The sequence below is a fragment of the Coloeus monedula genome, assembly GCF_965178545.1.
Source record: "Coloeus monedula genome assembly, chromosome: 18".
Classification (NCBI taxonomy): domain Eukaryota; kingdom Metazoa; phylum Chordata; class Aves; order Passeriformes; family Corvidae; genus Coloeus; species Coloeus monedula.
In genome coordinates this window covers 8,966,997-9,249,464 of record NC_138798.1, presented here as the reverse complement: position 1 = coordinate 9,249,464, position 282,468 = coordinate 8,966,997, and the positions used below count along the sequence as shown (strand labels likewise).

Sequence of the window (282,468 nt, the reverse complement as noted above, 5' to 3'; positions counted from 1 at the left end):
TGGTGCTCGCCCACAGCACAGGTGCCATGGCCAGACTCGCTGTGCCTGGACGGGGCCTTTGGGCACAGGGGCCCCGTCCTGCTGCCCAGGCAGGTCTGTGCCCCTGGGACACTGACTGAGCCCCGTCTTTCCCCTCTCTTCTCTCCCTCTCCAGGTTCCCTGGTCCAGGCAGCGCTGAGTCAGCCATCCTCGATGTCAGCCAACGTGGGAGAGACGGTCAAGATCACCTGCTCTGGGGGTAGCAGTGGCAGCTGGTATGGCTGGTACCAGCAGAAGGTCCCTGGCACTGCCCCTGTCACTGTGATCTACAACAATAACAACAGACCCTCGGGCATCCCTTCGCGATTCTCCGGATCCAAGTCCGGCTCCACGGGCACGTTAACCATCACTGGGGTCCAGGCCGAGGACGAGGCTGTCTATTTCTGTGGTAGCTATGACAGCAGCAGTACTGCTGCACGGTGACACAGAGCAATGGGGAAGTGGTACAAAAACCTCCTGCCTCAGCCATCCCTTGGAGCCCCAGGACTGTGCCCATCCCCCGTCATTTGAGGAAGTTATGACCTCGCAGCAGCGCTGCCATGTCCCATGTATGTCCCATCTGCCTGCAGGCAGATTTGTCCTTTCACTGTTCCCTTGACCACAGAGGGCCATGCTCCAGGTCACTGGCTGACCCCCATCTTCTTCTCTCCATCCTCTCCCTCTCCAGGTTCCCTGGTCCAGGCAGTGCTCTGTCAGCTCTACTTGGGGATGGGACAAGCCATCAAAGTCCTCTGCTCCACGGATGGCAGCAGCTGTGACTGGTACCAGCCTAAATTTCCTGGCTGTGCCCCTGTCACTGTGATCTACTACAATGACTTGGGACTACTGGACACCCCTTCACAATTCTCCAGATCCCAGTCCAGCTCCATGAGTACAGTATCCATCTCTGGGCTCCAAGCCCAGGACAAGGCTGTCTGTTAATGTGGTAACTACAAGAGTGGCAGTGATAATGTTACCATGGTGAAATGGGGCAATGGAGAAGGGGTACGACGTTCTCCTGCCGTGGCAGGGGCCAATTAGGAGTCTCTGCTGTCCCTGTTTGATGGTGGGGCAGGTCCCTGGCACGACCCTGCCCTTTTCTGCCCTGTGGTGAATGTGGCTGTTCCCAGTGACACAGCTCCATCGTTACAGCCCTTTCCTTGTCATTTGTGGATGAGAGCAGATAGGATAGAACTGAATAGAATATTTCAGATGGAAGAGGCCTTCAATGATCACATAGTCTAACTGCGTGGTCGCTTCAGGGATGACCAAAATGTAGGGCATTGTCCCTGTGTAACACTTGCAGGCCTGGGATATCATCTGGCTCTCTAGGAAGCCTGTCCAGCGTTTGCCCACACCCTCAATGAAGAAGTGCCGGGATGACCTCCCAGCAGCCCTGTCCCTGCCCTGTGCTCCAGAGCTACTCCTGATCTCCCTGGCTGGTGCCCAGGGCCCTGCGTGCTGCCTGCCTGCCCAGCTCCCAGCCCAGCTGTGCCAGGAGCTCCTGGACCATCACTGCAGGGGGCTCAGCTCTCTGGAAACAGAGGAGTTAAAGATGGACCCTCTGTGCCCTCTCTCTCAGGGCTGAGCAGAGCTGTGGGCTTGAGGCAGCTTTGTGTCCCCACTCCATTGGCCATTGGCTGTGAATGGCCTCCTGCTTGCCCCATGCTGTGCAGGAGGTGACCCTGCTGCTGTGCAGTGCCTGGCATTGCTTTGTCATCAGCCCCATCACCTCATGCTCCTGCCAGCCACAGCCTCTTGCTCAGACAGGTCTCCTCATGGGGTCCTGGCCTTGGGCTCAGTCTGGGGCAGTGATCCCTCTGTTCCATCAGGACCTTCTGCCACAGGAGCCCTGTCCTGCAGCTCAGAGAGGGCTGTTCTGGGGCACTGACTGACTCCCTTTTTTCCCCTCTCCCTCTCCACATTCCCTGGCCAAGGAAGCATCTCTGAGTCAGCCATCCTCCATGTCAGCCAGTGCTGGAGAAACCATCAAAATCTCCTGCTCCGAGGGTATCACTGGCTATGCCTGGTCCCTGGCAGTGCTGCTGTCACTGTGATCTAGGATAGCACCAAGGGGCCCTCAGTGCTGCTGCAGGACACTGAAGTGACATGGCTCCTGGAAGGGAAGAGCTGTGCTGTGGCTACTTGTTCTTGCCCTGAAAATGTCTTGTTCTGTGGTTGCTCAGAGGAGCTGGGACAATTCCTATCATGATCTCTGGACATTCTGGTCCCTGCCAGTCCCTGCCAGTCCCTGCCAGTTCAGGGCTGATGCCAACTCATCTCTGGTGACAGCAACTGTGCCAAAGGACCCTGTGTGTGTGTGAGAGGCTCTCCCCTGTGAGCACGGGCTGCCGTGGGCAGGGTGCCTCCCAGAAACCCTGAAGGTTGTGGCCAGGGCTGGAGGAATGTCTGGACCTGGTGGAAGCCGTGGCAGGGGTGAGAGGCAGCGAGGGCAGAGTCCTGTGCCGGGCTGGGCTCTGGGTTCCTGCAGTGCTGTCCCTGAGGCCCTTCTGGTCCCCACACGGTGTCAGTGTGGCCCCACTGCACAGTGCTGAGGCTGACGGGGCGGGCAGGAGGCAAAGGGGCTGTGGCCAGCCGGGTGCCAGCGGGTGCCAGCGAGGTGCAGAGCAGCCCCGCAGGCTCCTTGGCGGCTGCCGTGGGCCGTGCTGTGGGCAGGAGGCAGAGGGGCTGCCCCTGGCCGGACAAGAGTGGACGTGCTACGTGCTCGGGACTGGTACAAACCCCGGCCCAGCTCCACCCACGGTTGCTGCAAAGCTGCTGGAGACCCTCAGCTCACCTTGAATTTGGAGGAACTGGGGGCTTGAATTTCCTTAGTGTTGTGGAGCCTTGAAGCTCCTGGTCTTGGTGTGCTTCCCATTCCCTTTCAAAGCCCCATTTCTCTGCTCCACAGTTCTCTTGTGGCAATTCAGAGAGGCCCAGGGTGGCAGCCTCGACTGAAGCAGGATGTGGTTTTCCCAGCTGCTCTGTCGCTGCTGCTGATCAGCGCCCAGGGAGCACAGTGCCCCGGGACCAGGATCTCCAACCAGCCTTGGGTGCTCGAGGGCAGCTGGATGTGTCCCCATGGCCAGGCGGGGCTGTCCCCTGCTCTGTGCACAGGAGCTCCTGGTGCAGCGAGGCCATGGTCCTACTGGGCAGGAACAGGCTCGGGGTGGTCCCTGGCTCAGCTGAGAGCTCATCAGCCATGCTGGGGAAGGAGCAGGCAGCCCAGAGCGATCTTTGGTGGGCCAGAGGTGCCTGCAGTATGTGGGGGTAGCAGTGGGACAGGAGCTCCAGGGACCATTGGGGGCCACGTATCTATGGAGGGCCTGTTCCTGGGCAGGTGGGGAGCTCCAAGTCCAGCCAGGGTTCAAGGCACAGCCCCATTAGGGTGAGGACATGGAGCTGCTGGGACTGCACCATGGCCTGGGCCCTTCTCCTCCTTGCAGTGCTTGCCCACAGCTCAGACTTGCGGGGCCTGGACAGGGCCTTTGGGCACAGGGGCCTCATCCTCTTCCTTGGGGAGGTCTGTGCCCCATGGACACTGACTGACTCCCATCTTCTCCCCTCTCTCCTCTCCCTCTCCAGGTTCCCTGGTCCAGGCAGCAGCAGCGAGTCAGCCGTCCTCGCTATCAGCAAATGTGGCAGACATGTTCAGGATCACCTGCTTGGGGAGTAGCAGCAGCTTTGGCTATGGCTGGTTCCAGCAGAAGGTCCCTGGCAGTGGCCCTGTCACTGTGATCTATGCTAATGACAAGAGACCCTCGGGCATCCCTTTGCGATTCTCCGGCTCCGGGGGCACGTTAACCATCACTGGGGTCCAGGCCAAGCACGAGGCTGTCTATTTCTGTGGTGGTGTCAGCAGCAGTGCTGGTCAGGGCTGAGGCACCCTGCAGGATGGTTGCTGCTGACCGCAGATTCTGGAGGATGCTGTTTCTGAGGAATGAGTCTAAATTTCATGGAGGAGCCATGGCCCAGGCAGGTGGTTGCTTAAAAGCTATACAAGGTCCACAGCACAGCTCACCAGTGTGAGGACACTGAGCTGGTGGGATTGAACCATGGCCTGGGTCCCTCTTCTCCTCGTGGTGCTCGCCCACAGCTCAGGTGCCATGGCCAGACTTGCTGGGCCTGGACGGGGCCTTTGGGCACAGGGCTACATCCTGCTGCCCTGGGAAAGCTGTGTTCCTGGGGCTCAGATTTCTCTCCCTCTTCTCCTCTCTCTCCTCTCCCTTTCCAGGTTCCCTGGTCCAGGCAGCGCTGACTCAGCCGTCCTCAGTGTCAGCCAGTGTGGGAGACACCGTCAGGATCACCTGCTCTGGTAGCAGCTACAGCGATTATGGCTGGTATCAGCAGAAGGTCCCTGGCAGTGGCCCTGTCACTGTGATCTACAGCAATGACAAGAGACCCTCAGGCATCCCCACGCGATTCTCCGGATCCCAGTCCAGCACCACGGGCACGTTAACCATCACTGGGGTCCAGGCCGAGGACGAGGCTGTCTATTTCTGTGGTAGCAGGGACAGCAGCAGCTATGCTGGTGAAGTGACAGATTTTCAAATGAGGTGCAGAGGAATTAAAAATGGAGATTTTCAGTCCTTCTCATGACCAAGTAGAGTTGTGGGTGTGGGGCTGGGGCAAGTTCTTGTCTCCTCTGCATGACCATGCCTATGAATTCCATTTTGTGTCCTAGAGAACAGGAGGTGACTTTGTGGCTGGGGACCATTGTCCTTGTCCCTACAAAACTCATGGTATAGCTGTGTTCCCAACCTCACTGCCTCTTGCCACTGTTAACCATGTCCTCCAGCATCTGCCAGAGCTGCTTCTCTGCTGAGATGCCTTGGTCAGGGCTCTACTCCTCAAATATGCTGGTGACCGTATCTGGGTCCATTCTCTTCTGACTGTGGCCTTCCCTTTAACCTTGCTCCCCAGGCAGGTCTGTGCCCCTGGGACACTGACTGAGCCCCATCTTTTCCCCTCTCTCCTCTCCCTCTCCAGGTTCCCTGGTCCAGGCAGCAGCAGTGAGTCAGCCGTCCTCGCTGTCAGCCAACGTGGGAGAGACGGTCAAGATCACCTGCTCTGGTAGCAGCTATGGATATTATGGCTGGTTCCAGCAGAAGGTCCCTGGCAGTGGCCCTGTCACTGTGATCTACGATAATACCAACAGACCCTCGGGCATCCCTTCGCGATTCTCCGGATCCTTGTCCGGCTCCACGGCCACGTTAACCATCACTGGGGTCCAGGCCGAGGACGAGGCTGTCTATTACTGTGGTGGCAGGGACAGCAGCAGTGGTGCTGCACGGTGCCACAGAGCATTGGGGAAGTGATACAAAAGCCTCCCAGCTCAGCTGTCTCTTAGAGTCCCAGGAGCATGGCCATCCCCTGTCATTTGGGAAGGGATGGCCTCCCAGCAGCCCGGTCCCTGCACACTGCTCCAGGGCCAAGGTCCCTCTGTGCTCCTCAGCTGGTGCCCGGGGCCGGGCCAGCTGCCTCCCAGCACAGCTGCCAGCCCTGCTTTGCCACAAGCCCCTGGACATCACCCCAGGGGGCTCAGCCTTTTGTCCCCAGCAGTGAGGGCTAGGGACATGCCATGGGCCAGCGTGCTGGGCCAAAGCTTTGCCTTCAAAGCTGGGAAGGGACATTTCCCATGGGCACAGGAGCTCCAGGCACACTCTTGAGGCTGCTGGGGCAGATCAGAGCTGGTAAGGGAATGCTCTGTTGTGCTGCAAGAGGAGCTGCTGGGCTAAGGCTGCATTGGCTGTGTTTGCTCAGTGCCAGCCCACTGGGCTCATGTTCAGCCTGTTCAGGAGCCCAAGCACCTCTGGCCCTCAGGGAAGCCCCTGACTGGGGACAATGTCCCACTATGACCCCACAACAACAAGGAGCCTGAACCCATCCCCATCCTGTGTTGCCTGAGCAGCTGGCACCTGGCTGGCCTTGCCCCCTCCTCGCTGTGTTATTCATCCCTGGTGCAGGTGTCCTGGCCAGACTCACTGTGCCCAGCTGGGGACTGAGCACAGGGGTGCTATCCCTGTTGCACTGCCTGGGGAGATTTGTGTTCCCAGGTCACTTACTCACCCCCTGTCCTCCCCTCTGTCCTCTCCCTCTCCAGGTTCCCTGGTCCAGGCAGCATCACTGAATCAGCCGTCCTCGGTGTCAGCCAACGTGGGAGACACGGTCAGGATCACCTGCTCTGGGGCTAGCAGCAGCAGTTTTGGCTATGCCTGGTTCCAGCAGAAGGTCCCTGGCAGTGGCCCTGTCACTGTGATCTATGCTAATGACAAGAGACCCTCGGGCATCCCTTCACAGTTCTCTGGATCCACATCCAGCTTCACGGGCACGTTAACCATCACTGGGGTCCAGGCCGAGGATGAGGCTGTCTATTTCTGTGCTGGCTGGGACAGCAGCAGTGCTGGTGACACAGATTTTCAAGTGAGGTACAGAGGAATTAAAAATGGACACTTTCTGTCCTTCTCATGGCCAAGCAGAGTTGTGGATGTGAGACTGGAGCAAGATTTTGTCTCCTCCACATGACCATGGCTCTGAATTTCGCCCATTTTGTGTCCTCAAGAGTGGGAGGTGATTTTGTGGCTGGTGCTCACTGTCCTGCTCGCTACAAAACCCATAGCGTGGCTTTGTCTCCCACTATCCTCTGACCTACTATGAATGACCATGTCTTCCTGCTGCTGCCTCTGTGCTGGGATACCTGGTGCTGGGCTCTGCTCCCCACTTGTGCCTGTGGCCATTTTCCATGTCTGTTCTCCTCTGACTGTGGCATTCCCTGTAACCTTATCCAGGCAGGTCTGTGCTCCTGGGACTCAGTCAGAGTCCTGGCTTCTCCCCTCTCTCCTCTCCCTCTCCAGGTTCCCTGGTCCAGCAGCAGCACTGAATCAGCCGTCCTCGGTGTCAGCCAACGTGGGAGACACGGTCAGGATCACCTGCTCTGGGGCTAGCAGCAGCAGCTTTGGCTATGCCTGGTTCCAGCAGAAGGTCCCTGGCAGTGGCCCTGTCACTGTGATCTACAACGATAACAACAGACCCTCGGGCATCCCCTCGCGATTCTCCGGATCCGGGTCCGGCTCCTCGAACACGTTAACCATCACTGGGGTCCAGGCCGAGGACGAGGCTGTCTATTTCTGTGGTAGCAATGACGGCAGCAGTGATGCTGCCACAGTGGCTCAGAGGATTGCTGAAGTGATAGAAAAACCTTCTACTGTGGCAGAGTTCAGTGATGAGTCCATACATTCCAGTGTCATGCATCAGGGTAGAGCTGCCTTCCTTACTGAACCCTGTCTTCTCCTGTCTCCTTCTCCAGCTCTCCTGGCCCAGGCAGTATTGCAAGTCAGCCATCCTTGGTGTCAGCCAGCCTCAGAGAAACTGTAAAGATCAGCTGCTCGGGGTTTAGCAGTAGCTAGACTTATGCTGGCTGGTCCAAGCAGAGGGTCCCTGGCAGTGCCCCTGTCACTGCAGCAACAAGATACCCTCGAGCATCCCTTTGTGATTTCCCTTGTCTGCCTCTACGGCCAAAGGAGCAGCATGGAAGGGCAGAGGCAGGTCTGGGAAGGGTGGTGTGGAGAGGTGTGTGCAGGTGTGTGGGGCTGGGCAGGCTGGGCACTGGCCCTCATGCTCCAGAGGCTGCAGGATGCAGAGCCCTTGTGTTCCCTGTGGTGCTGCTGAGAAGGGGGAGCGTCACTGGTGCTGGGGCAGTGCCTGCAGTGGGGGTGCTGTGGAAGCTCAGCACTGGTGGGGGGCCATGGGCTTGTCTGGGGCAGCTGCAGGCACGGAGCCCTGCGCAGAAGCCCTTGTGTGGGAAGGGAGTGGATGGAGGAGCTGAGCTGCCGCAGGGGATGCGCGGTGAGTGGGTGATGCCAGGGTCACAGGCCTGGTGAAGGTGGCTGCAGAGGATGCATTGATCTGGAGTCATCTTGCTGAATTGGTGGGCAAGAAAGAGAGGCAGCAGTGCAACAGGAAACACTGGGGGCCACATTTCTAAGGAGGGTCTGTGCCGGGACGGCAGCCTCATAACAGGGTGTTGGCTGCCACAGCACAGCCCCATTGGTGTGAGGACATGGAGCTGGTGGGATTGTGCCATGGCCTGGGCCCCTCCTCTCCTCGTGGTGCTCGCCCACAGCTCAGGTGCCATGGCCAGACTTGCTGGGCCTGGATGGGGCTTCTGGGCACAGGGACCCTTTCCTGGTGCCCAGGCAGGTCTGTGCCCCTGGGACACTGACTGACCCTCGTCTTTTCCCCTCTCTCCTCTCCCTCTCCAGGTTCCCTGGCCAGGCAGTGCTGACTCAGCCGTCCTCGGTGTCAGCCAGTGTGGGAGACACCGTCAGGATCACCTGCTCGGGGAGTAGTGACAACTATTATGGCTGGCATCAGCAGAAGGTCCCTGGCAGTGGCCCTGTCACTGTGATCTATCTTAATGATAGAAGACCCCCGGGCATCCCTTCACAGTTCTCCGGATCCCAGTCCCGCACCACGGGCACGTTAACCATCACTGGGGTCCAGGCCGAGGACGAGGCTGTCTATTTCTGTGGTTGCTGGGACAGCAGCAGCTATGCTGGTGAAGTGACAGATTTTCAAATGAGGTGCAGAGGAATTAAAAATGGAGATTTTCAGTCCTTCTCATGACCAAGTAGAGTTGTGGGTGTGGGGCTGGGGCAGGTTTTTGTCTCCTCTGCATGACCATGCCTATGAATTCCATTTTGTGTCCTAGAGAACAGGAGGTGACTTTGTGGCTGGGGACCATTGTCCTTGTCCCTACAAAACTCATGGTATAGCTGTGTTCCCAACCTCACTGCCTCTTGCCACTGTTAACCATGTCCTCCAGCATCTGCCAGAGCTGCTTCTCTGCTGAGATGCCTTGGTCGGGGCTCTACTCCTCAAATATGCTGGTGACCGTATCTGGGTCCATTCTCTTCTGACTGTGGCCTTCCCTTTAACCTTGCTCCCCAGGCAGGTCTGTGTACCTGGGACACTGACTGAGCCCCATCTTCTCCCCTCTCTCCTCTCCCTCTCCAGGTTCCCTGGTCCAGGCAGCAGCAGTGAGTCAGCCATCCTCGCTGTCAGCCAACGTGGGCGAGACGGTCAAGATCACCTGCTCTGGTAGCAGCAGCTATTATGGCTGGTTCCAGCAGAAGGTCCCTGGCAGTGGCCCTGTCACTGTGATCTACGATAATACCAACAGACCCTCGGGCATCCCTTCGCGATTCTCCGGATCTGGGTCCCGCTCCTCGAACACGTTAACCATCACTGGGGTCCAAGCTGAGGACGAGGCTGTCTATTTCTGTGGTGGTGCTGACAGCAGCAGTGGCAGCTATGGTGTGTGGTGACAATGAGTACCTGTGAGTGAGTCAGACTCCAAAACCAGAGGAAAGATTTTGGCCCTTCCCCCTCCTGGCTGGATGTGCAGCTGAGGCACAATCCTGTCCCTTCTGCATGGCCACAGAAGGGAATGTCCTCTCTTTGGTGTCACACGGATCAGGAGGTGACTTTGCAGCTGGGGCCCATTGTCCTGGTCCCAACAAAGCTCTTGGTGCAGCTGTGTTCCTCACAGCCTCTTGCTACTGATGATCATGTCCCCACATGCTGCCAGAGCTGCCTGTGTGCAGCCATTCTGCAATGGGCTGGGCTCTGCTACTGAAATGGGCCTGGGACCATGTCCCTGTCTGTTCTGGCCATGACAGCTGCATTCCCTGTAACCTTGCCCAGGGACATCTGTGCTCCTGGGAGAGTGTCAGGATCACCTGCTCCGGGAGTAGCTACAGCAACTATGCCTGGTTCCAGCAGAAGGTCCCAGGCAGTGGCCCTGTCACTGTGATCTACTGGAATGACAGGAGACCCGAGGGCATCCCCTCACAATTCTCCAGATCCCAGTCTGGCTCCACGGCCACGTTAACCATCACTGGGGTCCAGGCTGAGGACGAGGCTGTCTATTTCTGTGGTGGCAATGACGGCAGTGCTGGTACACACGGTGGAGGCACTGACTCCAGCATTCTGCCTCCTCTCGCTGCTGCTGTTTCTCCCTGCAGGGCTCTCATGCTTTAGGTTCTGTCTGTGGCTCTGGGCCCCTTCATTGCATCTTGGGGACCTTGGGAAGAGGAGCCTTCTCCTCCTGCCCAGGCAGGTCTGTGTACCTGGGACACTGACTGAGCCCCATCTTTTTCCCTCTCTCCTCTCCATCTCCAGGTTCCCTGGTCCAGGCAGCATCTCTGAATCAGCCGTCCTCGTTGTCAGCCAACGTGGGAGACACAGTCAGGATCACCTGCTCTGGTAGCAGTGGCAGCTATGGCTGGTTCCAGCAGAAGGTCCCTGGCAGTGGCCCTGTCACTGTGATCTACAATGGCAACAACAGACCCTCGGGCATCCCTTCGCGATTCTCCGGATCCTTGTCCGGCTCCACGGGCACGTTAACCATCACTGGGGTCCAGGCCGAGGACGAGGCTGTCTATTTCTGTGGTGGCAGGGACAGCAGCAGTGATGCTTCACGGTGCCACAGAGCATTGGGGAAGTGATACAAAAGCCTCCCAGCTCAGCTGTCTCTTACAGTCCCAGGAGCATGCCCATCCCCTGTCATTTGGGAAGGGATGGCCTCCCAGCAGCCCGGTCCCTGCACACTTCTCCAGGGCCAAGGTCCCTCTGTGCTCCTCAGCTGGTGCCCGGGGCCGGGCCAGCTGCCTCCCAGCACAGCTGCCAGCCCTGCTTTGCCACAAGGCCCTGGACATCACCCCAGGGGGCTCAGCCTTTTGGCCCCAGCAGTGAGAGCTAGGGACATGCCATGGGCCAGGGTGCTGGGCCAAAGCTTTGCCTTCAAAGCTGAGAAGGGACATTTCCCATGGGCACAGGAGCTCCGGGCACACTCTTGAGGCTGCTGGGGCAGATCAGAGCTGGTAAGGGAATGCTCTGTTGTGCTGCAAGAGGAGCTGCTGGACTAAGGCTGCATTGGCTGTGTTTGCTCAGTGCCAGCCCACTGGGCTCATGTTCAGCCTGTTCAGGAGCCCAAGCACCTCTGGCCCTCAGGGAAGCCCCTGACTGGGGACAATGTCCCACTATGACCCCACAACAACAAGGAGCCTGAACCCATCCCCATCCTGTGTTGCCTGAGCAGCTGGCACCTGGCTGGCCTTGCCCCCTCCTCGCCGTGTTATTCATCCCTGGTGCAGGTGTCCTGGCCAGACTCACTGTGCCCAGCTGGGGACTGAGCACAGGGGTGCTATCCCTGTTGCACTGCCTGGGGAGATTTGTGTTCCCAGGTCACTTACTCACCCCCTGTCCTCCCCTCTCTCCTCTCCCTCTCCAGGTTCCCTGGTCCAGGCAGCAGCAGCGAGTCAGCCGTCCTCGCTGCCAGCCAACGTGGGAGACACGGTCAGGATCACCTGCTCGGGGAGTAGCAGCAGCTTTGGCTATGCCTGGTTCCAGCAGAAGGTCCCTGGCAGTGGCCCTGTCACTGTGATCTATGCTAATGACAAGAGACCCTCGGGCATCCCTTCACAGTTCTCTGGATCCACATCCAGCTTCACGGGCACGTTAACCATCACTGGGGTCCAGGCTGAGGATGAGGCTGTCTATTTCTGTGCTGGCTGGGACAGCAGCAGTGCTGGTGACACAGATTTTCAAGTGAGGTACAGAGGAATTAAAAATGGACACTTTCTGTCCTTCTCATGGCCAAGCAGAGTTGTGGATGTGAGACTGGAGCAAGATTTTGTCTCCTCCACATGACCACGGCTCTGAATTTCGCCCATTTTGTGTCCTCAAGAGTGGGAGGTGATTTTGTGGCTGGTGCTCACTGTCCTGCTCGCTAGAAAACCCATAGCGTGGCTTTGTCTCCCACTGTCCTCTGACCTACTATGAATGGCCATGTCTTCCTGCTGCTGCCTCTGTGCTGGGATACCTGGTGCTGGGCTCTGCTCCCCACTTGTGCCTGTGGCCATTTTCCATGTCTGTTCTCCTCTGACTGTGGCATTCCCTGTAACCTTATCCAGGCAGATCTGTGCTCCTGGGACTCAGTCAGAGTCCTGGCTTCTCCCCTCTCTCCTCTCCCTCTCCAGGTTCCCTGGTCCAGCAGCAGCACTGAATCAGCCGTCCTCGGTGTCAGCCAACGTGGGAGACACGGTCAGGATCACCTGCTCTGGGGCTAGCAGCAGCAGCTTTGGCTATGCCTGGTTCCAGCAGAAGGTCCCTGGCAGTGGCCCTGTCACTGTGATCTACAACGATAACAACAGACCCTCGGGCATCCCTTCGCGATTCTCCGGATCCGGGTCCGGCTCCTCGAACACGTTAACCATCACTGGGGTCCAGGCCGAGGACGAGGCTGTCTATTTCTGTGGTAGCAATGACGGCAGCAGTGATGCTGCCACAGTGGCTCAGAGGATTGCTGAAGTGATAGAAAAACCTTCTACTGTGGCAGAGTTCAGTGATGAGTCCATACATTCCAGTGTCATGCATCAGGGTAGAGCTGCCTTCCTTACTGAACCCTGTCTTCTCCTGTCTCCTTCTCCAGCTCTCCTGGCCCAGGCAGTATTGCAAGTCAGCCATCCTTGGTGTCAGCCAGCCTCAGAGAAACTGTAAAGATCAGCTGCTCGGGGTTTAGCAGTAGCTAGACTTATGCTGGCTGGTCCAAGCAGAGGGTCCCTGGCAGTGCCCCTGTCACTGCAGCAACAAGATACCCTCGAGCATCCCTTTGTGATTTCCCTTGTCTGCCTCTACGGCCAAAGGAGCAGCATGGAAGGGCAAAGGCAGGTCTATGAAGGGTGGTGTGGAGAGGTGTGTGCAGGTGTGTGGGGCTGGGCAGGCTGGGCACTGGCCCTCATGCTCCAGAGGCTGCAGGATGCAGAGCCCTTGTGTTCCCTGTGGTGCTGCTGAGAAGGGGGAGCGTCACTGGTGCTGGGGCAGTGCCTGCAGTGGGGGTGCTGTGGAAGCTCAGCACTGGTGGGGGGCCATGGGCTTGTCTGGGGCAGCTGCAGGCACGGAGCCCTGCGCAGAAGCCCTTGTGTGGGAAGGGAGTGGATGGAGGAGCTGATCTTGGCTAAGGTTGAGGGGCCTCTGCCCAGACAACTCGATGCAGCCTAGCATAGTCCTGTGGCATCTGAGAGACACTGGCTTGTGGTGTCTGAGCATGGAGCAGGACGTGCTGAGTGGCCAAGGAAGCAGGTGGCCTGGAGCGATCTTTCTGCATTGGTGGGCTAGAGAGAAGGGGAGCAGTGGGACAGGAGCTTTCAGGAAATGTTAGGGGCCACATTTCCATGAAGGATCTGTGCCAGGAGAGCAGGCACATAAGAGGGTGTTGGGTGCCACAGTGTGAGGACGCTGAGCTGGTGGGATTGTGCCATGGCCTGGGCCCCTCCTCTCCTCGTGGTGCTCGCCCACAGCTCAGGTGCCATGGCCAGACTTGCTGTACCTGAATGGGGCCTTTGGACACAGGGGCCCTGTCCTGCTGCCCAGGCAGGTCTGTGCCCCTGGGACACTGACTGACCCCCATCTTCTCCCCTCTCTCCTCTCCCTCTCCAGGTTCCCTGGTCCAGGCAGCAGCAGTGAGTCAGCCATCCTCTGTGTCAGCCAAGGTGGGAGAGACCATAAGGATCACCTGCTCTAGTAGCAGCAGCAGCTATCCTTATTCTGGCTGGTTCCAGCAGAAGGTCCCTGGCAGTGGCCCTGTCACTGTGATCTACAGCAATGACAAGAGACCCTCAGGCATCCCTTTGCGATTCTCTGGATCCTGGTCCAGCAACGTGGGCACGTTAACCATCACTGGGCTCCAAGCTGAGGACGAGGCTGTCTGTTTCTGTGGTGGTGCTGACAGCAGCAGTGGCAGCTATGGTGTGTGGTGACAATGAGTACCTGTGAGTGAGTCAGACTCCAAAACCAGAGGAAAGATTTTGGCCCTTCCCCCTCCTGGCTGGATGTGTGGCTGAGGCAGAATCCTATCCCTTCTGCATGGCCACAGAAGGGAATGTCCTCTCTTTGGTGTTGCACAGATCAGGAGCTGACTTTGCAGCTGGGGCCCATTGTCCTGGTCCCAACAAAGCTCTTGGTGCAGCTGTGTTCCTCACAGCCTCTTGCTACTGATGATCATGTCCCCACATGCTGCCAGAGCTGCCTGTGTGCAGCCATTCTGCAATGGGCTGGGCTCTGCTCCTGAAATGGGCCTGGGACTATGTCCCTGTCTGTTCTGGCCATGACAGCTGCATTCCCTGTAACCTTGCCTAGGGAGACCTGTACTCCTGGGACACTGGCTGATCTCCCCTCTCCCTCTCCACGTTCCCTGGTCCAGGCAGTGGTTACTCAGCAACCGTCCTCGCTGCCAGCCAACGTTGGAGACACCGTCAGGATCACCTGCTCTGGTGGCAGCAACTATGCCTGGTTCCAGCAGAAGGTCCCTGGCAGTGCCCCTGTCACTGTGATCTACTGGAATGACGAGAGACCCTCAGGCATCCCCTCGCGATTCTCTGGTCCTTGTTCAGCTCCACGGGCACGTTAACCATCACTGGGGTCCAGGCCGAGGACGAGGCTGGCTGTTTCTGTGGTAACAATGAAGGCAGCAGTGCTGGTCAGCACGGTGGAGGAACCCTCATGCCCTGTGTTCTGTGTGTGTCTCTGGGCAACTCTGGTATCTTGGGATGGTGGGTCCCAGGGGCCCCATCCTGCTGCCCAGGCAGGTCTGTGCTCCTGGGACACTGACTGAGCCCTGTCTTCTCAACTCTCTTCTCTCCCTCTCCAGGTTCCCTGGTCCAGGCAGCGCTGACTCAGCAGCCGTCCTCGCTGTCAGCCAACGTGGGAGAGACGGTCAGGATCACCTGCTCTGGGCTTAGCAGCAGCTATGCTTATGCTGGTTGGTATCAGCAGAAGGTCCCTGGCACTGCCCCTGTCACTGTGATCTACAACGATAACAACAGACCCTCGGGCATCCCTTCGCGATTCTCCGGATCCTTGTCCGGCTCCACGGCCACGTTAACCATCACTGGGGTCCAGGCCGAGGACGAGGCTGTCTATTTCTGTGGTGGTCTTGACAGCAGCTATGTTGGTGTAGTGACAAAGGGAGGTTTTCAAGTGAGGTCGAGAGAAATCTTTTCTACTCACAAACAAGCAGAGTTTTGGATGTTGTATTGGGGCAGGTTTTGTCACCTCTGCATGACCATGGCTACACAGGTGCCCCCTTTTGTGTCCCAGAGCACTGGAGGTGACTCTGTGCCTGAGGACCATTGTCCTGGTCCCTAAAGAACTCATGGTGTGGCCTTGTCCCCCACCCCACTGCCCCTTGCTACTGATGACCATGTCCTCCTGCTGCTGCCACCAGAGGTTCCTCTGTGCTGGGATGCCTTGGGGTGCAATGGGTTTGGCTTTGCTCCCCAACTTCACTGGTGGCTGTGGTTGCACCCATTCTCCTCTGACTGTGGCTTTCCCAATCCCCCTGCCCAGGAGACTGCCATGTTCCTGGAACACTGAGGGTCCCCTTTTTCTCCCCTCTCTCTTCTCCCTCTCCACATTCCCTGGCCAAGGAAGCATGTCTGAGTCAGCCATCCTCCTTGTCAGCCAGTGCTGGAGAAACCATCAAAATCTCCTGCTCCGAGGGTATCACTGGCTATGCCTGGTCCCTGGCAGTGCTGCTGTCACTGTGATCTAGGATAGCACCAAGGGGCCCTCAGTGCTGCTGCAGGACACGGAAGTGACACGGCTCCTAGAAGGGAAGAGCTGTGGTGTGGCTACTTGTTCTTGCCCTGAAAATGTCTTGTTCTGTGGTTGCTCAGAGGAGCTGGGACAATTCCTATCATGATCTCTGGACATTCTGGTCCCTGCCAGTCCCTGCCAGTCCCTGCCAGTTCAGGGCTGATGCCAACTCATCTCTGGTGACAGCAACTGTGCCAAAGGACCCTGTGTGTGTGTGAGAGGCTCTCCCCTGTGAGCACGGGCTGCCGTGGGCAGGGTGCCTCCCAGAAACCCTGAAGGTTGTGGCCAGGGCTGGAGGAATGTCTGGACCTGGTGGAAGCCGTGGCAGGGGTGAGAGGCAGCGAGGGCAGAGTCCTGTGCCGGGCTGGGCTCTGGGTTCCTGCAGTGCTGTCCCTGAGGCCCTTCTGGTCCCCACACGGTGTCAGTGTGGCCCCACTGCACAGTGCTGAGGCTGACGGGGCGGGCAGGAGGCAAAGGGGCTGTGGCCAGCCGGGTGCCAGCAGGTGCCAGCGAGGTGCAGAGCAGCCCCGCAGGCTCCTTGGCGGCTGCCGTGGGCCGTGCTGTGGGCAGGAGGCAGAGGGGCTGCCCCTGGCCGGACAAGAGTGGACGTGCTACGTGCTCGGGACTGGTACAAACCCCGGCCCAGCTCCACCCACGGTTGCTGCAAAGCTGCTGGAGACCCTCAGCTCACCTTGAATTTGGAGGAACTGGGGGCTTGAATTTCCTTAGTGTTGTGGAGCCTTGAAGCTCCTGGTCTTGGTGTGCTTCCCATTCCCTTTCAAAGCCCCATTTCTCTGCTCCACAGTTCTCTTGTGGCAATTCAGAGAGGCCCAGGGTGGCAGCCTCGACTGAAGCAGGATGTGGTTTTCCCAGCTGCTCTGTCGCTGCTGCTGATCAGCGCCCAGGGAGCACAGTGCCCCGGGACCAGGATCTCCAACCAGCCTTGGGTGCTCGAGGGCAGCTGGATGTGTCCCCATGGCCAGGCGGGGCTGTCCCCTGCTCTGTGCACAGGAGCTCCTGGTGCAGCGAGGCCATGGTCCTACTGGGCAGGAACAGGCTCGGGGTGGTCCCTGGCTCAGCTGAGAGCTCATCAGCCATGCTGGGGAAGGAGCAGGCAGCCCAGAGCGATCTTTGGTGGGCCAGAGGTGCCTGCAGTATGTGGGGGTAGCAGTGGGACAGGAGCTCCAGGGACCATTGGGGGCCACGTATCTATGGAGGGCCTGAGCCTGGGCAGGTGGGGAGCTCCAAGTCCAGCCAGGGTTCAAGGCACAGCCCCATTAGGGTGAGGACATGGAGCTGCTGGGACTGCACCATGGCCTGGGCCCTTCTCCTCCTTGCAGTGCTTGCCCACAGCTCAGACTTGCGGGGCCTGGGCAGGGCCTTTGGGCACAGGGGCCTCATCCTCTTTCTTGGGGAGGTCTGTGCCCCATGGACACTGACTGACTCCCATCTTCTCCCCTCTCTCCTCTCCCTCTCCAGGTTCCCTGGTCCAGGCAGCAGCAGCGAGTCAGCTGCCCTCGCTATCAGCAAATGTGGCAGACATGTTCAGGATCACCTGCTTGGGGAGTAGCAGCAGCTCTGGCTATGGCTGGTTCCAGCAGAAGGTCCCTGGCAGTGGCCCTGTCACTGTGATCTACAGAAATGACAAGAGACCCTCAGGCATCCCTTCGCGATTCTCCGGCTCCGGGGGCACGTTAACCATCACTGGGGTCCAGGCCAAGCACGAGGCTGTCTATTTCTGTGGTGGTGAGGACAGCAGTGCTGGTCAGGGCTGAGGCACCCTGCAGGATGGTTGCTGCTGACCGCAGATTCTGGAGGATGCTGTTTCTGAGGAATGAGTCTAAATTTCATGGAGGAGCCATGGCCCAGGCAGGTGGTTGCTTAAAAGCTATACAAGGTCCACAGCACAGCTCACCAGTGTGAGGACACTGAGCTGGTGGGATTGAACCATGGCCTGGGTCCCTCTTCTCCTCGTGGTGCTCGCCCACAGCTCAGGTGCCATGGCCAGACTTGCTGGGCCTGGACGGGGCCTTTGGGCACAGGGCTACATCCTGCTGCCCTGGGAAAGCTGTGTTCCTGGGGCTCAGATTTCTCTCCTTCTTCTCCTCTCTCTCCTCTCCCTCTCCAGGTTCCCTGGCCAGGCAGTGCTGACTCAGCCGTCCTCGGTGTCAGCCAACGTGGGAGAGACACCGTCAGGATCACCTGCTCGGGGAGTAGTGACAACTATTATGGCTGGCATCAGCAGAAGGTCCCTGGCAGTGGCCCTGTCACTGTGATCTATCTTAATGATAGAAGACCCCCGGGCATCCCTTCACAGTTCTCCGGATCCCAGTCCCGCACCACGGGCACGTTAACCATCACTGGGGTCCAGGCCGAGGACGAGGCTGTCTATTTCTGTGGTTGCTGGGACAGCAGCAGCTATGCTGGTGAAGTGACAGATTTTCAAATGAGGTGCAGAGGAATTAAAAATGGAGATTTTCAGTCCTTCTCATGACCAAGTAGAGTTGTGGGTGTGGGGCTGGGGCAGGTTTTTGTCTCCTCTGCATGACCATGCCTATGAATTCCATTTTGTGTCCTAGAGAACAGGAGGTGACTTTGTGGCTGGGGACCATTGTCCTTGTCCCTACAAAACTCATGGTATAGCTGTGTTCCCAACCTCACTGCCTCTTGCCACTGTTAACCATGTCCTCCAGCATCTGCCAGAGCTGCTTCTCTGCTGAGATGCCTTGGTCGGGGCTCTAGTCCTCAAATATGCTGGTGACCGTATCTGGGTCCATTCTCTTCTGACTGTGGCCTTCCCTTTAACCTTGCTCCCCAGGCAGGTCTGTGTACCTGGGACACTGACTGAGCCCCATCTTCTCCCCTCTCTCCTCTCCCTCTCCAGGTTCCCTGGTCCAGGCAGCAGCAGTGAGTCAGCCATCCTCAGTGTCAGCCAACGTGGGCGAGACGGTCAAGATCACCTGCTCTGGTAGCAGCAGCTATTATGGCTGGTTCCAGCAGAAGGTCCCTGGCAGTGGCCCTGTCACTGTGATCTACGATAATACCAACAGACCCTCGGGCATCCCTTCGCGATTCTCCGGATCTGGGTCCCGCTCCTCGAACACGTTAACCATCACTGGGCTCCAAGCTGAGGACGAGGCTGTCTATTTCTGTGGTGGTGCTGACAGCAGCAGTGGCAGCTATGGTGTGTGGTGACAATGAGTACCTGTGAGTGAGTCAGACTCCAAAACCAGAGGAAAGATTTTGGCCCTTCCCCCTCCTGGCTGGATGTGCAGCTGAGGCACAATCCTGTCCCTTCTGCATGGCCACAGAAGGGAATGTCCTCTCTTTGGTGTCACACGGATCAGGAGCTGACTTTGCAGCTGGGGCCCATTGTCCTGGTCCCAACAAAGCTCTTGGTGCAGCTGTGTTCCTCACAGCCTCTTGCTACTGATGATCATGTCCCCACATGCTGCCAGAGCTGCCTGTGTGCAGCCATTCTGCAATGGGCTGGGCTCTGCTACTGAAATGGGCCTGGGACCATGTCCCTGTCTGTTCTGGCCATGACAGCTGCATTCCCTGTAACCTTGCCCAGGGACATCTGTGCTCCTGGGAGAGTGTCAGGATCACCTGCTCCGGGAGTAGCTACAGCAACTATGCCTGGTTCCAGCAGAAGGTCCCAGGCAGTGGCCCTGTCACTGTGATCTACTGGAATGACAGGAGACCCGAGGGCATCCCCTCACAATTCTCCAGATCCCAGTCTGGCTCCACGGCCACGTTAACCATCACTGGGGTCCAGGCTGAGGACGAGGCTGTCTATTTCTGTGGTGGCAATGACGGCAGTGCTGGTACACACGGTGGAGGCACTGACTCCAGCATTCTGCCTCCTCTCGCTGCTGCTGTTTCTCCCTGCAGGGCTCTCATGCTTTAGGTTCTGTCTGTGGCTCTGGGCCCCTTCATTGCATCTTGGGGACCTTGGGAAGAGGAGCCTTCTCCTCCTGCCCAGGCAGGTCTGTGTACCTGGGACACTGACTGAGCCCCATCTTTTTCCCTCTCTCCTCTCCATCTCCAGGTTCCCTGGTCCAGGCAGCATCTCTGAATCAGCCGTCCTCGTTGTCAGCCAACGTGGGAGACACAGTCAGGATCACCTGCTCTGGTAGCAGTGGCAGCTATGGCTGGTTCCAGCAGAAGGTCCCTGGCAGTGGCCCTGTCACTGTGATCTACAATGGCAACAACAGACCCTCGGGCATCCCTTCGCGATTCTCCGGATCCACATCCGGCTCCACGGGCACGTTAACCATCACTGGGGTCCAGGCCGAGGACGAGGCTGTCTATTTCTGTGGTGGTGATGACAGCAGCAGTGATGCTGCACGGTGCCACAGAGCATTGGGGAAGTGATACAAAAGCCTCCCAGCTCAGCTGTCTCTTACAGTCCCAGGAGCATGCCCATCCCCTGTCATTTGGGAAGGGATGGCCTCCCAGCAGCCCGGTCCCTGCACACTTCTCCAGGGCCAAGGTCCCTCTGTGCTCCTCAGCTGGTGCCCGGGGCCGGGCCAGCTGCCTCCCAGCACAGCTGCCAGCCCTGCTTTGCCACAAGGCCCTGGACATCACCCCAGGGGGCTCAGCCTTTTGGCCCCAGCAGTGAGAGCTAGGGACATGCCATGGGCCAGGGTGCTGGGCCAAAGCTTTGCCTTCAAAGCTGGGAAGGGACATTTCCCATGGGCACAGGAGCTCCGGGCACACTCTTGAGGCTGCTGGGGCAGATCAGAGCTGGTAAGGGAATGCTCTGTTGTGCTGCAAGAGGAGCTGCTGGACTAAGGCTGCATTGGCTGTGTTTGCTCAGTGCCAGCCCACTGGGCTCATGTTCAGCCTGTTCAGGAGCCCAAGCACCTCTGGCCCTCAGGGAAGCCCCTGACTGGGGACAATGTCCCACTATGACCCCACAACAACAAGGAGCCTGAACCCATCCCCATCCTGTGTTGCCTGAGCAGCTGGCACCTGGCTGGCCTTGCCCCCTCCTCGCCGTGTTATTCATCCCTGGTGCAGGTGTCCTGGCCAGACTCACTGTGCCCAGCTGGGGACTGAGCACAGGGATGCTATCCCTGTTGCATTGCCTGGGGAGATTTGTGTTCCCAGGTCACTTACTCACCCCCTGTCCTCCCCTCTCTCCTCTCCCTCTCCAGGTTCCCTGGTCCAGGCAGCAGCAGCGAGTCAGCCGTCCTCGGTGTCAGCCAACGTGGGAGACACGGTCAGGATCACCTGCTCGGGGAGTAGCAGCAGCTTTGGCTATGCCTGGTTCCAGCAGAAGGTCCCTGGCAGTGGCCCTGTCACTGTGATCTATGCTAATGACAAGAGACCCTCGGGCATCCCTTCACAGTTCTCTGGATCCACATCCAGCTTCACGGGCACGTTAACCATCACTGGGGTCCAGGCTGAGGATGAGGCTGTCTATTTCTGTGCTGGCTGGGACAGCAGCAGTGCTGGTGACACAGATTTTCAAGTGAGGTACAGAGGAATTAAAAATGGACACTTTCTGTCCTTCTCATGGCCAAGCAGAGTTGTGGATGTGAGACTGGAGCAAGATTTTGTCTCCTCCACATGACCACGGCTCTGAATTTCGCCCATTTTGTGTCCTCAAGAGTGGGAGGTGATTTTGTGGCTGGTGCTCACTGTCCTGCTCGCTAGAAAACCCATAGCGTGGCTTTGTCTCCCACTGTCCTCTGACCTACTATGAATGGCCATGTCTTCCTGCTGCTGCCTCTGTGCTGGGATACCTGGTGCTGGGCTCTGCTCCCCACTTGTGCCTGTGGCCATTTTCCATGTCTGTTCTCCTCTGACTGTGGCATTCCCTGTAACCTTATCCAGGCAGATCTGTGCTCCTGGGACTCAGTCAGAGTCCTGGCTTCTCCCCTCTCTCCTCTCCCTCTCCAGGTTCCCTGGTCCAGCAGCAGCACTGAATCAGCCGTCCTCGGTGTCAGCCAACGTGGGAGACACGGTCAGGATCACCTGCTCTGGGGCTAGCAGCAGCAGCTTTGGCTATGCCTGGTTCCAGCAGAAGGTCCCTGGCAGTGGCCCTGTCACTGTGATCTACAACAATAACAACAGACCCTCGGGCATCCCTTCGCGATTCTCCGGATCCGGGTCCGGCTCCTCGAACACGTTAACCATCACTGGGGTCCAGGCCGAGGACGAGGCTGTCTATTTCTGTGGTAGCAATGACGGCAGCAGTGATGCTGCCACAGTGGCTCAGAGGATTGCTGAAGTGATAGAAAAACCTTCTACTGTGGCAGAGTTCAGTGATGAGTCCATACATTCCAGTGTCATGCATCAGGGTAGAGCTGCCTTCCTTACTGAACCCTGTCTTCTCCTGTCTCCTTCTCCAGCTCTCCTGGCCCAGGCAGTATTGCAAGTCAGCCATCCTTGGTGTCAGCCAGCCTCAGAGAAACTGTAAAGATCAGCTGCTCGGGGTTTAGCAGTAGCTAGACTTATGCTGGCTGGTCCAAGCAGAGGGTCCCTGGCAGTGCCCCTGTCACTGCAGCAACAAGATACCCTCGAGCATCCCTTTGTGATTTCCCTTGTCTGCCTCTACGGCCAAAGGAGCAGCATGGAAGGGCAAAGGCAGGTCTATGAAGGGTGGTGTGGAGAGGTGTGTGCAGGTGTGTGGGGCTGGGCAGGCTGGGCACTGGCCCTCATGCTCCAGAGGCTGCAGGATGCAGAGCCCTTGTGTTCCCTGTGGTGCTGCTGAGAAGGGGGAGCGTCACTGGTGCTGGGGCAGTGCCTGCAGTGGGGGTGCTGTGGAAGCTCAGCACTGGTGGGGGGCCATGGGCTTGTCTGGGGCAGCTGCAGGCACGGAGCCCTGCGCAGAAGCCCTTGTGTGGGAAGGGAGTGGATGGAGGAGCTGATCTTGGCTAAGGTTGAGGGGCCTCTGCCCAGACAACTCGATGCAGCCTAGCATAGTCCTGTGGCATCTGAGAGACACTGGCTTGTGGTGTCTGAGCATGGAGCAGGACGTGCTGAGTGGCCAAGGAAGCAGGTGGCCTGGAGCGATCTTTCTGCATTGGTGGGCTAGAGAGAAGGGGAGCAGTGGGACAGGAGCTTTCAGGAAATGTTAGGGGCCACATTTCCATGAAGGATCTGTGCCAGGAGAGCAGGCACATAAGAGGGTGTTGGGTGCCACAGTGTGAGGACGCTGAGCTGGTGGGATTGTGCCATGGCCTGGGCCCCTCCTCTCCTCGTGGTGCTCGCCCACAGCTCAGGTGCCATGGCCAGACTTGCTGTACCTGAATGGGGCCTTTGGACACAGGGGCCCTGTCCTGCTGCCCAGGCAGGTCTGTGCCCCTGGGACACTGACTGACCCCCATCTTCTCCCCTCTCTCCTCTCCCTCTCCAGGTTCCCTGGTCCAGGCAGCAGCAGTGAGTCAGCCATCCTCTGTGTCAGCCAAGGTGGGAGAGACCATAAGGATCACCTGCTCTAGTAGCAGCAGCAGCTATCCTTATTCTGGCTGGTTCCAGCAGAAGGTCCCTGGCAGTGGCCCTGTCACTGTGATCTACAGCAATGACAAGAGACCCTCAGGCATCCCTTTGCGATTCTCTGGATCCTGGTCCAGCAACGTGGGCACGTTAACCATCACTGGGCTCCAAGCTGAGGACGAGGCTGTCTGTTTCTGTGGTGGTGCTGACAGCAGCAGTGGCAGCTATGGTGTGTGGTGACAATGAGTACCTGTGAGTGAGTCAGACTCCAAAACCAGAGGAAAGATTTTGGCCCTTCCCCCTCCTGGCTGGATGTGCAGCTGAGGCAGAATCCTGTCCCTTCTGCATGGCCACAGAAGGGAATGTCCTCTCTTTGGTGTTGCACAGATCAGGAGCTGACTTTGCAGCTGGGGCCCATTGTCCTGGTCCCAACAAAGCTCTTGGTGCAGCTGTGTTCCTCACAGCCTCTTGCTACTGATGATCATGTCCCCACATGCTGCCAGAGCTGCCTGTGTGCAGCCATTCTGCAATGGGCTGGGCTCTGCTCCTGAAATGGGCCTGGGACTATGTCCCTGTCTGTTCTGGCCATGACAGCTGCATTCCCTGTAACCTTGCCTAGGGAGACCTGTACTCCTGGGACACTGGCTGATCTCCCCTCTCCCTCTCCACGTTCCCTGGTCCAGGCAGTGGTTACTCAGCAACCGTCCTCGCTGCCAGCCAACGTTGGAGACACCGTCAGGATCACCTGCTCTGGTGGCAGCAACTATGCCTGGTTCCAGCAGAAGGTCCCTGGCAGTGCCCCTGTCACTGTGATCTACTGGAATGACGAGAGACCCTCAGGCATCCCCTCGCGATTCTCTGGTCCTTGTTCAGCTCCACGGGCACGTTAACCATCACTGGGGTCCAGGCCGAGGACGAGGCTGTCTGTTTCTGTGGTAACAATGAAGGCAGCAGTGCTGGTCAGCACGGTGGAGGAACCCTCATGCCCTGTGTTCTGTGTGTGTCTCTGGGCAACTCTGGTATCTTGGGATGGTGGGTCCCAGGGGCCCCATCCTGCTGCCCAGGCAGGTCTGTGCTCCTGGGACACTGACTGAGCCCTGTCTTCTCAACTCTCTTCTCTCCCTCTCCAGGTTCCCTGGTCCAGGCAGCGCTGACTCAGCAGCCGTCCTCACTGTCAGCCAACGTGGGAGAGACGGTCAGGATCACCTGCTCTGGGCTTAGCAGCAGCTATGCTTATGCTGGCTGGTATCAGCAGAAGGTCCCTGGCACTGCCCCTGTCACTGTGATCTACAACGATAACAAGAGACCCTCGGGCATCCCTTCGCGATTCTCCGGATCCTTGTCCGGCTCCACGGCCACGTTAACCATCACTGGGGTCCAGGCCGAGGACGAGGCTGTCTATTTCTGTGGTGGTCTTGACAGCAGCTATGTTGGTGTAGTGACAAAGGGAGGTTTTCAAGTGAGGTCGAGAGAAATCTTTTCTACTCACAAACAAGCAGAGTTTTGGATGTTGTATTGGGGCAGGTTTTGTCACCTCTGCATGACCATGGCTACACAGGTGCCCCCTTTTGTGTCCCAGAGCACTGGAGGTGACTCTGTGCCTGAGGACCATTGTCCTGGTCCCTAAAGAACTCATGGTGTGGCCTTGTCCCCCACCCCACTGCCCCTTGCTACTGATGACCATGTCCTCCTGCTGCTGCCACCAGAGGTTCCTCTGTGCTGGGATGCCTTGGGGTGCAATGGGCTTGGCTTTGCTCCCCAACTTCACTGGTGGCTGTGGTTGCACCCATTCTCCTCTGACTGTGGCTTTCCCAATCCCCCTGCCCAGGAGACTGCCATGTTCCTGGAACACTGAGGGTCCCCTTTTTCTCCCCTCTCTCTTCTCCCTCTCCACATTCCCTCGCCAAGGAAGCATGTCTGAGTCAGCCATCCTCCTTGTCAGCCAGTGCTGGAGAAACCATCAAAATCTCCTGCTCCGAGGGTATCACTGGCTATGCCTGGTCCCTGGCAGTGCTGCTGTCACTGTGATCTAGGATAGCACCAAGGGGCCCTCAGTGCTGCTGCAGGACACAGAAGTGACACGGCTCCTGGAAGGGAAGAGCTGTGGTGTGGCTACTTGTTCTTGCCCTGAAAATGTCTTGTTCTGTGGTTGCTCAGAGGAGCTGGGACAATCCCTATCATGATCTCTGGACATTCTGGTCCCTGCCAGTCCCTGCCAGTCCCTGCCAGTTCAGGGCTGATGCCAACTCATCTCTGGTGACAGCAACTGTGCCAAAGGACCCTGTGTGTGTGTGAGAGGCTCTCCCCTGTGAGCACGGGCTGCCGTGGGCAGGGTGCCTCCCAGAAACCCTGAAGGTTGTGGCCAGGGCTGGAGGAATGTCTGGACCTGGTGGAAGCCGTGGCAGGGGTGAGAGGCAGCGAGGGCAGAGTCCTGTGCCGGGCTGGGCTCTGGGTTCCTGCAGTGCTGTCCCTGAGGCCCTTCTGGTCCCCACACGGTGTCAGTGTGGCCCCACTGCACAGTGCTGAGGCTGACGGGGCGGGCAGGAGGCAAAGGGGCTGTGGCCAGCCGGGTGCCAGCGGGTGCCAGCGAGGTGCAGAGCAGCCCCGCAGGCTCCTTGGCGGCTGCCGTGGGCCGTGCTGTGGGCAGGAGGCAGAGGGGCTGCCCCTGGCCGGACAAGAGTGGACGTGCTACGTGCTCGGGACTGGTACAAACCCCGGCCCAGCTCCACCCACGGTTGCTGCAAAGCTGCTGGAGACCCTCAGCTCACCTTGAATTTGGAGGAACTGGGGGCTTGAATTTCCTTAGTGTTGTGGAGCCTTGAAGCTCCTGGTCTTGGTGTGCTTCCCATTCCCTTTCAAAGCCCCATTTCTCTGCTCCACAGTTCTCTTGTGGCAATTCAGAGAGGCCCAGGGTGGCAGCCTCGACTGAAGCAGGATGTGGTTTTCCCAGCTGCTCTGTCGCTGCTGCTGATCAGCGCCCAGGGAGCACAGTGCCCCGGGACCAGGATCTCCAACCAGCCTTGGGTGCTCGAGGGCAGCTGGATGTGTCCCCATGGCCAGGCGGGGCTGTCCCCTGCTCTGTGCACAGGAGCTCCTGGTGCAGCGAGGCCATGGTCCTACTGGGCAGGAACAGGCTCGGGGTGGTCCCTGGCTCAGCTGAGAGCTCATCAGCCATGCTGGGGAAGGAGCAGGCAGCCCAGAGCGATCTTTGGTGGGCCAGAGGTGCCTGCAGTATGTGGGGGTAGCAGTGGGACAGGAGCTCCAGGGACCATTGGGGGCCACGTATCTATGGAGGGCCTGAGCCTGGGCAGGTGGGGAGCTCCAAGTCCAGCCAGGGTTCAAGGCACAGCCCCATTAGGGTGAGGACATGGAGCTGCTGGGACTGCACCATGGCCTGGGCCCTTCTCCTCCTTGCAGTGCTTGCCCACAGCTCAGACTTGCGGGGCCTGGGCAGGGCCTTTGGGCACAGGGGCCTCATCCTCTTTCTTGGGGAGGTCTGTGCCCCATGGACACTGACTGACTCCCATCTTCTCCCCTCTCTCCTCTCCCTCTCCAGGTTCCCTGGTCCAGGCAGCAGCAGCGAGTCAGCTGCCCTCGCTATCAGCAAATGTGGCAGACATGTTCAGGATCACCTGCTTGGGGAGTAGCAGCAGCTCTGGCTATGGCTGGTTCCAGCAGAAGGTCCCTGGCAGTGGCCCTGTCACTGTGATCTACAGAAATGACAAGAGACCCTCAGGCATCCCTTCGCGATTCTCCGGCTCCGGGGGCACGTTAACCATCACTGGGGTCCAGGCCAAGCACGAGGCTGTCTATTTCTGTGGTGGTGAGGACAGCAGTGCTGGTCAGGGCTGAGGCACCCTGCAGGATGGTTGCTGCTGACCGCAGATTCTGGAGGATGCTGTTTCTGAGGAATGAGTCTAAATTTCATGGAGGAGCCATGGCCCAGGCAGGTGGTTGCTTAAAAGCTATACAAGGTCCACAGCACAGCTCACCAGTGTGAGGACACTGAGCTGGTGGGATTGAACCATGGCCTGGGTCCCTCTTCTCCTCGTGGTGCTCGCCCACAGCTCAGGTGCCATGGCCAGACTTGCTGGGCCTGGACGGGGCCTTTGGGCACAGGGCTACATCCTGCTGCCCTGGGAAAGCTGTGTTCCTGGGGCTCAGATTTCTCTCCTTCTTCTCCTCTCTCTCCTCTCCCTCTCCAGGTTCCCTGGCCAGGCAGTGCTGACTCAGCCGTCCTTGGTGTCAGCCAACGTGGGAGAGACACCGTCAGGATCACCTGCTCGGGGAGTAGCGACAACTATTATGGCTGGTATCAGCAGAAGGTCCCTGGCAGTGCCCCTGTCACTGTGATCTATCTTAATGATAGAAGACCCCCGGGCATCCCTTCACAGTTCTCTGGATCCCAGTCCCGCACCACGGGCACGTTAACCATCACTGGGGTCCAGGCCGAGGACGAGGCTGTCTATTTCTGTGGTAGCAGGGACAGCAGCAGCTATGCTGGTGAAGTGACAGATTTTCAAATGAGGTGCAGAGGAATTAAAAATGGAGATTTTCAGTCCTTCTCATGACCAAGTAGAGTTGTGGGTGTGGGGCTGGGGCAGGTTTTTGTCTCCTCTGCATGACCATGCCTATGAATTCCATTTTGTGTCCTAGAGAACAGGAGGTGACTTTGTGGCTGGGGACCATTGTCCTTGTCCCTACAAAACTCATGGTATAGCTGTGTTCCCGACCTCACTGCCTCTTGCCACTGTTAACCATGTCCTCCAGCGTCTGCCAGAGCTGCTTCTCTGCTGAGATGCCTTGGCCGGGGCTCTACTCCTCAAATATGCTGGTGACCGTATCTGGGTCCATTCTCTTCTGACTGTGGCCTTCCCTTTAACCTTGCTCCCCAGGCAGGTCTGTGCCCCTGGGACACTGACTGAGCCCCATCTTTTCCCCTCTCTTCTCTCCCTCTCCAGGTTCCCTGGTCCAGGCAGCAGCAGTGAGTCAGCCGTCCTCGCTGTCAGCCAACGTGGGCGAGACGGTCAAGATCACCTGCTCTGGTAGCAGCAGCTATTATGGCTGGTTCCAGCAGAAGGTCCCTGGCACTGCCCCTGTCACTGTGATCTATGAAAACACCAAGAGACCCTCGGGCATCCCTTCGCGATTCTCCGGATCCACATCCGGCTCCTCGAACACGTTAACCATCACTGGGGTCCAGGCCGAGGACGAGGCTGTCTATTTCTGTGGTAGTGCTGACAGCAGCAGTGGTGGCTATGTTGTATAGTGACAACAAGAAGTAGGAAGTGAGGATGCCAAAGATTTCCAGACTCCAAAACTAAAGAAAAGAATTCAGCCCTCCTCCCTCCTGGCATGCTATGGGGCACGTCCCTGTCCCCTCTCTACAGAAATGGCTGCAAATGTCCTTCTTTCCTTATCCCACAGAACTGGAGGCTCTCTTGCTCTCCCCCATGTCTGAAGGTCATTGTCCTTATCCCTACAAAGATCAGTGTGGCTTCATTCCCAAACTCATCACTTCTTGCTACTGATGACCATGTCCGCCTCCTGCTGCCTCTGTGCTGGGATGCCTTGGGCTGTGTCACTGTGATCTATGGCAGCAACAACAGACCCTCAGGCATCCCTTCACAGTTCTCTGCATCCACATCCGGCTCCTTGGCCATGTTAACCATCACAGGGGTCCAGGCCGAGGACGAGGCTGTCTATTTCTGCGGTAGCTGGGACAGCAGCAGTGCTGCTGATGGGGGTGACAAAGCCAGTGAGTAATGGGGAAGTGAGGCACAGAACCCAGTGTCAACAGAGGAAGGTTTTGAGCCATTTTTCCTCATGGCCAAACAAAGCTGTGACAGTGGAGTTGAGGCAGGTCCCTGTCCCCTGCCCGAGGACATGACTGTGCACAACAAGGCACAGGAGGTGACTCTTTCCCCTGTCCCTATAATAGGAATGCCACTGCCTCATCCCCAGCCCTGTTACCTTTTGCTTTGCTACCCCTCTTGCTGCTCTGCTGCTGAAGCTGCTGCTGCTGCATTGCTCTGGGCCAGCCTGGGCTCTGATTGCCCCAAGTTTCTGTAGCCATGACCGGGTCCCTCTCCCTCACTGGACCATTGGGCACAGGAGCCCTGTGGCACTGCCTGGGCAGGGATGTGCTCCTGGGGCAATGGCTCACCCCCATCTTATTGCCTTTCACCTCTCCCTCTCCAGGCTCCCTGGTCAGGTTAGTCATCCTCGGTGCCAGCCAACCTGGGACAAACTGTCTGGGTTATGTGCTCTGGGAGCAGCAATGAGTATGGCTGGTTCCAGCAGAAGGTCCCTGGCAGTGCCCCTGTCACTGTGATCTACTGGAATGACAGGAGTCCCTTGGACATCCCTTGGCAATTCTCTGGTTTTGTGTCTGCCTCCAGAGGACCACTGGTGTTCAAGCTGAGGAAGAGCTTGTCTATTACTGTGGTAGCTTCAACAGCAGCAGCAGTGCTGATCTCATGGTGACACCGAGCCACAGGCAAGCGAGATTTTGTGTCAAAAAGGCTGGTTTTGGTGCCTCATTCCACTCCACCGGGCATGACCACCTCTCCAGCTTTGGACTTCTCCTTTCCTTTCCTGGATGTCTTCCCTTTGTGTTCCGTGTCTCAGGGCTGTGACTCTGAGCATGATGTGGCACTGGAGCAGGTTCTCCAGAGAACTTGTGGATGGCCCATGCCTGGAAGTCTTCAAGGCAAAGTTGAATGAGGCTTTGAGCAACCTGGTCCAGTGAAAGGTGTCCCTGCCCATTGCAGGGGTGTTGAACCAGATGGTCTTTAATGTCCCTTCCAACTCAAACCATTCTATGATTCTATGACTGTGTCCCCAGGGATTGGGCCCTGGTGCTGCAGAAGCCCTTGCCTGGGCTCATCCCCACTGCCCAATGTCCATGTGAGGGGCAGAGGAGCCTGGGACAGTGTTAGGAGCTGCAGCCCGTGGAGCTGCCCAAGAACACCTTTGCCACATATCTGCTCCACAGCCTGAGTCCTGCCCAGGGCCCAGCAGCATTGCAGCCACCCTGGCAGCTCAGGGCTGGGCGTGTGGGCATTTGCCAGAACATGGGAGCCTGGGGTACTAGGGCTGGGCATGGAGAGCTTCTGCTGCAGCCCATGGCTCTCATATGGCTCTGGCTTAGCTATCCCCAGTGTCCATGTCTCTGCAGCAAAACACCTTGACCTGCTCCGGGAGTAGCAACAATGCTTATGGCTGGTTCCAGCAGAAGGTCCCTGGCAGTGGCCCTGTCACTGTGATCTACAGCAGCACCAACAGACCCTCGGGCATCCCTTCTCGATTCTCCAGATCCACATCCAGCTCCTCGAACACGTTAACCATCACTGGGGTCCAGGCCCAGGACGAGGCTGTCTATTTCTGTGGTGGTCAGGACAGCAGCAGTGATGCTGCCACGGTGACATGCAGCAATGGGGAAGTGATGCAAAAACCTCCTGCTATTGCAGACATCAGTCAGGAGTCTCGGCTGTGCCTGCTTGATGGGGAATTAGGTCCCCACCATGGCCCTGCCCTTGCTGCCCTGCACTGAATGTGGCTGTGCCTGGTGTCCCAGCCTGGCGTCCCCTTAGAGCCCCAGGTCTGTGCCTGTTCCCTGGCATTTTGGGAGGGGATATACAGCACTTGGGAACACACTCATCTCCATGGCCACATTACCCATGGCTGGCAGAGGAGGAGGAGAAGCAGGAGGAGGCTCTCACTCTTCTGGCCGGGACACCAGTGGTGATCAGGGCCATGGTAACTCCCAGCATGGGAAAAGAAAGACACAAGCCCACTGTTGCTCCAGTGGCGCACTCTCAGGTGCTGCTTGCTGCTTCCCAGACACAATGTGGAGCAGCATCTGTGCCTTTGTAGCAGTTCCTGCCATGGGACATGTGCTCTGCTCCAGCAGGTGCCCTCTGTGCTGCTTGCAGGGAGACAACCCTGCAGCCCTGCCCTGCCCATGCCAGATGGGCTCCTGGTGCCCTGAGTACCTTGGGGACAGCATAGTCAGGGACAGGGAGGGTCCTGGGGGAGAGGGAATTTCCTGTGCTGCAGCCGCTCTTTGTCTGGGTTGGGACTGCCAAAGACAGCCACAATGCCTGTGCCCCGAGTCAGAGCAGGGCTGACCAGGGGCTGCCCCAGCTCTGGCTGCCTCTGCTGAGCACCAGCACCTTGGGCTCATGATCAGCTCATGGGGAGGCATTGCTGGACCCCGGGGCTCGGTGCTGGCCTGCTCCCATTGTTCTGGGGTGTGAATGTCTGGGAAGAGCAAAAATCTTGGTCTTGAGTGGTGGATCTCAGCTGTCAGAAGAAGAGTCAGGGCACAAAATCAGGAGAGCAAGGGGGTATTTTAGGGGCCTGGAACACTCATGGGAGGAAAAAATGCCAAAAATAAGTTGGGCAATTGTGGAGCTTGGCATTATTCCAGCCCCATCACTGGGAGCTGCAGGTGATCCTGTATGCCCTTGCCCCAGTGCCCAGCTCTCCCTTCTCCTTAGGCACTGCAGCCACTCAGCCTGGTCTGGGGATAGGGACGTCTGTGCTGTTGGGTTTCAGGCTCAGAGCTGGGAGATGTCCCTGCTTTGTGCCTGGGGACAAGCCCTGCTGCATCTGGGGTGGAGGGGCTGGGTGTGGAGCGGGGAGGGATGTGCGGAGAGAGGCGCAGGCAGGATCCGGCCGTGACCGCAGGGTCGGATTTGCATGGAGGGGACGTGTCCTGGGCGGGCAGGGGCTTAAAAGGGAGTCAGGGTCCACGGCACAGCCCCATCATTCTGGGGACGCTGAGCTGGTGGGATTGAACCATGGCCTGGGTCCCTCTTCTCCTCGTGGTGCTCGCCCACAGCACAGGTGCCGTGGCCAGACTCGCTGTGCCTGGACGGGGCCTTTGGGCACAGGGGCCCCGTCCTGCTGCCCAGGCAGGTCTGTGCCCCTGGGACACTGACTGAGCCCCGTCTTTCCCCTCTCTTCTCTCCCTCTCCAGGTTCCCTGGTCCAGGCAGCGGTTACTCAGCAGCCGTCCTCGCTGTCGGCCAACGTGGGAGAGACGGTCAAGATCACCTGCTCTGGTAGCAGCTACAGCTATGGCTGGTATCAGCAGAAGGTCCCTGGCACTGCCCCTGTCACTGTGATCTACTACAATGACAAGAGACCCTCGGGCATCCCTTCGCGATTCTCCGGATCCAAGTCCGGCTCCACGGGCACGTTAACCATCACTGGGGTCCAGGCCGAGGACGAGGCTGTCTATTTCTGTGGTAGCTATGACAGCAGCAGTACTGCTGCACGGTGACACAGAGCAATGGGGAAGTGGTACAAAAACCTCCTGCCTCAGCCATCCCTTGGAGCCCCAGGACTGTGCCCATCCCCCGTCATTTGAGGAAGTTATGACCTCGCAGCAGCGCTGCCATGTCCCATGTATGTCCCATCTGCCTGCAGGCAGATTTGTCCTTTCACTGTTCCCTTGACCACAGATGGCCATGCTCCAGGTCACTGGCTGACCCCCATCTTCTTCTCTCCATCTTCTCCCTCTCCAGGTTCCCTGGTCCAGGCAGTGCTCTGTCAGCTCTACTTGGGGATGGGACAAGCCATCAAAGTCATCTGCTCCACGGATGGCAGCAGCTGTGACTGGTACCAGCCTAAATTTCCTGGCTGTGCCCCTGTCACTGTGATCTACTACAATGACTTGGGACTACTGGACACCCCTTCACAATTCTCCAGATCCCAGTCCAGCTCCATGAGTACAGTATCCATCTCTGGGCTCCAAGCCCAGGACAAGGCTGTCTGTTAATGTGGTAACTACAAGAGTGGCAGTGATAATGTTACCATGGTGAAATGGGGCAATGGAGAAGGGGTACGACGTTCTCCTGCCGTGGCAGGGGCCAATTAGGAGTCTCTGCTGTCCCTGTTTGATGGTGGGGCAGGTCCCTGGCACGACCCTGCCCTTTTCTGCCCTGTGGTGAATGTGGCTGTTCCCAGTGACACAGCTCCATCGTTACAGCCCTTTCCTTGTCATTTGTGGATGAGAGCAGATAGGATAGAACTGAATAGAATATTTCAGATGGAAGAGGCCTTCAATGATCACATAGTCTAACTGCGTGGTCGCTTCAGGGATGACCAAAATGTAGGGCATTGTCCCTGTGTAACACTTGCAGGCCTGGGATATCATCTGGCTCTCTAGGAAGCCTGTCCAGCGTTTGCCCACACCCTCAATGAAGAAGTGCCGGGATGACCTCCCAGCAGCCCTGTCCCTGCCCTGTGCTCCAGAGCTACTCCTGATCTCCCTGGCTGGTGCCCAGGGCCCTGCGTGCTGCCTGCCTGCCCAGCTCCCAGCCCAGCTGTGCCAGGAGCTCCTGGACCATCACTGCAGGGGGCTCAGCTCTCTGGAAACAGAGGAGTTAAAGATGGACCCTCTGTGCCCTCTCTCTCAGGGCTGAGCAGAGCTGTGGGCTTGAGGCAGCTTTGTGTCCCCACTCCATTGGCCATTGGCTGTGAATGGCCTCCTGCTTGCCCCATGCTGTGCAGGAGGTGACCCTGCTGCTGTGCAGTGCCTGGCATTGCTTTGTCATCAGCCCCATCACCTCATGCTCCTGCCAGCCACAGCCTCTTGCTCAGACAGGTCTCCTCATGGGGTCCTGACCTTGGGCTCAGGCCTTGGGCTCAGTCTGGGGCAGTGATCCCTCTGTTCCATCAGGACCTTCTGCCACAGGAGCCCTGTCCTGCAGCTCAGAGAGGGCTGTCCTGGGGCACTGACTGACTCCCTTTTTTCCCCTCTCCCTCTCCACATTCCCCGGTCCAGGCAGCATCGCTGAGTCAGCCATCTGTGGTGCCAGCCAACATGGGAGAGACTGTCAAGGTCTCCTGCTCTGATGGCAATGCCAATAGCTACTTCAGCAACACCCTGCTGCATCCAGCACAGCCTCTGTGCTCCTCCATGCCTCTCCCCAAGGAAAAGAGCAGGATTGAAGAGTCCCCCTGTTTTGTCCTCCCACAAAATGAAACTGAAACCTCATTGAAGCCTGAGAAATGCTCAATAAATGATCATCCACAATAGAGGGCACTGGCTCAGCCAAATTCTTTGCATAGACAATTTCAGTGATTTTTTTCTTTTTTGGATAGTTTCTGGCTTTGCACCAAAGCATAAACTTTCCCAGAGGCAAAGCAAACCTCTGAAAGAGAAAGTGTCTCAAACCACAAAATCTTCAGTGTCACCTGTTTTGTAGTGAGCTATTTATATAGTTCCTGTGACTCAGAAAGTTCACTGACTCTGCTTCTTTCTATAACCACTTGCACAAACCACACCATGTGAATATCTGGGGGTTCAATTTACGTTGGTGCTGTTGGCATTCAGTGGTCCAAGCTGAGCACTGAATCTGCCAATCTGTGGGATTGGCACCACACTGGGAAAATGCTTTTCAAAGCAGCAGCCAAGCCTTTACAGGGAAATTTGAAGTTTACTGGTTTTAGCTGAAACCGATTCTGGCTCACCCCTTCCTTGGCTATCACAGCTCTATGTAGGCATCTCTGCTTTTTGCCTTTTCATATTTTTAGGGTAAATATTAATAAAAATAAGTTGCCTGAAGAGACCTTCAGCTATTAGCTCCTTTGCTGGTGGTGGGAGCTGCACTGAGAGCCAAGCCAGGACCAAAACCCCACAGATACAGCTGTGCCCACACCTTCATCCTGCTGTGTCCATCGGGACATCTCCATCCCATCACCTTCGTTCCACTGCATCCATTGGGATATTTCCAGACCATCCTCTCCATCCTGCCACATCCATGGGGCCCAGGACTGCTCTGCCATGAGGCAGGAGGTTTTTGTGTGGCCCTGTGTCACTGTGTGGTGTATTCGGGGCCGGGACGATGTTGACCGTCCTAGGTGAGTCGCCGACTTCCCCTCGGTCTTTCCTTCCCCACCGCGGAATTTTGACATTTTGTCGATTTTTGGTGATTTGGGGTGTTTTTTCTCGGACTTGGCGCCGGGCTGGGGTCTGCCACCCGTTCGGGGCCAGGCACTAAGCCCAGCGTCGGGGGCTCTGTCTCGTCCCTGCGGACTCTGACGACTCTGTGCGCGCCACTGAGGATTGGGGGGTATTTTCTCAGTCAAAAAGTCTTAAAATTTGTCCAGGAAATGTGTCTGAGGTTTCAGGGGGAAGGAAACTCAGGTTTAGGTCTGTAAAAGAGGTGATTTTTGTCTTTGTCAAAAAAATTTGTCAGTCTAAGTAAGTTAAGTCCTCAACTCTTAGTCCTGAGGACTAAGTCTGTCACCCCTGGTGAGGGGCAGGGATGCTTCTGCGGGGTCCCATGGCCGAGGGTGCAGCTGCCATGAAAGGACAGCCTGTCCTTGGCTGTGAGCAGCCCACAGCCACCCCTGACTTCACATTAAAAAAGCACGTCCCTGGAATCTTAGATAAAAGATTCCAGGGGTATCTTAAAGAGCCCGTCATCAAGGTAAGACATGTCAAAAATGGAGATTATTGTGCTGAAAATGCTGCCAGAAATGCCATTTGTCTGTCTTTGTCTGTAATTTTTAAAAGAATTTGACCAGAAATCCCAATTTGAACGAAATTACTCAGGGCTAAGATCGAGAAAAAATGTTCTTTGACCATTTCTTCATCAGAAAGAATTTAATGATGGAGTCATCCTGGTTTTTGAATGGAGATAGAGATAAAAAAAGAGGTGAAGATAGAAATAGAGACAGTGCACATTGGAGGAGGCAGCAAAACCACCTCAGAAAGACCAAATATCTTTTTTCTGTTCTTCCTTTGGGTGATTTTTAGTGGTAGTTTTTCAGAGACAAGTCAGGAAATGTCTGAAAGCAGAACTGGGCAGAAAACAGGAGGGTTTGTCTGTGAAATTTTGGGGTATATTTTTAAAAATTGCCTTGTAAAAGGAAAGAAATGGCTTTAAGGCAAAAAAATTGAGATTTAGGGAGATATATAGATATATATATATATATATACAAAATATGTCTTTTTATATATGATTTATATATTTATATATATATAAATGTATAAATATTCATGTTAAATGCATTTAATAGAATTATACATCTATTCACATGATATGGACTACATAAGTATGTATATTGTGCACTTTATATGTATTATGTATATTAGCTGTATGTATCTATAATATGTAATACGTATATGCATGTGTATGTATATATACTGTATATAAAACATATATACAAGTATATATAAGATGTATGTATATGTGTATTACACATATATGCACATTTTATATATATATATATATATATATATATATATATATATATGTATATATACATATATCCCAAATTTAAATACATTACAGTTATGCATTTTAGGCTCTTGACTGTGGGGAAAGTGGGGAGTTTCTGGGTAGTGCCAGCAGAGCAGGCAGGGGCTGTGGTAGGGGACAGGGCCCTCTCTGACCCTGCACCACTCTCGTCCCTCGCAGGCCAGGACAAGGTCGCTCCCACCGTCCACCTCTTCGCGCCATCCTCCGAGGAGATGTCCCTGGGCAAAGCCACCCTGGTGTGTCTGATGGAGAACTTCTACCCGCGCCCCGTGACAGTGGAATGGGTGGCTGATGGCAGCACCATCACCACTGGTGTGGAGACCAGTCAGCCCCAGCGGCAGAGCAACAACCAGTACATGGCCAGCAGCTACCTGTCGCTGGATGCCAGCAAGTGGCAGAGTTACAATTCTGTCTCGTGCAAGGTCAGGCACGAGGCTGGAAATGTGGAGAAGACCGTGAAAAGATCCGAGTGCTAATAACCCCACCCTGCCGGCCCTTGCTGGCTCCCTCTCTCCTCCCCACTTCTGGGAACAGCGGCTCCCCCCACTGCAGATGTCTCTGCCCATGTCCCCCCGTCCCCTGCTCCTGTCTCCCCACTCTGAGTGTCACACAAATAAACACCGACACTGAACTAGCGCTGGCTCAGCACCCCTGTCTCTGTGTCCTTCCAACGCGCCCGCTCGCCACGCTCTGCCTGGCCCCAGCCCAGTGGCACCAGTATGGAGGGTGGGATGGGAACACATACACGTGTACACACACACTCATATTGCAGGGGCTCTGTGAAGCTTTTGCTCAACTCTGGGGGGCCCAATGAAACCCCCTGGCACTGCCAAGACCAGGGAATGAGCAGCCTCATGCGTTCATTGAACACGTGGCCCCGGCTGTGCCATCCTCGACCCTTGCTCGTTGGCCTCTGGGCGCCCGGTGCCTTGCAGGCACATGTGGCCTGTGGCAGAGGCATGGCCAGCCATGTCCCTCTGCCGCCAGGCCTGGCTCTGTCCCCATTTCTCACTCACCCCCCCGCTTCCTGGAATGGGGGTCCTGGTGCAGCTGCCAGTTAAGCACAGTCTGTCCATCACACCCTGTGCCACAGCAACACAGGCTCCTGCACGTCACACGCCCTGTCCCCATCCCCAGCACAGCCCTGGGGAAGTTTCCCTGCAGCCCTGCCCATGGAAGGGCTGACAGCCATGGCTGTGCTGAAAGCACCAGTGCTCTGCTGCTGTCACCCCATCAGGGCAGCCAGGAGCCATGCCAGGGACAGGGGCTGCGAGCACCCAGCCACGCTGTGTGCAGTTCTGGGGGAGGTGTCCCACACCAGCCTCTTGGGAAAAGGGGGGATGGCCCCCCCACACCCCCCACCAGGCTGTGCCAGTGGAGTGCCTTGCAGCACCAGGCTTTGGGTTGCCATATGTCCCTGCAAGTGTCTTCTGGGGACACAGAATCATAGAACACTAGAATGGGTTGGGTTGGAAGGGACCTTTAAAAGTCATCCCGTCCAAGCTCCCTGAAATGAGGGACATCAACAGGGACATCAACAGATCAAGTTGCTCAGAGCCCCTTTCAGCCTGACCTTGAATGTTTCCAGGGATGGGACATCCACAGCTTCCCTCAGCTACCTGTGTCAACACCTCACCATTCTCACAGTAAAAAATTTCATAATTTTATCTATCCTAAATTGACCCTTCTTTAGTAAAGAAACATTATCTCTTATCCTATTGCATCAGAGCCTGATAAAAAGTCTGTATTCTTCTTTCCTGTAAGCCCCCTTCAAGTCCTAAAAGGCTGCTATAAGGTTTTGCCAGAGCCTTCTCCTCTCCAGGCTGAACAGCCCCAACTCTCCCAGCTTTTCCTCATGGCAGAGGTGTTCCAGTGCTCTGAAATCTTTGTGGCCTCCTCTAGACTAACCCAAAGAGGTCCATATCCTTTTTATGTTGTGGGATCCAGAGCTGGACACAGCACTGCAGCTGGGGCCTCACCAGAGTGGAATAGAGGGGGAGAACCCCCTTCCTCAACCTGCTGCCCTTGTTGGTTTTGATGCAGCCCAGGACCCATTTGACTTTTTGGGCTGCAGGTGCACATTGCCAGGTCATTATCCACTGATTCCCTCAAACACTTTACAGCAGGACTGTTGTCAATTCCCTCATGCTCCAGCCTGTATTGATATGAGAGCACAGTCCCCATCTGCTTTTTGTCAGGGAGCTAGCAGCAGGCCCTGACCCCACCTGAGCTGCCAAAAGGCACCTCATGCTCCAAAACAACTTCATTGCCTTTAATCCCTCTTCATCCTCCTCCTCAGCTGGGCAGATGAGGCCTTGCCGTGGAACAGCCCCATGCACAGGTCAAACCCCCTTCCCATCACCCTGCGCAGGGGACCAGGCTGATGGGGACAGTCACCATGTCCCTTCCCATGTGTGGGGTGACAAGCTCATGGTTTTCCCAGGAAATCCAAAGTTCCACCACTACAGAGAAATGGCTATTGCTGGCCTCAAGGAAGGAGCCAGCAGCAGGATGCTCAGGGAAAAGAAGGAAGGGCAGGTGATGGAGGGATCTGTCCCACTTCGTTTCAAGACAAGCTTCTTTAACACAGTTTCCTGAGCAGAGAGAGCCCGCTGTGGCAGAGGTGCAGGGCTGGCTACTGGGGGCTACTGGGCTGTGGTAGATGGTCCTGGAGTTGAGGGTCCCTGCAGCACAGCCACATCCATCCATCCATCCATCCATCCATCCATCCATCCCAGCTCACTGATGGAGAATGTGAGCCCAGAGATGGCAGCAGCTCCTCCACACTGCCAGTGATCACCTTCCTTGCCCAAGCAAGGTTATTCCCTGGCAAACCCCTGCCTTTGGCATCTCATCCCCAGCCTTGTGGTGCTTCCAGGAGAGCTGCTGCCAGGAACTCTGCCAGCCAGAAATGCCCCAAGGACCGAGACCTGCTGCCAGGAAGGATGTTCACTTCTTTTCCACTGGAAACATCAAGGCTCAATAATTATCAATTCCAGCAGTTGTTAAATCACCTCAGCAGTGGCTGAGGCTGGAGTGAATGGCAGGTAACACAGGACCACCATCCCAGCTGTGATGCCAGATTTTACCCGAGAAATGCCTCATTTCGGGGGGGTGGGGGGGGGCAATGGAGGAGGCTGTCAGGGCAATGTTTTCCGCAGATCCTGAGATTCATCTTGACATTTCTGGAGTAAAGCCCATTCCTTGGTCACAGAACACCGGCCCCAGCTTTTCATGGGGTGTTTGGGGCCTGAGCTGGGGTCTCGCTTCAGCTCAGGTTTGTGTGGGCAGAGCACAGGCACATCTCTGACTCAGGGGGCAGGAAACCTCACTAATTATTGATTAAAAGATTTTGCTACATCTTTTCCATAAGAAACGACTGTCAAGAAAAAACTTGATTAATTATAGATCAGTGGCCCTGGCCCCTCCAGGGCTCCCATCCTCCCCTGCTGCCAACTTGGCAAATTCCCAGCCAGAGTTTTATCCTTAACAAGCCTTCAACAGGGCTGGAGAGCCTCGGCTGGGAATCACAGAGGGATGCATGACCTGATCCATCCCCTGGCAGGGAGGGAAGCAGTGTCTGGGAAGAGCAATCTGGATCCACTCCTCCACCACCCTCGTTGGGGGTGTCTGGGGAGCAAATATGCTGAGCAGAACCGAAACCTCCCTCCCCTCCCCAGCTGCAGCTCCTGCTCTTACTCTGCCGGCTCCTGCACAGCAATTTTAACAGTCATTTATTTTCTCATTTTACCCACTTGCCAGTAATTTTGAAATGAGGGGGATCTAATTTAGTAAATGAGATGCTTCAGGAGGGCTTTAATTAACTGCAAAGAGAAGCAGTGGATCCTAGGGAGGGTTGGGGCTTGGTGAGAGCTGCTTTCCCAGGCTGAGGCTCCCAGGTGGGGGCTTAACAAGGCTTTGAGGGGGCATTTGATAAACCCTGGGGGTCTGGACACCTTGGGCTCGGAGGGGTCGCACAGCTGAGAACAGAGTGAGGGATGCAGGAATGAAGGCAAAGGAGTGTGGGACTACAGGAGCTCTTGCAACCCTCATCCCCAAACCACTGCCACAAACCTCGAGCCCAAAGCTCTGCTCTGCTCCCCAAACCCTCTCTGGGTCTCCTCCATGACCACCACCTTTGGCCACATTTGTCCCCAAAAAGCAGCCCTGACTTGCTTTTTATTATTGTACATCACTGGGTGATTTCCCCAGGCCAGGCAAGCCTCAATGCCTCGTGCCAGGAGGAGGTGGGGTCTCTCTTTGTGGGGACGTGGCAGGAGCGGAGCGAGTGCACCTGGAGCTGATGAAACACCTCGTCTGGAGAGCCACGGGCGGCGTGGCACAGCCCGAGGGGAGGGGACGGCCCCGCCTGGCCCCAGCGCAGCTGTGGCCCCACAAACAGCCGCATTCCTGGAGGCAGCAGGGCTGAAACTCGAAAGCAAGAGCAGGGGCCCAGAATAGCCCCAGCCCGGGCTGGGGGGAGTGCGGCAGAGCCAGACCCACCGGGGCAGCAGTGGATGGCACAAGTCCCCTCGCTTTGGTGCTAAGGCTGTGCCAAGCCCGGGTGACACCCGTGGCCTCTGGCTGAGCCAGGGGGTGCAGCCCCTGAGCACCTGGAGGGGCAGCCGCTGGTTCCTGCACCCCATCCTGACATCCCCCCGCTCACGTAGCCATCTTCTCTGAAGGACTTGGGGAAAGGCCGTGCAGAGCCCAGATTGTGCCACGCCAGCACTGGCCCCCTGTTTTCCCCCAGCCAGCCCCACCGTGCAGCTGTGCGGCCGTGGGACATCCCCTGGCTAAATTTACTCCTCACCCACTACAGTCCCCAATCAGAAATTCGAAAGGCCTCCCCAAAAAAGGAAGCGAAACTGTCTCCAGTGGGTGCTGACGTGTGAAGGCAAGTGAGCGCCACGCGGCCGAGCCTGAGTCGGCTCAGCCCTGAGATGGTGCCAGCTCTGTGCACCAGCTCACTGGGCTCTCACCTTGGGGGGTCATCACCTTGTGGGGACACCAGCCCCTGAGATTGGGGGGTCTTGGGGTGGCATGGTGCTGCCCAAAATTGGCGGGCTGGGTGGTGGTGCTGGACCAGGGACCCACCGGGGGCTGGTGCCAAGGCTGGTGGGACTCTGTGCCATGGCAGGGTGGTGTCCCCAGGCCGGGGTCACCCTTCCTGTCCCCTGAAGGGTCCCTGACAGGGCGCCCAGTGGGGTCTTGCCTGATAGGGTGGTCCCTGCCCTGGTATGGGATGTCCCAGTTGCTGCACACATGCACACACACACGTGTGCACACACACTGCACACATATGTGCAGACACGGACACAGACACCCCCCTCCAGTGATCCCAGTGCATCCAGCCCCTGGCTGGGCACCACTGACCCCACACCTGTGGGCTTTGAGGCCAGGGAAGACCTGACACTGCTCGCATTGTGGCCTTGTGTCCCTGTGCCACTGCCACAGGGGGACCAGGCTGGCCAGCCTCCTGCTGCTACCCTGCTGTCAGGTCACCCCGAATTTACTGTCTCATTTACTGAAATAAACTGATCAGTCCCTCCCTGCTGCCAAGGCAGCCCCTTCACTGGGGTCATCCCTCAGTCCAAGCTGTTGCAGGGTACAGGGGCAGCCTCCAGGTTCACAAAATATGGGGCAGGTTTCCCCAAGTCTGGGAAATAAAACACAGGTTATAAATTAATAAAATATATGTTATAAATTAATAAAATACAATATATAAATTGTAAAATACAAGTAATGAACGACTAAATTGTATCAAACACCCCTGTGCAGCCCTGGGTCAAAAGGCTGGGTCAAAGCTGGAGACAGCCAGAGAGCATGAGACCAAGGTTTATTGCCCTGCAATTCAAAGAGAATTACATGAAATAAATAAATGTTTGAGGCTGGTGTAGTCGAAAACACAACCCAAGCAGTCAAACCCATTTGTGAAGACGAGAGCAATCATTTGCATAACTGTGTCAAAACAGCAACTGCCAGGGCACACAGCTGGCAGGAAGGTACCCCCTTGCTGGGGGTTATTTAGACGTGTATGAAACCCCACCAGAGCCTGGGGGAGAGCCCAGTAAACAGCCTCAAAGAGAAGTGCCCGGGCTTGTAAGCAGATTGTAAACAAGCTGAACCGACTCAAAAATAAACACCTTTCAGCTGCTTCAAAATATTTATCATCTCAAGTTTATTGTGGTAATAAAAAACAACCCCCAGCAGAGCCTGAGCCTGGTCTGGGCACTCAGCAAACCCTTGTTTTCTCTCATATTTGAGGTAAACAGCTGCTGATCCCCAGTCAGGTATGCTGATCGAGAAAGATTTGATTGCGGGGCTGGTGCTCCCCATCTGGAGAAATGTGGTCATTGAATTGCAGACTTTGTTAAGACTCCCTGGGTGGGACTTTTCAGTTTAATGTTAAGAAATTTCGTGTTAAGAACGTTAGTGGCTTGGTGACAACAAGGCAGTGGCAGTGGTGGCTGAGAGGTGTGGTGGGGGTGGCTACCGGGGTCCTCACCAGGCCCTCAGGAGGGACCAGAAGCATTTGGCTCACCCAGTTAGGGAGGCCTTTTAGCCAGATTTGCCTTTTTCCCTCTCCACAGCCAGCGTGGGCAGAGCAGACAGCGTGAGGGAGAGTGGAGGGGAACATGGGGTGCACTGTGGGGCGGGAGCCTGCACCCCGTGGATGTGGTGTTTAGGGACATAGCTGGACCTGGCAGTGTCAGTATGACCTTAGACAGCTTTTCCAGCCATAAGGTTTCTGGGATCCTACCCCAGCCAGTGACACCCTCACCGACAGCTCCCCACCCTGTGCACATACTGCCAGCCCTGTGCCAGAGCCACAGCCGTTCCCCTTCCTCTGCAGCCACTGTGGGGAAAAACACCAGGTTTAAACATTCCTGCCATGTTTTGGGCACTTTTGGCGGGACCCCCCGGGCTGGCTCTGAGCAGGGGGTGTGGATGCACATCACAGCCCCCAGGTGAGCCAGGCGCTCACAGGCAGCTGTTTTGACCGCAGTCCCGCGGCTTGGAAATAGCCCTTGCTAAAATTACAGCCCGCCAAAACCGAGAGCCCGCCAAAACCAAGAGCCCGCTTCGGCCAAACACCAGCTGGGAGCCAGGAATAGCCCTGGCCTCGCCATGCTCCATTGCCTTGGCACAAACTTTCCAGCACGTGGCGCCCCGAGCATCGCTGCCGTGCGGCGGGCAGGGCGAGAGCGGGAAAAGCTGGCTTTTGGCCCCCACTCAGCAGTGGCTCATGGGAGGGAGGTGCATTCCCATGTTCTTTCCCAGGAAGCCCAGCATTCCCAGCAGAGGCACAGCACCTCCCCAGATTTTGGGTCCCAGCAGGGCTGCCCAGTGTGCTGAGCCTTTGGGGTGGTTCTGGTGTGCAGCTGTACGGTCTCTGCTGGCAGACCCTGCCTGGTGCCACTACCATCCTCTGCTGGGGACAGCACAGCCAGCCAGGATAGGTCCCCCAGGTGATGAGGACCCTATAGGGTGCCTGCTCCCAGAGCTACTGCCCAACATTTTGGTTCCCAATGCCTTTGGGATCCACAGCCTGTGCCCTCCATGGTCCCCCCTGGGCAGACACCTGGTCCCACTGCCTGGGGCCTCTCACACCCTGGCCTGGTGCTGGACTGGGGGGCTGCAGCCATGTGGGGCTCACCACAGCAAACTGGGCCCTCTGTAATCCCCACTGTAAGAATCTGTTCCCACCAGCTGGGGCTGGGCCCTGCCTGGGCTGGACCTGGGCATGTCTGTGGGGCAGCTGCCCTGCGGCCTTTGGGCACAAGAGGCTGGAGCTGGGCAGTGCAGCTGGAAATGGTGGGACACAAATGGACATGGGGGCACAGACAGCATGGAGGACATGAGAACATGGAGGGGCAGGGGACACAGGAGGGGACATGATGGGACATGGCAGGAAGAGAGGGCAAAGTAGGGGGGTGGTAGGGCACAGGGAGCATGGGAACACTGAGGCTAGGGACATGAAGATACAAGGCACAATGGCATCGGGATGTGGGGGATACTGGCAAGAGGCCATGGAAGCCAGTGGCACAGGAGATACAGGGGCCAGGGGCATGGCGACACAAGGAAGAGTGGTATGAGGACACAAGGGACAGCAGCAGGAGGATATGGGACACAGGGGCAGGAGGACAGGGGTGACAGTGACATGGAGACAGTGGCATGAGGACAAAAGGGACAAGAACATAGGGAACGGGGCAGAGGAGAAAAGTGAGTGAGGACATGAGGGGATAGGGACACAGGACACAGGGGACAGGGGTCCGAGGATACAAAGGAAAGGGCCCCAAGAACACGGGGAACAGGGACAGCAGGACAGAGGTGGCACTGGCAGAGATGGGGACACAAGAACAAGGGACAGAGGGAAACGGGGCACAGGTGGCAGTGTCAGGGATGGGGACAGAGGGACAAGGGCACGGGCGGCAGGGATGGGGACGGGGAGAGAGGGATACGGAGCACGGGTGGCAGTGTTAGGGATGGGGAGAGAGGGACACGGGGTGCGGGCGGCGGGGATGGGGATGGGGATGGAGGGGTAGGGATGGGGATGGAGATGGGGACAGAGGGATGGGGATGGGGACAGAGGGGTGGGGATGGGGACAGAGGGATGGGGACAGAGGGATGGGGATGGGGATGGGGATGGGGATGGGGATGGGGATGGGGATGGGGATGGGGACAGAGGGGTGGGGATGGGGATGGGGACAGAGGGATGGGGATGGGGATGGGGATGGGGACAGAGGGATGGGGATGGGGATGGGGACAGAGGGATGGGGATGGGGACAGAGGGATGGGGATGGGGATGGGGACAGAGGGATGGGGATGGGGACAGAGGGACGCGGGGCGCGGGCGGCGGTGGCGGGGCCGCGCGGAGGGCGCCCCCTGGCGGCGGCCAGGCCGCTGCGGGCGGCTCTCCGTGCGCGTGCTCGCGGCGCCCCCGCGTGTCCCCGTGTCCCCATGTCCCCGTGTCCGGCGTGTCCCCGTGTCCCCATGTCCCCATGTCCTCGTGTCCCCATGTCCCCGTGTCCCCGTGTCCCCCGTGTCCGGCGTGTCCCTGTGTCCCCATGTCCCCGTGTCCCCATGTCCCCGTGTCCGGCGTGTCCCCGTGTCCCCGTGTCCCGTGGCTCCAGCCCTGAGCTCCGGGGGATCACATCCCCCCGGCCTGGGGGTCGGCGGGTCTGCGACGGGGGCCCTCCACGCACGGAGAGCTCCTTGCAGCGAGGGCTTCACCCCAGGGGGATGCTCAGGACCGCCGCACCCACGGGTGCTACGGCCACCGCCGGGGCTGGGGGCTCGAGCCCTGCACTGGCAGTGGTTCCCTCCAGAAATGATGAAAAACCTCACCCTGCCCCGCTCTTCTCCCAGATAATGGCCTGTGCTCTTCACCCATAATTCAGGAGAAGATGGGAACATGCCTGGAGCTCCAGCACATTAATTATGAACCCCCCCACACACACGCAGCCCTGCCCCGGCAGCGCCGGCAGCTGCAGTTATTCCTGCCAGCACAAAATGAGCTCCGTGGAAAGATCCCTGTGTCCTGCACAAGGGCACTGCAGGTGCCGTGTTCCCAGTGACGCCCCCATCCCTCCAACAGCCAGCCCCAGCCCTGGGGAAAGCGACGGGGCAGCGTCTGCAGCACAGGGACCGCATGGATCGTGAGCCAGGGCCGGGATTTGGCTCTCTCCTGCCCGCCTGCGCCACCACGCAGGGGACAGCCCGGAATGCCACCCAGACACCACCCCCAGCTCCCTGCCCACTGACCCCACGGTGCCCCACGAGCACCTGCCCCAGATGTCGAAGGGACACAGAGCCAGCAACAAAGAGGCAGCAAACCACAGCCACTGGTGAGGACCTTGGCTTTATTGCAGCCTCTACAGCATCCCCCTCGCAGCAGCTCCCACTGCCCATCTACAGGGGCATCCCAGGGTAGCTCCAGGCTTGCAGAGATTCACCTCTGCAGAGATGCAGGTTCACAAAATCTTCGCCCAGCCAAGGTTTCAACGTGCTTTTTTTTTTGTGTTTTCCCATTTCCCATGAACAAGATGCGTCGCTTCCATCTCCCCTGCAGCAGGGCCAGACCCTACGGGGCTGGCAAGAAGAGGCTGAGCAAGGCCAGGAGGAGCAGAGGCAAGAGGAGCTGGTGGTGGCCCCCATGCAGGGACCCACCTCTGGCTGTGGCCCCCCGGGAGGCAAAGATCTTCCGGCTGCGGAGGGGCTGCGGCGGGCGGAAGTTGTTGATCATCTTTAGGAGCATGGATCCCTCGAGTGGGAAGTGGAGGGTGCTGACGAATGCTTTCAGCTGCACAGGGAGAGAGGGAGGGTGAGCAGCTGGATTGCCAGGCACCCCAAACCCCTGCCCACGGCAAACCCCCCTCATACTGCCCTGTTGCCAGGGGCACAGGACCCATGGCATGGCCCCACAGCAGTGGGTGTTCTCCCACCACCCCCACCGCTCTTCTGAAGCCAGACCCACAGGTAGGCACAGAGGCAGGTCCTTACAAGGATCAGGTCTTGAGTTTTAAAGGAGCTAATTGTGGTTTTTTGCCAACAGCGAGCACTTAAAGAGTGGCTGGCCCATGACTTCCTCAAGAAAACACATCTACTAAGATGCTTGGGCAGCAGAGAATTCCTTCCTTCCATCCATCCATCCATCTATCCATCCATCCATCCATCCATCTCCTTGGAGCCTCTACTGAGCTTCAACGGATGCACTCCTATTTCTCTTTCCGAATGCCAAGGCTGGGTAGGAGAGCAGTATGGATGGGATTTCTTCCCACTGGCAGGTGGCCACGTCTCCATTGCTTAACCTTCATAAAATTAATTAATTGCCAAGTTGCCAGGAGCATTATTATAGAGATGACTTTCCCTGTGCTCTTGCTCAAGGGTCAGGAAGGACAAGGAGAGAGGTCACCCTGGGGATCCAGCCTTTTGTGTGCTGGGGCTGTACATGCCAGTACCTGCTCCTGGCCAATTTCCACTGGCTCCTCGAAAACAGTCCAGACAACGGCCTCGCTGCAGTCGGGGGTGGTGAGGGAGCCCTGGTAGCGGTAGTAGCCGGAGAGCCGGCCGGCACGCGGCAGCAGCGTGCTCAGGCGGAAGGTGGAGGCCAAATCCACAGAGTCCCCTGTGGGCCAAGACAGGGATACTCAGCCTGTGCTCTGCTGAGGGTGTGGGGACAGCAGGGCCCCCATCAGTTTCCCTTCAGCCAGATGAACCCACAGTCTGGCAGGTCCCCCTGCCCTCCCACACCAGGGTCTCCCCTTTCCTGCCCCACCCTGATGAGGAGGCGACTCACCAGCGTGGGAGACATTCCTGAGCCCCGCCACGATGGTGTTATAGTTGGTGTTAGTGGTTTCAGAGACCTGTGTACGGGGAGAATAAGTGGTTGAAGTCAGGCAGAGCCTGGGCAGGGCAGAGCTGGGTCATCCTGTCCTGCCAAGCAACCACAGGCAGAGCCAGCCCTGCCTCACATTGTTGCAGAGCAGTGGGGAAGGGTTCCCAGCGCTCTCTTGCACAGTCAGTGGGTTCCCCAGCCTCTCCTGGCCTTGACCCAGCCCTCCTGCCCCTTCCTGCTCCCTCAGGACACCCGTACAATGCTCCCCCGGCTGCACCACCAGCACCCAGTTTCTAGGGGGCCCCTGCAGACCCACCTGGAAGAAGAAGCCAAGGACAGCCAGCCCATTGGGATGCCCCTTGGCCTCTGCCAGTGTCTGGTACTTGACATTCATGTGGACGATGTGCATCTGAGGAAAGCACAGAGGAGCCAGGCGTGGACAACTGCCCCCAGCCAACACCCTGGCAGCAGGACATTCTGCTATGGGTCCTTCCAGCCAGCTTGGGATGGCCGGACACTGAGTCAACCTCTCCCAGTAAAGCCCTCCTGGTCCCACTGGCACTTCTGTGGGGTGGGTGTTCGGAGGATCAAAGCACCCCAACGAAGCAAGCATCCTTTGAAGGGTGTGCAAAAGGGGGACAGCAGTCCCGGGGTGTGCCAGACACAGAACATAAATTCTGCTTTCCTCTGGCAGATAATGAATATTTTAGAGGAGCAGAGCCTCTTTCATCCAGAAGGATCCCGATGTGCTTGGCACAGCACATTCCTGCTTGCTCTCACTTGCATTCACTAGCTCAGTGTGTGGTCCCATTAGGGCACAGAGCCCCCCAAATCCTTCTGAGTGCCTCAGATGAGGCAGCTTGGCCATGCATGGTAAAGAAACACCTCTAGTCTCACGTCAGCTGCTTTTTCACCACCCAGGTGCCTGTGCAGGGGCACAGTTGAACCCGCCAGTGCAGAGTCACAGAGTTCAGTCACCTGCTGCATGACAGCCTTGGGGTGTCCCAGCATCACCCCTTCCCACCACACCAAGGGCTTGGGCGACCCAGAATGTGATGAGGGCTTTTTCTCACCTACCTCCATGGGAAGCTGGCGCCCGTCAAGGGTGTGCTCAGAACCATTCCCGGCTGGGCTGCCCCAGTGGAAGTGGAGCTGGATAGCACGGTACCTGCTGGGGAGGCCCCCGCCGCTGATGGTGATGTGCTCAGAGGCCGATTCACTCGCCAGGCTCAGCATCACTGCAAGGGCAGCAGGGCAGGGTGAGGGGGGGCTTAGGATGGGCAGCAGCCCTGGCACAGCTCCTTCTCCCTGGCTTCATCCCAGCACTAACATTAACCTGCATGGGATCCTGGAGCACCTGGGAGTGGCACCAGAGCCAAGCCCCAGTCAGGATGGTGACTGGGGAACTGGGGCAGGGGAAGGTGCCCGGCTTCAGCACGCACCTGTGTGCCCGTTGTTCGTCAGCCTCCACTTGCCAGGGGGAGCCTGGTCGTAGCCCTCGAAGAGGATGTCCCCGAGGCCACCATCCCGCTGCAGCCGGCGCCTGTCGATGTTCACAGGGGACTGCTTGTCGCCACCGCATGTGGCTTTCAGCTCCTTCCAGTGGCTGGGCCCTGTGGAGGAGGAGCAGGGGCACCACGGGCAGCCGCCGAGCCACCACTGCCCCCGGGGGGGACACAAGGCCACGGGTGGCTTTGTCCCCAACCAGCCCTCCTGTCCCTGCCAGCTCAGCTGTGCTCTCTTGGATCCCATGGGAACTGCTCCCTGCCCAGCTAAGTTTCCTTCCTAATGATGAGCAGGGGCTGGTCGCAGCCTCATCCATAATTCAGCAGGATTTCCTCGAGGGGCCAGGGGCTATATTTATCCTGGCAGCAGCATCCACATCAACGCTGGTGAAGGGCAGGCTTTTTTCTCCTGCCCCTTCTGCCCGTTCCTGGGTTTTAGCATGTTTAACCTACTCACGCTGGTTCTGTCCAGCTGTGACAGGTGACAGTGCAACTTGGCCACACAACTCATCCTGGGGCAAATCCTACACCAGTTCCAGTGTGACCACACAATGCCCATCAGCAGCTCCTGGGGTGGGGGGGGTCACCGTGGCAGGAGCTGGGTGAGGACACGGCAGCGCTGGCAGCTGACTGGACCCCCTGCAAACCCACAGTGCTGCCTGGGGGCTGTGAGCAGGGTTCCCATGGCTGCCACCACGGCCAGACCACACAACCAACCCATAAACATAGCTTGTCCCCATTGCCCAGGCATCATCTCTTCTTGCAACACTTGTTGCAGCCCACAGCTGTTGGATGTAGCCAGCCAGCCACCCTGCTGGTCACTGGTCCAGCGTGGCTGCCACAGCACCCCACTCCTGCTGGTGCAGCCCGGGTTAGAGGTGTCAGCGCCGGGCACTGCTGGTATCTGGGCTCAGTCCAGCCAGGGAACAGGAGCTCCCTCAGTGTTTCCAGCCCTGTCCTCCCAGGGCATCTCCATTCCCAGGGGAGCTCAGCACATCCCAGCAGGCACTGTTGGCTCTTCTCACACACACATTATGGCTGGGCTGCCTTTGCCTACAGCCAGGGTTTGGGGAACTGTTCCCCCAGCAGTGCCCCCTGGTTCAGCTCTGATGTTTACCTTCCTCTTGGGCAGACAAACCACAGACACTTGTGGGCTGTATTCCACCTCCTGCCCCGTGGGCTCAGCCCTTACCCTTTATGGTCTCCTCTCATTACTTCAGGCAACTTTTTGCCTGGAAGCGCTGGGAGCTGCAGCCTGGCCTTGCCACCATCCCACCAGGTCCCTGGTACAGTGTAACTGGGTGGCCCCACAGATTACCAGGTGCCTTCATTAAGGGGCCATTCCACACGGCTCTGCTGCGGGCACACTGCCGGCTCCACGCTGCTCCAGCCGCTTCCCACCGGCCCCTGTCCCCTGCCAAAACCTGCCCTCGCTGCCAGCCCGGCAACCTTAAACCGGGTGAGACCGAGCCTCACTCCGACAGGGATGAGCGGAGCCGGCAATCCACACTCACAAGCCACAGGGCATGTAAACCCAAGAGCTATAAAACAGTTGGGCCGTAACAGCTGATTAAATGCTTGATGATCTTTAATTAACCTTTTACAAGCTATTTGTAATTTGTATTTGTATGTTTTGAGACAAAGTGCCCCCAGCCATGCTTCCCTCCCCAGCCAGGCAGGGCTGCTGCCTGCTCAAAGGGAGTTGTCCCTCCTCAGTCGGGCCCCTGGGCCCCAGTCCCCCTTGCTGCCTGCACTGCACTGGGTTTTTAATAGCGTATTTTAAAAGCTGGACTTAATTTGTTTCAGGTGGAAGGAGGAAAGCTGGTGCTGCCCCAGGAGCACCCGGACCTGGCTGAGGTGAGGGATGGGACTGAGTCACTCCAAGAAGCTCTGCAGCAACAAAAAAGTGAAGCTCCTCTAACCATTGCAACTGTTGGTGTGACATGGGGGGTTTGCCCTTTTCCATGCCATGCTCCCCCCGGGCCTTGCTGATGCTGCCCAGGTGCCCTTGGCCAGGCACTGTGGGGAGACACGAGGGTCTGAGCCTTGCACAGCCCCAGCACCCCCACACTTGGCACCACTCACCGCATTGGGGGTCCTGAGAGTCGTAACACCACTGCCCTGCGGGAGAAAGGAAAGCTCAGGGCAGGTGATGGAGACAGGCACCCCCTCCCCAAACCCACCTGCGGCCGTGCCCAACCCCCCAGCAATGAGGACATCCCCCAGTGCAGCCCGGGGTCCCACCAACACTTGTGTTCATCACAGTTATTTTTGGTGCTAGTGTTTTCGCACCCTCCCTGCCTCCCCCAGACGCTCCACAGGGAAACCTCCCTCGGTATCGCTGCTCCGAGGCAGCCAAACCTCGCTGCTCACTGTGCTCCTTCCCCAGCTCTTGTGGGCCATCCCCCCTTACCCATCCTGGGGAGCCAAGGCATCCCCTCACCCCACAGCAGATGCCTTGCGGCCCCCAGGAGCCGAGGGGAGCCGCCGCAGCCCTTCCCGGTGTCCCCGCGGCTCCCGCGGGTGGGCTGGCAGCGGCAGCAGGCGGGCGGTGGGCAGGCCCGAGCGATGGTGGCTGGTCCCGTCACTCAGGGCCACCTCAGCCAGAGCTGCCGAACTCCCACCGGCGCTCGGGTGGCTGTGGGTACCACAGGCTCGATGACAAATGCTGGCACAGCAGGTGCAGGGACACCGAGGGGATGCCGAGAAAGCTGGAGCCCTGCTTCTGCTCTGCTGTCTGCACATCCACCCAGGACCATCAGCTCTGCAGAGGGAGCTGGGGAGTGCACCCCTTCCCTCCTCAGCTCCCCGCTCTGCTCCTGGCAGGAGGCACAGAGCAACCTGGTGCTGCCCGGGGCCAGCCCACGTGAACGGTCCCCGCTGATGGCCGAGGGGCCGTGCCAGCGGGCCCGGCTGCAGGCGAGCCGAGCCACGCTCTCGTGCCAGCCACAGCCGCTCGGACCAGCAGGACAAAGGCAGCCCTGCCTGCCTCCACCTGTGCTGCTCAAGGCCCCAGCCTGCCGCACTGCATCCAAAGTCTCACTTACAGTGGTACGGGAGACGCCAGCCCCAGAGGAGAACGGGGAGCGGGACAGTGCAGGCAGGACTCGGACGGTCCCTAGAGCAGGGATCTTGGGGTCCAGGGGCAAGCCGAACTCCTGGGAAATCCTCAGACCTGCACGCACCAGCCCTCGAGCATCCTCCGGCAGGAGCCAAGGTAGCGCTGGGCAGCCCCAGCCTGGCCCGGCAGCAGGTGAGCACCCAGCGCCTCGGCCCGGGACGGCAGCGCCCGTTCGCCCGGAGGTTTCGTCCTCATTGGTGTTTCCCGGTGGTGCGGGTCTGTGGGGTGGATGGGCTGAAGCCCAAGACCCCAGTGTCCCAAGGGGGCCCTGGCCCGACCACCTCCTGCCAGCACAGACAGCCCCAGGCGGGCTGAGAGCCCCCGAGGCCGGCGGTGCACAGGGCCATCCGGCAGCGGGGAGGGGGTGCTGGGAGGGCAGAAGAGGGCTCCTGGGACAGACTAGGTCCCCCAGTCCCTGTTGCCAACCCCTCAGCCCGCATCACCCCTCGACACGTGGGAAGCGAATGGAATAAGCGGCGCCCCCCAGCCCCCCCAGTCCCGCGCCCCCGTCCTCTCCACCCGCGGGACCCCCGGCTCCGCCGCCCCGGGCGCAGCTCACCTCCCGCGGCCGCTCGCACGACGAGGGGCAGTGTCAGGAAAGTTATGCCGAGCCCGGTGGGGCCCATGGCGGCGGGGGGCAGCGGGGGGATCCCCGCACCGCCCCGTCCCGTCCCGTCCCTCCGCAGTGCGCCCGGTGCTGGGCTGGGGCGGGCGGCAGCGCTGGCAGCGCCCGCAGCCCGGGAGATGCTCGGCTACAGCCTGGGCTCTGCTCTTACATATTCATCACCCGGGCTGAGTTTTTAACTCCTCGGCTGCTAGGAGGGAGCAGGGAGAGCCCGGCCCCCGGCCAGCCCCCCGCGCCCGCCGGGTCCCTGCCCGCCGTGACAGGGACAGGCGGGGAGCGGGGGCTGGCGGAGCCCACGGGTGCTGCGCTCCCCGCCGATACCATCCCGCTCTCCATCCCCAAAGCTGGAGGTCGGCAGCATCCCCGCAGTGCCCCATCCCGCCCCCGCACAGTGTGTGGGACTACAGATGGACTTCAGGGGCCTGCCAGGAGGCGGAACGGGCTGGGGACAGCAGCTTTGGCCCATCCCCTCCCCATTCCTTGCAGACACAGGCTGTGGGACATACCCTCCCCCCAACTTTGGGAACTCCCCAGCCAGCAGCGGGTCCTGCATCTCCCGTGACTGAGCGTGATGGTTCCCACCTGGTGATGGGCAGGCGGTGCCATGGAGACCCACAGTCCAAACCCAGCTCATGCCTGCAAGCAGAGGCCCCTCCCTGGACAAAGCCCAGCAAGCACCTCCTGGAGCCCCATCCTCGGGGCCCAGGCGGCCTCCACAGCCATGCTATAGGGGACCCCCAGTCCCTGCAGTCACTAAGGAGCCACACAGTGCTGGGGCAGGATTCAGCCCTTTCCTCTCCAGCGGGCACAAGGCTGCACTGGCTCACACTCACAGCCATGGGACACTGACTGGCCAGTGCAGGGGGGCAGTGCTGGGGCACCCACCCGAGCAGCACTCGAGCCCAGTGCAGGCATCCCGTGCTGGTGGGTGCAGCTGTTCAGCTCCTCAGCACAGAGTGAGCATATGCCATCCCATTGCACCGGTCCAGGCAGGTCCCACAGGAGCCAGGATCTCAGCAGGTAGGTAGGAAGGGGGTGAGAACTCAGGAGCATGGTGTTATCACGTTCTCCTAAAATATCTGTGCCATCTTCAGGCAGCAGAGGAAAGGAGGCCAAGGGGCCCAGCCTGCAGCTCCCCTCGCCGGCACTTGGCCCTGGCCGGGAGCACTGGCGAGTCACTGCCAGGATGAACAAACCCAGGAGGCAGTGGGAAGCAGCCTCCTGCTACCGGCTTGGCCAGGGATGGGCTCTGGCTCAGCAGAGCTGCTTGGCTGCTGTGTGCTACAAGGGGCTCATCCCCAGCAGTGATTCTTTGGGGCACCTTCTTCTCCGCCAGGCAGCACCAGCCCCAGGCAGTGCCTGGGCAGCACCAAGCCGCGTTTGGGCCCCAGTGCAGGGCACAGAGGAGGGCGGCAGCACAGGTGTCCCCATGCCTGCTCTGGATCTGCGCCATGGCTGACACTTGGCCCCTGCTCCAGGGATGAGGTAGTCTGCAGAGGGCTGTGGTCATCCTTCCGGAGAGAGCCGCAAAGGGCGGGCAGGTGGGACAGAGGGTCGCACCAGCTCTGCAGCCTGCTGCCGACTGCTGCCGGGAAAGAGAGGAGCTGTTCCAGCACTCGTGGTACCAAGACCTCCCTTGAAAACATGAGCCCACCAAGTGACCCCTCTTCCTACACACCCACAGCAGGACTGCCCATATTGCCAGGTGGTGGGGAGAAGCCCAAGACTCTTGGGGTCAAGATGAGACTCACTGCACCATGGACACTTTTTTAGGTTTTCAGGCTTCTCTAGTGGTGATTTTTAGCAAGGGGGGCAAGAGCAGAGTGTGGGGCTCAGCACAGCCCCAGAAAGAAGCAGAAGCAGAGCAAGGAAGCAGTGGGGTCTACAAGGCATGTGGAAAGGCAGCGGCAGCACCGCAGCACTGTGCCCTACCCTGCTCCCACCCATCCCCACTGCTCTGCTCCCTAGGGTGCATGGCTGGCTGCGGCACCCGTGCTAGGCGGGGGAAACCTCCAGTTTCTATAGGAACCGGATCAAGCCTTGAAATTGCCGGCCTTGATGACGTGGTGTGGTGGTGGAGCTCACAGCTGATCCTACAGCTTTGAGACGTCCTCATAGGGCGACCCCACATCCATCAGCCTGCTGCCACAGAGCCAGGAGGCAGCGAGGTCCCCGCAGACACGCATAGTCACAGCACCAAGGGCAAGAGCCGTGATAAGGGGAAAAATACCAGCGAAAGATAAAAGTAGTTACTTAAGCTGCAGCCATCGATTGGTCGTGGGCACGGTGCCTCCCTGGTGGGAACCCCCACCACGTGCACCGTCAGCTAGCCCTGCGCCAGCACACGGCAGAGCTGCCAACAGCTCCTGGAGGTAAATCCTGCACTGCCACGAGGGAGCCTGGCCGGGGACCCGGGCTGACAGGAACAGTGACAAGACCAAGACTTGAGCCGCCAGAGTGTGGTTCACATCACCCAGGGATGAGTGCACGAAGAGATGCGGGCATCCAGGAGGCAAAGTTCACAGGCAGTAAATACTCTGATCTTTGATCCCCATAATAAGCTGGTGCTAGCCCAGGAAGAAGGCCGGGAGCGGGGCAGGGAGCGCAGCAGGAGCCGGCTCCGGCGCCGGCACAAAGGAGGCACTGTGGCCGGCAGATGCGCTCCGGCCGCACGCCGCTGCACAGCCCCTTCATTCATCCCACGCTCCCACCGCCGCCGGGGTCAGCGACATCTCCCCCCCCACGGCCTGGCACCCCCGGGGTCACTGCCAGCACACGGCCCCGGCTGACACGCTCCCCCGCCCTGGCTCTCTCCCAGGGGCTGAGTGCCCCGGACACGCCGTGCTGGGCACAGCTGCTCATCACCCTCTCAGAAAAACGCATTTTAAGCTGCTAAGAGCTTACAGCAGGAGGCTGCCCAGCAATGTCCTGCCACAGCACCCGAGGGCCAGCACGGACAGCTGCCTCCGCACACGTGTGTCCCCGGGTCACGGAGGGGAGCCCCGAGAGCCGTGGCTGTGCTTCGGACAATCCACGCTGCTCCCTACGGGAACTGTCCCGTCCCCAGGCAAGGGGCAGGAGGCAAGGGCAAGGTGTATCTGCACAGGATCTCCCGGCACCAGCAGAGCCCCACGGGGGGGTCCAGGGCAGACTTGAGCCCCTCCAAAGAGCTCGCGACACCAGACAGGCGCTACGGAGAGAGAGATGCTCGTCCCCCCAAGAGCAGCAGAGCGGGAAGGGCCGCGGCCCATCGCTCTCAGTCGAGCCAGGATCGCCCGGCTGGAGCCGCGATGCAGCTCTGGAGCTATGCTGTTCAGGGCCGCGGAGGCGGCTGCGGGGGCAGCTGCCCGCTGCAGGCACAGGGACGGGGGAGCGGAGCCCTCCCCGGCCCGGCAGTGGCAGGGCCCGCTGGACGCCTTTGAGCAATGAACGCACCCTGCGGCCGCGAGCGGGGCACGGCCCGGCACTCACAGCAAGCACTGCGAGCCCGGCGGCTCGTGGAACAACACGGAGCTGGGAGTCTGGAGCACCCTCTCCCTTCTGCGTAAGCCCCTGCCCCTGGACTCAGCATCGTCCCATGGGTTTGGGGAGGGCAGCAGGAGTATGCTGCACTCCATTTTCTTGGGTGTAAACCCAAGACTTTCCTAAAATTACACTAACACAGGTAAAATCGCACTGGAATCTGTACCCACAGGAACTCTGGCAGCCTACCTGCTCAAAGTTAAATGCATCTATTGATCTTTTTGCAAGATCATAGCTCAGAAGTGTGATTTAAGAAAACACCCTCCTTCGCAACACTGGGGAACCACATTGACACAGAAATCAGGAGACACTGGGACACAACATTTCTCTTACAGAACACAATTTATTTGGCATTTGGATGAAATGTTTCTCACAGCATCTTGAAAAAAAAAAAAAAAAAAAGATTAGTGCCAACCCCAACGAAGTTAAAACAAAAACCAGTGTCACAGGGACTCAATTATTATAGTATCAAATTTAAATTCTACATGGTATGTCACAGAATATCAAAATCTTTTATACACTGCCACAGTTAAGTCCAGTCACAAACCAACTACATAGGAGAAGCCTGCAAGTGCAGTGCTGGCTAAAATGATTTTCCAGAGGAACGTAAAAAGCAGTGTCTCATTCTCTCGCAGCCTGCCAGGCGCCCTCAGCCCAACACACAGGGATGGTGCAGCACAGCCACCTCTCCTGCCATCAACCCTGACCCACTCAACACTCAAGGGGCACATACTAGAAAATTAAAGCTATGTGGTACTGCAGCAGGCAGGCAACGCTGACTGTTGTTAGGGGGAAGCGCATCTTCATCACCAAAAGCATCTATTCCAAGGAAACACCTATTTCACTTGGGACTGGGGAACATCAGAAGCAAACATACTAACTTTGATTCACCTCCTCTACACGCAACTGCTCTAGTTTTACGGTCCAGCTCCCAACTTGCAAGGGAAATTTAAAAGAAATTTCTGCATATTACATGTTCTTATCTAGGGAGAAAAAAGACGTTTCAGCAACTGAAAAAAGGAGATGCACGTTATGGATTGTACGAGGCAACGTTAAAACATCAGTGTTTTGCCACTGAGAAGTCACATCTGAAAGATAAAAACATCTTTATGTACCAGCTTCAAATTTATTTAACATGAGATGGGAAAAGAATGGTAATAATTTCTGGTCACAAAAACCATTTTCTTCCCAAGTACTGAAACAGGCCATCAACCCATGACACCTGTGGAGGCAGAGCACCCACCGACTGCAAGATTCAGCCTTCAGAAAAAAACGTCCACCTACTTCATTCTTCTAGATCAGTGTCCTGCTGTGCATGGCTAAAGGAACAGTCTGGGGCTCCAACTAAACAGGACTGAACATCACACAGACAAGCCCCTTGTACACCTGAATGACAGTGCTGATCTACAACAAAACCCAGCACCCCTGTAACATTTTACCTCTACAACTCACCTAGGACAGAGCCAGAGGCTGCTGTGAGACTGTGGATGGGCATCACTGACAAACCAGAGTGTCTGGAGCCGCTCTTGGGGAACAGCAGAGACCTCAATATGACACCACAGTACGGGGAAGCTGAGGAGCAGCTTTGTCCGAGGCCAGACCAGCCAGGACAAGACCAGCCCTGCACGGAACCAGGCACTGGGACTTTACGATGACTGCGGTCAAGGACATCCCGAGAAAAACACACCCTGGGCTCACACGTGCTGCTGGAAACCATGTGGCAATGCCATCTTCCTGCTGGGGCTGCAGGGACACTTAGGATGCATCAGTTGTTAAGAAAAACATCCAGAGATGTGAACGGCAGTGGGGAAAAATCAATGCAGGGAGTAACTCCAAACATCTCATCAATCTAATGGCAATCAAACCAGAGAGGTTTTTCTTGGGCAAGCACCAACCCTCTGTAATTGGCACTCAGGACAAACTGCCCACCAGTCACCTTGCCAAGGGCAAGGAAGGTTTGCTGAGGAGTCCACTGCTGTCAAGAAAACTTAACTCTTCCCCAGTTGGTCCAGAGGTCTGAGCAGTTAGGACATTTTCTGCTACAAAGGCTCTTACTGCAGGAGAAAGTACTCAATGTGAACAAGCTACATTGAAAAGGGAAAAAAAAGAGACAATTTTATTGCCAAATTAGAAGCTCACCGAGAGGTAAATGAGCTGTACTTAGTGAGCTGCTCCATTCAAGGCAGAATTTCCCTTGTTTACAGTTAAGATGAAGAAGGATAGGAGAAAACAGAGAAAATGGCAGCCTCCTGCCAATATACCAGTGGGAAAGGCTCAGAAGCAATGGGGAAAGTATCACACTGAGGCTTCTACAAAGAAGCCTCCATTTGGAATAGCTACAACCAGGAGCCACAATGAAGTTGCCAGTTGTAACAGAGCTTATTTGCAAATAAAATTCACCACAGAACCAAAAGTAAAATACAAAAATATTGAACAGATTCCTGCACTGTTAGGTGAAGTGTGAGGTATCTGTTCACCTCAGCCACAAAACACAGCTTCAGAGACTGAACCAAGCCCGAAGGCCTTTTGTTATTGCGCTAGGATACTACAATGAACAAATATTCCATCTGGCTTCAAAAGAAATTGGAAATTTTCTATTTTGCACTGCTAACAAAATATTTTTCAGGAACAGATTGTAGTAGCATAGACTTTGCATCCTATTTAAGTGTACACTATCACAGCCTGTCCTACAACAGAGTGTAGCCAGCTCAAGAGAAGTATTAACCCTAGAGCCTAGTTTCTATCTCAGTGCTTAGCTTCACCTAGCTGGACGCAGCACAAAGGTTACTGTCTACAGTATGTATAGAGAGAGATATATATATGTGATATATATATATATCACCACCCAGAAACACACACACACACACACACGCATTCGTACCTATAAAACTAAAGAAAAATCAGTACATACAATGTATAAAACGTATGAATGTGCTCAAAAACGCACAAAACCCGCTTTATTTTCATACTTCAGAAATGCTCAATAATTTGTACGCATGGTTCTGACTACTGCTATCCATCCACTTCATTAGACCAGGACTTGGAACTCGGAGGAGGACTCGGTCAGAGATGCCACAGGGTGCAGAGCTGCTCCTCTCGTTTCGTACCACTGCTGTTGGGGCCAGGCACAGCAGAGCACAGGATGGGGCGGTGAACGGCTCCAGGCAGAGAGGCTTCCTAACAGTGCTTCCTCCCACTCGTGTGCCAGCAGCACTCCCCAGAACTGTGATTCACGCTCTCCGGTGGAGTCAGGGCTGTCTGCAAGTGTCTGCATGTCGAGACACCAGATACAACCTCAATAGCAAAACTCACAGTTTTCTGTGCAAAACGAGTTGAATTGTCAAGACCAATCCCCAAGTACAGTATAAGCCTATAGGCAAGACAGGGAATATAAAGTAGCAGCATATTCCATGGGGAAAGAGTCAGCTGCACTGGGAAACCAACAGTGGGTTAGGATTTGTCACACAAGTATGATTTCTCATCATTACTAGAAAAATAGATCACATACACACCCCCATGCAGTGTTTTCTTCCTGTCCCTCTAGGCTTGTACCCTTCATAAGGTAACAGGAGACCACTCACCAGAGACATTCTTTACAAATTCCTTAAAATTCATCTCATCTGCTGACTGTTACAGTAAGTCAAGGAGAAGCAGAGGCAATGGGAGGATGGAGGAAAAGGGAAAATTATTTGTACACTGAAATCCAAACTTAAATTTAAAAATTGCCTGTCAAGGTTATTTTGCACTCATTACCAAAACAAACAGTGCTTAACTTTGGGTTTCGTGAGGGATTAAATGAATCTTTGCCATCTGTAAATTAACTTAGCTTAAAGAGTTCAATATGAGGGCAAAATTTAAGATGACATATCAGACTGAAGCAAACTGCTTTATTGATTTAAGTACACTAACCTCATTACAACCCCTCATGAGACCTGGATAAATGGTCTGGGGGACACAGGGGAAATATCTAGAACAGGGTTGGCTATTTATGGGACTGAGATAAGGAACAAGTGTCCAATTAGAATTAAACATCACGTATAGGTACATGTTGATCACCATTTTTAAGTGGTATTTGTAGAACTGTAAAGAAGTGAAATGAAGGGGAGGGAACACACATGCTAAATATAGCATGCAATAAGAAAAACAAGAACAGTGGTCTTTGATCCAGGCCAATTTTGTGCAACTGTTCACTATAAAGAAGTTAAACTAGCAAGAAAATACCTCAATCTTCCTTATGGGATTAGAACAAACAGGGGCTTCATACAGTGAACTCGGACTGCATCCAAGTTAATTGCTCCCCATCTCTTCCCTAAAGTACTTCCTAACACATGTGAGGGTTCTACCAAAGGGACATCACACAGACCCAGTTTTCTTTGTGGGCCAGAAATTTATCCAACAATAGGGGATTTTGCAGCTACCAACAACAAATAATTGTAATTGCAAGTCCCGGTCTTCTCAGTACCCACTTGTCACATATTGCGTAGACCATTCCTCCTCCAGTTCCTCTGGTCAAGGCAGATCAAAACCCCAAGTATTTTACACAGTGTAACTCTTGCTGGCATGTGTCCCACTCCATAAAACAGGCCCCCAGCCCCCTCCCCTGCAGCTCCATCTTCTCTGCTTGAACAGTGATTGCCCCTACCCTCCTTTTCCATTGTCTGTTTCCTGGGTCCAGTGGTATCCAGCCAAATCCAAGCAGCTTTTTTCTGATGTAGATTTTGACTCCTCTCAGGTTAAGAAAAAAAAAAAAAAACAACCCAAACCAACCCAAACTACCCATACTTTTCACCTCCTTAGAAGTCAAAGGAATTCTCTGCTCTCCTTTCCATAGCCAATGGAAAAAAAGAGCACTTATACAATCCATATTTACAGGACAAATTGATTAGTGAATGAATAACGACAGCCAAAAAACAAGAGGCACGATCCTAATCTAGAACATAAAAGCAGTGTTTGAAAAACAAAGTGGAGATTCCTTCTGAAGTTCAAGCCATGGCTTAGTGTTTGTCTGTGCAAACAGTTGCTAAAACTCTCTGACTGGTGCTGGGCGTTTCACTCCTTTATACAATGGTGTTGAGGGAACAGTGGCTGTGACGGCTGCCTGTCAAAGTTTCTGCTGGGGTGTTTTCGTTTATGGGTGTGTCAGGCGGGACAAGAAAGGTGCTGCTGTCAGCAGAGTCTTCCAGCTCCACTGGAGAAGGACCAACTGAGGGAGGAAGTGATCCCTCTGTAAGCTGTGGGGATACATCACAGTTTCCTAGTGATGGAGGACTGCTCTGTACAGTCTGAGAAAGAACTCCATCTGCAAAGGACAAAAAACAAGCAGAATCAGAATGAGAAATTTATCATTTCATGTTCCCAAACAGGTTTACAATCTGTATTTTCCTGGTTTTGCGGTAATGCACAACAAGATGAGACTGCAAAAGAGGAAAATTGTGTAACAAAAATAAAACTTTGACATATAAATAAGATGCTTGCACTAATCAGGCTCACTTATCTTGTGAAATATGCTGCTATAAAATCCCAAATTGGAATGATTTCTAGAGTATGTGAATATCACAGCTGCAAAACTGAAGAGCACTGGGTGAATCATTAGAAAGTGGTATTTTTGGTCAATTTTTGGGGGGTGTGGGTGGGGGAAGCAGGGAGAAGAGAAGAGGCTGGATACATTTTATCCAAAATCTCTTGTACTTGACATTTGTTCTACTTCTTAATACCAAACTCTGTCAGCCTGTCTTCAAAAGGCCAAAAATGGTCTCGGCATGGTAGAGAAAAGGTAACCAGCTAATCCATCCAAGGTAAGGCTCAAAAATAGGTAAGGTTTAAGAGATAAAGTGCTTACAGATTGGACTCCACTTCTAGTTTAGGTGATTCAAAGAACCTTTGAGAAAAATCAAGCTCAATGATACATTTTAACAAAAGACTTCTCCATCACAAAAATCGGAGATTTTTTGGTAAAATGTATTTTCTCATCACAATTACTAAAACACAGCTTTAAAAAAAAAAAAAAAAATCCATCCTCTAGCCAAAGTGAAAAAGTAGGAGAAAAGAGAAATTATTGCCTGCATACCTGGAATGGAACAAAGGATGCTGTCTGGATTTACAGAAGCCTCATAAGGAGGAGGTGGGTCATCGGGATGTTGAATATCTGGGTACTTGTAAGCAGTATAGGGTGGAGGTGGATCGTGGAAATGAAATGCTCCACCTTCCCCATCGTCTGAAAGATGCAGCGGAGTAAGGCCAGTTCCAAAACCATCGGGACCATAATCAAAACCAGGCATCCTGCGGCCCAAGTTGAAATGGTGCACTGTTTCAAGAGAAGGAAAAGGAGTAAGTGACTTTATCCCATGCTGTCTTCTTCAGTTTAAGTCAGATCTCAACACCTTTTTCCACTTTTCACACCCCAGGAACTCATGTCTCCTGAAGACCTAGAAAAGTCTACGTAACCTATACAAGTCAACTTGCTGCAGTTACACAACAATACCCAGGCCCACCTGCTCCCAGTCTGTTTGTCCTGCATCACATCTAAATTTGACTCTAACCTCTCCAAACTCTGGACGTTGTTCACACAGAAGATATTTCAGATTTGGACCACATACAAACAAAAATATTTTTCCATTATCCACTAAAAAAGTTCCAAGTTTGAAGAACCCACCAAGACACAGGCACAGTCAAGCAAGACGATGACATTTCTCACCTTTACATACATCAACGTGTCAATAATAAGCACAAGGTGAGAGTAGATACTCACAGTTTGCTCCAATCAAAGACTCTATGCGCTCTCTCCGCCTCTGGCGCAGCCGGTGGACCATGAAGAGCAGCAGAGAGAGGATGAGGAAGGAGGAGATGCAGCTCACAATCAGACGCATTCCACCGGCCATTGAGTCAAACAGGCTGTTGCCATCTGTTACATAAAACATATGAAAACAGCCTGTTATTTTTGTTCAAGATTCATTTTTCTTGATGTTCTTCTGTCAGTAACGGAGAGATAAACGCAGAGTGGAGACTCATTAGCCTGGTTTAACACTTCTCCATATTTCAAATATATAAGAAAATCATGAATCATCAGGTGATTTATCTTTTTACTGCAAGAAGATCTGAAAGTTTCTAAGAATATCTTCCTCAGGAAAAGGGGTAAAATGTTGAAGGCTTTGGGCACAAAAATTGGAAAAAAGGAAGGTTAACGGCATTTTGCACATCCACTAATGTTTCCCTGGCATAGCTGATGATGTTATACTAAAGAGGAAAAGGCTTGAGAACTGGCATATCTATACACTATGTAACTTCTGGACATCTTAACCCTTCCATTTCCACTAAAAAAAAATCTCTAAACACTGTCACTGTCACTCAGATGTGGTTATCTGAATTCCACATGTCATCAGTACATTGGTTAGCACCACTAAGTGATAGAAACACGGTAATCATCACTCAGGAACTGAAGAGTTTAAGGTGAATGGGAATTAAACCTTTTCCTAGAGTCATACCAAAAGCAAGTGGCAGAACAAGAAACAGACTCAGGAGCTTAGAACTTGGAGAGCTCTATCCCACTGCTAACCAGATCCACACTGAGAAGACTGTTGTGAGCAAATTACCACTGTACTCCCAATACCAGGCACAAGAGGTATTAATTTTTCACAATTCAACTAATCACACTTGGTTATGCCTAAGTAGCACATGCACACACAGGTAACTCCACACAAAGAAAAATGACCTAAAGATGATATACTCTGTTCTTTGCACCAACTTTCCATTAAAGAGTTCTGAAAGAGAAATATACCCAGGTTAGTGGAAGGCAAGAAACAGATGAGGTGGCCTCACAACCTGGTCACCTGCTGCTGCAGGACACAAGCACTAGCAGGTATGGCCCCTCTTCCCAGCCACTGCAGGGCCACTTTTCAGAGGAATCAGATCCTGGCCACCTCTCCTTTCCCACACCCACCCCAGTTCCAAGAACTCCCTCCATACTTTTCCTTTCACTAAGAGCAACTGAAGTTTCATCAAAGATTCCTTATAAGAGAAGGCTAAAAGCCTCACAAAAATTTTAAGTACTAGTTTGCTACCCATGCTAGTAACAGAAAAATCCACCTAATTTTTATTGTTGCAGTACATGGCTAACAGGCTGGCATTTATTATGTAACGCTTTCTTGGCAACAAGAAATTCATTTAATAGTGCACTGTGCATAAAGCTCGAACATTACACCCTCTCAGATCCGGCTGTGCAGCACAAAAGCCTGGGTGCTGTCAAACCTTTTAGCAACTACCGCTGACAGATAGTTCAACTTCAACCGATGCAGTCCCACACCTCCCAACCAGCACACCCTCCTGAACACCACAGACCTGCCCCTGCTCCTCCTCCATCTTATGGCAATGCTGACTCCATGACCACTGTAGATTACTCAAGGCTGTCGGTAACACTAAAGTGACTTTAGTAAAATACACACATCAGCGTAGGGACCCAGAGAAGCTGACTTTTGTCGTGGGATGGATTCTGGTGGTGCATTCCCCCTCTGCAGGCTGCAATTAACTGAGAAATGCTCATTAGACCTCAGCCTTGACAAACTGCACTTGGACCCTCTTGAGCTTACCAGAAACACTGTCTGTTCCCAGGAACTAACAGGTGTCTAATGAACACCTGTTTTTTAATGAACAGCCTTGGAACCTTATTTTTCTTGCCTGAATAATAACCCAAGTGGAGCGGTATTTTTGTTATTGAACCTTCAAAGAAAATTACTGACTCAAACTGTGCCCAGGATGAAAAATTACTATGACTAGAGCCCATTCTCTTTTGACCCTATGAACAGCAGTCCAAAGTGAGATCCTTTTGATCTCTCAATTCCCTGATAAGGGGCTCATGTGTATGCCTCCAACACTGATAACCAGGCAGCTGTGGAGCCAATCAAGGACTGTTAGTAATAACAGACAAGAATTGTTAGTAATAACCAAGGACTATTGGTATTAACATGCCATGAGAAAGAACAAGATTTGTCTGGAGAAGGGGGGCTGGGTGGAGATAGGGCAGCACTTTTCTGTGAGAAAGAACCACATCACAGTACAGTGCAGGTACAAGAATGAGTGGCAGGAAGTGGGCATGGACTACAGGGTGGGATTGAGACCACCAAGGACACCTGAAGCCCACAAAAAACCAGAACAAATTATTTCAGAAAACTTGTTTTTACACTCAGTATAGTAGTGCCCTGTAACTGCACTAGTTTAGTCACTAGAAAAGCTTCTGCACATCAGTTCTTTTCAAGTATTTTATTTCTTCTACTACTTTTTCACAGTTGCAGATCTATCTAAACAAGAGCCACAACAGAAAAATTATTTTCTACCACAACCATGGAGCAGCAATAGACAGACTACCTTGGTTTCAAAATATTCCTCTGCTATTTATCATTAGCTAAATGAGGAGAAGCATCTTTTAAGGGAGTATAGCTGTCACTGCTCAGCTCACTCCTACCACTGAAAATTCCCCCTACTACCGAGTCCTCGAGTAATATTTGTTACCACTTGTAATCATTGCTCACCCACTCACGCTGCAAGAGCTGATTACCTGCCAACCCAACAGCAGGATTTATTTCCCCCAGGTCTCTCCTTGGGTGATTAATTTACTTACTGTTGATTAGTAAACTGTTTTGTTTCCTTTGCAACAGACCTTAGGGAAGATATATGAAAGAAATGGACAAAGATAAATACATGCTGATTAAAGAAAGTAATTCATTAATTTTTGTCATCTGGAATAGTCATTTATTACCACCCAGAAGGAAAACTGAAATGTTTAATTTAAAATTTTCAGTGTTTATCACTAGCTGAAGTAACTTCATGATGAAAGAAGTTGGATGACTGCTTGATAATTCCTCTCTCAAAAACTGAGTTACTAAAAAAAACCACCAGAACACTTCAAGCAAGAGTATCATGAAACAGTCTCATTTAGCATCAGTACAGAAGAAGAGCTTAAGGATGAGAAAGGATGTGGTAAAATACACTCTTCAAATCAGCATTCATGAAATAGTTAAGACCCACAGCAATAAGCAAGGATTAAAGAACACGACAAGGTTATCCCAGGTCATCTTATCCTGTCTGCTGGATGATGCTTTGCTGACACTGTTCCTGAAGATAAAAAAAGTGAAGCCTAAGTCTTAGCTGATAAAAGTGGGAGGAAGACTCCTGCTTTTTCCCCACTCTTTCACCAACAGACCTGCCACACTAGCTGCAAACATCTGTTAAGCTTAACCCTCAGAATAAATGTGACACAAGGAGAGCCAGTGGCCTTTAATGACTAACTTCTCTAGTTAAGACCAGTAAGACTGCAAGTTTGGAAGTCAATAAGCACCCCCTTTATTTGTAACAATATACAAGCCTCTGATAGGAAGAGTTGACCTTCTATCCGCAGGAGTTCAGAACAATAGTGTCTTAATGCACTCAGATAAGATCAGGTTCTTTTAAAATATCAAAAAACCCCGGTGTCACAGAGAATGGTTGAGGTTAAAGGGAACATCCTGAGATCACCTAGTCCAACCCCTGTTCAAGCAGCATCAGCTAGAGCAGGTTGTGCAGGACACAGTCCAATCAGGCACTGAATATCCCCACAGAAGGAGATTCCACAAACAATTAGCTCCAGTATTTGACCATCCTCACAGTAAACTCCAAGTAAGCTACATTTCTTTTTACAAGACTATATATATATAAATAGATAAAGATATAGATATATATAAATAACCCCCCCAAAATCTGTACCCCAAAACAGTAACTGACAAACAGTTTGAAGTCAACTTTATTGGCTTTATTGATCCAAAACAAAAACCTGCACTGATAGGCCAAATCCAGTAGGCAAGGTTGTAAGTCCTGATTATTATTGAAACTCTATATAATTTAAAAACACTGCTTCCCACGTGATCCCTGAATGCAAACTTCCACACACAAATATGCTCATGACCAGAAAAAGATGCTTAATTAGTGCTCAAGAGAAAAGTGTTTTGTTTTCATGACAACTAAACATGACAAAGGAAATGTACCAGATGCTCTACTAAAAACCCACAGTACTGTCCCTCTCCATATTGAAAATAAATTACTGCTTCTCCTTTCTAAGTAGCATCAGGGATAACTCATTTTTACCAGCCACAGTCTCAAGTGTTTCCTTTTCCATGATTTGAGACCTTTCCCCACAGGGTGGTTGTACCCAGCAATGCAGAGGCACTGCAAGGATGTACTGTTTCAAACAAAGCTATACCCAAAGATACCCAAGTTGAGCACTCAGCTAATTCTTACTGACAAAACTGTAGCAGTAGAGTCTTACCTGGGTCTAAACAGGTAAATTTGCAGCACTCCTTGGGGTCCTTGCGATACTGCTGACACCCCTGGGGCCGCTCACACAGAGCAGCCACACACATCTCAGGTTCACCGTTGTGACACGTGCAGCTCAAACAGGGATCATTCCCTTTGGGAGTGAAATAGTAGCCTTCATCGACAATGTTGTCTTTGATATCAACACAAGTCTGGCCTAGAACAGAAAGGCACATCAATATCCATGGAATCCAGCTTCATTTGTTGCATTAAGTGATTTGCAAACATAAGCAGACCACCAGTTAAAATCCAGGCCTTCACATCAAAGAACTTCAAAAAGGTATCTCCAGGGAGTGAGGAAGATAATGGATGGTCTCCAGGGACACAGGGATGATTTTCAGCTCAAAACTGACAAGGTGAGTTTTAGGTATTTTATGGAACTGACACACTTTCAAGCATTCTCTCCAAGACAGAGGAAAGCAAGTGGTCTGAGAAGCTTAATCTTCACTGCCAGAGCCTGCTGCAGGCTCCCTTCCTCTTTTCTGGTATTAGGAAAAGCTGGATCTTTTGCAGACCAAACCTGAAGGACACTTTTAACAGGCCAGGATTTCAAAAGGGCCAGGCAACAGTACTTCCACTGTCCTAGCAGTATCCTGATCTCTGCCCAGCAAGGCAAGCTTAGCTGCCTTTTGCCCACTGACCTAAGGGCAGGTGCCAAAACCAGAGAGAGAAAACAGTACTGGGACCTGGCAGCTGGAACGACTGCTCAGGGAGCATGGCCTGTCCCCTCCACCCTACACATGGCTCAGCTGGCAGGGTCCACAGGGAAGTTACGACTGGAAGAGACCTGAGGAGGTCTCCAGCTCAATCTCTGACCAAAGCAGGGTCAGCCATGAGGTCCCAACAGCTTGCTCAGGGTTTTCTCTAATCTGGTCATAAAAACCTCTGAGGAGAGCAGCTGCACAACTTCCCTTGGCAGTCAGCTGCACCCTTTATGACCCTCAAATTAAACAACTTTTCTCCTTGCAAAGAAGCACCACTTAGATCAGGTGATGTTTACGATTACCTGATAATACTGCAAATACTTCTGTTGGTATCAAGGCTTTTGGAGTACAGAAATGCAAGATACAGAACAAAAGCCTTTTTTTTTTTCCCCCCCCCCCCACTTTTAAGTCAGTGAGTTCCACTTGTCTTTCCCTTCTAGTTCAAATAATTGGCTGGAAAGAATTTAGTAGAATTTGCTATACTCAAAATAAACCATAAATAAGTGTTTCCTCATTTTAATGTGAAATTAATAACTTAAGAGTAATGTTTACTAATAAGGTAGTTTAAAAAAAAAAAAACAAACTTTTTTTCCCCAAGTTTATTTTGGGGCTGATACTGCTGCCCAGTGTTTTTTTAGTGAAAACTCTGTACTGTGTGACAGTCACACATTATGATGCTCTTATTTATTAAAATCAAGCAGAAATGTAACTCCACCCTTTTTTTTTTAATTCACTGGGCAAAAATTAGAAAGGATAATGAAATAATTTCCAGATATTTATTATATGCATATTTAAACACACACAACACAGTTAATGCTGAACTGAACCCAACTTACTCCTTTTGCAGAGGAATGAAGATTTCTCATAGCAGTTTTCAGCATACCAGCTGTGTAAACCATGGTGCCGGAGGGTAGGAAAATGGAAACACTGGAGCTGGGCACAAAGAACATTTTCCTTTTCAGACATAGCCGTACCAAAGATAGGGTCAGGGGGTAAAAACACTTCTGAAGAGCCTGGAACAAGATACATTGGCATAAGCAGCCTGTGGGTATGAAAAGCTTTAGAAAGGCTCTGTAACATCACTCATTTAATGCACACCAACTCCAATACAAAGAGCCCTCCAGCTTCAGCTTCCATTAGCAACACTGCTCTGGGGGAAGGCAAACAGCTGGGAGGGAAGGGGTGACTCACACAGAAAAAAGGCTGCTGTTTTCAAAGTACTGGGTAATTCTGTCACTCTGAAGCAGGAGAAGCAATACTCCAACATCTCCACAAGTGCTGCTTCACAGAGTCCCATGGGGTTTGCCTGACAATGTTATACACCTCCTCAAACCACACTGAGTTTGGTCACACTTGCTACCAGTGGAGCAAGAACCCACACAGCAATCTTGTGCCTGGCACTCCATGCACCCACCAGTGCTTCCAAAAATGTGCATCCGCCCATGCAGCTCCTGCAGAGCCGTTCCCATGTTTGGGGGGATGCACTGAGGCATCCACACTTTGGTCCTTCCAGCTCATAAAACAGTATTCCTGATGGGCTCCAAACAGTGCAAAAGGTGTTGAGGGCATTTTTTGCAGGACTTATGTTCCACATGTCCCAACAATAAATTAAAATTTTCACAGAACTCTAAATCACTTTTCAAACAGTTATTACGAATTCAGAGTCTGCCTCAATACAAGCCTAAGAAAAGTTTTTCACAAACTCCTGAATGTTACTATGTACTTCATTTCATAGAGACATCTCTGTCTTAAATATAAAGCTTGAAAACAGAAGATTATATGGTATTGAGAAGGCTTAAATTCATATAATGCATCAAATTAAATGAAACTAATGATACAGTTATGATTTTTCTGTAATGCATGCCTCCCTGTTGTGACCACTCTGTCAGCAGATGGCAGTGCAGTCAGCTTTCCAAAGAGCAAAGAAACGTCCTTTTAAGGAGAATCTTTGTGTTCACATGTCAAAGGAAGTATTTTTCAAGACCCAACTGTTTGAAAATTCTGACCATAATTATGTATCTATACCTAAAGGAAAGTCTTCCTTCCAGATTTTCCATGGATACCGAAAACTATGTATGAGAAAAAAACCTATTCAGATTAGTTTTCAAATGCTACACTGGAATTCACAGTGCTGATGCTTAAAAAAAACCCCCACCTTTGTTTTAAATTTTCCATTGCCTAAACCAGTACAGCAATTAGACAGGCAACTGTACACATATGAGTTCATATAATGACTTTAACTAATCTATCAACTGAATTAGTTAAGAATAAAAGGCGTAGAAACATAACTTTGCATTTTCAGCAGAGGGAGCTGCTTGTTTTGCAATTGAAAGGGTTTAGCCAGTGACACCCACCAAATTAATGTTCACTTTTTCATATAAAATGGGATCTATTTCGGGGATTATGCAAATCCTGACACGGTTTAAGTAAACTACCTGAAATACTTTAAAAAGAAAAAATATGGGTAAAAAGAAAAAATATGGGTAAAAAGAAAAAATATGGGTAAAAAGAAAAAATATGGGTAAAAAGTAAAAATATGGGTAAAAAGAAAAAATATGGGTAAAAAGAAAAAATATGGGTAAATTCTGCAAAATTCAAGTGTGTTGTTTTAGTATATAAAATTCTACCAATTTTTGAAAAGCTGAAACCTCCAAACATGCTACACTAGTCTGCAAAAACTAGAACCAGGAATCAGCAGTTCACCTAAACATTCACCACAAAGAATGAGAAATTACAGAGTAGCTTCCTTTCTCTATCTTAAGGGGAAAGCCCAAATAACTGAAACATTCTTTCCACAGCAGCGTGAAAAACCAAAAACTTCTTAAACTTTAAAATAAGATGCGTATTGAGTATTAAACTCTTCCACTTCTACACTGTAAAGCAAAGCAGTTCACCTTTCAACACCAGCAGTGAAAGAAGTCACGTTGCTCTTGCAAATCATATTCATGCTTTAACAAAGTTCCCATGGGCACTGAACTAAGCAGTAATTTGAGAGACCTACCTTTATAAGCTACTTCCCAGTGACCTTCCAGAGAGTGATTTCGATTGGTGATCACATACTGATATCCCACCCAGAATCTGCAAAACAAATTAAGTTACATTCTGCAGATACAGGCCAAAAACATAGTAACAAATTAAATTACACAGAACCTTCCAATGTCTTCATATGTAAAAGATAATTTTCAAAACATTCTGATTACTTTTTTCCTTATCTTTCTGGCCCATACATTGGCAATGGAGAGAGATTACAGTTGAGGAATAGAGGAAAATAAAAAATATTTGGTAGTTTTCTATGCTTACAAATTATAACTGACTGTGTCTTTTATTTCTACTCATATGCAGCACCCTAATTGTGTTGTCAAGGCAGCACTTCAGTATCTCAAACCCAAAAATCACACAGCAGCATTCAGAAGTCAAGTATTTCTAAACATAAACTTAGGTCAGACTGTTCTGGATCAAACCATTTAACTCTCCAGATACAAAAATAAACCATTACTGAGCCACTCCTGGTGATCCATCATGGCAGCCCATGAGTCTGACTAAAAACCCATATGCAGAAAAAGAAGGAATTGTTTGTAGTGAACTAATAGAATGAAATATCTAAAGCACCCAAACATAGTTGCAATTCAAAATGCCTTTTTACTTCATTCCTACCTCAAAGTTGCCGTCTTTGTTAGTGCTACAGGTACTTCATGGAAACCAAAATCTTGTTGAAAAATCTAAATAATTATTTCTATACAAGGCAGTGCAGCAGCAAAGTCTTGTTAAATCCACCTTCCCTGATGCAGTTCAAGAATACCTGTACATTGCTAAGACAACCTGAAGATAAAAAGACTCTGCTGATAAGAAGAGTCTGCTGAATTGAATTATCTGTTAATATTAATTAAAACATAAAACCGCAGATGGGCCACTGCCAAGCAGCCAACCAGCATGTTCATACTGGGTTATTCACCTGATGTCAATTTTACCAGTAGGTTTTCTACACAAACTGAACCACAAGCATTTGTACCACACAGAAACCATTCTCTAACACGAAATCTTTGTCCTTTTCTTCCCACTCACCTACGCTGGTCCTTCCTTACAAATGTTTTTTCTTCCAAGTCCCACTCCTGTGCCAGGATGAACCTCAGCTCCTGGTCTGCAGTGAAGGTGGCGAGGGATCCGTTCACCCGCTGACATGTCTGCACAGCATCCCAGTAGTTCTCCCCATTTAAATACACCCTGTAACAGCTGGCTGTGCCCTCATAGTGGTGCCATCCTGTTGGGCACTTTCCTAGGAAACATGAAGAATAGAAGGGAAACCATTCCCCCCAAATTAGGATCTTTAATATAATGCATCCTAATCAATAATCACTGAGACACGTACGCACAACAGTGTGTACACTTCACCTCCGCAGGAGAAGGTGCACACATTACAGATCCCTGAAGACTTACTTTACTACAGCTTCTGATAAATGTTGATATTTTTTTACATGTTTTTAAAAAGATGACATTCCTAGCAAAGTTCTGTCACATTGTCACAGCCTTTAAAATCTTTAATTAAGACTGACCATCTACTGTGGAAGATATTTCCCTGCACATCTTTATAAAACCAATGAATTTGATCAATCCAAGTAAAAACAAGCAGCACAAAAACCTCAGAGGTGCCCAGTTTAATGACTGTGTCTTTCTATTAGGTGGTTACCAATACATCCAACTTGCTGTGAAGTTTTCAACCTACTCTTACAGTCTCAATAGTATTCACATAATCCTGCTCCCAGAGTCAGTCATTAAAGATGATCGTTCTGGGGAAATTCTTGGTTGCTTTGGAAAAAAACCACTGTAAGGCAGATCTTTAGGAATTAAGAAGGTGATGGTGTGAACTGCTGTTTCTGCTTTCTCTCAATTAACTCAACTGAGGGAATCTGAAACAAAAGCCTTGAGGCATTTCTGGGTGAAATAGGCCCACAGGCTTTTGACTGACACTCTTGGAGGTGATGGGTGACTAATAGAGAGAATCACAGGAGAGGAGGATGACATTTAAAACAGACGTAAAATATGATTTTAGCATCTGCCCTATTAATTTTGCATGACCAAAGAAACTTAAAATTCGAAAACTGTTTTCTGTTCCTTTCAATTCACAGTTCTGTTCTCAAGTCTCTTAATTCAGTTTTCTGTAACTGCAGTGAGTTATAACAGAAAATTCCAACTCTGGTTTCACAAAACCAGGATTAATAAGGAAGTAGCATTCTTTGCATGTACTGGTCTGCTATATAAACCATGCAATATAGCAGGACATATATAAAAGAAACGCACAATCACCTGAAATACCAGAACATGTCAAAGTTTGGTCAAAAAGCTATGCAAGAGACTATGCAAGACTATTACTTTTTCATTTTAAAATAGCCTAAATTTCTAAATTAATTAGCAGAAAGATGGCCCAGATTTCCCAGTCTGCAACTTACTGCTAAATCGGACAGGCTGTGCCATGTTGACGGTGTGGAAGCGGGTGGTCTCTCCTCCTCTCCCTCGATTGTGCCTCGAGTCCACATTCTCCTTCCCATGGTAGGTTCGCTGGTCCCCTGTCAAGCCTGGGGACCAGAAGGAATAGTTAGTACTGGTGAAAGACACATGCAAAGGCAGATTTCATTTTATTAAACTTGCTCTGGGTTTTAATTCAAGACATATGTGATACATGACTCAGGTAAACAAAGATGGCAGGTCCTTACAGTAACAGCTTGGCCGTTTTACTCAGTAGGTAACTGAAGGACCTTCAACTGAAAAGAACCAACAAGCTGCTACCTGAGTTGTGCAGAGTAAACGAAATATTTTGGCAGATTCTCACCAGCCTGCAGTTGTACACAGGACTTGCTGCTCACCATTTCAACTGCTGCAGCAAATGCATCATCCCTGGCACACTGTATCTGTTCCTGTTTACAGAACTACCCACTCTCCAGCTGCTTTGTTCCTCAGCTGTGTGTTCAAGGACATAAGACAACCCCTCCAGTACATTTTCCAACACATTGTCTGAGATGTAGGATGTAATTAAAACCAGGAAAGGAGACCCATCTTCGGCCAGAAGAACAAGGCTTTTTTATTCACGCTCAAGCTTCTAAAGGAAATGTTAGTTCATGACTTCTGAAATAAACCCACACACCCCCTCATCTCAGTGTCAGGGTTAACAGGTGTACATGACAACTGGATTCAGTAACTTTGGAAGAACATGGTGTAAGACGTTTTTCAAGAAAAGAGACAAGAAAAGAGGTTCCATGTGCCTACCAGGAGTAAATAAGGAACACTCAGTTCAGGTGGAGGCACTGCAGGGCAGGCCATAGCCAGCAAAACTAGCAGGTTCCTAAGCAGGAAGGCTGGCACAGTGGCGGAGAGAAACCTTAGAGAAAGATGGAGATGGGCACCGAGAAAGATTAACGTGGAAACAAGGGACTAACCTTAAAAAGAGAAAAATTAAAACCCCAAGAATATAAGCATTATAAATATCTGCTTGTATGTTACTTAATACTACTAGACACTATTGAAGGTAATAGGATTTAACCAGCACAGAACTATGTAGACATTCACTTCTATATAAAAAATCTGCTTATTTTCCTTTACAGCTGATTAGCTCCATTTAGCCTCATGTCATAGGTTACCTCACTAAACCAAATAAACTAGTCATGATCCCAAATAAAGAGAAGCTACACAGTCTTCTTTAACAGGTTTAACTACATCTGTTTGAAATATATATGAAATCACATCAATAAAACTTTCTCTTTTCAGACTATCTTTAGAAAGCAAGAGGTCCACAGCAATTTCATGGTAATTTAAACCCCAAGTTGGAGGCTGTTCAGGGCATTACCTGGGGAAAAGACCTCCACAAGACCCAACATCAAACAGTGCACTCCTTGGAACAAATGTAGGCACTGATGAGCAAAAAAATCCCTAGCTGGAGCCCAGGAACAGCAAAGTTGCTTTGCATTCATCTGGCTCTAGCATACTGAGTTTGCCCTGGGTTAATGGGATAAGCAAGGGCTATTTAATTATCACGTTATCCTAGGAATTACATGTCTACAGAGATCACCCATTAAGGAATGGCTGTGCATAATACACTTGCATGGCCTTACAGGAATAAAGCAGTAATTCTAGTGTTCAATATTAGAATATGCTATCTATCACAGGCAAGAAGTCAGTGCCAAGAAATTCAGTCAGTGTACATTTCAAAGGACACAAAATGGTAAAATAATTTGACAGTGAAGATTACTGATTTTTTTTATTACTTTAAAGGCTAATCTATTTTTAGTTTTAGAATCTGTTTTTAATCCTAATGGTTCAGTAGCACTATCTACACTCTGATTTTCAGAGTGATACTGAGACACTAAAAAAGCAAATCTTCAGTTATAGCAAGACTTTAAAAATAACACTAACTAATGTAGAATGCTTTATCAAATTCTACTGAGCTCAGCACGCGGAGCTCTATTTTCCCATGGCATTAAATGGTAACAGCTAAACCCAAAGAACCAGTCAGAACCAAACACATGAAGAATCAGCTCCCTTTCAGAAGTGAGAGCAGATGCAGCACCATATGGCTGACCCTCCACAGCTAAACAGAACGCCCACGAGGACTTAACAATTTATCTCCCCCAGGAATAAAACAAAAGTTCACAGGTTCTAACATGCAAGGTTAAGGAAGAGTTACACAGGCTAACATCCTAAATTAACAGAATTTATGCCAGATGCTTTGAAAAATAGCTTCCCACACGAAGAGAGTTCCACCAGTCCGCACCCAGGAAGCAGAACTCATTCCTTCCTCAGCATCTGCCCTTGTCAGCAGATTCGCTGCTGAAACCAGGACTGAAGTGGCACAAAGCAGCCACCACAAGTCACTTGTTCAAGCCCAATACTGTCAGCTGCTAAATAAACTGGTGCTCTTCAAATATTAAATTGTTTCTATTTGACCTGAATATCTGTCTCCCAAGAAAAGCAACGATGACAACTTTTTCCAGGGCAATAAAGAGATGCTAACAAGCCTCTACATCACTTGAGTGCCATGAAAAGCTGTTGCAGATTCTGGTGGCAAAGGTGTAATTGGACTGGTTTTCTATTTTACTTTAACAATACTCTGCAGAAGAATTTTCCATGTACTTTGCTTTTCCTACTTCCTTTTTACAAATAATTTAATCTTGTGGTAATTAGAGTGCCATGGACTCTTAAGATAACAACTTCAGTCAGAAAATCAGAACCTAAACATGTTTGAGTGTTTCACAAAGAAAAGGCCATCATTTTCAGTGCTTACATGCACACTTCATATTCTGAAAGCTATCAAATTTTGGAAGATCAGTTATTTTCCAAGATCTTTATTCTTCTAAATACTACAACCACAGGCAGTAACAGCAACAGTGATATTTTTACTAGCCAAGACAGATACACATCTGTTTCCTTTGACTTTATAAAATTACTCCAGAAATGTCACTTGCTGGCTAGGTGGTGCAGAAAATGAAAAAACTGGTTCAAGGAAAAACTCATGGGGCACTATTTTTTTTCACCCTTTGAATACTAGTGTGGTGAACACAAGTATCCTCCAATCTGTTTCCCGTTGGATCAAGTCATGATTAGTATTCACCCAGCTCCTTCCAATTTATAGTTGCTATCTAATTCACTCCAGCACAATTATAGTCTAAGTATAGGGCTGTACCTCAAGGAAGATGTTCAACAGTGGTGATTCTGTGGCTATTTTCAGTTGTTTAAAACTTGAAGCTGCCAATTCAGAATGGAAGTTTGCCATGCTGATGGGTCCTTCTACCTTTTGGAAAACCTCTGTGTCACAGATGTCAGGTCACTCAAGAAAAATCCTTCATAAGTATTGATGTACTATGTCAAATGATGTCAAAATTAAACTGCTTGTGAAGCAACCAGGTCTTGCCATATCTTAACAGTTCCAAGATTTGAGCTGCTCCTGTTTAAAGACACAGATTCCCAAAATTTACATAAAAGCTGCCTTGTCCCCTAAGCTTCAAATTTTCTGTCCAGCATATTACCCACTAAAAGCTTAGAAAGCTTCCACTTGCATCTGGTAATTTGAGAGGTGAGAGAACTTGAAGATTAAGTCCAGTTTTGTACTTCAGTATTTGGAAATATAGTTCAGAAGCTCCCAGAGAGGAGTAATTCTTCCCAGATCAAGCAGCTCCATGCTGTGTGTTATCAACTATATTGTGCTAGGACATCAATGCCAACCAAGAACAGCATCCTGCTGTGCTAAGTGCTATTCAAGGTAACGGACTGACAGAAAACAGCTTACAATTTATACACCACCAGGTAGGGTAAAAAAAAAATAGGAGTTCAGCAAGGGCTCAGGAAAGGTGTGGAAATGCTCAGGTTTTTATCATTAATACCTAGCTTTTAAAAGGAGATGCACTAAAAAGTGCACAAATGTCAAGAGTCACTTCAACCATACAAAATATCCTTGGGGAAACAAAACACAAAGCTGTTTTTGATCACTTCAAAACAGGTTGCTGCAGCTGCTGCTTCATCAGAAGGGAAAGATGTAAAACTGATATGGTTAGGATTTATGAAGGGCACTCGAGTTTAAGACATCCATTCTCATTCATAGGCAGCACAAAAAACCATCAAGCCTGCAGTTTGGGAGGAAAACACAGCCAGAGCTATACTAAACCCTGCTCTGCTCAGCCTCCTGAAAATGAGTTAAACCAGAAGGCCTGCAAAGAAGGTAGGATATCTGCAGAAGTTGATATATATTCTGTCAGAAGCAAAGCTGGAAATCCAATAAGCAGTAAAAGGTAAACTGCAGATCCCTTCCCTCTTATGGGTTTAAATACAGAACTTTCATAAAGGTGAAAAGGTATGCTTCTACTTTGATTGCTTATGTAGAAATAGAAGAGAAAGTGATTAGAAGTAATAAATTCCCATTTGCAGAAGTCCTGGTTCAAAATATTAATGCCTGTTTCTACCATTTTATAGAATATACCCCTTTGGGATAAACGACGTTTAGGATCAAGTACTGTTGACATGGAACAGTCCATGAACTTCATGAAGCTCCACTGCTGAAGTAGAAGCGAGTCACAGGCACATGCTACATAATAAACCCTCCCAGCAATTGTTAGTATGCTCTTAAGAGCAAACAGCCCCTGGTTTTAGTCTATGAGAGAGATGAATTGAGGCTCATCTCTGCAGCAGATTCCACTGCCATATGGGTGCCTATTGGGAAGGGCAGAGGGAACAGTACTTTGCACATGGCAAATTTGGGACTGAAAGGAATTCCATGTTTTAGAGGAAAATGGTCATTGTGATAAGAGACAGTAAGAATAAAAACAACTACCATGACAATCTCCAGAGAAATATAGCAAGAAATAGGCATCTCATACATTTATTCAGATTGTCAATGAATTAAATGTCTTACCTAATTGTGTTCTGAAAAAAATGCCAGAAGAAATTCAAACAAAAAGTCTTACAATTTGGAATGTTTCTTGTACTTCAGCCAATACACGATTACCAAACTAATTTATTAATTACGGATCCTCTTCTTTTAATAGGACCTTTGTTACTAACACAAATTAAATTAGGCCTAAAAAAGGTGAACCAACAGTGGCAAACAACTTACAGTGGTTTTGTAATAAACCTTTCAAAACACCAACATGACTAAGTAGTCACTGAAACACACTTAACATCACCACAAAACACTAATTCACTGCCACTGATCTCTTTCGAGTTGCTCATGTTGGAGTGTGCCATTAGTGGCTCAAAGGCTGAAGATTAACAAGCTTCCCAACTAGATTCAGGGCCCTTTCTTGCACACTTTCTTTTCATGCTCCAGAGAGTATTGTGCCTTTTAATTTAAAGATATTGTAATTCTCCAAGTTTCACAAGTCCAGGTGGCTTCACTAACCAGCTCTCTCAGGTGTTCAGCCTGCCTTTATTGAAGGGAAGAACTTTTTAATTAAAGTATTTACATTTAGCTGAATCATCACACAACTGCTCATCTATTCCAAAGGTATTTTCTAAATTTAAAGCTGCATCATTTCTTGTTAATTCAGTGGCCAAAGAAGAAAGTTGCCACTCCTGAGTATGACTATGTTACTATTATTAGTAGCATTAGCTCCCCAATCAATGTCCCAAGACAGTCTCTCCTATGACTCGTCACGGATGTATTGCTTTCCTCAACACAAGCACACTGTGCTCTTCCAAACTGATTCTGGCCTCAGGTTTACTTTCATTGATGCTACTCCTCTTTATGCTCCAGCACAGCATTCCCATGCACATCAACCTCTCCTTATTCTTGACAGCTCCAAATAACACTTGCCCTTCAACACCCATTGCAGGTCACGATGCTATCCTGGCAAATTTTTTGTTACAGGTATAATAGTTTTTACATCCTACACCAGTAGTTCTTGTTCCTCTGGTTTGCTGGCTGCACTCCTCGCATTACTGTGCGAATATCTCAGTTCTTTCACAAACACCACACCTGCTTTCTGGCTGTTTTACTGAGCACAGCCTTTTCACCAATTACTTATCTAATTACTCCTCTCATCAAGTGGAATACTTTCCTTCTCTATGCCATCCAGCATTTTCTCCTCTGGTATTCTTTACACATATTATTCTTCTTCTCCTGCATGGTGGTGAATCAAGTCTCTCCCACATTTCATTTCTTTAACCTTCAAGTTCTCCTCATGTCAGGCTAGACCATCCAGTGAGACCTACACCCCAAACACAACACCAGAACCTATGTATTGAGAAATGTTGCTACCATAAAATCCTCCTCCTATCCATACACCAGACATCCTTTGGAACTCCAGTCCTTAGTCAATGCCACCCGGATGCACACTCCATGCAACAACTTAAGGTTGCTGATGAATACATCAGAAACAGGAGAAGATAAAAACAGTTTTCCACTAATGTGGAAGTTCAAATGTTCCCACAAGCAACGTCTTCAGAGCTTTTCATGTAAATCCAAACATTAACGTGACTGCCTTCCCCTAGTCACTGAATTCCATTATACTCCAGAATTTTATTAGGTCCTTAGCTTTTTCACATTTGGCCAAAGTTAGCTAAAAAGAAGAATAACAGCACAGCTATAAAAGCAATTCTCTTTAGGACATCCACATTGTAAAGAATATCCTTAAATAGACTACCAGTGGCACAGCTTAATTTTCAATGTCAGAAGAAACTACCAATGCTTTTCCCCTTTGCTGCACATTCACACACACAAACTAAGGAAAAGTTTTCTTAAAAGACCACTGACGTTCTTTTAATTATTTGTCCATAGCACACACTGGGGAGATGGCTAACTACAGCCCAGTTTCAAAGTCTGAGTGTTGGATTTATTTCTCTAATTCCTTTAGATTATATGAATACTTAGAAGAGTTTGTTGCTGTAAAACATCAATGCTACTATTTTGTAGCACCTCTCTAAAATAGCTGAGAACTCAGAATGATGACAGACTGAATGCTGTTACAACAATGCCACAGAGTTCATGTGATTCTCTGCCAAGAAAATTAAGTAGTGCACTGGCAAAGAGCTCCTTAAAACAGTTTTTGAATGTAATTTAGTCACACTGTAAAAAGTTCTGAATTATGCCACAGTTGAATTCATGCTTTCAGATATCTGTCTCATTGTTCTTAACAGAAAAAAAATTACAGGTCACTACACTTTTAAGATACACAGAAGGAGCTCCACTGGCCTGTTTTTCAAGAACAACTGAAAATACTCAAAATTGCGATTATATAGTTACAATTTTTCTTTTCCTGTTTTTAAGCAGAGCTCAATATCCAGTAGCTTTAGCAGAGATCCACTGCTGGTGACAGGCTCCTCAAAGCATATGGTCATAGGAGCTTATGAAGTGCAAATACACCAGCTTGTCTGTCAGAACAAAGTTCTCCACTTAAGCACAAGAAGCATAATCAGAACAGGGAGCAATAAAACAAGCTCTCTACCCAAGTCCAACAATGTCACCCAGCACCATCTGAGTGATACACAACCAAATCAGTAATTCCAAATTTAACCACAGGCTTACGTGCCATTTCAGTTTAAATGCAACATGATTTTTTCCTTGTCAGGAAAGTCTCTTTTTAGACCACAAACTCTAGTCATCTTCAGGATACCTGCTCAGACCGTAAGAATAGAAGGATAAGTCAGGCAAGCAAAAAACTGTTTGTGGCATTAGCTGCTCAAAACGAAGAGAAGCCAACTCAACCTTTGTTAATAATGGGTACAGTTCTACCAAGCAATTGCCAATTTCAAATAAAAATAAGCGAGCCATCTGAAAGAGTCAAAGTACTCCTGCAAAGCTGGCACAGGGCTGAGCACTCTTTCTTAGATTTACTTACCTGGACAGTCAACTTCATCGCTCTCGTCCTCGCAGGTGGGCCATCCATCACACTGCCAGTTTGAAGGGATGCACTGGATGGTACCACTCCGACACGCAAACTGCCCTGGGGTGCAGCGGAGCTCTGGGAAAGAAGAAAAAAAATTGTGCTTTGCTTGAAGTGTCATTTATTCTTGCAAATTAATACATATATTAATCATCTGTCATGTAATGGACCACTGAAGCCTAACAGACAAAATCTCTGGTTAACTCAGCCCGTTAAAAACTTCAGATCACTTCATGTTCTAAACTGCATGTTTGTGGTTTTGACAGGAAGGTATGAGAAATAATTCTCTCAAGACATCCATGGTAAAATCTTCCTCATAAAAATAGCCTGTGAGCAGCTATTACCACAGCAGTACCCATTTACTTCTTGTGGGGCATTGAGGAGTACTTATTCAGTCTTCTCAGAACCAAAGTTCAACAAAAATACGCTTCGGCAGTTAAGTGCTACGTTACGCAACAACCTCAGAATCCTATTTCCATTCTAATCACTGTGCATGCCAGGACCCACTAGACCTGCACAAACGTCCAGCCTGACTTAGAGACATTTCACAGAACTACTTGTAAAAAAAAGTATCTATATCCATGAACCTGTTTTCACTTTCTAGCTTCAGCTCTTTTGTAGAATTTCTCTATGTGAACATATCCTTTACTAGAAACTGTCACTATCTGCAAACATGTAGCTCCTACTTCTGTGAGTTCACTGCCTACTTGCCATCAATACAGTCACACCTAATTAGCATTATAAAAACAGTTTGCAATGAAGAAAAGGGTCTGTCTACAAAAGTGAACAATTCTAAGCTTGTTCACAGCCAGTCTGCCAGTGCTATCACCATCCACAGGCTCACTTGTGCACCTGACCATCATTGTCCATTTTTCTTCTACATAGTGGTTGTCAAATTTCCAACCACTGTTTTTGAACAACTTAGCATATTTGCCTCTCAGTGAGCTGCACTAATCCCAGGTAATTTATGTCTAGAGAATGAGCACCTCTTTAAACAGAAAAAAAAAAGAAGTTTATAAGTAAAACATATTGATTTCGAATGGATCCAGTAGGCAACTGTGTTGCAGAAGGAAATCTCTAAAAGAGAATTTAAAATACAGGTATGCATTCTCTCATCCACAGTTTACAATATAAGAGCAGACTGTAATTGCAGTTGTTACTTCTTGAAACACATGTCTAAGCTAAATCAAGACAGAGGTCACATTTAAGCGTTCAAACAACATGACTGGGCGTAATAAACCCAGTCACCGTGCACTCTCAATGAAAGCTGTACACATACACCTAGTAATTGGTATAACATATTGATAACAAGCTTCTAATTCAGTGTTAGACTAAAATCCAGTCCTACTACTGGTTCCTCTATAAAGCACAGACCTGCTCCTCTAGAAAAATAAAAGCAGGCACATCCTCTTAGCAACCACCTACTCAGAGCAAACATTCAGGTCACAAGATGCTAAGAACTCACACCGACCTGCCAGACTACTGATGGCAACAGCAAACCTGACAGCATGACAGAGTGTTCTCACCCATTTAGAGCTTTACTCAGCCCAAACAGTTAACAGAGAATGAGCACAGGGGAAACAGAAAACAAAACGTTAAATTACTAGCCATAATGACTTCCCCCTCAGAACAAAATATTAAATAATTTACTTAGCCTGAAGAGGGAAAGGGGAGTAAAACAAGAGGGGGATAAAAAATGGGGGAAAAGCTTCACTTGCCCAACATACCAAGTGAGAAAATTTAAAATCTATCTTAAAGCTAAATAATTTCAAATCGAATCTCTGAGTTAATTAAATCTCTTTCTAAGTTAGAGGAAAAAACCAACAACACACAAACCACCAAACCAAATACAAAACTTCAAGCTGAAATTAAAAGCATTCAGATTTCAAGTCCACAGAAAAATGCCAATTTTTTGGTAAATCACTGCAGCTTCTTTCACCACTTTTGCACAAGGTCAGGACACAGTGGGAGGTTCCTTAGAAAGTCCTGCTACTACAGTTTCAAGCCCAGAATTTACACTGGGGCCTGTGGTAGAGCTTTTAACACATCAAAGACTATCCTCAGCCCAGCTGCAGGTTTTCACTGCATCCACCTGTAGTTATGGCAAAATTCAATACTTCAAAATAAACTTGATTTTTTCTTTTACTGCTTGATTTCAATGGAATTCACGCATACACCCTGTGAATAAAGTTATTCTGCAGCCTTCTGGCTTCACAGGCAGCATCCACCAGGAATGCCAACCTGCACATGGGAAAAACAGTCAAAAATACTTTTGTTTGTCTGCAATTTCATAGATGCTAGTACTATTTTACATACAAGTACATATGACTGGTTCAGATAAAAGGATGACTCCATCTCAATATTATGGGCATTAAAAAAATGCCAGCTACATGCAGTAATGTCATTACTTCCTGTGTTAGAGAGACACTCCTCTCTGAAGAATGTGGATACATGGAAGAGTACAAAACATTTCTATTAAAACACCTTTCAGACCAGCTGTACCATTGTTCCCAATAGAGATCATGCTGTCAGATGCACTAATTATTCCAGACCAAGGAATATGAACTGCTACGCAATTCTACTGCGGAGGGGGGAAACGTGACACAAAGAAATATTGTGAAATTAAAATCCCTGTCAATATGCCCTCCTGAGCCATCCCAACCCAGAGCCAGTGGTGGTAAGATACAGACATAAAAATAGATGGAAGTCTGTAACAAAGCTGTAAGATACTCTGCCAAGGAACAGAGATATTTGGGAGAGGCAAGGATGCACAGGGTATGTGCTGGTCTCCAGAACCCTGTCAAGCATTTCACATCAGTAGCCTATTTTTAAGTTAAAATAGCAGATAAATGAAAACATCTCAAGCCCATCTCTACCACAGAAAAGACAAGTCACACTGCCAGCAGCAGGACAGGAGTCAGGAAGACCTATGAGCAGTACTGAACAATACAACATTATGTGACCATCCACCTTTCCTGGAATGCAAGTAATCACTTAACACATGGTCCGATTTTATACTTTCCAGGGGTGTGGTAAATAAAAACTGTTTCTTCACCCATATATTTTCAGTTCTTTTGAAGAGTAGCAAAAATTTCAAAAATACCAGTCCCATTTCTGTCCTTACAGCCAGATATCCCTCACAGTTCACAGCTGTTGATGGTAACTCACAGCAAGAAAGGATGAAAAAAGTATCTTAAATTATCACCTCCTCACAGCACTAAAACCATACTTTCCACCAGCTGTTAAATGCAGAAACATTTTGTATTTTCAAAATCATTGGTAAATATGTAATGGCACAAGTTCAGCTAAGAGCAAGCAGCTGTTGGAGCAGAAGCATAAGACAACATTAAGCCAAGGGCATCAACAACCGCCTCGAACTGAAAATGTGGAAATGCAACCTCCCCCAGTGTCCACATTATGATGTGATGAGTGACATCAGCAGTATTATGATTCACATGTGCAATTCTAACATAAAAGGCTTCTTTTTCTTTTAAGGATCAGATGCAGTCTTTGCTATGCTGCAGTATGAAATTTAATACACTGAAATCATATTGTAGAGCAATTAAATGCATCTGTCATTTGCTGGGAAGAAGGGAGACAACTAAAACACTGAAAATAGCATCAATTGTAGTTTTTGCCCTATACACAGTATAAACTCACAAAACATCACAAAGTTCAGGCAGTGTGAGAACATGAGAACACTTGAAGCAGTGAGGTGTCATGATAGTCTCTTCATTTTACTATCTCAAAGCACTTCTAGAACATAAACCCTCAACAATCTTGCCGACCGCTACATCCTTCTGCCCGCTTACAATGAAGTAGTGAAAAATTAAAAATTTGCCAAAGGCTATAGACAAGATGAACCTGTAGGAAGCCAGCTGTCGTGACTGCTGGTTCCATGCTTTCATGATGACACTGTGTTTATTCCCTAAACCCCAAGCAAGCTGCTGGTTCACCAGCACACCTGTACCTGAACAAATGTCTGTCAGAAATATTAATAAGTAACAACAGTGTGTTCTCTGGTAACACTTCGCCTGTTTCTCTACTATAAATTGGATAAAGAAAGAAAGAAACTCCTTAACTTGATATAAAAAGAGCAGAAAAAATGAAACTAGATTCAGACCATCAGTTCTACAAGCTTAATACATAACACAAGATAAAACTTACTGTCAAGTGAAGGCCAAAAAAAATCCAATACCAACTTGCTGGGACATGTTATTAGATAATATAACCTGTCCACAAGTCCCTCACCTAAAAGACGTCTTGCCAAGGCTAGTCCTGGACTTGTAATTCAAAATTTTAAAGAAGACTTACAAAACAGTTGGAAATTTACTTCATCAAACCAGAAATGACAATATTATAAATCAATTTAAACAGTGCCATACAAACAAGAAGTCTTCATTTGCTTTAGCTATCACATTTTTTTGTCTAAGTTAGCCAGCAGCAAAACCAACAAGATTTTTGACTAACAGAAAAACTGAGGTTTCATACAGGAAAAACCTAATCTTTCAAGGTGGTTGCTTACACACTCACTGAGAGCTTTTGTTCTGAAGATTTTGCCCACTGCATGCTGAATGCCAGGTGTTTCACAGAACTCATCGTGTATTTCAACACAGGGGTCAACTAGCTTTTTGAATTTTCTTTACAGCAGGCTAATTTCCTGATTTTCTGCTAAGTACTCAAAAAAAACCCCATTTACAAGAAGCATTATCCACAGGAAGGACTTCAAGATAGATTAATAAAACACATACAACACACATGCTCGCTCTAATTCCCAGCCAGATTCATGTGTTTCACAGAGCAAACAGATTTTGGCCACTATAAAATGATCCAGGAAGCCCTTTCAGGTTTAACAACCTCATGTACTCCTTCTGTGTAATTGAGAACATTTTCCTCCTGGAGCCTCAGCACTGGGAAGCTGCAGTGCATCCTTCCTGCAGCAGATGCACACTGGTCAATGTGCTGCCCTGAGCATTACTTGAAAGCTGTATTTTCTGAATAATTTTTTAAGACTTTTGAGGTTCATTTGAACGAAGACACCTCATGCTCACACCTAAAATGCAACTAATTTTTTATTCATCTTCCCTCTTTTTATGCAAAACATAAGGGATAAATGGTTATTCAAAATAATTGTTTTACTTCAAAGAAAGGTAGGTAGGATCCATATCCAGTATGTCAGACTACTTTTGCAACACAGTAAATCTCATTTTAGAGCTTCCAATAGAAAAGCAAGACTGTAACAGACACGTGAGACAAAGTGTTGAGTCAAAACAAGTTCACCTTGCTGGTTCAGTTTCCTAAATGAATGTGATCGGTTGGCTTTGAAACAGCAAGCTTTAGATCAAATTAGCTCCTGTCTGTCCACATTAAGTCAGATCAGCTCTGGTTTGTCCCTTTGCAACCAGAAAGATTGCATGCCCCAGCTAATTCATCAGAAATACAGCCGTACAAATCCAGTATCTGTTAATGTGGAATTGGGCCATCATCATAGCTGTCTTCCACCAAAGACATCTACCAATGTGTTTATCTTCTTAAATATTTGTTCTAACAGAAAACATTTAAACAGTTGGATCCTTCACCTCCACAGCATCAGAAAAGCCTCGAGTGAGGAGCAGGGTCACAGCTCTAAGGCACAAAAGGCTGGTACCAGGTCACACACCACTGGGGCGAGAGAAGGAGCAGGGGTGGAAACAGCTCGTGGCAATGGGCAAAACAGCAGCTGTAAACATTTCCTGCAAAGATAAGCTGCTGGGTAAATGAGAAAACTTTGATACTGTTTTAGCAGGGTTATTTATCCTCCTTCAATTGAAGACAGAGATATAAAAGAACTTCAGCCAGAAGAAATGCTACATCCAATAAAAATGATGGAGGCCCTATCTCAGACACACGTAACAAACATCTACTCTAAAGCATTAGGTGAATGCATCAAAGTTCTCAAAATCTAAATTTCAACCTTATATTTTCAAGACACCAAAGATTAACATTACAGAAACCTGTGGAAAAAGGAGCACTAGATCCCAAAGCAGAAATATATCCCTGACAGAATATTCCCCTCACTTATGTTCCTAGCTCTAACATATAAACAGCAGTAAAAAAACCTCGATGTCACAGCAATTCACAAATTCAGAGGTACAGATGAGGAACCAGAGGCTGGAACTAAAGCCTCCAAAATACAACTCTCAATTCAGGAAAGTGCTTTGATACAGAAATTAGACTCAGTGACTGCAGTCACTGATTATGAAAGTTTGGGTTCTTCTGGCTGCAATTACTGAGCTTCTCTTTATTAAAGGACTCACATAAAGTCTGATACATTAAGATATAGTCTTCTAGAAGCTAAGACTACAAGTGCACTAGATTTTAGTGTTTACACAGCAAGTACAGATTTAAATCTATTTCAGTTTTTAACACAAAGAAATGTCATTTTTTTATTTGCTACACTAATTGTTCTTGTCTGCTGAGCTTCATTAGTATGGAAATTGAAATTTGATTGAATGTACACTCAGCATTTAATGTTATTTCAATTATAAGGTATTACTCTGAAATGCATGTATTGGAAGAGATAAGCATGAAATAAGTATGGCTTGGTTTTGTATGTAAGCTTTTAATGAACAAAGGCAGGTTCGTGTGTACCTAAAATTTACTTTGCTTATTTTCATCACATTTCTCAAGGTTGCACCTGGTAGATCCTCTGGCATCATTTTTATTTACAGACCAAAGGAAAACAAAAGACAAAAATACTTCCTCCTTTCTCAGTGTAAGTCACTCATTGTCCCAAACCAGATGAACCAATCTGTAAAAGAATATTCTGTTCAGATTTCAAGAGGCAATTACAGCCATCAAAAGCTGATTAAGCATTAACAAAAACTCTAACTACAAGTACTTAGACCAGTAACTCTTCTTATTCAGATTTTAACTTGTCCAACAGGTCCTTCTTATGTTTTATAATACTCAACCTACATACTTAAGACCTGTACCTACATGTTGCACTATCCTTTCATATTTTAACACATTTAGGAATAAGTCTACTAAAATTGAAAATTATTTTTTTCTTAAATCACTGTTTCTATATAACCTGAGCCATGCTACACTGCATGGGTATGATCACATCCCAGCCCCTGCCAACAAGAAGCCCAGCTCCTCAAGTCCTTCGCCCCTGGAGATTCTGCTGAACACCAGTGCTCACCAAATGCCAGCAAACAAGCAGAAACAAAACAACAGAAGGAACACCACACCTACCACCATCAAACAAACACACACAGCTCTATATCTAATCTTTATGCTCAAGAGGAAGCATAACACAATCAGTATTTCTCTAGACTGGTGTTTACTGCAGTAACATGAACTTTAAAATACTCTTAATACTTCCAACACAACAATGCCACGATGGTTATCATAATGTAGTCCTCAGCAGATACGTGAAAAAACTGTCCTGAAGGTAATCCTCTGTGCTTGAAAAGCAGTTTTCCTAACTTGGATGTCTCCCAAGTCCACAGGTGAAGTTCACTGGAGCAGGCATAGCGTATCTCTCACAAAATTCCTGAAAATCTGCCAGCCTGTAAGGAGCAGGGCCGTTCTGCCCCGCCTCTGCTTGCAGTAGCCAGCGCCAGTCGCTGAGCAGTTTTCAGGGACAGAGAAGCTCACTGCGAACTGCACCTGAGGATGTTCTGACACAGTCTTCAAAAATCTTCTTGTTTTTAACTTGTCTTTAAGGTACCCCCAATCCCATGCAAGGGCTCTGCTCTCAGGGAAGAGAAGTCATAACTAAATGATATTTCCCTCAGCTCCAGATCTCAGAGATGTTTTCACTAACCATTCATTTCCCAGCAGGTCTTTGTGTCACTTGGTGAATCTGACGCCCATTACATATTTCTGAGTTTATCATTATACCATCCACTGCTGCATTCAGTGTAGCAGAATAAATACATACAGTGCTTTTTAACAAAGTCACAGTAAGAGGAAAGCAGACTATAACACCAACTTATTTCCAGACAAGAAAACTATTTGTGAAGCTTATGTGTCACCATCAGTTATCCACTTCATAGATAGTTTATTAATAAAGTTTCTTAACCAAACTGGTTCTATTTACTGTTCTTCAAATTAAAAGCCTATAGAATAATTAAAATTAAAAACCTTCAGAAGAATTAGAAAGCTAGAGAAAAACAGAGCACTTCATTTTCTTGTTCAGTACCACAGAAGATTAAATGCTTGGCCATTCACCTGTGACACTGAAAACGTGTCTAGGAAGTACCCTTAGATCATGCAGCTTTGGTTCATCATGGCCTGAGTATGTCCAGAAGAGTATGAAAGCACAACAGCACCTACTAGCACAGAGCCTGGGGGGAAAAAAAAGGCCACATGATATGCTCATAGTCAAAACACAGCCCATACCTATTCTCAAATTTAATTCCAGCTCATGAAAATTAGAGATTTTGAAGTTACAATCCCATAATAGGAATGCATCTGTTCCAAAAATAAATAAATTATGCATGTTAGAGGCATTGGCATTTTTTGCATGGCCTCAGCATGCTGTTTCATGAAATAATTAAAATTGTGACAGCATTCCAGCTGAAAACTGTAAATCCTTAATGAATAACTCATCAACATCCAGTATTACTCAGTGTTCTGTCACAGTAAGTTATGCTACATCACCTCAACATCCATCAAAAGATTTTACAGCACAGTAAGGAATGGTAGCAGTCTCCCTCACTCCCTCATATTTGTTCTCCAGGTGCCTGCCCCCTAGAGCTGGAAGACAGGGAGCAGAACGAAGCCCCCATAATCCAAGGGGAGATGTTAAGTGACCTGCTATGGCCACTTAGACACACACAAGTCTATGGGGCTGGACGGAATCCGTCCACAGATACCAAGGGAGCTGGTGGAAGTGCTCACTGAGCCATTTTCTGTCATTTACCAGCAGTCCCAGCTAACTCAGTTGGTCCCAGCTGACTGGAAATCAGCAAGTATGACAACCAGCTACAAGAAGGGTCATAAGGTGGATGTGGGGAACTTCAGGCTTGCCAGTCTGACCTCAGTGCCAGGGAAGGTTATGGAGCAGATCATCCTTCATGAATGGCACACACAGGCCAAGCAGGTGATCAGGCCCAGCCAGCATGGGTTTATGAAAGGCAGGTCCTGCTTGACTAACCTGATCTCCTCCTAGGAGAAGGTGACCCACTTAGTAGTCCAGGGAAAGGCTGTGGATGTCATCTACCTGGTAGATTTTAGTAAATCTTTGACACCACTTGCCACAGCATTTTCCTGGAGAAACTGGCTGCCCATGGTTCAGAGGGTGTACTCTTCATTCAGTAAAAAACTTGCCACACAGCGGGGCCCAGGGCAGACCTTACCACCCTCTACATCTGGAAGCAGGCTGTAGCAAGGTGGGGGTCGGCCTCTCCTCCCAAGTAACAAGCAACAGGACAAGAGGAATTGGCCCTAAATTGCACCAGAGGAGGTTTAGATCAGACATTAGGAAAAATTTCTTCACCAAGAGGGTTGTCAAACATTGGAACAGGCTGCCCAGAGAAATGGTGGAATCACCATGCCCAGAGGTATGTAAAAGAGGTGTAGATGTGGCACTTTGGGACATGTTTTACTGGTGGACTTGGCAGTGCTGGGTTAATGGTTGGACTAGATAGTGTCAAAGGTCTTTTCCAACTGAAATGATCCTACAAGTCTATATTTATTATACCTACACCCTGCACAAGCTTGGAACTGACCCAGTTTTTCCTTGCTCACAAGTGTCATTCACTGCAATTCATTGTCTGCTCTATGTCTGGAGGGCAAACTCAAGGCCAGGAAGGATGGAAAAGAGAAAGAGAAATCAAAATAACTACAAAAAACAAAAAAGCAAAGGCAGGCAAAAGACACAGCACTCAGCCAAAGCAACAACATCAGAGCTTCTTGAATGCGATTCCTGACTATAATTTTTTAAGACTTAGAAAATACAGACTTTGAGCTTCATAAAAGTGGGCACTTATTCCTAAGACTGAAACAGAAAGAATGTATTTCCCAATTCTCCAGCACTGCTAAAACCAAAGAGAAAACAAAACTTGCTAGTTGAACTAAGCTGAAAGAATACTGTGAATTAGACAATGCAGTATTCCAGACTGAAAACCAGTTTATTTTCATAGCAGTGAGAATACCAGGCTAAGCAACAGTCTTGCGCTTCTTCCCCCCTAAGAAACTGTTATATTATGATAATAAGTAAAGAGGCAGAAGGGAAAAGCAAAATACAGCACAGGCACAAAGAGCAGTCAGTACAAACAAAACCAAAGCCATTGGTACTCAAGAAGCCTCTAATATGGCTCAAAATTAAAGCCTACTGTTCCTCCATACCAACAACCTTGTTCAGGACCTCAGATGTTTTGTACAGCTTTAAGTGGGACTTCAGTGTTCTAGTACAACAGTGACAAGTGACTTAAACCTGTGCAGCACCAAATTTTTAACCCTTTCCCTAAAGAAAGCGGATCAGTGAAAGTGTCAATCACACCTCACAAATTTACTAAACAATTTCAAGCAAGCTTGAGAAAAGTCAAGACCAGGAGGACAGCGTATGGTGTGGTTCTAAGCTTTCCAAAGCTTGCACAAGAGAAGGAAATTATGACCCTCTTGAGCTTCAGAGGGTAGGAAACCCCCACACAGCTTGCACTGTTCAGCAGGTGCCAGCCCGCCAGCACACCTGTGTGTCACACTGTCACCACCGTGGGGTGGTTTCCCAGCTGGCAGCGGAGGGAAGTGGTGAGTTGGGGTAACTGAACCTTGGCAAGACACCCTGCAGGACTCCCAGCTTTTCCATGCCAGAGGATGCACTGTGGATAGGCAGAGGGGATACAGGCAAGATGTGGCCTTATCAAATCAGTGTCAGGCAAGGGTACTACAGCAGAGGAAGTACAGGGACCCAGACAAGCCCACTGAAGTCCAGGTTCCATTAAGCCCCACTGCCTATGAAATATGCTGACAGGAAATAGTGCTAAGAAAATAGCTCTATTCCTCACACAGAATTTAAATACGGCTACACACACAACATACTAATTCTCCCAAGAAATGAAGCAACAAAGAAAAAGTCCATTAAGAACATCATCAGCAGTGATATACTCAGCAAGCCATCAATTGTGTCCAGAAAAGGGCACTATCAACAACAGTGCTCTCTCCTTACAATCCATATACCAGGTCAGGGCAGATGGATTATCCCACACACACCACAAATCCTTCAACTACCTGGGTACCACAGCTCAAATACCTAAAGCTATTACCTGCTAGCTGCCTACCCAGAACTATTCCCAAAAAAATCTAGGCATGTGAGATGGTTCCTCTCCTCTTCCTGTATTCTCAGGATTAATATACATCCTACCAAGTCAGTTTGGATCAGTATTTGTTCATATACAAAACAGTTTCACTAAGAACCAGGAGTGGAAGAGGCTGTATTCCCTCTGACCGAATAAACTACAAGTGTACAAACCAACCCCAACCAAACAACTAAGTCCACCAAAAAAATCCCAAACAAACAACTAAAAGCTAACAAATACTCTACAAACTCACTTTCCTCAGAGAAAAAAATCAAATTCAAAATTTTACATGAACTGAATTAGTATTTTCTTTAGATCACATTTCAACAAGAACAGTACCCAGATGAAACACGGTAACAGCAATTCAAGAACTGCCAGAGCAATCAAGGCTAATTTGTAGCCACCATTAAATTCAAAGTAGGAACTGCCAGATTTCAGCAGTAATACTTAGCAAGCCCATTTTGCTTTCAGCAAGACAACCCATGTTCCTTCTTTGCGGGAAAACAAAAAAAGTTCCTATCTCATCTTTTTTTTTTAGCACACAATTCAGCAGTATTTAAGCATATTCCTTAAACTCCCACCACATGAGCAATCCTAACAAATCTAATGAAAATAACACAATTCAAAGTCAGGTATGTACTTTAAAAACTTTGCTGAATTAGAGAACATGAGAAATTGCAATAGTCTTTACAGCAAATAGGTGACAAAGTTCTACCTATGAAATCAGGTATTTTTTAACTACTCCACTCTCCAAAAACTAACATAATTTTTTAATTTTAAAACCAAATGAACGTGGAAGACATCCTCTCCAGGACCCTAAGAAAGTTCAAGGTCTTAAACAAGAATCTAACAATTCAGGAAGACAGGAAAGCTGTGCCTGAGCACTATTCAAATGCAGGTCACACTAAAAAAAGCTTTTGCTCCTGTTTCACTTTTGTTCCTCACATCTTGTACAAGACTCGATGAGCAAGCACCCAGAACACTTCAGAGTAAAAATTCAACATACAGCAATATTATGACCTCAAATACAGAAACCCAGTTTTATCCTTTGCACAGGAGCCAGTGCAGTGGCTGTTGTGTACTGGAGCAAATGGCTCATGCTTTGAATAGCATTCCCCTGCTCCACTGAAGCCGAACATGGCAGGAATGCGGCCAATGTCAGCCACAGCTACGTCTGTCCATGCTGGATGAGATCCTGTGCTTCCCTCCTCCTCAGTGAAACAAATACCTGAGGAGAAATTCCACATATCAAACTCTTAAGTTTAATAGTTCTACCAGAAGCCAGCAAATACAAATCCAACCCATTTGTAAAAAGCCACTTAATCCTTCCAGAGTAGTTTTCTCATCCCCCACACCTCCTAAAATCTCAAGTACTGCCAGCACTCTTCAACATCTATTATGTCCATGTGTCGGGTACTACGCCACAAAACTTGATCTGTGCCATTTTTTAGCTGCCACATCAATAGAAAAACTACATTCAATTCCATTATTGCTCAGAAAGACAAAGATGGGCACTACAGCATTCTCGAATCATTTCTCTCCAACCTGCTTACTGCCAGAATTGAGGGGGCATGATGATTCTACTTAAGTCTTTGGTCTCACTCCTGCAAGATTCCCAACATTTCATGAAGATTTTCCCACATCACTAATAGAGTACTCTTATGTCACTGATTTTAATCAGTGAACAGTAATTTAAGTGCATCAAATAGTTTCAAAAATTCAACAGAGAGAAAACACAAATGCAGTTTTGACCACCTCTAGATTAAAACAAGCTGTAGTAAGTTTTACAAGTTTATCATACATGAGGCAAAATGCCACTTGGGTGCAAACTCAAACCTGGCAGGTGTTAGAAGCAGGGTTATTTGTTTAAAGTGTATGAAAGATGGCAAGTTACTTTTAAGTCAGAAGAAATCTTTTTATTTACATTGCTAAAGAAACATTAGCACAGACCAAACATAGAAATACTAAGGGACAACACTAACTCAGTTTTGCAGCCAGCCCAGAACACTCAGCATTGTTCTACTAGAAATAGCACTTAATCCCATTTTTCTACTAGCTTTGACTCTCAAATAATTCCACTGGGCACCCCAAGTAATTGGTCCTATAGTGGGAAAGGTATGAGGAAGCACAACAGAGGCAGTGTATGAAAGAGAAGACAACACAGGAAAAAGAGTTACACAAATGAAACTATGACAAAGAAAAATCTGTTAAAGGACGAAAGAGCAGGGAATATCCCAAGACCAGCCACCAAAAGCTACTTCTACATTTCCACCCCCTGAGCTGGCTGACAATTCTCAAGCACAATAATCAATAAACAGAACAGAAACTAAATATAATGTCAGACCAACCAATTTTAATTAAGTAGGAAGTTGAATGTTATTTTGTTTAGCTATAGATAATGAAGTAACTATCAACTGCCATTAAACTTAAAACCGTATTTATTACTAAATTATCTGAATGGCAGGCAAACACTACTTAGGAGTTCCATATAGCAAATACCATTAAAATGCTGTTCGTGAAACCCAGAATTAACAGGCTGACCCTTTAAAACAAAGAAAAGTTTAAAGTTTCACAGGAAACCACAAGATGCCAGAGGATTTCACAGTTCGAGGAATATGGATTAAAGGTTAATCCCGACCTCATGTTTTTAAGCAACTAAATTGCTTGAGTTCTGCTACAGGAAATCAATGACTTCACCAACCGATCCATGATTCCTATCGGACGCGGGATCCTCTACAAAACCACCACTGAAGTGCAGTGCAGACATGTGAGCCTGCCGTGCAAGGATCCAGCATGAAACAGAAACCCTTCAGAGAGTGGAAAGCCAGGAAGGATTGGGCACTGGCAGGCACCCACCACACTTAACTGCTACAAAAAAACTGGCACCTGAACAGTCCTGGGAAACTGGGAATCTGTTCTTTAAAGCTGCAGCTTAAGAGGGACCTGTGCATTAGACTGCATTTATACAAATAATAAGCTATAACTGCACAACAAACAGACTGGCAACTAGACTTACCAAAGAACCTGGTGTCACAGGAAATCCTTAACAATGTGCTTGACAAACACCTTCAGGAGTTGCCTGAGTTTGCCAGATTTTCTTTTGGGACAGGAAGATGGACAACCCCACCTCTTACACTCCTTTCTAGCCATAACTTTCTATCAGCCTACACAGAATAAAAGATTAGCAAGGCTCTTCCCATCGCAGGTTAACCCTTGAGATCACACAGGCAAAGATCTGCAGAGCCTCTCATTAAGCCTGCCATTAGCTGTGCTCTGTTCCCTTTTTATTTAAGCACTGCCTTGTCCAGGCCATCAGCACAAGAACCCAATGCACATGTCCATTTCAAAATACAAAACCCTGAGCACCCACATTAAGCCCTGAACGGCAGGAGCTGTGATTCCACTCAGATCCTTCTAGGTTCTGCTCCAGTCAGAACTTTCAGGTATCAGAAGCTCCGCTTGAGGTACACAGGTCTGCACCACACAATGGGAAGTTCCACTAATCACAAAAGAAGTAACTCATATGCACCTCATAGCATCAAACAAGAAGTTTAAAAGGTTGCAAGAAATCACCACAAAAAAACCCAGAGACCCAGGCATTACTCAAAGATGGACCACAGAGGTAGCTACTACTCTTGCATTACAATTCAACAGCCATAACAAAGGTAATTCCAGGGGACAGAATGATTCATTGAAGTCTTGACTGGTCTTCTGACATTCACCAGGGGATTTTATATCTTTCATATTTCGTATCTAAAATTCCTCTCTCTCTTCAGTCTAGCTGTGCCTTTCCCCTCAAATACCAAGAAAGAAGCACAGCTGCTTCTTCCTGCTGCAGAGAGAGGCTGCAGCAATACTCTATTCTCCATCACTTCTGCTGTTCTGGACCAACCTTCCTCTGCCCCCAAACCTACTGTAGGGACATAGAATTCATTTGTTTGCAAACCCCCAAGGTCCCCCTCTGGTTTATTACTTCTCAGAGCCAAAGCAATGCAAACAGCCCTGCCTACTGACACCTTTCTTCTCCTTTACTTTGTAGCCACAGCTACTAGCAAATCCACTTGCACCTCAAAAATTTTGCTTTATAATTAACATCAGGAATTACCAGTCTTAAAGTATCAGACCTGCTAATAAGGTCTGATACCTTCTGCTTCGTCTCTCTGCTACACTGAGAGCAGCCACAAAAAAGCATTTTTGCATCCATCAGCCTCACTCTGCAGCTGTAAAAACAGCAAACAGCAGAGAAAGGAACATCAGGACAAGAACTCAATAATACCTAACAGTAGGAAGAAAAATAAAACTTAAAACCAGTAGATTAAGAAACAAAGGGATGAGGGGGAAAAACATCAGACTGGAAGACAGGCCAAGCCCTACTTTCAGCCAAATTAACAGAGGAGGTGTGATAAAAACCATTCTACCCCTCACTCCTAGAACCTTCCACTTGGGAATTCACCTAAATACACAGACAGGAACTGCAGCTAGCAATGACATGAACCTGAATAAATATCACTCACCACGTCTCTCACTAAGGTGGAGACAGTGAACAAAGAGCAAAGTAAGGGTTTGTATTTGCCTACCAGCAAAGTCTCTCCAGAGCAGAGGAGTACTGGCCAGAGCAAATTTTATGACTGATATATTTGGGTCTCCATTTGAATTAATCAATACACTTCAGCTAGACAAAACCAGACCTATCCAATCACAGCACACCAGTGGATCACCTTGAAACTATGCTGATCGTGGGTCTGCTTAGACCTCTACTCTAATGAGTTCTGCCTTGCACCTAAGACCAACAACTGTTGACTAAAAGACAAGAACGAGTTAGCAATTTGAACACACTTGTCAGTTGTATCATGTCAAAACACCAACACCCCACCTGTAGGAGCATAACTGCAGCTGCCAGCAAGCTCCAAAGCATATGGGAAGTTCCAACTGTGAGCGGGAGTGTGGGGTTTTAACCAGACCACTTGCACTGGCAAGTCTTTCCAAGCATTGCAGATTAAGTACGTTGTGCAGTTTTTTTTTTGAAACAGAACTTGGGTAATAAAATTACTTCCTCTAGCTGGCTTTGAAGTGGAGAAAAAACGCTGCAAGAACAAGAACTCAATTGGCTTTTAGCTGCCTGGCAAATGCTCTAATAAGAAAGCCCAATGACCTACATTCACAAGGCTCTGTACTAAACCACTATTACAAAATCCAATATAAAGCCTGACCGTGTTTAAGTGTTTTCCATTAGCAAGCAGCAGTATCTTGTTAGAGAAATATGAAAACATGTTATTGTCTTTAGTGATGATGATCTTAATTAATCCTCTAAATACCATTCTGAAACATGTCAGCTTGGTCATTCCAGACTGCTTAAGCTCCTGACGCTACACAAAGACACCAAAATCTCCACTTCTCAGTGGGATGCACTGGGATATAAACAGAAAGAGAAACTTCTTAAATATTCTCAAACTGTGAAAAACTGAATTCACAATAATTTACATCTCTGATGCTCTTCCAACAAGCGACAGAAATGCACTGGTTCAGAAACTCAGGCAAAATCAAAGGAAGCACCAGAACAGCTTATTGCAACTCAGTTAACCTACCAGTGAAATATTTCCTCACATAAAGACATCAGCTCTCTCAGCCAGCTAGTCAGATAACCTGAAGCAGAGGGGTGACTTGTCCTGGAAAAGATATTACTAAATTAAACCCTACTGTGGTAAATATCCCCAAAAAGCAACAGATAAGAGTAAAATCAGCAAGTGTTTAAAGGAAATATTAAGTCAGTCCTTTGCTCTACACCCATATAGTTGGAAGAGTTTGATACATTCAGCTTCAATTCACATGAGCAGATTTCAAAAACAACACATAACACAACTGAAGGAGAAATGCCCTACTCTGAAAAAAAAAAAAGAATGCTTTCAAAAATGCACTATAAAGCAGGCAATTAGTCAAAACAAGCAGGTTATGGTCAAAACAGAACGGGAAAGATGGAAACACTGGGACAAAAAAAAAAAATCCAAGTGGCAATTCTCAGAAGCACAAAATTACCATTAAAAGTCCACAGGCTCAGAAAAATCTAACTGCCCACAGTGCCTTCAGGAACCCAAGTCTGCACAGCTGGGGCCAATGTCATGGTATGTTGAAAGTACCTTGTGCTGTTAGTGATGGCAGTAGCACAAAATAGACCCATGTAACCAAGACAGAAAAAGCAGGGGGAAAAAAAGAAATTTTAATTAATTTCTCCTAAATTTACTAAAACCCACATCACCCTAAATGCAGAAAAAAATAAGTCCATGTAAAATCACTGCCTTTCAGATTGCATGAAAAGATACTACAGTTGAGGAGGCTTAAAAGAAGGTTTTATTTGTCTGAAGAGCACAGCAAGAACATGGGTACAAAGCTAGTGTCAAATTAACATGGAAATACAAAGAGATGCCTGATCCGCTGGGACTGAATTGTGAAGGGACTACACATTCATCTCTGAGTACATAAAACCTCCCAGCGCTCTGCAGCACTCATCTGATAGCTCCAAGTACAGATTTAAGCTAAGCAAGCTGCAGGCATCCTTCCTAAACCAGAAAGACAGTTGCTACAACACACAGGTTTAAAGAAGTAAAAAATAAAGCAAACACCACCTGGGAAATAAATTCTAAGTCCAAGTACTCTTCTGTTTCCGCTGTCTCTCCACAAAGACAAGGGAGACTTCTTCACACTGATTAAAGTGGTAAATTTGGTTCTGTATGTCCTCCGTACTTGCATGAGCCAGGTTTTCCCTACTTGCACCTCATGTTTCAGGATCAAACCATATGCTATTAATCTATCAAATGGGTGATTTGTTTGAGACATCAGATTTAAGATACTAAATGAAGCAAACCAAAACACCAAACGACATTGGCAAAGAGCTGTGAGGCCATCCAGAAATGATGGGCTCTCCTCTGAGGAGGGAGAGGCATCACCATGGACAGCTCAGCCACCGCGCTCATCTGGAGCCACCACGTAAACAGGATGGATGAGTATATTCCAAATGGAACTCAGAAACTCCTCATACAGCAAGGAATTCCAGCTGCAACACTATATCCAGCTGCATTACTTAGGTTCAGGAATACATATGGTTTGAGCAAAATTCATGGAATGCTTATGGAGTTGCCACAGTGGAATTCTAACACTACAAGTTTCAAAGCCAGTGGTGTAGAACCTGAGTTAAGGTTTGCTCACAAGGACACTTCTGCCAGCAAGGCTACAGCACCACAAATCTCTAAAGCAGGTACATTAGAGCACCAGTGGAAAAATATCATTTGTCTTAACGAAGCAAATTGAAGTGAAAAACTTATGTTCATCCATCAAGCATCAGCTGCTGACAGAGGTTCAATATCAAACTGGAATGACAAATGTGACACAATATGAAAAATGCCATTTTTTAATTTCTAGGAGGCTACAACGCTCAACACCAACAGTGTTCAGGGTCAAGTCCACCCACCTGTAAAAGCACAGAGACGGCTCTGAATAAGCTGAACCTTTTCACCAAGCAATCCAGCAGCCTGTAGTACTTAGTGCCAGCTACAAAGGAGCTGCTTGAAATCAGTTTTACATGGTACCTTCTCAGCCATAAAAGCCTCTAGCTGTAATAATACTAGGCTACCAACACAATGGGGGTTTTTTGGCTACTTCAGTGCATATCATAAGCCCTGTATATACACTGCACTGCCAAAAAAACAAGCTAAAACAAAACAAGGCAGACACAGAGACGTTTCAACACCCAAGTTAGTTATTGAAATAACTCTGCCTACACTGACCCAATTGTGTTTCAGCTCTGCTGGGAACTCGCTTAGACGCAGTTCATTAATACTGTTATGTTTTATTAGTCTGGGTCATAAAAGTTATTTTGAAGAGAAAAAACAAGGGGGTTTAAAGTAACCATGGTTCTTACTCTTCTATTTACGAGGAGCACGTATCACCCAGAAACAGTCACTTAGTGAAATGGGAGGACAATTTCCAAACCTGCAAAGCCACCCCAGGCAGCCTCACGCTTTGGCTACTGATGCTCTTTGGCAAGAGCTGCCCACGACCGAGGGCTTTGCCAAGCTCCAAGAGAGTTCAACACCCGAAAAGAAACCCCAGCTGAGCGATATACCTAGAAAAGCTGTAGTTTTCCACCCGCAAACACCAACCACTTCTCCAAAGTTAATCATCTTAAGATTTTAAGCACCATGCCTAGCAGCTAGCACATAAACTCCATCGCTGAATTATTTCCTTAAAAGAAGCACAAACAGAACCAGAAAAACGAACCAGGTGCAGCAGGTTTTTTTCTCTTTCTGGCATGATTAAACGGCACTTTGAAAGCAAGCATTTTGCCTGGCCGTGCTGGCACCCAAGGCCCACATCATAAAAGCAGGTAAGTAAGAAGCACCTGAAAACTTAGCGACCACATTTTCTGTGCTCATTACCCACTGGGTTATGTAGACTTCTACCCAAGCTTTCACACTTTGACACGAACGTTTTACCCTGACTCCCAGGGTAAATCCAGGCTCTCTCGGATCCAGGCAGCCCGCACAGTGGACCGACCGATGCTCGGCCGCGTCCGGGCTCTGTTTAAACGCAAAAAGCAGCGGCAAAGCCCAAACCTCCCCGGAGGGGCCGGCTCCGGGCCACTCCGCCCCCCGATCCGGGCTGTCCCCGGCAACCCCGGGGGCTCAACCTGCCGGCCGCCCGGGCCCGGCACCCCCGGCCCCGCCGCCGCCCCTACCTGGCCGCAGCGGCTCGGTGATGCTCAGCACCAGGAGGAAGAGGAGGAGGAAGGTGCCGCTGTCCGCCTTGGGCACCATTTATCCTCCGTTCATCCTCCCCCGGCACAGCGCCACAAACCCGCGGGGAGGGACGCGCGGAGCGGCGGGAGGAGGGGCCGCCGCCGGGCCCGCGGGGGGCCCCGGTCCGCACCGAGCTTTTCCCTTGCCCTCCCTCCGCCGTTCGCCGCCGCCCCGGGCGGAGCCGGCGGCCCTGGCTGCGGCGGGAGCGGCGGGAGCGGCGCGGGTCTGGCGGCCGCGCTGGGGCGGCTCGCAGGGCTCCGCCGGCGCACAAGATGGCGGCCGCGCCTCCCCGCCGCCGTGCCCGCGCCGCCCCGCCCCCTCCCGCCGCGCGCCGCCCGCCCAATCGGCAGCCAGGGGGCGGGGCCGGGCGCGCGGAGCAGCTCACGCCCCGCCCATCACGGCGGGGGCGGGGCCGGGCGGGGCGGGGCCGGGGCCGCCGGCAGGGGGCGGGGGCGGGGCGGCACCGAGCGCTTCGCGCTCCCCGCGACCCCCGGAGCTCCACAGCAGCCCCTCGGTCGCCCGCGGGATGGCCACCGATGGCCACCACAGTCCCCCCAGGATGGTTTCTGTCAGTCCCCTCAGTCCTCACCAGAATGGAAACCCCATTCCCTCCATCTCCCCAGAATAGTCTTGCTCAGTTCCCTTCACCGCCCCAGCACAGCCTCCATCAGTCCCCTCCGCCTCAGAACAGCATTTCCCTGTCTCCAGCTGGAGTGTCGTTTCCTGCTTACATCCATCACTGCCTGACCGCCTTTCCCATCCCCGCTGGAACAGTCCCAACCAGCTTCCTCTCTTCCCCGGGACAGCCTTTCCGAGTCCCCTCCATCTCTGCTGCGATGGCCTTTCCGTGCCTCTGCAGGAATTTCCCAGTGCTACGACCCTGCCTGGCCCGCAGCAGAGGCACAAAGCTCTGCACCTTCCCAGCCCCAGCAGGCTCCCAGGTTGACCATCTTTTGCTTCTTCATTTCTGTGCTCCCCTCGGCCCACGGCGGCGGGGTGAAACAGTCCCTGCTCTGGTGTCTGCAGGGTGGCACCGACACGCAGCACCCAGCGCTGGACACTCCACAGCCAGCGCCCGGCAGTGCCAAAGCCGGCCGCTGTTTCCATACCTCCTGGAAACATTGTGTTCTCGGTTCCCAGGCCCAGACAGAAAGGAAATGCATAAAGAAAACTAATTGTGCTGCTCAGGTCATTGTTAGTGGCCCTGCAAGTGACAGGTGTCTGTAGGAATTTGACCCTGGGTGTTGCTGCACGTCAGCCGGGCAGGGTGGTGGCTGTCCCTGCCTGGAGTCAGCGGCCTGGTGCCACAACTCTTCTGGTGCTGGATGGAGGTCAGGTGGTGTTTGGGATCAAAAGGCAGTTTTAGCATCAAGACCCACTTCCCAAATTCATCTGGAATTTCCACTGACAAGGGGAAGCATTTGGGCAGCGCCACGACATGAGCTCAGCCAGGGGCCAGACACAATGCCATGGTCAGCAGAGAGCTGTCACTGGCCTCTGCAGGGAATTCCAGCTTTTTAGTATAACCTATTCAAAGTCAAAACCCGGGAAGCTGTCTGGGAAATGTTTATACTTTTTTAATATTTACAATGCGGTGTTCTCTTTTGCTACAACCTGTATTTTTCAAATAAAACATTGACATTCCAATAACGATCATTTTGACCCAATTTTACCTACTCCCTGTTTCCCAGTTAGTACCAATTACTCACTATACCCAGCAGCAACTTTTTCTCAAGGGTTTTCCTGATGGATGTACACCTACTTCTGCTCTCTCACGGCTCCTGCTCGCCCTTAGTCACTGACTGCCCCACGTGTCAGCTGCCAACCTGCAGGCAGGGAACAGGGGCTTCTGTGGGATTTCTTGAGCGCTCACTGCCTCTGTGCCCCAGGAGCTGTTGCTGTTCTCAGGTCAGTAGCACCGGGGAGGTGCTTCTTCCAAACCTAAATGTGCAGTTTAACATGGGAGGGGAAATTGGTGCCTGCCAAGAGCTGCCTGGAGCTGGGGTAGCAGCAAGCGTGAGCTGGGGGCCTCAGGAGCTGCCTCAGGAGCACTGCATGGCCAGGAACATGCTTGGGGACCCGCTGGAGTGCGCCACAACCAGCAGGGCACTGCCTGAAGATTTAGGCCAAAACCCACTTTCCCAGTTCTCATGTGCTGCCAAATGCTGTCACAACCCAAGAGCCTGTGGGGACCTGAAATATGACATCCTCCAGCAAAAAAGCAGGAGCATCAAACTCCCCAGCTTTGCTCCTCCCATGGGATGATGTGGGGACAGACTGTTCTGAGCCTGGCTTCCTGCAGCACAACCTCATAGGCCACCTCCAGACTGATCCAGGGTATCCTTATCCACCCCAGGGCCTGGGCATTACACCATACAGGGTGATGCATAAATAAATACCCTATGATGCCTCCACCATGAGAGCAGGGCACAGGCTGCTTATCCCTGGCTTTTGTCCCAAGGCAAGGCAGGCCTCGTTTCCCCCATGCCACATCCTGCAGCACGCCCAGCTCTGAAGAGAGGCGGGTCTGGAGCACAACCATGTGCCTGGCAGCCCCTCAGCACCCCTGAGCAAACAGGCAATGAACGGCCCAACAGCACCAAAGTGAAGGGTGAGAGGTACCCACTGCCCCAGGCTGTGCCAGGTCAGCTGCTGGAGCTGGGAGAGGTGGAGGAAAGGGCTCATGGTGAGGGTGGTTGAACCCTGGCCTGACCCTGAGATGGGGCTTGTAACCAGCTGCTTTTGGGCCAGCAGCCATGAGCTGGGGATTGAGGCAACAAGTGCAAATATGAGGAAGTGAGAATTGCTCCATTTCCCTCTCCCCTGAGTGAGTGGACCCATTTCCTTTATCTTTACAGAGAAATAGCCCAATCCTCCAAAACAACAAAGTGTCTCAAACCACAGCTTTCCTTTTGACCTAGAACCTGCTTTTGGATGCATGAAAAGCTGCAGCCCCTGCACCATGCAGAGATGGTTACCCCTGGGCCAGGGAGAGGCTCCTGCCCCTGAAGGTGCAGGGCTCAGAGAACCAGCTTGGGGCTCAGTGATTAGATTTGCAAGAACAAGAATCTCTTGTGGTCTCCATTTTCTTTCCCCCACGGGGCAAGGAGCCAAGGCCCAGGCTGCACATGGCAAGCACCCACAGCCTCTGGATGTGATGGTGTTCACACCATGTGGACATAGGTCCACTATGACTTCCAAGCATCCACTGACACACCACAGCCAGCCTGGCCATGCAGGAGAGGCCTGGGGTCACCACTGCTCATTGCCAGCCACCTCTGCAGCATCAGGAGAGCTCTAGGTGCTATTATGGCTAAGGGAGCAAGTGTGCTTGGGCCTTGCACATAGGAAAATGCAGATGCATTGCAACAGCAAAAGAAAAATAACCTGCTAAAAACGGGAGAAAAAAATCACAAGTCATCAAGAACCAAGATGTTTTTTTCACACTGGATTTGGCCCTGTAAGGCACATTATCTGCCACTGCTACAGCACCTACAGCAGCAAAAATATCTGGCAACGAAGAATTAACTGATTCCCTAATTACAGATAGCAGGGGCTGAACTGCAGCAGGAAGCAGAGAACAGACATTACAATAGCATTACAGGAACAGCCGATCTGAAGAGCACTACAGCCTTCAAACAGATCCAGTTATACAGCATGTAACTGAAAGTATGTTACAGTTTCAACAAACATGTGAAGGCCCGACAGTGTGGCAGAATCAAGACTGTGATTTTAGTATGGCTGTCTAGGGTAACTCACTTGAGAGCAAACACAAAACCAACAGCATCCACAGGATATTTAATGCAACCTGCTTTTAAGCATGAATTGCACAATGTGGAAGTAACCACCCTCAGATACCACATTCCCCTATTATTCCAGCTACACCTTGGTATGAGCACAGTCAGTTTGAAATGCTGTGGCAGAGAGATGCCACATCCCACTCCTGACCCATGTGTACACCCCATCCACAGTCCCTCGAATGCTGCTCAGTCTTTCCATGCATCCCACACTCAGAGGAGCTTCTGCACCCACATCTTCTGTGGGGCAGGAATCCCACATCTACTCCTTGCTCCTGGTCTCCTCAGTGACCCAAACTGCAGGCCAGGGTCTGACCACCTGCCTGTGTACCTAACGGAGAGGTCCTATGCTTAATGGGGACAAGCATTTCACTATGAAATAAATAGTATTTGAAATTACCTAAGAACTTGGTTCATATTTAGCCAGTTCAGTCCTTAAAGAACAATTCTGAAAGCATGGAAACTTTAGTAAATGCACTCCTTTTATATTGATTCATGAGCACCTGAAAATAATTTTTTTGTTTAAAGAAAAAAAATATAGCCTTCAAGTATTTCTGGGCTAAAAAGGCAAAAATTACTAATTTTTGAGTCATAATTCCTAGCAATGCCATGTTGATCAATTTATTTTCACAAGGTGCACTATAAAAACAGCCCCTGAGAAGGGTTTTTCACAGTCAGGGATACAAGTTTTGGAAGTGTAAGGGGAAACCACACAAGAGGAAGCTCTCCACCAAGACAAACACAGCATCCAACACCCCAGACCTCAGAGAAGGCTGCAGACACTCCTCAAGTTGCTGGATAAGACTTTCCATGGATATTCCCTCAGTAAAACATCCCCTGACTATAGCAAACGCCAACACTGCCAAGTGTTACAAGTGTGGTGCAAGAAGTGAACACATCTAGCTACGCCTGCTTCCTCCTAAAAGGTGCACGGTGCTTCTCCAGGCTGGATCACACTACACGAGGGCTCATTTCACACACAAAGGTCAGCTCATATGCAGCAACCACAGCACTGAGTGCAGGCTATGTATGGTTAAAATTGCTTTTCCTTTTTTTGGCCAATTCTAAAAACTAACGCCGAAAGTTTCAAAGAATAGGAGGAAAACACCAAAGAAAAACCCCAGTGTGGCTATCAGAAGTACCACTTCTGTCTTTCAGAATGGCACTGTCATCATGGTGGATGACACGGGACTGTCCCTGGCTCCTGCATCATGATTATCAACTCTGGAGCCACACACAGAGCAGCTATAAAAAGAAATCTGGTTCCTTCCTTCTGCCAGCTGCAGAACAGGGCAAGCTCAAAACCTGCAGAAGAAAAGCCTGAGCAAAAGCAGCAAGGCAAATCCCATTCTGCAAAGTGTAAGGAGTGAAGGAGGAAATTAGGTCCTCTTAAGGAATGCTGGTTTTAACAAGATCACAAAGTTAGTCAAACTTGTGAACTGCACTGGCTTAAAGAGAACCTCTCTAAAATTCTGTGTCGTGCCTCAGTATACACATGGTCATGTCCTCCCTTCTGCAAACTACAAACTAGTTTGACAATCTGGAGCCAAGTCCAGTTCAGCCTTCTAGAAAGGTTTACCCCACTTAAGAAACAGACGTTGGTGTACAGAAACGAATTTAAATGCACAGCTGTCTTAAAAAACAGAAAGGTATCTTTAAGAAATTATCTGCATTTTCCCAGTTTCCAGTAACCAGTCTGCAGTTCACTGAGCACAGCCAGATCACTACCACCTTGCTGGTGATTGGAATGTTCAGAAGAAATCAGATGCCTTTCTTCTTTTGGGAAGCTGCAGTAAATTGTCCGTGATGGATGTAGTATCCTGAGATACTGGTGTCTGAGATACTGTCCTAGACTGTGGGGTGCTCTGGGGGGTTTGAGGCCCACTGGCCGGGGTCTTGTAACCAGGAGTTCCTGTGTGGGCTGGGGAGGGAGTGTAGCTGGCTCGCAGGGCTTTGTCGGTGTATTTACTTGCAGTCCTGTTTACAAGTCTTTGCAAAGCTGGTGACATTGCTGGGCTTAGTCCTTTTGGAGTAAGGCTGAAATAGAATAAACAGTTTTAAGAGATTTTACAGTAAAAAATCTGCCTTTATCAGGAAAGGCATTATTACCTCCCTACATGAGTTCCCCCCCACAGAGCAGACTCACTGCCTGCAGGTAAATGCAGCCTATCTCTCTAGAGAAACGAGTGACAGAAACACTGCCTACTGCCCTCCCAAACCTGAGTGACGCTGCCCGACTTCTCCTTTGAGCCCATTCTGTCCTTCCTGTGACCCCCTCAAGCAACTCTTATCATGTCTCCTCTTTGCAATGAGGCAAGACACTGATCCAGAAGCATCGCTGGGTGGCTGCAGGGCAGAGCAGTAATGCAGACAAGGAGTGTCAGGAACAGCCACCAGCCACTTTCCCTCAGGAATTAAGTTCCATTTCTAAATTTCTAATAACTTTCAGTTCGAATGTACCTCTTCCTGCTTCCAGTATCCTTCCTTACCATCATTCCTCCCTTTCTACATGTGCTGATTTAAATGTCATCAGATAATACCCACCCTCAGTTCTGCTGTCAAAACAGAAGTCTCACCTGGCCAAGTTTTCTGTCACTTTTCGAAGTGCCTCCTGCTTCTTTGCTCGGTTTTTAGCTGCCACTTCATTGGCCATCTTGAGTCCTAACCTCTCACGGCGCCCGGGCTCCAGGATCTATAAATGGATCACACAGTTCACTCACCAAGGCACTCAAGAGTGCTGAAAAAATGAGTCAAAGCACCTTCAAAGCTGGATTCCAGTGTACAGGGATCTAAAGCAGGTAGAAGTGGGGTCAGCCCGCACCTCTCTGCTGCTGCATAAAAGCCAAAGAGGACACAGAGCCCTTCAACCTGCCTTAGCAAGAAACAAAAATGGTAAAACCAGTCCAGTCAAGGAAGCAGCCATTACCTCTGGCATTTCCTCCTGCTGTTTCTCCTAGATAAACAATGTCACCTGTGTCTTGCCTGGCCTTTAGCCAGCCAGCTCTCAGGCATACAGAGACATTGCTAAACAGCAGGAGAACCAGTCAAGGCCTTTGGAGTCTGACAAAACAGAGGCACATACAGCAAATTACACCTTTCTTTAACTAGGAGTCTCAGACAGCTCACATTCAATGACACCAGCAGGAGACAAGTGGCATGCAGGATTAGGTGCCATTAATAAAGCCAGAGTGTCTTTTCTACTCTCAACTGATACACCTGCCTCAGGCTGTGACAGCCAGAAGATGAAAACAGAGGAAATGCTGAAATTCCCACCTATTCATACATTAAAATCAGAAAAATTGAGCATGTCTTCAGCTTCCTCTGAAAGCCGTTCTATCTTGGTCCACCACCAAATGCAGAATCTCATTCTCCTGCCAGCAGTGCATATTCCACCTCAGGTAGCTCCAAGTAGATCTCACGTGGATCCATGCTCACCTCCACCCTCCAAGCACAAACTAGATTATTAGTCTTAAGGTCTGGGAACACCACCCAGGCATGTGTCACACTCCATGTTAATCTATTACTTACTCACTTGCCTTTCCCTTCTTAGTTCTTCCCCCCCAGAAAAGAATGTCATGCTGGCTTGCTGACATGAAATACCTTGAAAGCTGGTCCAGGTGTTCTGTCCACATATGGTCTTTCTGACCCTTCCAGACGCAAAGGGGTGCTTTCAATTTCACCCCATGTCATAAAAGGCGACTCATTCACACCTAAAAACAAATTCAAAAAGTCATGCCCATGCAAGACATTTGACTATTCATACACCACAACAACAACAAAAAAAACCCCAAACCAACCAAAAAAAGATACACAAATTAGGAAATACAGCAAATTCATCAACAAAGGAGCCCCTCCACTGCAGAGGAAAAGAAGAAATCACAGCCAGTGTGAACAGTAACATGTGGTCCCCATTAAAAGGGAATCTCAAACTCACAGGATTGCCTGTAGCTGTGTCACCCTCTCAGTTACAACAACCAAGCACCATCCTTTCCATGTCTTTATTTTTCCATTTGCTAAGCTTTTGATTAATGACACTTTCATTTTTCCCTCTGTAGTACTGGTCCTCCCCTCTGCTGCTGTATGAAAACTCCTTCAACACGGGAAACTCTTTAAAAGTAAGAAAACAGGCTTCTGCCTGACTTAAGGAATATGTAATAGCCAAATGTACCCTCCAATCACCTCAGGAGCAGCCTGTACCAAACAGTGACTGCACCTTGTCTAACAGGTGTAGAAAGGATTCTAAGAGCCCGATTAAGTCACTGCTAGAAAATCCCCCTGGTCCAGGGTTTGGAAAAGGCATTTACAATGGAGAAAGGAGGTGCTCCAAATGCCACCTACAGGTTTTCCAGAGGGAAAGCTGCAGTATGTGCAGGTTTTGGCATAACCACAAGAAGCACAGGAAACAGCATGGCTGCTGAAGAACAGCTACACATTCAGATACCACGTTTCAACTTGAAGAAAAATAATCAGTTTGCTCTAACTGAAAGGACCCGAAAGCTAGATGATTCCTGAGCAATGGCACAGCAACTTGCTCAGAGCCTCTTGGTGCTATGTGACTTTTCCTACCAGTGTACTGGACTAGGATTTAAGCCCTGCATCCAGTTGGCATACATGGCACAAGGTTTTACCTCCTCATCGAATCCAGTAATGACAGCCTAGTGTTGAATAGAGCATCAAAATAAGTGCAATAATAGTCCTCTTAGAGCAGAAGAAATAAGAAAACCCTCTTACCTGGAGCAGGAGAGGGGGTTGCCACAAATCCATATCCGTTCACTTTTGGAGAATCTTGGGGTATCAGTTCTTTCCCATCGGGTCCCACTTTGCCCTGTTTGTACTGAAATAAAAAAGACAATGCCATTCATGTGGAGAAAGGTGTGAGTCAGCTGCATCCAGCACACACACAGTTCTCCTGGGGGATGAACCACACCAGAGGGCAAAGCCTAACTAGGTTTGAGTCAGAAGAAGTAAAATTATCCAACCTGAGCATTGAGGGCTGCAGCTTGTTGGAGCTGTGATTTGCTCACAGCTTGGCTGAAAGGGTCCTTCACAAAACGGGTGTTTCGATGCACAACTTCCCTGGGTTTCTTAAAGACATCACTCTCATCAGGTACACCTTGAAAAGCAAAATGCCTTTTAAAAAAGAGCTCTTTTCTCTACTTCACTGGCTCACAGAAATTATCATTTGTATATTTATAGTCAAAAAATAAAACTACATTTACAAAAATATGCATTTTTCTGTAGCAACAAACAGACTAACAAGTCCAAGGAGGATTCTTTGAGCAGAAGCAAACAATGAATGAAGATGACAACAAAGTGCTCATAAAGAAGACAGACCAGGAAAGAGCTTTGGCTGCTGAAAACAAGTACTTCTAGAATACAGATAACAAGCTTTTCAATGGCAGAGAGAACATAATCAAACTTTGGAATCAGAGGCCAAGGATGAAGAAGGTAAGAGAGAAAAGGAAAAAAAACGAAAACCCCCACTTTTTAAAAACAGCTTTACAGAAGAAAAAGCACAGCATTACCTGTAAGAGCTGCTCAGTCACGTACAGAAACGCTGTAAGCACTATTTGGAGCCAACACACCGAGGACCAATGGCTCACCTGTTGGGTAATACATGAGGGTGTTTCGAGCCGTGTATTCCCAGGTATCCAGTCCAGCTTTCACGTTCTCCAGAGCTTGCTGCTCGGCTGAAGGAAGTGCCAGGTTTTCATTTTGTCGCTGAAAGGGCAATGGAAAAAAAAAAAAATCAGGTCTGAAGCAGCCTCCTGCAATCTTTTATTGGACACAACTTGGAGAGGTCAGTCACAAGCTTAGCCACCTGCCCTAGAACACTTTGCATAAGGCACATAACAGACTCTGAGGGATAGTTGGGATAAAAAAATAACACTCCCTCAAAACAACAGCAGCAAACACCCACATGTCAGTGCCAAACTTCATTAAAAGGCACTGCATCCCCCACCCATCAATGACACATCTGTGCCAGCTGCTCACTGCTGATGGTTAAAGACTGACAAGGCAGGCCCAGAACAGCTCCTGGACCTCCCCTGCAGGTAGCTGAGGAAGGCAGCACAGCCAGCCATGCTCATGCAGTTCTGTGCTTCAGCAGCTGAGTGGGTTATTACTGATAACAGAAAACTGAAATAAGACAGACAACCTAACTGCAAATAATAAAAGGCAGATGGACAAACAACAGGAACTGTGCTCAGTTGCTCTCCCTGGTGTTGCTGCTTGTGGAAGAGGCTGCCAAGGACAGCAATACCTGCACTCTGTGCAGTGCTTTGCAGTCTCAAAGCTTTCAGAAGACACAAATCCTCAGCAACTAAGTCAGCACTGTTCTTGTGTGACAGAAGGGGAACAAACAAGACTGCACAAGGAAGCAAACAGCAGTCATAGGACCCAGGAAATTGAGCCTTAGCAGAAACACAGTGAAATGGTATTTCCCTGCTGTGTCCCTCTGGAAGAGCAGAGACAGAGCTGAGGCAATTCCCTACCCGGGTGTACTCCTCCTCTGCGCTGTACAGCCAGGCGTGCTTGACTTTCTCCTTCTCTTTGGCCACTTCCATGATCTGCTCAAACGAAGCATTATCCTCACTCGTGTGCTTTGCTAAGAAGGTGTCCAGGCTGGGAAGAGCATCTTTATCATCTTTTTCTGCTTCTCCTAACAAGAGAAGGGAGGAAGCCTGAGGAAGGTTAATGTCTCCCTTTCTGTGAGAGCACTGTTTCTACCTCCTAACCCAAGGACACACTAATAACTAACATCAAATTTGGTCAAAGAAATAGATCCACACAGAGTGGTGCAGTAATAAATCTGTTTTGGAACATGTATAACCAACTTTCACATAAACCTCTTTATGGCATTTACAGCAATTTACTTTAAAAATAAAATGCACAAGTGGCCAGCTGCTGGCAGATGTTTTCTTTTCTGAAGAATTCTGCTAGAGAAACATAATTCTCCTACCTTCCTCTGCAGTCTTGATGCCAGCTTTAGATTTATTTCCCACTGGAAGGCCACCTGGATGCACTTCTGGGGTTTCAAACGTGGCTGGGGTAACATCTGCCAAAAAAAAAAAAAAATTTTTACTTGGTTACTGGAGCACACAACAGGACTTGCTGTAAGGATCATGTGCCAAACAAGTCACAGAAGGTGTATCAAGAGAACAACAATTTAATTAAAAACTTGTGAAAAAAACTCCAAAATGTTTTATTCAATTCTGTCTCAAGCTCCAAACAAGATTTTACTCTCATCCAAGATGTTTTTGTCCTGCTGGGAGAAATTCCCAGGAGAGCCACAGCCCAGTATATTTGTCACCCTACACCCTGCTTTTGCCAACAGAAGCAGCAGCAGATTAAACTTAGGCCAGGCCAGGAGCAGCACCTGCAGTGGGGGAGGAAGGGACACTGCCTGGTGACACGTGTCCTTTGTCACAAGAAAGCCACTTACCCAAACCCCACTGCAAAAGCTGAGCCAGGGGCTGGGCCTTAAGAAACACCTGAACTGGAAGTTAGAGAAAACATAAAACAGAACAATGGATCCCTGCTGTGGGAACCTCCGATAACCACGAGCTTCCCACACCTTCTGTCCCCAGTACACGAAAATCTCAAATGTCTGTAGATGCAACAAGAATCCCTAAAACTACAAACTAAAATAAGGATTCAAAACATAGCTTAGAATTTCTGATAGTAGAAAGCATATAGCATTCCCTAGGGAGCAGGAACTTGGCAAAACATGCCTATAAAGAATGGTTATTAAAAGGCTGCTTTTTCCAAAACCCTTCCCTCAAGGAGTTATTAGACACCATCAAAGAGAAATTCAGCACCAGCCACCAGCCACCGGCTACTGCTCAAACTGGTACACTTAGTTCTCATGCAACATCAGCCTCAAATCGTTAAGATAAGCATTGCCCACACAAAGCCAGATAAAGCTGAGCAGCAATATCAGATACAAACCCCTTATGCCCCAAAGAGCCAGTTCTTACAGGGTGCAGGTGTGTCCCTCGACGATTTGCTCAAAGAAGAGCCAAACTTGATAGCAATTTGTCTCATTTTCTCCAAGTCGCCATTTTCTTCAGCCTCCAGATACTCCTTCTGTGCTCGCAACTTCTCCACATCGGGAAAAAAGTCTCGCTGGATGATCTTCTCTAAGCTCTACAAAGAGAGAGACAACTGCAATGACGTGCTGGGACGCCTGGAGTGCCGGCTCAGTTGGGAGCCAGCTGTGCACAGCCACGGGCAGGCCGGGGAGCCCCCGGGCACAGGGCCGGTGGCAGAGCGCTGACAGCTGTCGCCGCAGCAGGGGCGGGAGCCCGAGGGACGGCTCCGGCCCACTTGGATCCGCAACCGCGGTTGCAGCGGGCAGCGGCCGCGGACGGACCCTGCCGGGCGGAGCCCAGCCGAGCCCCGCGGCGCTGGAAGTGTTCGGCCCAAGCACCGGCGGAGCGGAGCCTCCGGCTCAGGCCCGGGCCCGCCGCCGTACCTCGATATAGGCCTCCTCATCCAGGATCTTCTTCGGGTGCCTCGGGGCCAGCGACACCACCTCCTTCCCCGTCACGGCGGCGGGAGCCGCGACGGCAGCTGGCACTAGGGCGCCGGGAGAGGCCACGGGCAGCGGAATCGCTTCCATCGCGTCGGAACCAGTCCGCCGCTCCTTCTCCTCCGCCGCCGCCGCGAACGCGACGGGGCGTGACGTCACATGTCCGCGCCACGGGGAGCCGGAATGCCCGCCCCGCCCCCAGCCCGGGAGAAGCGCGGGCCCGCGTGCGCCCCCTGCCGGTCCGGAGGACCCACCCGGTCCCGCGCCCTGACAGCGGCGCCACCTCGGCCCGAGCGCCGGGATGGGAGCCGGGATGGGAACCGGGATACACACGGGATACACACGGGATATACACGGGATGGGAACCGGGATACACACGGGATACACACGGGATGGGAACCGGGATGGGAGCCGGGATGGGAACCGGGATATACACGGGATACACACGGGATACACACGGGATGGGAACCGGGATGGGAACCGGGATGGGAACCGGGATACACACGGGATACACACGGGATGGGAACCGGGATGGGAACCGGGATGGGAACCGGGATACACACGGGATACACACGGGATGGGAACCGGGATGGGAACCGGGATACACACGGGATACACACGGGATGGGAACCGGGATGGGAACCGGGATACACACGGGATACACACGGGATGGGAACCGGGATGGGAGCCGGGATGGGAACCGGGATGGGAACCGGGATACACACGGGATGGGAACCGGGATGGGAGCCGGGATACACACGGGATGGGAACCGGGATGGGAGCCGGGATGGGAACCGGGATGGGAGCTGGGATGGGAGCTGGGATGGGAGCCGGGATGGGAGCCGCGATACACACGGGATGGGAACCGGGATGGGAACCGGGATGGGAACCGGGATGGGAACTGCGATACACATGGGATGGGAACCGGGATGGGAGCTGGGATGGGAACCAGGATGGGAACCGGGATAGGGACAGCGATACACACAGGATGGGAGCCGGGATGCACACGGGATGGGAGCCGGGATGGGAGCCGGGATGGGAACCGGGATGGGAGCCGGGATGGGAACCGGGATACACACGGGATGGGAACCGGGATACACACGGGATGGGAACCGGGATGCACACGGGATGGGAGCCGGGATGGGAGCTGGGCGGATCCCCCCAGTGCCCCCACGGTCTCTCCAGACCTCCTCAGAAACACCCCGGCCTTCCCGGGGAGTGGGAGCCCCGCCCGGCCGCTCGGGCAGGGGGGACAGGGCAGTTTTATTGATCTCGCTGCTTTCCAGCTCGTGGGTTCTCTTTGGCCCCGCCAGGAACACAGACACGGCTCGCTGTGACGGGGACTGGCTGGCAGCAGGGCTGAGGCGAACGCTGCCTGTGCCGACCCTCTCACCACAACAGGTTCATCACCTCTGCCCCGGACTATGGGCAGAAACCCGTGTTTCTTTGTTAGGAAACAAATCGCTTGCCCAGCAAGTTCAACCCCAAAAGCAACTCTAGATGCCACTGAGGTGCTGCAAACAGGAAACATTCATTTGCAGGATATTTTGCAAATCTACATCACTAAAACGAGCACAAATACTACGTGCACAGAGCAAAGACAAAAAGGGGAGTCTCCCCTTCTCTTAAAGCACCCACATTTAACACCAGTACAGCTCTGCCACCTGCACATCACGCCTGACAAGTTATTCGCCACGTGAACTAGGTTTGGAAGAGGGATGTGAAAGTGCCATGTCTGCTTTTACCTGTCCTCCTCCTCTGTGAACCACAGAGATTCCCTTTTGCTCCATTAGTCCCCCTCGGTTACCCCCCCACCCGAGCCTGTCAGCTACGGGCAGTGGGTGCTCCTGGTGTTCTCTGCTGAGCTGAAGCCTGGGACCACTAACAGCTCTCCTTGGGGGGCTGCTTGGGGCCCTGAAGGATCAGTGCTGAGGCAGTCGCCCTCTTCTGATGCCGCCACTTCGCCCGACGGTTTTTAAACCAAACCTAGAAAGTGCAAAACAAGAAAAGGGCTTTTGCATGTTGTGTGTTACTGGGAGGGGGACAGGCAGTGGCCCTCCTGGCCTGTATGGTGTGAGCTGTAAGATACTGTAATATAAAGGCTTGATACAAAATTTAATCAGTCCCCCAACTGCAGTCTTGCTCAGATACATGTGAGGGGCACAAGGGAGTTGGGACATGACAAATTCAGAAGTCACGCAGATCAGTGACTTGGGTGCAGGGGATGAACAGAGCTGGGCATGTTTGTGTGTGACAGGTGATTCTGGGAGAGAGGGATCATGTGAGTCTGTGTGACTGGATACCAGTACAAATCAGCGCAGCTGAACTGGTTTATATTCTTCCATTGCTCTCCAAACTTAAACTCTGTTTTGTCAAATGCACAAGGATGGATTTTAAAATGAGGCCCTGGGTCTGCAGCTCCCCAAAAAGGTCAGCAGAATGCCCCAGTCTGTGTTCCTGGGGGCAAGCAACCCCTCACCAAGTGGCAGAATCTCACCTCTACCCTCTCCTCCTTCAGGTGAATGCGGTTTGCCAGGTGCTCGCGGGTGACGACGTCCGGGTACTGGTTCTGATGGAAAAGCGTCTCCAGGGCCTGCAGCTGGTCCTCGGTGAAGATGGTGCGGTGCCGGCGTGTCCGGCGCTGGATCTGGTGGAAGGTCTGCAGCTCGCTTGACTTCTCCTGGGGACTCTTACAGACCCTGACTGCCGAGTGGAAGAGCCGCATGGGCCAGGGGAACCGGGCATCTGCGAGGGGACAGGGACAGCAGCAGTGTTAGAAGTGCGGGGCTGGAACACCCGTCATGCTCAAGGCAGCTCAGGCACAAGTTGCGTCCCTGTCACTGTTTGGAAGGAGGCAGCCAGTCACCTGGAGTGGGTGGCAAGCTGAGTGTTCACCGTGCAGGTGGGAGAAGAGTTTAGGGCATGACTCTGGGAGAAGGGTGCAGGAGGGGAGCACTGGTTGGATTTTTTTTGTTCACTTACCAGTTGCACTATGGCCAGCTCCAGAAAATAGGTGCAAACTCACAGCCCAGCAAAGATCTGTGTTTCACTTCTGACACAAGGGAATTCTGAACTTTCAGGATGCTCTTGAACTGCATTTTTAAGGGTTTGCTACTTTTTTTTTTCCACAATAATTTTGCTAGACATTGCCAAAACTTTTTTCCTTAAAGGAAAAGTGAGGTTCCCCAGGGCTAGTGCTGTCAGGAAGCACAGGCACAGCTCTGCACATGGGCAGCATGGCCATGAGGCCCCATGCTCCACAGAGAGCTTGCACCCCTAAAGCATCATTCTCTCAAGAGTTTCACACTAAACCAGTAATATCCAGTAAGAATCAGCACCCTTTGCTTTTCAGACCCTGATAGCACTGCAGGTGAAATTGCCCACTCTTAGGAGCCATGCTGAGAACAGAGCTCGGTTTGCTGGGCCTGGGGCCCAAGACCACCGTGACCAGATGTCATATTGTCACTTAACACCCAGGTTTTCCCCTGCCCACAGCACTGGCACCAGCCCCTCTGCAAGCCCCACACCTGAATCAAACCCAAACACTCACCCAGCAAAACACTCACCCAGCAAAACACTCACCCAGCCACCCCGGCAGGTCCTGCAGTGAACGGGCGCTCGTGTGAGAACAGCAGCAGCAGTTGCAGCCTGTCCCTTCCAGCTCTTCCTCCTCCTCCTCCTCCTCCTCCTCCTCCTGCAGGGAGCTGGCTGGGATGGTCTCCAGCTCACACAGCTGCTTGGGTGTGCAGTCCAAGATGCTCCGTAGGCACAGTGGCACCAAGACCTGGGGGCTCTTCTCCACGGGGCTGGAGAGGATGTCCTCGATGCTGAACGGACGTGGCTTCTTCAGGCCTCTCCTGCTGGCATCAGCATCTGCCCCTGGCTCTGAAGACATCCTGTGCCAGCAGCAGCAGTGGCTGGGGAAACAGGCAGCCCAACTGAGGAGCTTTGCTCTCCGTGCACTGGCTCTGTAGTGGGGTTTTGCTAGGGAAAGGACAGCTTATGTGGCTTTTAAAATGGACTGGCAAAGCCATCCAGAACCGCTGCTTTGTCTTGGCGTTTCAAGTGACTGTCATTCTTGCAGCTGAGTTTTTATTTTATACACACACACTTTTCCTCCTTCTGACCTAGCTGCTTTATGACTGAAGCCACTCTAAATATATATAGAGAGAGATATAATCCCTTTGGAAAGAAAACCGTAAACCCCCCTGCGAATAAAATAAATTCTAACTAATCTTGGCAGCTTTGTGAAGGGTTAGTGTGGATCTAAGATTTAGCTAATCCCACAAAAATGACTGGAGAAGGAAATCTGATTTCTCCATCTCGAGTGTAGATTTGAGGTGGTTATGATCTCCATTGTGCTGCAGCCTCCGATCCAAGGAAGGGGGAGGATAGCTGTTCCCAGCCCGGAAATGGACCAGAGGATTAATTCCTTAAAAGAAGCAAATTATCCCTTTCTCTGGCCAAATGAAAGCTTTCCCATCAAAAGAGAGCTGTCATATCATACAACATGAGAGAAGAGAGAGTTCAGCTTAATAAAAAATCATTTCTAATGACAGCACAGCCTTTGGCTTTGCCAGAACTCTCTGTGAAAGTTGATTTATTTTCTGCTGAAAGCAGAGAAATTGTATTTTTCCTCCTTCCCCTTTCCCCCATCTCTGCTGCCCTAATCACTGGAATAATGCAGATGCTTTGCATGTATCCAACATATTCTTTGTAAGGATTCAAAGCCCTTAATAAATTAGATTACTGGCTGCTTGCAGCAGCTCTGTACCGTAGCTTAGTGGCATGTAACCACCTCCTGTGCAGCTGATCCGTGCTCTGTGTGGGGAAGGGAGGGGGAGGATTGCTGCTGCTGCTGCCTCCATGTGCTCTCAGTGAGGTCCCACAGCCATCCAGGCAGGAGTGTGGACTCAGTGCCAATGCCAGGCTTTCCCAAAGCCGGTTCAATTCCCAACTCCTGCCCAGCCAGAGAAACTGGGGTGAGGCTATGGCCAAGATTCAGGACAGGAAGGGAAGCCTGTCTCTGACCCTCCCAAGGGCTAACAGGGAGGCAGCTGTGATCCTCCCTGGCAGCTGTGATCCACAGAAGGAGAGAGAACATCTTGGATCCTGTGTTTTTAACTGAAATGAGTAGCTGGGAATAAAATAGAGAAGGTGTGGTTGAGATCAGGTTGCTTAGCAAAGTTTAAACCCAGGTTCTCTTGCCCTCAGTGCAGTTTAAGCCAAGGTGAGTAGCAAGGCCTCAGGAGCTCACGTGGGGAACACTCTCACACCTGGTGTTTCCCTGCAGGAGAGGAAGATACCAGTCCCACTCATGGTACACCAAGGAGGCACATAGGTGGGTGCTGTGAAACCAGTGCACACCAAAGGTCCTCATGCTGGACCAGCAATGCCTCCAGCATCCTGCAAAACTTAGAGCCAGTCCCCAGGAGAGTCCCCTCTCAGCCCCCTTCTTCCATCCTCATCCCTGCTCGCTGCCTGCCCTTCCTCCCCTGTGGGTCCCTCAGTGCTGGGAAGAGGTGCCCCATAGCTGTTCTACTTGTGACTCACTTAAAGCCAAACCACTGTTTTTCCTCCCATCCCTTTATTCACCTCTCCTTCAGCTGTTCCAATGGTGTAACATGGATCATAACTGAGCTCTGCGAATCTTTACCTGTTTGCTGCAGGTCTGAGACGAAGACACCTTTGTAGCTGCTCAGTCTGGACCTGTTCACTGCTGCCCTGCCAAGGTGTCAGTGTTCCAGAGAGGCACTGGGGATGCCCTAATTCCAGAGATCACTGAAAACTGATCCCAGCCTTTATGCATGTACCCAAAGGCTGACACAAGAGGTGGATGTGGGCCCAGGTTCTGCTCCCTACACTGTGCTGGTCCAGAGGGCCCAGAGGGCCGTGAGCTGGGATGTGCCATGGGCAAATGCAGGATCTGACCAGTTCTGTTCTTGGCTGTAATAACCATATGCCTGAAGCGGATTAATTCTCCTTCCCCATCCTTAACAAAGGACACCTTTCCCTGGGCATCCTGTCCCAGCCCCACCTTCCCACCACACATGCACTTAGCCTATTAGGATCTCTGCTGATTGCTTTCTTTCATTCCTCTCGTACCTTTCACTTCAGAAAATGGACTGGTAATACTTCTTTTATCAAAGAATTATGGGATTTAGGAGCCAGATCGTACAAAGAGACTTTTGATAGCTGCTGGTAATCAAATCCCAATCAGCAGACACTTCTCTGCACCCTGTTACCAGAGAGGAATAATGGAAAGGGATTTCTGATGTTCTGTTTACTGAGACTCTGGGAGATAGGATCGCTGGGCTATTTCATATTAGAAAAGGAAAGGAAAATAAAACAAGAAAGAAAAAACATGCAGACAAGAGAGGACAATATAGATATAGATAAAAAGAAAAGAAACAGGCTCTTATCATTTTCTTATTGGTTAAGGAGATTCCAAAGCCATTATAGAGGATTAGCAAAAAGGTTAATCTGCTTTAGCTGTTCACTTGTCAAAAGTGAATTTATAGGGTTTGAAAATCCTTCCTACGGTGAAACAAGAAAAAAATCCCCCTTTCCCTCCTCTGCCCCTCCCTTCTGCAGGCAGCACAAGAACAGGAACAGGAACACAGGGAACCCTACAATGTGGCAGCACCCTCCTCTGCCTTGCCCTTGCCTGTGTGCTGGCACCTGTGGGAGCTCTGGTTTGGCAGTGCTTCTCCCCACTCCCTATCACCTGCGTGGGGTGGCTGTGATGCTCGGGGAATGGAGGATCATGTCTGAGGGATGTAACCATCCTCTTGCACTCCTCTGCCTTACCTGGAACAATTCCTAGGCTGTTTCACTCATTGATACTGACAGCAGTCAGGGCAAACCTGGCCCCCTGGCTGGATTTGGGCTTCCAGGCTGATTTCTAAAGCAGAACAGAGATAGAGGCTGTTGACAAATGTTGCCAAAAACTACAGGCTGGGGGCTTTCCATCCTCAAGGGAAGTGTTCACCCCTGGATCCACATCTCAGTGTCCTCCTGGCCGCCCAGTGCAGCCACTGGTTCACCCCAGATGTGTTTTCCTGGGCTGCCCATGCCATGACTCCTCCAAGCAGCCGATGCCCTTCAGTCGCTCCAGCACCGCTGCGAGAAACAACCCAGGGTAAAAACAATCCTTCAAGATCAAAAACAAGAAGCATTTCCTGTGTAGCTGAAATTCAGTGGGATGTGCTAGTCAGGTGTTAAAACTATGTTTAATAAAAAAACAGAAACCGTAAAATCATGGAGTAGTTTGGCTTGAAAGGGAGCTTTAAAGATGATCTTAAAATTGTGCCTAATAAAGTTGTTCAACCCTGTGCCAACTAGCAAAAAGAACTCTAATAAAATCATTTTAATTTGATGATAATTACAATAAATCTGTCTCTCCCCAAAGGCCATTTCATCCCATGGGAAGAGTGGAATCTCTCCACTGGGTACTAGCGTTATTAGTGATACCACTACAATAGTGATGCTGGCTATCAGAGGTGCTGTCCATGCGGGAGGGCAGCGGGGTACCACGCAATGAACCACGATGGAACCAGACAACAGCTTGTTATAGGTTAGCAAGCAAGGTGTCCTTGCTAAGGGGTGCTTACAGTTTCTTCTGGGACCTGATAGAACCTATCAGTGGCCAGTTTGAATATGGACAACTGCTTAAGCCACTTAAAGTTGTGACCGCCTCTGTGATGCACACTTAAGAACAGACAAACCCCCAAGCTCTCTCTCGTTTCTGGCGCTGGGACAGGTGGCTGCGGGGCCCGAGCGGGGCCCAGTGGGGCCGGCCCAGGCCCTGCTTGGGCCAGGCCGGGCCGAGCCACGGCTCCAGGGTGACCCCCCCAGCAGGGCTGTGGGCAGCCAGAGCAGCTCGGAATTATTATCAAAATTACATTCAACTTCTACCATATTCCACCCCTAGACAGTTCAGTACAGTTACAATATAAGTTTCTCACTATCATGCTACTTAACTTACGACTTAATACTTGCTTTGCCCAGTATTCCTCCTACTTAATCTTTATCTCACAGCTCTCATCAATCGCCCGCATTCCCCACCATTTTGTAGCGGGTTGGTGTTTCTGCCTGGCTACAAACCCAACCCGCTACACAGCTTCACCCCGAAGCATTCCAGTTGGCATTTCAGAGATCTTACACCGCCTCGTGCTGTCCAAATCCCCCTGTGCTCGGCAGGCAGCACTCGTTTTTCGGAAGTTCTGGGCTATCTGCCTTTTCACCGGCTACGGGAACAGCCTGGGCCGGTGATGGTTTCTAACCCTGCCCGGCAGCCGGCGGCTCCGGGCCGGGGCTGAAGGAGGGATGGCGGCTCCCGCTCGGCGCTGCGGGCGGTGCTGGGCCGGGGCAGCGCCAGGGGGCGCCGCCGAGCGCCGCAGCGGGCCCGGCTCTGTGGTGCGGCCGCCATGGGCGCCGAGCGGGAGGCGCGGGCCTGCGCCGCCTTCTACGGCACACGGGGCCTCGCCGCCACCGTGCTCTCCTGCCTGCGCTGCCTGCGGCACTTCGCGGGGTAAGAGCGCGGGCCCCTGGGAGGGAGCTCCCGGTGTTCCCCCGGGGGCGAGTGCATCGGGAAAGCCGCGGTGTGCAGCGCCCGGGCATCGCCCGGCGCGGGTCGGGAGGAGGGGAACAAGGGAGGGGGTGTGAGAAGATCGATACCCAGCAAGGGGTTCGAGCCACGCTCACGTAACCCCCATTCCCTTCCTGCCCGCTCAGCAGCAGCAGGGCTGCAGTTTTCAGGATTTTCGAGCCCTTCTGCCCCCCCCCCCCCCCCCCCAGGGGTTTGCATGTGCTGAGCTTTGAGGATTTCGTGTAGCTCTCCCCCGCCACCGTCTCTCCTTCCTCGCTCCAGTGCAATGCTGAGTGCAGTCAGAAGAGAGGAGAACCGCAAGCTGGGGCGCTCCAACCCTAACATCTACCAAGCTGGAGCACCCCTACCCGTATCCAAATCAAGATGAGGCACCCCAATCCCAGATCCCTCTGAGCTGGGGTATTCCCCCACTACAAACTTCACCGAGCCAGGGTGTCCTCACCCCCATCCTTGTCCTGTTCCAGGAGTACTGCCAAGAGATGCAAAGAGAAGCACCTGGAGGAAGCTCTCCAGCTGACGCGGGTGCTGAGCGAGGGTCTGCAGGCGCTGGGTGAGGCAGAGGCACGACCCCTGCTCCGCTGTGTCCTGGCTTTCCAGATGGAGGCAACCAGCAGCTCCAGCTCCTTCCAGAAACTGGAACAGGTCTGTAAGGCAATCAGCTGGGCTGGCTTTGTCCACTTCTGGGACAGCTCTGGAGCTTTCCGGCATCCTTACCAGCAAAGGGGCCTAGAGGTGCTGCAGGCTCTCCCAGTAGCACGTGGCAGCTGGTGTCTCCCAGGGGCAGAGCAGCTGACTTGGGGTGTCTCTTGGCAGATGGTGACCCAGCTGGCAGTGGGGAAGGAAGCCCTGTTGGCCCAGGAGGTAGACAGGCTGCTGGCCAGCCTGGCACCACAGGGAGAGGTGAGAGAACCCCAGCTGTGCAGTGGCACTGGCTTTCAGGGGGACTTGCCTGCAGACCATGTGTGACAGGGACCTGTTGGTTTGGGCTGCTTCCAGTCCACTTCACTTCCCACCATTCTGGGGACTTGCCCTTGGCTGCAGCTGGCAACACGTGGCTGCCTATCACAGCAGCCCTTTGCTCATCTCTGGGGCAGCTTCTGGCACTGGCAGAACCCTCCTGCCGAAGGCAGTGAACCCCAGCATGTTGTCACACAGGACGAACTATCCTTCTGTCCCTGCAGGTGCTGTCTCCTGGGGACCTTCAGTCAGGTCAGTCTCTGGTCCATCCCTTCCAGGGTCTTCTCCCAGCCCACACCACCAGTGCACAGGACACTTCCTGCCAACCCAAACTGGGTCCTTTGTGCTCATGGGAGGGGTAGCGGGGGTCAGCCAGATCCATGTAATCTCTACAGAGGTCCCAGCAGCATCCAGTGCTCTGCCCACCCACAGCTGAAAACCAGACAAGCCAAAGCATCCCCTGCATCACAGCTCCATTCCTACCTCACGTACCAACAGTGCAGCCCTTGGCTGAACCGGGAGCAGGGCTGGCTGCAGGAGGGCCAGGGGCTGATGCTGTTCTTTTGCCTGCAGTGTCCATGTTCCTGGAGGAGAGCAGCCTGGGCCGGCAGCACTGGCGGCAGAACCTGGCCCCGCTGCTGCAGCGCCTGGCCACCACCCTGCGCTGGGTGCTGCAGGGCCAGCCCGCACCCGGCAGCACGTGGGGCTACCTGGTCATCAAGGTAAGAGCCAGACTGGGGAGCAGGGGAATCAGTACCTGCAAGGACTGGCTGGGCACTGGCAGCAATGTCCAGAGGGATGTAACGCATCAAGCTGCTTTCAATGGCCGTTCCTGGGGCATTGCTGCTTTTTCAGAGGTGAGAAATACTGATCATCCCTGTGGCACCTCCTGCTCCTCCAGGCCTGCCTCCAGGTCTTCCAGGCCCTGCCAAAGGATGTAGCCCCCCTGGTGTGGTGGACGTCAGGGAAGAGTGAGACCCTGCAGAGCCTCTTGGGACTGCTGCTGGAGGTGGTTTGGGGGAAGGTGCGTACAGCCCTTGGAGGGATGAAGCTGCCTGTCCCATGAAGCAGAGCAGTGCTGTCCTTCCCAGGTGCTTTCCCTGTTCCCCTCCCCAAGCCTGCAGAGACAGCCCAGTGTCTGGTATGTCTGAGAGACCCCATGTAGCTGCTTGCAGGAGCACTTAAATGGGGTTGAGGTTTAAGTGGTGTTTTGAGTTGTGCATTTGTCTCCCTGCGAGTCCAGGCCCTGAACAAGGACACGAGGTTGCTGGCGGGCACAGCCCTGAGCATGTTGGTGAACACGGCCCCCCAGCCCCAGCATGGGGCCAGTGCTGTGCTGACCCTGTTCCAGCTCCCCAGCCAAGGTGCGTGCTCCATCCTGAGCTGGGGACGGCCTCTGGCAAAGGGTGACAGGTGTGTTTGGGTGTGAGGGGACAGAGGCTGGTGCCAAGCTGGACTTGGCTGCTGTGTCTGTCTCTTGGGGTCTGGGATCTCCAGCTGTCTCCGGCCACCTCCCGTGGATGGTCTGGAATGAGCCATGGCAGTTGCTCCCAGAGCAGCATTTGGGTTCGCCACCTTCCTTCTGTCCAGTGCAGCCATTTCCCAGCAGGCACTGGGGAGCTGAAGTTTGGGGAGCTTGTGGTGGAAGTGCCCCCTGTCCTGGAACCAGATGGGCTGGAGAAGCTGGTGCTCACCAGAGGTTTGCTGACGTGCTGCAAGATGGACATCCTCAGCTGCCAGCTGGAGGGCTTCCCCCACAAGGTAGGAAAACTCAAACCTAGCAGACAGGGCTTGAGGGAGCCCTTGGAGAGGGCCGGCAGCCACCCGTGGTGCCTGCGGATCCTTGGGGGATGAAGTCAAACTGCACCCCTCCACACCAGCAGCTCCGTGCATCCTGCTGAGCACAGTTAGCCAGGAGCCTGCTTTTTCCAAAGACACCCAAGCAGGGATTTCTCTCTCCTGGGGGCCTGGGAAACAAAGTGGTGCCAAAAGCCCCTACACAAGCAAAGCAGTCTTCACCCTGTGCTCCCAGGGCATGAACCCAGGGCTACCTGTTCAGGGCACAGCCTCAGCTCTGCCCACTTCTAGCCTCTCCCAAGTCCTCACGAGCTGAGGACTTCCAGGCAGGGAGCAGAGGTGAGCTCTGTAAGAGCAGGAGAACCAGGCAGCACTCTCCTTGCCTATCTCATGGCAGGGTTTTCTCACCCTGGAAATCCCATGCCTGCCCGCTCCCTGAGCTGCTGTGCTCCTGCAGGCCTGCGTGCTGCTGGACGTGGTCTTTCCTGCTGTGTGTGCCCTGACCAGGGAGCAGAACAACTGCCACTACTACTGCTTCCAAGGTAGGAGATGGTGACCCTGCCATGGTGGGGAGGTTCACTGTGCTCATGATGCACAGAGCCCCTGTGTGCTTCATCTTCTCCCAGGGAAGGTGCTTTTCTGGGTCTTGGTAGCTGGTTTGGAAACTGCTGTTAATTTCTGCTCCAGCCCAATGGACACTAACCCTTTTGGGGTCTTGTGTACCTGATGGGGGAACTGCTGCCCCTGCACACAGGGTCCCTAAGCCCACAGCCTGTGCTGGCTCTGCTGTAGGCAAGTCTGGGGCAAGGGCTGCAGCAGAACACTCTGTTTTGGCAGCCTGTGCGCTGTGGCTGCAGCGCCTGCGGGAGGGCCTGGCTGCTCTCTGGCACCTGACGGGGACCCGCATCCTGGCCCAGGACAGTGAGCTCCTCCAGGAGGTGACCCAGCTGCTGTGGAACAATGCAGAGACCCCGGTAAGGACACGATGCCAAAGGGCCATAATGTGGCAGCCAGGAACAGCTTCACCTGGCTCGGCTGCTGTCCCCAGCCCATAGCACACCCCTGCCTGTTTCAGCTCCATCAGCTAAACATGCTCCCTTGCCTGCAGCTGCCAGGGCAGGGTCAGCCACACTGCTGAGGTCATGGCATTTGTCACACACAGGCTCTAAAGAGCCACGTCCCAGTGCTTCACCTGCCATGGGACAAGAAGACATGAGAGGGAGCCCACCCTAAGCCCCATTTGCTATCCTTCTCCCACAGGTGGAAGGGGTGTCTGAGTTCATCCACAGCTCCTTCCGATTGCTCCTGGAGATCTACCACCTTGAGTGCCAGCACTTCCAGGACCAGGAGACACCCCTCTACCAACAGATGCTGCAGAGGGTGATTTCAATGCCGTGGCAGATTAAAGCAAGATACGTGCCCCTGTGTGCCATCGTCCCCTACATGGGCAGCCAGCAGGTAGGGAAGGCAGGGGTATGAGGAGTCTTGGTCTCAGCTGGCTCTGCTGCTGAGGTGGCACAGCCTCTGTCCACTGCCTGTCACCTTCTACCCAGCTCAGCTGTGTGGGCAGGCAGCCTTCCCACCCAGAGGGGCTGTTTTAGCATCACCAAGGGGGATAGCATCCCTGGGGTAGTGAGCTACAGCAGTTCATCCCTGGGGAGTGCCAGTGGGAAGGGAAACTTTGCCTGTCAGTGCCCACCAAAAGCTGGCCAAAAGCAGGCTGAGGTACCAGAGATACTCAGTGCCAGGGGTGCCTGCAGTGTGGCCTGTACCCATCTGTCCTTCCCCCAAATGCAGCTTTCAGCCCAACAGGGAGATGAGGGTCACTTGCCTTTCTCCCAGGTGCTGGATGCTTACCCAGACCTGCCACAGCACCTCTTGAGCTGCCTCTCCACCAACCACCTGTGTCCTGCTGCGGCCGAGGTCTACAAGGTCCTGGTGCGGCAGCAGTGCAGTGAGTGGCGGGATGGGCAGCGGGGCACAGAGGTGGCCTTGGCGGAGCAGTGGGCACTGTGCTGGCTCCCCCTGCTCTCCCAGGCCCTCCGCTCCCCCCTGCCCATCCTGCAGAGCAACGCTGCCAACCACCTCCTGGCCTGGACCCTGCGGCAGCTCCCGGCCACCCAGGCACCGCTGGCTGCCCAGTTTGGTGGCGAGGACACGACGTCACTCCGGGCTTGGGTGTCACTGCTGAAGGCACAGAAGAGCATGGCAGGGGCCCTGCCGCTGGGGGATGAGGCGCTGCAGCGGCTCTCCCGCTGCCTGAGCACCCGCGAGGAGGGCGTTCGGCTGGCAGCGCTGAGTCTGCTCTGCTGCAGCCCCAACACCAACCAGCCCCTCTCGGGCACCGAGGTGCGGCTGCTGCAGGAGTTCCTGCCCCTCAACCTCAACTGCGACTCCTCCTCGTTCCGGCAGCTGCTGCAGGCAGCGATGAGGAAGGCGCTGGTCCGGCTGCGGGACAGCTCGCTGGCCCAGCTGCGGGGGAAGGCACCGCGAGGCACCGGGCAGAGCGAGGGAGCTGGGCAGCTCGCCCAGGCAGTAGGTGAGGCGGCCACCCAACACCTCCACCACAGCCCTGGGAGACTGACATGTGCCCAGCATCCCTCACTGCCGTGCTCTCTCCCCACAGGTTTTGTGGAATGGCTGCTGCAGCTCAGCATCGCCTCACTCAGCCCAGGCTCCAACTACCAGAGGAAGAAGACGGCTCTGCTCCTCCTGGTCGCTGTTTTGGAGACCTGCACAGACACCTGGAGCCCCGACAGGAAGAAGGGCCAGCCCCCACGTGAGTACAGGCAGGCTGCCTGGAGTATCACCCTCAGCTGTGGGGATACTCCCAGCCAATCCCATCCCACCGCCCCGTGTCCCCGTCACAGGGACCATGGCCACACTGCTGAGCTACGCCAGGCAGAGCGGCTGCTGGGACTTCTTCTCCCAGCCCAATTTGTTGGTGCTGCTGAGCTGCCTGCAGGACAGCACTAACGAGGTGAGCCTCCTAAAACCAAGGGGAGGTCATAAAGATGCCTGCCTTGGCCTCAAGCAGGCTCAGAGGGGAAACCCACCATGCTTCCCATTTTCCTATGTCCCACTTTTCCCCATGTCTTCTCTGTCCTGGCAGATCAGAGACTTGGCCTCAGAGCTGCTTGTCCGCTACTTCCCCGCCACATTCCCCGAGCCCATTGCCCTGGCTCTCTTCCAGCTGGCCCAGGACACCCTGGGCAGCCCCCGAGTGCAGGAGGCTGAAGCTGGAGCTGTGCTGATGAAGACCATCCTGCAGAAGTATGAGCTCCTGGCATCCCCCCACTTCTCCCTGTGGTGGCACAGGATCCCCCAAGAGCGTGTTGGCAGCACTGGTGCCTCACCAGTCTGTGTTCAACCAGTCTGTGTTTGCAATAGCCTTGCAGTGGGAAGCTGGGGAGGGTTGAGGTACAGGAGTCTGCACCAGGGGAGGAAGGCGCCGCATAGCACAAGATGGGCAGGAATTCCCTGGTACTCACAGCAGGATCTGCCTGTTGCCCCAGGTCAGACAGTGGCATCATGAAGAGCCTGTCCCTGGAGGCTGAGGCAGCCCTGACACTGCCCAGCCGAGGGCTGTGCTTCGCCCAGCACCTTCTCCACGTGCTGCAAGCCCAGTACAAGGTGGCGTGCCAGGACCTGCTGCGGGCAGCAGCCACCGCACCGATGCACGGTATGGCCCCGGCAGGGCAGGGAGCAGCTCCTGCAGCAGCTCCCTGGGAACTGGAGCAGGCCAGAATCATGGCAGAACTCAGGCCCAGCTCGTTGCTGGTGCCACAACCTTGCCTCAGTTTCCCTGTTTTGCCACTCCCCCTGCCTTGCACACCCCTCACCCAGGGCCCTGTTCACTCCCCTGCCCCTGAGCCATGTCAGCCATGGGCTCAGGCAGGAGAGGCAGGGCTGTGCTGACCCCGCAGTGAGCAGAGGTGGGTGTTCTGCAGGAGCCATCGCAGCCCTGCGCAGGTGTCTGCTCCAGGTGCCGGACGTGGCTGTCTCCATGCAGGCTGCAGAGTTGGTGCCGAGCTGGCAGGAGCTCCTCACCCACCTCGTGACCACAGTGAGAGACATCACCTCCTTCCTCCTGGGTGCTCTGCAGAGCCAGCAGGGCCCTGGTGCTGATGAGCAAGGTGAGTGTGTCCCCATGGGGGCAGAACCATCCCTGGGAACCACTGACAACTCCATCACAGCCATTCCTGGCCCAGCAGCCCTCCAGCCCAAGGGGAATGCACTTGTATTCCGTAGAATTCCCCACAGCAGGGGACCGTGGTGGGGCTGGGCCTGGCTTTGGGTCCCTTTCTCAACTCCATGGGAGAACAGCAGCACTAGAGGCAAAAGCCTTCCAGAAGCAGTGAGGCACCTGCCAGATGAAAACGATTGGGAGAGGAGGGGCTGGCAGAGCCTTAACAGCAATGGCTTGGAAAGAGCAGTGGGCAAAGTACAGCTGCAGTCCTGAGTGGGGCACGTGGCAGGGCAGGAGCCATTGCCATTTGTGTGCATTCTGACAGGGGACTGCAGGTCCTCCCAAACCCCAGCAGCATCCCCCTCCCACTGCCCTACACCACCCTGCTCAGACCAGGCTTTTTCTTTTGCAGCTGCTGCCCCATCCTTTGCAGAGATGGGGAATGCCATTGGCTCCCTCATCATGCTGGGGAAGGGCCGGGGGCAAGAGGAAGAGGAGGGCGACTCAATCCTGCTGTCAGAGGAGCACAGCCTGATCCTGACTTGCTGCTGGGTGTCAGTGAAGGTGGGGACCCCTCTTCATGGCATTGGGAGAGGGGCAGCCCAGCATGGCACCCATCGTCCAGCCCACCCCAGCTGCTGCTTCACCTCCCTCTGTGGCATTCATCCACACTGGGGATGAACACGGGAGAATTTCTGTCCTTATCTCAGTGCTCTCACACATGTCCTCACCCCATTCCAGGAAGGATGAAACCACCAGCCTCCCCAAAAGCAGCCCCCTCCCTGCCTGCCCTTATGCTTCTTCCCAGACACTGACAGTCCCCTGCCGTGGCAGAGCCAGGCTACCTGGCTTGCAGCCCTGCTGCTATCCATCCCAGATTCTCCTCCTCCCTGCCAGTCTTGCTGACCTTCCTCTTCTTCCCAGGAGATTGGGCTGCTCCTGGGGGGCCTGGCCGAGCTGCTGCTATCCCCAGCACTGCCTGCTGAACTGGGGCCCCTCCTGCTGCTCCCCACCCTGCAGATGGCCACCAGGGTGTTCCAGGAAATCCTGCTGCGGTGCCGGCACTGGGTAAGAGCGTATCTGAGCCCTTACCCATCCCTCCAGCCCTGTCCCTGCCCTGGCATACTGGGGTGGAGGGAGGGAGAGTGCAGTGGGGCAGGGTCTGCTCTGGGGCAGGACGTGGGGATGGCTGGAAGCACCTTGGCTGGGATCCCAGTGCCAGACCCCATCACATCCCCACACCATTATGTCTTCTCACTTGCTCTTCCCCTTTGCAAAGAGTTTCCTGGGGCCATGGGGGGGCTGGTGGGTGCAGCCTTTGGGGTGCGGGGGCCTGACCCTGCTCTGCCCCAGGGAGCAGTGGAGGGCTGCAGCATGGGCTTCACCAAATTCTGTGCTGCTCTGCTGAACCATCCGGATCCGGAGCTGCAGGCCATCCCACGGGCTGTGCTGGAGCAGGTACAGTACTCATTGTGCCCCTTGTTTCTCGTGTGCCCCAGGGAACACTAGGGTCGTTTCTCAGTGTCCCCTCTCCCTGGGGCAAGCACCCTCCCGGCAGCTGAGGTGCTGGTGCCCTCCTTGCAGGGCAGCTGCAGGTTCCAGGTGACAGGTGTCCGGCCACAGCTCAGGTGGGTTTTGTTTCTCTGTCAGGGCTTGGAGGCGCTGAGCGGGCCCCGGAGCAGCTCGGTCACGCGCCGTGCTGCCGGCTTCCCCATGCTCTTCCTCTGCATCGTCAGCGGGGAGGCCCCGGCGCAGGCACGGCCGCTGCTGACCCGCTGCATCCAGACACTGCTGACCTTGGCCACCACGGCACTGCCACAGGACTGGGACCAGACCCTCGACCTCCCACAGGTGAGTGTAGCACTCCTGGCTGCTGGAGCCCCTTTGGGAAGAGGGTAGTATGTGCTGGGTCCCCTGAAGGGAGCTGTGCCAGGTACCCAGCGTGAGACCGTGAGAACTCAGATGAGCAAAAACCCGGAGCCCTGGTCATGCTGTCCAGCCCGGCAGCCTGGGAGCTGACGGCCTCTTGGATCTCCTGTCTTTTCCCACGCTCTTCCCCTCACATGGTAGCATGAGCCCCCTCCCGGCATGGTGCCGCTGAGCGCCGTGTGCTCTCCCCAGGTGTGTGCCCTCCACGTGCTGCAGACGCTGGTCCGCGGGGCGGGGCTGGGCGGGGCCGTGCTGTGCCATGCCACACCCATGATGGCCCTGGCGCTGCGGGGCCTGGGCTCGCCGTGCTGGGCCATGAGGAACGCGGCCATCCAACTCTTCAGTGAGTACTGACAGAGAGATCCCACAGTGCTCAGGGTTCGGAGCTTGTCTGGGCAGAGGGTTGGCAGGGTTGGGTGGGACCTGACGCTGCCTCCTCTGTCCCTGCAGGTGCCCTCACGTCCCGGCTGCTGGGACAGCCATGGAGCCACAGGGATGGCTGCCCATCAGAGGGGCTGAGCCTGCATGCCTTCCTCGGGCAGCATCCAAAGTTGGGCGCTGTGCTGCTCGGAGAGCTCAGAGTGGCCACAGCACCCACATCGGGGGGGCCTCGCCTGCACCCTGCACTCCACGCCATCCTCACCCTCCTGGCCCAGCTGCAGCCTGGTGCTGACAGTCCCAGCAGGTAAGGGGCTGTGTGGATGCTGTGCCTCAGCCAAGGGCTCCTGCAGTGGGAAGGACTCCCATGGTGCCAAGGCTGGCCCCGGCTCTTACGAGATTTTACTCCAGCCAGAACATCACCACGTGGTGCCTTTTTTGCTCCACAGCCCCTCTGCTCCCTTCCTGGGGCCACTGCTGGGGCTGGCGGAGAGCCCCATCTACGCCGTACGAGCAATGGCTGCCAGGGCTCTGGTGCCCGCTGTGCCCCCACCCCAGCGCCACGGGCTCCTCCTGCAGCTGGCCCAGCAGCTCCCTGCAGCACCCGGACAGACCCGCTCGCACAACGCTGTCCACGGGCACCTGCTGCAGATGCGGGCGCTGCTGGCCTCTGCCACGGGCACGGGGGGGTGAGTGCTGCCCTGCTGTCTCCCCAGCTGGGGTCACTCTGTGCCAAATGCAGCCTTTTGGCCACAGAAGGGTGCCCAGCCTGGTGCTGTGCCCCATGGTAAGGCTGTGTCTCCGTGCAGGCTGTCAGCCAAGGCGCTGTGCCCCGTGGCTCTGCAGCTGGAGGCGCGGGGATGGCTGCTCACCCCTGCCCAGCGCTGTCCCCTCGTCCGTGCCGCCTTCCTCCAGGTCCTCACCCTCCTGCCCACATCCTTCAGCCCTGGCTTCACCCAGTACATCCATGACACCATCAGTGCTGAGCTGGGCAGCCTCCTGCAGGGGGGAAAGTCAGGCTGCACCGAGCCACAGGTACCGCTTCCTGCCAGGGAATCACGGCCACGCCTGACTGGCAGTGAGCCTGGGCAGGGACAGGGGGATTCATCACTCCAGGCTGAGCACTGGAAGGGGAATCTTGGTCTTTTCCTGCAGGTGGGTTCAGCCACCCTCCACCAAACCATGGCTCACTTCATGTGCAGCGAGGCAGCCCGGCTGGCAGACAGCGAGCGGATTGCTGCTGTCTGCTCACTTCTACAGCAGCCCAACCCCGACATCCAGCTTGCCATCCTGAGCTGGGTGATCACTGGGGAGGGAGGAACGTGCAAGGAGGTGGAGAATGCTCTTGGGCTGACATTGCTGGTATGACAGCACAAAAGTCGCCAAGTAAAGCAGGGGGCCCCAATGCACCACGCAGATGGGACCCCTGAGATCCCATTGCTGAGAAGCTTGGTGCTCCCCAGGCTGAGGGTGTACCAGTCCTGCAGTGCTGGGACCACTAACCACTAACATGTACCTTCTTTCCCATTGTCAACTAGGAGAGCTTGCGGTCAGTGCTGCAAGAGAGAAGGGACAAAGAGTTCCTGAGATTGTACCTTGAGGCTTTGCTGCATCTTTACAGAGATCCCTCATCATGGTCCCAGGAAGCTTCCAGTAAGCTTCAGGGCTCCTCAGCATCCTGCCTGGAGATGCTGCTGCACATGGTGGAGGCTGAGTGTCCTGGGCCTGATCTCCTCTTCCAGGCACTGTGTGCTGCCAGCCTGCTGCTCGCCCACCGGTAGGTCCCTGCTGCTGCCAGGGAGTTGCCCAACTCTTCCAGCAGATTCATCCTTAGTCCATGCTAGAAATAGCCATGACTTCTCTCCCGTGAATCACAGCATTGCACCTGACTCCTGCAATCTCAGGGCAGCCAGTGGCTTTTGGTCCCCTGGATGGAGCAGAAAGGTGTGCTTGAATTCCCTCTCCTTCCCTGGCCTCTGGCAGGTTTGGGGACGAGGATGGCGCGCTGGTGGAGCGCTGGTGTGCGGCGCTGGAGGAGTGCAGCCGGTCCACTTGGTCCGAGGTGCTGCGGCTGGCAGCCGCCCGCTCCCTGCAGATGGCGGGGGCTGGCGTGGTGCAGCGATCCCTGTCCTGTCCCCCGCTCGTCCCTGTGGCTCTGCGGTAGGTCACTGAGTCCTTCCCTGGGGGTGGCTGTGCTTGCAGCCAGTTTCCAGCAGCACTGCTCCCTGCAGCCCCAGCCCCAGCCTGCTGGAGGTTAATGTCCTCTGCAAAAACTCAAGGGTATTGAAGAAAACCCCACTCATTCAAAAATCACTGGCACTCAAGAGCTCACAGTCTACAAAAAATTATGTGGGTGGCATTTTAATACAAGCAGCCAGTCCCTTATGAGCAGCAGATGGCATTGCTGGGTCCTTCAATCCTCAGCACAGCCCCTACCCTCCCAAGCTCCAAGATTTTGGGTGGTGGCTCTGTCTTTCACGTTCCAGGAGAAAAGTCCCTCAGAGAAGGATTCCTCTGAAGTCCCATCCTTCCCTCCTCTCCAAGCAGGCTGGGATGCTCCGGGGTGTGCAGTATGCTTCCCTTCCCTTCTCTTCCCTTTCCTCAGGCTGATAAACATGGCCATTCAGCTTCTGCAAGATGAGGAGCGGGAGGTCCGGCATGAGGCCTCAGGTTTCGCCAGCCTCCTGCGGCAGAGCCCAGGGGAGCCTCTCCGAGATGGCTGCATCTTTGTGCAGGACAATGTGGGGCTCCAGAGCCTCCTGCAGCTCCTTCTGGGAGAGTTTGGGGAGCACCCTGAGACCTTCAACTCACTACTTCAGCACATCCCCATCTTAGATCTCAGGAGTGTTGTGGAGGAGCTGGAGGCTAACAAGTGAGTTGCTGGACCTGTGGACTGGCATGAGGGAGTGTGGGGTACCACGGGACCAGCCCTTGGCTTCACTCACACCTTGGCTTTCCCCCCAGAGCTGCCAGCCTGTACAAGGAGGATGAACCCAATGTTTTTGCGGAGCCCGCTGTCCTGGCACAGCAGCTGCTGCCTGTCCTTGTGCAGCTCCTGGAGAAGGCTCCTGCTGGCAGTCCCCTCCATGCCTCAGCTCTGCACTGGCTGGAGGCCACAGGCCCCAGTGTGCTGAGGGACCTGCAGTACTGTAAACACTGCTGGAGCCAAGGTATGGTGAGCGTGGAGTCCCTGGGACAAGCAAAGTGTCCTTGTGCCCCAGGCCAGCTCTGCCCAGGGGGACCCTGCCACACTCACAGCTCCTTCACCCCCTCTCTCCACAGGGACCGCTGTCCACTGGGGGATGAAGGCGCTGGGCTGTGCCAAACTCCACACAGCCCTGGCCGTGCTGCTGGTGAGAGCCCGGCTGATGGCACAGGTGCTGCAGGTGCTGGGGGAAGGTGCCATGGCCATGCCAGGGCTGGGCTATGGCACCCAGAAGTTGGAGCAGGAGCTGCAGCTGGTACAGGGGCTGCTGGTGCAGCACGGGCTGGCCACTGTGCCAAATCAGGACAATGCACCAGGAGAGCTGGGACCACCCACGGAGACTGACAGCTCCAGGCATGCAGAAGTGTGACACGAAATCCCGCAGCTGTGTCCCTCCATTTGCTGGATGCTCGCTCTGACCAGCAGCCAGGCCTGCAGGTTTGGTGGTGTAACTCAGGGGAACCCCAGTCACAGTGTGAGACACACTCACTTTTGTTTCTAACTCTCCAGCTGAGGGCTCCAGTGCAGTATTGCCTTGGCCCATGTCCATGGCTTCCTTGCCCTCACTTCTGGCTGGCAGGAGACCTGTGCCCCAGAGCTCTCACACCCCTCATGCTCAACTCCCACCACCTGTTTTTTTAACCAGCACTTTGGTCCTTGGCTGACCTGGGCTTTTATCCCAAATAAAGAGGCCAAGAACATTGCCAGTGTTGAAGGCTTTTAATTTGCCTGCCCAGGAGGGTGGTGTGCGAGTGGGCTGCAGGCGCCAAACACGTCCTGGGGCAGCAAACAGGCAACAGCCACTGGCTGCAGTGGAGCAAGATCCAGCCCTGGCATGGCACACGCTCCCACCCCGGGCTGTGGTACCACCACCCAAAGCTGGAGTAGGGACCCCATCAGCAAGGTCATGTCATGCTGGGTGAGGAGTGGGGAAGGGCAGCAGCAAGCCCAGCCCAGCCTCATTCCTTCCAGCGGGGGCTGCTGAGCCCCATGGCTGGAACTGGACCACCAGCACCATTGCCCACGTGCAGACTTTGGGTGTCTGTTTAATTTCTCTCTGCAAAGACCAGCAGGCAGCTGAACCACCCTGCAAGGCTCACCTGGTACTGCAGTGAGTGAGTTCAGACAAGAGGAAGGACGCTGCCTCCATCCTCACGTGTCTTGCCAGCCGCAGCTCCCTGAAAGTGTGATGTCATGGCTGAGCGTGACATCATCACACACGTCACCACTGCATCATCTGCTCACCCAGACTTAACCTCATTGTGCTGTTGTTCTACCATTAATCACCACACTTTAGCAATTCCCTTATTTTTAATCTTTATAAGAAGGGTTTTTCCATTCTTCAACAAAATATTTAATGGACAACAGAGGGAGCTGGCTCCAAGGGTGAGCAGCAAACCTGCAGAAGGGTGAAGTTATGAAAGAGACCACATTTTTATTCCATTCCCCACCTCCCCAGCAAGGAGTGGTGCCATGGGGAGGCTCAGCTCACCTTCCCAGGGGGATCCTACACGAAGATGAGAGCTGGTGGGGAGCAGACACAGCCCTCCTGCAGGCCCTCCTGCACCCACGAGCCCTGGCACCCTACCACAGAAGCAGCCACCCAAAATGTCCTAGAAGGGAAAAATCAGTGAGAACTGTGGTGTGCCATTGATAAATATAATTTTGTAAAAATTAAATACAGTTTTATATATGGGTTTATATTATATATATAATAATGGCAGTCAGACTAGATGATCATTGTATGTCCCTTCCAACAGAGATATTCTATTCTATTTAGATATGTTTATTTTAATATTATGATATTGGTTTATAGGACATACTATTGATTTATTTAATAATATGATGGTATACTATAATATTGTGGCATATTTTAACATAATTATAGCTTTGCATACTAATATTATAATTAGAATATAAGCAGAAAATGCCTTAGAGGCAGGGACAGATGTTCCTCAGGAGAGATCCCACGGTGGGGATGCCACAAATTAGCACCTACCTGGCTCCTTGCAGCCCGTGTCCAGTGCAGTGGGGACGGTGCTGGGACAGATTCCCCCAGCATTCCACACACACCTGCTTGTCCCGGTGCAGCCGGCGGCTCCAGGCTTGCCCACGGCACGGGGGCCCCACCTGCGTCAGGCGGAAATAGCCGCAGTAGCTGGGGAGGGGGGAGCTGGGGAGGGGGGAAGATGTGGGGAGAAAAGAGGGAAAACGGTGGTCAGAAGGTAGGACAGAGGTTGTGGTGGTTTTTTTATGGATTGGGGTATAAGAGGGATGTGGGTTTGGGAGGTGGCAGAGGGGCCTTGGCTGGTGAGGTGAGAAGAGTAATGGCTCTGAGGGGGTGCAGAGGGATCATGGTTTGGAGGGTGGGAAGGATAATGCTTATAGGGGCATGCAAAGGGCCGTGGTTTTGTATGGGGGTGCAACAGGGTCATGGTTTGGGGCAGGGAGGAGAGTAATGGTGGGGGGAAGGAAAAAGGACCGGGATCTGGGGGTTGCAAAGGGGTCATGAATGCAAGGGGGGTGCAGAGGGGTCCCAGCTTTGGGGAGGGGGGCTACAGAGGGGCCCCAACTCCACACATACCCAGAGGGCTCCTCCGGCAGCAGCAGCCCAGCTCTTTGCCAGGGATCTCTCAAGTCCTGGCTGAAGGAGCTGGGCAGTATCTTGGCTACCTCTGGCAGAAGAGCAGCTGTGAGGGGCACGGGGATGATTAAAGACACCCCAGGACGGGCAACGGGGACGGCAGCACATGGGGACGACCACGCAGGAGGGCAGCAGGCAGCCCACGTTACCTTTGGCCGTCCCGCAGGTCGGGTGCTGCCCCAGGCAGCCGCGGCGCTGCTTGAGGTCGGGACAGGGATCCCCTCCGTGCCGGGGCGGGACAGTGACCTGGCGGCTGCGGGCCCTGCTGCCAACCCCGCACGGGGAGCTGCACCCGCTCCACGGCCCCCAGGGCCCCACAGCACAGCCCACCGCTGCCAGGGATGGAGGAGAGGGAAAAAAAAGACTTTCAGTGTCACCAACAACGGAAAGAGCAGAGCAGGGGAGATGAGGCACAGGGGAGGGGGAGAGGGGAGGAAGGACAAGGGCCAGAGTGACCCCAGCAGCCCCTCTTCCCTGACCCCTGCCAGTGCAGGGGCATTGTGAGCTGCTTCCGCAGGGCTTTATCCTTGTGTGCATCGCGCTGAGCTGGACCCGGCTAATCTCCCCGGAGATTAGGAAGGGCTGACTGCGGCAATTGTCCAGGGGGCCGTGGCCGGCGCCTGCCTGCCCAGGTTCGGGTCCCCAGGGCAGGCTGGTTCTGCACTCCCCAAGCCCACGAGCCCTGTCTGGCACCCTCATTGCAGCCCCCGGTTCTCCGGTCCCTGTGCCCCGGTCACTGCCTGTGCCAGTAGCAGAGGCGACACCGGGGCTTGTCCTGCTGGGTCCCACACTGACCACTCAGGCTTGCGGTGACAGCGCTACTATCAGCTGTAGACCAGAGGCCGCCCCTGCGGGCTCTCTCATTGTACTGGGGCCAGCCAGACATTCAGCATGGAAAAAAGGGGACAAATGGGACATTGCTACAAATCCAGCCCAGCCGGCATCCCCAGACACATCCTCTAACCACTCAAAGTACGGGGCTAACAGGTAACAGCAAACACTCGCCACCGAGCACAGCAGCCCAGGCTGGTGTCCCCAGCCGCGGTCCGGCCAGCGCCATCCCCTCGGCCACTCACCGGCACGGCGGCACGTGGCGAGGTAGTCCTGGCAGCAGTCCCCCGTCCTCTGGCAGTACGAGTCGCAGTAGCAGAGAGCCCGGCGGGTGCCGGGGGCCCAGCAGGCGTTGTTCCTGCCGGGGCAGCAGCGGTGCCGGCAGCTGCCCGTGGCACCCACCAGGCAGCCGGTGGCCAGCAGCCAACCCGCCCAGAGCAGCGGGCCCCGCATGGCAGCGGAGCCTGCGAGCCCCGCGGGACGATGGCTCTGCCCCGCACCAGCGCACTCCGGATGAGCAGCGAGGGCTGTGCCGGTGGCCGCGCTGGGAGCTCCGGCCGTGCCGCACCGCCCCCGGGCTGGGCGGGGGGACAAAGCCCGTTCCCTTCTGCTCCACCGCCCCTCGCCGTCCCTTGGCTCCACGGCAGGGCAAGGACTTCATACAATTAACCAGGATTATTAATAAAGCACTGTGCATGAGACAACAGAGCCCTGCCTGGGAGCATCTGTGAATGGGCAGTACTGGGTTGGAGCTGATGCTCCCCCAGGAGCACCATCTCGGCATGATGGGCAGCCCCGTCCCCCCCCCACAGGGCAGGCAGGAGCCACTCACTGCCCACTCAGCACAGCCCGGACGCCAACGCAGCTGCTACAGCCAGACTGATTTTATTCAAATTGCGAATGTAAAACAGAATAATAATTTAAAAAAAATCTAATGCAACCCTCACTGGCTTCAGAGCCAAAAGCCACAGGTAAACCGTGCCCGGGCTTTCCTCCTTCACCCTCCTGTGTTAAGGCTGAGCTCATCGCTGGCTACAAGAGAGACAAGGGACGGGTTGAGCCCTGGCTCTTGCACCCCCAGCTCCCTCAGGGAGAAATTTGGCACAAATCCAATGAGGCGAGCCTGGCACGGGCAGGGCAGGGCTCCAGCCCCACGGCCATGGGTGTTAGTGAGTCAGCGTGAAGCTCCAAAAGCTACGGGATCACCTACGGCGAGAACCGGCAGGAGGGCAGATGCAGGGAATGTGGCAGAAGGAAGGAGTTTGCACCCCTGGCCGAGGGGCCAAGCCTGTGGCGTGGGGCTGCACTGCCTCGCCCCGGCTCGCACACACGCCTCGGCTGTAAACGGCAGGTGAGAGACACCCAGCTCACCCCAACCCCAGCCCACAGGGAGCAGAACCAAAGGCCTGGCTGTATGTGCAATTTTGGGCAAGCCCTGCTCAGCAGCCCAGGGCTGAGCAGGACCCCAGGGATGGGATCGGATGGGATGGGATGTTGCACGCCGGTGGTCTTGGTGCTGGCAGGGAGGGAGGAGGGAGCTTGGGGTCACACCAGGCGGTCACTGCCCTCCCATCCCGGGGGTGCAGGGCTGTTGGGCCCCCTCCCAGAGCTGCTGTGACCCCCCTGGTGGCATCAGCCCCACTGTCAGCTTGTGATGTACAGCTTGACATTGCACCCACAGGGCTCGAGGGGGCTCTCAGCACCTCCAAAACAGCTGCTCCCCAGGCAGTCAGCAGCTCCTGGCTGCTGGGAGCCCCAAGGCCACTGTCCAAAGGACATCTCACCCTGGTTAACCAGCACCCAAAGCTGATGTGGGGCCGGGGGAAAGTGTCACCAAGAGATTGGGGTGGGCATGACCTGGGATGCTGGGGGTTGGGATGGTGGGATGTAGCTCCCTCCCTGCTCCTTTTAGCACACAGCTAGTAATTTAACCTGCTCCAGAGCCTGTTCCTAAAGATAAAGGTGGCCAGGTTTGGGGTGTGCAGGGCAGACCTGGCCCCAGCAGTGCCGCAGGCGGGTGTGGGTTTGGTCTCTGCTCTCCAGCTGCAGCCCTGCGGGGCACAGGAGGCGGGGGCTGCCTGGCCCGGCCCCTCAGTCCGTTTTCCACACTTTGTTGAGGAATTTGACCACCTCATCGTAGATGATGAAGACGATGGCCACGTCAAGACACACACGGCCCAAGCGAGGCACTGTGCCCTTGTAAAACCTGCCAGGGATAGAGAGGGCGGCCATGGGGCTGGGTGCCTCACAGACCCTTCCCTGCCCATCCTCCTCCCAGCCACCACCCCTGCAGAGCTTACGCCAGGGGCCCTTCATGTTTCATGATCTGGTAGGCGCAGTCCCAGGTGTTCTTGTACTTGTGTGCTTCCAGCCCCTGTGGGAAGGAAAGAGCAGGATCAGAGGCCAGAGCCAGGGTTGCATCTGGGAGATTTCATGGGGGAGGCAGAGAGCTGGCAGTGTACCATGAGGAACTGATCTCTCTCCACTGCTGCAGGACATCAGACCCCACAGGGATTGTCCCCACCTCTGTGCAAACACTCCCCATGGATCAGGAGCAATCGCAGACATCTCCCAACCAAACCTCAGTGGCATCACGTTCCTGCCCCAGGGACTGCACGAAACAGCTCCCAGGCAGTGGGTGTCCCCAGGCTGCTGCATGCAGAGCAGTCCCACACTGTGCCCTGGCACCGTACCTGCATCCTGGTCTTCACCACGTCCAAGGGGGTGTTGCCAAAGACACTCGCAGCTCCAGCAAGGGCTCCAAACACCCCTGTTACGAAGGGGTTCATGACCTTGTTGGGATTGTCTCCTGGGAAGGAAGAGAGGTTGAGGGCAGAGTGGTGGTGGGATTCCCGTGTGCATTCCTGAGGGAGCCTGCAAGGAAGGTCCCGGGTCTGGCTGCTTGTGATCAGGGTGCAATGCTGAGCTGGGGACCATCCAGCAGCACCAGCACCAGCCCACGCTGCACCATGGGGCTCAGGGTGAGTGGGAAAGTGATGCTCCAGCACCAGGACCTGTCAGCGCCACAAGCTGGTGCCACCCCACCCTGGTTTTCACTTTCCTCCATTCCAAATGGCTGAGCCATGAGAAATAGGGAGTGTGTGGATGGAAAAAACATCCCAGCTCCCAAAGGCGGCTGGGGAGCCAGAGGCACAGCCAGGGCGGCCTGGGGGACCAAGGGCACCGTACCTTTGTACCAGTTCTTGAGGGAGGTCATGACAAAGAAACGGATGGCCTGGTTTGATCCTTGCTTGAGGATGGTCGCAGTTAGGCCCTGGTAGGTCCCCTTCAGTCCTGCAAGAAGAGGGTGTTGGAGGGGAGACCAGCCTCAAGTGGCAGAGAAAAACCTTACCAGGCCACCTGTCCCAGCCTGTGCCCATCCACCACCTCCCACCCTGTCCCCATAGCAAGGCAGTACTCAGGGGATCAGGGTGCCACTTTCCCGGGACTCACCCTGTTCCCGAATGATCTCCCGGACGCCATGGAAGAAACCACGGTATTTGGGGTTGGGAGAGGTCTGGTCATGGATAAACTTCACCTACGAGGAGATGATGCACTTGTCCTGGCTGAGGTAATGCAATGGCCCCAAAGGGCTGCCGGCTACCTCCTGCCTTACTCCAGGGACGGTCCCAAGGCCAGAGCTGACCCATGCAATCAGGCAACTCTGGGAGACATCATGGGGGAAGCCTGTGCCCATGGCCAGCAATGCCTTTTGCAGAGGAAAACGTGGGAAACTGCCGCTGCAAGCAGTCATGTGGGGCTTACACTCATAAAATGGGTGACAAGATGACTCCTGGGTATGAGGCTCCTCCCTGGAGTGGGGGAGGGGCCAGGGCCACCTGACTTGACCTCCACAGGGCTTTCCAGCATCATACCCTCCCCTACAAAACTGTCTTGAGCAAATACAGACAGCCCTCAGGTCCCCAGATTTGGGCATCCCTGGCTTTTTCCCTCTCCCAGCCCAGCCCAGGGTGCCAAGGCAGGGGACAGGAGCAGCCACAGCCACCCACCTTCACAGTCTCCATGGGGCAGACCACGGCCACGGCCTCAGCCACGCCAGCCCCCAGCCCGCAGATGAGGCCCCGTGTGCTGTCCAGCCGCCCCTGCTCATCTCTCATCTGGTTGCTGAGGAACTCGAACATCCCGAACCTGCAAAGGAGCCACTGTGCCAAGCCCTGGGCACCTGGACGGGGGGCTGCACCCCCCCACTATGGGTCTGTCTCCAGGAGCAGCTGCACACCCTGTGAGAGGACCCTCCCTTGCCTGGGAAACCACCTGGCTTTGGTAAAATGCCAGTGGAGACACCGAGGGCAAAGCCACCCCCTTGTTCACTGCTGTTGGGGGGTCCCCCCCACTCACTCCTTGCCATGGGGGGCACATACCTGACAGCAGCCTTGGGGATGGAGCCATACAACAGCGAGCTGAGCCCCCGGTACAGCCCCCGGATGCCATGGTCACGGACAGTCTGCTTCACACAGTCCCCTGCGCAGAGCACAGCGGTGCCACTGTCACCCACCACACCGAGGACCCCCCACCACTGCCCTGCCAAATCCCCCCAGCACCATCCAGGCTCCCAGGAGCCCCAAACCCAGAGAGGTTGCTCACCAATGCCCTTGTAGCGGGGAGGGTTTGCCTTCTCGTCCAGCTGCAGCTGTGTCTTCACATACTCAGTAGGGAATGTGATGCAGATCTCGATCCCTCCAGCCAGGCCACCTGCATGCGAGAGGAAGGGACCCTGAGGCAGGAGCAGCATTGTGCCCATTCAGTGCCACGTGGCTGCTCCTGGCTCCATGCTGGCTGAGCCTGGGACCTCTGGCAGCCAGGTCTGGGCTGGGACACGATGTCCCTGTCCTCACCAAAACCCTGACAACTCCACACAGCAGCAGGGCCCTGTGCCAACCTGGTGCCTTGCATGGGCATCACTGCCCAGCCATGGCAAGAGCTGTCAAGAAGACTGGGAAAAGGAGTGGGAAAACAGAGCAAAACACTGCACCCATGGCTGTCTATCTGGTGTGTTGCCCCTCAAAGGCACCTCTCCCTCTCTGGCGACTCGCACCCCCAGGTGAGCTGCCAGCGCTGGGATTTATAAACCCAGTGGTGCTGCGGCAGGCCCAGCACCACTCCCCACAGCAGTAGGAGCCCATCTGCAGACCTGGCTATGCCAGCAGGAAGCACAATTATCATCAAGCCTGTCTGGCTGCCCTGGGCTCCCGCAGCGGCGGCTCCTGGGCACTGATTACACCGGCTGCAGCCTCTCCTGATGGCCGGGCAGCAAGGGATGCTGGCTCTCAGCCCTGGGGCTCCCCTCAGCATGGCTGCACCCAGCAGTGCTGGGGGAGCTGGGCTCAGCCCATCCGGCCACGACGGATCACAGGGCGCTTCCTCGCATCAAAGCGCGGCTGGGGCCGCCGAGCAGCGGGAGCCCTTTGTGCCGGCACCAGGAGGAAGCGCGTGGCCGAGCCCCCTCAGGTCTCACAGGGCCAACCCTGCTCAGCCCAGGACAGGGCGCTGCCACTGGGGTCAACACTGCCCTGAGCACCTCCAGGATCTCCCTGCTCCTTGCCCAGGAAGGTGAATCATGCTCCAGCCCACAGGCTGAGGCACAGTGTGGGGTCAGAGGGGCTGCCAGCTCCCAGTCTCCCATACAGCCTCCAGTGGCTCCTCCAGCCTGGCCATGTCCTTGATGTGACTCAGCAGCACCATGGCCCCCACTGCAGCCACCCCAGGCTTGCAGCCCCACCACAGCCCAGGGGACAGCCCAGCAGGGAACACAGTGCCTTTGTGGGAGAGGCTGGGACGGGGTGCAGTGGTTGTTATCCTGCTTTGCAGTGAAGCACAGGCTGGTGCCACAGCTCTGCTTATCAGCACCCCCCAAAGTACTCCCATAAGGGGATGATGATAGGGGACACCACAGCCCATGGCTGCTCCCTGTAACAAGAGCAGGCAGCTCCAACTCCCTGGACAAGCAGACTTTCCCACAAAGTCTTATTTCTTCTGCGCAGCCTCCAGATTTGCAAGAGAGACCCTTGATCTCTCTGGTGTTGCATACAGCTGCCCCCTGCCAGTGCCACTGGCAACTGGCATGTTCCGGAGCACTGCCACCTTCTCTCAGCCCAGTCCTGGAGGGAAGGGAAAAGCAGCCTCCCCACATTCCTTCCAGCAGCTGGGCAGCACCCATCTTAAAGCCTTATGCTGGTTTTCCCCCCAGGCACAAAAAGCACCAGGCTGCACTGTCCTGCCCAGGGAGCCAAGAAGCCAGGCCAGCCTCAACACAGCCGGGACAATGTAAAGCTCAGCTTTGTGCTCGAAGAGCATCCACGGGGACACCGTGGCACTGAGTACCCAAGGCAGGACAGGCCAGCCCAGCCCGGCAGCATCCCGGCCCCGTGGGGACAGGGCATGAGGCCAGCCCAGCTCTGCCACAGCAAACAAAGGCCCCTTGTTTCCCTCTATGTTCCCAGGGGGGCTGAGCTCCAGCCCAGCCCAGCCCAGCCCAGGCAGGCACTTCTCAGGAGGCAGCAATGGGTGACCACTGCCAGCCCTGACGCCTCCGTGGCACCCGCTGCTTTGGGGGCGTGGGAGGAAGCCACAGGGCCAGCTCACAGCACTGCAGCCAGCCAACAGCTCCCCTGGGGCATCACAGGAGGACAGCCACCATCCCCAGGGTCCCCAGAGCACTCCTGCTACCCCCTCAACCCTCTCCTGTCCTTGGCATGTCTGTCAGAGTGGCAGATAGACACTGCTGGCCCCATGGCAGGGGGCTGGCCAAACACTAATTTCTCCTGCAAAGACAAACAGCTCGTGCAGAAGCAGCTGGCAGGCCCCAGAGAGCAGCACGATAAGGAGCAATGTCCTCCAGCTGGGTGCAACAGTCTCCAAAAAGCTGAGCACCAGCTGGCACCTCTCCACACCACTGCACACCACCGTGCCACCAGCCTTGTGCCACCACAGCCACATGAACACTCCAGGTGCTGCCAAGGCCACTCCCTCCCTCCTACACTGCAGAACTGAAGCGCCGGACATTTTAAGCACCATAAATATTTGTTCTCTCTCGGTCCCCAGCACATCCAGGAGCCAGACAGCAGGGAAGCACCCAGGACAAGCAGCAGTCCAGGGGCAACCAGCACCTCAGCTCACAGCAGCCACACCAAATGGTACAGGGAGAGATGCTGCACCTCCTGCAACCTGCTCACAGCCTCAGCAGTCACACTTGTCCATGCAGGGGAGGCAGAGGGTCTGCCCAGCATCCCACAGGAAAGCCATCCACAGGAGCCCAGCAAAGGAACAGCACGTTGTTCCTGGGAACTGGCAGCCTCTGGGGCAATGAGGCTGCCCTAGCCAAGGATGAAGGAGCAGGGCACCCATGCTGCCAGTTCCTCTCCCTGTTCCCCAGTGTTGTTCGGGCCTCAAACCCCATGGGAAGGTGTACAGAGGACTCCACGACTTGCAGCAATTTTAATCCATTTTCTTTTGCCCACAGAGAGACAGGGTGGCACAGGCCACCTGCCCTGCAGCCCCCTGCAAGCAAGACCCATCAGAGGTCCTGCTCTGCTGTCATCTCCTCTCCCCACATACTTTCACTCCAGCAGAAACCTCATTCTATGCAAATAAATCACTCCACTACTCGCGATCAGCAGCTTTGTCCAAACCCCTCCCTCGCCAGGGCTGCGGGGGCTTTGCAACCTGTTTACCCGGACTTTAACCAGCAGCTCCAGCTCTTGCAACACCGCAGAGTCAGCAGGAACAGCAGCACTCAGGAGGTGAAAGAGCACATGGGGCAGCTGAGATGCCGGGCCAAGGCTCTGGCTGTTCGCTGGGTGCAGCAGAGCCAGAGGACAGGGAACGTCCTTCAGGGAAGGTCGCTCTGCCCGGCCCCAGGGAAGGTGCCCTCGGTGGGGCGATCCCACTCCCAGCACTGAGAGTGGCTCCCTGCCTGCAGCAAGCCTGCAAGTGCTCCAGCTGCCAGCTTTCCTGACACTGCAGGCCCAGCAGGAAGGGAGACACGGGAAAAATACCCTGGCATAGTTTTCCCAGAAAAAGTTTAGCTCTCCCCGTCGGAGAGACCAGAGGAGGCCGTCCTTTGAGGACACGCCTGCAGCCCTTGGGCACGGCTGGGGAGAGCTGGCAGGAGGGAGAGCAGAGGGTTTTTTGGGGACAGTGGGAGGGTGCTGCCCCTGTAATGCTCACACAACACGTCATGGCCTCAGCACACGCAGGTTCGGCTTCACACCCCGTCCACAGCAGCTTCTGGGGACACCACTGACCACCCCGACCCAGGGAGCCCAGCTCCAGACCCAGGACAGGGGACAGTGCTGAGGGTGGGAGGATGCAGCTGCGATGGAGAAGACAAGGAGAGCCCCAGGACTGACACAGCCAGCACTGGCACTGTCACCCTCTGCAAACTCCTACCTAGAGGCAGTGCCCCAATGAACATCCACTGCCCTGTCTGGGAGCCACAGAGGGGCAGGAGGTGGCACCGGCCCCTCTGCCACTCCTCCAAGTGGCTGTGCCTGCAAAAGCATCCTGCTCCTGCAGAGAGATGGAGCAGCAGGTCTCTGTGCAGCTCTGATGAGAAGTGAGCACCTGGAGAGCAATTTCAGTCTCTCCATTTTAAGAGTAATTTCACATGCTGACATACCAGCACCTGATTTCCATATAAAAAGCGCCTTTTAACTTCAGATTCATTAGGATCCTTTCAGGCCAGAGGGAATTATTCCTAAGGGTGTGGAAGCAAAGCAGCAGAGCTCTCCTAGGGCCCATGCCTGGAGCTTCTCTGTTCTCCCAGCCGGGTGGCTCAGGATGGTAGGAAGGCACAAACAGGCTTTCAGCAGAAGCTGAGCCCTGAATTCCCCATTCTGGAGGCTCCCAGCCCACGTGCAGAAGGTGCAGCTGGACAGGGTGAGCTGAGCAGCTGACACTGGTGACACAGACCACACACTATGGGCACAAGGGGCAATCCTGCCCAGCTCCTGGATGCTGTGCTTACAGCATGCAGCACTCTCACAAGGGGACTTGGTGCCCTTTCCCATTAGCCAACACAGCTTTTGGAGCTGGGGAAATAAGGAAAAAAAACCCCAAGAACCAAAGACCATCAGGCTGCTACAAACCAGGGAGGCAGAAATGCCCACCAGCAGCTTGCGACAGGTCCCTGCAGCCCAGACGGCTGCCTGCTCCCCACACTGAGGGACCATGCCCCGCTGGCAGCCGTCTAGGCTGCTCTTCACCCATCCATTGCCATAACCCAGCTGGAGGCAGCAGTGGAGCAATCCTGACCCGCCTGCAGCAGTGAAACGGGTTTAGCAGCTCCACCCTCCCGGCACTTCCAACCACGGGCCATCTTGTGAAACTCGGGGCTCAGGAGCAGGCAGGAGCCTCGCTGGGGCTGCAGCTCTCCAGGACAGCTGGCTCTTGCCAGGATTCCAGCACTGCACTCCTCACCCGGGCACCTCCTCTGGCCATGCCTGAGCAGGCAGCCCTTCACCACCCATCTGCAGCCACATCCTTGTGGAAAACCACCACGGCAGCTCTGCCACCAAAAGTCTGACTCAGTGCTGAGATGGGGAAGGCTGCTTCCCCAAACCAGACTGCCAGAAGTTTACCTGTATTTTGGTTAGAAGGGAAAAAACATGTCCTGCAGCAGGTCAGCAGGCTCAGAGGGTGTCTGTCCCCATGCTGGGATTAGGAAGGTCTCCCATCTGACAGGGGCAAGGCCAGTGGGGAGCACAGGGGTTCAGCATGTCCAGCAGTAAACACACACTCACAGCTGTTTTGGTCATGGGAGAGTGCTACAGGCAGGCTGGTGAAGGTCTGACCTCCCCCAGGGATACAGAGAATGGCAAACATGAGAGGTGCCCCTCTGCACCCTGTGCCACTGTGGGTAAACAGCCCCGTGCAAACAGCGCTGCAGATAACGCTATGGATGGGATGAAATAATTTGTCCTGAATCTTACTGGAACTGTCCTGTTTGAACAGGCTGTCCTTTCACAACTCACTCATTCATCACCGCTTTGCATTTACTTCTCAATATGACAATTAATCATTATTACTTTTAAACTTCTCAGCTGTGAGTATGATGGCAGAAGCCATTTCCCTGGGCTCACAGTCACAGCATCCTCTTCCTTTGGTGCTGACTCCACCTTTGGAGACTGCCAGGTTCCTCGTCCTGCTCAAGTCACCTTCTCCCCATTGCCCTGCACACCTCAAGGCCCCAGCTCTATCACTATGAGCTGGCTCCTGGCCAGCCCACCACTTGACTTCAGACACCAACCAAGAGTCAAAAAACTCTCTAAAGACACGCAACAGGGAGCCAGTGTCGGAGCCCAGGGCTGTTGGATGACTCCCTCAGCACAGCCCTGCAGATGGATGAAGGAGCCACTGCCAGGACTGAGAGTTCCCTGGGGACAGGCTCTGATCTCCCAGCCCCCAGCACAGGGGAGTGACTGTGTACCAAGCACTGGATCACAGGGAGAGAGAAGAGATGGCCAGAAAATCAATCCCTGATGTCAAGAGGTGACCTGAGACCTCAGGGCACAAGCAGGAGCCGGGAGGCTACATTGGCATGCACCACACAGGGCTGTCAGAGCTGAGAGATGCTGCAACACCCCCGAGCTGTCAGCTCATGGCGCTCATCGTCTCAGGAAGATGGACGAGTCCTTCCGACCGTTTACATCAACCCAGAGAAAACAGTTGCCTGCAGAATGTCAAGCAGAGCATCAGGCATGTGAAAATCTCAGAAATTTCAGAGCCCAGGGTTAACCCCAGCTCACCCAGAATCCGTTAGACCGAAGGGACACCCCAGTGTGGTTTCCTGGCCCTGGGGCTGACATCCTCCTCCCACCAGGAGCCTTGGGGCTCTTACAGGTTTCCACTGCAGCCCATGAGGGCTCCCAGGCAGCCAGGGACACACTCAAGGCTATCATGGTCCTTGTGCCCCACCCCCAAACAGATGACAGCCAGAGGAGGCAACTGTGGGAGAAACCACAGCCAGGAGTGATGTACTGAGGGCCAGCAGACCTGGCAGGACTGGTTCCCTCCACGCTCACCAGTCCTTCCCCCTGGCTGTGCTTAGCCTCCACCCGGCTCAGCATGAAGGGGGCAACATCCCCTACTCTGCTGTGAGCACCAGGCATCCATCTCAAAACCAGGGAGTGTGCTGGACCACAGCCATTCACAGCAGCACAACCTCCCTCACAGCCTCTCCTGAGAGCAACAGCCCTGGAAATACAGATGGACTTGGGACTTTTGGGAAAGGAGACCTGCTCTGCAAGAGGCAAGTCTCAGCTTTCACACCCAGTCTCCAACTCCTCTCCTCTGCAGGTACAGTATTTCCTAAGAAAGATAATATCAAGGACTAACAAAGAAGAGGAAACTGAAGCTCTAATTACTGCTTTGTTCAGGAGCCTGGACTCCCTGCTGAACCCTGCTTCATGCCCGACTCTCTCTTCAGGCCCTTCTCTCTCCCTGCAGAGTCCCTCTCCCCTGCCCATGCTCCCCCTTGGACTCTGGTGCACATCACTGCTATTTGCCAGTGGTAGCCAACACCAGGGTAGCAGCCACAACCACTGTGAGCTCTTTCCAAATCCAGCACCATGTAGGACAACATCCAGGCGTCCTGCCTCCCTGCCCAGGCAGGATTAGGTGTAGGCAGGAACAACTGTGCAGCAGCCCCGGGTGAGCAGAGGTACCACACAGAGAGCAAGGCAGCTGGGAGCTTCTCCGTGGGAGGGAGCAGACCCCAGGCTTCAAAGCCAGCTAAAACCAGAATAAGGCTGTACTTAACGCTGGCGAAGGCAGGCAGAGCCTTTCATCAATGAGCACTGATAACTTCAAGCGAAGTTCCCAAGGAGGGCAGGGGTGCGAGGGTTTGCCTGCAAATGGCAAAGATCATTTGTGCTGGGCTGGAAACTGCCCACACTGCAGGTTGGCTCGAGCTGACCCAACATGGCATCCAAAAACCCAGCAAAGGGGCACTTTCAGGAATCCCAGAGGTGACTGACAACTGTCCCACCAGCATTCCTGTCTCACCACTTACTGCCTTTATTTCAAGCTCCCCACTGCAGTGTGGCCCTGTGCTGGGAGCACAGCAGATCAGCAGCACACAGCCCTTCAGGATGCTGGTGGGAGGGACAGGAGTCTGGTGGGCTGTTGGAAACCACAGCACAAAATGGGAAAGCTGGCTGTGGGGAGGCTGGAGACATGGCTGGGCTCCTGGCCTGCCTGCTAACAGATTGTTACCCAGCAGAAGAGGTCAAGCTGCCTTCATGTGCTCAGGCCACACACAGCCACAGCAGCACCGGCAGCGTTGTCACTGCAAGGTGAAGTACTGCCTTGGCACACAACAGCTGCTTGGATAAAGGAGAGCCCATTAGCAAATTAATTTTTAACCTTGCATTTTGTCTGCTGCGACAACTGAAGGAGAAGAGCTCTTGGCAGACAGCGCTCTACTTGCATCTCTTCAGAAAAGAGACAACCCCAGCCTGTTGAGGTCTGGGCAGCCGAGGGAGCTGTGCCTCCCTGGCAGAGGATCCCAATTACACACGGGGTCTGGGAGCAGATACACACCCAGGGTGGGATGATGGCTTAACTCCACCAGCACAGGCTGATGAAGCACAGCAGGAATGTTCCATCTTGAGACCTCCAGCTCTCCAGAACGTGGAGCTTTGAAGCATGCACCCCTGTTGTGCAGACAGATGTCAGATGAGAAACTCTGAGAGCATCAGCAAACCCCTTAAAGTCAGCAGAGACAGCCACAAACAGCATTGCATCCCCCAGCAAGGGGCTGGAGGGCTGAGCAGACCAGGGCACAGAGAGTTAACAGCAGCTTTCTCCCATTTCTGTGGTTCTCTAATACAATTAGATGCCACAGAGGCTTGGCTCTGGACTTCTGCCCGTTAACCAATTACTCTGATTACAGCCTGTGAGGAGAAGACCAGCGTCTCAATAGGGTCCTTCTTCTACCTCTGCAGCTTCACATGAACCCAGAAGGCCCCCCCAAGCAGGTGCACATACAGCTTTGTGCTGTACTGCCCAACCTGGCACCTGGCAAAGGCCACAAGCACCATGTCCCTTCCTTTACATCGGGACAGCTTCCAGGCATACCCACAGCAACTCCTCTGGGCAGGGGAGAGCAGAGCAAGTCTGCTGCAACCTCTCTCATGGGACACTGATACTGATAAGCTGGTGATCCTGACTACAGATATACACAAGATCTATGAAAGTATCCTGGTACACTGGTCCAGGCAGTGACAACCTGATGCACTGCATGTGGACAGCAAGTTGTGAAAGACTGGGAAGGGTGGACAAGAAGGAAAGAGCCTGTCCTTCCCATTCCAAAATTGGATTAAATCCCATTTAAAGGACCTTTAAGTCAAGAGGCCTGAAAAAACCAACCCATTTTGAGGTGGGGCAGTGCAGAGGGGCACAGAGCTCTGGAGGAGCCCAGCCTCACCAAAGGGTTCACTTGAGCGAGAAGGCACCCTCTCGTTGGAGACTGCCTCCTCCTTGTGCCCCAGCCCTTTGGCCAGGCAGCCGAGTGATAGCACAGTCCCCTCCCGGAGACGTGACCGTGGGAGGCCTCGGCACCCTTTGCACGCTCCAGCGGCCGCATCCACGCCCGGCAGCTCTCCCGGTGCTGCGAGGGAGGCCGCCCGCCGGGGCGGGGGCAGTACCGGTGGGCAGAGCCGGAGCGGCCGCGGCTCCGCTCCCCGTGCGGGCACAGCCCCGATGCTCCCCGGCCCCGCTACTGGAGGCTGGAGCTCTGCCCTTGAAGGGGAGCGAGGAGTTGGATAGACAAACAAAGGCACAATCGTAGGAGGGGGAACTGGCTGGAAAACACAAAAGCTCTAAACATGCCAATCATGTCGAGGCTGAGATGGCTCATTTCAAAACAAAGACGCTAATCTCCACTCTGGGAATTGTCCTGGGACTGGCAGGAGAAACCAGGGAGCTAATGAACAGCGACAAAGGAGTTTAACAAGCCTGCGACTGTCTTGGACTCCATTCAGCTCAGAGCTCGAAGCAGCCACAAACAGGAGGCAGAGCGTTAACTCTGCAGTTACTGCTGCACTCGGAGCCTATTTTGATCCCATGGAAGCGGTCTGAACTGGACGGGAAAACACGCCCTGATCCATAGGGACTGATGCTGAGGCACAAAGGAGGGACCAAGCAGCCCTCAGAGGAGCTGTATCAGCGCAGCCTGTGAGACACAGCTGGGGCAGGGACAACCGACTGCTGCTGTTGCTGTCCCTTAACACCTTCGGGGGAGCCTGTGGGGTCCTTGCTGCCACCAGCCTCTCCCATCAGTTCCGCTTCCTCCTGCTGAACCCCGCTGAACCCCGCGAACGCCTCTCGCCCCGCGTCATGTCCGAGCCCACGGGCACCTTCCCGGCCGGACCACCGGCTGCAGAAACAGCCTAGCAAGACGTTGCGGTCCCCGCGGACGGGATGAGCCCCGGAGCCAGCGTCCAGGCTCGGGATGCAGCCGCGGGAGCTCTCTGGCTGTGGCCGAAGGGAAACCCCGGTCCAGCGGGGTCGACTTCCGCGGGGAGCGGGAGAGGGGCGGCAGTCCCGGGATGGAGCAGCACCTACGGGAGCGCCGCCGCCCCGGGGCGGGTCCGGCAGCCCCCGCCCAGCCGGATGCCCACGCTGGCAGCGGCGGGGCGAGCCCCGGCCCCGGGAGAGCCTCGGGGGGCCCCTTACCTGCCAGGATGGCCTTGCCGGGGTGCGTGAGCTTGGCCTTGCCGGCGGGGGCGGCGGCGGCCAGACTGCGGGGCGCGGCGGGGGCGGGCATGGCCGCGCTGCTCCGTGGCTCCGGCTGCCCGGCGGCGGCTGCCGAGCCCTATTTCAGAGCCGCGCCCGCGAGGGGCGGCCCCGGCGGCGTCACATCCTCGCGGGGCGGGGCGGGGCGGGGCGAGGGTGGCCTGTGGGTGGCCCGGGGAGCGGCTGTGCGGGAGGAGGGCAACAGAGCAGCGGCGTGAGCCGCCCCGCGCCTCGGTGCTGCGCGAATGGGGGTTGCTCAGCCCGCGCCCAGGAATCCACGGGAAAAGCCTCCGCGTGGGCACGGAGAGATGCCAGTCCGGCCGGAGGAACGTGGACAGCAGTGCCTCCTCCCATGAACAGCATCAGCACGCTTAGGCCAGGACCAGCTCTGAACCATCCCAAACCCCCTCGATCAGCGAGGATACACAACAGCACGCTCCTGCGCGGGGACGAACGTCCGAGGAGAGGGAAAGGGGAGGGTTTGCTCCTCTCGGGCCCTTGGCTTGAATCCCTTCTGTTTCAGTGAGGAACGGAGACCAGGAACTCCCGGGGTAGGAAGCGCACGTGAACGCCCAGTGCAGGCGGAAGAGAAACAAAAACATTCTGAAATTAAAAGGCTGCTGTGAGTGCAGTGACACTCCGGGCTTACCGGGATTGGTTGGTGGTTTTGTTGGTTTGCTTTTTGGTGTTTTGTTGGGGTTTTTTTTTGCCGGGGGGGTGGGGGGGCGCGTTACTATCTATTGCTCTTCAATAATTGGGCTGTGCAAATTGCACTAGAATGTGTTTTTGCTTTATCTGCAGACAGAGGAAGACTGCCCTGCACTAGTTCATGTCCAAATGCTGTATTTACAGGATGCAGGGAAAGAAACCAATACTCTTTTCATTTCCATCCAGCATTTCTCAGAAACCAGGGAACCCTGGAGCTGTACTCCAGAGCTGTGCTCTCCCTTTCACCTGGAGCAGCCACACTACTCCAAAGAGGGAACATTTTGTGCAAGAAGTCACCCCAAGCTATGCATAAAACATGCTCCTGTCCAGACTTGCCTTCTCTGTGCTTTGTGACATAATTTTTGCTTAACGAGACTCAGCAATCCAGCAGCTGCCGGCCCTATCCAAAAGCTCACTCTGCAGCTACACAGCCCTGGCATCGTGGCTACACTGCCGGCAGAAAAACCCTTTGGGGAACTGAAGCACCTTTATTCTGCCAGGGTTAAAAGCAAACATACTTGCACTGCAGAACTCACCCCCAGGTGAGACCAGAACTGCATGTGGTTTCACAACACAGTTAAAATAGGCACAGAGTGGTCTCATGCCAAGTCTAAGGCCTCCCCTCCTCTAGCATGGCTAAGTAAAGGAGGGGGAGCAATTAACATGTGAAGGGTACACGGAAGGAAGAAACAGTCATGGTCCCAGTCACAAATGCAGAGCAGCTTCTTGTGCTCAGGTTAGCACTATTAGAATGGTAAAAATAAGATAAATTCATTCAAAGATGGCAAACAAACAAATGCATTTGGATTTATGATTAACCTCTGCCACTCCTCATACCTTTCCATCAAATTATCATGGCTTTCACATCTGCCTGCAGACACATACAGCCTCTGTTGTGAGGCCATTATTACCTTCACAACAAACACTGGCTCTTACAGATTCCCAAATCATCAAGGCCTGTACACAACCTCATCCTGTCCAAGAAAATACCACACCACATGCTTAATTCGCATCAGCCTCAATGGGATTCACAGCGGTGCTTACTTTGCTGAACAGGGGAAAGGATGATTCATATTTAATCACATGCAGATTGCAAGCCATCTCCTGCAAGGACCTGACCTCCAAGAAGCTGCTAACACCACTTGTCAGCAGAAAGCCTGAAGGAGAAACAGCGAAAGAAGATAAACAATCCCTGAAATACCAGGGGCTGCAAGAGGTTCAATTTTAAATCCCATTACTTATGTGAAAGTAAATACTTGACCAGGCTCACATGGTCAAGAGCATCTCCTAAGAAATGTGTGATCAAAGTATAGAAGAGCAATTACTGTTACAGACAGAACATGAAACCCGCTATGTTACTGCTCTCGCTTCAGGAATGTTCATGGAAACAACCCTCTGACTATCTAAACTCATTTCCCTTGCTGGTGGCTGGTGCTTGTTTCTGCTGGCATACAAAGACACAAGAATTGTGAAATACATAGTCAGGTGCTACTGCAGCCTGTGTGCCTCATGGCATCTCTCCAGGCCCTAACAATCAGAATTAAAAAGAGCTACTGAAAATGAAAGCAACTTTCACAATTTATTTTTTCAAACACAAACAGTAATTGCAGTTTTCTGGATCCTTGGAAGCACATGGTTACATGACTACACTTAATTCCAACTTATTCCTCCCTTGCCTCTCCCTAGAATTATTCTTACTTTTATTTAATTGGCACTGGACAGCACACCATGGTTTCAGAGACCATGAGTCATCAGTATGGGGCAGATAACTTCCTATTATATATCCTGGGATCAGAGAACCTCTTCATTTCACTGAATTAACAGATGTATTATCACAATTGTTACAACTCATCAACTATTATAAACCTTTCCATGCATTATTAATCCCCATCACTTGCAGTCTTATGATAAAATGAGAAAACTCATTTTCTCTCAGGTTCCCTATCGAGACCAAACAATTCCTTTATGCATAACAGATCCTGCAGATAACTGGCTGCCAGAAGTGAAAATACTGCAGATTTGAGTCAACATTTCCCCAGCTTTCAAGTGTGTGCAGCAGGAGCTACTGTGACTGTAAGAAAGATGATGCTATTCCAAAAAACGAACATGAGTCCCACTTGAGCACGCATGCAAAAAGAGCTCCTGTTCCTATTCAAGATTATTCACTGAGATTACCAGGACTGAGCCTCTCAAGAGCACTACAGAAGTCCCTGTTACGTTCACATCTGCGTGAGCCTGACTCATCTCAGAAGAGAGTGAAGCCCATGTACAGCCTGTACCGATTATCACTCTGCTACCAGCCATGGTCCTGAGTCCCTCACAGCAGGATGGATTACTCAACAAAGCAACTCCAGTTGACAAACTCTATTAGCAGTTGATGAAGCCATTTCCCCACCCCTACGTGAAAAAAAAAAAGTACCACCTTACAAAAGGAGAGCAATTCAAAGATTTATTAAGCACCACTTCCCACCCAAACTCATTCCTACCTCCCCAGCTGGATAACCAGTACTTGGGGAATTTGTGCTCTGCATAATATTGGAGAACTTAGTGCTGTGGAAAACAACATGCCAGAAGACTTCGTAATTCCTTCCTTTCATAACCACTGCGGGGAGAAAGGAGACTTGGGAGATTTTTAGACAAACAAATTTTACAATCTTGATTAAAACAACAGCAGACAAAAACCAACCAAACAAAAAAACCCCAAACCAAAACAAAAAACAAACAAACAAAAACCACAAACCAACCCCCCCCCAAAAAAACCCAAAACCACCAAAAAAAACCAACCCACACCTTGAGTCATTGAACCACACAGGAAAATGCGTAACTGAATAAATTCAGAACCTGACTCAGGATTTTTAAATTCTGACACATAAAAGACACAACTTCACTGACTGTATTTCAAATTTCATCTTAAGCTTAAAAGCTGCCAACTTTATATTAGCTTGGAAGAAAACAGATGGATGTTGTTGCCTTTTTTGAAAGATTGCAAAGGCTCCAGACAAACTGAAACACATACCTATGCTAAGAATTTTGCAGTTTTATTAGTAAAACCTGAGTCAGGATCTGTCATTACCTTTGGAAAGAAAATACCCACAGAAAATGCACAGGATTGAAAAATGAGAAAGCTAGACTAGTGACAAACTGTCTGGAGATTGGACACCTGCTGAAGTAGATGGAGCACAAGAATGATTCCAGATCTAGTAAACTGGACTGGTGCACTGCAGGTTGCTATAGCAAGGCTCATTCCCTTGGCAAACCACAACCTAATTACACACAAGTGTCACAAAGCACTCTGGTGTCGTCAAGCATTTTCTAGCCTTATGTCTTTATCTGGAAACAAATGAGATTGAAGCAGTCTTGGGGTACTCTGTAAAGCAAAAAAGGAAATACAGTTGGCTTGGAACCAAGTGCAAAGCCAAACCATTTACAGCAGAACAGAAGGAACCCAGAGAAACTGAAAGCAGCTTCACAGATGAGAAATAACACTGTCACAAGGTAATACATACACTTGATAAACTGCTTGTTATGAGAACCTGGTACATACAGTGCTACCTGTCCCAAGATTTGCAAGAGTTCACACCTCATTTTTTTTTTTAGCAGATTGAAAAACTGTCATGCTGGTTCAGTCAGACTAGGAATTTCTCAGAGACCAAGTCCTAGTCTGCCAATTAGGATGTCACACATCCAAGAATAAAGATTAACTACAAGCAGTTGACAGTCAGCTTTGCCAAAGTACTAAAGTTACTCACACTCATTTGAGTAGGCATCTGACAACCAAGGGTTTGTTTGTCAGTTTCAGAGTTCAAAAAACAGAGGAAATTTCTTAGGCTTTTGAGTAACTGCTGCTGGATTTGCTAGGGGAAAAAGTTGTTGTTTCACGCAGCCCAATTAAGGATCCATGTTGTGCTGTAAGTGCCAGCTCTCAGCACTGCAGCTACTAAAAACTCTCTATCAAATCAGAATTAAGTTTTTGACCCTACAGTTACTACTGTCTTTGCTGTATCCTGCCTATTATTTGCACAAACTTCAACAGACTTCATCTGCCTAGAATTTTTAAGGAGCAAAATTACTTCAGATCATTTCCTTCTGCTACGCTACCATTTTATTAGTGTCCTAAAAAAGGGGGAAGGGAAATGGAAGTCTTGTAAAATACTACACCATTATGTGAAATAAGAACCAGGACTTACCTCAGTGATCCATTCCTCCTGAATGCCCTGGTGAATTGCTTGTCTTCTCTGATGCCCGATCTGTACGTGCCCAAAGTTTGCCAGACTGGGGAAGATTCCCCTAAGGTCTGACACATAGCAAGAGCCATTACACAGAAGGAGATCCACTCTGTTTCTCACAGGGGGAGCATGAGGCAGTAGAAAGCCTGTATGTAGTCTCAGGCAAGTTACCCTCTGACATAAGCGTGGAAGTTGGTCTCCAGATGTTGCACCCTGCAGCAAGTTCTGCATAAGCAGATCATTCTACGGGACAGCACCAGCCCTGTGTCACTGAGGTGGAAATTAGCAAGAAGCTTAGTTTTAAAGCACTCTCTGCAAAACAATCTTATCCAAGTTTTCAAAAACTTGGACATTACAAATCCATGAACTGAATTAAATCTTTCACCTAACCCCTAAAAGAGGGGTTATTTCCTGCTGTGAATGACTTCAGTTTCAGAGAAGCAGTGAAGTACCTTGGTATGCAAGAGATTGTTCCACATTTTAGGTACAGCTGCACTGTATTAGCAGGGAGTCTGTTTTGAATGCATGTCAGAATGCAAGATCACAAAATTTATAAAAGCCATTATACTTAGCAAGAGCCTATACCAAGAGAGCAACTAAAGCAAGACTGTTCATCAGAGCTGGCAGCTTTGCTTTTCTTGAGAACTCAGTCACTCCTGTAATTAGATTTCTAGACTGAGGCTATTGAGGATCCCCAGGCTACCTCAATTCTCTACAGTCAGGAGCTGTTCCACTATTTGATCAGGCACTTCACTGTGTTCCACCATTGGCCTGCACTTGCTGCTATGAAGTCAGAGCACATTTTTAAGTTGACAGGATGGAAAGTCCTACAGTTGTACTAATCCTAGAGCTGATCTTCAGTTCCAGCTCACTTACCTGAATTTATTTCAACTGACAAGGAACGGGTTACAAAATAGAAGTACTATTTTCCTGGAAAATGGCAAGCTACCTGGCTGACTCCTGCTATGAGTAAGTCTGCACACAGTGGAAATTTGCTTGAACTCATTAGCTGCTCAGCATTTCAAGCTGAGCTGTGAGTGCTGATCAGTACAAAGTTGAGGTTAGTATGTTCCAGCAACACTTGGGGTACTCTGGCATCCATCAGGAAGGTGGAACTGCATCCCTTTGCCATTGCTGTCATGGTGTGGTGACCAAGAAGAGACAACATACTCATCAGAATTGTGCCAAAGCACAGTCTGCTGTTACTGATTCCACAACCCTGACAATCTCCACTGGTTTGCATTTAAAGGTGCTTTGCCCTGTTACAAGCAGAATTCTGTATGAAAGGGTGTAGCTTGCCAAAACCACTGCTACACCGATGTATCTCAGCAGAGAAGACTGCACTGCAGCACCTCCCTCCAAACAGGACTGAAGCTCTCCCAGCCCCTTGAATGAAAGCACATGTGAGCATGTGACTGCCTCGTGCAGCATGCATGTGTCCGGTGAAGAGACCACAACTCCCTTTAAGTTACTTGCTCAGCCTTCCCTGTTCTGTGGCTTGGCACAAGTCTCCCTTTTCCTGCATGGCATCCTCAGTTGTCAGATTAAGAGATCTGATGCTATGAGTGGTAGTGTATTACTACCAGCCAGTCCCCACACCCAAGATAGTAAGACTAGAACCACACGGTGGATACTGCAGTTTTACATTTATAGTTGGACTTTTATAATATTCAAGATTAGCACAAGATTCATAACCATAAATTATACATTGTTATCTAAGTACATAAAACGTTAATGATACATGTATTTGAAGTGGCACAAAGTAGTAATACATCCCTGTTGGCATTCTCAAAGGAAGAGGTGGATGATGGACACGCTGTTGATCCTACTGCAGCATAGCAGAACTGAGTCAGTGCACCCTGTTCACTCAGGTGGTGCTGACTCTGCCCACCAGACAGGGTCAGAACATGGTGTGGCAGGAAGCCCATGCCAGAATCAGTTAAAGGTGCAAATAAAAAGTCAGGATTATGGCCCTCCCTAATGCCTCCATATGGTAGCAGTGTGTCCCCCTCCCCAACCCTGACGCTGTGCTCTTGCTTCTCCAGTGCTTTGGCAGCCCATGCACACTCCTATGTTCGCTTGCCACACACAGCTGAGGTTTGGTTTAGTACCATTTAACGTCATAAGTCAATAAGTAACATGCTCTCTTCTTGTTAAACAAAAAGGATCTGGGAAGTGTTTGCTCTCTGGCATGAGAAGATTTATTTTCTTCAAGTCTCAGATATACTCCAGAAAACAGAGAACAGACTCCAACAGTATTGAACCCCAACAGTATTGAACTCCAACAGCATTATTGTCCAGAAAAGGAAACTTCCCAATACTCCTCTAAACATTCAGAGCACAAATATTAGAAAAGCCCATTTTCTTTTGCACATAAGAATGCAAATAAAATGGGGTGGTCAGATGATACAAGCTTTCAACAATTCATTATTAACGAGATGTTTCATTGAATTGTTAACAACCCTGCTACTTCAGTAGCTTCAGCTAAAGCTTTAACAACTTGGTGCCAGGTAATTTCCCAGCTGCCTTCAATGGGCTTTTCATAAGAAAGAAAATTATGCTCTCTTCCCCCTGGCCTCAAGTAGTTATTGCTATATGAGTTAGTGAAATAGTGCCTTAACTTCAGACAAGAGTCTCACAATGTCATTAACAAAAGCTGCCTTTCAGAGGTTGAAATGTAACCAGACAATAATCAATAAATAACAGTAACAGGCATCCTGCTGAAGCCTCCTCACTGAGCCAGGCAGCAAGTGTGTTCAGCCAACAGAAGGTCATCTGTGCCTTGTACACTTCTTGGAGAAGTTAAAAAGGGATGGGAAGGAAGAGAACAGAGACAGTGAAGGTCTGTCAGAGAGCTAGTTACATATTGAAACCATAAACAGGTGGCTGGGTGAATCCTGGTGCTGTGTATCCATATGGGAAGTTTGCCTGGGGAGGTACTGCACTGGGGCCTGCTGTTAACATCAACTGCTGGCCTAGAAAAGCATGAGACAAAAAGAAAGTTAGTTTAAGATCCCAAGCTTCCCTAATGCTAGCTGTACTGTGTGACAGGATTATTAGGCTTTAGCTAAAATCAGCCCCTGTGCAAGCACACACCAGCAAGTCACACTATTCCCCAACACGTGCCATGGACTGGGCACCCATGCCATCTGCTCTTGCTGCCAGAAAGCTACAAAAGCAAGGCAGGACTCAGAAGGAAGATGAATATCAATTGATCTTGAGGTCACAATAAATGTGGCTTGTTTTGAAGAGACCATACTGAAAGCCAAACTGGTATTATTTAACCCATGCATGGTCAGATCTAAAGAATAAAGCAATTCAAGCAAATAGTTAGGTCTATTAGGTCTCACAGTCTGGAGGGTGCTGCAAAAGGTCTGAACACACCTTGACAAGTTTGTTTTCATCACCAGGACCACACATGCCTCATGCATCTGTTAAATTCAGGTTAACATTTACATCAGACAGTGAACCAGTCACATCTTTCCCTTACCAGCCACTTCTAGGTGCTTGTTAGCAGAATGCCTCTTCAGAAAGGCTTCTAAAATAGCATCACACTTGAGGACAGCCATGGTGTTTTGGCTGCACATGTCTTAAAATGCGTGAGCTAGAAAGCCAGTCTGCCTTTCTACTTGGAAGAGCAGAAAGCAGACATTCCTCAGACATGAATAATAAGAAGAGGAATTTTCATGCTCTTGTAAGTTATTCCTGGGGTTGGCAACACCCTGGTATCCCCTGTCCTATTACCATACTGAAACACGATTCCTAAGGCAGAGCTCTGAGCCATGTAAGAGGAGCAATACTTTAATCTGAAGAGCAGTACTGTAAGAGTGCGATGTCACTTCAACAACTTATGCAGTTCATCGAGCAGAGACAACCATTTCAATTACTATCTAGCTGAAACCAGTTTTCTTGGATACAATGTAATCATGTAAGCTGCCTCCACAAAGAGAGACCAGAGTGACAACAGGTAATCAATTAAAACCTACCAAATACTATTGGAGTGGGTTCAGTTACTTGTTCCTCTTCTTTTCTTAGGCTTTCAGAAGCATCAAGTTTATCCACCTACATTGAAGTGAACAGGAGATTTATGAAGGCCTCATTGAGCAATTGCACCATTGTGTGAAGTTTTTCATGCCTGGTACCTCAGCTATCAAGTGCTCCTTTTTAGTCCAAGTTGGAGACTACTGAAGTCTGCCTATTCCCAGCAAGCCTTGTTGTAAAACTGACTTCCCAATTCTTTTAAGTGTACTGCAATAAGCAGCAACTCTCAAATGCAGTTGAGGTACTCATTACCTTCAAAGGAAGCACTTTCTGGGGCCCTATTCTAGTCACTGCTAACTATGACCCAGAACTCAAACCCATCAGACTGACCATCATCTCACATGGGCCTAATCTACACTTACCTATTAACCTGCAATTCCTCTCCCCTTCAATGACAGCTCACAGATATTTGCTATTCCAGGCCTGTGATGTTTGATCTCATCTAGGACTACAGCCTAACCTGGCTGCAAGGTACCGGTTTAACCGTATTGTTATTCACAGAGACTTCCTCCAGGGGAAACTCTAGAACCATCATGTAATGTCGTCTAGTAGTATCAGCTTTATACAGATCTCAGTGCTGTGCCTGAAGCACATAAAGTTCTGTTCATGCTAAACAAATTTGTGGAAGTGCTACAGTAATGCAGGAGCCCTGAACACAACTTTAGATTGTGGGTCTGGAGAGCAATCTGAAGAGCAACAGTACCATCCTTCTCAGGTTTAACAAGTTTTATCTTCCAGAAGAGAACTACTGAGACTGAAGGCTAGAAGGCATAAAAGTCACATGGCTTCACATCCTGGTACAGGCAGTACTAACGTCCTGGGCAAACCTACATTTAGCCTAATGCTGCATTTCAGCCGTTCCTCATCCTCCTTTCCCACTGCAATCATCGTATCTGGCCTGAGAACTGCTTCAAGAGGGGTCTCTATCACATTTCAAAGATGTTATCCAGATATGTTGTTTAACAGTTTCCTCAATTTTTTGGAGATTGCAACTCAAATTGACAACTTGAGTGGCAGCAGGTCTTTTACTGGTTCATTTATAGCTGTCAGCCTAACAGCTCTCCAGCATAACACTAAATATTGGTGATACAAATACTACCCAAATTACTGTGGATCAAAGCAACTGACAGCTACCCATTTCCAACTACTGGTCCTGCTCTGTTTATCCCCGACTCGGCTCTCTCGGGTTTGCCTTTCCCTGGCGCCATCCTACGCTGACTCTGGCCAGCAGCGCAGTCCTGCCCTCAGATGGGCAAACAGCAGGAATGCCGAGAGCAGCCACCCCCAGCAAGGGATGAGCAGCTCCGGGAAAGCTGGAACACATCTGCTCTGCTGCCGAGAACTGGTTCAAAAGGTTTCCAGGTGAGTGTCATTATACTCCGTGTGCCTGTCCCCTTCTGGGACAGAGGATATTCAGTGCTTTAACATTTTTTTATGCAGAAAAGACAGGTAAGTTCGGGAAGATGTACACACCCCACCGACACTAGTCTATTCTTTTGTGCTTTTGAAGTTAGTTACATGACAATTTTAGACATACTACATTTATAAAGCCCATTCTCCAATTCCATGTTTTGCAGTTAATTCAACAGACTAAATTAGTTTCACTGTAAACCACTTTCACCATGCAGATTTTCCTTCTGGCAAGTTATCCCATATTTAGTACACATGATTACTTGTAAATCCAACCAGCAGTTTAAAATAAATTATTTTAGACCTAAACCTCACATGGAAGAGTTCAGGTAAACTTGTGTGGCACGTTTCTTCTGAATGAAATATGAAGAGCAGGAGATTTTTAAGATCTGTGCAAATACTTTCATCATGCCAACAGGCAAGAAGTTCACAGAAGCTTCATGGCACTAGTCAAACTCACCACCATGCCTGAACTATGGCACACTTTGGTAATTTACAGAGTAAAAAGCAATTTGCCTTTGGAACACATCCCATTAAATGGCAAGTGCACTTTTTTTGTTTAGGAACAGCATCCTCCCTGCCACAGGATATCTAAGACAGTGAAAAGGAGCCCAAACTAAAGCCCTCCTCAAGCACTTGTTTTTGTTTCCCATGAACAGGAGAAGAGTCTGGTTGGATTTTCAAGTTGCTTGTGAATAGTTATCCTTTTAGCATTAGAAAGTGAACAGGAAATGAGTTAGAGCTAAATTACACTGCTCTTCTGGCAGAAGCTACAGCTAGATTCCTGTAAAAGAAACCTAGGATATTGAGGGACACAAATGAACACAGAGAGTTTGAAATCAGAGTGTCACCTTATAGAATAGTCCATCAACCTGCAAGAAAATTCAGAGGGGAATACTTAACATGATTTATTAGAAGCAACCTGAAGCAGTCACTTTTATATTGCTCATTTTAATGAAATTCTTTACTGTGATGTCCTATGCAATCCTACAGCCTTCCAAGGCAGGATGTTAGCTTAGTATCCTAGAGCTGTTTGAGACAAGCATTTCAGGACCACACATGATCAGAATCTTTCTTCTCTGAGTTGAGGACCAGCTCTTGGTATCAGTACTGTAGAACCAGGCTATGCGTCTATGGTTACATTTTCGATTTAAAAAAAAACCAAACACCTTCAGCAGTCTGCTCTTATGGCTGATATAGGAATAATGTGCACTATTAGTTACTCAAAAGCCCTATGCTCTTTTTACTCTAGGAAATAAGAGTGCTTTACTTTCGTAGTTACACAAAGACAAAAGTGACGTATGTGTTGTCCTCAGCAAGTTTTCAGTTCATCAGCTATGGAGCTGCTGTGAGAAGCACAGTTGCTTAAGTCTACTGCTAAAGGCAGAAGTTTAACTAGACCTCTTCAACTGCCAAGGCATCTATTTATAAATTTTGCTAGCTAGCCTGGAGTGATGAAACCCACAAAACTTGAAGAAAACTTAGTCTATGAGGAATGGTAATATTCCAAACATATGCAAAGAGCTCTGGTTTACATAAGGCTAATCATACAGCAGACTAAAGTGTTAGCTTCCTAGCCTATGCAATACTCACTTTGGTAAGGTACTCTCTCATCACTTGGATGAAATAAGGCATTGCAAAGTCCATGATGTTATGTCTCCATGCCAACTCAAGGACTACATCTGGGTGCAGCAAGTCATAGCAGGTGAAAAGGCAGGCTGCAAAGCACTCCTGCTTGCCTTCTTCCAAGAACCACTGGAGCAGCTTCTCAGCCAGCTCTGCATCTTTGGACTCTGCAGCATACTGCATAGCATCCTACAGAAAAGATCAACAGTAAAGCTCTGGGGCAAGCCAGATACTTTATTAACATTATTCAACAGGTTTCCTACAGACTATGCACAAACTGGCCTGTGTGAACTCACTACAGGCTTGAAGAGCATACCAGCATAATTGCATTTCATGTGTACCCTTACACGAGCCTATGACTTGAGTTCTATGGAGAATGTTCCATACTGATACAGGTAACTGTACAGATGCCACTGACTGACAGAGACAGATCCCCAGATACAGGACAACATTATGAAACTGGATTTAAGACGTGCATTTGAAACTACAACCACTTCTGCTTTAAGAGTCTTTCCTTCAAGTGAAGGACCATTAATTAGAACTCCAGATTTGAAACTAACAAACATTCAGTACCCAGGAGATTTATGCTTCATAGCCCAGACTTCTCAGCCAGTGTCATTAACTCACCTTATACAGACGGTCTTTCTTGCACAGCTCCACACTCTGCTTCCAGCGGTTGTTACCCTTGTACAAGTATGCTGCAATACGCCTAAATTCAATTAGTTCATGCTTTTCCAGACGCTGAGCCAACGTTATGTTATCAAAGTTGTCATAGGCATCAATGGAAGCTCTCAAACCCTGTTTGAGAGAAAGTTGTTACACGTGCTTCCAGATGGCAGTAGGTGAGAACTACAGTAGAGAAGAATCTAATCATGGTGCACAAGTATTTCGGTTCTGCCAGCTGGATGTTGATACTATGGCTACAACTTCTTTACCTAAGTGTTTCATGCACCTCTCCAAAGGATATTTTCTAACAAAGAAAGATGTTAACTTGGTCATACTGACTCCAGACAGAAGAGCTATTTATATTTAAAACATAAAGCATGTCCTCAAATAGTAGCCAATGGGGCCAAGAAGCAAATTTATTTACAGAAGTGCTGCTCACTGAGTACACACCTGATACTGACCTTTGTGAGGTCTGTTCTGAGAAAAACATCTGTGGCACCTGTTTTTTTGCAAATCATTGATGTCTCAAGACTCCTGCATGCAAAGGGCCTAACTGCACGCCCTCTCCCTGTTGCATTGGAGAAGTGTTACCTCCTACTCAAGGACATTACTACGTCAGCAGCTTTTTTGTCAGAGGACCATCCCTCGGGCTTAACAATCTGGTTTTTTGGGCCTCACCTGGAAATCTTCCTCTTCTGTTAAAAGGTTGTTTAGAGCTTCGTTAACTCCTTTGTTGTTGTGGTTCTGGACTGAACGTAGATAAGGCTTTACTAGAAGTAGCTGATTAACCTGGAAAGATGATGTTTCCAATACAAGATTAATTACAGCAATCCTGACACTGCATTCTCCTGAAACAGGGTCCCATTTGTTATTACAAGAGTTTGTGTTTATTGTTCAAACCCTTCAGACACAGTATCTTGTACTGCCATAAGTAAAATAAAACAGTCTCCAAGACCAGTTATGCAACTCTTCCTGCATTTCCCATATCAAGCCAGGACTGGGGTGCTTCTCAGTCCTTTATACTGGAGGCAAAGCTACCCAACAGATGTCAACTCTGTTTTCTAGCCAGAGCCTGGAGTATCTTAACTTGAGCAAGAGGATTTTTTGTTGATCTACCATCTTCCAAACTCACCTTTGAGAAAAAATTGACTGTCCTGGTGTGATCCAGTCGTGGAGATAATACAAGCAGGAGGTCATTGATCAGCAGAGGTTTGTAGTCTAAGTAGAACTGCAAGGCTTTGTAGTACAGCTCCACATTGGCCACCTGCATGATTAGACACTAGTTAGTACTTCAAACAAAAGTAATCCTAAGGTGCTTAGTTCAGACCACTTAACTCAGCACAAAGTTTAAGTGTGTCTTACTAAACAACAGCTTAAGTTTTCTTCTAGAGGTCAGAAGTTTTACACTTATGCAGAATTCTTGTTCAATCTTATGACTGCTTCTTCTACCATCTGCTTCCAGACAGTGAAATCACAGGCTACCAGGAGCATTACAAAACAATTCTAATCCATCCACTGAAGAGCTCCGGGCACAGGCAACCCACTACAGTTAATATGACCATTTATCGACTCCTGAAGCCATTGAAAACTGTAGCCTTAAGGTCTTTAAATTGTTTCCTTGAAACCCCCAAGACCAATAAGAATGTACTCAGTTTCAAATCTTGTTTAAACTATTCCTTGAGTCACTATTCTCTGCTGTACTCATGGGATTGCCCACCCCATTTCTCACACTGAAACAGCTGGAAACATATGCAGAAATCTTCCAAGAACAGTTACAGCCTCAGACTAAGACAGCAGTCAGCTCAAAGGTAGTAAGGAGGTTAGGCCTCTTGCTTGTGACCTGTGATCCTGAGCAGCCTCCGAGAACATTCTGTATAGCTGTTGCCACTCAACACAATGTGCTGCACAGCAGGAAAGAAATAGTGTAAGATCAGATTAATTTTTTGTGCTAAACTGATTGGAAATTGTTTTAAGTACAGCGGAAAAACTGAGTAGTAGCTTAAGCAAACTATTTTCTAAACAGCAGTTCTGTTGTGCATTTTTGCCTCATCCTGAAAGAAGCTTTCAGCACTTTGCTTCAGTTAACTAGTTACTTACCTTGGCAATTATGTCTTTAAACTGGCCTTCTTTCCAGGCATCAGTGGGATGATTCATCATAGTAATTATTGCATTGTCATACTCCTCATACTTGTCATAGAGGAATACAAGTTCTGCCCAGAGATGAGCCTGTTCTGCAGCTCTGAGCACCTAATAAAACAAACAAAAAAAATGCACCAGGTTTGATTCACTGGCAGCTTCCCACCTTCACTTGCAGCTACCTTACTGCATACCTTTGGAATATTAACTCTAGACCAGAAAAGCTCCAGATGTTCCCTCATTTTCTGAGGCTTGAATTTGGAGTATAAGATGGCAAGTTCGGTAAACATCCCCATGTGAGCACGCTCTAGGCCCAAGGCAGCTTCCAAAAGGGCAATCAGTTCTTCAAAGTAGCCACGATCCTGGATGTTAGGAAAATAAGGATTAATAAAGCTTGCTAAAATGCATATTTACTTAAATTCAACACGCTTTGATTTTTCTCTCCAATTGGAAGTGCTTAGATTTTAAGACATGATTCCAATGAGGCAAGAGAATTATAAAAGAAGGGCCAGCGAAAACTATTACCACTCCATTTACTACAGAAAAAATGCATGTTGCCACTAGGAAATGAAGACAGAGGAAAAATTAATTTAAATATTAGCCCCCAGGGTATCATTTTTTTTTCTGTGACCACTTTATTAGCAGATACAAGTATGCTGTACGAGTCTTCTAGAATATTAACAGTGACTGACCTGATAGTAACTGATCAGCTCCTCAAGTTCATCAGCATGGATGACTATGTGTAAACCACAGATCTGTGCCAAGCGGAATTCTTTTCCATCCACACAGGCAAAGCAGACCTGTAATGACAGTCAGCAAATAACAGGACAAAGTTAACAGGACAAAGCTTTACCAAATTTAAGGTTTACCAACAGTTCCAAATAGCTATTTCCGTAACACTTGTTCTAGAATTAAAAGCTACTACTAAAACCCACAAGTTTAAGTTACCTCCTTCCAAGTCCTCGTGCTGTTGGCTTTGCGGCCACTGTCCACTGCTGCCTGATATTCCCCAAGGTGCACCAAGGTAGATGCCAGGCGAGCAAAGTTGGATACGTTGTTATAGAGAAGTTTTGCTGCTTCATACATCCCCTCTTCGTAACAGCGATCACCGACCTGAATTAGGAGTCCAAGGTAAACAAGGGTACCAGCAAGAATGAGGGGTCAGCTAAGCAGCAAGTCACACCTGGGAACTGTGGATCAAGACATACCTGCTGTATATGGGCATTATTGGGGCCACTAATAAACTCTTCCAGTTCTGACAGACGATTAGTTTTTGCCAAAGCAAAAATAAGTTCTGTCTCTACATAAGACTCTCTAGCCTTCTTCCTGGCCATCTGTAAGAACTTGACTAGGTCCTCCCAGTTATCTGGAAGAGAGCAGAGATAGTTAAGGTCCAGTGTTTAGTCATCCTGTATTGTTTACCTTGCCCACCTTAGGGACAGTTTTCACTAGCAGGCTCAAGGCTCTCCTCTACCATGACAGTAAGCCATTTGCACTTGAGTTATGGAATTCCCTGTCAACACCAAGTCACCTTCAGGTAAGACTGGACTTCTTGCTACTGTTCTGCAATCCAACTGGCAAGCAATTCTGCCACACACAGCTAAATAAATACGTTATACTTAGTGATATTTTAGATAACAGTACAAATTATCTCCCACAGAGACATCTATGTTTGGTGTAGCAAGACAGACAACCTTGTTGACAGGAATCTCACTTAACATTGACTCATCAATTCCATGTACTGACTGTTCCCATTTCCTCTGAAACAGAATTCATAAATCTCAATAGTCCCTGCTGCTCAATATAAATGCAATAAACTAGCTCATATCCAAGCAATCTGAAGCTAAAGATGCTTTGCCTTACCATTTCTATTAGCTGCCTGAACAACTTCCATGTAGGCAGATGGATCATCTGCCTTTATATAGGAGTCAATGGCTTCCTTCACCAAATCCTTCTGGAGCTGTGCTCTAGCCAGCTGGCTCCACACTGCTGGTTCATTACATCTCTCTGCAAATTCATAAGCACGGTCTAAGTTGCCAATGTGCTCAATCAGCACCTGTTTGAAATTGAAGTTGCAAGTTAAAAATCAAAGTTCTATAACACTGTCCTTTCTAACAGAACTCTTTCTTCAAGTGCATACACTGCTCTGTGTAAGCAATATGAAGCTAACTGCTCTTAGAACAGCCATTTCTGTCCAGGGAAGCATTCTATATTATCATGCAGGAACCACACCTCACCTGAATTGCTGAAGTATTGACATCAAATTTTCTGAATATAGCAAAGGCTTCCTCATATAGCTCATTACTGATGGCAATGTTTGCAATATCTGGGGCATCATAGTTATCCAGCCGATTGATGTATTCCATCACTCGGGTGCGGTCAGCCTTAATGGCAGTCAGGATCAGCAGATTCTGGAGATTCCTTTGGTTAACAGAAGGCATAGGCTATAAGCAGTGCACAGCAACACCTGCTTAAGTGACATGGACTGTACATGTGAAAAAACAAACCCACTTATTGTCACTAGCAACAACCTTTCGTCCCCAGATAGAGAATCACTGACATTTGCCTTCAAAAAGAAATTGCTTACCAATATTAGTGTTCTCTGTTCTCAACACATCACTGCAAATTGCATAGTGTGAACTAGCTCTGTTCTTCAAGCACAAAGCACTCTAAATTCTAGCTTTTCACCTGATCATAAACACTGAAGAGTGCTTAGGTCTTGCAACTGAGAGACCCATAACAACCTGGATCATTCACAACTTAAACAAAGGCACTGAATAGGCTAAACTTTAGGACAAAGCTCTCCTCTTACCTGTGTTCACTGAATACAGAATTATCCAAGACAATTTTTTCCAATAACTCAATCAGTTCATTTGGCAGATCAGCAGTCATGAAAGCTTTCACAGTTACGGAAACTTCCTCTGGATCCTGTGTTTCTGATAAAGCTGTTTGGACAACCTAGATTCAAAGGCAGGAAACTATTGTTTTCCCCAAATTAAATACTTGTCAATTTGTCAAGTTATTTGTCCAGTGAACTACAAATTAAAGCTTCAGAACTTTGAAAGTATTTTGATAAAAGACAGCAAGAAACAGCTATTAGCTGTATCTAATATAGAAGTAAAGTCACATCTTACGACTGTATGGGAAATAAATTCACTGGAGGAAGGTCATTCTCCAGGACAGAAAAAATATTCTACTGGTAGCTAAATCTTCTGACCATGAAGGTCAGAATTAATACCTGCCACTCCAACTCTTATAAACTCTTATAAATGGTTGAGAGTGGGCCTTAAGGGACTTTGTGGGGGAAGAGTGCTACTTTAATGCTCCATGTTTCTGAGACATCCCGAGGTCTCCACATAACGGAGTTTAGCCTTTTTGCTGTACCTGGTCAATAAGCTGCCGCCTGAATGGGTTGTTTTCTTCCAATACATTTGCCCAGAGCTCAGGGTCCTTCCTGCGCACCAGATAGCGAGCCTCACTCTTAAACAGGGAGTTCTCATTGCACACCTGAAAGAGAAGTTACAATTATTTGCATTATTGTTAAGGGTCAGTACCACAAGACAGGTTTAGCTAGCTATAAACCAGACAGTCTAGAAGACCGACCAGAACTAATTTCTGAGCAATGCTAAATGCCACAGACAAGTTCTTACCCAACCTCTGATCTGGAAGGCTTATGAAGAAGGTCTCCAGCAGAATTTCTATAGCTTCTCTTGGTTTTGCCCAACACACAAATATTTTGACAGTGGCTTCACAGTAACTATTTGCTTCTGTTTGAAGTGAAGACCTGCAGAAGCCTGAAGAACTTAAGTTTTAAATCTAGAAAGGGGAGCCACTTGCCTGGGCAGTGTTAAGCAGTGAACTGAGGAACGGTGCAGGTGTTTAAAGGTAGAAGTAGGTTATGTATCTGGTGTCTGTTAGCTTTACACGTGTTTACAAGCGTTCAGAATAGCAAGTGGCTTGGATTCTCTTGTTAAGGTGCTAAGGGTACAGAATAAATGTGAAATTCCTTATAGAAGTGCAGCATGGAAGAGTTACAAGTAATGATCCTATTAGTACCATGAGCTTCAATTTCCAGCTAGAAGACTAGAAACCTGAAGGCCTAAGTCATCTTATACCAACAGCTCACATTGCTAGTATACAAATAAGCCTGTAGAATCTCAATTACTGTGCTGTAAACAAATCAGTACTGGCACAAATTTGCTTTATGCTTTACATTTATCATTTGCAGGAATTGACACTTCTTCTAGAAGACAACAATGTCTCAAAAATAATTCTTATAGGAAGATGATCTTTTCTCCATAACCAGAAACACCTTCTCAGAACATCAGTTCAGGGAAGAAACCGGTACAGACAGGCTTTTATGGTTAACCAGAATGGTACAGTTTATCCTAGCAGTCTCCTAGCAAACAACAACTCAAAGCCACCTCATATCCTGAAATAAAGAAGACAAATGTAGCCAGCTCTTTTTTAACAGCTACAGTGGAACAATTACTTCAGAATTAACAGCCTCAGGCTGGAAAGTCATCCACTTTCAGTAGCAAGCCTGGATTATACTACCATTCTAATGCTCCCAGCTGACATTCTCTGCATATACCAGTATGGAAGTGCAGGTAGGAGGAGAATGTTTTTCTCAGCAGCCACACACACTACTGTCTTAATCTGGCATTAAGCTCTGGTGTTCTCATTGAGACTAGAAAGTGTCTGAGAACCCTGAGAATTTCACTTGCCCTTGAAATTCTGAGGGATGTTCTAAGAACAACAAGGTTAAAGATAGGAGAGGAATGCTGTAGGAGTTAAGTCCTTGTAGTTAGACTGTCAACATTTATTTTCATCATTTCTCATTAAGTATTGGAGCAACTCTATGGGTCAATCACAAGAAAGGAAAATTACAAGCCCTGTTTTAGTTTCAGGGAAACTTTTCTTTTGCTGTAGAATCAGGCTAGATGACAGCCTGCTCCTTCTGTTGAGCCTTCAAGGCTCAAAAAAAAAATCATATTAATGACGTTTTAATGCTAGGCATATTCATTACCTGGGCCAAATAAATTAATTTGAAGCAGAATCAGTGGATGAAAGACATGGATGGTACTTCAAAGTTGCAGTTATACAATTTCAGTTTGGAAATACAGCGTAAGTTCTTCTCATCAGCATAAAAATTATTGCCTCTATATAGAAGAATCTCACCTGCCTCAAACTCTTGAGTGAGACTGCAAGACAGGATTCTGCAAGTGTTAGACTAATAGCCAGACAGGCTTCCACTTCAGGCAGCAAGTAGCTCTTTTAAGCATGTTTATAAATGCATTTTGCTAACCTTTATGAGTTCCAGATCACACTGCCCCCTCTCATAAGCAACGCAGGCCAGATGAGGGTCCCTCTTTTCACAATATTTGCCAACTACACGGCTGTCATAGTAAGGATTCTCACGAAGGAAGCGCTCTGGATTATTATTACTGTCAATGTAGATTTTGGCCAAAGCATTATGAGTCGCGGGTTCTTCACAGCCTTCATGAATCCTTGATTCAAGCCATGGCAACAGCAACTTAAGCCTTTGAAGAAGCAAACATTTTAGGTTTATAAGTCAGACTAAGGTACATTTGACAGCTACCACTCAGTACCTGGCCTTCCCTTCAAGCAAGTCTGCTGGTCAAACTTAAAAGGAAACACAGACCAGCCAATTATTTTTTAATGAGTCTTAAATGAGTGGAGGCCAGATCTGCAGTTTAACATCAGGGAAGGTTACAGATACCCCTAGTTTTACAGTTTCTCAACTCCTGTTGTATTAGCTGGCAGTTCACGCTTAAAGCCATTTGTTCATTTCACAGGTAGCTAGAAACTGATGACAGAAGCTGCTGTGTGCCTACAGCTAGACTGTCAAGACAGTTTGATCCAAATTTACTCCAAAGGCACATCCCATGGCTGGATGTACAGGAGTGTTCAAAAGCCATGTTATACATCATGCAGTGCTGTCAGGCATTCCTACGTGACCCAAACAATCAAAAGACTGACTAGCAAATTTGAACTGCTTTTCTATAAAGAAAGACAAAACAATATTAGTACTGTATCATTTAACAAAATTGCATCCAATTCAATTTGTGTATAGCAGGGTCAGGGAACCCAAACACTGGTGCCTACAGATGCATTTTCATTACCGATTTCTTTTTTCCACTTCAGCCACCAGCTCATCTGTGGAGAACTGCCCTCTCACCACCATGATCAAGTTTTTGATGACATCTTCAGAACAATCTACATCAAGAAGCCCTCCAACCACTGCTGGTATACGGCTAGGATTCACCTAGAATAAGCCACCATCATTAGTTATTAGCATTTCTAATAATGCACCCCTAGTCTTCCACATGGGGAAGTTCAAGATAACAATTTCAATTATGCTTCAGAGCAGAGAACTTTGAGTAACTAACATTTGTATATACATTCCAGGAATAATGTTTTTGTGATAGACAAAAGGCTTATTTAAGAGCCTTTGCACTGGGAGAGAGAGCAAAAAAAAGACAGCAGATTATGCTGTAATCTACTAACTAAGTTACTTAAAATGAAGTAAAGAGCAAGTCCTTACCTTCTGTACATAGATCTCGATGTACTTCTGCAGGTTATTGCGATATAAATAGAGCACCAGGTCATGAACAAAGTCAAACCGATCACAGACAATGATCAGAGGAAGCTGATCTGTAAGCTTTGCCTCCTGTATTTTGTGTGAAAGAGAAAAAAGTGACAAAAGATAATTCACAGCCATGCCAACTAAACCCTCTTGGTATTTCCCTCCATTAGAAAGCTGTAGTTCTGCTACTAAGCAAACTATACAGAAGACCCTTCAATCACCCATGGCAGAGTATTTACCTTCAGAAAATTCTTCACTCGTTCTGGGTTATAGCAGTTACTTTCACGGCAGATTCTTTCCACTTCCTTTATCTGACCAGTCTTGCAAGCTGCCTGGATGTACTTGAAGTGAACATCTGGATCCTGGCTAAAGTTTACAATGGAACCCAAGAAATAGAACAGTCCTGGAAAGAGTCACATGTGTTTTAACATTGTTAGAAGTGAAGCAAGTGAAGGCTGTATGGGCTTCAGTTTGTGACTTAGTTCAGCCTTGCTGAGAGAGTAGCTTCCAGTCAACTGCAGGGAATATCAAAAGGATTCTTTTCCCTTCTTTCAGGTTTCATCTTTCTTTCTGATCTTTACTTAAGAGAGTTAAGAAACTATCTACTACAAAACTACCCCTAGATCTCACTGTGATGAGCTCACTTTGATAAACGTACCCTAAGATCCAGCCATGTGACAAGTACCTCTCCCATAAAAGCCACAATCCTAACTATCAGCTTCAATCAGTCAGTGCTTCCAAGTAAGCTGCTTCCCCCTAATACTGTACCTTCATAGCTTTTGAAAGATTCAAAAAGCTCCACAAGAGACTGGGTGCCAAGCTGTTCATGGTATTTAGAAGCAACTTGCACACAGAGCTGTAGGTTTTGCCTAATGTTGGCTGATAGCATGGCACGCAAACACTCCACAGAGTCTTCAACTGAGAGAGAGCCAAAGAAGTTCACAAGCCACTGCAAAGAGACAGAAATTTTACTCAGTAACTCATACAGGATTTGACTGATTTCTAAGATGTGCCAACTAGACAGTTTCCACCCCGGCTACTGGAGAGAAGTTTTCCATGCGCTAAGACTGAAGACATAAAAAGACACACTCACTGTATTTACAACTACAAAAGTGCAGTTTGGAAATAATATTTGAAATGCCCACCTGGGAAACTGAGGTCAGATTTAAGCCACTGAAAGCACAAATTACAGTTTAATTGTTAACTGGACAAATGTTCTTGAATCACAGCTACCTGTGCTAATTCGGTACTTACAACCCATCTTACAGCAGCTGCAGAAGTGCTAAAGACTGTTCACATAACTTTCTTACTCTGTATAACACTTACCTCAGGATTCAAGAGGTGAGTATGAACAACTGCACGTTTAATATCATAGAGATCTGTGTAGTGTTCCAAAGCTCGCTGGAGCAAGCCTGCCTTTTCACACAGCTGGGCAACATGAGCACGATCATAGTGTGTAAACATTTGGTTTCCGAGAATGGCATCTGCAACCTAGGAGATTACATTTCATATTCAGACTGTCAAAAGAATCACAGCAGCTTAGCCTACAAGTTGTTGAGAAGTTGCACCAGTGACTTAGTAGTCTTTCATGTTACTAAACGACTTAAATATAACAGTATCAGACATCCTATTCTTGTGCAAGTCTAGTACTGTCTCTCCCTTTTCGGAGGAACTGGGTCGTACCTGCGGGGCATGAATCAAATTCATTTCCAAGAGACGGGTCTGAAGGTGGCCCTCTGCAGGGCGGTTGTTTTTCAGGGCATCCAACAAAAAGGACGTGCACTGCTGCAGAAGACTGTGCTCCATGAATACATCCACAATCTGTTGAGATTGGTCAAGTTAGAGAAGAGGGCATCTATACGGACACATGTACATTTTTCTGTGTATACAAAAGGCCTGGCTAGACAGACTATCACAGCACCTAGCATGCTGCATTCCCTGTTTTCATACTATTACTACTATGGTAATAGAGAGACAAGTTTCACATGTTTCCTTTTTCGCTAGAATGGAGGAAATGCATTACTCTGAGCTATTATGCCAGACTTAGCCACCCACTCTTACTTAGTTCTACCACCGCACGCAAAGTTCATCCCTTCTTTCTTCTTGGGATAGTTGCTGGAAGAAGCCTTGGCTTGTCTTCTAAGTAGCTTCAGTTATTCAATAATGCAAAATGTTCCCTTATTTCTCTGTCCATTTAACAAGAAATGGCCAGTGGCAGCCAGAACTGAACTTAGGTTTATTTGTTCATATTCCTGTATATTCTCTGCATGGGGACATGTATGCTCCATTAAAGCCAACAGTAGGACAGCAACACTATCGCTTAGAGTAAGATTGTGGCAGGTTTACTATCAATAAACCAGAAAGCTTCCACAAGAATTTGAAAACACACTTGCCTCTAAAGGCTCAATGATAACCAAACTTGACTATTTAGTCACTTCTCTAATTGAAATGACAAGAGATCTGAACCAGCCTTACCAGTCCCCAGAATGGTACTACGCTATTACCTCTGTCTAGAAAGAGACCAGCACTCTTGTTGTAGGCATCACCTGGTTAATGTTAGCCAATGGCTCCTCATCCTGTACCAGCATCTGAGAGAACTGCAGGCCTTGTTCTGGACTGACTCTCATCACACTTCTCAGGAGAAAGATCCAGTCTGGGGTATAGCCAACCTAGAGATTTCAGAAACAGTCATGCATATCTAGGAAGCTTCACACTTCTGTTAAGCCTTCAGATTCTTTAGCATAGGGACTACAAACTGCTGTGAGCTTGCCATGCCCACCCCCCATCTGCCAGGAATTCTCAGACAAAAGCATTTCTTGTCTGTTGACACAGAAATTCAGTATTCACCTACTTAGTAACTGATCTTGTGCCAGGGCAATTCTCTGGCTAGGTAAGAAAACTGCCTGGAACAAATTTTTCAACAGTCCTAAAGCACTACTTATCAAATCCTAAACTTAAAAGTGGATGTTAGACAATTTTTCTTTCTTTTTTTTATGGATTACAAAACAACATCTGAGGAATTCAGGAAGAATCTTATCTTTATTCTGTAAAATAAGATTAAACCAGTCCATTAATTTGATACTTCATAAAATTCTGGGTATTTTGAAGTTTATTTTTTGTGGTCTGTTTAGCCCGTAGTAATACACTATGATTTGCACAATGTACATGTTAAATGTATGTCAGAGCCTGCAGTTCGTGATAAACTATTTACCTTCTTAGCATACAGCACTATTTTCTGGAATTGACCAGTTTCAGCAAAGCACTGAATCACTTTGTTTGGCACATTAGCTCGAAGGTAGACGCTGAGTGCAAGGGTTGGGTCAGCCGTCTTCACCAAGTCTCCCAGCTCCTCTGAGCACTCCAGCTGAAGTCAGAAGCGGTAGTTTGTCAAGCAGAAGAATTCAGAGAGGTAGCATCAACAAAAGTATTGTACACACTCAACTGTTACAAGGTAACAAAAGTTATGATGGAGCCTACCTTGTCTTCCTTCAGCCACTTTTCCAGAAGCTGTTTGCGGCCCTGCTGCAAGACGGGGCGACAGAGCTCCAGAGATTCAAACTTGTTCAGCTGTCCCTGATCAAGCAATATTCCAAAGTACTGGAGCAGGGGAGAGGCCTGCCCAGGCTGCGCTGGTACACTCTGGAATTTCCTAATTGTATCACTGGTACGTAGAATTCCCTGAACAGGCACAAGATAGAGAGAAGCAGTGTTTAATTACTGAAGACCAAATAGCATTAGCTAAAAAAGCAGGTTTTCAGCTATAAACTGAAGTATCTATTGTTAAACCTTCAGGATAGAGACCATCAAACCAATGACTTTCTAGCAAGAAGTCAGTGGCCACAGAAAGTCCAGTCTGGTTAGAAATAAATAGCAGATGCTCCTTTATGGGATACTCAGGAATGTATTAGTCAGAACCACTACCAGACTGCAGAAAACTAACACTGCATTTATGTTTTGAATATCAAGTTCTAAAATGCAAGTGAGCTAAGCAATCCACTAAGCTGAGGTAAATTTCCATGATTTCTTAGCTTTACCTTTGGAGTTATTTACCTTTGGTGCAGATGCAGCTACTTTAGCAGCATCTGCATAGTTTCCTTGAGCAAACAGTGTGTTAAACTTCCGGGCAAATAATTCCTCTGCCCCAGCTAGGTTGCTACGTATAGCCATTCGCAGACCCAAGTCAGGATTCTGGAGAACATTTGTAGCATAGTTCACTATGTTGTCTTCCTCAACACATACAGAAAGCACCTGGAAAGGACAAGAGGCATATTGAGGAGTACTGTCCTTTCCACAACTACTGTGAAATACAACAACAAAATGGCTATGCAGCCCATCAGTGAAGGAGTAGATTATTAAAAAAACAAGTTCCTCTCCAAGTAGTTCTGTACTAGGAGAGATTAAAAACTGATTAATCGAATAGTCACTCGCTCTCTTCCATGACATTTGTTGCATCAAGTCACTCATTACATTTGTTACATTTCATCTGAACTTTAGAAGGCTCAGAAACAGAATGGTGGATTTGTTACCTGTCCTTTTTTGTTCACGCCAATGATGCCTGAGGTAGGTTCATGGGGAGCTGTGACAAAGATAGTATCAGCACTAATACGGTTCATGTAGATGCACACTCCAGACTCTAAGTCATACATGTGGATATATCCATACTTCGTGATCAGATAAATAACACCATGCTTAATTCCAATCTGCCAAAAGACAGGTTTTTATTAGTCAAAACTAGTAAGACTGTAACACTTACGACAGCTGCCTTTAGCCTAGTCACAAGAAAGTACTGCGGTGACATGCCTTTGTACTGACACTAAGAACAAATACAGCTTCGGGCTTCTTCCTTTCAGACTCAAAAGCAATGAACAGCTTTGCTGGCCATTTGCAGGCATAGCTGCAGTGAACAGAGAGGTTGAAGGGAAATTAAAATTCAGCTGCAGCAAAGGACATACTCCTCATCCTAATAAGCTAAGCTGAGGAAAAAAGTTTGGGCATAATTAGCATTCTAGTCTAGATATGTCAGTACCAGTTTCTGTTCAGAAATACTAATGAGATAATCCCATTCTCTTCCAACAAAGCCTACCCAAAATACCAGCAGAATCTAAGCTCATCTTACTGAGTACTCCAGTTTATCTGCCAAGTCACTGAAACTGGGGAGGTTTTTGAGCCAAAATGGTCTTCAGACAAGGAAAGTACTCTCTGCTTGGAACAAGTCTTTGGATGTTTTGTTAATTAAGCCTTAAGCTGTAGTATGGAGCCACATGAATCCTGTCATGCACACACCTTAGTTTAAGGCATCTCTTGGTCTATTTATGAAGCTGGTCCACTAGACTTGTCAGCAGTTTTATGCTCTGAGATAGTCTGCTTTTATGACACAATTTCTAGTCCTGCAGACATGCTAAGTGAAATTTCATCTGTGATAGCAACCAGCTATGTTCCTTCCTAAAGAACCTCCCACTAATGTCCCAAATTGCCTTTTCTGGGCTGCTACTACAGGAGGTATGCTAATATTCTTATCTGGAACTTGGAACATTAGTAGGAAGCTGAATAGCCAAAGTGATGTTGGATACGTTCTCCCTGAAGACACTGTCAAGGGGTTTTTTTGGGATCTGTTTCATTGGTTTGGGGTTGGGGTTTTTTTCATAGGAGTTTTATTGGGGCTTTTTGTTTGTTTTATTATTTTTTAAAATACAACCTCAAGTTGACAGCTAGACAAATACAGTAACAGTCTATACATTTAAGTTACTGTTTTAATGTCCACACTACATCCCACAAACCTATTAACACCCCTCCCAGAACTAGGAAGAATGACAGCAAAGCACTAGAGAAAGCATTCTTTACAACAGATGTCAGCTTCTTGCCAGGTTACAATGCTCATTCTTTGGAGGGGTCAAACATTTACCTGCATTGCCACAGGGAAGTCTGTTTGTGCCTCAGGTGGGAAAAACACATCAACAGCTTTCTTAACAAATGGCTGATTTCCAGTAGCTGGCTGACCTACTTCGATTATGTGCAGCTAGGAAGAAAAGAGTTCATGTCACAAGATTGCCTGCAAGTACAGCCACATGAAAGAAGTTCCTTTCCTCAGATATGCTACTGAAGTCATCTGCCACATTTGGCCAACACAGACTGGGGAGCTGTGCTCCACATATTCAGAATGTTAAGTTTTCTGGAACCTGATAAATTTAAAGCTGGAAGAAGAATAAAAAACCCAAAACAACCATGCTTTCCATGAAAGCAGACTATTCCTATTTAAGACAACCCGTTCAAGACGTTTTGAGCTAGACTTGTCAATTCATCAATTTTGCAGCACAAGACTAGAAAGGCCAAGACATTTACCATGGTGTTACCTCAGGCCTGCACGGACTACTCAGCACTTGTAGCATATTCAATGCTACTCAATTCCACATTCAGTTTGATGCAAACAACCTACCTAAGGCACTATAGGAACACAGTTGCAAACTTTACCTTGCCTCCTGCAGGACTCCTCACAGCAAAACAGAAGAGGGTAGAAGGTTTGGCATTTCCCTCTACTTTGAATTCTGCAAAAGCTGCTGCATGGCCTTCTATAGGTTGAGAGACTTTTCTATCAACCGAGTACAGCTGCATTGCACCAACCACACGATTTTGCTAAAGAAAAGAAAGGTCAGCTTTTAGAGATAAGATTTCAAATGTTTTTAGCAAGACCCTTGGGAAAATAAACTAAAAAGCAGCAAATGCCTCTCATCCCCTCCTCCAACACTCGAACTGAACTAAAAGTCAGGCTGTTCCTACACCAAAGATAGTTTTGAATTTTTTATTTACAGAAACCAAAGTTAAACTACAGCAGCTATTAAGTGAAGTGGGGCCAAGACTCTCCCAATTATCTTCATAACATGCTGCTTCCAGGGAACTTACCTGTGCTGAAATTCCTATCAGCAGCAGCCACTTCTGGTGTTCATCTGTTCTGTAATTGATGATTTGGCAGCCTGCAAGACTAGCATGTCTATCAAACATCTTTTGGGGTTGTGATTCTCCCTCCATGCTCCAGTGGTACACTGCTGTCTCTGTCACCAAGGCAACTGTATTCACAGATATCCATTTCCAGAAGATCACTTCCTCTGCCATTGTGTGGGCTTTCATTTTACTTTTCATCTCAATGTTAAAGATCTGAAGTGTTTTCCCAGCTAGTATGACAAAATCCAATAAACATCACAGATCAATTACCACAATGGCCATCCTGCAGTTTTCCTATTTACAAGCACCCAGTTTAACCCACTATTCCAGTGGTGTCACAGACAGGGTTAGTGTCCTGTCACATCTGAGTTTCCTTCAATACTTGACTCTTAACAGAATCCCCTTTCCACCCCCAACACCTGTACCATCCCAAAACCAAAAAAAATCTCTTCTTACGGACACTCACACAGACATTCCAACAACTGACAAGCACGGACACTTTAATTAACTATAAGCTGTAGTAAAAAGACAGTCTAAGCTACAGAGCTTGTGTAAACTCTTGTTTGGTTGGCAGCACTGGTATGCCAAGTTACAGATGTCTAATAGATGTCATTCAGCATAATTAATAGAAAGAATGGCTCCAGTTCATGTCAGTTTAATAGCTGCTGTAGATGACCTGGACTAAGTCAAACAGCACAAGACTTAAAACAGCTTGAGACAGCCAAAGATCACAGCTCCCATTTTATTTTTCTGTAGGATGAACTGCATACTGAACTAGATGGGCTCTGCACAACAAGGAAAAAGAGTAATACCTCTTCTGTACTGAAGAGGACAGTCAAAAGTTCAGAAAGACTATAGGAAGGTTTGGAGCTTTAGTTCCAGTCAAGATTACTTCTTCATGATTTAGGAAACTAGACTGCAAGTTTAGTCTTGATTTTAGTAGTCCTTCTAATTACCAGAAGCCCTACCCTACTAAGTAGGCTTAAAACCAACATTAACTGAAGAAAACTATAAAGAATAAGGGAATCTATTCCTTTCACCAAGTCAAACTGATGTTTTAATTTACTGCAGATCAGACAACTCAGCTCCAGGAATATTCTTTTCTGTTCACAAGCCACCCACTCAGACTGCTGGAGTATTGGCTTGTAATGCCATTATTTCTAACCCCATTTCAGAAGCATTTCCTGTTAGTAACACTTGTGACTGTCAAACTGGGAGATGTTCGCTGATAGATAAAGGCTGCTGGCCCCTGAGAAATCGTATTCAAGAGTTACTAATCCCAAGATACTATGTATCTCAAACTGCTCTACAGCATAATTTATACATAAATTGATCATGTCAGTTTAATGCAGTGCCAAGAGATAACGCAAGACTTCAGAGCTATCACATGCAGCATTTGCTGCCTGGCTTAACTGCATTGAAAACTGTCAACCTGATCAACTACATCCTTGGAGAGCTTGTTACCTTTCCTGGGACCAAAAGCAGCCTGTTAATGAACACTTTGCTCTGCACATGCACTTACTGTATTAGACAGATGCAGTAAGCCCAGGCCTGTAAGCTGATAGCTGGAAAGAGCACGTTTACTGTACTGGATAACAATTTATCCAGCAACGGCCTGGTGCTATCAAGGGACGGATTTTGAACTCCCAAACTGTGCAGCCTCACATGCAGCCAGGAGACAAGTAGTTCTGGAAGGGCTCTGGTCACCATTTAAACAACAATCCCAGTGTGTGCATACAGAAATTGCTCTTAAGGACAGTCTCCCCAAAGAGGAAGCAGGATGTCTTTCCTAGTTTTAAGAATACAGGAGAAGCCGACAAACTGCTAAAAGCTCATGGTTGTCCCTTTTCTAGACTAAATTTGACTGCTGTGTCACAGTGGAAATGGCTCTACAAGATTCACTAGGCAGTTTAGCCCTAGTGTTGGGAGCTGCAGAAACCACAGCTTTACAATTTCCTAAGTGTGGCAACATAAATTTAAACTTCACAACCCTAAACTGTAATTAAACTGAAAAAAAATTCTGTTATTTGGATTAAGCAGGACCTGCTATATAGTCATAGTGAGGGCATGTGTGTATTTGAGTCATGTCTACTTGAACACTTTATTAGGCCAAGATTCGAGATAAAAAGACTTAAGGTTTTTCTGATCAAACTACCAAACTGGTGAGTCTAAACAGACTATACAGGCATAATCAAGTAAGCAGACTACTCGTTTTTTGAACATCAGCACAAGAATTTACATTTCAGTTCACTGGAGCATGAAGTTTCTCCATTCCACAAAGAACGGAAGCACCCTCAAATGCTGCATTCTCCACTTACACCCACTGCTGAGTACTCCCAGTACAGAGCAGTGCAAGAGGACCAAGAACACAAGGACAATGCATAAATCTTGGTACACCAGGAGAATGCCACATGCAATCCAGAAATGAAATTGTGCATACTGTACTTCAGTTTAAATCGAGAACCATTTCATTTCTTTTTCTGAGGGTAGGTTTCTCCATGTATTGCTCAATAATCCTGGGATTACGAGCAACTCCCCATCATGGCACGCTGAGTCACAATATGTAACCACTTTGACTACTGAAGCCTCATCCAATCAGCAGGGAAAAGTCTGGAGTGACAGACTGACTTAAACCATGCCTTCAGGTTATCATGGATAACATATAGGTTAGGTAGGTCTATTAACTCTCTTTTCTACCCAACCCTCTGATCACTAGATTATTTAGAGAAGAGATCATCAAGTTTGCAACACTTGACAATGCAACTTTGCATGTCAACATGACATCATTAACTCAACCTTGTCAGTTCAGAGGACAGATTTATTCACTCTGAATGGACAGAACAATACTCCTTTTGAGCAAGTCTTAACTGGCAAGAATAAAGCTATATTCTTTGAAGCTGACGGTAATCCATTTAGTTAGTACATTAGTTTTAAAACCAGATTACATAGTTTCCTTTTAAGAGGCAGACGAAGCTCTGCTAGTGTAGAGAAGGCACTTTCCTTGCCAATACAGTTTATTTAAAGGGGTCCAAGACAAAGGACAGTAAACTCTTAACAGATATGATTTTTTTTTTTATTGTTACCTTTACCCATACCCAGGGTAAGGCAGTCCTTTGCAAGATGTGTAACTATCTCAGCTGAATCACAGATTCAGCTGAAGTCAAACATCCACTTTAGTTCTCACATGATGTCAGTATAAGCCCGAGATAAAGAAAAGAAGTTAGAGGTTTTGTGCCAGTTCTGAGGACAGTTATTTCTTGGACCCCTAAGTAATTTCACCATGATTTTTCACAATAAAAAACACACTTAGGCAGAAATGAATAGCACACAGGACATGCTAGCGGAGGTCTCTCATAAAAATATTGCAACTTCATTTTGTCTATCAACTGTACTTCCATCACATATACATACACACAAACATTAAAAGCACACCCTCCTCCTTCACTTGGTACAGTCAATAGTCAAAACAGCCAAATGGTTAGAAACGAGCCAATGGAGAACATGATCACTGTAATGCCAGTTGAGGATTAAGATTCCCCCACCTGGCCATGAAGTGAACTGTCAAATGGCTACCTTAAAGTTCAGGACTTTTTATGAGATTGGACCATTCTGTACTACCAAACATACAATGTCAGGACAAAGTTCACTCACCATCTGTTTAGATAAGATGCAGGAAGAAAAGTACATAGTCAGTAACAGTTATTGAGATTAAATACCAGATGTTGGTCATTTGAGAAAAGAGCCAGAGATGTATTAAAATTACTTCTTTGAGCTCTGAGTGCTATTTAAAGGCAGTAACAACATCACAGGTAGCAGTAAACAGAGGTCTTCTAGCTGCAAGACCGTGTGATTGTCAAACTTAACATGCTTGCTATGTTCAGACTTTTACACTCGCTGGCCATCCTTATGACATTTTGTCACTATCTAGTAAAACCTTCAGCTACAAGAAAGGGCCAGGATATGGCAGAAAACGTGGTTTTACACCCCTATTAATCTATACAAGTGTCCATTATGTTTACAATACCTGTTTAAAGGGAAAGTATACCAGATGCTGACCTGGTCCTCAGTAAGGATAGGAGGCTGCAGTGCCAGGTCCAAGCATCTCACACCCACTTGGAGGAAAATCATCCAATGATTACTGAAAGATCTACTGCCAAAAATACAGCATGCAAGTTCAGGCAAGAATTCTTATCCTCATATACATTCTTCTTAGAAAGTTTACATAAAGTTTAAAAGCATTAATAAGCAGTAATACAGCTAAACAGTTTTCATACTGCAATCATAAAGGGTTACTCACCTTTTAGTGCTATTACTTTAGAAGCTGGATTCATGATGGCACTTTCTGCAGAAATTGGACGTCTGATGGGTGTTGTTGGATCGCTCATGTCAATTATTACTACTTGTGCCTGCTCTCCTACTTTCTCCCTTATGCAGATGAACTTGTCAGATTCCATTGTTAGGGTGCTGAATCCAATGTTTGCTGGATTAATGCCCAAATTTTGGAGCTAGAAAGACAAAAAAGGCGTGCTTAATTATCCTTCCCTTGCTGAAGATCTAACTCAAGCCTCTACATCTAAAATTTCCTTCAGAAGGAAATGTAAGCCTGACAAGTTTCTCTGACTAGAGTGCACACCATTGAACTATGATTTATCTTCTGATTCTCTTTGTTCCGTAGGCAAAGAACTATACAGTTCTCAGTACTCAGGTCCTAAAGACATTCCGAAGTTGTATTACTGATGCAAACTAAAAGGAGTTTTAACTTATGCATTTATTGCTTAACCCAGTTCTAGTAACATGCTAAGACTACACCAGCAGTAGCATCACTATTCTAGTTTTAGAAAGGCTGGTAAATTTTATGTTCAAAACTTAAGTGGCAGAACTGCAATGTTCAGCATCAGTGGGTAGTACAGAAAGAGTCAATTACTCTTATGCAACCCACTCCTAGCAACAGTGTGGAATGAAGTCTACACAGCAGGTCTCAATTGGCCTACAAGTGGACTTGTTCATCTTACTTCACCTAATTCTTACCAGTGAAAAGTAAGAAAGATATGTTAAAATAAATAGTCATTTCACCTCTCCTTGCCCAAGATGTCATGCCATTAGGCTCAACAACAAAGGTAGGGATTGTAATGCAGGCCCCTTCCAGCCATATGCCCACCTCTAAAAACATAACTTATGCTCAACAATACAACAGTAAAAACAAAGTAGTTACTCTAAATGTAACCTGGAGTCATTTTGTGCTGCCAAATAGACTACCCTATAAGATGGCTATATCTCATTTTCATCCTCTTGTATTAACTTTGTTTCCATTCACTCTCAATTTCAGTTAACAGCAGGAGGTGGCAGTGAACAAACATCACTGTTTCACTGGTCCACAGTAAATCGCATTTACCTATGCAGCACACCCCGGTTTGGTATGTCTGCAAGCTGCATTTTATATAACAGTAACTGTGACAAGCCTGAGCACCTGCTTTATGCTCCAAAGCGATGCTTTTCAAGCACAGGAACTGTATCAGCTTCACTGAAGCTTCTCAAAGGATTAACCTACACTGCTTTTCAGTGCATTGCAAGTGAAAAATTACTGCCCTCAAGGAGACAGGATAGAATCTACCACCAGCATCACTGAGTCATTACACTCCTTTGACACATACCACCAGGACCTTCACACAATAGACTAAATCCCTTGGGCAAGAAGTACCATGATGGTGCCACAAACACTGTTTTAGTGTGTTTGAGCTGGCTGATCATGGTTTGTTACAGCTTCAGTAATGCTACTCTCTAAATCGTAAATTGGGTATGTAACAGAGATACCTTTAAGTGTGGTGTGTCAGGACTGTGCCCAAGAATGCCTCAGGAATTGTTTGTTTTCTGTTGAGCTGACTAATGAAGAGCTATTCAGCTCAGTAACTGCTAATCTCAACAGACTCAAGTCTCAGTAACGCAATGTAAGCCAAATGTACGCACGCGTAAAAAGACATTTATTCATTCCCGTAAGTGTCTCTCAGCAGAATTGAGAGCCATTCAACTAACACCTCACTTCAGGGGTAAATACTTAATACACAGTGGTAAACTTCAGCAGGTGCCATTCATTCCAAAAGAGAATCAAAGTTTAGGTACAAGGTCATCAGAACATGCTTGCACCTAGAGTTTTGAAAACAAATCTACCAGGCAGGTGGCTATTACAGCCTTCTGTGCCAGTAAGGAGAAGTTTTCATACCAATACAACTTGTGCACCTTTCACATGTAACACAGAACGTTTTAGCACCCAATAAACATGCAAGTTGTAGCTCCATCAACTTCTGTGACCTTGAACCATACAGGAATAAACGATAGGCTCTTAATTCCACTGCTCTTGCTCACTTGCTCTACACCAAACAATATCCACATACTGTCACAAATGACACGTTCATGCAGCAGACACTTAAGCACTTTGATATTGAGCACATTCTGAGTCCGTCTGCCAACAGAGTACAGTCCATTGTAAGAGACTGATTAAGTATCACAGGAGTAGTCAAGAGATTTAATTGCAGCACAGCTAAGTTCCTAACTTGATTTAATTAATCCAAATCCAGATGTGTTTCCAAAGTATTGAAGCAGAAACACAGCTTTTTCAAGGTCTCTTCTCAATTAGTGTGCTTCAGTTTGACCTACTCTTCAAGAGATAGACCCTGGCCACTCATTTTGCATAGTGAGAACCTTGAAGCATTTCCTACTTGAAGTTCAGCTTTAAACCCACCACTATTCACTCCAAAGTCTGGTCCCTGTTGAAGAAAACATTTTGGGTATCTTCACTAAAACAAGTATGATTTTGCATCACGCTCTGGTATTAAAATTTCGTGCTTTAAACTATACAAAATTTAGCAAAGGCTTCAGAAAATGTAATGCTAAATTCTGCTTTAGTATCACTGCCACCCTTATTATTAGGGAAACCCATCATATCTTTTAAAGGCTAAATGCCAGTACTGCCAAAGGATGGTCATGCAAATACTGCAAGCTTCAGCCAATAATGACAACACTTCACGGTTTAGCAGTCTGAAAACACTGAAGACTGTTCCTACCATTAGGGGAGTGGTACATACCCTCTTGAGATACGTAAGGCAGTGTAAGAGGCATAATCCTTACTGACAGAAGAATAGGAGCAGAATCCCTCTACCATCAAATAAAGGAGCATCAGCCAGCACCACTTTTACCCTGGATGGGACAAATCTTCTACGATAATTTGAACAATGTTGTTCTAAAGCACCTTCCTACCCTTCCTCAAGCAGAAAATTAGTAGAACTTTATCACAGGAGGTAGCAAGCACTCAGCTATGTATCTTAAAAGGCCTCAAGAAAAGATGCTACAGGTCATTACCGAGGTTTGTATATATTAACTGTGATTTTCCAGTTTATTTTCATAAAGGAGTGAACAACAGGCCTCTCAACTACTACTAAATTTTCATTTTTTATTATGCTCCTTAGGCAAGCAGTACCCTCTCTCAAACTAAGGTTGTTTTCTTCTGAAAAGGAAGATTCAACACTACACAGTCATTCCAGAGGTATTTACTATGATTTCCATGATTCCATTTACCATTGTTTCCATGATTTCATCCACACTTTACTTTTGGGTAATCCAGTTAAACCCTACCAAGCACCCCCATGTAGGGGTGCCGTGCTGTAGGGGAAAGGGTAACATTCTGTTCTACAAGTAACAGCCTAATGCCTCTCCTGCCATTAACACCCATTAGCTACACACACACCATAGAACCATTTTCACCATCAGGCTGAATGAACCAGGTAACAAAGATTTTTGCTTCACAGATATCTAGTACTACTATAGGCTGCATTAGATGCCATAAGACTTTTAAGCATCTTATAGATACTGAGAACTTACTGACATGGTAAAGATTAAACCAAGATATATTATTTGATTCTCAACATGAATGAAGACACAAAGACATTCAGGATGAAAGACCATTATTAATCTGATATTTAGTCTTTCCCCATTCTTTACCAGCATTGTACCATTTGCTAAGAAATGAAGCCAAGATGTCTTTTACACAAGAGCTCTACTAAATAGTGAGCTTTCTAATGATTTTCCCTTACTATGGAGTGCAGTGATCCAGACTGAGCCAGCATAGACCAACTCAGATACTGATACCTCTGGTCTTCAAACTAAGTCCGTTTCTCTAACAGGAAATAATTAAGCCTAACTTACGGTCTAATACTGACACTCCAGTAATTGGGACCTACCATCAGTTAAACGCTGGAGTCAGAACTCTGTGAATTTAGTATCTCTCCAGAGTTTAGTAAGTATCCCGTTTCACCTTTATGCCACGTAATTCTAGTATAAATGCTTGTTAGAGGTGATCAACTACTGTTTTTAAGGCCATTAGAAAAGACTAAGGCTTGGAGAGAGGCTGCACATACCCAAATAAAAACTGCCAGCTAAAAGCATGTATCTTTTTAAACACAACACAAACCAAGAATGCAGTAATAGTTTCCTGTAAGTATACATAGAACATAAAGTTCTAATCATCCCCCATAAGGATGGGCAGGTAACTGTTGGATATCCCTGCTCAACTGCTCACCCTCACCTCATCTCCTGCTATAGTTCCCATTTTGACAGCTGAGGGACACCAAATAACTATGTAAGACCCAAAACATGCAAGACCACTGCTCTTAGCTGCAGTTGCGATTAGACTTTCATCTTAAGTGACAGTTACTCCCTACACAAAAATCTATTTCTGTATGTCTGTGATGAGGGCTGGATCATCTATTGAATAATTATCACGACCATGTGCAGGGCACTTTTGAATCCAACGAGCAAATGTGGGCTCTTCATCACTGAATAACAGAATCACGTCATAATATTTAGCCCTACCTTTTGAATACAAATCTGAAAAGTCACTTAGAGCTTGCAAATATCCTGAGTGCTTCTTAAAGTCCATATGTCCCAGCAAAGCAAACTTACGAACACCATCCAGCTCAGTCATGCCTATTGCACAACAGATAGTTATTCTGTTATTCTTAGTAAGACAAGCAAGACTATCCAAACAAAGTGGGTTTGTCTTGAAAATGATGGAAGTCAAATCTACATCCTTTATGCTTAAAACCAGGATACTTTAGCTTGTCAGTGCTGTACCAAGATGTGCAGAACTTATGTATCGAGAGTATGTCATGCACACAAGTTTTCTCACGGTAGTTGGCTGTGCTCAAGAGCCTGTATCAATTACTGAACAGAAAGGAGGACAGTCTGTCTGTACATTGAAGGGACGATGGCCCCAGTCCTGGAACCTGAGACATTGCTTAAACGACAGTTTTCCCCATAGACAAGCAAAGATTTTTGCTAATGAAAAGCTAAAGAAAAGCTCAAAGAGGCACAAAGAGATGCTTTTAACACAAAAGCAATGACTAAGTGAAGGAAAAGTTTAATTTTAGATCAGGAACACTTTGTACACTGGATTCCAGTAGTACTGCTTCCAGTCTATGTACCAGTATATTTGGTCTTTTACTTCACTTCCATTGTAAACTACAATCCCCTTGGAAGAGGAGTTCAATTCGGTAAATAATTTATAATTCACTACTCCAACAGAAGCAGTGGAGTTAAGAACCTGATTAAATCACATTAGCTTAAGTAGTATGCACAAGTAATTCACTGCAGCAGGACTTGGCATAGTTTGCACTGCTGCAGCTGGGCACTCACCAGACAGATAAAAACTAAGTCCTTGTTTTATTCCCCTCCCTTGCTATGAGACTTAAACGATAATATCCTCTGGGGGAAAAATGAGCAAGACGCAAGTTCTTCATGAATTTGTGAAGACTCTTAGTGACAAGAGTTCACAACTAAAAATAACTGTTCAACTGCATTAAATGTAGCTAAACAAACAGACTTTGAGTTCCTTCTACCATACCAAGACATAGGTATCTTTTTTTCACTGCAGCTATTCTCCATCTTTCAGCTCACACAGGACTTGAACATACGAGCTGTAACAACGTCAAATTTAACATGCCCTGTGACTGGCAGTCACTCCTCCTGCACTGCTCAGTCAGAAGGATGATCAACATAAGGCAAAATGAGCTGCACAAAGAATGTAAAGTAAACAGTCTGCTGATCCCTAGCTCTACATGGACCAAGATCACTGTTTCACTTCACACTACCATTTATCCACTTCCAGCGAGAGAGAGTGGGAGAGGAGTTCAGTATTTAGCACTGCAACTTATGTTTAGCTTCTCTGGAGAGCACCTTCTGCATGGTTTAGTTCTTCTTTTAGTGAAGTACATACAACTACCTCAGGAAGACTCTGAACTTAAGGGAAATGTTTCACCAGCAACAGGCTGAACTTGGAATTAATTACAGCACTAACTGATATTCTAATCACTTAAAGCTGTATTAATTAAAAAGGCTACAGGTAGAAACAGCACACAGATTGAACGAAGGCACAGAAAGATTTAACTTAGAATCACTGAAACACAACAATTACATGGAATTGTAACTTTTTTGGCTTTATCATAAAGCAGCATAGTAGATTTGCTATACTAATTTTAAATATGATAATTTAACCATAGTCAAGACAATTACTTGGAAGTAATGTGGGGGGGAAAAAGAGAGATTAATCTGACAGGGCTAAATATGTGTGACAGTGTAGCATTATGAATAGAAGGCCTAATGTTTTCACAAATTCTCTACCAGTCAACAACAAGCACCACGTAACGTTACTGTATGACTCTAGATTCTAGTTTACAACATACAATAAGTTAGAGCTGATATAATTGTACTGCAGATATCCAGCCAGAGCAAACACTATGAGTTCCTACATTCCTTCCATTTTCCCTCCCCATTTATCCCACCATGTAGGGGCAACTGCAGAAGCAGCATGAGGAGGCTACTGCATGCCTACTCCCAGCTACTACTGATCTCAATCTCTCTTTAGCAGAGTACTGCTTTAGAGCTTCTGCACTCAGACTGGGGGAGAAGCAGGAGTGAATGCTGAAGAAGTTTGTTCCCACATGTTAGCAACGGATATCCCAGGGTTTTCTCTGCTCCTCCATGTAGCTTTCTTGCTGAGGAAAAGTGACTCAAGCACAGGCTTAGCCTTTTCAATAAGATCAAACTGTTTAAGAGCAAAAGCAGGTGGTAGCAAAAAATAGAGTATGACTTCAGTACAAATCCCTCGAAAAGCAGGTGGGCAGCCCCCCACCCAAACCTGAGGTACCATAATGCTGATATTGGCAGTGTTGCAAGATGCTCAACACTGGTAATCAAAGAAACAGTCATTTAACATGCAAAGCAGCACAGGACACCTCTTGCATATTAAGTGTGATGTCCTCGCATCGCTATTGTATCGATCAAACACAATTAGCAGGACTGGTTATACTTGCTAGTTTTAAATGGTAAGAACTATATGCTCTCTAAGGAGAGTCTGACATCAAAACCACTTTGATCCCAAGTTTCTTACTGAGACAGCTGTTCTGCAGCTCTTATGAACCTATTTGAGATTACTATAATCACTGCTATAGTGGACACTGGCAAGGAGGATGTGGAGTAGAATTCTTCACCACGTTAAACTTTCCTAACCCACGAAAACTCAGAGAACACAGGTATGTCTCCTCCCTTGGACAGAGAGATTAGGTATTTCTGGAATTCACTCTAACTACTTTTTTTTTCAAGATAGAGCTCCTTCTAGGGTCACCGGGACAGTTCCTCCAGTTAAGCAAAAACATACTTCCCAAAGGGAGCTGGAAGCGGCCGTAACCATTTCCCAAGCTGAAATGCCCAAAGTGGCATGAAGTACACATTGGGAGATGATACCCAGTTCGTATTTTGAAATGGATGCCTGATTTGACAGAAAGGGGCGGTACAGCGACAGAAGGATGACTTGCCAAGTCCACTTCCTGTTCTCTCATTCATTTAGTAAATTCCTTTAATTCCTGATGCAAACTGCACGTTCAGAGACTGCTGTTCTCTCACTCCATTTACAACCCTCCCTCACCACCAGGTCACAAGGAAACAGATCAACCGGTTTGTCTGTGCTGCATTCCATTAGCCATGGATCTTTTCCAATGCTGGCATTACGGTTTTCACAGGATATTAAGAACAGAACCATGTCATTTTGGGGGAGGATTTTTTAATATTGTTATGTTTGGAAGGAGAGACAGAGGCTGTGCAGCTTCCAAGTCCAAATGGTTTCTTACACCTCATCTCACCAATTCCCTCACAGCTGCACAAAAAGAGGTTCCCAGGAACCTTCGCGTTCCAGGGGCTGATAGTCGTGTAGGTAAAAGGAAAAAACCAAGATCCGCCTGGAAGACTGCGGCGTCCACCCAAGCTGAGGCGGGGGAGCGCCCGCGGTGCCCGGGGCGAGCAGCACGGCTCCGGCGCGGCGCCTCCCCCTCCACGGAGCGGGAGGTCCCTCAGGCGACGAGTGACTCTGCACAAATCGCGGCCGCTCCGCACGCCGCGGGGACGCAGCTCCGGGGATAGAAGGATGGACGGACGGATGGACGAAGAGAAGCGGCAGCCCAGAGTCCGCACCGGGGGCGGGCTCAGTCCCGCGCGCCTTCCCGCGGCGCCCAGCGGGACGGCGGCCGCGCTCCGGAGGGGAGGAAGGAGGGGACGGAGCGGGTCCCCTCGCGGCCTGGCCCCCTCTCCCCGCCCTCAGCGTGCCCTCGACACCCCCTCTCTGAGAGACGGTGCAAGGCAGAAGAGGGGGACCCCGACCCCACGCCTTCTCCGCTGCCCCCCCCTGCGCTCACCTGGAAGTGCTCCTGGAAGCGAATAGGCAGTATCTGGGCCATGGTTGGGGGCGAGCTCCCCAGGGCAGGGGCGCGGGGCAGGGACAGGCGGTGAAGCGGGGTGGCCGCCGGTGCTCCCCTCACGGCGGCGGGAGCGGCGCAGGCGCGGAGCCCTTGCTGGGATGGCGCCCGGCACGCCCGCCACCCTCCTCGGCCTCAGCGCGGGGCCGCTCACTCGCTGGGATCACTCCGCACCTCACCAGCCTGCCAGGGTCTCCTCAAATAGTCCCTCCCCGCCGCCCTTCTTCCCCCGCCCATCGCAGCCGCCTCTCGCCCGCCATCACCCTCCCGCTTTCCTCTGCCCCGCTATCCCTCACTCCCGCTGAGGGCACGGGCTGGGAACGGGGTTCTGAGGAGTGGGTGGTCCCTGCCGCAGCTACGGCCAGCGGAGAGGGGCGGGAGGGCTTGTCAGCGTGCAGGTATCCTTCCGCTGCAGCCACACACCCTCACGTGACCCGGCCCCCTCCCCGGCTCCCTCCGGCGCTGCCCCCGGCCCACCCTCACCGCGACCCCCGGGCCTGCCCCAGACCCACCCTCACACCGACCCTCGGGACTCCTCCTAACCCACCCTCATACCGATCCCGGGGTCCCTCCCGGCCCAGCCTCACACGGACCCCTCGCGCTGCCCCCCGGCCAGTCCTCACACGGACCCCCAGCGCTGTCCCCGGCCCACCCTCACACCGACCCTCGGGGCTTCTCCCTCCCCTTCCCCACAGCCGCGCGACCGCGCCGGGGCGATGCTCCCCTCAGCGCACCGTGACTCCCGCTAGAGGTGAGGAGTAAGATAAGGAACACCCAGGAGCTGCCTGGTGGGCTCTGGAAGCCAGGAGCCGCCTGCCTGGCACCTGCCGTCGTGGCTGACTGTGCCAAAGTGCGACCCTTCTTCTCCTCCTTCTCGTCCTTCTCCTCCTTCTCCTTGGCAGCCCCAGAACGCCCAAAGGCACTGGGGTCTGGCTGGGTCAGACGGTTGCTCTTGGCTCACCACCCACCGACTTAGCCCTAGCACCATGTGGGCTTTGCTACCTGCAGTCATGGCTGAAGGTAGGCGATGGGGTTTATGACATGTTACCAGCTATGAAAACCATCCAACTGTTCTGCCCTGTTCAATTTTTAAATAAGAAATAGGGCTCCTTCCCCAAGAGTTGACATTGTGAGTTGGAAGCTATTGAATAACCAAGAAGCAGAGGGTCCAACATGCAAGAGATACATCAACACCTTTTTTTTTTACCCTCACTCCTAGGCATCCCATTAGCATTAGATGAGGGAGGTGAAGGTAACGTTAGTGCTATTTCTCCTAAATTACAGTAATCCTTTGAGGTGGAAATGGCTGCAGTAGTGCTAGCTCCAGCAGTTTTATCCAGAGTATTGTGTTGTTCACATTTTCCCAGAGAGCTCAGCTCTGGGAAACACAAGATTATAGGAGAATCTCTAATACAAAGCTGAACAAGGGACCCCTGAAGACTCAAAACCAGAAGGCAGATTAAAACAATTTCAAATACATTACAATTTAATACCTCATTATTTTCGTTTAACCTCATTCATTTTTAGTACATGGAGTTGGGAATTACCAAAACTGGGTTAAGTTTCCAAAGGAATCATAGGTGTGGCTCGCTGAGACACCTGGGTTCCTACTGGCACACACGGTTCCAGGCTGCAGCCATGGGGATCCCTTGGTCACGAATGGGAGACTGAAGGTCTACAGCTGGACTGAGGAAACCTGAACAGCCCATTGAACAGGTGGCTGCAAATGAGATGCTGCTAAAGCCCCATCCCTGCAGAGCTCTGGGATCTGTAGCTCTCCCCAGAGGACTCAGGATTGGGGTTACACACCAAGGTCTGGTCCCTCAAAAAAAAACAAAGCAAAAACTGGAGCTAAGATGGAGACAACTTTTCTTTATGTGGTCCAAAGGGGTTTGAGTAGCATCTGCTCTGTAGGTTTGTTAGTTGCAGTTTAATTATGGTGGGTTATGAGTTTCTAAATGCGGGCAAGTCAGCAGTGCTGCAGAGAGAGACCACCAGTGGGACATCAGGATATCTGTCACCAGCCCATTTTGGTGTAGTGAGCTTGTTCTGTCAACTTCCCTCCCACACATTCACTTTATGGATGCTAATTAATTATATCCAGAGCTCCTATTTTTGCTAATTTATTTCTATTTCTTTAAAAAAACAAGCCACATACTTTCTTCACTTATTGTACAAATTAAGTAGTACCTCTTGTGTACTGTACATAGTTATATATATTTTTATATCATTAATATTTTCTTTAAAATTGTGACAAAGGAGCAACAGATTTTCCTCTGAGATATTTTTATTATTAAGAATTACAAATGCACAGAAGTCACTGTGTACTATGTGCAATCTTAATAGTCTGGCACTAAGCTGCTGCCATGAACTAGCGAGATCACTGGCTAAGGAAACCAAGGCTCTTTTCAAGTATAATTAAAATTAAAGGTCTGTTATATTTCTTCACTCCAATTTTAATAATATAATCCTTCATGCCCACTCCCAGCTGGCCAAATCCTAATTACAACATCCCATAATTTCTGTAGTAAAAAAAGTATCTCACTTTATGTAGAAGTGCTTTGCCACACTTCTCTCTGCTGATGTCTTTCTCATTTGTATCTTCTTTGCGCTGCTCTGTGTTTAAATATCTGTCCTTTCTAAGACCTGGCTTTGCTGATCCCAAGGGTTGGATTCTTTGCAAGTGTGATCAGCTCTGAAGAGTGAGCTGAGAATGTTGGATATTTTTGCACAAATCAAAAAAATGGGAAAAGTATTTTGCCATCTTTTCTCCACTTTGCGGCCTGCTGAGCTTCCACAGCTAAAGAAACTGACCTCTGTACTGTCAGCTGTGTGCATGGATGTTTTAAATATATTTGTTTTCTATATTTAGTTTGGGGTCTCTCAATGAAAAGGCACTACTGGCCTTATTTGAGGTATTTTTCCTACAGTCTATAGTCTGTTAAAAGGGAATGTAAAAGGTCCCTAATGGTTTGCTGTGTTAATGTCCCTGTGATTAGCTGACTGCTCTCCTGCTCCTTTATACAAGGCAGAGCCACAACACTCAGTAGCTGAGAAGGGTGTAATCCCTAGCAATCCTTTAACAATGCAAATGGAAAAGCTCCTGGTAAATGTTTCTCTGGTTTTTTCAGAGGTTGCTCTCATCCAAATATTTGGGTTTCTGGCTCATCCTATGGATGGCAGCCTGATGCTCTTTTTCCAGTGTTTGAGAGGAGCCCTGAGAACAACTGCATTTTTGTCTTGGAGGGGCTGTTATTTACACGGAAAAATGTTGTATGTATGTTCCCAGTCTTCTTCCCACAGAATCAGCCAAGGAAGTCTCACTGAAAAAATAATGTGCGCTTCTCTTAAATGTTTCTCTCAGGTTCTTGCTCAACAACATCCGTTCAAATCACTGGTTAACTACACAAGTGTTCAATTTCCAAATGTTTGGCCACTTTACTGTTTTGCTACAAGAAGGTAAAAAAAGTCACTGGCACGTCTTCTGGCCTGTATGAGAAAGCATCCACTACAGGAGACCTGCCTGAGTGGGAACACTCAAACACTTGGGAGTGTTCATCAAAGTGCAGATCCAAGGAACAAGGAGTCTGTGGGTTGGACTTGCACATCCTTGTGCATGATCACTGCAAACTGCTGGGGAGCTGCTGCATGTGGCAAAGCACTAAATGCAGGATGTTGATCCACATCTGTTCCCAGCTGAATGCTGCCTGGCACTGTCACTGTTTTGCCTAACAGATAAATGCAAACCGTAGGAACGCTGGATCAGCAGTCACAGCACAAAGATGTTTTGGTGCAGCAACGACAGAGTGTCACAACAACTCCCAAAGTTCTGATTCCATCTCTCGTGGAGAAAATTTGCATTTCATGCATCTCAAGGCCCTCGCTGACTGCCCTGTTTGCTTCAGAATCCAGTTTGAAATTGTACTCCTTGTTTTTCAAACCACACCCTTGTTCCTTGGACTTCTTTCCAGCTTGTCTCCTGGAGACAGTGGCGTCGGCCCCTTTCCTCCTCTCTGTCTCTTCTCTCTCCTTCCAACAAACTCCTTGCTGCTGAGTCAAGAACTGTCTTCTGTCACTGTCTCCCATCCAGAGCTGATTCTTTGTACGTGTCCTGCACTCCTTCACTTTACTGCAAAGTTCCATTCAAATAATGCTCTCTTTGCCTGGAATTCAATTATCCTTTTCCATCTGTTCTTACTGAATGCATAACTCTGGGTCATACAAAACGCTCTGAGGCTCTGGATGAGTTTCTTCTGGTTTTTTTTAAGTTATTGTGCAAGCTCCTGAGAGCAGGCTGGTAAAAATTGTAATGTTTCTGAAGAAGTTATTTGAAATGTAAAGATTATGTTGCGGAGTTGTTTAATACGTAATTGTTTAATGTCTAATTCATTCTTTGACAGGAGAATGGTGTTATACACACTTAGCACTTAAAGACAGTCCTGTTATGGTGGATTTTACTCTTGACATATTCTTGATAAAGGTCACTTTAGGAATTTAGTTCAGTATGTGAAGCCCCATTCTGTATTCCCTGCACATGAAAGCTCTGCTGGAGATGATCATCTCCATCTCTTCATCATCTCCATCTCTTCATCATCTCCATCAGCAGATTCTGATAGCATTTAATGTCAAAATGAACAGGAGTGTCTAGAGGCAGTAGCAGTGCAGGCTGGAGGTCTTAGGGTTCCCCACAGAGAATGCCACGGTGACACACAATTTACCTGTAACATGCAAACAATATGCCTGTCTTGCCTCCCAAGAGCATTTCCATCTGAAGGAGCCATTTCTGTCCATGAGCAGGACGCCAGCATCGATGCTCTCTGTGCATTCGTAGAGTTGTTTACTCCTTCCCCGGACTCTGGTGCTCTTCAGGCTTCGCAGCAGGTGCTGAATTCCTTGCATGGCAGTTTCTTAGCTGAAATTGCAACTCCTCCAGCCCAGCCTTGTAAAAACAGGGGTGTAGTGGTCAGTGACACCAAGCTAGATAAAGGGCAGGGGAGTCAACGTCTGTCTTCAAAATCCTGACAGATGCATCAGGGCTGCATCCTACATCAACCCTTTTAGAAGCTGAATTCCTCCAGAGTGTTTTCTCTGGCAGCTCATTCATCAAGAATGTGTTCTTTGAAAATCCGAGCAATGGCAAGAGATGAGGTAGCTCATGTAAATCCAGTGTGCATCTCTTGCTAATTTCACTAGGTTTAGAATGACAGAAACCAAGCTATGTTTATATATAAACAAAATAAAATTTTAGCCTAAATGGTCTGATCCTTAATTACCATTTAGGAGCATAACTAGTCAGTGTGCAGAAATAGGGAATGAGAAAGGGCTGGAAAGGACCTGGAGGGGTCTGCTGGTTATCACGGGTGTCCTATAGCAAGGCCAGTGTTGTCCAGTTGCAGATTAATAGGGTGATTCGAGAAATGCTGAATTAGGGCCTTTTAGCTATTTCCTTTGAAATAGACCCTCAAGAGGGAAATCCTCAGTGTTCATTTTTTTAACATTATTATATTGTCAGGAAAGAGAATGAAGCCAAGAAAAGCAGAAACCAAGTTACATTTTAGAATGTAGTGGTAAACCACAGAGATGGTAAACAGACTTCTTATTTTCTAAAGGGTATTTAGAATATATTTCCCCTTCCCCTACTCCTGGAAAGAAGTACTCAAAATTCATAAGCTATGAATTCCCCCATCCTCAGAAGGAAACAAGTCTTTATGACTTATGCTTTCCCTATGTTTGCCTGCTTCCTTTTCCCCACCACAGTCTGTTTTGAGACCATTGGCCAACTTCAACCATATGTGATGGAGAGGAATAAGCCCAAAGATACTGGATTCCGGCAAGTTTCACAAAGACAGGCGGCCAGAGAATGGAGAGACTTTTATTTAGAAGGAATGGCTGAAGTGGGAGTTCAGCTTTTATTGGCAAATCTATGAAGCAGTCAGTGCAAATAGTGAAAAAAAAAAAAAATCTTTGACCAAGGTCCGTACCTTCTTGAATTAGTTTTATTGTTCATGAAATACTTTTGTTCCTTTTCCTTGTGCCCAAATTCCTGCTTTAATATGAATCTGTACCTTTGTCTGCATTAACTTTAAATATAGGTTCAGAAATCCTCTCCTGACAACACCATTATTTTCTGAACCGTGTTCTCCCCTTCAAAAACAGGTTTTTGTTAGACTCTGTAATGCTGTTTTATGTAACACAAAGGCCCTAGATTTTTTTTTATCAGCTTATAGGACTTCAGGAAGCTGAAGATAAAAGTCACTCTCATTTTCTTACTCACTCCTGGCTTTCTCTGTCTGGAGTTGTTTGTGGAACAGGTTTTAATGGACATTCTCTGCATTTCTTGTTTCTTAATGACATATACAACCTGAATGCGACAGACTGGCTTTTCTGGATTTTTTTTTTTTTAGAATTTTCAAGATACAAACACAAGACAGAGATGTTTCCCAGAGAGGTTCAACATTCATACATTTACTACCTTTTAGATTATTGACAACAAGCAAGATGGCTGAGCTGGAATAAAATGTAGGCAAGCACAGGCTTACAAGCTGAAAGTCCTCATAATAAAATGTCTACCTAAAAAAAAATTCCTGTTAGTGCTCAGTGCCTACTAGGCAGAAGCAATATGTAAGCACTTTGCAACCTTGTCACTAGAATGAATTTAGATGACACAAGATGAAAACAGCCATGCCCCTTTATGCCAGAGCTTTCAGTGTAACTGATGCTACTTGTGTGAGGGATGTTGAAAAAAGGGAGAAAAACTGTGCAGAGGCCTTAACAAGCACCAGAGGGAATTTACAGTGCTGTCTTTTTAGAGTATAATTAATCTTTTTAGAAAGCTCTTCCTGAATTTAAAGAGTATTTGGTACTTTCTACTTTTCTAAAGGCCTGAGGGATGCCCTGAAACATAAAAAATTACATCACACTTTTGGCAAACTGCTGTTCCAGATATGTAGTATATCTTTAGCAAACACAAAAAAATGAAAGGGGAAGCATACAAAGGGCAAGTTAAACCATTTATTTAGCATTTTATTGCCATGTTTCTTTGCAGATTTTTGGTCCTTATCATGGAAAAAATGTGATCTAATAAAGTCCTAATTTCAAAAAGAGTATATGGAGGTTGTTATGGAGTAGCTTTTAGTTGCCTCCTTCTTTCTTCACCTAGCCTTACTGCAACCAGGAAGAAAAGGGATGATTTCTAACCCCGGTGTCAGAATTTTCCCTCTTTCATCTTAGCTCTCCACAAGTCATTTGTTCCAACTCAGCCAGAGTCTAGTGTTTAAAATTCTGGATGGAGTAAGGCTCTAGCTACAGCACACCAAAAGTGAGTCATCTTTGTGTGTTTCTACCCATTTTGTGAAGACTGAAACATGTTAATAATAAGCAGCTCTTCTTTTGTTTCTTTGGTTATGCTGGAAGAGGCAATCTGAAGAATTAAAAGAAACAAGTTTAGTGTTAAGAAATAAGCACTTTCATGGACCCCCTCAAGATCTTTAAATATCTACATATTTCTCTTCTAGCTCAGAATGTGAGTGAGACAGCACATGATGTGTTGCCTGATGCAAGAACTATGTTCAGTTAATGCATATTGCTAAGTTCGTGTCTGCAAACGGGAGCTTGATTTGCTATATCTGGGCTGTGACTGGTCATAGTCCTTCACAAAGGCAGCAAAATGGCAGAATGAATGGTGGAATACAGGGAACTCTTGAGCATTTTGATCAATTATTCCAAAACAAGGGTAGTGAAATCTAGGCCATAGGATTAAAATGTGGTCTGAATCCACTCTCATTTGTAATATGAAGTTAAACATTTTGGAATGGTCTGTCCTTTCCCAGTCCACCCACTCATGTCGAAAAATGATGCAGTTGGATTTGCTGGTGATGCCAAGGTCGTGGCAAGCTGTGAGCATGGTCTCTGGTTAGGCAGGGCTTCCTGATGCATTCACTGGTGTGTTATCTCCTCAGCTGCTGGGTTACGAAACAACAAGGCAGCATCTATTACACTGCTGATCTCAGATATCACTTCCTCTGTCATCTCCATTCATAGTTACATATGACATGCAAAATTATTTTCAGCTCTATTTGGCTTGCATGTAGTCCAACTTTGCAGCTCCCCCCTGGACTCTGTAAATACAACAGCAGGAAGAAGCCACCTTTTGTCCCTTTGGGCCAGGAGGATATGCCAAACATCAACATGGATGTGTTCCTGAAGACCAAACTGCTTTCTGTAAGTCTGCTCACAGATTTCACAATCCATCTGTTTTCTGTAAAATGCAGTTATTTACAGCAAAGTTCACTTCACAGTACAGTAGCTGCTGTTTATGTTGCTATTTCTGTTGAGGCTCAATATTGTCTATTTTTCATTATATCTCAATGCTGCCTTTAATTGCCTCTTTCCAGCAGATTTACGTATTATCCCTCCTGGCTGTTCCCACACAGACTTCCCTTTACTTGGCAATCTTCCAGTCACTCCATACTACAGAGAGAGGTACTAAAACAGCAGAGCAATTGATGAGAGTTAAAATAAAACATGATCTACATGACCTACAGATGACTGAGCAATTGGACAACAGAGCATCTGAGACTCAGCAGAAGTTCTATTCCTTCTCTTGACTGTTCATTTTATACTTTTGGGCAGGTACAAAAAAAAGGTGATAGAGGCTTAACAAATGTATTTTGAAATGTTATCTATTGCCTTTATTTATCACTGCTCCAGGGAAGAGTATGTTGGAATTAATGATTCTCTCAAATAACGAAAATTGTTCTCACAGGAATCAGCTTCATAACCCTGACACTTGAGACACGTGGGGAAGCAGAGACATTCCCTGGAGATCTGCTGGGGTCATTAACACAGCTAGGCTGACTCAGCAGTACGTCTACTTGTGCCCAACTGCAAAGATAGAAGGACGCTTAATGGTTCTAATGTGGTGCTCAACATAAATACACACCTATTTCCTAAATAAGTACATTCTTAATTTAAGGCTCCAGCATCTTGCTGTTTAATGCCCCAGACCTCACTGCTCTGTCATTGGCAGTAGCTGCTGGTGTCCAGTAATACACAGAAACCAGCAATGTGGGGCTGTGTCCCACAGAAGAGCTACTTTGGTTGTGCTCTTCATCCTACCTCACTTGGGCACAGGTGAAACCCTCAGGCTCCTGGCAGGCTGCCACTGTAAACCCAGCACAGCTGGCTTGAGTGGAAAGCAAGGCCTCAATATTGCATTTCAAACACTGATTAGTAAAGCAGGTGATTGAAAAAAAGGTGTTTGTTTAGCTTATGGAGATTGTGGAAAAGAAAACAGCTCCAGAAATCCAAAGCTAGAAATACTACAGCAATCAGGTACATCAGATTCCTCTGAATGAGGTTCCCTCCCTCCACTTTCAGCTGCAAGGATGAAGGTCTTTCTCAGACAAGCACTGGACAAGCAGTTGAAATCCAGCTCGACAGAAAGCCATTCAAAAGGGTCAAGAGCAAGGATTCAGGTAGTAAAATAAATACCTGGAGATGGAAAAATCCTTATCCATTTTTCCTCCCTGGCACAATAATTCCATTTTGGAATTATTGTGCCAGGAAATTATTAAATCACACAAGTTTCAGTAATGAATGTATTACTTGGATGGCATGGGAAATTGCTGGGGGTTATAGCTAAGGAAAATAACTTTCCAAAGTCAGCAATGAAAGATCAGATAGATGAGCAGGATGACAACTTATATGGACGTCTAAAAATAGTGCTGGTATGGGAGAGTATTCTTCAAAGTAATACAAGTAAGCATTAAGAGGAGACGTGTGCATAAAAAGCAGAGGGGTCTTTGTTCAGCATTTTCTGCTGTCATTCAGCAGAAAGGTTCCCAGTGATATTTTGGTTTATCTGGGAAGACTCTGACACCTAATTAGGAGAGGGACAAATCAGATCTGCACTTCTGTATCTAAAAGGCCGTGTTTAAGCCTTGAGAACAAGGCTACATTACAAATGCCAGTTCAGGGCATGCCAGAGTTGTTCTGTGGCTCGATAAGGTTGGTGCCTTCATAAGAGGCCCCTCAGGAGCTTGTTTTCTCACCTGATTAATGTTGCAATTCAGTTTCAGGTCATTCAACAAAAATTAACCCGTGACTGAACTATTGCAACTATGTCATTTAGGAAAGAACACCCTTCTCTCCATGTGCTGATGAATATTTTCTACCTGGCTCAGTCACACCTGCACAGGGAGCACGTGGAGAAGAGGTGGGAGGTGGCAGTGGCAGTTTGGGTATAGCAAAGTGGGCTCTGCATTGTCACTAACTGTGCCTGCCTTGCATTCTGAGCACATGTGGGGAGGATCCCAAAAGCACCCACAAACCCTCCTAGCTCCTATCCATGCTGTATGAATGTGTGGAGCTTTAGGAACAAGATAAATGCCAGAAATGTCAACAGCTTTAACAACAATGTGCAATGAAGCAGATAAAATGACTCAGGTCTCCTCTGCAGTGCTGTTAGCAGCCTATACATTATTTTCAGGGCAGAAGGCTGCAGAACTTTGAATCTGGAATTGTCTGAGTCTCCGTCAAAATCCTGCCTTTTAAGAGTTCTTGACTTTCCACAAAAGTCAAATTACAAGTTGTAAGTCCTTGGGCATTCAGTCCTGGTCATCCTGCTTGCATTATTCCAGGAAGAAAAATACAAGCTGATGTCCTTCCTCACAAACCTTTCTCCATGGGTAGATGCAATCAGGTTTCAACCTTTGCTTTGTTACATGACCTATTTATATTGAACTGCTGGATTTCTTGGCTGCCTCTCTACCCAGTCTTCACTCAAAGAGGAAAGGAACATCCTGTCATCATCATCCAAGAGGATCAGTGGGCAGAGATGTAAACAGGTTGGCCAATCCAGGCACAAGGAAATGATGAAAATAGGGCCATAAAGTTAAAGACTTTCAAGACCTGAGGTTGGGAGCAGTGGTATGCAGTAACCCAGCACTGACATTACTGTGGATCTTACTGGGAGCCAAGAGCCAACTGCACCACCACCCTTTGCAGTTGCTTCACACAAGGCAATTCCTGCAGGAATTTTTCTTCAAAGGCACCCAGTTGACAAACATTACATGCAAAGAAAGAGCACAGAAATTCTAAGAGAAATCTGGGGCTCAAATTTTAGGGCAAGCAGGTCAGGTTTTACAACCTACATAATTCGAACTCAATTAGAACTGGCAAAAACCAATCAACCGATGAGGGCATACTGAAGGAAAACTCTTCTCTTAGCTATTTCTTTCCCATAGGAGGAGACTGGGTGAATTTTGTGAAGTAAAATCAGTGAAGAAATTTTGTGGAGTAAAATCAAAGGAAGATTAACTGTGTAATTCTTCCCAACTGCCCTAACATGGTAGATCTGAAATTATAAACTCCTTTGGGCAGTGGCTCCCACTCTAGGGCTGTCAGCACCTGACATACCCATTCCTAACTATCATCTTTCTACACTGGAGGGTTAACACCCACAGCATGGCCTTGGTGGCACACTCCATACTCTTGCTGCCCTCGCTGGCGCTGTGAGACTGTGAGACATCCCAGGGCTGGCCAAAGGTTTGTTCTTTCAAGTGACAGAAATTCAGCAGCTCTTCAGAGTGCTGGCCTGGGGTAGAGCTCAGTGCTGGCCAGTGACTGCTGTCCATTAACAGAGAGATTTACAGTTAATGTGGAGGGAAAAGGAGAATTGAGAGGCCCACTGTTCTCCACAAAATTCCCACAGCTAGAGCTGGAAGTCCATTTTGTAGAAGGTTCTGCCTCACCAACAGCAAAGTCACAGTCCATCTAGACTTTTTATAGTGGAGGCAGGGCTGCACAGTCACTGTGTTTAGTAAACCCTGCCTGGCATTCAGGGATCCTCCCAATTTGGCAGCCTGCTTATTCTGGAGGCACCACCCTGCTTGCTTTCAACTGAGCTCTACCAACCCCTCAGTTCTAGCCCCAGTGGGGTTGTGCTTCATATTTTCCCAGTCTGGGAATTTGTAATAAATTTATTTGGAAGCAAACCAACCAACCAAAAAGAAATTAAAATCGTAGAACTCCCTCTTAAAGCCAAATCTCTTTTCAGAAGCAGGGAGAGGGGCAGGCAGAACCATGGAGTCCTTCATTCCAACAGCCCCTGCTCTGCCCGGTGTTAAGTACTTGGATGAGCATCCTTTACCTCCCCTTCCCTCACTCATTCCCCAGGAAGGCAGGGACTGCACTGTAAGCAAGGAAGTCCTTGAGAATACACAAAGGGTTGAAATGCCTGACCAGCCATAAAAAACCAGCTGTCTGAGAAATACCCTGAAGAGTCTGAAACTGATTCTCATGCCAGCAGAGCAAGCAAACTATTAATATTCCTAGCAGAGATCCAGAATCGACTGGACTGCTCCGTTCTCTATCATCTCCCACTGTGCTCTTTGTACTATTTTGATTTTTCTATATGCAACAATCACGTGCAGAGACAGAAGGGCTCTCAATTCCCATTTCTTGAAGAACTCTCAGCAAAAAGGCAGCAAACCAAAGTTATCTGAATTTTTAAAAAATCTGTCAGTCTCTCTATTAACTTTCCCTTTTCAGAGCTTTTGTAATAAATAGCACTTCTGAATCTCTGCTTTACAGGATCAAACAAAATTAAACTCTACTGCAAAAAAAAAAAAATTCAGAAGCCAAGTTCCTCCCTTCATTTTCTTACAGTAAGAACCTACCTGAAGGTCAAGACATTCAAAGATTTTTCTACCATCACCCAATTTGGGACCACACAAATATCACAAGAAGGTTTTCAAGATGGTTTGTATCTTTTTTTTGCCTTACTCCTGTTTCACCTGCCTTGTTCATGCATACATCCAGTTATTGATATTCCTGATAATACCAAGCACTATGGCAAGGTTACTTTTTAAGCAACATCTGGAATTATTTTATCATCAAAAATAATTTTTTTGCAAAAATAAATGCTGGTTTACATTCCTCTCTCAGGATCTAAGAGGATCTGCTCAAGAATAACATAGAAATGTCATACCCTCTTTTTATTCTTAGAAAACAAAACCCACCAGCTGCAAACTTACGTCCATGCTAGCACAAACCTGATAGAGTAGGTCCTGCATTTTAACAGATATTATGAAGGAAAAGTATCAATGAAGTTGTAATAAAAAAAAAAATGCAACAACTCTTTATTAACAACAAACACCTTTTATTTACTGTCTTACCATTCAACACTCATTCCATTCAATCTCTTAAATTGCTGAACTACAGTTCAGTTTAGCATTTAAATAAAAGAGAATGCAATTTGACTTGTACAAAAAGCTTTATACCTGGGTGGAACAGAATTAAAGTTCTATTTTAAAAAGCCATAGACACAAATAATTTTAAATCACACCTGTGATTTAAAAATTAAGTCCTATGTATTTCAAAGTAAAAATTAACACATATCCTCCATATGTTGTTATGCTTGTAAAAATGCCTACAAAAATCTGTTTGTTCAGAAGGCAGAGTGGTTGGAAAGTATCTTCTATTTCACCATTTAACAAAAGACATCACAAAAACTACTAGGCAGCAAAATATTTCAGGTGAATTTCACACATTAAAAGAACCCCTGACACCATTGTGTCCCAACCATTTCAGTAGGGCCAATACAGCCAGCACAGCAACAGAATCTGTGTAGTATGGACTAACATTCAGCACATATCATTTGTTACAAGATTTAATTCAATGCTCAGGAAATTTAAAATTCAAATACACCTAGGAGTCTAGTCATCAGATACTGGTTATTCCCATTTTTTTCCCTTGCTGCTTTTAGAATTTTTTGTCTGTGTTATGAAGGGTATATACTACTTCCCCAGTGTTTAAAATCTCTTCAAAATTGATTAGCAAACTTTTTGAGAAACTGACAAATTGCCTTTTATAAAGAATACTTAAAATATTTTTTTGCCATCTTCTTCTGACCTTATTAATCTTCTACCCAAGCCAATAAAATTAACCAGAGCTGTTCTGCTGCAAGAACACCAGCTTATATGCCAACATGAATATGTAGGCAAAATAATTTATTTTACCACATAAGTGCAAATTAAACTTCTTCTGAAAGTCCTGGACTCTACACAGTTTAAGTTTTTCAACAGTATCCAAGAAGAAATAAAATGCCATCTCAGGAAACACTAAGTAAAGCTACTAAAGTAAATCCTTCATTACACATGCAAACTGGCATTTCCTGGAAAAGCAAAAATCATGTGGTTATTTTCCTTTAAATTTCCTTTTCCTGTAGGATGGAAAATTATTCCAAGAGAAAAAAAAAATCATCACTATTACAAAATAGTGGTGTCTCCTCATGTCAGTTATGTTTGTTATCAGCAAAAATCAGTGTGAAAGCAGACACAAGCAATTCAGTTTGTAGCAGAAATTCTTTTATATCCATGCACCATCTTTTTCCCCCTGCAAAAGAAATCCAGTGTGGGAAATGATCCTTTAAAACAAGGCCATTAAAACAAAACAAAAGTAATAAAGAGAGCAGGAAAACCTAAGCAAAGGCAGGCATACATTACTGAGGCAGTGAATGAGATTGTTAGAAGACATGAGAAGTTAGACCTCTGTATAAATTCCACATGGCTGAAATCCTGGGTTTCTACTCTGCTTGGATCAGGGCATTCTCAAAGCACAAACAGGGATTTATTTTTTATTCCCAAAGCAGAAATAGGGATTTTTTTTTTTATTCCCCTTCCCTGCCCATGTTTTTAAAGGCACCAAAGATATCCAGGATGCAGTGAACATTTCATAAAGCCAATACAACTACACATTTGCTCAAAAACTTGAGGTTATTTTGTGAAATAATTTAGACTAAAAAGGGAATAGCTTACATCAGAAAGGCAGTACGCTTCACCCTTAAGTCAACGATTTTTGCTTGGATTCAAGCTCCAGACTTCTTGCTACACATAACACAACTGGGTCCTCCAGTGACATTTTTCCTCCATTTGCCACACCTTACTCAAGAAAATCTCAGTGTCCATCCTTGTTATCAGACTCTTACCTTAGCAGTAAAACACTGAGTTGTGACAGTTGCTTACAGGTGAAGGCAGACTTCACACTAAAAGGAGTGTTATTAAAACAAGTAAGAAACAAAACCAGGTATAATCAAAATTTCAATCTTCCTTCACTGAGGTACTTAACATATGAATACTAACAATTGTATAATTTACTAAATAAATGTATCCACTGTCTTGAGACATCAAATCATATAATTAACAAATATTCTAACAGAGTAAGAGAATTAATCAGGGTATCAATTCAGACAGTAAAATGATACATTAATATTAATAGGCTATTTATAGTTCTAAATGAGCATAAATGATACAAACTGAAAAATTAAAAAGCAATTAAAGGTACTTAATAGCTCTTGAAGTTTTATGTCCCTGCAAAACAGATTTTTTGGGGAGGGATTGAAATCAATGCCATCAGTAACAAAGGAAACAAAGGCTCACCTAAAATCTAATTCACAACTCAACCCTGCTAGCAATGCCAGGAATAGTATTTTTTCCACAATACTATGTCCATTAAGTGTAGTGTTTTTAGTGATTTCTTTTTCTACAAGTGAACTTTCAGGAGACAAAGTAAAAGAAGAAAGTCTCAAGTTCTCTTTTCTCCTTAACAATTGGATGCACCTTGTGGCAAGTGAGCTCAAGGTAACAAATCCCTTGAAAAAGGAACAAGGGGGGTGTGAATGGGACATCCGTGAAGGGGACAAGCTTGATAGCACAGAACACCAAGGTCTTTAATTCATAAGGCAATGTGGCAGTAGTTCAAAAGTAACAATCTCTTCCTAGCCACACACTGTCACTTGTGATGTTCCAACACTGACACAGGTCCCCAGGCCTCTCCAAACAGGAGTAACATGCTTGTTTTCAAGACAGACAGCAAGTTCTCACTTGTCTCACTGTCATCTCTTCGGGCTGGAGCAGAATTTTGATTATTTTGTTCTACAGTGACTCTTACAAAAGAACAAAACAAAGTGAAAGGCCCAAATTGTAGCTGGAAGACTCAAAAATGGTTTTGGGCTTTTCCTCATTTGCAGGAATTTTTCATACCTGCTAAGCCAATGCAGATGTATGTGAACCACAATGGAGTTTCTTAACAGTCACATTACTTAGCAAAACACAGCATCTGCTCCATCCCTAATCACATCTGAAATAAATGCTAAAGAACAATCTTCTACAATCTGTTTGTGCAGTATCAGATTAACTCTCCATTTCTAAAATGGAAGTTATTTTTTCAAATAACCACTTAAATGAATAAGCTGAGAAACAGCAGAAAATTAAAAACAGATGGTGGCCATTTCTGCAGAAGAATCTTCAAGAGCACATACATTTAAGTCCTGATTTTGTTACCCAAACTTTTTGGGTCACTGTCAATGAACATTTCTTGCAGACCATAAGATACCCTTAGAGATCTTTACTGACAAGACTGTAAAGGCAATAGTATTTAGTTACCCAAACATAAAAAACACAATTTGTGGATGCACCATTTGGGCAAAGTCATCTTAGGAAAGGGAACGCACACAGGATATTACCATAACTGCATGACACCCTTGATATTTTACAACTTCCACAGAACAGCTTTCCTTAAGCTCCAGAAATGCCACAGAACAGTCACTTAAAAATATTTTTACAGCTGGAAATCAGCCTTTTTTTCAGAATTTAACATATCTGTAGGTAAACAGAATTAGCAACATTTGCTCCAAACAAAGCAGCACATTCTGTTCCCCCTGCCCCTTCCCCAAAAACAGAGGCAAAAATGCAGTTCTTTTTCTCATCCCAGGCCAAGGACACCACAGCTCTGTGGAGTGCGAATTCCTCCGCGCACATGACGCAGTTACAAAACTGAGCAGGGCATCCTGACCCAATGCTGAGATTTTACTCCACATGCCCTTTTCCTGTGTAGACTAAGAGGAAATGTAAATTATTGTGCTGACTTAAAACTATGCAATTTTAATGACAACAAAACCAGTAACACAGCAGAAAAAAAAGAGAAACAGACACCACCCAAGATTTTTTTAAGAGATCGGTTGAGATGAGGCATTCAGGATGAACCAACACTGGACAAAAGAAATTCTAAAAATCCTTTAAAGTTGTCGGACTTTCCTATCAGTGTTTTTGATGTTGACATCCAGTGTCTCTACTTTCTTTGTGAGCCGATCCAACATGTCATCCTGCTCTTCTATTTCAGTCTGCAGGCCAAGAGCAAGGCTCTTCAGGCGACTCAGCCCAGAAGACATCTCATCTGTCAGGGTAGAGAGGGACCATAAGGAATCAAAGTACTATAACACATACTGCTTAAATGGACACTATCAGGATTCCTTCTTCTCCAAACCCCTGGGTTAGAAAACATTAAGATACAATTCCTCAAGTCTTGAGCGTTCCTCTGAAATACAGGAAGGACGGATATATTCATACTTGTACTGTTACTACCAGAAATGGTAACTTCCTTCTTTCTTACATTATAACTGCAAATGCTTAACACCAAATTGGATCTTTATCAAATGACATACCCTGTAATGTAGTTTTTACCTTTTTTTTTAATGTATCTCATAGAAAATTTGGTACATATTTTCTCTGCTCAGCATACACAGTATGCTCACTAGCTCAATTGCTTTTCTTTAAACTTCATGCAGAGATGATATCAATGTGCTGGAGATCTAAGCAGTTATTTATCATAGATGAAAAACTCCCATTTCCAGATTTTCTAATTGACCAAAAGGTGATTATTTCATTGCATGATTGAATGGTATAAATGCTTCTTGAGGTTAGTAAGTTTTCCACAGCTTATGAATAGAACAAATGGGCTTCCACTACATCTTATGACTGACTATTTCTCTTTGATTTATTCCTTTCTGATTTTTTTCCAATCTCTTCTTTCTAGGTCAGCTACACAGTGACACATGTAAGCAAACAGGCACTTTGTCTATATGCTACAGAACAAAGGAAGGCAAACTCAGCTGAATGGTTTTGAGAAGTAATAAAAGAAATGCAGCAAATCCACAAATTAAATATTCAGTGCCTTGCCTTTCAATTCTTCTATTTTTGGCAAAACATGTTTATTTCAAAAGCTGTGCATAGCTTTAAATTATTTGGGTTTAAACTGATGTACCATGTGGATAGTTTTGAAATGCAAATACAAGCAAATTATTTTTTAAATTATCAAATTTTGCATGTTAACTAAACAAAAAAGTGTTGGCAATATATCACTTAGTAATTTTATCTGGTTTAGGAGTCAAAAATTCACAATTGTATGACATTAGCTTCACTTTCTTCACTCACCTAAGTTGTTATCAATCTTCTGGTGGTAAGCTCGCAATTGTTGGTTCTTTGGGTAGGCATCCCTTTGCACTGAAGAAACTAAATCTGCTTTGTTGAAATCATTGTCTGTTAAGAGTACAGAGTACAGAATATTATATAATGAAAAAGCTTGTGAGAAGAGGTTTTGAAGTTTTAGAATGACTCTTAAAAATTAGTTTGAACACAGCTGCCAGGTAAACACATAACCAGAGTATCAGGAGTAGTCCAGCACCACTGTCTATAGGCCAGCTTTCAAGATGAACACTTAAGCTACAATTATTCTCCTTTGGGCTGCCACTTGTAGTTCTAGTAGGGAGTTGAGAGAGAAAAGCAAACCCAGCCCGCCCGCGAACGTCCAGGGGGGACAAAGGGGAGGGACGGTCACCGGGAGCCGCAGGGAGCCGCCCCAGCTGAGGCCGCCGGAGCCGCTCTGCCCTCTGCTGGACAGACCTCGGCACTACATGGAGTGGGATGGGGATCGAAGTCCCCAAAGCCTTCCTTACTCACACAACATCATCGATATCCTGCTGCTTTCCCACTCTTACTGTGTTAAATAACCGAGGCTCACTTCATAAAGAAACAGTTATTTGGTATGAAAAAGCCCTCACAGAAGTTAAGGGATTGAGAGAAGGAGGAACAAGGCCAAACTCCATACACCACCTTCTGAGAATCAAGAAATGACTTCAGTATGAAGGGTTAGAATCCATGTTTGAAATAACAAGGAAAATGTATCTGAAAACTACGACAAATGATGGTTAAAAGGAGGACCTCTGAACTTGTAACATTATGGCAAACCTGGGGAAACCCTGTCTGCACACTGTGTGCACTCTCAATGCAAATATAAGCACTGGATGTGTTTAGACTTTAGTAGTATAACATCTTCACTATGGATATAAAGAGTTTAATAGAAACAATTCCCTAGAATTCAAAGCATGAAGGCTGGGATACAAATCTCAAGATATTAGGCAGCAATGTAAGTCAGCAGCTGGGCAGGCTGAAGAGTCTCTGCCTTCTGCAAGTTTGCCCCACATGAATGACAGGCGTTGAGTGTAAAATAAAGTTAACAAACCTGAATTATCTAGCTTCCTTAAATTTGGATGGCTTTCCTGGTATTTTGACTCTTGTTCTTTACTAGACGTCATTGCTTCTTTTAACCTAGTAAAAAAAAAAATAAAAAGAAAGCATTGCTATTGACCTTGGCATTGAAGAAATACGGTAGATAGACCATCTCAGGAGTTCACAGGAATTTGAAAGAATCAATAGATGTTTTATATTCTGATTTTCTGGTGACATTTCAGAGATGCTGTGGGAGACAAGTCCCAGATAAAAAGTTTATGTTACTTACCTGCTGTTAGCATAATATTCAGGGGCTCCATTCTGCTCTGGCTTGCTCTCTGGAGGTTTGGCTTTGAAGTAGTTTACCAAGCCCCCCCAAACACTCTTGATGCTGTTTATGTGCCTTTGACTCGTCTTCAAGTCCTGGTCCATTTTATCCACCATCTGCTCCGTGCGCTTCAGTGCCTCTCCCTGACGGATGAGCTCCTAAGAGGCATTGACAGAGAAAAGCAGATCATAAAGCCAGGATAAACTGAGACATCAAAGAACTAACAGATACTCTAAAGAAAAAATAACAATGTTCCTTCATCTGTGCAGACTGTTTCTGAGGGCAAACAGCTTCTTCCTTCAGTCCTCTTCCTCCAGGACATTTCAATCAAGAATTGTTTGTCAGCCACAGCATTAACCAGCTGTAAAATCCTCATCTCTGCAACATGCCAACTTCCTGGCACCTACCACAAACAGCATCCAGGAGTTTTCTGCACTGGCCTTTTGTCAGGGTGACATTTGCATCTATGGCTGATCACCACATGGGTGATGAGGAAATGCACAGGTTTATGGCAGGGGAATGAGCAAGCAGGACAATTTCTAGTTACGAACAGCACCTTCATTGGGAAGGGATTCTATTTTCACCTTACTGGGATGTGTCTGATAATTTACAAACAGAATAACCAAAGGAAATAAACACAAATGTAATTTCTTCAGGCTTCAGGAATATTTCAGTTAATTCTAACACTGCAGGATTTAGGAATTTTTATATGTACAAGTACATTATTTTCTAATTCAGCAGCACAAACACTATTCCAAAGTAATCCAAAGATTAATGCTGGAAGGAAAGTTGCCTGCAGCTACCACCAGTGCAAAACAAAGAACTTGTGTTCATATTCTTGCTAAACTCTGCGAAATTTTAGCTGAATTTTCCTCTTTTCTCCCTCTCTCAATAAAGCAGCAAACACACAGACTTCAAGTTTTACCACAGGCCCTGTGTCAAGCCTGAATTCTTGATTCCTCACTTGTGATTTCCTGGACAAACAAATCACGAGTCTGAAAATTCACAAAAGTCCCACCAAGAACCCTCTGAGCCTAAGGACTGGCTGCATCTTGGGGGTGTTCTGGGGTTAATTTAGGCAACCACATCACCCAAGGACCATCCCATTAGCAGGTGACACAATAGACAAATGCTGAAACAGGGCCTGAGGAATGAAGGAAATGATTAATCACGGTGAACCGAAGCACATCACAAACAACTAACAAGGCAGGCCCTTCATCTAACCAAGAGGACTGCTGAAAACTTTCTAGTCAGATAAAAATTAGTAAGAATGGTTGAAAGCAGCTGAAGACACGGCCGAGTCCCAGCCTCAGACAGACAGGCTGTAACTGGGATTTTTCCCTCAAAACCTAAACGCCACCACCCAGAAAACACAGGGACAGGCTGCCTGGAGAACACCGAGTAACCCTAAGGAGGAACTTTTCGGGAGACTGTCTGGAGGAAGAGAGAACAAGACTCCGGTCCCGGAGGTCTGAGCGAAGGGGGAGCACTCGGGCCCTGCGGCGGCTCTTCCCCAGCGGCCCGGGGGTGAAGGCTCCGCTCCCGGCCCCGACCCACCTCGGAGGCGGCCACGCCGATGCGCTCGGACTCGTAGAGGAGCGACAGCGAGCGGGTGGTGCTGTCGGCAGTGGCGGCGGAGCGGCGCAGCACCTCCTGCTGCAGGAACCGCTGCCGGTCCGCGCCGCCCGCCCCGCCGGGACCCGCCGGCGCCACATCCTCGTCGTCGTCCTCCGCAAACGGGTTGTAGCTCCTCGGGAGCGCCGACATAGCAGCGCCAACCGCAGGAACGTCCGCGAGGAGCCCCAGCCCCTCACGGACAGCCCCCAAGCCCCTGTCTCGGGCCGCGGCCGCTCCGCTGCTTCCGCCCACGGCACCGAGCGCCGGGCGCAAGCGCCGGGCGGAGCCACCGAGCGCACTCCCCTCCGCGGGGCGGGGCGAGCGGCCGCAGCGGCACTGGGGAGCGGGCGGCTGCTGGGCGGGACCACTGAGACGGGGGGCGCGGGGGGGATGGTGGCGCTGGGCGCGCCTGCTTGAAGGGAGGGCGGAGCACCGGGCGGAAGTGAAGCCGCGCTAGGCGCTGCCATCTTTGTGGCGTGATTGGTGCGCCATGCTCCCGCGGGAGGCGCAGATCTCGCGGGCGGGGGCGGGGCGGGGCAGGGCGACCTGGCCGGCGGCGTTCCCGCACAACATGGCGGCCGCGGCGGTGGCGGCGGCAGCGGCGGCTGCGGCCACGGCGGCCACGGCGGCGGCGGCCGGGACGGCGGCCGCCACGGCCGGGACCGCCGCGGCTCCCTCCGCGGGCTCCGCGGGGCGCGGGAGTAGCGCGGCCACCGCTCGCGGCTTCTACTTCAACACGGTGCTGTCGCTGGCGCGGTCGCTGGCGGTGCAGAATCCGGCGCCTCTGGAGAAGGTGAGGGGCGTCTGTGGGGAGCGGCCGTCACGGGTGGGGGCTGCGTGTGGGGCGCTGCGTGTGTGCGGACTGCGGGGTTGTCACGCGTGGAAGCCGCGTGTGGCGGGGGGGCCGTGCCGCGGGAGGGGTGGCCCCTGTGTGCACAGGACACACGAGAAACCCGGTCGGCGCCGTGTGTGGCCCCTTCTGTCACTGTTTTTTGTGCTATGTGTGGGGTGTCTGGTCGCCCCCTTGGCACTGTCACGCGTAGGGACCCGTGTCGCCCGCGGGAAGCAGGTCAGGGGCAGCGGGCGTGCCCGCGGGCCGGGAGATGTCTCGAGGGACGCGGCTCTGCCCGGGTGGGGCTGTCTGTGGGCTCTGAGGGGGTTCTGCCCCCCCAGCTTCGTCCTTCTCTGCGTTCGGGGCAGTTGGGCCTCAGGGATGCTCGTGTGGGCCGGCTTGACCCAAAAATTCGGGTCAGTAGCGCACTCTCGGAGCAAGGAACTGGATCTTACTGCGTGTTCCCCAAGTCTGTGGAATATGGTTTTGTGGGAGTAGTTAGTCTCAACCTGATTAGGGCTCGTTGCTTTCCTCCACGTATCTGGTTAAATCTAGGCGACGTAATCAGTGACGGGTAAAATATGGGTGAGATAAAGCTCTGCTGAAGGGAGAACTCCCGGGGATCCGTGCCTGGGCAGTGCCCTCGAGGGCTGCCCCGCTGCCCGGGGCAGGGAGGACAGCCTGGTGTGCTGGGACTGGGCACGAAGTGATAGCATGTCCGAATTGCATCAGGCAATAATAGTGACTGAATAGCTGAAAAGCACCGCTCTGTGTTGGTGAAAGCTATAGGGCTTGTTCTGGGCCAGCTGTTGTAGTGTTCTTTCCTTACTTCTTGTTCTGAAATGTACCACTGGTGTGTCAATCAACGGTGAATAATTTTTCTAAGCCCTGCTGTTGGTTCACAAATATCCGGCTTTTTTTTTTTTTTTCAGTTTGATAGAATACAGCAGGAGTTCAATGATAGTTCATATCTAGCTAAAGTTGCTCACTCATGTTATTGCAAATGTACCCTGATGTGGAATACACATATCAGCAGTCATTTTCCAAAGTTCATATTTCCTCTACTGTATTTTATGTGGCGCAAGAGGATTATCTGTGTTGTGTTACAGGTCTTGTAATTAGGAGGTCTGGCAGTTGAAGGACCAGAATCTTGAATTCCACTGAGCATCCAGTCAATTCTTCTAATCTTCTAGGGAAGTTGCTTCTTGCTTTAGAAATTTCAAGGTGGGGTGTTCAGAGAGTTCTCTAAATAGGAAGTGACTTGGCATTCAAACATAGGTGAGTCAAACATTTATTATGAAGGCCCTTTTTAGATAGTGTTTATTAACTTCAAGGAAATGTGTAAGAAGACAACATGCTTGTTACATTTTCCATTTAGTAACAGTTTTCTAGAAGAATGAAGTATTTGGGAGGTCTGATGTATTCTTTAAACGTGTGTTTGTTAAGTATGGAGTGAAGTAATAGGTACATAGTGAGAAAATAATAGGCCTGAAAACTTAATCTGTCATGTTGAAAGGGTTTGAGCGAAAGTCATACAAAGGTTGATAGCAGGTAATTGTTCAGTGCTGTATATGTAGAAGGCATTGGTGCAGCTGTAACTGAAGCTCCATCTGCCTATTTTTTGTTTATAGGAATTGAGTAAATATAATAAAAGTGCCTGCTGCAGGTTTCCTGCACAGTGAAGTAGTGGAATGAAGGCTTTATCGTACTTCAACATTTTGATCAAGTGTTGAAGAGAACCTTTAAATCAACCCCTGTTATAGTAAAAATGTTTGACATCTACCTGAGATTTTTCTTTTTCTGGTTTCTGTGATTCTTCACTCTTTCCTTGCCCTTGGATGTCCTCAATAAGATTGTGGACTAAAGGAGGGTAATGTGGCCAAATGTCTTCCAGAAGATGGAGAGACCACCGTGCACTTCAAACAAGCTTCAATTTGGTTTTCAATCTTGTTCCACTGTTCTTTCCCTCTGCTGTTTTTCAGGTACAAAAGCTGCTCTGTATGTGTCCAGTGGATTTCCATGGGATTTTCCAGTTGGATGAGCGCCGCAGGGATGCAGTTATTGCTTTAGGAATCTTCCTAATTGAATCTGACCTTCAGGTATTTTTCGCACTTAGGCTACCTATTTACCTTCAAAGATCTTGGATTAATTCAAGTTTAGTTGTTCAATGAATGAAAAGTTGGTATTTGCTCTTTATGAAATTAGATTAAAAGATCAGAGATAAAGGATGGATGCAGTCAGGAGAGCAAGGAAATACTGATAAGTGTGATAGGCTGTAGCCATGGCACTGCCACAGCCAAACTGCTGCCGTGTTTTCTGGTCGTCATGGCTTAAGCAGAGAAAGGAAAGAATATTCAGGAGGATTTGCTTAAGCCAGATGTGTCTTTGCATGTTCTTCCCCACATGCTCCTGACTGACAGGGATGCTCTGGTGCACTCCTGAAGGCCAGGTCTGCAATAGGCCCTTTCATGCCAGGATAAACAGACAGGGCACACAGGCTGCATTGTACACAAGCATCCCTTCTGTGTCTGCCAGCAGGGCCAGGACAAGCTGGTTCTCTTCCCTTTGACTGCTGGGCCTGGTATTGTTCTGTGCAGAGGAGAGGAAGCATAGGGACAGTCCCAGGTCCAATGCTATTAGACCTCACTTTAAATTCTTTCATATTGTTAAGGTTTGCATTAGGCCTGAATTGCCTCCTGTTTAGTATCCATGTGCTATGGTACAGCTTGCATGGATATTAGGTACCTTGTTCTTTTTTCTTTTTGTGTTTGTTTGAGGTTTTTTAGTAGGCAGCTGTGCTGGGCTTTGATTTGCAGGTGAGGGAGCTGAAGTGTTACACGGATGTGCTAAGTGACTTGCATAAGGCTGTGGGATGCATCGTATGTACTGAATTGGCACTGGCACTCTGAATTTCTAGCTGTCTTAAAATTATTTTGGGAGCTTGCTGTCAATTAATAAATTGTCTGGGGTTAGGTACTGTTCTGGAACTCTTTTCTCCGGCTTTTACAGAGAATGAGCTGTTGTCTAGAATGAAGGGCTTGGATTTAAGGCACTGAATTGGGTTACTTTCATTTGCTTGTTTTGAAATCAGTTTTGCAGTAGTCAAGAAGCCTGCGGAGTAATCATTAGAAACAAGTTCTGTGTGTGCTAATGTAATTTTACCATATCTCTAAAATATCTTGAGATTATATGGTTCAGCTTTTCTTCTCCATTTTGAATAGAATCTTTTCTTCTTTAGCACAAGGATAATGTGGTTCCTTACCTTCTCCGGCTCCTGAAGGGTCTTCCCAAAGTCCAGTGGATAGAAGAAAGCAATGCACGGAAAGGCAGAGGTGATGTTTGGGTTTTTTGATCTTTCTCACGGAATGCCAGCCAGGAAATAGAAATAGCAAAGGTTGTTTGGGACATGGTTCAAGGGGAGCGGAGAGGTCCTGTTAGGTTCTTACTTAGCTCCTGGCTTGACAGCCTTTAGTATTGATTTTCTTTAGAAGCCAAAGGTAGTTGAATAGATCCCTGTTTTCCTGCTTGGCTGCTTTTTGATGAATTGCACTTTACAAATAGTTCTGTGTTCAATATATTTTGTTACTAAACTGGAGAAGATTGTGTAGTAGTTAGAGAAGTGGAACATGAGATTCGTATGCTCTACTTTTAGCTCTGATGCTTAGTTGCTGTTTAAACCACTTCATTTTTTGCTCCCTTAATGCCTCTTAAAAGTAATGTAAGAATACTTTTATATAGTATTATATAATTAAAGTTTGTTTGCAATTAGTTGAAATCCTGGGAAAGTTTTTAATTATTCTTATTTTTCTTTAAACATTTATGCTGAAATGATGATGGTTAGAGTGCTTCTAAATTTTTTATGTAATACTATTTTTGTTTACAGTCAGTCTCAGAACTTTAAGACATGGGAGTCACTTATGTCTTCTTGCTTTATTATAATTTGCTCTTTCTATGTTGGTTCTCTCTAACAAGGCTTAAGTGGCTGATTTTCTCTCCATTACTTTGCAGGTTTGCTTCCAGTGGCAGAAAACTTCAGCTTCTGCTTGGTGACGTTGTTGTCTGATGTGGCTTACAGGGATGCATCTCTCAGAGAGCAGGTGGAGTTTTAAGTTTGTGCTGTTGTATTACCCAGTCCTCCAATGCTGCAATCCTGACTAATATCTGGAGAGGAGCTTAGCTGCTCCCTGTCAGCAAGGGGCTGATTGCTTTAGCATGTGCACTGATGCATTAATTTGCTTGTGTTAATAGTCAAGTATCTAGAGGAAATTCATAGGTCTGCAGTTACTTTTGGGTGTCATTTGCTGAGCCCAGAGTTTTAGAATTCCAGTTTTGATACTGATGTTGGGAGTGCTGCAGTTTCACTGTATAGTACTTGCAGCTCACTGCAGACTTTACAAGAGAAGCTCTGTAACCTGAGTGAGGGCAATGTAATCTTTTAGTCACACATCATCAAGAAACCTTCACAGAGGTGCTTACATTAATGTTTACAAGTTTCATTTGTTCTAATGATCTGGTGTAAGATAATGATATCCCTTTACCAAAAGATATTTTTGTATGTCTGTCTTGATGACTTTAGATTTTGGATGCTGTTCTACAAGTAATGCAGTTCCTGTTGGGAATGTGCCAGACGCCACAAATGCATGATAAAGGTAGTGATAAAATAGTTACTGTATTTGTAACTCCTGTCCTCGGAACTTGTGTTTGTTTGCTGGTTACCAGGATCAGTCCTGAAAAATGAGTTTTGTCTTTCAGATCCCCTTAGCACTTCTCTATTCTGTTTGTTGCTGACTGGTAAATACAGAAGCAGAAGTATAGTAATTTGTGATACTTTCATGGGTTTTCCTCTGCTTGTACAAATCAGTTGTTGTAAAGCAGTTTAGGCCAAAACAGTTCAGTGAAGTGGTAGCAAAACCATGAAGAGAAAGTTCTAAGTTACTGTTAATGTGCTGTTACATGTGGTTTTCTTTTCCAGAATATTTATGCAAGTATGCTGTGCCCTGCCTGCTAGGAATTTCTCGAGCCTTTGGTCGCTATAGCAATTCAGAGGAGGCTCTCCTTTCAAAGCTTTTTCCTAAAATTCCCCCACATTCCCTGAGAGTTCCAGAAGAGCTTGAAGGAATTCGCCGGCGATCCTTTAATGATTTCAGATCAATTCTTCCCAGTTCTCTGCTCACTGTTTGCCAGGAAGGAACACTAAAGAGAAAGGCTAGCAGTGTGTCCAGCATCACACAGGTTTGTATGACTTGCTCTGTGTTGGAGTCAGTGCTGAGATGATTTGTTCGTCTCAGTGGAGTTAACACTTAAGCCTGGATATGCAGAGAGTTTATTAATACATTGTTTGACCAAATACAAATATCTTTATTTTGGTTCCACAGCTGAGCTTCAAAATAGTTTTGTATCTTCTGAATTACAGAACAATCAGTGACAGTTAAAGTAGCAACTGTACTAGAAGTCTTCACATGGAGCATTTGGCAAATCCCATTCCGTGTGTTATTATGATTAAAAACCATTGTAATGTGTATCTGTAAAATTGGGAAGCTGGCACCTAATTGCTGAAGTTTTCGTAAGGGGATACAGGAGCTCTTTCTGGTTTCACCAGGAGCTGTGGATGTTCATTGTCTTGGGGGAAGACTGGATTCAGATGCTGGGTTTGAAGCTACAGATTGTTATTGGCATAGTTTCATACAGCAGAGGAGTCATCATTCTGATCTCTTCCCTTTAGTCAAAAGCACTGAACTGGCATTTTTTAACTTCCCATTTTGGGCTGGAATTGAGCTGTTAGACCCAGCAATATGTAGTTCCTGTTAGTTTTGCTTGAAGTTGTGTTTCATTTTAAAGTGTAAAAACTATTCCCTGACAGGTTTTAAAATGTTCTATAAATATTTTCTAAAATACGGCTTTTGTGCAATGTTTCAGGTTAGTCCTGAACGTGGGATTCCCCCTCCCAGCTCTCCTGGAGGATCTGCAATTCATTACTTTGAAGGTAGATTACCTTGCAAGGAACAGTCTGTGATTTAGGGGTTTTGTTGCTATTTATAGAAAATTGAAAACAAAAAACCTTTTGACCCCTTTCTCTGTCCTTTAGAATTCTTATAGGAATTCAGTGGCACATGCCGGGTAGGGTTTTTTAAAAAATTGTGGTTTAAAGACAGTAGGAAGTAATTATTAACACCACTAATTTCCAGGCTCAGTTGTTTTTCACTTGTTTCTTGATTCCCTTCCTGCTAGGCAGTGCCTGGTACTGGAGAGCTTAATTCAGCTAGGCCAAAAATATTTCAGGAGATTAGGCTGAGTAACTTTGAGGAACAAGTGTTAATATTGTGCTTCAGTAGACAGCTACATTGTAGGTCTAGGGTCTGGAATTTTGAGGCTTGTGGCACATTGTATAAGTCCAAAACAACTGCTCCATTTGGAGTAAGTGTGATGTGGGTCATTGTGTAAGACCCAGTAATTTGCTGACACAAGAAATACTACAGGAGACACTGGGGTTTTTCACTAATGTGCATTAATTACTGTATCATAAAAGGCCAAAACGTGAGAAAGTTCCATGAATTAACATACAAACTCTTAACCACTGAGTTGTGGTAGAGCTCCAGCTGTGAGTTCTAAGTCAAAGCAGGGCTTAGAAATAAGCTCTCCTTCATGAATCATGTGGAGGACTAGCTCTGCATCTGAGTTGTTTTGGTGTCTCTGGTTTTGTCTGGCCCTTTGAGGTTTTTAACAGTTTGAACTTGCTCTGTTCCTGGGCCATTCTCCTCTTTCAAACCCTGGCTTAAATTAATTTCTTCCACATTGCTTTTCTTTTTCCTTCACATTGCTATTTCTGGAGGCATCTCTTTCTCAGTCATATAATGGGATTGCAGGGTAGTTCTTAAATTGCCAAGTAGGAACACATCTGTTTATCTTCTGTTTACTGTGTGGAACCAATGTTGTGGTTCTTCAATGGTTTGAATTAAAAAAATAAACAAAAGCCAAGGCTGCAGGTTAGAGAGATGCTGTAGTAGAACAGAAATAATCTTAAATCTGTAGGTGAATAGTGGAGAACTTTGTAAAATTTTTGGAATTATATTTTGGAATTATTTTAGTTGTCTTTCTGTTGGTAGAGTTATGATTATTCCAGTCAGGATTTTATTTTCAGTACTAACTTCTACCAAATATTTCGGCTACAGTCAGTCCTTGTATTACTTCTGTTGATATAAGTTGTGATAGTCTTGCCTTCTGAAGATGAGTAGTGACCTTGGTTTTATTCTGGCCAAGGCTAACAGCTTAAAAAAAAGAACCAAGGACTTTCTTTTTTGTTGTCAATAAATAGTCTTGCTTGAAAGCCTGTTAATCACAAGAACATTACTCTAGCACAGCCAGCTGAGCACTTCAGAAAGGCATGAGATGTAATTTCTCAAGAGGAAACAGAGCCAAGAGCAGTTTGCTGAGCAAGTTGTTTGCTTAATAGAGTATTTCAATCTGAAAAATAATTTGATTCTCTTTGCTTTCAAATTGCAGTGGTGAATTGGTGCCTATTCTAAGACGAACACTGTGCCATGTGTTCATTTCATCTAATAGAGGGGAAAACCTTGCAAGATAGTTTTGACTTAACCTGTTTGCATTTCTGTGCTTCTGATCTAAAGGGCATTTGCAAATGTTTTCAGGTAGATGCACATCAGTAGTGTGGAAAGATTTGTCAGAAGTATCTCTGACCTGCACACACATGATTGTAATGAATTCTCTGTTGTGATAGTAAACTTCTAATGACAATTGTATCATAGTTTTCTCTCTTGATTTACCAGCAGCTGAGCTCAAATGCACCTCTGTCAAGTTAAAGACTGTGTTGGAAAGAACTCTTTTGTAGTGGCTAAATATTTCCATTAAAGAAAATTAATATCCTTTCTCTCCTCAAACTTGTATTTCCATTATTTTTTTCTGATCAGGTTCATATCTTCCTGATGGGAGTGCACTGGATCCTGATTATTACTTCTCCACAATCAGCTCCAGCTTTTCAGTTTCTCCTCTGTTCAATGGTATTAACAATAAAGAGTTTAACATCCCACTGGAGATGCTCCGACAGCTGTTGAACATGGTACGTGATGGCTCCTTATGTAGACTGCAGTGACACTGTGTTCTAGAAATAGATGCAGTTTAAATTTAAGCTTTTAGAATTGCAAGTAAAACGACAGCCTTTGTCTCTCAAGCTTTGTGTAATGTTATTTTTATGGCATTTAATGTCACGCTTCAATAGCGTTCCTGAAAAGCTCTTGTATAAACCGTGCAGAATTTGGAAAATTAAGTAAGCTTATGTCAACTGCTTCCTGCTTGAGTCTTGCAGACCACTTGTTCTGGTGTAACCTGCATAATGCTAGTTGCTGAAATAGAAGATTGGGTTTTGCTGTTAGAGTGAGACTCGTCCTGAAGGGTTTGTTTGCTGGGAATTCACACAAGTGACAGAAGCTGCAGGCTCTGTCCACTTCTGGCATCAGCTATTCTGGAACAGCAGAGAGGCTCAAATGTTCCTATTGCAGCCTTAATTTCATCTGATGCATTGTAGTGAAGTGACTTGTGTTTTCTCTGCATAGGCAAAATTGTATTAAATGATACTCTCCTCCTATCTAGAGTCACTAACTCTAGGAAGCACTAGAGGAAACTAACAGGAAACATCCTGTTTTAGTTTGGTTTTTTTTCCTCCATAGGTAAAGCAGATCGTTGAGGATTCTCTTCTGAAGACCTTAGATGCAGTTATAGCTGAAGTTATAGAGGTATGTTTTTACCTTCCTCCTTTAATGACTTTAATGCTTTATTACTTGCAAAATTAGTATTTTGCCTATGTAAGGTATGCCTTTGCTTTGCAAAATGATACTAATTTCCTTTTTTGACCAGTTCTTTCAGTGGTTTAAATCTAGCCTTGGACTGTGTAAAAATGGTGAAGGGAGGTGATACTTTTCACTAACGTAGGAGGAAATAGTTATTTTCCTGCATTAGCTCTGTTGTCCTAATAAATTACAGCATTGGTTGCCCCAATTTACTGTAGACTAAGGTTGTTCTTGCATATTGCAGTAACATTGTCTTTTTTTCACATATATGAAATGCATTGGTTGTTTTCACTTTGTGGCTTGGAAATCAGTGCTGCTCTTCAAGGTACCATTACTGAGTTTGTCAGTGTTGCAGTTCATGAACTTTTACTTGCAGAGGTGGCAGACTTGGTTCTTTAGGTCTGTGAGTCTTTGTTTCAGAACAAAGACTTGTTTCTTGTTCTCCCCTCCCCTGGGTGCAGTTCTGTCACAGCCTCCACCACATTTTATGGAGTTTGCCTCATTTCCTCAGGGCATAAAGCTCTGGTGAAAGGGGTGTGTGCTGAAATGTGTGCAGAAATGACTCTGCTCTGCTCTCAGCCTCCCATCGAGCACTGCCGCATTCGAAATGTAGGTCTGAGTGGAGACAGCTTCAGCCTCTCTTTCTGCTATCTCAGTAAAATGAGAGCTTGGAATCCCCCCCTTTTTTCCCCTTTTTTGTTTTTAGCCCCACTGTTAGCGAAACAGACATGCTCTTCAAATCAAACTGACTGAATCTTGTTTAATGCACTGAATAGCTGTACTTTTTCTTATGTTAAAAGTAAAGGGGGAAAAGCTGTGAGGTTTCTTCTTGTACCTGTTTTATAGGCTTGTTTACATTGTAGAGGTGGAGTGAGATTTATTTATTGATATAATGGAGAATACTTTGTTTTGAATCTAGCAGATTGCTTCTTTCCTCTTTCAGACTGGTACTGGTACAGATCTCTATTACAAGGCTTTCAGTGACCCTCTTTACCTTGCTCAGTTTAAAATGCTGAGAGACACACTATACTATATGAAAGGTATAGTACTTGTCATTTTTTAAAATTTATCCTTCATTATGTTTAGGATTACAAACCATCATCTGCTTTGTATTGAGTGCTTGAACACTGGGTTTGCACTTCCTGGGAGCTCTACTTACGGTATTAAATTTGTATTCTGAAATGTTTCCATATTAAAAGGTGCTATGAAAGTAAGAAAAAAATACTATGAGCGCCATTAAAAGGATTAGTAGATGGTATTTGAATTGTCTGTTCGCTGGTGGACTTTGTTATGAAATTTATCTTTTAGACAGGACATAAACTTGATTAAATAATATCATCTATAATGTAGCAATGAATTTTATATATGCTGTTATTCTGATACACTGACTTCCATCTTTCCAGGATAATGTTGCTTCCTTTTCTTTCTTTAGACCTTCCCAACTCATTTGTGAAGGAAGTCCATGATTTTGTGCTGGAGCAATTCAACAGCAGCCAGTCAGAACTTCAGAAAATCCTCCACGATGTGGATCGACTGCACAATGAACTGAGCCCTTTAAAACTGCGCTGTCAGGCCAATGCTGCCTGCGTGGATCTCATGGTGTGGGCTGTGAAAGATGAGCAAAGTAAAAATGCTCTTTGGTCTCTGCAGTGTCTGTCTGTTGTGTTCTAAGTTGTAGAAATACTTACAGAGTAGATGGTGCTCAGAGAAATATTAAATTTCAGTGGAATACTTTCTGCTTTTAGAATACTGGAGTAAAACTTCCATCAAAAGGTTGTCAGATTAGTTGGCTGGGTAGTTAGACATTTCTTTATAGAAATGGAAACAGAAACTTCCTATTACTTATCTCAAGGGGATGCTATAAATGCTGAATTACATACAGCTATTTATTTTCTAGTTTCTGTTTTATATATTGCTCTTAATGTCTTAAATATTTCTCAGTGGTTCTTTAAAAGAAAATACTTTCTCTCCATTGCTAGCAAGATTGGGAAGCTCTTTCTCACTTTTCCTCTATTTTCTTTCTGTTATAAATCTTACATCCAGTGAATATGTGAAGGATTTTTTTTTCCTTTGGACATTGCAATATTTGATTTCTGTTCAGTATGAAGTATGCTCAAAATCAGCTTTAAGTACTGTCATTCTTTCAGTCACAGTGTTTGACCGAGCTGTTTGGTGCAGCTACTAAGTTTCTAAAACTGTTTTTGCAGAAACAGCACTAAATCTTATACTACAAGATAGATGCTTATAAATTCTCTCCATTATTTTAGAAATTCCAGTAAGCACTGAGTTGTGTGTGGCCTAATAACAAATCTAAGATAAATTTTTCTGTTGGATTTTTTAATTTAAGGTGCAGAAAACCTGTGCATCAAGTTATCAGAGAAGCTGCAGTCAAAAACCTCAAGCAAAGTCATAATTGCTCACTTGCCACTGCTAATTTGCTGCTTGCAGGTCTGTCTTCACAGTATTTGTCATTAATTACTGTAATTACTCACCGTATCAGTGAGTGAGAGTTTGGGGAGTTTTACGGGCTGCTAGAACACTTTACCTGCTATTTTTATTACTTTCATCACTGTCTTCTACATTTGCATTTCAGAGGTGTGGTGTGAAAACAACTGCTTTTAGAATTTTCTTAACTACTTCTTGAAGAATAATATCTAGGAGGGCTTTTTAACCAGTATTTAATTTCTGAACTATTTAGCTCCTTAGTCCATTACACAAATAGTTAAAATATTGGGACTGGCAGGTCACTGAGGTTTTAGACGAAGAAAGCCTTGGTTATTCTAATTTTTATGTCTTCTTATTGGGCACTTACCCATAGTTGTACAAATTTGTTTTTTTACACCACATAAGTAGTAAGTTGTCAGGTTCCTTTAAATGTTGGAACTTGTACAGTAATTTTGGTTTTGGAGAGTACGGTTCCTTTCATGTAACTCCTGTGAAAACACCGAGGAAGAGAGCAGCCAGGCTTGACTGGTATATGACACACTCTAGAATAACCTAGAACAGTTAGAGGCTTAAAATGTCTAAATCTTCTGCTAAAAATTGAATCTCTCAAAACTATGTAGGATTTGTTTTGTTTTCTGTTTTTTTGTATTGAGCTCAAGTTGCAAGCTTGCAGCTGAAATAAAAATAGTGCTGTTTTATTCTAAAGCTATGTTTTGTTGGGTTTGTCTTGTTTTGGTTTTTTTTTCCTATTTAGGGTCTAGGTCGTTTGTGTGAGAGGTTCCCTGTTGTGGTTCACTCTGTCAATCCATCATTGAGAGACTTTCTTGTGATACCTTCCCCAGTGCTTGTGAAACTTTACAAATACCACAGCCAGTATCACACAGGTAAAGGAAAAAAGCCTCTGCTCCAGAGTGATTGTTTTTCAACTTGTGTGGCTTTTTCATACTTTTTGGTATTTTGTGGTGATACAGCTGCAGGTGGAAATGGAGATGGAATTGAGTAATTCTTTTTTTGGAGGTGGAGAGGAGGAAAGCAAATGAAATTCTGGTAGAGGTGTATCTAAGGGTAAGCGGTAGGACTGCTGGGTCTCTTGTGCTGGCACTGAGTGCTTCTGTCTTGAATGAGGCTCTGCAGCCAGAACCAGCACATAATTATCCTCACAGGGAGGGAAAAGAAATCACATACCCAGTTGGAACTGCCCTTGTTTCAAGCTGAGGCTGTTGTGTCTAATTCTCCTACAAAGGCTGCTTCTGTCTGCCCTGTAGCCTGCTTTGCACTTTGGGAGGCAGCCACTGGGTCTGTCCAAAGCTGCCTCTTCTCCACAGTGAACTAGATCACGTACCTCCAACTCCCCATACACATCCTGTGCTCCAGCCAGTGGCTGTCATGACATTTGGCAGATTGTTGTTGTTTTTAAACTTTAATATCAAGTTAGGATTTCCAGAAGAAAAATGTTTAATTCTAATCACTTGCTGATGCAAAAGCAGTATTGTAATGCTAAAGCAGTACAGTAAAGTAGTAACTGACTAAATTTAGGAGTAATTTAGGAATAGTCAAAGGCAGTAATGGCTTGTATAGCTCATCACGTGGTGTTGATTTCTGTTCTCCCATGTTCATAGTAGGTGGGAATGACATCAAGATTAGTGTCACCAATGAGCATTCAGAGTCCACTCTAAATGTAATGCCTGGCAAGAAAGGTCAGCCATCCATGTATGAGCAGCTGCGTGACATTGCCATAGACAACATCTGCAGGTAAGAGAGGGACTGGCACCATGCTGAACATGTGCTGTTTCCCTGGCAGAAAAGTGCTGTGCCCATTTAGAAGGTGCTGCTCTGTGCTGCCATGAAGTCTTTGTGCCTTGTTTGGTCATGACTTCATTTTCCTTCAGGCATCTCTTGGTTCTGTTTATGTCCTAATTGTAAAATAGTAATTCAGTCTTAATTGTTTTGCTTCCCACATCTGCTAGTCACCATTTTCAGTAGGTAAATGTTTTTGTAGATACTCAGTAGGTTTTCTTTTTTGTTTTGAGCTTAGATTATCACCTTGAGTGAACCTCCTGTAACAGAAGGATTGTCACACACTTGTGTGCACAGTGGTTATTCTTCCCTTTTAGACAGCTACAGAGAGCTAGAGGGAAGACAAATAGTTGGTGACTAGAGACAAGGAATTAAAGTTTCAAAGTAGTGGATTCCGAATTTACCTTATTGCATATTCCCATCTTTATTGTTTCTGGAGAAAGCAGAAGTAGAAACTTGGCTCAGTTTTTAAAATGTATCTGCAGTGTTCCTTGGCAATCAGTTCTTACTCTTCAGTATAAACCTGCTTCCCTTATATATAGATGCATTTACAATAGTTAAAAGTGGTATGTTTTATTGATGCATTATGTTTTTTCTGTCCATTGTTACTCCAGGTGCTTGAAAGCTGGCTTGACTATAGATTCAGTGATTGTTGAGGCCTTTCTTGCCAGTTTATCCAACCGTCTGTACATCTCTCAGGAGAGTGATAAGTAAGTTGTCAGTCAGTCATCAAACCAATTTTTCTTTCACTCAGTGAATCTGAGACTTATTCTAAGATATAAGTACTGGCATTATTTTAGAATTAAATGTCTCTGAGATTAATGGGCTTGTGTGTTGGGTCAAGATCTTCCCATGCCAAGTCTTTGCAGAGCTGAGCCCCTGTTTTCATACTGAGAGGTATGGATTCAGTTTTAGCTGATTGAATCAACAGATCTTTGGTGAATATTAGCCAATTTTGAGTCCTCAACTGAGTGATGGTTTCTCTTTAGGCTTCAGCTGTCTTTTTTTTGTCTAGACATATCATGCCACTTGTGGCATTTGACTTGCTCTGCTCTTAAGAGGCTCACCAACCAAGAAGTCTCATGGAGGGGCTTCTGTAGTAGCTGGTCTGACTGTCTTAGTATTTTGCCCATCATTTTTGCCTCTTTTTGTTGTTATTTTTAGAACAGTTTGTTCATGGATTAGTGTGGATTTCTTCAATAATGAGTTTGGGAGAGGTAATTTTTTATTTTGAAAATCAACTTGTGCAAATATATCCTCTAATGTGGCAGTATTAAAGCTGTTAGTGATGTATAGGAGCTGTTACTTCCTTATATGAAATGTGACCGAGGTCTTGATAACTGTTGAACAGTTACATTTGTCACATTGGGGTTCCTTGTTTTCCTAACAGGGAAGCTCATTTGATTCCTGACCACACAATTCGTGCTCTAGGGCACATTGCAGTGGCACTGAGGGACACCCCAAAAATGATGGAACCCATCCTGCAGATCTTACAGCAGAAGTTTTGCCAGCCACCTTCTCATCTTGACGTACTCATCATTGATCAGCTCGGCTGCTTGGTCATCACTGGAAATGTAAGGAAGGAATTGGCCAAGAGAATGTCAGTTCATGATCCCTTTCCTTTAGTTAAATGGAATTGTATTTTAGGAACTGCATTTGCAGAAGGTTTTTAAAGCTTCCCTTTTCTTCACCACAGGTAGACACTTGTACAGTCTTTGTGATATCAGAAAACAAAAGCTGTGATAACATGTAAAGTGCTATCCCTGTAAAGAAGATGACTCCCCATAGAAAATAAAAGAGTCTTTTTTAAAAAAAAGACTATAAAGCCTACCAAACTCAATGTCTTCAAAAGTTATTAGGTTTTTAAACTTGGTCTATCCCAAATAAGTGGGGAGTATTTTCTTTTTGTATCAGTAATTAACTTTCAAAGTCTTGTAGGTTCATACATTTAAAAGTGTGGAAGATTGTCGTCTTCAGTTATACAAAGATTAACTGACCTTTTCCAAATGTCATTTGTGCCTCTGAACAAGCAATTAATTGCCAGAACTCAGAAGCCTGAAAAAACGGTTTCCATCAGGAAGGCAGAGTTAAAGAGCATAATAAATTTTGTAACATTTGTTCAATTAAAAACATTCACAAAAGCACTTTTACTGTTTGTTTCTTGGAAGCTGAAACCATTACTCAGGCTGTGGCTGCCCACCTATCGGAAGAATGTGGTAAAACTTAGAATTTACAGGGCTGTTCTTTAGAGAGATTGTATTGAACTTACTTAGGGATTTGGTTTTGGTTTTTTGCAGCAATACATTTACGGTGAGGTGTGGAATCTATTTCAGCAAATCAGTGTTAAAGCAAGCTCAGTTGTTTACTCCGCCACAAAAGACTGTAAGGACCATGGATACAGGTAACACTTAGCTGTGTCCCTTAAGTGTATGAAAACTATATCAAATACCCTTTGTGATGCTTTGGGGTTTTTCCCACTATGAAATTTGCATTTTTTTACAACTTTGAAGGTTGTAAATTGTACTGTTCTTTGTTCTTACATGTTAAAAAGAAATAGATTAATTAAAAAATAATAGCACTTTAATATGCAGAGGTTCCTGAAAATGCTCCTCACTACAGGTAGCATGATAACTTTTACTTCTGTAAGGAGTCAGTGTTTGTAAAAGATAATTGACATTGATAACTTATGTTATCTGTAATTACAGTAATTAATCTCTTAGCCCAGAAAATCTGAGAGCGTGGTTTGTTTCGTTTTTTGTGGTCCTGGTACTTGTTAGGGATTAAATGCAAACCATTAAGAATATAATTCTTTGTACGTAAGTTATGCATTGTTGTCCCCGCTAGATGATTATTACTGACTCTGTTGGTAGTTGGGGTAGGCTGGATACCTTTCAGTGCAGTGTGGGAGTAGTTGAGAGGACTGTTCCTGTCAGTATCTTTTAACAATGCAATCTCAGCTTCAACAACTGATATGAGTTCTGATTCTTCTGCTCAAGAGCTTTCCCAAAACAGAAACACTGCCCTTGGCTGCTTTTTGTCTGCCACAGGAAAGTACTTTCCTTGTGGCTATGACAGCATCATAAATGGAACATCCTCAAAGGCACAACTTAAAAATAGTTTTTCACTTAAATACCAATGGCATTTCAATTGTCAGTAAAGTGATGTGCTGCTCATAAAAACAGCAAGAAGAAAACCTGGGTGAAAATATGTCAGCAGCCTTATTATAAGAGTTACTATCAATATTACGAAGAAAGCACTGAAAATATAAAACCTGAGGAATTGCTTGTTCATAAGTGTTTTTTCTCCTTAGGCACTGCTCCTTAGCAGTCATTAATGCCCTGGCCAACATTGCTGCCAACATCCAGGAAGAGCACCTTGTGGATGAACTGCTGATGAACTTGCTGGAGCTGTTTGTTCAGCTTGGGCTGGAAGGAAAGAGAGCTAGTGAGAGAGCAAGTGAGAAAGGACCAGCGCTGAAGGTCAGATATGTGCTGGTTTTTAATTGTGTGCAGCTGTGCTTTACGTGGGTTGCACCGCTAAACACACCCTTAGACACGTAGGGAAAACCCACGCCATGCTAAGCCTGAGAGTGAGTTCTGCTCCTGGAGTGTGAATACAGGTCTAGAATGCCTTCAGACACCTGACTGATTCGTGTGGAGTGTCCCAGATAAAGCAGGGGCTAGCTGCAGTTCAGCTGAGACTGCCTGAACTGGAGTGTCAGAGGCAGAGCTGCAAAGGGAAACACGGGATGCTTTGGAATCAGTATGGGAGACAAACTGCTGCACTGACTTAAAGCTGTGCAATTCTGCAAGTGGAGAAATGACAGATTTCAGATGGATTGAGCTAGGAGGCAGTGTTTCTTTAGTGTGAAGATACTGAGAGCAGTTCTCACTAGAGCATCTACTCAGTGCAGAGTAAAAGTTATGAAAGGTGTTCTGAAGATGGGGTTACTTCATTTTCAAGAGATAAAGAGGGTAGAACACTGCATGTGCTGCACTCCTCAAACAAAAGCAGTTTTTTCTTTGCTAGTTTGCCTGTGTCTCTTCTTCTCAGCGCACTAAAATTTGCTTGATAACCATTAAAATGTTCAGTGAGATAACCATTGAAATGTTCAGTGATTTATTTTGTTCTATTTTCAGCCATTCAGAAGTGATTTCTGTGAGGAGAAATAAAAGCATGGTGGTTTTTTTTTTTTTTCTTTTGCTATTCCTAGTAGTTGACATGAGTATCTCCTGAGTGTGCCCAGGAATGGAAGTCATTCCATATTCTTCGCTCTCAGTGCCATGTATTATTATGAAGAGGCTGATATTTAATTTTTTGTAACAAAGCAGAACAGAAAAGTTTTCTGTAGTGCTGTTGGTGCCTAGTTCTTGATATTGCAGTTAGTTTGCATCTCTGCTCTGACTCTGAAGCAGTGAGTCACATGTGGTGGATTGTCCTGAATTTAACAAAAATACCATGGTGACTTTCTCCAGTTGTCCCTACCCCTTAGAGTGTCTTGTGTGCTGTTATTTTATTCCCTTCAAAAATATTTTAAGACCCATCTTTTGTTTTGTTTTATCTTGACTCTCCAGGAAAGATAACTGGAGTTTGTTTGAGTTGGGTTGTGCCATTATTGTTTCATCTGAAGACTATTTGGCTTTGTGTCTCTATGGCTCTCTTCTTTCCTTCTTCGTTTTTGCTTTTTTTAATTGCTTCCTTTTGGTTTATTCCACTTCATGCAAAGCTGTGTCCTGTTAGCACATCTTCCCTGCCTCTTCCCTGTGGGGCCAGCAGTCTCTCTCTTGTAAGGAGGGAGCTGGAGCATTCCCTCTTTCCCGAATCCAGTGTGGAGGAATATGGGAGGTTGGGAAAGACTTTAGAGAGGAGATGTCTCAGTGTGGTGTCTGTGCCATCACTGTTTGCCTGATCAGAAAAGGTGAGAAATGATGTGCTGTGCTCAGTGAATGTTTTTAGTTCTTAAATACTCTACTTGGCCAGAGCAAACACACTTGTATAGCATGCAATTTAAAAAGTCCTAAAAAGTCCAAGGAAATATGTATTTTCCTTATGCTTCTTATATTTCAATGGAAAAGGCTGCTCCTTCTGCTTAAATAAATTCTTGAAAATCCTGTCTTTTTACTGGCTTGTTATTTTTGGCTTCATTTTGATAATAAAATGAAACTTCTGGTAAACATTTGACACTTGATTGTGGCCACCCATTTAAAGTTACCATTTTTCTAGCAGTTATTGAATATCTGCAGACTGTGTGCTGACAGCGGAAAAAATCCCTTCAACAGTCCATGAGGAAAACGCTTTGTTAAAGGATTCCAGGGTGTGTTCAGTCCTGTGGATTTTGTGGGTGCTCTCTTGACCACCTTGTGCACATCTCTTTGCAAGACACAGAGTTGTAATTGATGCTTGAAATATGTCTTATAGCAAGTACTTTAGAAATGCTTTTGTACATGTTTTGATCATTTCCTTTTTCTTCTCCAGGCCTCCAGTAGTGCAGGGAACCTGGGTGTGCTTATTCCTGTCATTGCTGTGGTGAGTATCCAGTGGTTGGGTTGTTGCAAACAATAATTTTTCTTGTACTAATCAAACATTGGTGCTATTTCAAGCAAAATGGTTTGATTGACAGCTAGTGCAGGGTTACCATCCAGGAGAACTGTAGTAACACTGTAAAATAATACACCTTGCTCTAAGGGGGAGAAACATTTGTTTAATAATGATAAATCTCTGAAAATAAAGAATCTTTTGTGATTTGGGGTTAGATTGTTTCAAGCCATGAATTCAGGTGATTCTTGAGCTAAATAATACTGCAGGGAGTATTACTTTGAATAGTGTTTGGCATGCAGTGTAATAAACAGCACATATCTGTGGCCTGAGGAGAAGTAAGAAACAAAAGTTAATAGAAGCAGTGAAAAATAAGTCTTAGTTTGGTGGCACAGTGAATTCTGCTTCATAAAAGGAAAAAAAAAAAGAAAAATGTTGATAAAGAAGGGGGTAAGTGTCCTGTGTCTTCTGAAATGAGAACTGACTGTCAGGCTGAAAGCATTTTAGGAAATGTGCAAGGACACTGATGTCCATGCCAGACTCATTTATTCTGAAGCATATTTGTGTTCAGTCTTGGATGTCATTTTTTTCTGGAGAAAAAACATTTAACAAAGTAGAAGTGCTAATTCAGGAAAAAATTGTAGATGTAGATCTCCAACGGAAAATTTGATACGTCCAAGGTGTGTTACCAGGTTGGTAGGACTATTTGCCTAACTGCTGTAGCTTTTACAAAAAAAAAAAGTCATGTCTAAAAGATCCATAGAGAAACTTCCTGAAGGACAAAAGATTCCATGCTACTTTTTTTCCTCTTGAAGCTGAATTGTTCTGTGGAACTTTTCCTGCACAGCTGGTGGGACAAAAGGGGAAAATGTATCCCATGCTTGCAGTAGGCCTGCTTGTAACTTGTTCATACTGCACATCCATTAACAAGCAGGAAAAAAGCATTCATTTCATACTCTGCCCCCACAGACCTCTTCACTGAAGCTTGTCAAAGAGAAGAGTCTAAAATTAGCACTAGATCAAAGGACTGTTCCTTTCCTTCCCGTCTATTCCAGTGGTCTCCTACATAAGCCCTCCCCAAATTCAGCAGTTATCACAAGGACCAGTTCCTAACTTTACAGAAATGTGTTTATAAAAGTCTTGGATCACTGTTATTCAATAGTTGCTCAGTTTTTGCATGAGCCAGCTAGTCCTGCATTGTGAGAGATGTTCTAGTGGGTGGCATTTTTCACCTGTCAGTGATGCTGATTTGAGTGAAAGCAGGACCATTCCTTGCATACCGAGAGAAGATTGGTGCTTGTTAGAGACTTAATGTAAAAGTTGTGGGAGTACTTTTCTGTTTCAAGTTTTTATTGATGATATATTTGTTCTGAATAGCTGGGGATAACTGCATTTTTCTTAACCAATGTGACCTTTAAATGCAGTCAGATAGTGCCAGAATCTGAAGCAAGAGTTAATGGTTACATTATGGTTGTTGAAGCAAATATTTGACTTTCTTGCACAATGTATGAAGATCATGAGTTTCCAGCAGTAGCTGATTTGCTTTTCTGCTTGACCTCTTTGCCTTGAATAATTGTCTTTACTTAAGTCCCAAAACCCCGTATTGCAGATGCTCCAGCTCATTCAATCATTGATAAACTACTTAAACCTAGGGCATGAATATTTAATCTTTTGCATATGCTTTTCTTTTTTGTATGTGCTTTCCTTTTTGAATACAGATAAAACAATAAAATGTGAATATGAATGTTAATAATTTCTGTTGTGCACTTCAGTACTGAAAATTGTCCATCCCGCAGTGGATTTAAAAGACAGGAATAGGGGGAAACATCTGCATTTCCTATTCAATATCAGCTCTTCATCATTTCATCATCTAATACCAGTATTTCACTGGCTGACAGGTTAAAAAGCTGTGTGTATGCAGCATATAATTGGAGTAGATGCAAAATTACAAACAGCAGTATATAAAAGCAAAATTAAATCAACAAGTTAAACTTAATATTGGAAAAACACCTTCTTAAGAAAAATAGTTCTTAAAATAACTGTTGGTTTATAGGTTATGTGTGCATTTTTGCTAACATAAGACAAATTTATAATGTATATAGATTGATACAGTATTTGGTACTGCAAAAAGTGATAAAAATACTCTCACTGGATTATGAGGCATATTTCTTAAAAGGTATGAGGTAAATGAAGGTGTGCAGAGGTGGGTATGTTCATTCACATTTGAATGTGTGGTGCAGCTCTGTTCCTTGTACCAGGTAGACAGCAGTATTCTACAGAGTGTGGGTAAGTAACATAATTTGCAATGGTGACACATTTGAACACCATTTTTGTTGTTACTAGAATGATTCAGAAAGTTTGCAGTGACTTGAAAGGTTTTGTCCATTAAATCAGGGGTGGAGAGTGCATTGGAATATTAACAGAGTCATTGCTATAAATGGCTTTTTTTGTGGAGAGGATTAGGTGATACTGAGCCAGTGAAAAGAGCATTTTGCTGACTGCTTTCCCTCTAAAGGGTATTCTGAGGATATTTATATCACTTACTAGGCTGGTGTAATTCTGATACCTCTTGTTCCAGTGAGGATCAGAGAAAGTATTGAAGCAATACAAGTTAGATTGGGGAAGAGTAGTGGGTCCCTTAGTATTTCATTCCTCCAAGACATTTCTGTCTCCTCTTACTTGGTACACTAGTCCATGATGCTTATTGTGTCTATCAGTCTGAATGTTTATACACATTGTGTGTATTCACTGAATATTAAATGATGCAAGGAAAAGAAAGAATGGAGACGTCAGATCTTTCTCATTGTATAAAATGCCCAGGAGAGACTTAGGCATCTATGGTTGGTCAGGTATTCAGGTTTTCCTTAGTCCTATTTATCATAAACAGACATCCTAGCACAAATTTAGAGCTAAATTTCAAGAATCCAGATAGTCTAAATACTTTATTGATTACATTTTATACACTGATGCAAAACACAAAGTGTAAGTTACTTTGTGATTTTTTTTTTTCTAGTAATACACTTATATCAATGCATGGCACTAACCATTTTAAATTGCAGTCAAATTATCTACTGCTGTGAGTCCATTCATGAGAAACTACCTGTAGATAATATATTTTCTTTTGATACCAGTGGCTTTTGTATTGGCTAATACGACAATAAATTTTCCTTTATGATACTGGTATTTTAACTTGTAATTATACAGCCCATGTGTAACAGAGTGTTGGAGGGTCTTCTCTGCTTTTAAGACGTGGCTGGGTTGGCAACTCTGCCCATGAACAGAAGGCAGCTGGTGCGGTGTTCGTAGATCAGGAACAAAAAGGGGTGGTCGATGACAAAGCGGGTCTGAGTGGAGAGAGGCATGAACCCCACGGTGGTGATTGCTGCAGCCTCTGTGCCCTCCTCATTCACTGTGATTGTGCCTTGGTGATTGAACTGTTCAAACAAAACAGGAAAACAAAAGTGAAATTGAGGCTCTCCTAAGTACACTTGAATGATGTGCTCACGGCCTTCCCTGCTCCACATCCCACACCCTTGCTGGCAACAGCTATGCAGCACCAATCCTTGGGGTTTTGTTTTGTGGAGAAGCCTGTTCCTGACTGACCACAACACTCTTAGTGTCTTTGACATCTGATTAAACACTCTCTTCATTATGTGAATAGACAAGGACAAACCCACCACCCTCCCTCCTATGTCCTCCAGAAAAGATGAGGAAAAAATATTGTTTTAGCTTACTGTGCAATATTATTACTGTGCTGCCATGTTACAAGGAGATAGAGTTTAGTCAGAGAGGAGGTGAAATGAGGAGTAAGTACCCTGTCAATGGTGACCTTCTCATCTGATATACCAGAGTAGTCGCCTTTTCCATTGAACAGTTCTTCTATTCCCATGGATCTCAGATAGTCAATCAAATTATAAGTCTTCTCCAGCTTAAATTTAGGAAGAACCACTTCTCTTGTTCTAGTAAAAATAAACACAAAAAGGAAAAATCATTGAGCAGATATGTATGTGCATGACTCCTTTGCTTTACAGACCTGTTGTGGTTTGGTTTTTTTGCTGTCTTCAGCAAGCAGGACACAGAGATACACAGGACTGTACTTTTGCTTTCAAAACTTGAGCATTGTGACTTTTAAAACTGTGCTTTAAAAAATTAATTCCCCTGCAAAAACTGTTAGTTTGTCAATTTGATATTTCATTTATAATGGTTCACATTATTTATGTGTATAAGATATGTGACTTTGAGCAGTTCATTGCATGCTTGTAATAAGTGTTGAGCTGTCAGATTCTCTGAAATACTAAACTGGAGATTTGTCACTTCTTGTGTACAATGGAAATAGGTTGAATTCCTGGATAGCACATCAAATCATCTCTTTTTATCAAGTCTGAAGACAGATACACTTACTCTGCCACCTTCCTTAAGGGAGGCTTTATGACTTTATTGTTTTTCCTCTCCCATAATTCTGATGTTCTTTGTTGATTATGGAATGTGTTTCTTTACACGCAGCTCTGTTGTAATGCTCAGTGCTAAACTGAATGTAGGCTGATGTGACCAAGATTATTCTGCACCAATAATCTGTTATTTTCACAGTTCTGTTTTTCCTTCTTACTGAAATCTTTTATCAGTAAGAACTTTTTCTTTAAATCTGCATCATTAAATAATCAATAGAAAGAATTTTGGAACTTCATTCCAATTTTCTATCTCAATCATCCTCGATTTCTTGACGGAATTTAAATTTTGAGAGCTCACCGGTCCTGATTTTTAATGTAATAAATGCAATTTTGGAGGTTTTGTTTAGGTTTAGTATTTTTTTATCAGAATATAATATATTATCCCCTGCATGCTTTACTTACCCTTGTCAATCTCATCAAGAAAATACATTAAGACTTTAACAAGATGTGCTTTTCAGCAGATACCTGTTTGTCATGCTCTTCTGCCACTTTTCTACCACTTGAGGTGTGATTTGCTTTTCAAGGGCTTTCACTCCAGACAGTTTGTGTGGGAGCACCACGAGCATGCTGATGTTGCCTACGAAGGGCAGCTGGATGATGCTGCAGTCCAGCTCGGCATCGGCGGCAGCCAGGAAGGTGCCCTTGGTCTGCATCATCGGCACCTTCACCGTCTGCTTCTCGTTCAGCCGGAAACTTCTCTTTGTGGTCATTTCCACTGGAAACTTATTCTCCCAAGTTCCTGTTAATACAATGCAGAAGACAGATAAAACTCTGCATCAGGTCCCTGTTCAATTAAATGTTCCCAGAATAGGTTTACACTAAGCTTTAAGTCACATGAATTGGGAATTACTGTAGGAGATTGTTGATTTCAGTGAAGCCTGAGTTAGAAGACAGGTTTTAAAGTGACTTCAAAATTCTTGGCTTTATAACTTAATATTTGTCTGATTTGAGTGTTCCAAATTGCAGAAACAGGTGAACACAAACCAGAAATATGAATGTGGTTGGTGTGTATTGTTTTTCCCTGTGAGGAACCTAGAAATTTAAACAGATGCAAAATATTTTTTAGGGTTTGCCTCTAGCAGAGCACCTGACCCAGCTGTATTTTCTGAGAGATGGGATGCTTGAATCCAGTTCTGAAGGCACCTTCGGAGAATGTTAGTGGTGTATCAAGCTAAGCAAGGGCTGGTTTCATTTTGCATTAGGTTGTAGAAGATGCTATGCTGAAGGCATTACCTTACCTTAGTCCATTCAGACTGGTTCATTTTCTGTCTTAACCTGAAGACTTGGGGTGTTGACTGCTTAATTCTATCATCCAGTTTGATGTGGTAACAGGCTCCTGTAGATTTGCTGAAATCTGACAGGTTTATGCCCAAATAATGCAGTCCAACACATTTTGCAGCCCAGAAAGCTTTGCCATCAGGGTTTGAAGCTTTTTATGTGGAGATGCTCTGGATGTCAGAAATATTTATTAACTATTTGAAAGAAGGTTTTTTAAATACAGTGTTCTGTTGGTCTTTTTCTAGAACTGTGGCTCTGGAATAAACATAATTTCTTAAGGGGCAGACAAAGCTAGACAATTATAGTGGAAATAGGGTTACCAGTATTTCCTGTAAAAACTCAGGAATTTAGGTCATCATTGGCAAGCAAGTATGTGAGGAATGTGACTGTGTGGAGAGCCTACAATATAACCTTAATTGGTTCCTTAGTCTGACTTTGCCAGATTAACTGTGAATAAGCCTTTTTCTTTCTTAAGTCCAACTTTCATTCTAATAGTTCCTTCACATGTCAGGCTGATGTGGACCAGTTTGAGAAGCAGTCAGACTGTGGTTAATAGTCTGAAAGGTATGGGGTATAAAATGGATGATGCTATTCCCAAACAAATTGTCTCACTTCTAAGGAAAACCTGGTATCTGGCTGTTCTTCAGGAAGCAGAATTCACAGGCGTAGGACTCCAGCTGGCCAATGACATGGGGTTGCTGTGGGCCAGGGCAACTTCAGCAGCACTGCCATCCACTGAGGGATGGGAGACATAATCAGCTCTTCCTAGTGAAAGAGAGGAGCTGGGGAACATTTTTCTTGGATTTGGTTTTGCAAATGCATTTGTCTTGGGGTAGAATACTGATTCCCAGCAGGAGCTACGTGGCCAGCTGAAACCAGCTGGCGCTTTATGACTTCTGTGACTTTCTGTTTTGAATCTTCCCCCAAGATGTCTTTTGTATCCATCTGTGGTGGCAGATGTTGTCTCCATTGAGTGACTCCTCTTTTGCATTTGTGACCAGAATCTCAGAAAAAATCAGGACATTTTGGACCTGTCAACATTTGTCAGTTACCAAAACTGCCATGGCTAAAATAACCAGCTCCTACTTGATAGGAAGCTCATAAATGATTGCTGTGCAAAATGGGGGGTAGACTGGACATCTATACAAGATAAAATGTACTTCTTACCAGCATAAAGAGTTTCCAATAGTTTCTTGGTGGCCTTTAATATAAAAGGAGCTTGAAGCCTCATAGTGTTTGTCAAGTGTCCCACTACTCAGTATCACTTGAACTGAATATCTCTATATCTGAAAATGCTTATAGGTTTCTTAGTTCTGAGGGCTTAATAGAGCTTCTCTGCAGTGGTGCAAACAGTGCAAATGGAAAGATGTGGACAAAATTTGACATGTTAGGAGGAGTAGTGGGGAAACTAAGAAACCCAGAAGCAGAACTTGCTTTTAAAAAGTTCAGTTCCACTCAAAATAGAATTCCCAGGAGACTGTCACTGTAAGACAAAAGAATGAGAGATAGCAATAGAGAATTGATCTTCTTTGTTTTGAGGGTTATAAATTACAGCTTTCAGCAGATGGCACCAAGGCAGTTTGGACTAACAGGACTTCATGGGCAGAAGAAAAAGCCAAGTCTTTTTGATCTTGATAACTCGAGAGTTTCAGTACCACAGCTATCTGTTTTTGTGGTGTTTTTGTTATTTTGAGGTAGCACAAGTATTTAATAATTTTGGAGTGAAACAAAAGGCTATTTCAAATTTGACCAAATTATGAAAAAAACCCCTTCACTTTGTATAGTTTCACTTTGTATAGTCCTTTTCTTAGGGTGGTCTGACAGACAGTAAAGCCTTGTATTTAGTATGATGTGATCATCAGAGATGCAGTCAAGGATACAGGTAAGTGCCTGTTGGATGGAACCTGAGAATAGGAGATTATTTGGATTTTGCTAATGATTGCTTCAGATTCTCGTAGAGATAAGTGGCATTATTCAGGGAAGTAATTCCTTGCAAGTGGGTGGGGAAAGGTACATTTATAGGAATGTTGCTTCTGTAACCTGCTGAGATGGCAGGTGTAAGAGAGGCCTTTGTTTCTTGGAAGTAGGGACATAACTGGGGAAAAATAAATTCCTTCATGAACTAGGGAAAGGAGTGTGTTGTACTTGCAAACACTGTTACCTTTTTGGGCTAATCTGTCTTTCCTTACCCGTGTTTTAAGTCACCTTTGTCTGATTTTCATCTTAAACAGTCAGTAACAGATTTCCTTTCATCCTCAGTTCTTCTTTCATTGGCACCTCCCACCTCTTGCTCATTTAATATAATTTTAAAAGTTTGTTGAAAAGCTAACAAACTTTCAACCTGAGGCAGATAACTTATGTTGAAAATCTCACTACAGGCTCTTAGTTTAAATGTAAAGATATTGAAAATAAGGGTTTATAATAATAATATATTGCACAGTCTACTTCAAGCCTCTTTAACTGTTCAGCCTATACTAATACATGAAGAAGCCTATATCAGCAGACAGTTCATGCTGAATCAACTGAAATATTCCATGTAGTGAATGTGTGTGGTTTTAGTTGTGGAAGAACAGTGTTTGTTTTGGTTATTCTCTTAGGGCCCCTGTATGGGCTTGTTGACAAGGATCATGCTCTAATCGTATAAAAAAATGGCATCCTTCAAGCTGAAATTCTTTGTGGTCGTTCATATGTATCCTAAATACTTAAGAAATGTTTAAGTGCTTTAACTGAAATCAATCTGTACCATTTCAGTGATGCCAGGACTGAATGTGACTAATAACTTGCAAATGCATTTATACCTCCCCATCTGAGACTTCTACACAGCTCATAATCTCCGGGGCTATTCTGCATTCATACATTGTTTTTCTGTCTCACTGTGAAGTAGTAAGCATTTGCTCTCTGTATACAATACCTACTAACTTCAGACCATGACTAGAACATTGTTGTACTACAGAAGCAGGCAAAAATGGGCTAATAATAGAGATTCTTTGTGAGGGAGTCAGTGGGTTTTTTATAGTGTAGATTAGACTTAAATTCCATTTTGGATTTCTTATGACATACGGTATGGCATTGCGAACTGAGAAAATCCTTCACTTAGATTGAAATAACAGATTCTTACCTTTAAAGTAAAGACAATTAAGAATCATCATCAGTGTTGTAGGGTTTATATTCACGAGAGCTTCCTTTATTAATCCCTTGGTCAGCTTCAGGATGCGTTCGTTGGTTTTGGCTATGAAGCTGGGATCTGAGAAATCAGCTGGTTGGGCATCAGCAAAGTAGTATGTTTTCATATTGTTTTTGAAATCATTCAGAATAGAAAAGTCCTTATGAATATAAAGGTCATTGACAGACCTCAGTGTGTAGCCAAAGTTGCGCCTGAAGAGCCGATGGGTGAGTTTGCGGAAGAGGTTGTGAACGGTCATGAGCTCATATTTGCTGCTGGCATTAATGAAGTCTTGAAAGCCCAGAACGGATAACACTTCCTGCTGGGTTTGATCCTTCAGACCCAGGGAAATCATAGCCATTGCAGTGGAAATACCAACAGGAGCCATGATAATATTGTCTGAGGAGCTGGCCTTGTCTGCCACACTGCGGTAAAGGTTGAAGGCAAAGTTTGCATTGAGGATATTGAGGCGCTGGATTCTAGTTTTGCCCTGAAATAGTTCAAGAATATTTCCTTGCTGAACTTCAGAAACCATGTGTGGGGCAGCATCAATAACATCACTGTAGTCATCTTCACTCAGTATCTTGTCAAGGTCTAGATAATCCTCTTCCTCCTCCTCTTCAGGAATCAAGTCATTAGTGATGGTGTTTTCTCTGTGGAACTCGAGTGGCAGGTTTGGCACGTAAGTCCCGTTTTCATGTGACTGTGCACCTTTAAGGCTTTCAAAATGCTCGGTGACGTCCTTGACTCCACAAAACGTGGAGGTTATGATGAGAGCAAGGGCAAGCAATTGAAATAGGAACTTCATTCTGACAGGTGAAAGCCTGGAAGACAACACAGTTGAGAGGGCCGAGGGTAATTGAATTTACTTATCTATTCCCTGATTTTAGGTCCATGCTGATTTCTGTCACAGCAGAAGGTCTATAGTCACCTTATTCAACAGCATTGTTTTTTAGTGGAACACATCAATTAAAGGGATAAGTCTGTTTTACTGGTAATTGGTTTTGCTTACACAATGCCTCCAGCCTGCCAAAGAATTGGTTGACCTTCTTCCATACAAATAGTCATTACTGGCATATTTAAACAGTAACAAACTCATTATGCAAAATATATGGGACTCTTTATTTATAAACTGTTACACTTAAACTGTGCACTAGCTGTGCTAGTAGTGTGTGCTGAAAATACAATGTCAAGTTAAGTTTGAAGATTTGAGCTTGGTAAGCAGAAGAGGGACTCCTGATCCAGTCCCCGGCAGGAGCATGCCAGAAGGCTGAGATGTACTGAAAAATTTGAAAAACAAACATCCTGTAGCTACAACAAAAATTGAAGTTTTGTGGGAGTATTTTGGAAAAGCAAGGCAGCAATCTGGTGAATAAAGGAGATCTAGGCATGTAGAAAGACGTATATTTGCACTGAGTACCATTAGTGGGACTGCAGTGGGGGAAGTGTTGGGCATAAACATCTGTCCTGGTCTGCTCATGGCCTTACTCAGGCATGTTACTCAATGTCTGTGCACCCTTTCTGCAGCTCTCTGTCCTCATCTGCCACTCTTGTGATTGATTGGCTTGATTCTGCTTTTGGCTTAATTACGTTTTGTTTCACTTTACTTTTGTGAGCACTGCAGAACTCGTAGTGCCCTCTGTTTTCTTCATGATGTGAAGTCTCTGTGAGCTCCCTTCAGAACTTTGTTTCTCTAGGCTTACTGTGATCCCAGTTCTAGATTCGTAACCTCACCTGTTTTGTTTGAGAATACATTTAAGTAGAACCTGCATTTTTCTAACGGAAACTTAATCTCTTAATGTACTGAGTATTGGACTGTTGCATTTTTAAATTATTTTTAAAATCTAAAATTTTCTTTGGTATGTATTTGAAGAGAATACATCAGACTTACTCAGCTGTAAAACCCTTTACCAAGAAGTGGGTCTGAGAGACTTTTCACCATAATATTGGGTGCAGTAATTACAGTGATATTAAAAAAGATATGAAAAAGTGTAATTCCCTCCTGTGACAGTCAGAGATCAAAATGTAAGTGTTCAATGGCTCCGTCAGCTGAAACTGAATGGGTGTCTGAATGCCAGGCCTTGGGTTTTTCTCAAACTTAATTATAAAGTTACTTCATGAATTTATAAAGTTAATTTCAATTGACACACTTTTTTGAGTAAAAAGGCAGTTATTTACAATATAAGACAGGACAAAATACTGAATACAGTTAAAACAAAAATCTTACTAAGGTGTTGATTAAAATGCTTTTTAAATTAGGAAAGAGAGCTGTTCTATAAAGTATGAAGGTTCACATACTTATACCTGTTCACTGACCTGTATTTCAGTGAACAAAACCTTAAAGGAAAATATTTTCAAACATGTTGTAACAGGATTGAAGTAACTGAGCTGATAGTTTAATTTTTGAAACTCTCCCCCAAACTAATCTGCTTTAAATCCTGAAACCATTTAAGGTGATCCTCCCATATAAAAGAATACATCGTTCTGCAAAAATGAAGGATCCAAAGAAGATGCTTATGAAGTTGTTTTAGACTGTGACTGAACAACTCGAGTCAGTCTTTTTCTTATTGTTCCTTCATAAATTCATTAGATTTTTCCCCGCCCCCAGAAGTCAGGCCCTTAGGGCTGAGATACTTTGTCCAGTAACCACTGATAAACATTTTCTGCTCTTGGCACAGCAGAATTTGCTGTCCGTATTCCCAACTTTACATTCTCATCTTCACCAAAGTTCAGTTATTGTTTAGCTGCACTTACACAGGCAAAATGTCCCCCTTCTCTGCAGTATGCATGCCTTTGGTGAGATCTACCTAAAATAACAGGAGAGGTAAATGAAGCTTACCTTTAAGCCACTGTACGGGAAGGATGTGTTGAAAAGCTCAAGTAAAGGGAACGGCAGGGTTTAAATCTGAACTTTGACGCTGGTTTTTTGTGTATCTCCCAAAGTAAACATTCTCTAAACCAAACACTGCTAAACTTACTTCGTCAGCCAAAATCCCTCCCTTGCCTAGTGATCTTTGCTGAATTCTCTGTTGTTTGTTGAACTACTTTTATGGCTTTGCAGGTACTTGTTCCCTTTTGAGGAAGATCTTTGAGCAAAAAATCAGTGTGTATGTGAAGTTTCAAAGTCAAGCACACACATAAACTTGACTGTTAATTTCAAGAAAAGCCATGTAGCTGCTATTTTGTGCTGAAATGGGGGATGGGGGGAGCATCTTAGTGCAAATGTGTTTGAGGCCTCTGTGGTTGTGATGGGGCTTCTTCAGCTGGTGTTATATTGGTGCAAAGATTTCCATTGCACAAACAACTTTCTACCGTAGTGCTGTTCACCAGCTTAAACTCAGACTGATTTTATTAAAATAGAGGGATTTTTTCATGCTTTTCTTTTTTAAATGACTAATCTCCCTCATGATTTACAAATGCATCCAAAGTTGGCTTTATGTAAGGTTTCACTGAAGTACTGTTGGCTCTGATACCTAGAGAGAATTATTATGGTTAGAGAAAACTTCTTCAAGCTAGATTAGAATGTAACATTTTGTTAACAAAGTTTACAGTAGTAATATACAGTCATATTGATTAAAGCTTGCAGTTTAAGGGACGATTTCTTTTATTTTTCATACACTGCCTGTGCTTTAGCTCCTGTTAGGATAATACACTATGATCTCTGTTACATAAATATATCTAAAATTGTATATTATGTTGGCTGGGAGGATATAGTGCTCTTCCGGTGGTAGCAGCTGTTTGTGCAAAAAGCATCAGAGAATTTTAATAAATGTGTTGAAAATAATGCTCTTTTACTTGCTTGTTTAGATAGTAAATTCTTCAGAACTGATGTCATTCTGTGCGTGGGTGCAAACAATGAAAGATCCCCAATTGGTGCCTCAGTGTATTTCCACAAAGCTAATAAACAATAGCAACCAGAAGCGTTTTTGACTAATATTTATTTAGTTTGGAGTTCCTTTACACTGAAGCAAAGCTGCATGGCATTGTCTTCAGCACAATTTAAAGGACCACGTGGTTTCTTCCTCCCTGCAGTGGATAGTATACTAATATTATGTATTCTCCTCAGAGGTTACTGTATCAGCATGGTGTTATTCCTGTGTAAAACAAAGGAAATTCTTACTTCAGGCATCTCAAAAAGTTAGCCTTTCAGCTTTCAAAAATGAACTTAATTCCTTCAATGTAACAATAGCAGTATAATATTAGTTTTCATAGGTGGCAAAGAATATTACCTTTGTAAATCATAGTAAAGAAGGTGCATGAATTGATTCCTTAGTGTGGAATTAAGTTATTCTAACTCCCACCATTTTCAAATGTTAATTTTTATTTCTTTGGTAGCTCACTAGACGCTTGCCACCCATCAAGGAGGCCAAACCCAGGCTGCAGAAGCTGTTCCGCGATTTCTGGCTGTATTCGGTGCTGATGGGATTTGCTGTGGAAGGATCAGGTACTGGACATTCTAAGAGGACAGCGTTGCCTTTTGATGAATGTAAATACAACTTTATGGAAGGTATTCACAGTAGCTGGAAGAAAAATTACAGGCATAAAGACACTTCAAAGCAAACAGCTTACATGACAGTTCTCTGGTAGGATTTCTTTAAATCTTTGCAGGTTTGTTATCAGATGCAGCATAGTACAACTTGTACTTAGTTTTATTCCTAAGTTAATAGTTTTAGTTATAAGTTTTGATAGCCAGGTTCCTGAAACGGAAGATCAGACACATGGGGTACAATGGTAATTAAGTAGAAACTTCTTATCCAATGAGAAACTTCACCTAAACATACTAAATTTGGAACATGGATCATGTGTTTTGAGTGTCTATGCTTAAGAGCATGAAAAATCTGCTCTAGGAAGTAGTGCAAAGCTTGGTAATGCGAGTAACTCTGTGAAACTTATTTTTTTATAATGCCTCATTCCACCTTCCTCTTTCTACTTCTGTTCCAGGTCTTTGGCCAGAAGAATGGTATGAAGGTGTGTGTGAAATTGCCACCAAGTCTCCATTACTCACATTTCCCAGCAAAGAGCCGCTTCGATCTGTTCTGCAGTACAATTCTGCCATGAAGAATGACACCGTGACTTCTGTAGGAATTCATTTCTTCTATTAGCTCCTTCCATAATGTCTGCCAGTGTTAAATGACACGGTATCTGTGATATATTGAAATAGCACAACACCCCTTTAACCTGCCTTCTATTAGTGGAAAGCAGCTGTTTTACACTATTCTTCTGACAGCAGGATGCATAAGTGACTTGAAGTCAGTTTTATATAGTGTTAATATAAGTGTTTAGGGGGAAAGCTACACCACCTTAATTAGGTGTAGAAACCAAGTCTTTGTGGAGATGGAAGCCTCTTAGTGCTTTTTCATCCATTTTGTAGCCGACAAAACTTCCATTGTTTAAAAAAAGAAAATCAACAAAGTTTGAAAGGAAACAATACATTCAGTCTTTCAAAGAAGTGTTAAATTTACTCTGGCTTGATACTGGTATTCTCTCTCCTTAGTGTTTGTAGGATAGATTTAGCAGGACAGATTTTGCCCAAGGGCTCTTTTTGGCTTATGAAATCTCTTTGGCTCCCAAATAATACAGAAATCTGCATTGTGCCTTGATACATAGTTCTGTGGCACCAAAGACTGGCACAACAAGTTGTCCATGAAATTTCAGGAGCTGGGTAGTGCTGATGTTGGTTGAACTTTTATGCATTTAGTGTAGGAATTGTATTTCTTCATTGGTATAACTGCATGGAAATTAGCAGTTATTTCTGCCAGGAGCTTGATTCCAGATGTAATTCTGTTCTGTATTTGAAGCATTGTGACTTGCTGATTCAGGGGAGGTTGGTCTGCGTCTGCAGGCAGAAGCATCCTCTGACATATTTGTAAAGGTTGAAACGTTAACGGAGTAATAGCTGAATGCATGTTTGAGGACACAAGCTAATACAGGACTCCCACTTAAGATAACTTCATGTATTCATCTCTAGGCTGAATTAAATGAATTACGGAGTACCATAATCAATCTCTTGGATCCTCCTCCAGAAGTGTCAGCATTGATCAATAAGTTGGACTTTGCCATGTCTACCTATCTCCTTTCTGTCTACCGCCTAGAGTATATGAGGTATATGTATAGATATTTACTTCTTTTCACTGATGAAACAGCAAAAAAACCCCTGAAACAAAACAGTCAGTAAATCCCTGAAAGAAACATAATCTAAACCTGAAATAAAAAACCCCAAAACACCCCAGCTTACAAAACTCTCCTTCCCTAGGGTGCTGCGTTCAACTGATCAAGATCGCTTCCAAGTCATGTTTTGCTATTTCGAAGATAAAGCAATTCAAAAAGACAAATCTGGTAAGATTTACCTGCCAAGGTTTTCTTTCAACTTGAGATTTGAGGAAATTATCGTCAGGCCTGCAAAGCAGAAACAAATCAAGCAGCTATATAACAAAATGAATCATGTTCACCAGATTGCTCCTGTTTTATTCTTGCCAAGAACACTGGTTTTGTTTTGAAACAGGTTCAATATTGGCTGAGTAAACATAAACACTTTTTAACTGTTAAGCATGGTTTATAAAACAAATGTGGTTTTGACAATCAAACCTGTCACTTCTCTCCATTCCTCAGGCATGATGCAGTGTGTGATAGCTGTTGCTGATAAGGTGTTTGAAGCTTTCCTGTCAATGATGGCTGATAAAGTAGGTAACCTGGAAACTAAAACTTGGAATTTGTATTAAAGTTCTCATTTCAGTTTATGAAAGTGAGTTTGTCTTTTCCTTTAAGAGCTTCATACTTTGGCATGTTTTTTAGCCTAAAACTAAGGAGAATGAAGAAGAGCTGGAGAGACATGCTCAGTTCTTGCTGGTGAATTTCAACCACATTCACAAGAGAATCAGGAGAGTTGCGGACAAATACTTATCTGGACTGGTAGACAAGTGAGTACAGATTTCATGTTTCTCTTTTCACAGTGACTATTTAGTGGTTCCTTAGGCACTTGGTGACACTGGTCAAGTGGATTTCTTGGCTGCTACTTCTGCTGAAACATCTCCTTGAAAAATAACAGTCAGTAGTATTTTTAGCCTGAGCTCTGAAACTTAAAATGGGTTAAAATGTATGTTGGCTTACTATTCCCATGGGTGGAGCAAAGCAAAGTGCCCATGATAGAAATGCAATCTCAGCTCCTATGAAATAGCTCTCCTCATCTTTTGGCTCTGGATTAAGCCATGAGCCATGGCAGGCTTTGTGGCTTCTGTTGAGTGTGAGCTTACCTAGGGGCGTATAAAACGGGCTGTTTGATTAGCTCCCTTGATAAAATAATGTCCTTCCTCAGCTCTCCCTGGTTATTGTGTTTCTGAATTCTGTCTTGCTCTAGATTTCCTCACTTGCTGTGGAGTGGAACTGTGCTGAAGACTATGCTAGATATTCTGCAGACATTGTCTCTGTCTCTTAGTGCAGTAAGTACTTTTTCTTTCCTGGAACTTTTTTTTTTTCTTTTTTGCTTTGTTCTGCATTTATTTGATACTTAATTGAGTTTGTAATTTGGTTTTCCTTTTACTAAGATTGATAAAATCTTAATTTTAAATTCAGTGAAGCAAGAACTATCTTCGCAACCCTATTTCATAAGTAGTAAAACTAGTGCTAAAAAGTTGTTGTCAGATGTGGTTTATAATTGTTGAAATGTCTCATTTGAAATAAAAATTCAGTGGTGTTTTTCTGGTTTGTGGTTTGTTTGGTCTTCTATAACTGGTGGTTTTTAGATTATATTCTCTTCAGTCTGTGTATGTGTATCCATATTTCTTGAATCTATTACATGCTAGAATTTTTGAAGAAGAAAATGCTTTGTAGAGTTTTATTTTTGTACTAAATGTTGAGGAGAGTGCTTTGAATTTTTGAAATTATTTATTCTAAAAACCAAACTGAAATACAAATAGTTTCTTTTAGAGCTGTTCAAATTGACTTGGGGAGCAAAGGCTAACAAATAGGTTTGGTACTTGTAGTGTTAATGTCAAGTGATGATGAATTTTGCCTTACTGAGAGCTGATAATTGTTTCTGTTTAGGACATTCACAAGGACCAACCATACTATGACATTCCTGATGCTCCATACAGAATAACAGTCCCCGACACGCATGAAGCCAGAGAGGTAGGTGGCCTTCCGTGATTTATCAAAGAATGAAATAATACCTCATTTCACAGCTTGGAGATAAATTAGTGAGCTGCTCTGAATGGTCATTTTTTAAAAATACTTCCCTAGGTGAGATTTTTCTAATAGGATATGACACTCAGTATTTATGTTTTTCTGAATTTTACTATTTTACTTGACTTAAAGTGTGACAGTTCTTTTCTAATCAAGGTCACATTTAACTGTTACAGAAGATTTTAACTGTGTCACGTTGCTGCAATTGTCTTGCTCCCTATGTTACTTACTACACCATTAAAACTAGTGCCTCATGCTAAATGTCCTGTATTTTACTGATTGTGTTGATGCTTTTTGTTCTAGAGTATAGTCAAGGACTTTGCTGCACGCTGCGGGATGATTCTGCAAGAGGCAATGAAATGGGCTCCCTCTGTTACAAAATCTCATCTACAGGTAATGGGCCTGCTTCTGTGAGAATTGGATTTTTGCAGATATTGGACACTGCAAATCTACCTGAAGTTTGTATTTCCTTTCCTAAAAAAAGAGTCTCAAGGGTTTCTATCCTTGTGTGAAAGGACAACTAATTATATTCCCTTCTTCCATATAGTCCAAAACAGTTTATCTCATAAGGTTTTTTTGTCAGAAGTGATTCTTTTAAGAAAGATCTCAGCCTTCAAGCATTTATCTTGATAACTTCATTCATTTTGAATACAGAAGGAGTCTTTGTGTATTTAGGAGGACATTCAGAAAATCTTATTGCCAGGGGAGCAATGCCTGGAAGAGATGAGTAGGGACAGTCTTTTGTCATGTATGTGTATAGTTTAAGTTTCCCATAGTTTGCAGTGATGAGCTTTTGCATTGCTTATGTTTTTGTAAGCATAGTTTGCTTATGAGCTGCCTTGTTCTGAAGATAATCAAGTATTTTGGAGTTTGGGGTTTTTTTTTCAGGAGTACCTAAACAAACATCAGAACTGGGTATCGGGGTTGTCCCAGCACACTGGACTGGCCATGGCTACGGAGAGCGTTTTGCACTTTGCAGGCTACAACAGGCAGAACACCACTCTGGGCGTGAGTATTGTTTGTTCCTTTGTGCACCTGCAGAGAGACCTTGACAAATTAGAGGGCTGAGGAGAGACTTCATTGCTGCCTACAACTTGCTCACAAGGGGCAGCAGAGTGCCAGCACTGATGTCCTCTGGTGACCAGAGACGGGACTTGAGGCAATGGCATGAAGCTGAATCCGTGGAGGTTAAAGGCTGGGTATTAGGAAAAGGCTCTTCATTCAGAGGGTAGCTGGGCACGGGAACAGGTTTCCCTGGGAAGTGGTTACTGCACCAAGCCTGACAGAGCTCAAGAAGTGCTTGGACAATGCTCTCAATGGTGTGGTGTGATTGTTGGGTTTGTCCTGTGCAGGAGTTTTCCATGGAAAAGATACACATACTCCTTATTTGATTTTTATCAGTCCTGGTACTGTTGTACATAACAGTCCTGATACTACTCTGATTATAAGCATAAGGAAATTTAAAACATATGTGAAGGAATAAAAAGACAGAGGGACAAGTGGTTTGATATGAAGAGTATAAACACCTTGTTGTGGTCTGGTCACAGGCAACCCAGCTAACTGAAAGACCAACTTGTGTGAAGAAGGACTACTCCAACTTCATGGCTTCTCTTAACTTGCGCAACCGTTATGCAGGAGAGGTAAGTACAGGATTTCTCATGAATGTGGGGTGTCCACAAGCTCTGGCATCACTTCTCAGGGGATGACGTCCTTCCAGCCTATACTGGTATATGGGTCTATGTTACATGAAGCATAGTCTCTAAATCCCTTCAGGATAAAGAGTATAATTTTCCTAGGTTATTAAACAGATCATTTTACTGTTGGTCTTGCAGATAAAACTAAAGATTAGATAAAGCTACAGATTAGATTGCAGATAAAGCTAAAGATTTGGTAAAGTAGTAACAAAAGATGCCTCTGTTTGTGGAGCTCCCTACTCAGCACATGACCAATACTAAACTGGATTCCTGAAAATACTATTCTCTGTTGAAAACCCCCTTAAATTTTACAGGTTTCTGGAATGATTCAGTTCTCAAATGCCACAGGACGAACATCTGACCTGAATAAACTGATGGTCAAAGAGCTGAATGCTGCTCTTGAATCAAGCAATACTGAATTCTACACCCAGGCCATGTTTAAGTTGACTGCACTGCTAATAAGCAGCAAAGGTAATGAAAACCAAATGGGAGTTCTGCTTTCTGACAGTGAATGCCAAGAATAACAAACTACAAAAACTATCCATATACCAACCCAGTATGCATCAACTTGAAGCAAAACTGTGTTTTGAATTTTTTCAATTAGGCCTATATTGGGGAAAAGCCTCCTTAAACTAGAAGCTATTTATTATTAGGAGCTGATTATTACCTACGGTGCACACCAATGTCATGCTGACGTGGAAAGCAGTTTTTCTGTTGGAGAAATCTGAGTGAATGTTTATTTTCAGACTGTGATCCCCAGCTCCTTCATCATCTGTGTTGGGGACCCCTGCGAATGTTCAACGAACATGGCATGGAAACAGCAATTGCTTGCTGGGAGTGGCTGCTTGCTGCCAAGAATGGAATAGAAGTGCCGGTAGGAAGCGATTTAACTACTCGTTCTCTGCCCCTGCGAGGGGGAAGAGAGAAGATTTTGAGAGATTCACAGATAATGCGAATCTTTGTCAAGGGTGTTTAAATGCACTGTCAATCACTTCAGCCTGCCAGGAAGTCTCTGTTCCTGTATTGTTGGAAGTCTGAGCACCCTCACAAGGTGGACTATGGGAAGCAGATCTTTCTCAAGAGCATGAGCATTACAGCAAAAGAAACCTGTTAGAATCTCAGCTATAGAATTTACTTTGATGATGAGGGGCCTGAGCTGTTCATGAATGACTCTATACTATCAAAAACTACAGAATGGTGTTTTAAAATAAAGAGAAATCAGTGTCCCTGCTCATTAATCAGCCTCTGGTATCTGGTATTGCACTATTACATAAAAACATAGGCTCGCAAGTGTCCTAATCCTGTAGCAGGCTAAACCAGTTGTATTTTGTGAGATTAGGATCATTGTAATAGTAATAAAGCAACTCAGCATGATGTAGTGACAGTTCACATAGCTGAGAAACCTGCCTCTGGTAATTGCTTTGCTTAGGGAGCACCAAGTGTTTCACTTGCTGGAGATAATCACCCATCTGAATTTACTTAGTTGAGTTTATGTGCAGGTTTCAGTGGTTAATTTCTTGAGCATCAAGTTCATTTTTTTCCATTGGGCATTTGGGCAAATGTCTTTGTATCTTGTTGAGGAGAACAGAGAAACACCCATGGTTGCTTGTCCCCCTTAGTACAGAGGATGCTGCTCCTAAGGATCAGCAAAACTGAATTATGTACCATCTTTATGTTGTGCTTGATCAGCTAGGGTGTGCTCAGTGTTCTCAGGGGCCAAACATGTCCTGCAGGTCATGGGTACCTGGTATGTGCTTGTCTCTGCTGGACTTGTGTGAGAGGCAGCAACCTTTAGTAGAGCAGGAGGATGGATGGCATGGGCTAATCTGACAATTCAGTCAACAAAGTCTCCTCAACAAAATGCAGTGCCTGGCTACTGCTGCCTTTAGTCTTTCTGTTACTAGCTGAGATTCTGGGGGAGTCTCGCTTCTTTTTGTAATTTAGGAAGTGAAAGAAGCATTTTCTTTCAGGTAGGATGTATAGACTTGTCTGCCTCTCCGTCAGCACTGCAGTGAATTTTAATTGTTGTAGTAGGTTCTTGTGTGTGCTGTGGGGAAAGATTGTGTTTTCCATATAAGAAGATGCTCTTGAAGCAAGAAGCACTGTCACCTTCCTTTCTGCAGTTCATGCGGGAAATGGCAGGAGCCTGGCAAATGACAGTGGAGCAGAAAGTTGGGCTATTTTCTGCAGAGCAGAAAGAAGCAGATCCATTAGCAGCCTCGGAGGAGAGCCAGCCAAGGCCCTGTCCACCAGAGGTGACCCCACATTACATCTGGATAGAGGTGTGTATTTCTTCTGGAATGTCTCACCTGTGGCAGTCTGCACTTCCTGTTCCTGTGATTTGGGAAAGGACTGGAGTCATGTGCTCACAGCCACAAGACACGCTCTGTTTAGATGAGCATAATCATTGAGGGGGAGAAAGGTGTTAGAAACAGAGAAGTCTGGTGGTGGGGTTTGGAATTCAGAAAGGTCAAAGGAGGCATGGTATGTCTGTCTCTTTTTCTCAGTTTTTGGTGCAGAGGTTTGAAATAGCCAAATACTGCAGTTCTGACCAAATCGAGATCTTCTCCAGCCTGCTCCAGCGATCCCTGTCCCTGAACATCGGCGGGGCGAAAGGCAGCTTGAATCGGCACGTGGCAGCCATTGGGCCCAGATTTAAGTGAGTGCTTTTGGGTTTTTCCTTGGTGGAATCACAGAAATAAGAAATAAGATTATAGGGAGAAGAAATAAGGTTATAGGGAGATGGAAGAAAACAACTAAGCACTTCATGTTTAACTTGTCCTTGGCTTCAAGTAATGAAGATTGCTTTAAAAGCCTGCAATGATGTGGTCTAAGCTTTGTTTTCAAAGCAGAAGTTGATCGCTTCAGCTTGAAAATAATCTTTTGGTGTTTCAGGAAATTTTGTGGGATGATTTCATGTAGTGAATTGCCCACATCATGGATCTAGTCTTTGCTTCATCAGTTATTGCCACCTGTTGTGACTTGAAGGCTTTCGGTTTCTGTGGTTCAGCAGTCACAGCTTTGGGAATAGACTGATAATGTGAGCAGATTGCCAGGAGCTCTGAAACAGACACTTCTCAGGCTACAGTTACAGCTGTATCTGTGGTTTGCACGGTGGTGTATTGGTCACCATTTTGGGAGAGCCAACATTTCCATTCTCTATTTTGCTTATTAGGTTGCTGACCCTGGGTTTGTCTTTGCTGCATGCTGATGTGGTTCCAAATGCAACTATCCGAAATGTTTTGAGAGAAAAGATTTATTCAACTGCCTTTGATTATTTCAGGTACTCTTTTATTTGAAACGACTCGCTGAAAATGTGTTTGTGTTTTTCCTGAACCTTCAGTGATACTTCAAAGTAGCAGCTGTCTTTCTCCTCTAGTGATTTTTCTTCCTTTCCTTTTTTTACCCACTTTAACCGAAACTTGTCTTGTGCTTTAGTATCGTTCATACACTGTCTCAAAGAGGCTTAGATATTAGTTTCAGATTTTATGTGTGGTTTAAAAAGCAGAAATGTTTCTGTTCTTTTCCATTTTTCCTTATTTTGAAGTTTATTCAGTGCTCAAAATTGTATCTAGATTTATAAGGTTTAAAGAACTGCTCTTAGAGTGTGTGTGGCTGAAATACAGTTTCATTGTTTTGAAAATACGGCCACACTGAATCTGATTATTTCAACATTTGATACAGGCGCAAAAGAAAATTTAATCGATAGGAATGTCTGAATGTGAGGAGGTCAGTCCTAATATTAACTTTCAAATGAATCCAGTATGCTGACAGACTGCTGCCTTAATTTTCAGTTGTAATTGGAAGTTTGTACTCTTCAGTCAGACATAATAAAGCCATGAGGATAAAATGCAGTGATGTGTGGTCTCATCCTTGTAGATTTCAGTCAGAATAAAAAATATTACTTGATTAGGTTGGTGAGGGTTTTTGACTGCTGGGAGTTTTTTCCCCCTAAGGCACTCAACATCACATTATTTGTGTGATTTCTTCAAGTTGTCCTTCAAAGTTCCCTACACAAGGGGAAAAGAGGCTCCGTGAGGATATCACTGTATTGATCAAGTTTTGGACAGCAATGTTCTCAGACAAGAAGTATCTGACTGCCAGCCAACTTGTGCCACCTGGTGAGTTCCTTTAAGTGCTGTTTTAAAAGCTTCTGGTTTCTTTGATTGGATTCTACATCAGATTTGTGCTCTATTCTTAGATAATCAAGACACCAGGAGCAACCTGGATATCAATGTTGGATCTCGGCAACAGGCTACACAAGGATGGATAAATACTTACCCTTTGTCCAGTGGCATGTCAACTATATCTAAAAAGTCAGGTATATTTTTGATTGTAACCAGCTCATTACTGCCAATTTTATGGCATAGTTTATGTTCAGATATTTAAAGAAAATATTTACCTTTAACATCAGACTCGTATTCTGGCAGGGTATTTAATTACCAGTGCCAAACTCTGAAAAAAGAAGGCAGAAAAAAATCTCACTGGTAACAAGCAGGAAAGTTCTGAAATCACCTGAGCTTTTTGATAGAATGTTCAATTCTGTAGTGCAGGAGAAATAAGACTGGAGGAGGTCAAGATGCATTGAACTCCTGTAAGGAAATTTCTTGCTTTGTGTAAACATACCTCTAGTGCTTTTTGGGGACAGCAGAGTGACATTAGATCGTGGACTGTGTTTTTGTACAGTTTTAAAACTACGTGCTCTTCCTTTCTAGTTGACTGTCGTGTTCCTAAAGTCAGTGCACTGCTGGCTGCAATGATATCCCTGTAGCCTGTTGTACTCGCAGTGAGTGGCTGCGGTGCTGACTTCTGCTGCCACTCTGATCTAAGTTAGAGGTGTCCTGTGGTTATTCAGTTCTTCTGTGTTAATGTTTCCAGGTGTGGACAGTTTGGAAATACAGTTTAACTTAACTGAACAAAAGCCACTGAAAACTTTTTTTATCCTTTTCTCCAGGAATGTCCAAGAAGACAAACAGGGGGACACAGCTGCACAAGTACTACATGAAGCGCAGGACATTACTGCTCTCACTGCTGGTGAGTCATCAGAAGGATGGGAAAACTGCATAAATTTCTAAGACCCTGGATATATCAACTAAAGAATGAGATTGGGAGTGTTTTGCTTCTTCCAGAAAACCCTTGTATTTCCTGTTTCCCTCAGGCTACTGAGATTGAACGCTTGATCACATGGTACAATCCACTGTCTTCCCCTGAGCTAGAGTTGGATCAAACTGGAGAGAGCAGTGTAGCAAACTGGAGGTCTAAATACATCAGTCTTAGTGAGAAGCAGTGGAAGGATAATGTAAATCTGGCTTGGAGCATTTCTCCTCATCTTGCTGTGCAGCTGCCTACCAGGTGAGATATTTCAAAAGAAACAACTGATGCAATTACTGCTGCCTTAGAAGTTCAGTGAGTATTTACAGTAAGTACTGATAGCACTTGCTGCTGGTTGCAGCCTCTTGCATACTGTCACAACTGTTTGAGACCCTGAAAAGAACTAGATTACTTAATAGACTCATTTGGCTCAGTCACTAATGAAGTCCAACTACCTTTCCTACCACCTGCTCTTTGCCAGTGTTGCACTTAGCATTTGATTCAGAAGAAATCAGGTTTGTTTTTTAATAGCATTCAGCCCATTAGCAAGCATAGCATTTAAGCAGTGCAGTGTTTTAGCTAGATATTGGCTTGCACTTTAATAAGTATTACAGGAGAATTAGCATAGTTGGCTATGGAAGGGAAAGGAAATTCTTTCCCCCTTACGACAGTGATGGTTTTTGCCAAGTAGAGTTTTGTGCTCTGGTTGCTGTAGAATCCCAGATGGAATATTTCAGCCAAGAATCCACTAGTGGAAGTGGGCTGAGATACAACTGGTTTATACAAAAGCACTGGATGAGGACCAGTTGTTTCAGAATCCTCTTCCACAGCATGCTGGTGTACATTATTTCATAGTTGGAGTATTTGTTTATTGAGCATACGGTTTTTTGCCTTTTGCTGCCCTCATCTTCACATAAATAGAAGAAGCCATCAAAATTTTCTAATGATGTTATTGTATTCCTGGTTATACTTAGGTTTAAGAACACTGAAGCTATTGGAACAGAAGTGACCCGTCTGGTCCGGTTGGACCCGGGAGCTGTTAGTGATGTTCCTGAGGCAATAAAGGTACCTGTGAACATTTTTACGGTTACAGGGCCCCAGTAGGCCCATTTCATTCAGATATATTGGAAAATACAGTCTTGACTTACCAGTGCTTGTTCTAGTGCTACCCATATTTCTGGTAGGACAGAATGACAGAACAGCTGTGGAAATGGGGTGCTGAGGGGAGAATCACAGCAGTAAGAGGAGGTAGCCAGTTAGCTAAAGGTGCCTTTTGCTTCTGGGTATTCTCACTGTACACAAAATGGCTCAAAACCTGTCACTTGCAGTACAGCCACCATTTCTGTTCCTTTGGAATAATTAGTGAAAAGATCACTGGACCAAGCCATGGTGAGTGCTGCTGCTGAAGTTATTTCAAGTGTAACCTTTTCCGTGTATCAAAAGGCCAAGGTCTGGAAGTGAGGGAGGCTCATCATGCTGATCTGCAGTGAAGCACTTTAGTCCTGTGAGGGACAGTCTTGTCAGAGCTGTGTTCTATACATCACCTGTAAAATAGATGGCAGGAAAACTGAACCTTTTTTGACCCTTTCAAAATGACTTATCCTTTCTCCCTGTGCTAGAGCTCCTGGATTGTGCTTTTAGTAACTTCATTTGGTGTTCTGAGAGGTGATTCCAACAGCTAGGTTTCCGTGGAAAAAATGCATTGGATAAAACAGCCATGGTTTTGTAAAAGAAAATGTCCCATATTTCACTTGCCCTGCTGGAGGAAGCTAGATGACAGCATTATTGTCTGATGTGTAGTACCCACACATCAGTGAGTGCTACAAGCCCTAATGTGTCTGGCCTGCTTTTTCAGTACCTGGTTACCTGGCACACGATTGATGCTGATGCACCTGAGCTCAGCCACGTTCTGTGCTGGGCACCCACAGATCCACCAACTGGCCTGTCCTACTTCTCAAGCATGTATCCACCTCATCCTCTGACAGCCCAGTATGGAGTTAAAGTCCTGCGATCTTTCCCTCCGGTAAGAAGAGTTCCAAGAAATCCTTAACACTCCAGGGGAAGTTATGGCCTTGGTCATTGTGGCCACAGGCTTCATTTCAATGCCCTGGAGAGAGGTGTGCTAAATGGGTGCAGCACATGGCAGAATGTGTACAGAGTGGGATGGAAACTTGAAGTTGATTGTTCCATGTAAAACTGGCTCATGTATTTGCAGCTTTGTTGTTGTAAGTGACACTAAGCTGAATTCTTCAGTCTGCCCTTCTCAAATCATCTCTTTTGCATCTTTTCTCAGTGACAAAGTTGTTTCTTTTAAGGCAGCAGAAAGCTGGTTTTTAGCACTTGTCAGACTTCTGTTAGGACTGTGAAATACATGATTATTAATTATATTTTTTAAGGGAGTAACTAAACAGAATAGTACTTTGATTTGAGGGAGTTGTATACATAGTTTGAAATAAAAAGGCAGTGGGATTTTTTTTATTGCCTAACTGAAAGGAGCTTTTCTCTGTGTATGTGACTCATCTTCCCTTCTGACTGCCAAAACAAAGCAGTAAAACCCTGCCATCCCTTCTCTTTCAGGATGCCATTTTATTCTACATTCCACAGATTGTTCAGGCACTGCGGTATGACAAGGTGAGATTATGAATCAGCTGCATGTGAACAAAACAGATTTTTAATGGAGCTTTAAGATTTAAAGCAGTAAATAAAACAAAAATAAGCATAATCTAATCCTGCTTCTTACTATCCTATATCTAATACATAGAAGAAAAAATATTGTCTCTAGAGGCTAGATTGCTTTGGATACACCTCTTTTATGAATATTGAGAAAGGCTATGTAGCTCATCTGTCAGGAAAGAGATTTTGTTATGGGAAGCCCCAGGTGAAGACTCTGTTTGAATAAAGCTTTTGGAGGTCTGCATGAGACAACCAGTAATGAAATTAAATCATTACCCTTAACCATTTTGCTGTGGAGTTAACCAAAGAAGACATACAGAGGTGTCTTGTGCTTCAATCACGTGTATGAAATCAGATCTCAGCCTCATCTTGCAGAAGCCAAAGTAAAGCTTGACAACCAAGTTCAGAGTTCATTAATGTGAGATCATTTTACCTGCCAGCAAGGCAGTGAACTCTGGTCAGTGCTTTATTTTCAGGTGAACATATTCCCATCCCATAGTGTAGGTGACTGTGTATAGTTATTCTTTGAGAGCTCTGCAGTGCAGAGCAAAAACATCAGACACCTGTCTGTTAATATCAGTCAAACACAGGAGCACCTATAGACTACAAAAGTAGTTGTGAGTAAAGGAAAGGGAAATGCAGCTGCTGGAAGGAGTGTGATTTTCTTGGACACTTCAACTTTATAAGTGTCTTCTTACTTTCCAGAATTTCAGTGGAACTGTGCCAGCACATGCAGTTCTTGCCACCGAACTGTACAGTCCATATGACACTGTGTAGATTTCTGGTAGTACAGGAGCACGTAGTGATGCCAGGCAAGACCAATGCCCCTGTTATGTATTGTGCTTTTTACCCATACTAGAAGATGCTCTGAGCTCAAAGAGATTTGAAATCCAAATAGAACAGATGGAAAATTACATAGAGGTGGGGAAAGGCTGATTAGAGTAACAGAATAGGTCAGTAACAAAGCTGAAACCAGTCTAGATCAGTTCATTATCTATTAAAATACACTGTCATTCATGTCTTTTTAGCAGAGTGAGTGAGAGTGCAGGTCTTCTTTCCATCCCTTTAACAATTTCTGGGTTTGAAGAACAGCTGTTAGAAGCAGTAATACTGAGTCTGAGAGTTGTAATGAACTTTGATCCTTACTAGTCTGCATATGGTTGCAGATGGGTTACGTTAGGGAATACATCCTGTGGGCAGCTTCCAAATCCCAGCTCTTGGCTCACCAGTTCATCTGGAACATGAAAACTAATATCTACCTGGATGAAGAAGGACATCAGAAAGATCGTGAGTACTTTAAAATATAATCTTGACTTGACTACTTTCCTTTTCTCAGACCAGACTAAATCTCCTTCCTGCTTCTTTCTTGTAAGGAAGAATCCTTTTAGCTGGGATTTTCTCTTTTATTTGTAGAGGTAGGGCCCATTCTGCATCAGTGCTTGATAGAGTGTATCAGGAGAGACACGGTGCTGGTTCCCTCAGTACCTTTTTGTGAATACTATCCAAAGGTGCTTATTTCCATCACCCATATCATTTCACTTTCTGAAATAAGCTGCTGACACAGATGCTTCCTTTTTTCACATGCAGCTGACATTGGAGAACTTCTGGAGCAGTTAGTGGAGGAGATAACTGGCTCATTGTCTGGCCCAGCCAAAGAGTTCTACCAACGGGAGTTTGATTTCTTTAATAAAATCACCAATGTTTCAGCCATTATCAAGTAAGTATTATACTTCAGAAATTGTGCTCTGTATGTTTGAAACAAATTTGAGGCTAGTGTGTAGAGTAATATATAATATGCAGATAAATTAAAGATCATTTGTCTTTCTAGGCCATTCCCTAAAGGAGATGAAAGAAAAAAAGCTTGTTTGAGTGCTCTGTCTGAGGTGAAAGTGCAGCCTGGTAAGAAGTGATTTAGTAGTATAAAACTGTGGGCTTTTGCATTCAACATGACTATTTATTTTCTGCAAGCAAATCTTGAAATCCCTGTGAGTGTCAGCTTGTAGAGATTTCAGTTTTGGTGCTGGTGGCTGTTCTTCTGTTGTAGTTTAGTTGTTTCTCTCTTGAAAAAAAAATCAAATATTTTTGCCCATCCAATGATTCCTATATGGTGCATCAACACTTACCCAAAAGCAATTTAGATAATGCATATCATGGATAAAAGTGAGAGTGTATGTCTGAAGAGGAAGGATTTGATTTCTACCACCTTCTTTTTAAAAAAGACGTGGCGTTTTTGAGAAGTTTTGTTATCTCAAGAATGAAGCATGTCCAGTTCCTTTCATTCTCTCCTTTCTCCCATCAGGCATTCCCTTGAAATGTCATTATCTGAGGATCCTTTCAAATCTTGAACATAAGTTTTCCTAGCCTGAATCTTCTCTTTGAAAAGGAGTTTCATCAAAGCTTTTCCTGATCTCTAACAGGACCTTCTACCATGTATTGGTGGCTGAGGGCACTCCCCAGTGCACTGGGACTGCTGCCACATCTAATTTGGGACTGTTGTAAGAGATGTCCTCTCTGTACCTTTCTGTGGTACAGGTTCTGCAGTATTAGCTCAAAACTGTATTTTACTAGTTTCTGGCAATCTCTCACTAGTGCAAAGGATACCACATCCTTCATGGCTCACAGACTGTAATCTCCAGTTTCTCTCTAACATTAATTCAGAACTACATACTGAAGTTGTAGACACTGACATCAGTTATTGTCCAGCTTGCATTGTCTCACTAGCCAGTGGATTTGTTCTCAGCTGTCTGCTCTGTTTTGCAGGCTGTTACTTGCCCAGCAATCCTGAAGCAATTGTTCTGGATATTGATTACAAATCAGGAACTCCTATGCAGAGGTACCATGTTCTTCTTATATTCATTTTTTAATATGTGTGTGTATTTATATGTGTGTGTGTGTATTTTTATTTATTTATGTTTGTTAAGTTAATGATATCCATTTTTGTTTGACTAATTGCACTCATCATCTTTGTTTTTACTGTAATTTAGTGCAGCAAAAGCACCCTATCTGGCCAAATTTAAAGTGAAACGATGTGGAGTCAGTGAGCTTGAAAAAGAAGGTTAGTAACTGCAACTTAATCATTGATACTACTAATTAAGAGTCAGCAATTCCTATAAAATTTCTTGCTTTTAGTGACCTGTACCACTGCAGAAAATTATTTCCATGTTGAACTTTATCTGCCGTGGTTCAGATGAGAAAAGAAACTGTATCAAAGGAAGAGTGAAGAAAACTTAAATCCTTTTTTAATTCCCAAGAAGCAAGCCACATAGGGCTCTTGAAGAAATTATAACAGTTACTTTAGACTAAAGTAGAACTTGATGGCCTTTTCTGGGTTTCTAGAGAGTGGCAAACTCCAGGTTTTGGCAGTTTTTCTCTCAAAGTAAGACATTTTGTGGCAGTCTCTGGCTGACTAACTCAGTGCAATGCAGGCATTTATCTGGTAAATCACGAACACTGGTTTGAGGTGTTTTATTTCCAGTAGACAAAGGGAACTATCTTATGATAATTACCTTGTAAGGCAGAAATATCTGTAGTGCACCTGCAGTGAAATGCTGTGGGTTTGAGTGCAGAGGGCTTGTCATGATAAAAAGTTACTAATTAAAGTCCATGCCTGGGTTTTGCTTTGTTCTCTTGTTGCAGGTCTGCGTTGTCGCTCTGACTCCATCGATGAAAGCGCAGAAGAGGATGAGGACAGTAAGAAAATCTGCTGGCAGGCAGCAATCTTTAAAGTGGGCGATGACTGCAGACAGGTAAAAGCTGTCGGGCTTTGCACTTAGAGGAGACAGATTTGTAGGTGATCATGCATAAGAAGAAAATAATTTTAGTATAGAAATATTTTTCTTTGGAACTTTGTTATGGAACTGAGTTATGGACCGAGGGGGAGAACTGAGTCGTACCCCTAGAATTCTGGTTTGGAAATAAAGGCCATTCTGTGAAGACAGGTTTACCAAGCCTTAAAAATTTTTTTGCAGAGTTTATTTTTCAGTTGAACTATTGGTAACATAGCAGTAGCTCCTGAGGTGGGATCGTGTACATTGACGTTTGATTGATTAAGAGGGAATGCTGGTTATTATCCCTGGAGTTATTAAGTATCACCTTTATCAAAGGGTGATAGGAAATTTGTTCTTAGGTCAGCAATTAAATCATCAGCGTTGCTTGCTGCCCACTCACACGGCATTTATCAGTTCCCTTTTTTGATTTCCCCCATAGTGCATGCACAAGCACACATCTGCAGACCTGCTTTACTGAATATGCACTTCAGAGTTCTTCAGAGCATTTTTATAATCCAGTTTATGACCTGTAACCCCTGTAATGTTTGTGCAATTTTTTTCTTGTCTGACAGGACATGTTAGCCTTACAAATCATTGATCTCTTCAAGAACATATTTCAGCTGGTAGGCCTGGATCTTTTTGTGTTTCCATACAGAGTGGTGGCCACAGCTCCTGGGGTAAGTGGACAATTAACTGTAGTGCTGTAGAAAATCATTCCTAATTCAAAAATTCTTTCAGCACACATGAAATTCCATGCTGCAAGGAAGTACTGTCCACGTCACTTATGCCAAATATTTGGAGTACCAGCAATAGAAAGAGTCTTTCCTCTCCTGCTTCCTGCTTTTCTAAAGCCTTTTGGCTCTGAAATTTTGCTGCTTGCAAATGTTTGTTGTTTGATTTTTGGGACTACATTGTGCAAAGCAGTGGAAAGTCACAGAGCTTGTCCTACATTGTGTGGAAATCCTAAAAGAGGATATACCTTTTTTTATGAATAACTAGAAATTCTGTATTTGGTGATCTATAAAGCGGCTTCCCCACATTTCCCAGAGGACCTGTATGACTGCCAAGAGCCATGAACAAAATATATTTTGGGAGCATGCGTTACAGACCTGTTTCTCTTCTTTCCCTCTAGTGTGGTGTTATTGAGTGCATTCCTGACTGCACATCCCGTGACCAGCTGGGCAGGCAGACAGACTTTGGGATGTATGATTATTTTACAAGGCAATATGGAGATGAGTCTACCCTTGCATTCCAGAAGGTAAAATATCAGTGGGCAAGCACAGCAAAATATCAACTGCAAAACATTCTAGTTATAAGAAATAATGACAAATAATTGCATAATGAATACTATAATGCTGTACTCTGGTTCCTTCCTGATGCTGATAATCCATTTTTAGCAATTAGTGCGTTAGCTAAAGAAGTAATTGCAGCTATAGATGTATGGAGAATATCACTGAACATCACTTCAAACCAATCATGAATGGAAAAAAGAAAAAAAACTTTGTTCATCTGTCTCATTTCCTGATGGAGAGTTATGGAAGTCTGTAAGTTGTTCTGATTTGTTTTAACTTGTTGTTTGTACAGGCTCGCTATAACTTTATCCGCAGTATGGCTGCCTATAGTCTGCTCCTGTTCCTGCTCCAGATTAAGGACAGGCACAATGGCAACATCATGCTGGACAAAAAGGGACACATCATTCATATTGGTCAGTTGTATGCATCTCTGAATATCCGTTACTACCGTTGCTTTCTGCTGTTAAGTATTGCTGATAATAGACAGCCATTTCCCCTTTGATATCCGTCTGTATACTGATTTCACAGTTTGTAAACATACATGGAAGTTTTTCATGCTTGTTAAGTGTTGTGTATTTGCATTGGCTGCTTCTGTGTAAGTTTAGCTCTGCAAAGTTTTGTCAGGTTCCATACCCGTATGTATGGATGACAGGTGTATATGTACTCATGCCTGGGTACATGCGTGTATGTGTGTAATTATAGAAATGTGTCTTTGGATTCCTTTCATCACACTGCAAGGATTAAATTATGAATTAAATTATTAATTATTATTAAATTATGAATTAAACTTGATAAGTAAATTTATATCATTGTGTGAGGCTGTAACCTCTACTTTAGCTTTGCTTTTCTGGAACTGCACAAATATTTCAGCAGTTTATTTGATATCACCGTTCTTACATCTATTCTCATGTCATAGTGATGATGCTTTTGTTGGTATTCTTACACTTCACCAAAGCTTTTTTCCAGTTGGAGTTAAAATGTCTGTATTAATACATGTAATCCACCTCTATTGCTTCTTTCAGCTTTAACAGCACACAATTAACCAACAAAGTTTATGAGGCAGTTTATCTTTTGTGCACAGATTTTGGATTCATGTTTGAAAGCTCGCCTGGTGGAAACTTGGGCTGGGAGCCTGACATTAAACTGACTGATGAGATGGTGATGATAATGGGAGGGAAAATGGAGGCAACACCATTCAAATGGTTTATGGAGATGTGTGTCAGAGGCTATCTGGCAGTCAGGTAAGATATTCTTAGCTGCTCAAACTGGAAGCTCTTGCATGCCCAAAACCAGATGAGAAGATAAATAACAAAGTTGATTTGTAGGGAGTCTGAGCCTGTTGACTGTCCTGGTATTTCTTGCAAACTTTGAAACAGTGTAATAAAATCCTGCTATTTTACATCTTATCTTTGTGGTATTTTTTCTGTTCTTATGTTATATTTCAAAATTTTATATTTTCAATTTATAATTGTGATGTTTCACACATTTCCTCACACGATTTAGTGCACTGTTAATACAGTAAGAAACTACTGTCTTGGAGTCAAGGCCATTTTGGTTCCTTGGGGGGAAACAGTCTGGACAAAATTTTTGTGGCAAGGCAAATGTGTCACTCAAGTAGCAGAATAATAGCTTGGTAGATAATAAATGTTCTGAGCAAGAGGACAGGAAGGAGAAGGGAAGCTGGGCTGATGTAGCAAAGAACTACACAGGGTAATTAAGATTAAAAGATAATATGTTCCTGTGGTGTTGCTGGTTTCAGCCTTTTATACTGTTTTGGTGCACTGCTTCACCTTTCTGATGCCAAAGAAATGTTGTTTGCTAAAGCATTACTTTGCATAATCCTTCTTGAGACTTCATCTTGCAGCATTCTTAGTATCTGACAGTCCAACATAAAGGAGTGACATTTAATTAAAGTGACAGATTGCAAGCAATGGTGTAGCTTCACCAGCAAATGTAAGAGGATTTTCTGTGTTGATTTAATTACAGAAAAAGGTGTGATCCAGCTCGTTGAACTCCTCAGCTTGCCTGCTTTACCTGCTAAGGCTGCAGGAGTGCTCTGATGTTTTTGTCCTCTTTTTCTCTAGGCCTTACATGGATGCTGTGGTCTCACTGGTTACACTGATGTTGGATACAGGGCTGCCCTGTTTCCGAGGGCAGACAATCAAGCTGTTGAAGTAAGTCAGCAATATGTGTAAACTGGAAAATGCTTTTATTGAAATGTTACGTAATTTGTACCAAGTGGTCTCACAAGAACCAGGTACTTGCAGCAAGTGAAATCACACCTGGCTGAGCTTGTGCAAAGACACATTTGTACCATGTTCAAAGGAAAACTCACTAATTTTCTCTTATTTTATTGTGACTTTCTGCATATAGACATAGGTTCAGCCCCAACATGACTGAACGGGAGGCTGCAACTTTCATCATCAAGATCATCCAGAATTGTTTCCTCAGCAACAGGTTTGGCATCTATGCATGTCTTCTCCGTATGGCTAAAGGAAGGTCATCAGGCTTTGAGCAGAGCTGAAAAGTAGTGTTTTATCAGTCAGATAACAAAAATTTTTGAATTGTTGATATTCAGATAGTGCAGGATAGCAGCTTTGTTTCTGAATGTGCTGCATCTCCTCTGTTTTGTGCTGGGAAGGAAGACTTAGGTCCAGGCTGGTCAAATAGCAAGGCTGGTTAGTCTAAATAAATATAATAGTTAAACATCTTAAGTGCATGTTTTATTATGCTAGATAATACAGACTTTGGGGGACATATAGGAGAGCCTAGTACAAACTCTTGTGTAGTTCCATATGGGGTCAGCTTGAGACCAGTACCACTCACTGGCTCAGATACAGCCCCACTAAAATGGATGTTCCAGTGCTTGCTGGTGCACCTGCTCAGAATGAGAGATTAATATTGGGGGGGCTGAAGGCAGTGACACTGCAATGTGAATGCCATCAGAGCCATCTTAGTTCTGACAAGCTTGAGCTTTTCTACCTGTGGCATTGTTAATCTGTGACCTGAATAAGCTCTGCCCATGGATAATTGAGTTATCTGTAACAAGCTGAGATTCGTTTGCTCAGTCACTCATTAGAGATGCTGCTATTAATGCTGTTATTTCGCCTGCACTTTTATTTTCATTATTACCATTTTCCTTAATTAAGGTGACTTTTATTGCCACATAATTCTGTCTCCATGCAGCCTTGATGATCTTGATTCATTCATTATGCATTTCCTTCTCCTAAAACAAACTGCAAGTGCCGTGTGATGTGCCTTGTGGCTTATCCAAACACAGGATCCAAGCTGCTGATGCTGTTGCCACACTGAGAAGTGTGGAAATACTTGTTTACACTAGTTTAAACAAGAGCAGGATGTTTTGTGCTGCCCGTAATAGTAGCTGGGCCTTCACAATGCCTTCAAAGAGTGGAGGGCTAGTTTTGATTGGCAGCTGATTTCCTTCACTCATGTTTTGTCTCTGTAGGATCCTGGTGAATGTTTCTTGACAATGGGTGCAGTGTTTTTTTAAACTTTTACTTACCTCTGGCTTTGCTTTTCTTCTGTAGGAGTAGGACATACGACATGATCCAGTACTACCAGAATGACATCCCCTACTAGACACTAGAGATCCACTGCCGAAGTGAAATGTGCAACCCCGTACCCTCACTCCAAACTTGTGACAAACAGGAGATGCTCTGTCACACCTCGCTATCTTCCACCCTCTGTGTATGTGTGTGTACATGTTGGGTACATGTTTCCTGGACATTGCAACAATCAGTTCTGATTCATTCCTTTCTCTATACCAGGTTATGTATGTTACTGTTTTTCCCTGGATTTTTGGAGTTGGGTTGCAATCACAATAAAAATTGTATTATGATTATGAATGTGTGAAAGTGGCAAAGCTTGAGGAGTTTGATATTTTTTCATGCAATGCAAGGATTTTGTAATATCTTTAAGAAGTAAATTAAACCCTTTCCTGCACAATCCCACAAAATGCCATGGAAGGGAAGGGCATGGATTTCTCTTTGGAAACAGAAATGTTAACTTGTTCCAGTTTTACTGTAGAAAAAAGCTTGATAATCATCCAAGGTGGTGATGTCTGTGTAGCTGTGTTCATACTTTGCACTGTACATGGTCCCTGCTATGTGGTCAGTATTTCATATGTACATGAAGAATGTATTTTTTCCTTTTGTGTGTTTTAAAAAGAGACTCTACTGAAGATATATTTAATCTATAAAATGTAATAAAAGACCTTAGACTTTGTGTCTGTTGCAAATGTTTTGCCCTGCGCTGTTTTTAGTTTATGTACATCACCCTGTACATTTGTGTACTGTTCATTATATTATGCCCTTTATTAGAGAAATCTAATTTCTTATTCAGTTGCTTGTCCATCTCAAATGACATTTTTTATTCGTAAAATAAATGTTTAGTGCAAGAGCTGGAATGTAGGACTTAGGTAAAGCTCCCCCGTGTTGCTGACTAAGGACCTCTATCCTGGGCTGGGACACAGGTCTTTTGGGAGGTTTTTCCCTTTCTACATGCTTGTCTTTCTACATGGGCTGTTCAACACAGGGGCTGTCCCCTCTTTAGGGGATTTTCCCCCTTTTTAGGAGTTTTTCCTAAGTGTCCGGGTCGCGCCCCTCAGGGAAGGAAGGGGGTGCCCGGCCTAGGCAAGGCCCCGGGGCGCCCCCTGGCGGCCGCCCCGAGGCTGCGGCGAGCGCGAGCGTCGGCGGGAGGGGCTCGACCGCAGCCCTGAGGGAGAGCCAGCCCCGAGGGGGGAAGGGCGGAGGGGTCCCGGGGGAGAGCCAGCCCCGAGGGGGGAAGGGCGGAGGGGTCCCGGGGGAGAGCCAGCCCCGAGGGGGGAAGGGCGGAGGGGTCCCGGGGGAGAGCCCAGCCCCGAGGGGGGAAGGGCGGAGGGGTCCCGGGGGAGAGCCCAGCCCCGAGGGGGGAAGGGCGGAGGGGTCCCGGGGGAGAGCCAGCCCCGAGGGGGGGAAGGGCGGAGGGGTCCCGGGGGAGAGCCAGCCCCCGGGGGTGAAGGGCGGAGGGGTCCCGGGGGAGAACCAGCCCTGGGGCGGGGCCTTGCCGTGAGGTGGGCCCAGCCCTGAAGTGGGGTTCCGTCGCGTGAGGAACGCCCAGCCCCAGGAGCGAAGTGGCGCCACTCTGACGAGGGTCACGCGTTCCGAAAGGCTGCCACGGGCCCGAGGGGCATGGCTTGGGGGGCTGTAGCTGCCCAGGCCGGGGGGTTCCTCAGGAGATGAGCTGTTGCGGCAGGTCCAGCCGTGCAGGGTGGTCTCTGTCTGACGGGATGGTAGATCTATGATACGGCTGTGCCCACGTCTTCCCCGTGATAGTGTACATTTTGGAGCATCTCCGGGACAGCTTTTGTGTCTCCTAGCGAGTTTCTGCTTTGCCGAGGGCGCTCCCACCGTGTCCCTGGGGCCGGGGACCTTCTTAGTCCGAAGCCAGAGTGACTGAGCAGGTCCCTGCAGAGAAGTGAGCTGCGCTGAGGTCACAGCTCAGGGAGCTGGAGAGGGGGCAGCCAGGGCAGCGTGTTTTGGCTCTGCCTTCAGGGTGGGTCTTGTGCGTGGTGCAGTGGACAGCCTGGCCCTTTTCCAGTGTGGGTTGCATTCAAAATATATCCGTGCTTTTGCCATGGGTGTTAAAGGGGGTCTTGTCTCTTGCCTGTGCAGTGGGTGGCTCACAGCGAAGTGGGCTCTGAGCCCCTTTTCTCATTATGGGGAGGTGCTACTGTCTTTCTAAAAAGGTTTGGACGCTCATCAGGGAGAAGTAGTATGCAAGAACTGCTTTAATTATTGATTTAATTCACATTTATTATATAACCAACTGGCACATGCAGTAATTTTGGTGCTCTGTGCCTGTGGCTAGTTGAACCTATTTAGGCTCCATAGGAGAGGAGCTGATTGACACTACAAATGTGGTAAACTTCCTCACACCTTTCCTTTAACGAGGAGCAGGTGGAGTGAGGAGATGTGAAGGCTTCTTCTCAGGTGAGGTGGTGAGGAGTTCTAATATTTTGTTAATTCAGGTCAATGCTTAAGTGCTTGTAGTTTCCTGAACCTCAAAATAAATGTACCATGTTAAAAATATCTAGGGCTAGAAGTCAGTAATTAGTTGGTGAATAATAATATTAGGAATAATAAATGGAGCTCTGGTGATCAGAAAGTCGCTCCTAGTCACAAATCTCAAACCACATAGCAATTTGTGTGTATTCTAGCATAGGATGCATAGAATTTGCTGGAATGCAATTAAGGCCATCCGCAGTTCTGTATTGGGGAGTGTTCTTCACAGTGCTTGTTTCAATCAGGTTGTCTAGAGAGCTGATGTGGTCTTAGTTTCTTCTCTCAAGTTTGTTCAGAGGAATGAAAGCAGCTGAAGTCAATTGAGTGTAGTTACCGTAAGAACAAGCTCGTTTGCAGTATGGTCCTAAAAACTCAAATGGCTGCATTTGAGATATCATGGATGCATCATTTTTTTCTGCTGTGAATCTTGCAGAATGTTGTGAATGTGTTAAATCTCCGTGTTAGCAGAAATTATAGGCTCCTGTGTCTTCTTTTCTCACTGCAGTGTCAGGTGAGATCTGGTGTGTGCCAGAGCTCACCTGATCTCCACAGATGTCATTTGCTCGAGTTGACTGCGCCTTCTTCCCTTCCCCTCCCTTCAGCGTTCCTTCCCACAGCAGAGAGGCAGGAGAAAACTCCCCTGTAATTGAGTGTCCACTGAGATACGGAGGGGATTACGCAGTTTACATTTAATCATGCAAGGCAGTACCCTAAAGATTCTTCCTAAATGGGTTGTGTCCTGTATCTTCCTCCAGGGAGACTGAGGAGGCGAGAATACTAAGACACCCCACAATACTGCAAGTTCTTCTGAAATACTGAATCAGGGCAGCTGGAGACACCACAGACTTACCTCACCTTCATCCTCCCACCAGGGAAGGATATGTCCTTGACACAAGGAGGCTGGCAGGACTTTCAGAAGTTATTCAGGTAATTAAAACAGATATAATTAAGACTTACATGAAGGTATTGTGAAGGGTTTTGTCTCTGAACCTTATGCCAAAATATGTCCTGATGCCTGCGCAGCCCTGGGAGAAAAGACACATCAAAAAAAGGGGAAAAAACTACTCTTAATAAAAACAAAACAAAACAAAAAAAAAACCCCAAACCCAAAAAAACTAAGCAAAGATGCTCCTATGGTTTCTCCACTCTCAGAAATTCCCCGTCATGGTGAGAGACAGACTTCCCAGGGCAATATCCACTGCAGTTCTTTCTGCATTGGCCGTGCATATAAAGAGCTCTTAAGAAAAGAGCAAAATTTATAGTGATTCATTTGCATCGGATGGACCCGGGGTTCAGAGCTAGTGGTAACTTGATCAGCACTATTCAAATGCTAATCTCATTATGTGTGTTAGAGACTGAAGCTCAGCAATCCACCTCCGTAAGCACAACGTGCCTGTGTGATGTTCTGGCTGCTGCAGGGTCACGGTACCCCCTGCAGACACCCAGCACATGCTGCATAGCATCAAGGCTGATGTGGGCAGGGAATGGGAGCTCGGTGGAGGAGCCAATGAAATGAACCAGCATGGGAAGAGGAGCTAGAGCTCTTTTTGGAAGAATGCTGGTGAGGGGGGAAGGGACTGTGGCCAATGGAATGGTTTGGATCAGACTTTTTTTTTTCCTTTTCATCATAAATATGTCCATCCTTTCCCTTTCCTGCCACATGAATGCTATAAAAAAAAAAAAAAAAAAAAAAAAAAAAAAAAAAAAGCAGTAAACGAAAGAATTTGTCCTGAATGTACATACAGCTTCAAACTTGACTAATTCTTTGACCATATGAAAAATACTGTGCCTGTGTTGTTTGGTGTTAATACCTGGCAGTTTTGCTTGTTCCATGTAACAAGGACTAAAATCTGCTGGGTACCATGTGGCATGCTCAAAGACAGCATGCATAATGGATCCTTTCTAGATAAAAGCTCTCTGGTAGAACCTCGTTACTGACATGTGCAAAGGATCCCTGCCTCACACTGTTACCTACAGTATGTGGGTTGTTTTGTTTGTGGTTTTTTGGTGCCTCATCTGTTTCAGTAAGGATTCTGCATTTGGGAGGGCACAGGGGTTATACTCCTGAAGACACTAGATTTGTAAGGTGACATAGTGTAATTATTAGATAAGCTACTTAGCTGGCAGGAGCAGATGAACTCTGATAGCGTGCAGCCCTGGCACCGGCTGGTTTGGTAACTAGCACAGCCTCCCCAGAAGGAGTGGGTTTCTGCTGGGCCCTTGCCATGGCAGCAGCCCTGTGACTAGAGCTTTGTAGTTATAGGTGACGCCTTTGTGTTTATTTTTGGTACAATATCAGTGGCCTAATAGCAGTGATAGTGTTGCTGTGAGTCATGTTACTCTAACATGGCCCTCTCCAGAGTCAGCACAGCCATGGGGAGCCTCAGTGCTTACTGTGGCAGTGAAAAACTGTGACCAGGCTTGTGTTAAGTTTAATGAACGTTACGCATGGCTCTGCTGCCTGACAGGGGTGACACAGTGACACAGTTACCACACAGGCAAACAACAGTGGCTGGCAGCTCACTGAAGGGAGAGGTTACCTGGCTTCATTCAGGTATCTCTTCCCAAGGAAAACATGGCAGCCAAATGGGCAAGGGAACCGGAAGCTATTATTATAAGTGCCCACATAAAGACTGCTACATACCTTGATACTCCACATACACCTTTTGGAATCAAAAACCCTTCATGGGCAACAGACAGAGCTAAGACTGTGTCTTGGTTTGTTTTTAAGCAAGCAGTCCCAGTTTGCAGTGACAAGCTGATAAAGTAAATTGTGCTTTGCTGTCAGAGAGGAAAAAATGTCTGAATTGTAGAAAATCTAGGATTTCAGCTGCATGTATTGATTAGGAGTGAACATGTGGGGTGGTAACTTCAATCCAGATATAAGAAGGGAAGAGTCGTGGAATTCCATCCTTGTAGTGGTATAGGAGCAATACCTCACAGAGGAATATGACTCTGGATAACAAAAATAAAAGAGATAAAATCATATATTACTCTCATGTAGTTCTCTTCCCCAGTGCAAGTTACGTTTTGACTGCCATCTCAACTTTTTTAAGATGCTTGCTGTTAGCACACAGATGAAGGCTGTATGTGTGCATCTTGGCATGCACACCTGTGAACCATTCCCTTGCTGAGAATTTCACAGACCAAACAGCTTTGCAGTACCCGACCTCACTGCACAGAGAATTCTGCACATACTGCAAAGTTATTTCTTGTGCAGGACAATGCTGTGCCTGTGTAGCTGATTGGACATGAGTGAGTGATCTAATAAAGATACTTGCGGGTGTTGTGCTTAAAAGAACTTTATTGAAAGAACTGTATTAATCTAGGTAAGTAAAAATCACATTATATTCTGGCATTGGGAGTCAGAAACTTCAGTCTTGGTGTCAGGCCTGGCTGCCTGCACCAGCTTGAACAGAAAAGGGTAAGGGTAGTGTAAGGATTTTTGGAGCTGTGAGGATAATGGAGTGACTAAAGAATTTAGCCTGGTATTATTGGTTATAAGTTAATAGAACCTTCTAGAATATCTGATCTCTTGCCACCTAGATAGAAGCTGTTTCTGTGCAGTTTTCAGAGGCCTGCTGGCACCCAAAGGGATTCTGGGCTCCACATCTTGGACTAGTCAGCTTTCCTATTTTCCTTTGGAGACGGGAGTTACCCATCACTTAGATGAGGTGGGCTGGGTGGAAGTGAAGAGTAAAGCTGCCTCCCATGGCTGCAAAGGAAGAATCCCAGCAGTGCCAGTGCAAGGGGCATGTGCTGCTTTTTCTGCCTCAGATCCCAGATTAGAAGAACTGGGCAAGAGCTTTGTGGGAGGTGAGCTGAGATAGAGTTGGCCCAGAAAACAGACCTGAAAATCAATTGTCTCTGCAGCCCTGGTGGGTGGCAGTGCTTTGCAAACCTTTGGAGCTCAGGTAGTTAGACCCAGATGCTGAGCTCAGGGCTCGGCTCTAGCGAGGGCCTCTGGACCAGCACGTGAAGCTGAATGACGCTGACCGCTGCCCGTCCTTAACTGAGATCCCACTCATGTTCCCGGCCTCGTTCCCCGCAGGCTCGCAGGTCTGTGGACTGGGCGGCAGAGGGCACTCCAAAACAAGCCACCGTGCCTGGGACACAGGACAGAGCAACTGAGCAGGCACAAATCTGCCTTTCCTGTATGGCGGGCAAGTCTGGCAGGGAAAACCTTGCCGTGACCTTTAGTTGTGACATATCTGTCACGGCACGCACTGAGTGGTAGAGCTAGCGAGTACCTGAATATCAGATATGAAATTGCTCAAGAGCCTGGCTGTTTGTATTCTGGCATATTCTACCGGGGAGGTTTTTGACCTTCCAAGGGACAAAAAGGAAATACATTTTGCTGGCTCTGCATTGTTGTCTCAGTGAAACCTCTAAATATATGGGTGTCCTCTGGTATAGCAAGTGTGCAGAAATCCATAGTGCATTCACCAAAAACCCTGAGGTTTATTGAGGTAGCTCTCCTTGTTATCACACTGTATTGGATGAGCAGCAGCTGTAATCAGCTCCAGAGGTGGCTACATTTCTGTGGTTCTGTGTATGTAAGTTTTTTGAAAGCTTCTTTGGGGTGGAAGGTACTCTATATGCAGGCTCTGATGTAAATTATCTGTTATTTTTAGGTTTGTGTACTTACTAAATATTAAAACCTGCTCCACATAACAGTAGTTGAGCATTCTCTCTTACCTTTGAGCAACTTGCCTTGGGCTTCACCTTTGTGGTAGACCTCGTGGGTAGATGGCACAATGACATCTGTAAGCTTCGTAGAATAAGTGGACCACAGGTGATAGGATGGGGGAAGAAAACAGATCCAAGGGAAGAAAACACTTTGGTGCAGCTATGAAGAGTTCATTGATTTTTGGATAATTCCTGTGGTCATTTTGAGTCCAGGCAAGTTGTAGTTAAAAGTCTTCCCTATGCTGTCTGTGACCAAGGTGGAATGGGTGTGTGGAATCCTCTGTTATGAAGCTAGCCCTGGCCTGTGCTGTTACCAGGCTTAAAATGCAGTGTCTCAGGATAGATCCCAAAAGAAACCAGGGTTCTGAAAAGTGCTTTCTCCCTCTTACTCCACATGTAAACTGGGATTTGAATTTCATTGTTTCATCAAGCCTGGCCTTCAGGCTGCAGCTCTAGACAATAAAGAAAGAAGCAGCAAGTCCAGCTGTAGCTGTGGTTGTGTCACAGATCAGAGCTCAAAGGGACACATAAACATACAGTAATTTCAAGCTCATTAGTTTGCAGACAGAAGGACTAGATCAGAGGGAAGGATTAAGCTCTAAGTTAGAAGACAAACCTGCCAAGGAAACACCTGAGCTGGATCCACGATGAAACCTCAGAGAGACCTCAGGAACCTGAAAACCCACTTCATTTCCAGGACAGTGCTGAAATCGGCAATTTTTTCTTGCCTCTCTGCTGACACTGTGATCCTTCTTCCAATTTGAACAGTTTTCTTTCCTTTGAGATGCAGCTCTTATCAGCGTGTGGGACAAGTGACTCAGTGCAGTGCCTGAGGTTATGGGAACAGGGCTGATGGTGTTCTGTTCCTACCCATCAGCTGAGCCTGGAAAACCAATCGTGTTTGTGTTCCTGCTTTGTCTTAGCTGAAAGGTAAAACTCTTAAGCTTAAATTTCATTGAATTAAAACGAGAGTAGGTTTACGAGCAGGTACATCAGTTCCCAGCTTCACCGAGGAGAAGGAATTCATGTTGCCAGAACTCTGTCACACAGAATATATGGTGGGTCAAATCCCTTTAGAAATGCTTGAAGTGAGACCTAAGGCACTTGATCTCTTACAAAAGATGTGCTGTGACTTCGGGAGCTGCTTTGGCTGCTTGAACTTGCCCCCAGCTGGACATAAATTGGGAATCCAAAAACCAGCTGCCCTTTCTTGAGAATTAGGCATGTGTGCCTGTGCAAGAGAGCTCTCAAAGTACAAATTGAAATTGGAGTCCTTTTTCCTCTTGTATCTATTACTATGATTTTTGAGCATTATTACAGTATAGGTAAAAGGGACATTTCAAAAGATGCAACTTCTATACTGAGAATGACTTTTAAATATAAAACATGTTCACAACTGAGCCTTGCTGCTGACTGCTATCCCTCAAAATTAGTGTGGCTTGCCCTTTCCCCAGGAGATTGTCTACTAGTTGTGTAGAAGTGATAGAGGATACAAAGCTTGCCCTTCACTTTATTTGGAAGCCTTTGCGAAAGGCTGTCCTCCAAGTACGAATGGCTTTTACTGAAATGGTGGAGCTGTTCTGCCTTTGAAAAAGGTGGTGTACTTTGGAAGACGTTTACCGGACCTGCAATTGCACTATGCCATGTGGGGATGTTTGCGAAGTGGAGGTGGATACCGCGTGTGTGCCCACACAAGCTGTCACCACTAGATGACACCATGACTCTGGCAACAAGGTCCAGATGAACCCTAAAGCCAAGGCCATTTTGCCTGTTTTGGAGGGCTTGTTACAAACGCAGAACACGGGCTGGGTTTGCAAACCTTTCAGTGAACTGGAGTCAAGCTTCCCCCAAATGCAAGCTGAGATTTGAGCAGAATGGGCTCAGTTCCAGGTGACAGGGTGGGATTTAGGATTTGGGGTGGAAACCATCTGAACATTTGACTTGCAACCAGGCTGATCTTGGCCACGGTTATGCTTGGAGGACCTGTGTGTATTTGAAACAAAATCTCAGAGCAAGGTTCGGGCAATAGGAGCCTCCTTGAGCCAAAAGCCGAAGGGGTTTGCATGACCCTGCTGAGAGCTGCTAAAAGAAGCTTTCACATGACTTCATTGCTTACCCCAAGTGGATCTGGGCATGAACTCAAGAGCAGTATCCAGACCTGGTCAGCAGCAGCCCCGCTTCTCTTTTAACCCGTTTTCTCTGTGGCTGGCAGGCAACTAAAGAGCTGCCAAGGAGTCAGCCAGCACACATTGCCATGGGGCTGCCACACCTGGCTTAACAGTCACCACAGTGTAATGGTGTCTCAGCCACTACTTGGGCAACCTTCTCTCCAAGAGCACGTGGCTTTCTGATCATCTGACTGACTTGTTACCCACTAGCAGAAGGCACCTGTTTCTCCCTGGGGTGTCTTTCTGGGCTCTCACCCTAAATTGTCCAGCATGTAAACCTCTGCAACTGGTCATTGAGCTATGGCTCTTGCTTGCTACTTCATTCTCTATTTTGGCAGAGGAAATGCTTCGTTATTTCACAGCCTGAAAAACTTCATTCTGCTGTAATTACTTTCTGTGTACACCTACTCAAGTTATCCTTCCGTTGCTCTTTATATCCCTTTCAATGAGACTCAGAGGATGTTCACATGAAGCATGTTAATGAACCAACCTGCTTGTCTTCTGCTCTTGCAAAGGATATTTCTGCATAATGAAATTTGGCAACTATCATGTAATTATGTGGCTCCAATGATAGATTGAGGGAATTGATAATCTAAGAGATGTTTGTACAATGCTTTGTCACCTCCTTTGAAATTCATGTCTTTCCACTGCCACTTCAGGACAATCCTCACATGCAAACTTGTTAAATATCTTGTAGCAAGGAGTTAGCACAGAGTCAGGGCATTTACCTAACGAGAACATTATGTGCAAGCTACCCCTAAATGCTGGTTGTCATTGTGTCCCTCACTAGTCCTGGCCTAGAGGGGTCCCAGCAGTTTGAGAGATGGGTGGTCTTGTTATCACTGTGGCTCCCAATAGTGCTTGCTGATTTGGATTCTGTTTTAGTAAACTTGTGGTGCATAGAAGTTTCCGTATTAGCTTCATACAATGGTTTTCTCATAGGATGTTCACATAACTAGCTCAAACTAGCTGTATTAATAAGGTTGTCTTATGCTAATTTATTATGTGTGTAGAAAACATTTTCAAAATATCATTCATTAAAGCTTTGTTACTATTTTAAGGTTAAGCATCACAGAAAATTCTACTCAAAATGTTTTGGGTTACTGTTCATTTTTATAGACAGAATAGTGGAGTGTTTACCTTGAATCATCCCAAACCTTTGCTTTGATAGGGATATATTTTTTATGTTTATCAGTTTTTATGGAAGGCTGGAATTAATATTTTTGGTGCTTGATGATACCATCTTTTGCTATATTCACTGATGTAGACAGAGAATTCTAAAGGTTCTGCCAAGCCTTGGCACTTCATCTGAAGGACTCTCGAGCCCCCAGCATTGCTTCTGTTTGTTGGGCCTGCTGGGATGCCAGTGGGGAACGATTTTCATCTTCTCTTCTATAGCTGGGAAAACAGGCTTAAAAAGACTTGAGTCAATGCAGACTCCTACAGTCCAGCTGTAGCCCAAGAGCTGCTGGTCCCCATCTTGAAGGGTTTCAAAGCTGAAGAGCATAAGCAAGGCACTGGAGCTCTTCCTAAACTTTATTCAAAAGGCTATGTGGTCACTCAGTGAGGCCCCAACCAGTGAGCTGTCAGTAGGTCATGGCAGTGTCAGCTGGACAAATTTCCCTGCTTCTTTATGGGATGAGAGTGTAACCACAGGGAATGAAGAAGTAGGCACAGCTTGAAGTCCTGCCTGTAGAAAAGGAGCTCCAGCAAAAGCTGTCACTCTCCCATTTGGTTTTTCTTTCAGTCTCTCATTCTTCTATCTCCATGTCTGGCCATTTGTGCTGCCTGCCTGTTTGTTTGTTGGCTGAGTGCTTGCTGAATTATTTACCAGCCTGACTGAATTAAGCAGCAGCAAAAGCAGACGAGTGAATCCCACCTGAGACTCTTCCAGCAAGAGGGGGGGTTGAAGAAATGGGGTGTGCATATGGGGGTGTTGATACATAGTACCTAATTAAATGTACCAGGAAAAACCTTGTGGGAGGAGAAACTCCTCTATTGCCCTGAGACAGGGCTGAAGAGAACTGAGCACACGGCTGATGCACCAGCTCAGGTGGCAGCATGCCCCATCTCTGAGCTGGGTGGGGGTCGTGCCTCTGGGAGTTGCCTTCAGCCCTTGCCAGTGTCAGCTCATCGTGCTGGGATGTGGCAGGGCTGTCAAGCATCCATTCCCCATCACTGCATCAGTTGCATTGTTTGTGATGGTTGTTGTGCTGTGTGGGGTTAATTGGGTTAATGAGCGCATTGTACATTATTAGAGGCTGAATTGACAATTATGCTAATTATTGTGTCTTTGAAAGTGCCACATTACTGAGGATGCTTAAAAGGACAGGGGTTCTTATACTATACACACTAAATCAGACCCAAGTACCTGGACTCCAAAGGACCTCACTTTACCAAATGGAGGTGTACTGGGTGTTTGATGTCAGGAAATTCCTCCTGGTTGGAATATCCCTTCCAGCAAGAATGTGCAAGCTTAACACACAA

General features: G+C 47.5%; 12 protein-coding genes across 19 annotated transcripts; 3 read left to right on the top strand and 9 right to left on the bottom strand.

Moving 5' to 3' along the window:
- The first annotated feature begins 31,900 nt into the window (after positions 1–31,900).
- LOC309579688 (immunoglobulin lambda-1 light chain-like) lies at positions 31,901–37,042 on the top strand. Its single transcript, XM_082293126.1, has 4 exons — positions 31,901–31,977; positions 32,111–32,398; positions 34,959–35,000; positions 36,566–37,042. Exons 1-4 carry the CDS (start codon positions 31,932–31,934, stop codon positions 36,880–36,882), a joined length of 693 nt encoding a protein of 230 aa, XP_082149252.1. The 5' UTR covers positions 31,901–31,931; the 3' UTR covers positions 36,883–37,042.
- A 9,451-nt stretch (positions 37,043–46,493) lies between these two features.
- On the bottom strand, positions 46,494–52,999 carry LOC309579754 (carbonic anhydrase 15-like; the record flags this gene model as incomplete). Its single annotated transcript, XM_082293220.1, has 8 exons — positions 46,494–46,712; positions 47,371–47,537; positions 47,709–47,775; positions 48,064–48,156; positions 48,825–48,985; positions 49,190–49,360; positions 51,338–51,373; positions 52,933–52,999. 8 exons carry the CDS (start codon positions 52,997–52,999, stop codon positions 46,494–46,496), a joined length of 981 nt encoding a protein of 326 aa, XP_082149346.1.
- A 3,844-nt stretch (positions 53,000–56,843) lies between these two features.
- On the bottom strand, positions 56,844–102,276 carry DGCR2 (DiGeorge syndrome critical region gene 2). Its single transcript, XM_082293381.1, has 10 exons — positions 101,936–102,276; positions 81,875–81,997; positions 74,006–74,131; positions 72,624–72,834; positions 71,563–71,639; positions 69,398–69,574; positions 67,811–68,014; positions 63,269–63,421; positions 62,588–62,824; positions 56,844–61,819 (listed from the first exon to the last, which is right to left on the bottom strand). The coding sequence occupies exons 1-10, from the start codon at positions 102,012–102,014 to the stop codon at positions 61,578–61,580; spliced, it is 1,629 nt and encodes a 542-aa protein (XP_082149507.1). The 5' UTR covers positions 102,015–102,276; the 3' UTR covers positions 56,844–61,577.
- Positions 102,277–105,422: 3,146 nt separating this feature from the next.
- ESS2 (ess-2 splicing factor homolog) lies at positions 105,423–114,452 on the bottom strand. The gene is made up of 10 exons (XM_082293133.1): positions 114,270–114,452; positions 113,773–113,941; positions 112,755–112,850; positions 112,288–112,454; positions 111,397–111,514; positions 110,773–110,906; positions 110,525–110,627; positions 109,394–109,503; positions 108,370–108,485; positions 105,423–107,830 (listed from the first exon to the last, which is right to left on the bottom strand). The coding sequence occupies exons 1-10, from the start codon at positions 114,414–114,416 to the stop codon at positions 107,545–107,547; spliced, it is 1,446 nt and encodes a 481-aa protein (XP_082149259.1). The 5' UTR covers positions 114,417–114,452; the 3' UTR covers positions 105,423–107,544.
- Positions 114,453–115,903: 1,451 nt separating this feature from the next.
- GSC2 (goosecoid homeobox 2) lies at positions 115,904–122,663 on the bottom strand. Of its 5 annotated transcripts, none has more exons than XM_082293173.1 (5): positions 122,491–122,663; positions 121,137–121,448; positions 117,909–118,310; positions 116,824–117,071; positions 115,904–116,312 (listed from the first exon to the last, which is right to left on the bottom strand). In XM_082293173.1, the coding sequence occupies exons 3-5, from the start codon at positions 118,219–118,221 to the stop codon at positions 116,208–116,210; spliced, it is 666 nt and encodes a 221-aa protein (XP_082149299.1). In that variant the 5' UTR covers positions 118,222–118,310; positions 121,137–121,448; positions 122,491–122,663; the 3' UTR covers positions 115,904–116,207. The 5 variants fall into 5 exon arrangements, with proteins under 5 accessions (XP_082149299.1, XP_082149297.1, XP_082149300.1 ...); XM_082293171.1 differs by having other exon boundaries at positions 117,909–118,243; XM_082293174.1 differs by having other exon boundaries at positions 121,137–121,230.
- Positions 122,664–122,755: 92 nt separating this feature from the next.
- LOC309580036 (tRNA (32-2'-O)-methyltransferase regulator THADA-like) lies at positions 122,756–136,077 on the top strand (the record flags this gene model as incomplete). 2 transcript variants are annotated; one of them, XM_082293721.1, is made up of 31 exons in its annotated part: positions 122,756–122,859; positions 123,402–123,579; positions 123,751–123,837; positions 124,119–124,146; positions 124,468–124,616; positions 124,796–124,918; positions 125,138–125,258; positions 125,504–125,655; positions 126,149–126,233; positions 126,529–126,665; positions 126,952–127,149; positions 127,534–128,230; positions 128,318–128,470; positions 128,562–128,671; positions 128,804–128,964; positions 129,207–129,373; positions 129,642–129,827; positions 130,293–130,444; positions 130,805–130,948; positions 131,234–131,338; positions 131,531–131,731; positions 132,002–132,152; positions 132,260–132,494; positions 132,637–132,876; positions 132,997–133,222; positions 133,343–133,549; positions 133,726–133,964; positions 134,171–134,347; positions 134,793–135,059; positions 135,152–135,357; positions 135,470–136,077. In XM_082293721.1, the coding sequence occupies 31 exons, from the start codon at positions 122,756–122,758 to the stop codon at positions 135,760–135,762; spliced, it is 5,679 nt and encodes a 1,892-aa protein (XP_082149847.1). In that variant the 3' UTR covers positions 135,763–136,077. The 2 variants fall into 2 exon arrangements, with proteins under 2 accessions (XP_082149847.1, XP_082149848.1); XM_082293722.1 differs by lacking the exons at positions 122,756–122,859; positions 123,402–123,579; positions 123,751–123,837; ... (1 more) ...; positions 124,468–124,616; positions 124,796–124,918 and adding an exon at positions 124,920–125,035.
- An 822-nt stretch (positions 136,078–136,899) lies between these two features.
- Positions 136,900–139,320, bottom strand: LOC309579867 (somatomedin-B and thrombospondin type-1 domain-containing protein-like; the record flags this gene model as incomplete). Its single annotated transcript, XM_082293421.1, has 5 exons — positions 136,900–137,005; positions 137,392–137,565; positions 137,977–138,067; positions 138,186–138,368; positions 139,113–139,320. The coding sequence occupies 5 exons, from the start codon at positions 139,318–139,320 to the stop codon at positions 136,900–136,902; spliced, it is 762 nt and encodes a 253-aa protein (XP_082149547.1).
- A 670-nt stretch (positions 139,321–139,990) lies between these two features.
- On the bottom strand, positions 139,991–153,676 carry SLC25A1 (solute carrier family 25 member 1). The gene is made up of 9 exons (XM_082293725.1): positions 153,565–153,676; positions 143,473–143,580; positions 143,250–143,349; positions 142,878–143,016; positions 142,321–142,405; positions 142,057–142,161; positions 141,561–141,676; positions 141,168–141,241; positions 139,991–141,073 (listed from the first exon to the last, which is right to left on the bottom strand). Exons 1-9 carry the CDS (start codon positions 153,653–153,655, stop codon positions 140,959–140,961), a joined length of 933 nt encoding a protein of 310 aa, XP_082149851.1. The 5' UTR covers positions 153,656–153,676; the 3' UTR covers positions 139,991–140,958.
- Positions 153,677–160,736: 7,060 nt separating this feature from the next.
- On the bottom strand, positions 160,737–194,894 carry CLTCL1 (clathrin heavy chain like 1). 3 transcript variants are annotated; one of them, XR_014226929.1, is made up of 34 exons: positions 194,718–194,894; positions 186,281–186,488; positions 181,945–182,213; positions 181,516–181,677; positions 180,950–181,063; positions 179,574–179,747; positions 179,098–179,295; positions 178,525–178,725; positions 178,259–178,411; positions 177,594–177,716; positions 176,731–176,868; positions 176,374–176,538; positions 175,816–175,996; positions 175,287–175,450; positions 175,006–175,131; positions 174,584–174,726; positions 173,746–173,980; positions 171,822–171,944; positions 171,250–171,395; positions 170,675–170,858; positions 170,301–170,493; positions 169,646–169,803; positions 169,386–169,550; positions 169,130–169,237; positions 168,632–168,799; positions 168,399–168,548; positions 167,434–167,565; positions 166,980–167,090; positions 166,263–166,433; positions 165,603–165,824; positions 164,861–164,881; positions 162,545–162,620; positions 162,049–162,183; positions 161,413–161,533 (listed from the first exon to the last, which is right to left on the bottom strand). XR_014226929.1 is itself a non-coding variant. In XM_082293497.1 (33 exons), exons 1-33 carry the CDS (start codon positions 194,757–194,759, stop codon positions 161,418–161,420), a joined length of 5,040 nt encoding a protein of 1,679 aa, XP_082149623.1. In that variant the 5' UTR covers positions 194,760–194,894; the 3' UTR covers positions 160,737–161,417. The 3 variants fall into 3 exon arrangements, 2 of the variants coding, with proteins under 2 accessions (XP_082149623.1, XP_082149624.1); XM_082293497.1 differs by lacking the exon at positions 162,049–162,183 and having other exon boundaries at positions 160,737–161,533; XM_082293498.1 differs by lacking the exons at positions 162,049–162,183; positions 162,545–162,620 and having other exon boundaries at positions 160,737–161,533.
- Positions 194,895–207,905: 13,011 nt separating this feature from the next.
- On the bottom strand, positions 207,906–216,324 carry SNAP29 (synaptosome associated protein 29). The gene is made up of 5 exons (XM_082293516.1): positions 216,009–216,324; positions 214,413–214,609; positions 214,137–214,222; positions 213,050–213,154; positions 207,906–212,012 (listed from the first exon to the last, which is right to left on the bottom strand). The coding sequence occupies exons 1-5, from the start codon at positions 216,216–216,218 to the stop codon at positions 211,855–211,857; spliced, it is 756 nt and encodes a 251-aa protein (XP_082149642.1). The 5' UTR covers positions 216,219–216,324; the 3' UTR covers positions 207,906–211,854.
- A 315-nt stretch (positions 216,325–216,639) lies between these two features.
- PI4KA (phosphatidylinositol 4-kinase alpha) lies at positions 216,640–271,301 on the top strand (the record flags this gene model as incomplete). Its single annotated transcript, XM_082293518.1, has 55 exons — positions 216,640–216,861; positions 218,883–218,999; positions 220,139–220,232; positions 220,909–220,997; positions 221,477–221,549; positions 221,873–222,132; positions 222,817–222,883; positions 224,826–224,974; positions 225,582–225,647; positions 226,645–226,741; positions 227,134–227,325; positions 228,049–228,149; positions 228,901–229,030; positions 229,766–229,898; positions 230,558–230,653; positions 231,334–231,517; positions 232,241–232,344; positions 233,254–233,422; positions 235,419–235,469; positions 248,703–248,811; positions 249,309–249,445; positions 250,336–250,469; positions 250,621–250,703; positions 250,977–251,047; positions 251,160–251,284; positions 251,722–251,803; positions 252,408–252,491; positions 252,849–252,938; positions 253,434–253,553; positions 254,093–254,185; positions 254,554–254,710; positions 254,986–255,113; positions 256,363–256,521; positions 256,747–256,898; positions 257,415–257,522; positions 258,233–258,360; positions 258,441–258,560; positions 259,194–259,273; positions 259,398–259,591; positions 260,305–260,395; positions 261,186–261,353; positions 261,908–261,961; positions 263,170–263,290; positions 263,591–263,720; positions 263,832–263,902; positions 264,764–264,836; positions 264,988–265,058; positions 265,640–265,749; positions 266,343–266,447; positions 266,903–267,028; positions 267,355–267,475; positions 268,144–268,303; positions 269,147–269,236; positions 269,436–269,519; positions 270,611–271,301. 55 exons carry the CDS (start codon positions 216,640–216,642, stop codon positions 270,660–270,662), a joined length of 6,375 nt encoding a protein of 2,124 aa, XP_082149644.1. The 3' UTR covers positions 270,663–271,301.
- On the bottom strand, positions 238,721–245,175 carry SERPIND1 (serpin family D member 1; the record flags this gene model as incomplete). Its single annotated transcript, XM_082293294.1, has 4 exons — positions 238,721–238,912; positions 239,293–239,437; positions 240,392–240,665; positions 244,323–245,175. 4 exons carry the CDS (start codon positions 245,173–245,175, stop codon positions 238,721–238,723), a joined length of 1,464 nt encoding a protein of 487 aa, XP_082149420.1.
- Positions 271,302–282,468: the final 11,167 nt, after the last annotated feature.

Bases quoted from the DNA above. Each gene is read 5' to 3' on its own strand.
- LOC309579688 (XM_082293126.1), top strand. From the start codon at position 31,932: ATGGCCTGGGTCCCTCTTCTCCTCGTGGTGCTCGCCCACAGCACAG. The intron at 31,978-32,110 runs GTGCCGTGGCCA...CTCCCTCTCCAG, and splicing joins GGTGCTCGCCCACAGCACAG to GTTCCCTGGTCCAGGCAGCG. The intron at 35,001-36,565 runs GTGAGTCGCCGA...CGTCCCTCGCAG, and splicing joins GACGATGTTGACCGTCCTAG to GCCAGGACAAGGTCGCTCCC.
- DGCR2 (XM_082293381.1), bottom strand. From the start codon at position 102,014: ATGGTGCCCAAGGCGGACAGCGGCACCTTCCTCCTCCTCTTCCTCCTG. The intron at 69,575-71,562 runs GTAGGTCTCTCA...ATCTTGTTCCAG, and splicing joins CTGGGAAGTAGCTTATAAAG to GCTCTTCAGAAGTGTTTTTA. The intron at 63,422-67,810 runs GTAAGACTCTAC...TTTATGTAACAG, and splicing joins ATTTACCTGTTTAGACCCAG to ATGGCAACAGCCTGTTTGAC.
- ESS2 (XM_082293133.1), bottom strand. From the start codon at position 114,416: ATGGAAGCGATTCCGCTGCCCGTGGCCTCTCCCGGCGCCCTAGTGCCA. The intron at 113,942-114,269 runs GTACGGCGGCGG...CTCTCTTTGTAG, and splicing joins ATGAGGAGGCCTATATCGAG to AGCTTAGAGAAGATCATCCA. The intron at 112,455-112,754 runs GTAGGAGAATTA...TTCTCTTGTTAG, and splicing joins CATCAAGACTGCAGAGGAAG to GAGAAGCAGAAAAAGATGAT.
- GSC2 (XM_082293173.1), bottom strand. From the start codon at position 118,221: ATGTCTTCAGAGCCAGGGGCAGATGCTGATGCCAGCAGGAGAGGCCTG. The intron at 117,072-117,908 runs GTGAGTGTTTTG...GTCCCCTCGCAG, and splicing joins GGACCTGCCGGGGTGGCTGG to ATGCCCGGTTCCCCTGGCCC. The intron at 116,313-116,823 runs GTGAGATTCTGC...TGCACTTTCTAG, and splicing joins TGAAGGAGGAGAGGGTAGAG to GTTTGGTTTAAAAACCGTCG.
- SLC25A1 (XM_082293725.1), bottom strand. From the start codon at position 153,655: ATGCCCGCCCCCGCCGCGCCCCGCAGTCTGGCCGCCGCCGCCCCCGCC. The intron at 143,350-143,472 runs GTGAGCAACCTC...TGCTCTGCGCAG, and splicing joins TCCCCGCTACAAGGGCATTG to GGGACTGTGTGAAGCAGACT. The intron at 142,406-142,877 runs GTGGGTGGCTGT...ATCTCCTCGTAG, and splicing joins GCCCCATGGAGACTGTGAAG to GTGAAGTTTATCCATGACCA.
- CLTCL1 (XM_082293497.1), bottom strand. From the start codon at position 194,759: ATGGCCCAGATACTGCCTATTCGCTTCCAGGAGCACTTCCAG. The intron at 175,132-175,286 runs GTAAATACTCTG...CACAAAATACAG, and splicing joins GAGTGAAGAATTTTCTGAAG to GAGGCAAAGCTTACAGATCA. The intron at 170,859-171,249 runs GTAAGAGGAGAG...TGTTAACCAAAG, and splicing joins TCTGTATTCAGTGAACACAG to GAATCTCCAGAATCTGCTGA.
- SNAP29 (XM_082293516.1), bottom strand. From the start codon at position 216,218: ATGTCGGCGCTCCCGAGGAGCTACAACCCGTTTGCGGAGGACGACGAC. The intron at 214,610-216,008 runs GTGGGTCGGGGC...AATGCCTCTTAG, and splicing joins TCGGCGTGGCCGCCTCCGAG to GAGCTCATCCGTCAGGGAGA. The intron at 213,155-214,136 runs GTTTGTTAACTT...TACTCTTAACAG, and splicing joins AAGGAAGCTAGATAATTCAG to ACAATGATTTCAACAAAGCA.